Source organism: Canis lupus, chromosome 28 (genome assembly GCF_011100685.1).
Source record: "Canis lupus familiaris isolate Mischka breed German Shepherd chromosome 28, alternate assembly UU_Cfam_GSD_1.0, whole genome shotgun sequence".
Classification (NCBI taxonomy): domain Eukaryota; kingdom Metazoa; phylum Chordata; class Mammalia; order Carnivora; family Canidae; genus Canis; species Canis lupus.
Genome location: NC_049249.1, coordinates 16,748,731 through 17,016,042, shown reverse-complemented (window position 1 = coordinate 17,016,042; position 267,312 = coordinate 16,748,731). Strand labels below are relative to the sequence as shown.

The window sequence follows — 267,312 nt, the reverse complement described above, 5'->3', positions numbered from 1 at the left end:
ATGGCCCTGAGGCAGGAAGAAGCAAGGTGCCTTATATGACCAGAAGGAAGACTGCCATTGCTGAATCATAGAACGCCAGAGACAGGACTAGGGCAATGAGACTGAAGGGGACACAGGTACCATACAATGTGGGGTTTTGCTAGTCATGCAGAGGATCTGAGTCTTACCCTGCAAGTGGAGGGAAGGTGGACAGGGTCTTTCATCTCAAAGCCCAGCTTCCCAAGAACTTTCCCATTAGGGGCACCCATTCATAACACTGACCCAGTTGGGATGGGCCTGACCTTCCATTTCCCTTCTGTCTCCTGACCTATAAAGCCCCTTCCTTGAGCCAGAACCAAGCCTCAAGATCTGCCCCCACCTAATAAGCACACCTGGTCATTAGGGGTACACGGGTCCCCCTAGCTCCAACTCCACTTCTGGAAACTCCCTGAGTTGTGTCATTCAGCAAACACAGATGACATTTGTTGGAGGAATTCTTTTCTGGGAATTAAAGCAAATCCAGAGTGAGAGAGAGCATTGTTCCAAATAAAGATGGGAACGACTGAACCTGTCTTCTGGACAAAGCTCCCCAGATTCCTGAGCTGCTCTTCAACCTTCTACCATCCTGGCTCCACCACCCCTGGGAAGCCCAGAGTTTCGCCCCCACCACTCCATCAGGGACTCCCAGAATCAGCAATAATACTCCTGAAGCAGCCCAGCCAAAACCAAGGACAGGGGCATGTTTCCTCCATGTACTGATTCACCCCCCGTAGCACAGCCTCAGAGCAGCATGTTGGTAATTTGTGTTGAATCTGATCAGCTTAGCCTTCTGAATTTCTTGAAAGCTGGGCTTTCTCTGAGCCAGTGGTTCTCAAATTTTTGAGTGTTAGCCCCTCCAGAGGGTTCTACTTTCCTTTAGGAGAACCCAGAAGTAAATGTGTCAGATCATTTCACAAGGTTTATGGGCTCCCTCAACCCATCTGTGGATTCCCTCCTCCTGAGTAGCTTCGGATGACACCCTGCCCTAAGCCTCCACTTGCAATGCCAGAGCAGGCTTTGGACACCTGGAAACCCTCTAAGACAGCTTCTCCCACCCTATTCCTGAGACAGAAGGTTCTTTTCTTCTCTCTTCTCACTTCCTAGAACCCAGACCTATGTTTTCAAGTCTACAAACAGAGATTCCAATGGATGAATCTAAGGAAAATACCAACTGTGAAAATCCCAGAAGTATCCCCAAAGCAAATCTTTGCTACATCTCTGGCCTTTGCCCAAACCAACATGAAAATTTTTCTGTAGGATTTTAATATGGACTGTGCAAGAAAAAAAAGAAAAAGGAGGGAGAACTTTGGGAAATAGGTTTGGAAAACAGTGGATTTAACAAAGTTAATTCTGTTTTCTTTGTTCAGTACTTCTCAGAGCCTTTCATATGTTAATGTGTTACCTGGGCCTATTTGACCACAGAACCCTTTTCACAGAGCTTCTCAGTGGTACACAGAAGTAACTTCTGTATTGCCATCCCAAGCCCTTTCCAATACCAGCACAGAGTTAAGTAACTCCTCAAAAGGGCCCCTACTCTCCCTCTGGGGAGCTGGGAGCAGAGATTTGAAACAAATGCATTGGTTGAGGGAAAGCAGTGATTTTCATCCTTGGCTACATATCAGAATTGCCTGAGGAGCTTTAAAAAACATACTTCTGCCCCAACTCTACCTCCAGAAAGTCTAGGTCTTTTGTCTGGGGTGCGTTATTTTTTTTTTTTTCAAACTGTCCTCCAGGTGATTAAAATATGTAGCTAGGGGTAAGAATGTATTCAGTTTCTTAATTGGTTTTTACTAGGTTCAGCTATAAGCCAAGAAGTTAAGGTGAGATAAGATAACTTAAATAAGAGTTTATTTCTCCCTCACATAAAAGTTTAGAGATAAGTAATCTAGGGTTGGTATGGTGGTTCTGCTCCATAAAACCCTCACACACTAAAGCTCCTGCCATCTCACTGCTATACCATCTCTAGAGTGTGGTCACATCCTAATGGCTCAATGTGGCAGCTAGAGCTCCAGCCATCACCTCTATGTCTCCCAGGCAGCAAGAAAGAAAGAAAAAAGAAGGAGCAATGAGTGTGTGCCCACTTCCTTAATGATGGTGCTCCTACACTGACAAATGGCACTTCCACTTCTATCACTTTGACTAGAACTTTGTCACATGGTCACACCTATCCACAAAGAAGGCTGGGAAATATGATCTTTATTTGGTTGGCCACATGCCCAGAGGAAAATCAGATGTTCTATAGAAGACAGAAAAATACATCTTAGAGGACAACCTGTTACCTCTGCCATGAGATACAAGAAGTTTAATTAGTACTTTAGTTTAATTAAGCATCCTCTCTGGCTATGCATGGGTGGCCACAAAGTGGCTAGTCTAGTCCTAGAGTGGCAGAGGAAAGGATTCATTTGGCAAGAAGGATCATCCAGGGAAAAGTCTTTCCTGGGACCCTGGTTTCACAAATGGACAAAATGCACCCCGATAGAGGCTGTGTGACATCTCAGAAGCAGCAGAACTGGGATTCAAACTCCGGGCTGTCTGGATATGACATCTGATATCTTGGTTGCCTGACAGAGGGAAGGGAAGTATGACAACTTTTGCCTAGAGCAAAGAGCCACCCAGACACGTACAACCCATAGCCCCCAAAGGCCTTCCTTTAGTGTGAAGATGTAGCTGCTGTGTGGTTTTCTAGAGCAGGGGCTCTGGAAAGGACCTCTAGGGGCTGAGTGACCCCCCAGCATCTATCCTGCTCGGTTAAGGCTTTGCCTTCTGCAGGTCTCTGGGAATGACATCAAGTGGCCAACACCTGTACTACTCAGACCATGGCAGCTTCTTCACCTTCTTCCTTGATAGGGAAGGGAGTGGGGAGGGGAGGGCTGGAGAACCTAGCATGAAGTTATCCCATGGAGTGGAATGGAGAGAATTGGCATAGAAAAGATCCGCAGGGTAGGGCTCTCTCTGGGAGTGGGGCAAGGGAGAGCCCCTGCTTTCTTTCTTTTTCAGATTTGACCCATGCTCTGGGTTCTCTCTTCACTCAGAGGGTCCCCAGGTTTAGTGCTTAGCCAGGTTCAAAACAGGTCAGTGAGTGGCATCTGCTCTCATTCATTAGTCAAGTGGAGTACTGCAGGCTGATGACATCCAGAGCCCTGGGCTTGACCCTGGGTGGGAGACAGGGGGCATGACATAGAGAGGTATTCCTTTCCCTGAGAGCTAGTAACTCATTAGACAAACAGAAGTAATCCTAATGAACCTCCCAGACAACGATTCAATTACATCCAAGGGCATGTGCCAGCTGTCTTAAGGCAGTTTCCCAGAAACCAACATATGACACCTCTGCTTACATCTCATCTGCCAGATATGAATGCATCCACCGTGAACTGGGTCAGCTGGGCTGGAGCAGGTGGGTGGAGACGGGTAGTGCAAGAAGGCTTCATAAAACACCCAGACTGGGCAAATAAGCATGCACATGGGTGTGTGTGCATGCATGTGCCTGAGCATGTGCATGGGCACATGGGTGTACATGCGTGCGTATGCATGAGCATCTTCAGACTGGCCTTTGCCAAAAGTGTCAAGCTGCAGGCTCATCTCTGCTTCCATTTTAAGTGGCCTTCTCCATCTTTCCTCAACACCCCTGGCCTCCCTACCCTCACCTCTCTATTGCCTGCCCACAATACACTTAAGAACCAGAGACCCCTTTCCAGCCTCAGAGATAACTGGTTATTATGACTAAAGGCATTAGCTCTTACCTTACAGGAGCATCTTTCTCTACATTTGAGAAGGGGCAATACTTAACCCCATGGACTAGATTTCTAAAGGGAGTTAGCACCTGGAGGGGCAGATTTTCTAACCGTTTTTACGATTGGGTAAAAAAAAGTTAATCTCCTTTAGGTCATGCACGGTGCCAGGCAAATTATGTCCATCATCTTATTTAGCCCTCACACCAATTCTGCAAAAGACACATTCTCAGCCTCATTTCTCAGAAAGAGAAACTGAGGCATGTAGCCAGGAACAGGGCTTGCCCAAGGTGACCCAGTGGTGGAGCAGAGGTATTTTTCAGTACCCTATCCCTCGATGGGATAAAATATTAGAATGGGGATGGGAACAGATGGCCAGACATGCTCCTCAGAGCCCCTATAGGCACAGACACACAGAACTACTCCTCTGTCCAGGCTGGCCCCACACCTATCAGGTCCAAGGTCCTTCTAGAGCCCCACAGCCCTTCTGCCTCCCCCATTCCTCTGGATTCCCCCCTCCCTCTCTCCTCTCCCCTTTCATTTTGGGAAATAATTGACAAGGTGGGATTATTTGCCCTTGCATTCACAGGTCCCAAAATGAGGTGCTGATTTGGGGCTATCCCTAAGCAGTTTTTAAGAAAGCAATCTAAACGGAATCAAGTGTATTTCCCAGTCTCAAAATTTAGCTACAGAGTCATTTCTCTGGGTAATAATGATAATGAAAAATGGCCTCCAATTATTCAAAGCCTGTTTCTATGAATAATTCAGGAGCAAGGGAGCTGGTTCCTTACCTGCTTGCCACAACACCCTGCATCCACTCTCACCCTTTCCTTGCTCCTGGGGTGCTTCTTAATTTCCAAAAAAAAAAAAAAAGACTGTAACTCTCTACACACTGGAGTACCAAGACTCTCGTCACCTGGAAATGCCAGGTAACATAACCACCAGTAGAACCCACACCATGTGCCTGGCACCGGGCTAAATAAGCACACTTTGTGCATTGCCTCTTGCATTTCTCAGGAGCTGGTATTATCCACATGTACAGGTGAGAATGCAGAGGCTCAGAAAATGAAAGAAATTATTCCAACGTCATATGACAAAAAAGTGATAGAGTAAGGATCCAACCCCAGGAGATGCCAGGGCCTGAGCTCTGCACCACCACTGTCCATTCGTACTAAGGGGACATGGCCATTTCCTGGTTGCATTCCTGACCACCCCTCTTCTTGCCCCCACTCCCAAGTCCAAAGCAGGGAGCTTTCTTGGCTCATCCCAGTGCTTTAGGATTTACACAGAATCATCCCCCCTCCTGGAATGTTGCCGGACTCCCCAGTTTACAGCACTGGCTTCTTGTAAGATCTGTTTGGTGGACAGAAACCTGGGAAATCTTTTCAAATCCTCTGGCATCCAGACGCAGGCTTTACCTTATGCCAAGTCCAGCTCCTTGGAGGAAATTTTTACAAACTTTTACGTGTAAGTGAAAGCAGCCTCAGCATCCCGCATCCCCTCCCTCATCTTCCCATCACTATAGCAACCTATATCCCATCATAACTAAGAGGACAGGTAGGAAGAGTAAGTTTGAAATAGCACTTTTATTTTTTTAAGATTTTATTTATTTATTTGACAGAGAGAGCACAAGAGAGCACAAGCAAGGGGAGCTGCAGAGGGAGAAGGAGAAGCAGGCTCCCTGTTCAGCAAGGGCTTGATCCCAGGGCCCCAGAATCATGACCTGAGCTGAAGGCAGCCGCTTAACCAACTGAGCCACCCAGGCGCCCCGAAATAGCACTTTTAGCTTTCTGACCCAAGATGTCTGTGCTTGTCTCTGCTCTGGTTCTTTACCATCTCCCTGTGAGACTGGGCACACGGTCCCCTGCTCTACATTCAGCACAGGGAAGGGGCCAAGTCAGCCAAAGAAGACCAAAGCCTAGACACCTGATACCAGGAGAAAGAAGGCACAGTCGACTCTGTCCACCCCAGTCCTGAAGGGTCTTTAACATGGCAAAGCCAGTCAGCAGACAACTTGTACCCATTCCCTCTTCTTCCTTAGAAACAGAACCCTGAGATTTAGTCCCACACACCATCTCCAGGAGTAAAGACCCCTTACACAGCTAGGTTCTAACCACATGAAATGTAGCAGAAGAGTGGTGGGAAACTTCCAGTAAGTCTTCCTTTTCGTTCTCTTCTCATTTGCTATCTAGTATTCAAATATGCTGGCAGTACAAGACCAGAGCCACTGCCAAACAGGCAGGAAGAGGGTCCCTGACCTCATTCTTCTCTTGCCTGCCTACCACCTGCTCATCTCTCCCATTGGCCAGACCCATCTGGAAGATAGACTTGAGCTGAGTGATGCTTGGTAGTCAGCCTCTGGGACTCAGATAGGGAACCTCCCACCAAGGCAAGCATGACTCCAGAAGACCCCTCACCCACTTCCCCCTTTAGGCAGGATCCAAATAGCTCAAAACGTTTCTGCTAGAACCCTTACCCTTTGCCTTTGAAACCCACCTCAGCCCTCACAACCAAAGACAATTGAACCTGCAGTGCAAAACCTGCAATTTGTATACAGACTATTATTTGTGCTTGCTAATTCTTTTTGTTGTTATTGTTTCCTTTTTTTATTGTGGTGAAATATGTAGGACGTAAAATTTACTAATTAAACCATTTTTAAGTGTACAGTTCAGGGGCATTAGGTATATTTACATTATTGTGTAACCATCTCCAGTACTTTTTCATCATCTCAAACTAAAACTCTGCCCCCATTAAACACTAACACTGCCTCCAGCCCCTCCTCCACTTCTCCTACCTCCAGACCCTCCTCTAGCCCCTCCCCTACTTTTCCTCCCTCCAGACCCTCCCCCACTTCTCCTCCCTCCAGACCTTCCCCACTTCTCCCTCTAGACCCTGACAACCACCACCCTGCTCTTTCTCTTAGTTTGACAACTCCAGGTACCTTACATAAGCGAAATCATAGAATATTTATCCTTTTGTGACTGGCTTATTTCACAAAGCATAAAGTCTTCAAGATGCATATAGCTTATAATTTATATCAGAATTTCTTTTTTCTTTGCAGACTGACTATATTCTACTATATACATAAACCACATTCATCTTTGCATTCATCCATAGTTGGACACCTGGGTTGCTTCCATCTTTTAGCTATTTTGAATGATGGTGCTCTGAACATGGGTATAGAACATAGTTCAAGTCTCTGCCTTCAACTCTTCTGGATACATGCCCAGAAGTGGGATTGCTGGGCCATATGATAATTCTATGTCTCATTTTTTGAGGGATTGCCAGACCGTTTTCCATAATAGCTACACCGTTTTACATTCCCACCATTGCTGATTCAGTTTGCAGGGTTGTGTTCGTGACATTTTATGTTCCCGTGCTACTTCCTCATCCAGACAATCAGTACCTCCAAGGCAAGGACAACACTTTGTCTGGCCCATGGATTTGGCAGCAGTAACGATTTATGGAGAACCCACCATAGAGATACACTTCCAATCACCAATCACATTAATAAAGATGACCCAGAGTCTTTCCTAGATTTCAAGGAATCAAGGTTTCCAACCTAGAAAGAAAAACAGCCAGAAAAGAAACACAGTGACATCGGCTGTCACAGAGAAGCAACGTGCTAATTCCCATCGGGGTATTTAAGGAAGGCTTCCTGGTAAAGACAGTACTTGAATCAGGTTGTGAAAGAAAAGAGGGATGTCTCCAGCCAGCAGGGAGAACGACAACCCAGGTGAGAGACACAGGGAGGGTGACGGCATGCGGTCTGAAAGCTGCCGGTGTGTTCCGGGGAACCGCAGGAGCTCGGAGGCCCAGCACCCAGAATGCAGGGGCAGAGAAATGAGAGGCAAAGTCACTGAGGTGAGTCGGGGCCAGGAGTGAAGACCTCGTTAGCTGCTGTGGTGAAGAGTTTGGGCTTAATTAGGAGGCAGTGAAGAGCTGCTGAAAGTTTTTGAGCAGGAGAGGTTATAACCAGAGCTTTGTTTTATGATCAGGAAAGTGCAGGCCGTATGGAAGGCTGGGTTAGGAGGGAAGAGATGAGGAGCAGGAAGCCAGGTCTGGAGGCCAGTGCAAGTTGGACACGCACCTTGCTAGGACTTTAGAGCAATGCTGCGGACAGACGGGGTTTGTGTTGGGGACACTGGTAAGAGAGCGCTGTGCAGGGGACCCCGCAGAATGCAGGTTCATTCCCTCGGGGCGGAGGGAACCCCCCTGGGAGCTGCCCTCCCAAGCCTCTCAGTTTGCATGTGCCATAGCCTCCAAATTAAGAATTATTCTGCTTTCTGTGGGGCCCACTGAGGCAGCAGTGAAAAGCTGCAAAGGCTAGAAATAGACCAGCTGGGCTGGGGCAGATGGAGGACATGGCAGGGACACAGGATGCCCTGGTAGGAAGAGCTAAGGGGAGGCCAAGCCAGGATCTCTACGGACTCCAGAACCTGGGAACTCTGACCAGCCTCTGCCCTCCTTAAGGGCCAGCAGGATGAGCTATGATCAGGTGGGCTAGTGACATCACTGTGGAAACCATGAAGGTCTGCAAACTCCTGTACCCCGATCCTTTGAGAGAACTTCCCCCATACTTCCCAGCATCAATTTGCACAGGGCAGGAATAAGAGAAATAAGCAAGAGCCCAGATCAGACGACATAAAGTATGTTTTCCACTTATCAAAATGCCAATCTATTATAATCAGAATGGAAAAGCTTCAAGTTCTATACCAGAGAAGGGGATGCTCTTACAGTGTCACCTTTAATCTCCTGCTCTTGGAATAGAGCTCCACCACAGGTGCCTAACACCTGGCACTCAGTATGCCCTGGCCACACGAGGGAGGGAGGCAGGTCCGGCCTCGCATCTCAAAGCTCTGGGAGCATGGCTGTGGATTGAGGAGGATCGGAGGATGTGGGGCTGAGCAGCAGGACCACTGTGCACGCTCCGGCAGGTCGTTCACAATGCGAGGGCTTCTGGGAGCTTGGAAGTCTTTTCCTAATTTGCACAAAGGTTTCATATGGAGTAGCTAGGACCCTGATAAGACAAAGCTTTTTAAGCTGCTTAAAGAAATCATCTCCCATCTCTGATGTTCCAAAGTCAAATACTTCTGTTATTAGCTCTCGTAGCCCGAGTAGCTCCATGTGTAGCACCTGTCACGTTTACAAATTTACATCTATTTGTATGAATATTTATCAATGTCTGTCTTCCCTCTGGATCATAATCTCCAAGGAAGCAGGGAGCAAGGGGCGGCTTTGGTGCCTAGCAGTGCTTGGCTCATAGTAGATAGTCAAGCCTTAGTAAGTGAAAACCACTGTCCTTCCTGGGGGTCACCACAAAGCTCTGCGGTGACTTTTGTGCTCCAATCCCTTTCTCCAGCACTGGACTCCAGTTCCTCAGAGACCTGCTGTGGATTAGAAGTTTGGCCGAAGCTATGACCCGGCACCTCCAGATTTTGAAGATAGCTCATTGTGTGAAAACTCTCAAGCCACAGGCATGGGTGGAAACCAGATTAGGCTCCCTCACCTCTGGTGTCCCATCCCGCATGCTGCTGGTAGTGCAATGAGCCGGCCAGGGAACCCTGTGACAGAATGATGGAGAAGTCCAATTTTCTAAAAGGCATCGAAGTCGGACATTGTCTGAAATCCACACACCCTCATGCGCACTCGTGGACATTACTTCAGGCTGCAGAGTTACGCACAGAAGTCATCACTGGTAAACAACATGTTTTGTACCTTTGGGCAAAAGCTGCCACTTTTCAAAGAAACTCAATTTCTTTTTTCCACCCACAAAAGCTATCATCATTCAGGTTTTAACAGCCACAGGCTGGGCTTAGATGGGAGGATGTTTGGGGGAACTCTTATCCCTCCTCCACCTCCCTTCAGTATTCCACTGGAGGAATTATCAACTGATTCTTCTAGTTGCTCCTCGATGTTCCATTTCTTTTCTAAAAAGTCCACACCATCCCTTAAAAACAACACCTCAAGGCCATCTATGTTTCTCAGCCCATATTTTAGGTTAGCAATTGTATTAAAAAGCTGCTGCTGCATAACAAACATCCTCCAAATCCCAGTGGCAACAACAACATGTATTTTTCACTCACAGGTCTGCAGGTTGGCTGGGCAGCTCTGCTCCATGAGTTTCCCATTCTCAATGTGGGGCCTGGCACCAGACAGGTGATGCTCAAAGGACAAGAGGACAACTCAACTGCACCAGCACATCTCAAGCCTCTGTTTGCATCATGTCTGCTCACATCCCACTGGCAAAGTGCGTCCAATAGCCAAACCTAATGTCAAAAGGCAGGGACATGCAATCCACCTTTGTGAAAGGAACAACGAAGTGACACGGCATAGGGCATGGATCTAGAGAGAGCTAAGCCCATCCCTGGTAATACGGAACTATCTGCTTTTCTGCTATTCACCAAGTCTCCCATTTGCTGAGTTTCTGCTACATGAAAGCACTATGAGATATCAAGTTGAATCGGATCCAGTCTCCACCCTCCAGGAATTTACAATAAAGGAAACAAGTGAGTCCATAAAAAGGTGACATTTGAATGTGAAGCAAAGAGCTGGGGAACAGGGGAGGAAGTAACACATTCTGCCTGTGAAAGTCAAGGAATACTTCGCAGGGGAGGGAACGTTTTTTAGGTACAAGAATGCTTTTGATGGGTAAAAAAGGAAAGAACACTTAGCTCTCAAGCCAAGGGCAAGAAATGCAAGATCAGTGATGATGTCTAATGTATTCTTTTGTAAGCTGCTTTCATAATGCTGGGTACTAAAGACACAGAGGGTGCTAGATTGCCAGCATGATAGTGCTGTAGAGGATTCGAGAGGTCACCCAGTCCAATCCTTGGGTCCCCAGGACCCAAGCTGTGAAGCCCTGAGGACCCCAAGATGAAGAAGGCCCAGTTCTCGGGCTTCAGATTGGGCAGTTCTCACCTCAGCACAGAGTTAGGTGCGTAGCTTGTGAGAATGGTGAGAAATCAATGGGACCAACTGAATTTAAATTAAAAAAGAGAAAGAAAGAAGAAAGAAAAAGAAAGAAAGAAAGAAAGAAAGAAAGAAAGAAAGAAAGAGAAAGAAAGAAAGAAAGAAAGAAAGAAAGAAAGAAAGAAAGAAAGAGAAAGAAAGAAAGAAAGAAAGAAAGAGAAAGAAAGAAAGAAAGAAAGAAGAAAGAAAGAAAGAAAGAAAGAAAGAAAGAAAGAAAGAAAGAAAGAAAGAAAGAAAGAAAGAAAGAAAGAAAAAATTAGAGAAGAAAACAAACCATGAGAGACTCCTAACTCTGGGAAACAAACAAATGGTTGCAGTAGGGGAGGAGGGTGCGGGGAAGAGGTGACTGGTGACAGGCACTAAGGAGGGCACTTGATGGGATCAACACTGGGTGTTATACTCTCTGTTGGAAAATTGAATTTAAATTTTTTAAAAAAGGAAAAAACATAGAAATCAATGGGACCAGTTGGTGACACTCAACCATGCAAAGCAAGATGAGGATGAATGTTGCAGCCTCAAGGTTAAGAGAAATGCCAACAGACTTCTTGTCAAGGTCCACACTCTGAGACTTTTCCTGGAAAAGGAATTCTCTCCCTGTATGCGGGTGTCTAGAGTGGAATTTCCTTTGAGGCCCCTGGGCTCCACAGCATCTAGGTGAACCTTAGATCTTCCCAGAACTTAGAAATTAAGAGTACGGGTACCTGGGTGGCTCAGTCAGTTAAGCATCTGCCTTCAGCTCAGGTCATGATCTTGGGGTCCTGGGATCAAACCCTGCATTGGGCTCCCTGCTCAACAGCGTCTGCTTCTCTCTCTGCCCCTCCCCCTGCTCATGTGCACTCTCTCTCAAATAAATAAATAAAATATTTTTTAAAAAAAGACATTAAGGACTGCCTGGGTGGCTCAGTGGTTGAGTGTCTGCCTTTGGCTCAGGGCGTGATCGTGGGGTCCTGGGATCAAGTTCCCCGTCAGGCTCCCTGCATGGAGCCTGCTTCTCCTTCTGCCTGTGTATCTGCCTCTCTCTGTGTGTTTCTCATGAATAAATAATAAATAAAATATTTTTTTAAAAAGATATTAAGAGTAAAGTTGCCTCTTCAGATCCACCTGTTCTCACTTACATTGGGGAAATCAAGCCAACCTGGTAGATCCTTCGCTCACTGATGATCGAACCTAATAAATGCTCAAGGGCACCTGGAGGTTAGGTGACCAGAAATTCTCCAGGTGGAGTCTAGGGATGGCCATGAGTGAGTCTGCAAGTAATCTGAAAGGACATATGAGATGTATGTTTTCATAAATATAATTTTGGAGTAAGAATTCGTAGCTTTCATTATATTTACATCCTCAGTACAATGAGGACTACCCCCAAGAAGTAAAAACTTGATTGATTCATTCCTTCCTTCATTTCTTCAACAAACACTTACTAATGCTGACCACCCAGAGGCCATGTGCTGAGCACCAGGGATGCGGGGAAGATGACACATCACCCCAGCCTTCGGATAGGACAATCTATACATCATCATCTAGCTCTTTCAACAAGTCTGTTAGACAGGTTGGCAGCACTTTCTACCCTTTCATAATGTGAGACATATGCCCAACATCATTGCTCATTATTCCCCAAATCCTTGCCCCCCACTTCCCTTCTTCCCTTCATGCCCTTAACGAATATTTAAGGAGCACAAGTTTTGTGGCTGGTCCGGGCTGTGTCTTGTTTAATTACTGAAACCATGGTTTGGACTGAGCTAATTTTAAGTCAATTCATCTCTATGACAAGAAAAAAAATGTAAAGCCTCTCGTCATCTCCTCTCCACCCCTCGCCCTGCCACCCTGCCCTGCCCCAGTCAGGGAAAGCTTTGTTTTCTCCTTGAAGAAGCTGTAATGGAGACTCCCCCTATGTTTATGGTTTATGGAAAGAGAACATTAGAGAATTGCCATGGTTACAGGCCCCATTCTGCCTGCATTTGAGGACCAGAGGGAGCTGGAGGGAAGCATAGAGCAGCAGCCCCTGGTGCCGCTCAGCCCAGAATCATCATAAAAAAAAAAAAAAAAAAAAAAAATGTTTACATCAGAGGAGAAATTGCTTCTCAAACAGCAAAGGGAAACCGCCAGGCTTGATGAGATTGTTACATAGGCTCTTGGCTGGGCTGCTTCCTCCTCATGCCCCCCTTCCCCCTGCCCCATTATTATTTAAGGTGGTATTAAATCAGGTGAGGGGAGCAGATGACAAAATGCAACTGGGTGTCGGTGGCTCTGGCAGGACGCCCAGGCTGAGCCCACATTTCTGCCCCTCCGGCTCCACCAGCCACAGCAGCCTTGGCTGCCGGGGTTGGCACCTCCCTGCAGGCCCTACTGAGCACAGGCCAGTGAGGGCCCCTTCGACCCTGCTCCATCTCCCCAGGGACTCATGTGTGCTCCAGGGATTATTCTGATTCTGAAGCAGAACCAGGCCACGCTAGACACAGGCAACCAGGGTCCTGATGCAGTTCTGTGTCCTTGGGAAGGTGTCTTTGCCTCTCTGAACTATGATTTCCCTTCCTTAAAAATGAGGGACCAGTAAGCATCCTGAAAGCAAAGCAGTGGAATGCCCTTATAAAGGCTCAGGCTAAAAAAAAAAAAAAAAAAAAAAAAAAAAAAAAAGGCTCAGGCTGCCTGGGTTCAAATTCTGACTCTACGGCTGGCTCATGGTATGACCTTGGAAAGGTGATTAATTTGTCTCTCTGTGCTTCAGGTCCTGAAAAATAGGACTGACAACAGCGCTGACCACATGGAGCTGTGGGGACAGGCATGGAGTCACTCGGAAGCGGGATGCCCGTGCAATGCTCAGCGATTGGGCACTGTCATCCTATGACCGCAACCTGTTGAGTCTCCTTCCTTTCAGAAAGCCCAAAAGCTAATACATTTCTTCAACCAGTGGTGTTACTTGGGCTACCAGAGGGCCGACGAAGCTGGTGGCATTCTAACAGAACGATTTCGCACCTGTCTTCCTTCACCTCTTCCACACCCCAGCCCTTCCCTCTGAATGACCGGATGGGTCACGGATGGGAGGCTCATCTCGAGGAGATCTGTGGGGGTCAGAGGAGGGCTCAGTGGGAGGTAACCGAGGGGGTCCCAGCGTGGGGAGCCACCAGATTGCATTTGTTAACAACAAGGGATGCGTTCCTTACTGCCTGCCCAGGGAGTGCTTGCTAGGCCCAATCCTGTCACAGTCCCACGGCCATCCTTGGGGCACACGCTCTCACACGTGACACCCCGCCCCATCTCATTCAGCTCCGTGTGGCCAACCCCGGCTTTGACACTGGGATAGTTGGGGCCTGACCCCCAACCTCTCCACACAGTTTCCAAACACGAGCCCACTAGGAAAAGGTCTATGGCCGGGATAGAAAATACCGTGGATCTTGGACCCCAAACTTTTTGCAATTTCTTATCACCTACTCCGTTCCCTGTGGTCTTGATGACATGCCTGTGAACTTTGTAAAGTATAAAGTGAAAAATCCAAGCCCTTCCACTGTGCAGAAACCAGAAAGGAGAATTTGGAGGGCAAAAAGCCGCTGTGTGAGCGTGAGGCCCAGCAGCCCCAGCTCACACGGAGACCCTTCCCCCCCGAGACAGCCCTGGAGCAAGCACAGTTCAGTTCACGAGGTGGGATTCTCTTCCCTGGCTGGGGCGGGGGCGGGGGGTGCATTAGTCGGTGGTACTAATCAGTCCGAGCGGCACATGCCACCGGGGCAGGCAGCAGGAGCCCAGCGGCTCAGAGACCGGCTGCCTTTCGTCCTGAGCCTCGTACCAGGGCTGGGCGCAGTACCAAGTGCTCCTCACAACCACCTCATTCCATAATCACTAAAGTTATTCCCATTATGCAGAAGAAAAGGGAGTCCAAGAGAGGTTAAGTGCTCCCTCCAAGTTCCCAAAGGGGAAAGTGGCAGAATCAAGATTAAACTCAGGCGGATCCTGGGGTGGCTCAGTGGTTAAGCACCTGCTTTTGGCTCAGGGTGTGATCCTGGGGTCCCGGGATCAAGTCCCACATCAGGCTCCCTGCATGGAGCCTGCTTCTCCCTCTGCCTATGTCTCTGCCTCTCTCTCTGTGTCTCTCATGAATAAATAAATAAAATCTTAAAAAAAAAAAAAAAAGATTTAAACTCAGAGCTGTCCAATCCAGAATCCCTGTACTTGGTGCCCACAGCATCCCTCCTCCAGGCCGGAAGAACTCTCATCGAAGCACAAGGCAGGGGTGCTACCCCCAGAGCCCATGCCCTCAGCCCCCAGGATACCTTCCCTCTCCTCAAGGAAGTGCAAACCAGTGGAAGGGCAGGGCCGCTACGTAACCCGCTAAGCAGCAAGCACCCTGTGACTGTCCATCAGTGAGGGATGGAGCAGGAGGTGTAGACGGTCACAGAAAGAGACCCCCTAAGTGGTCCTGGCTGCACGCCTGGGCCGGGGCGAGCTGGCAGGACAGACTGGCCACAGCACAGGGGTCGGCCCAAGCAAAGGCAGAGGGAGGAGGGGAAGTCAGGCACCCTGAGATGCCAGTGAGAGGAGTCCCCCTCCAGGGAGCCGTAAGGAGTAGCGGGGTCTCCATGCTGAGTGTATACGGACTTCAGGGCTCCAAGAGTGGCTGCGGGCACGGAGCCTTGGCCCCCCACCTGTCCTGCCCCTCAGACCAGGAAGCCTGAGCCCTCATGCCTCACCCACCCCCCACCCTCCAGTCAGAAGGAAAAGCAATTTTCCATATTAATGTATCTGAGTCCCAAACCTGCTGACCTGTGAAAAACCCTTCCTAGTGATTTATTTGTTGCTTCTCACTAAGACAACTGCCATTATTTTAAGTCACATATGTAGCAGAGACACTCTCTCCCTTCTGGGGTCAGATTGGGCTTACCATAGAGGCCAGAGAAAGCTCAGAGGAGTTCCCTGGCCCAGGGAAGTGTTACTTGGCAGGGCCACTTACACCTCAGTGGGCAGGCAATTGGCCAGGAGGGCCCAGAAGCAGAAAAAATCTGGGTCCAGGCCAACAGCCAGTAAAACAATCTTTGGAAGACTCAGTTTACCTACCTATGAAACCAGGGCACCTGTGTCATGGCAGACATCCTAGAAGAGCTTTCAGGGACATCACAGTGGACTCAGCTGTGGTCAGGATGACAACCTTGTACTTAAATAACCTCGCTTTTTCTCAGATAACAATAGAAATAATGATATCCCCAATATTCCCACCCCACCCCGTTTCCTCTTTGCTGCTAAAGGGTGGGTATCATCGTTTCTCAGCCTTTTGGCTAAGATCAAGTGTAAAGGGTGAGTATCAGGAAATGGATATTAGAGATGGATTGGATCAAAAACAATTCGGAAATGGTAACTTAGCCCACGCCTGGTACATGGCTATAGGGCCCTTCAGTTTGCACGGAAAGCAGAGGAATCGCCAGGGGGAATGGCAAGGCTCTCCCACCACCCAGGGCCAGAGTGGACAAAACAGGAGCCCTGCCATCTGAGTATCTGGGCTTAGAACCAGCCCCCTGTGTCACAAGGCAAATTGTCTCACCTCTCAGGTGTGCCTCCATTTCATCATTTGTAAAATGGGGATATTAAATGGCCACAGCAGATACTCAATTAACATCTCTTCTTTCTTTTATCTCACTTTTTCCACCTGGTGAGTCTTTTTTTTTTTTTTTAATTTATGATAGTCACAGGGAGAGAAGGAGAGAGAGGCAGAGACACAGGCAGAGGGAGAAGCAGGCTCCATGCACTGGGAGCCCGATGTGGGATTCGATCCCGGGTCTCCAGGATCATGCCCTGGGCCAAAGGCAGGCGCCAAACCGCTGCGCCACCCAGGGATCCCCCCTGGTGAGTCTTTTAAAGCTCACTTCTGCATTGAAACCTGAGCTGTCTGCCCCTCTACCTCTATGATCTGCTAGTACTGCTTACTGTGTACAAACCTTTATTATGCCATCAAATATTTTCATATTGTTTTCAGAGCAGATGTGCTGTCTCCTTAATAATAAGGACAGTGTCTGGAGGGCAGAGCTGCCTTTATGCGTATTGTTGACCTCCTCTGGGATCTGGTACAGGACCAGCACAGGGTGGGAACTCAAACAATAGGTGTTTAGCCAGCTGACCATGGAGGTGGAAGGTGCTTGTGGGTCAGAAAAGTCAGTCTACTGCATTGACCAGGTGAGGATTGGCTCAATGTGCACTGAGGATGTGGCCTGCCATTGCCTACACATACAGGGGATGATGGATGGATGGATGGATGGATGGATGGATGGATGGATGGATGGAATGATATAGCTGGCTGGATGGATGGATAAGGAATGGCTGGAGGATGGGTGGATGGCTGGAATGATGGCTGGCTGGTTGGGTGACTGGAAGCATGCATGGACATATGGTTGCATGGACAGAATGACCTTATTCTGGGAAGATTTCCCTGGCCTCTTGGTCCCTTCAAGTTTACCCTTGAATCTTTACCTCCTTTCCTCCTCCACAGGCTCAATTATTCCTGCCAAGCTCCACTGTAAGTCTCAACAGAAAGGTTGGTTAGCTTTCTCACTTGCTTGTGTTGTATAAATAAATAATACAAAAATAAACCAGTGTCATGTCCCAAACATTTCTACCAGTGCTATCAGCCTAATTAATATGACTGCTTGGCAGGCACAGGACATCTTGTCCCCCTGAGCTCCCTCTGAGCCCCCCACAGGTCATGCCAGGCCTGGTGCAGCCTGCATCAAGCCCCAGCCAGCGACCTCCTCTCCTGCCCATCCTGGAAACACAAACACTTCTGCTAAGTTTAGTGTGAGGCAGCCCAATGCCATCACATGCCTAAAGAACGTGGTTATCAAGATCACGTAGGAAAACAGGCTCTGTCTTTGAGGAAATGCTGGCATGATCCCTTTAGAGCTTCCTTCCACTGCCTTAACTCAGCCCAACCCACAGTCCACCCCCCAGTAAGATTTCCTGGATTCCTCAGCCCACCCCCACCCCTCATCAGTTCCCTCCTCTGGCCTTGGCAACCTTCTGACTACTCTGTGGGGAAGGCAAACCTGTCTCTTTCTTCCACTCATATTTCAACCTCAGCCCATCAAAGAGGGCATCTTTCATTAGTTTCTCCCCAAAGGATATTCCGGAAAACACTTGAATGGTACTCCTTGAAACTGTCAAAAGTTCCCAAAACCAACAAAAGTCTGACAAACTGTCACAACCAAGAGGAGCTAAGGAGACACCATGACTAAATGTGATGAGGTATCCTGAATGGGATCCTGGATCAGAAAAAGGACATCAGGCAAAAACATAAGGAGATCTGAACAAAGTCTGGGCTTTAGTTATTAATAATGTATAAATACTGATTCATTGCTTAGGATAAACATGCCATACTAATGTAAGATGTACCAATAGAAAAACTGTGTGGGGTCTATGGGAGCTCTCTCTTACTATCTTTGCAATTTTTTTATAAATCTGAAACTGTTCTAAAATCAGATTATTTTTTTAAAAGTTAAAGTGGGGCCCTCAACCCCACCCCACCCTGATGTGCTAACACAAACACCTACCCCTCTCCCAGGGCAAAACACGTTCAGACACTGTTTCACTGCCATTTGGTGCCCCAGAAGTCCAAGCTCCTCTAAGGCAAGAACCAAGTCTTCTCTGTCTCTTACTTCATGGATAGATTCTCAACACAGAGCCATGCATGTAGGTGCTTAATAAATGCCTGATGATTGTTTAAAACACCTCAGGACCTCAGAAAGCTATGGAGGTGGGAAGAGCGGGTAAGTGGCCCAATTTTGCATTTTAACATAATAAATATTTTCCACAAGGAACCCAGCCTACAGTGAAACATTAAATGAGGCAAATTATTGCAACTTCACAATTAGCTGCCCAGGACAAATAATAAGTCACTCATAACTCTTAATGCATGATCATACTACTTAATACTTAATGCATTAAGCACTCTTAATGGGCAAATCTCATTTAATCCTCAGAATGACCCTAAGCAGCAGGTAATTAGGATTGTTATAATCCCCATTTTACAGATGAGGAAAGTAGAGCTCAGTGAGATTATGGGACTTACTCAAGGTCATAGGGCTAGTGACCAATGGAGTTAGATTTTACCCTAGGCAGAGCATCTACTTTAAGCCAGTACCACAGCATCCACTTTCGCACCAACTACCTACCAACCTGTGTTATTTATTTCAGCATGTTTCTCAACAAGGTCTATGGGTTCCATGTCCATATGATTGCAAATTTCAATAAATAGGTCAAAATAAACAAGGATATCTAAAAGTGTCTGCCCAAACCAACAGAGAGAGGTTGCCCAGAGCTTCCATAATAGCAGCTTGTCTTCCACAGCAGATGGCCTGTCTTCGTTCTGCTGCTCTGTGCTTGTTTTGGTCCTGGCTCTGCCGTCAGGTGGCTGAGTCCACCGAGGTCAGCTTCAGTTTCCTGCCTGTGCAATGATAAGGCTGGACAAGCAGACCTCTGACACCCTTTCCATCTCGGTCTTAGGCTCTTCAAACATGATGGGGCCCCCGAGGGGCAGGCCTGCCTGAGTCAGAGACCAGGCCATGGTCTGGCATGGACCAGAGAAACCAGTGTCTGGGGAGACAGCCTTGCCTTTGACTTTTCATTCCAAATGCTCCCAGCTAAGTTTCTCAAAGCCCCATCCCATCCTCTCTTCTCCAGCGCTGGGATCTTGGCAATGACCCAGGCCCCTAGCACAGGCCTTCCTGAATATCTGTCCTTCCATGTCAGAAGGGAAATAGACCAGACAGCAATCCTACCCAGATGCTCTTCTTTTTTTTAAATCATGAGAATAATCAACTACATAGATTTTTAAGGTTGAATCACATAATCTCCAGGATGGCAGTCACTTCAAAAATAATTCCATTCAGAGCCGTCTAGAACAGTCAGACTCATGGACACAGAGCAGCATGGTGGTGACCAGGAGCTGGGAACAGCGAGCATAGGTTTTGCAAGACGAAAAGAGTTCTGGAGATCGGTTGCACAACAATGCAAATGTACTTAATGCCCCCGAACTTTAAAATGGTTAAAATTCATGTTGTGCTTTTTAAACTGTGGCAAAGAAAAAAAAATTTGTTTTAATTAAAATTTTAAAAATTATAATTCATACGGAGAAAGGAATTTAGTTCAAACCATCACCACAATGAATAGTTCACTCCACTTCACAGCATCCTTTCTAAGAGGTCAACCCCGTCAACACCACTGACACTCGCTCCAGGTGTGCTCTGACCCAGGCACTGGAGTGGGTGGCAGTAGGGAAGAGAAGACTGGGCAGGGAGCAGGGGAAACACAGACATGTGTGGTTCTTACCCTCTGTAACTGTGCTCAGGAAACAGAGGCTCATATTTTAAACATACACACAGATAATCCAGGCCAGTCCTCACCCCTCCCCTGCTCTCTTCTCTATAACAGAGCCCTGGAGGAGCCACTCCCAGGTTCCTCTATCAGCTGGCTTCTGACTGGGTTGACCCAACGGGAACCTTCGCAGGAGCCTGGCAGGTGGGAAAAAGAAAGAAGTCAAAGTCTCTCCTCCCGTCCTTCTGTCTCTCACAAAGTGTCTATGGCAACAGATGCTTCTCCTAACTGGCTCCTTCTCCCATCAGAAACACTTGCCCCGTGGTTCCAGCTTCCACCAGATGACAGTCCTGTCCCCACTCCTCGGTTCCCACAGCACCTCTTCCCTTTGACTCTCTAGCCTAGAGGAGGACGTCTACTTCCCGCTGTTGCTAAGCTCTGAGTTGCCTCATTATCCTTTTGGGCTTGATGTTTCCCCATCACACTGTATTAAATGTCCAGCATTGTGAAAATTCACAGTGATGTCTACTTTCCTGGTTGGACTCCATCTCATGACACCAGCTCAAGACTGGTGAGACTATCAAGCCTGGGTAGCTCAGTTGGTTAAGCATCTGCCTTCAGCTCAGGTCATAAACCCAGGATCCTGAGATGGAGTCCTGTACTGGGCATCCTGCTCACTGAGGAGCCTGCTTTTCCCTCTGCCTTTGCCTACTGTTCCTCCTGCTTGTTTGCTCTAGCTCTCTCTCTCTCTCTCTCTCTCTCTCTCTGTCAAGTTAATAAATAAAATCTTTAAAAAAAAAGTTTTAAGACTGTCAAGCCTAGAAGGCAAAGGCAAGGCCCCTGTGGACTATTACTTTCCATGAAAATCATCATGGCCTGTGCTCCAGAGGAAGAACTCTGAGCGACTAAGGAACGTGCTCAAACATCCTGTGATCCCAGGGATTTCATCTGCCAGTTCTAGAACTTCCCATTTGAGCCTACCACTCACCTCCGAGGTGTTTGGGCAATCAATGGCCAGATGTGCTCAGAGACCACTGAGCAGAAAATAGTGGGTACCTTTAGTGGAAGAGGGGGTCTGAAGCAGTTCAGAGAGGCCCTGAGAAATGCCAATGACCTCCCATTCTCATCCCACCCCCAGTGAGGACACATAAACCTTTATCAGGTGTCCAGGAGTTTTGCAGAGCAGCATTTGGGGCTCATTCCCTTCCAATCAGGAGTGATGATCAAACAATGGCATTGTCCACAGTGGTGACCAGTAGCCATACATAGCTCCTGTTGATCTTAACTTAATTAAAATTAAATAAAGTTTAAAATTCAGCCGTTCGGTTGCACAAGCTATATTTCAAGTGCTCACCTGTGGCTAGCAGCGGCCGTCCTAGACAGCGCAGACACAGAGCATTTCTGCATTTGGGGCAGCACTGTTGGTAGATAAAACTGCCTTTGTCAACAGAGAAAGAAATGAGACTGCATAATACAAATTAACCAATTGCATTTTAACAACCAAACATTCTCCTAGCTATGTGTGTGACCAAAGGATGATTGTATTTTTATGCAGAAATGGCTTTTAGTTGTATCAGCTGAGGGTTCAGGCAGAGTGGAAGAGACAGAGATGATTTTCTAATGCCTCTTCTGAAGATATATGAATTGAGAGCTGATAGGATTAATGTCAGGATGTAAACCTACCAGAAGCGAGGAGCTTTTTAGAAATGAAAGACAGATATTTACTTAAATGGGAAAAAGAAGAAACAGCATGTTTACTCTTTACTTGGTTCTCTTAAGAAAAGAAACAAAAGCAAGCCAGCTAAAACGTATTTAACTACAGCACAAGTGTAGCAGGCCAGGAGACGCTGGCCGTGGGCGAATGAGACAGGATATTCAAACTGTCTGCCCTGACAAGAAAATTAAAGACAATTGAGCACGGCGCTAAGCCTGGTTTCTTTGCGTTGTACCTTCTCTTGCTGCAGCTCCTAGCTAGCAAGAAACAGCTCTATTTCCAGGTCATTCAGAACCTACAGCAGTCCCCCTCTTATCCACAGAGGATACCTCCCAAGATCCCCAGTGGCTGAGACCACAGATAGTACAGGACTCTGTATATACTACACGCGTGACTCATTTTATCGCATTTCACTTTTTTGAACTTTGCAAGTGATGCATTTTTTACAGGTTGAAGGTTCATGGCAACCATGCATCGAGCTTCTTTCAGCACCAGTTTTCCAAAACCATTTGCTCACTTCATGTCTCTGTGTCACATTTTGAAATATTTCAAACTTTTCATTATTATTATATTGTTTAGGGTGATCTGTGATCAGTGATCTTTGATGTTATGGTTGTAATTGTTTGAGGCACCATGAACCACGTCCATATAATATAAAGAATTTAATTGATGAAGCATGCACTCAGACTCCAGCCATTCCCATATCTCTCCCTCTCCTCAGACCTCCCTTTTTCCTGACACAGGCTGTCAGCGAGTGTTTTTGGACCAAACAGTTGGCAGAGTTGTGAACACAAAGGAAGAAGTCTTGAAGGAAATTAAAAGTGCTACTCCAGTGAACACACGAACGATAAGAAAGTGAAACAGTCTTATTACTGATATGGAGGAAGTTTGAGTGGTCTGGATAGATGATCAAAACAACCACAATATTCCCTTAAACCAAAGCCTTGGCCAGCATAAGGCCCTGACTCTCTTTAGTTCTATGAAGGCTGAGAGGTGAGAAAGCTGTAGTAGAAAAGCTTGGAGCTAGCAGAGGGTGATTCATGAGGGCTGAGGAAAGAAGCTGTGGCCACAACATAAACATGTGAAGTGAAGCAGAAAGTGCTGCTGTAGGAGCTGCAGCAAGTCATCCAGATCTAGCTAAGATCATTCCCGAAGGTGGCTACACTCATCAACAGATTTTCAATATAGACGAAACAGCCTTCTACTAGAGAAGATGCCGCCTAGGACTTTCATAGCTAGAGAGGAGAAGTCAGTGCCTGGTTTCAAAGCTCCAAAGGACAGGCTGACTCTCTTGTTAAGGACTGATGCAACTATTTTAAAGATGCAACTTTAAAATAATTTGAAGCCAATGGTCTTTGACCATTCTGAAAATCCTACGGTCCTTAAGGATTATACTATATATTATATATTATACTATATATTATATGCTATAAATGGAACAACAAAGCCTGGATTACAGAACATCTGCTTACAACATGGTTTACTAAATATTTTAAGTCTACTGTTGAGAACTACTGCTCAGAAAAGATTTATTTCAAAGTGTTACTGCTTACTGACAATGCACCTGATCACCCAAGAGCTCTGACTGAGATATACAACAAAATTAATGTTGTTTTCATGCCTGCTAACCCAGCATCCATTCTGCAGCCCGTGGATCAAGGAGTCATTTGGACTTTCAAGTTTTATTATTTAAGAAATATTTTGTAAGACTATAGCTGCCATTTATAGTCATTCCCCTGATAGATTTTGGCAAAATCAATTGAAAACCTTCTGGAAAGGATTTACCAGTCTAGATGCCATGATTTATAGGAGAAGGTCAAAATATCACCATTAACAGGAGTTTGGAAGAAGTTGATGAATCATAACCAACAACTCCTAGAACCAAAGAAAGGTAATCGTTAACATTAATTCAATATTTACCATTTCGAGGCACACTCTACCAATCATCGTGTCATTTGATCTTTGTATCAAATCTGGGGAAGGAAGCACTGCTAGCCTTTCCAGTTCACACATGAGAAACACCAGGTACAAAAAGGCATGTCTGTCTAAAGTCTCAAAGATAGTAAAGGGGAGATTCCGGATTCCAACTTGGAGAGTTTGCTTCCAGAGGCTGTACCCACCATCACCACAACACACATAAGAGGAGAAAAGTCCTAGATTCAGCAGACGCCTGACATCTGTATTAATTACACACGCCACACAAAGATGTTTCCAATTCAGCCAAAGCCTGATTGCACACCTACTGTGCACGGGCGCTGGATAAGATTTAGATTCTTTGGTTGCAGTTCTAGCCCTCCACGATTTTATGGATGTACCTCTTTCAGGCACACAGAGAGGCTGGTCCTTCATGGATAATGCCCAGATCATTTTTCTTTCAAAAAGCATAGAAAAAAAAATAATGACACATTTTTAGCAAGAAAGGAGATGCCAGAAGGTAATTGCTTTCCAAATTACTGTAAGTTATAAATGGATCAATGATTTTCTCTAGCGGTGGAATCAACAGTAATTAGCAATATGCAAATCCCACCCTGAGCCCTTTGCTGCCCATAAGGAAGTAGGGATGAAGTGAAAGCAGTGGTTTGCATTCATCTGTAGGAGGCCCAGATGGCCACACACTAAAGGAGTGTGCAGGCTGTGAACTGAAGGAACTTGGGGGGCTACAAAGTAAATCTGTGTCCTGGGGAAGTTTGGGGGGTGGGGCCCAAGGATGCTCTCAGAGCTCTTCTAGCAAAAGTTCTGCCCCTGCCCCAGGTTGGGCCTGAGTGGGAGTAGCAAAGAAGAGTCTGGATCATATGTACAGCAGGATTGGGAGAGAGGCGGGGAAGCTGTCAGGATTCATTTCTGAGTGGAACTGATATGCCTGTCACCTGAAGGAAGAAGTTGGCCTCAGGGAGCAGGTGGCAGTGGGGGAAGGGTGTGGTGAGAACTGGATGAGAATTCTGGAAGCTTAGGCACTAGTCCTACCTCTGCACTATCAGCCTCATGGCTTAGAGCCGGTTGCTTCACCCTGTAGGTACTTGGTAAAAGGAGAGGATTGAATCAGGTATTACTTAGGGTTCCCTCCTTTCATTTATTCATTCACCACAAACATTTACTCTACCTACAGTGTGCCAGGCACTGTGCCAAGTACTAAGGACAGAAACCCAAATAAAACTTGTTCCTATCATCAGGAGCTCTCAGTTTGCCTAGAGCAGAGGATGTGTAAGCAGATCATCTTTTTTTTTTTAAGATTTTATTTATTTATTTATTTATTTATTTATTTATTTATTTATTTATTTATATGACAGAGAGACAGAGACCGAGAGAGCACGAGCAGGGGGAGGGGCAGAGGGAGAGAGAGATGCAGATGCACCGCTGAGCAGGGAGCCCAATATGGGGCTCTATCCTAGGACCCCGGGATTATGACCTGAGCCGAAGGCAGACACCCAACCACCCAGGCACCCCACCCAGGTCACCTTAGTGATGTATTCTAAGTACTCCAGGTCACATGTGAATAGGTTCATTCCAAAGGAATCTGGAAGGCTTCTTGGAGAAGGTGACATTTGAGCTGGACCTCAGAGAATGATTCTACACTTCATTTCCAAGCAATTCAATTTTAACTCACAGAAAATTTAAGGCAGTGCTTCTTGAGCTTGTATAAATGTATGAATCATTGGGGAACAGCTATGAAATGTCCATTCCTGGGGCCTGTCTTTCATAGATTTCTATCAGCCCATCTGGGACTGGGACTGAGCATCTGCATTTTAGCAAGCTCACCAGTGAGTCTGGGGCAGTTGGTCCTTGCACCACATTCTGAGAAAGGACTGGTTCAATCCGTCTTGATTCTATCTGTATTGCTACAAAAAAAAAAAAAAAAAAAAAGTCCTAGGAGCTATTTCCAGATACTCAGCACAACACTTGACATTTGACAACTCCTGAAACTTCCATATAGGTCTCCCCTCCCAAAAAGCAAACTAATTGCTACTGACACAATAGTGGTGCCACCAAGAACATACAAAGAGCCTCTTTAGAGTTGAAGCCCCATGGTCCATTCGTTCTGTGCAAAGGGCCAGAGACTCAGCATCTGTCCTCCAGAGATGCCTCTGAGGCAATCTGGGAAAATGTCCCTAAGCCACTCACCTAGTCCCTCCCTGCTGACTGGCTCCCTGGAGCACCTAGTGTTCCTCCCTCCAGTTCCCTGTTTCTCTCACCCCTATCCAATAGAGGGTCTGCATCCAACTCCTGCCTGGGAAGCAGAGGGGAGGAGGACATTGGGTAGAGAAGGCCCAGACTGTCCCAAAGAGAATGTCCACCCCCAGTCTTCACCTGGTTGGTCCGCACTGTCGGGCAGGCCTCAGCTCAGATGTTACTTCTTTTGAGAGGCCTCCCCTGACTAGCCCACCTCACACCTCGTCAGTCTAGCCTCGTCCAGCATATTTGGGATGGTCCTTAAGTGGTGACCCCGATCTGTCACCTCTAGGTCTTCATGCTTCCCCAGAGTCTTACCCCCTTGGTTCTAGGCTGCTCCCGAGGCCTGTTTTAACCACAGAATATGCAGAGGGGATCCTGTGCCTTAGGAAGTCCTGGAAGTTTCCACTTCCAGGACCCTAGGCTTCCACAAGCCTAGGGCCTTGAGTTAGAAAGTGCAGCTCCCCTCCTGGAGAGAGTAAGTGCAGGAGCCACATGGAGAGTGAGAGGCCCCAAGACTATGAGGAAAGAGAGAGAGGGAGGCCCAGCTGACCTGGCTGATCCGGGACCCCGCAAACTCACCAGCCCAATGCAGCCACACAGGTGACCATCAGCAAAAGTTGCAAAAGAACCCATCCTGCTGAGTCCAGCCCCAATTGTAGAATTATAAGCGAATTGAATAAATGTAGTGTTTTATCTTTTTAAAGGTTTTATTTGCCTTTTTGAGAGAGAGAGAGAAAACACAAGCAGGGGAAGGAGCAGAAGGAAAAACAGGTTCCTGAGCAGGGAGCCTGATGTGGACCCCGGGATCATGACCTGAGCTGAAAGGCAGATGCTTAACCAACTGAGCCATGATAGTGCCAGGTGTGGTGTTTTAAACCACTGAATTTTAGGATGGTGCATCAATTATGCACCAATTGATACCTGACACCATATCACTTTGTTTCACCTTCTTCATACCATTATTACAAAGAAACAAAAAGTCTCTGACTGCTTCCCCTAGAAGGCAAGCTCCCTGAGGGAAAGTGCTGTTTGCTCAATGCTGTATCCCACCACCTGAACCTTGCCTGGCCCAGAGCAAGGGCTCCCCAATATGGGTTGAGTGAATTCACCACCGCTCATCTGACTCTCAGGCTGGACCAGGGGAGAAATGTAAGCTAATAATCCAATGCCCAGGAGCCTCTGACTGCACCAGACTGAGAATCAGAAAGACAAGTAGATTTTCCATTAACAAACTTCACACTAATCAGAACAAACTTTAAGGGCTAGAAAAAAACAGTGAGGAATTTTATGCTTGTTCAGAGTTGCCAGAAACAGCTGGCTTGTGAACAGCAAGCGCTGCAGCTCCTGGGGTCACAGGATGCAGCAGCCGAGACCAAATGTCCCCGGCGCCAATCTCTGCACAGTTCCAGAGCCAACAGCTGGCCTTCTGTGCTCCCTTTTAGCTCACCATGCTCAGAGCTCGCCCACCCTGAGTAATGACACTTCCCCAACAGACCCTCAACTGCCACCTCCCTCAGAGGACAGCCAGCTGCTGATTCCAGAGGAAGTCAGGGTTCCCCTCCAGGGTGGGCAAGCTGGCTGCACATGGGACAAAGGGAAACAGTGTGGAAAGACACCTCCTGGCTGCTTTTTTCATAAATGGCCTCCTGACACCAAGCCCCTTATTCCCATCTGCATGCACTTCTGGTCTCTTTGTCCTTCCCTCCCTGTCTACATTTGCGAGGGCCTGAGGAAATTTTCTCTACAGGCAACAACTAGCTGCTAGAAAAGCAAGGGAGTGAACAAGAGTGCCATCTGTCAGGATCTTCAGAGCCCCTAAATCAGATGACAATGGGATTTGGGGGGGCCACCCCCTTATCTTGAATTTTGAATATCTCTAAGTTCCCTTGTCTTCTCTTTATGGGGATCCTCTCAGCACTTTTGTGAAAGTTGAATTAGGCAATGTATTTAAAGTAGCGATTCTCACATCTTGCTGCACATCAGAATCATTTGGAAGACTTGCTAAGTCACAGGTTTCTGGGGCTCACCCCAGAGTTTCAGTAAGTCAGGAATGAGGCCCCCAAATTTCCATTTCTAACAAGTTTCCAGATGATACTGATGCTGCTGGCTTAGGGACCACACCTTGAGAAACATTCATTTAACATAGGAGAAACATAAACATGAACATCTATACACACACACACACACACACACACACAAAGAGCTCAGATTTCCCTGGAATTGTCCCAATTTTTAGTCAATAGAAATATATAAATCATTTTACACTATCCCTCTTACAGCCCTCAAGGGGCTGTCAGAAAAGCAGCCTTGCAGCAGAGTGATTGTAAAGGAAGCAGAGAGTAGAGGATAAATATTTCAAAAGCCCAGAAATTGGTGTTCCTCATATGTCCAGAAAGAAGCTAGGGAGTGTCTGGAGAAAAGGAAGAGGAATCACACATCTTCTGAATCTGTTAGCCAGGGAGGAGTTTAAGGCAGAGGTGGGCTTTGGGAGCCGGGGACAGTTAGTGCACCAGGTTTGAAAGAACCTCCAGTTCTATAATCTGTGGACTTCCTATATCACAACCACAGTAGCTCAGGCCCCCAGACCTCCCTCCAGACCATGGAATTGGGATCTGTGAAGGGGAGCTCTAGGACTCTGGTTACATACAACCCCAGGTCAGACTGCTACACACTTAAGGAATTCCTTCTTAGGGTGACCCAAGTGTCCTTAATTCGCAAGGGCCAGGGAAAGGGCAAATGGACAGTTGGTATTTAATGTAGACAGAATTTCTGTTTGGGAAGATGAAAAAGTTCTGGAGATGGATGGGAGTGATGAATGCAGAGCAGTACTAATGTACTTCATGCCACAGAACTATACCCTTGAAAATGGTTAAAATTGTAAATTTTCTATTATGTATACTTTACCACAATTAAAAAAAAATAAAGACCCATCAAGGAGACAAACATGCAATCAATGAGCTAAGTTGTATCTGATTAATTACAAATTACCTTGATAAAGTTGTTATAATGTGTTGGAGGGAGTGCAGCAAGACAAATGAGAGAATGTTTTGAGGTATCCCTGCCTTATTTATGGGTGGTTTGATTCTGAATAAGGCAAAAATATCTTCAGCATAAATAGGAAGCAATATTCCTGGTGAATACCTAACACCCTTTGCTTCTTTTCTGGGCTCCCAGACAATAATCTGATCTACAGTGGGGGCTTTCTCAAGCACCCTCATTCACCCCCAGCCCCCAGGATGCAATATTCCCACAGGTGCATGCGGCTGGGAGAGCTTCTGTTGTAAATTTCCACACCAGCACTCCACACTCCCCTACACACCCCATTCCCCTGGGAGCAAAGTCCTATTTGGCCACAGCAGACCTGTTCCCCAGAATTTCAATGCCAAGCCAACTGAAAAAGCTGAAGTTCTAAACCTACAAAGTGGAAGATGCAAATGATCCCCCAGAGGATCACAGATTCCAGGAGGCCCAGTCTGGCAAGTAAATTATCAAGTCCATCCACCTCCTTCCCCCAACACACACCTGTTTATAATGAACGTATAAGTCAAACACAGGAAAAGCTCTCATTTTGCCCAGGAATGGAGGAAGCATTGTCTGTTTATGCTTTCCAAGCTTGTTGAGGGAATCTGGTCCCACTTTAATTTAACCTCCTCAGAAGAATAATGGTTGCATTCTCCAAACACCACGCATCTCACCCTTTCCCTTCTAAACGCCTACTGGACCAACCAGATTAAGGAGTCAGCCCTCAATTATACATGGCCTTGTGTCTTTTCCTAGCATAAATTACTTGGTAGGGTACAAAATTTGAGGGTTTTGTAGCCAGAGAGCTTCAGGTTGGAGATAAGCCCTGCACCTGCAGGCCATATAGCTTTGATTCTGAGTCTTGGAATCAGCATCTATATGCTTAGAATTTAAGAAACCTAAGCAATTAAGGTAAAGAACTGAGAAGATGAGTTACTATGGACGCAAGAGTGCCCGGCCCTATTCAGGCACACGGCAGCTACCCGCTGAACACACTGCTGAGCTTCCAGACAGTGAGGACCACCTGTTCTCTTCTGCTCCCCTGGCATCCAGTTCTCAAGCTTGGCTGCACAGGAGAGTCTGGTGGAGAGCTTTGGATGCCCAGAGATCCCAGAGTGAGGCTCGAGGATCTATTCTTCAAAAGCTCCCCAGCCACTTCCCTGGAGCAAACAGCACAACACAGAGTTCAACAAATGTTCAAGAAGGACTTAATCAATCGATGGAGATACAGAGCTCTGTGATCAATATGATTGACAGGGAGGGACTATTCCTTGCAGGCATCATTATGATTAGGTTCTATTTTAATCGTGAGAAAACTCCATAGTATATTAAGATGCCTCCAGAGGGGCACTAACTGAGCTGCCAAACACTCAGTCTAAGGCCACGGGTCCCAACAAAGTTTTTGTTAATTATTCGACAGCAGTGTCTCTTCATTTTCTGAGACTCTTTATTAGAGAAATAACCATCTTCTCTGAGACATACCTTGTTTGCTGTGGTTGTGAAAAATGAAAGGGGTCATGGAAGAATTTGGGCAGGAAGAGCTGAGAAGCCCAGTGGTGTATAAATAGATAGCTGGATGGTTACTAAAGTTGATAGCCAGAGTCACGTAACTAGAGAATGGCAAGGGGCAGGGTGGAAGGGAGACCTCATTAACCGCAAAAATCATTGAAAGAAAGAAAAAGAAAAGAAAGAAAGAAAGAAAGAAAGAAAGAAAGAAAGAAAGAAAGAAAGAAAGAAAGAAAGAAAGAAAGGAAGGAAGGAAAGAAGGAAGGAAGGAAGGAAGGAAAGAAAAAAGAAAGAAAAAGAAGAAGAAAGAAAGAAAGAAGAAAGAAGAAAGAAGAAAGAAGAGAAGAAGGAAGGAGGAGGAAGAAGGAAGGAAAGAAGAAAGAAGAAAGAAAGAAGAAAGAACAGAAGCACAAACAGTCCCGCACCACGACCCTACCCTCCTCAGAAAGACCTAACCAAAAAACCGCCGCCCGACTCCCTCCCTCTCCCCTTCAGTCCTGCCGAAAGCCCCCCCTCCCTCCCCACTCCCTCAAAACCGCCCGCCCTAAAGAAGCCTCCTCCCAAAAGAATGCTGGCTGAAATCTAGAGTGTTGAGCTGCCAAGGGAAGGCTATTCTGGACGAGGCTGGGATCACAGCTGGAGCAGGTTCTGTGGGTCAGGTCACAAGGGAGGAGCAGAGAGCTGGTCATCTCCCACATGCATCTGTGGTTTTCCGCAAAAATAACACAAGAGGTGGGAATGTTCAAGGCATATAAATGGCCATGGTCTCTGTCTTCCATACGTATGCTCAGGGTTGTGTGGCAGCACTGCCTGCGGGCACAGAAGTCTGTAGAGGTGACCCTGACCCTCTCCACGCCATTCATGAACATGAGGGGTCCTCTGTGATCTGAGCAGTAGTCAAGGCGAGACTCAGAGTGGAGCCAAGGACCCAGATGAGCCCAGACCCCAGGCAGTAATCCCTAGCTGATGTCTGCTCCCCAAATCCCGGCTCCTTCTTTGGCTCTCCAAGTTTTCCTGTGTCCTACCTTTGACTTAAGTAGGGATAGCACTGACTCCTGCTATGTCCCACGACCTAAGGAGGAATTCATTCCTCTTGACTTGATTCATTCAGCTAACACATGCTGTGCTCCTACTCTGTGTCAGCTAACAGGGATGTACAGAGAAGGCAATGTCAGATGAATGAGTGAATAAATATTCATAATAAAACTAGTAATAACTAGCATATACTAAACCCATGTCATAAGCGAGGCTATGGGCTAAGTGCCATATATTATCATTTTGTCCTTATCCCATGAAGAAGACATGATTATTCCAGTTTTACAAATCAGGAAACTGAAGTTCAGAGAATTTAAACAGCTAGGCTATATAGCATATAGGAATCGGTGGAGCTGAAATCTAAGGCCACAGCTGCCCGCTCCAACATTTGAAGGTCTTAAAACCTAACTGAACCACGAGGTAAGGGTGCAGAGTGATAGGGCGAAAGAACCAGAAGATGTAGACAGCAGCAAGAATAGAGCAAAGGAGGGAGAGGGCACAGGCCGGGGAAGCCAGTGGTTCCCTGCTATGAGGCCGGTGGGGGGTAGGGGTGGGGGTGGGGAGTCCAGGAGCATGGCTCTTTCTGGCTCAGAAGAACTCCTGCACATTTGGCTGGCAGTTTTTTAAGGTTTGATTCTGACTGCCTTTCCATGTGGAATGTGTACCATCCCTAGTGTCTGATCACAGTCTGATTTATACAATAGTGATTTGCTCTACTCGTCATTTTGAGGTTGCTGAGAAAAGATATGGGCCCCCAGATAAAATTCAACCCCATGGTGAATTTACATTACAACATTCTGCTTTATTTTAAAACTTCAAAGGGACTCCTTTCCCTCAATCTATTTGAAGATGTGTGTGTATGCTCATGTGTGTGCTTGTGTAAAAATCTGCCTTAACATGAGGCCCTAAGCAGAGGATGTGGAGAAGTTCCCCATTTTCCCTCAAAGCAGATATGCATATAACTTAGAGAACAAAGTGGTCTTGGGATATCTTGCTTAAGAACAGAGGCCAAAAAAAAAAAAAAAAAAAAAAAAAAAGAACAGAGGCCATAGGGATCCCTGGGTGGCGCAGCGGTTTAGCGCCTGCCTTTGGCCCAGGGTGCGATCCTGGAGACCCAGGATCGAATCCCACATCAGGCTCCCGGTGCATGGAGCCTGCTTCTCCCTCTGCCTATGTCTCTGCCTCTCTCTCTCTCTCTCTGTGACTATCATAAATAAATTTTAAAAAAATTAAAAATTAAGAAAGAAAAAAAAAGAACAGTGGCCATAATATATTAGTATATTCTGTACCCTTTAGAAAGGAAAAAATCTGGGGCACCTGGGTGGCTCAGTGGTTGAGCACCTGCCTTTGGCTCAGATCATGATCCTGGGGTCCTAGGATCAAGTCCTTCATTGGGCTCCCTGCAGGGAGCCTGCTTCTCCCTCTGCCTATGTCTCTACCTCTCTCTGTGTGTCTCTCATAAATAAATAAATAAATAAATAAATAAATAAATAAATAAATAAATAAATAACATCTTAAAAAAAAAAAAAAGAAAAGAAAGGAAAAAATCCATCAGTCATTGCCAGGAATTTCTAGTCCTTACAGGATTTTCCCAAAGATTCTTCATAACACCTACCCATGAGTTCCTTGAGTAGGAAAGAAGAAATAGAAGTACATGTACTGTCAAAGGAATTGAGTATTCACCATAGCCCACCAAATCTAAAATGCCTACAGGGGAGTATCAAGCACCCATACATCACAAACCAGGTGTGGAAAGGGGGCTAGAAATGTGCTTCAGAAGACACGATTGCTTCTCTGGACCAGTCGTGACTCAGATCAGAGCTCACTGAGAACCGTCAGCTTCTGCAGGTAAAATAGCATCTGAACTTCAGGCAAGGACTGAGCATAAGGTATAGGAAGGGATTCAAGGGAGCATTTACTTCCCATACCAGAGTAGTGCTGAAGACTTTGAAACACAAGTAACCCCAGCAGATACCCAAATCCCATACCCCAAACCAAGTTCTATCCCATCTGGATTATTAACCTGAGCAGACTTCCTTCAATAGCATCACAGGGTACTAAGATGGTAGAAAGTCTTGTCATATGGCAGAGGAGGTGAGGGATGCAAGGAAATAGAATACGTACTCATTGCCAGGAAAGTTGGAGCCAAGTAGGTCTGCTGGAGATTCCTGATTTCAAAGAATATCAGTGTATCCACAGTGGCTCTCATAGATTGTTCTGGAAAACCTCTCTCTTCCAAGATGCAATATCATGCCTTTGTTACCAGACTAGGCCTTCCAGGAGGCAAATCCACGTTCTCTGATGCCCCATTCAGATAAGTCTTCTTGAGCATAAAGGACCAACTCCTTCACTGGCATCTTCTCACAGAGCCTACTACACAACTCTGCTCACCGGGGAGATTTTTTTTTAATTTATTTTTTATTGGTGTTCAATTTGCCAACATATAGAATAACACCCAGTGCTCATCCCATCAAGTGCTCCCCTCAGTGCCCGTCACCCAGTCACCTCCCCTTCCCCCACCCCTAGTTCGTTTCCCAGAGTTAGGAGTCTTTATGTTCTGTCTCCCTTTCTGATATTTCCCACTCATTTTTTTCTCCTTTCCCCTTTATTCCCTTTCACTATTTTTTATATTCCCCAAATGAATGAGACCATGTAATGTTTGTCCTTCTCCAATTGACTTACTTCATTCAGCATAATTCCCTTCAGTTCCATCCACGTCGAAGCAAATGGTGGGTATTTGTCATTTCTAATGGCTGAGGAATATTCCATTGTATACATAGACCACATCTTCTTTATCCATTCGTCTTTTGATGGACACTGAGGTGCCTTCCACAGTTTGGCTATTGTGGACATTGCTGCTAGAAACATCGGGGTGCAGGTGTCCCGGCGTTTCATTGCATCTGTATCTTTGGGGTAAATCCCCAGCAGTGCAATTGCTGGGTCGTAGGGCAGGTCTATTTTTAACTCTTTGAGGAACCTCCACACAGTTTTCCAGAGTGGCTGCACCAGTTCACATTCCCACCAACAGTGCAAGAGGGTTCCCCTTTCTCCACATCCTCTCCAACATTTGTGGTTTCCTGCCTTGTTAATTTTCACCAGGGAGATTTTTAAACCACAACATCAAAGAACTGAGTGACTAATTAAATGTGTGTGTGTGTGTGTGTGTGTGTGTGTGTGTGTGTGTGTGTGTAGCAAGTCCAAGATCCTCAGCTTGGACTTTTTTTGACTGATTTCTTTCAAACCCAAAGGCCAAGTTATATGGTAAGAAATTATTAATAAAATTTGCATTGAACTGAGAATAAGAATTTCAATTAGCAAGTAGCTACACACACACACATAAATACAGCAAATGGCAACATATATACCCATTTGCTTAGATGCATAGACAAAAGGATACAATCAGATGAATGGGGAGCATGATCCCATGTTGAGCTTAAGCTGTATCACCTGTGGGATTCGTTCATGTTTTGGAATATCTGACAAATTGGTGATGCCTCTAGGAGATCATCATGAGATCTAAGGAGCTTTTGGCAGTGAACTTCCTGAGGGAAAAGGGAGATAAGGAAAAGCTTGACCCAATGTCAAGTCCTCAAGGTAAGAGAGGAAGTGTGATTTTGCTGATAGTGCAGAATCTGTCACTTGGCCCTGTCCTTGCCCGGTCCCTGAGCTGTATCCCTTGGGCCCAATTAGCTAATTAACATCAGCTGACATCACAAAGCATTATGGTATGCACGTAGTTTTGTGTGCATTAGTTCATTTAGCCTCTAAACAATCCTGAATCAGGTACTACTACTTTAATCCTATTTCACAAATAAAGGTGTTAAAGCTCAAAGAAGTAAAGAACTTTCTCCAGCACAATTACTGCATGGGAGAATGAGGCTTCTAACCCTAATCAGTTTGAACCCATTCCCCAGATTCTAACCTCACACTATCCTGATCCCCAGGGAAGAGAGGACCCTCAATAAAAAATGAAAGAGCCAAAAAAAAAAAAAAAGAGCCCTATGCCTGACTGCTCTTTAAGGCAGCAGCTGCAGGCAGGGCTGCTTGGGAAGCACCAAGTAGAGACAGCTTTTCCCTCCAACTGTGCCACGGACTGCCATGCTTTAGCACCTTAAAAGTTCTGGAGCATTTACTGATGCTTCCGTGGGAAAGCAGGTGTTCACGGAGGGAGACTGTGGTGCTCTGTGGCATAAGGTGGTGGCGGTGGGGAGGCGGAGTGCCCTGCGGCCATGGCAGTGTCCGGCAGAGGTAGACATACACAGTTGGCCCAGGGGCAGCAGCGTCCCCTGGAAACCTACAACAGCTGACCAGACTCACCGATGAGCTTCGTGGGAAACTTCCTGGGTACACCCGAGAATACTTGAGGGGCTCTGGCAAGGATTGGGGTCCTGCATTAGGAAGAGGAGACATGAGCTAAGAAAACATAGGAGATTACTGGTGACATGACCCACTGTTAACCCCAGGCTGTGACGGCCTGAGGAAACAGAAAATCCAAGAGAGAGGAAGAGAGAGCTCTGATCCTCAGCTTGGACTTTTTTTGACTGACTGATTTCCTTCAAACTTACCAAGCTAGATGGTAAGAAATTATTGATAAAATTTGCACTGAACTGAGAATAAGAATTTCAATTACCAGATGCCACCCTCCCCCTAAATTATCTGCTCTATTGATGAGAATCTTTGGCTTAAGTCTTTACAAGCATTCTGACCATCTCTGACCATCCAGAGAAATATCTACAGTCTCTAGGAGCAGAACCCACATCCACCTCCATGCGAGCTCATTCCTACTCATACAATGTAGACAAGACAGGGTTAAAGGCTCAGCCCTGCTTTGTCTCAGCAGATGCCATGTGGAAAAGTGCTGGTCTGGCAGTGCCCTGTGGCTTCAGCAATCAGGCAGGGTAGGCTAATTAGTCAGTCTGAGATCCATGGGGGAAATGCTGACAAACTCAATAAGCAGCAAGTGCCTGGCCCCCAGGGGTGGGGGTGGAACCACATCAAAACAGAGGGGCAGCAGGTCTGGGGGCGGAGGAAGGGCAAACAGGTGTTCTCCAAGGATCCCTTTACCTACTGACCTCTTCAGCCTTTACTCCAGACATTATTTTCAAGCAACATTAAAGAGGTCTTACCTGGAAACAGACCCATAATTACAGAGAACACACTGGTGGTTGCCAGCAGGCAGGGAATGGAGGGATGGGCAAAAAGGAGTGAAGGGAGGTAGGAGTTGCAGGCCTTCAGTTACAGAATGAATAAGTCAGGGAGATGAAATGTACAGCATGAGGAATATAGTCAATGATATTGTAATAGTGCTGGATGGGGACAGATGGTAGCCACACTGTGGGGAGCATAGGATTCTATAACATACAGAATTGTCCAGTCATTATGTTGTACACCCGAAACTAATGCAACATTGTGGATCAACTATACTTCAATTTAAAAAAAAAAAACACGCAACTTAAAAACTTGAATTATATGATTTAAAAACAAATTGAAAAATAAAGAGGTCTTACCAAGCACCAGGCACTGTGGTCATGCTTTCTCAGGCACCTATGCCTTTGAAACGGAGGAGGAGTGGTGACTGGTGACAGGCAGATGATGCCAAAGGTTCTAGAGCATTGCAGGATGCACACAATACAATATCATCCTGGAATGTTGATTTCCTATCCAATGATGGAGGAGCAGAGAGAGCACTATTTTATATCAAAACAAGCATGGGCATATTATAAAATACAATGCAAGCTCTGCAGGAATGTTTTAATTTTTTTTTTAAAGTAGGCTTCATGCCCAGCATGGAGCCCAATGTGGGGCTTGAACTCATGACCCTGAGATCAAGACCTGAGCTGAGATCAAGAGTCAGATGCTTAACCAACAAAGCCATCCAGGTGCCCCAGGAATGTTTAAAATAGAGCAGAAGGCTATAGGATTAGAGCTACACTCCCAGACATCACCCCCAGCCCCGGGGCACATGCTCAATGTGGTCTGGAGTTGGGATCCAACAGTGGAAAAGCAGAATATATTTTTACTCCTTGTCTTTAGCAATTCTTAGGGTTATGTTTCAGGATCTTCTTCTCAAATTAATGACTTGCCCAAGCTCACCCAGCTCATGACTGAGCTGTGCAAACTCAATGTGTCTAATTTTACCACCTGATTCGAGAAGACAGTTGGGAGAATCTAAAACCCTATTCAGACCACAAGGAGAGCACTGAGGCTCTTGAATTCTTTCCCAGATTTACCAAGAGCACAGAGAATACCCTGGCAGGGAGAGAGAGATGATTATCTGGAGAAACAACTGGACAGGCCCAGAGGGAGCACATCCCCCCCAAATCCAAACAGCCCCACAAACAGAGCATCAGCAAACCCTGAAACAAGCAACCGTTGCCCCTTCCCTTACAGGTAGGGTGTGATGGACACTGGCTGATTCTGAGAACAAAATGTGTCCCTTTCATTTTGGGTAATACACACCTTTCTTTTAAGAGGGTTGGGACTGAAGACATCACAGAAGCCCCCCAGAGGTGAAACACTGATTTCCATTGGATATAGTCACACACTTTCTGGACCTCGGTAAAAACATTAAATTATAGTAGTTGCCAAGCATTTCTGAAGGTTAAAATTCATAAAGCTTGAGCCAGTTTTTATTTTATTGTCATATCTTTATTTTACTTATTCCCTTGCATGTCTTCTAAACTGAATGATATGCCATGGGCAGTGAAAGGCAGGTCTGCAGGCTGCCCCGTGAGGAGAACCTTGCGGGCGTGCTGGGGCGGGCATCCCTGGAGGGCCCAGAGCCTTCCTGCCCGAACAGCCCTGCCCACAGGTTAGTGCCATGAGGAGGAGCAGAACGTAGGCGGCTGTGGAATTCACGCTCTCAACAGATACTTATGGGGCCAAGCAACTGCTCTTGGCACTCAAACCTAGCAGTCACAGTGGTGCTTTCAATGAGTAACAGAAACTGAGGCAAATTCACACTCTCCAGTATCAATATTACCTTAGTAACAGCAACAGGAACCCAGTAACTGTATTCTTCACCTGCTACTGATGTAGTTCACCTTCTCGGGCCTTACCAAGTATCCCAGCCCGTAAAGATGGTAGTAACAGCCTTAAGTATAGGGCTAGGACAACTAAGGAGCTTAAAATCAGTAATACAATCAATCAATCAATACGATAAAAAACACAGAATAGCATGTGATAATAACATGGGCTTGGATCAGAGGCCTGGGTTCAGGATGTGACTCTGAAGTCAGTTATCCTGTGAATTGCAGAGAAAGGTACTTAGAACAACGTCTGGCACATATAACCTCTCCATCGATATTAGCTCTTATTATGAACAATAAGACACACGGGAAGATCTAGAATTGACTGTTCACTGAATGGTACTTCATAAACAGTCAATATATGAACTTCAGTTGCCTTTCCTCTTGCCTCCTCTTTCTGGAGGAGTGATCGAAGCGGGGTGGGGGGCACACTGAACATTGATAAAGCTGTGAGTCCCATCTCTGGCTTCACTACAGACCAAAGAAACAGATGATTTCCAGCAACCTTTGGTTTTTGGATCCGTTGTCCCTGAGAAGAGCTGAGTGGTGCTTGCATCTTGAATGAACTATGCTGGCCTCAGTTACCCAGGCACATGAGAGCTTTCGTTTAAATTTTGTATCACTTGTCACCCTTAATAATCCAGACTATGACCTTGAGTTCCCCATTGGATGGGGCAGTGGATGGAGCTCTCCTTACATGATACAAATAAATAAATGAAGCCAGGGGAGGAGGAGGGAGACAGTAAAATTGTGTCAACTGAGTTCAAAGAAAATCAGCTCTGCATGCTATCTTCAAATGGTAATGGACCAAATCCACCAGGTAGATGTTAAGTAAAAGTCCAGGCCTGGAAAGCACACATAGGGGGACGAGAAAATCTCTCATCACAGCTCCCCCTGACTGCCCTCCTGTCCTTCCCACTGGTCTTCAGCTGGGTGGAGGGGGCTCATTCTTACAAAGAAGCAACACGAAGGAGCCAGTTGATGATCAGAAGGGAACAGATGTCTCCACTTTCTCCCTGGCACCTTCAAGCTGCTTTCAGCTTAATTAGCCAACTGTGCTCCCCTCACACCTGGATGGGAATCTGGATGGGCTTCTGCATGGGAAACTGGAAGGCTGAGCAAACACCCACTGGGCCACCGGTGAAGGGCAGTCCACACCCTCTCCGTCCTCCAGACTCCCTCAGGGCCCCAAGAGCCAGCTGCCTTTCCTAGGTCTCTGGGCTATAAAGGGACCCTGGACTGATTGCAGGGGCAGGTCTGAAAGGGAAGCAGGCTCTTAAGAAAGGCCCTTACTTCTAGCTGACCCCTCAGCACCCAAACTGCACCGTCCTTGTTCCTTTGGAGGGGAAGAGCAGGATCTCACAATACTGGGTGCATCAGTATCTTACACGTATGAATTCATTACCTCCTGGCAAGAATGCTAAAATTGCTTTTTTTTAACTGATGAAGGAACAAAAGCACAAAGAGATTAATATGCCTCAGGTCATACAGCTACCAAGTAGCAGAACTGGGATTAAGACCCAGGCATTCTGGGATCCCTGGGTGGTGCAGCAGTTTGGCGCCTGCCTTTGGCCCAGGGCGCAATCCTGGAGATCGGGGGTCAAATCCCACATCCGGCTCCCGGTGCATGGAGCCTGCTTCTCCCTCTGCCTATGTCTCTGCCTCTCTCTCTCTCTCTCTCTCTCTCTCTGTATGACTATCATAAATAAATAAAAATTAAAAAAAAAAAAAGACCCAGGCACTCTGGGGGCCCCTGGGTGGCTCAGTCAGTTAAACTCAGGTCGTGATCCCAGGATCCTGGGATCAAGCCACACATTGGGCTCCCTGCTCAGCGGGGACTCCACTTCTCCCTCTCCCTCTGCTGCTTTCTCGTGCTTACTTGCTCTCTCTCTCTTTCTCTCTCGAATAAATAAATAAAATCTTTTAAAAAAAAAAAAGACCCAAGTATTCCAACTCTAGAATCTGGGTTCTTCACCATGACACTAGAAACTTGACGGGTGAGCTCACCAGCAAGCAGAGATAGATGAATGTATTAGAGGTCTGAAGACAAACATATGGATGTCATTCAGCCCATCAGGCCAGAGAGCCCATGTGGAGCCAAGCTGCCCTAGAGAGATCTGCTGAGGAAAGAGATGCGATTCTGCTCTGGCAAGGTTTACTGATTAATAATAATGACTCATGTTTGGTGCACACTTACCAGCACCCCAACCTGATATTACTATTTCCATTTTACAGATGAGGGAAACAGACTCAGAGGTGAACATGCACAAAGTCATACAGATAATTCAAGGTAGAGCTGAGGCTGGAGTCTAGCTCTGTCTCCAAAGGCAACAGTCATTCAGGTACAGGGGCCCATCAAGAATGGGAGAACCTCTCCCGGGACCCCTGTTCTGTGCTACAGAAACCTCTGAGCCAGAAGAGCTAGACTTGACCCTTGCCCCGTCAAGCCCACCTTTGGCTCCCCTTGGCTTCTCCTGGGAGTATAGCAGAACCCTGGCCTCAGCCCCTGACTCCTGCCGTGCAGCCCTTCTCCACCAGGGAGCTGGGGTTCCCAGCAGCATGTCTTCCTGCTGACATCTGTCTTCTCCAAGCTCCTAGGAGAGTGGGCAGGTGCCTGGAGGGACCTGATCCTCCTGGCCTGAAACACCCCTGAGTCTTCCATGGAAACTTGTCCAGCCTGCTCAGTCCCCAAACCCACCTATCCTATCCCCCCACGAGACAATAAAGTTGGCCCACCTGCCTCTCGGGGATGCTGTCTGTGATTTCAGATTTTTGTAAAATGGCTCCTTTGGACTTTTTGAGAAGGCTCTTCAGAAGCTCTGAATTTGGAGACACATTGAGGGTTTTCAAACACACAAACATCATTACCCACCATTGATAACCTTCCTTAGTTTGAGATCTGCTCTGAGATTAATGTAGCTACTCCCACTTTCCTTTGGTTAGTGTTGGCATGCTATGTTTTCCTCTATCCACTTTTAATCAATACACATTACACATCTTTTTTATTTTTTTTTTTTACAGTGGGTTGCTTGTAGATGACATAGAGTCAGGTATTGTTTTTTTATCCACTGTTACAATCTCTGTCTTTTCGTTGGTTCTTTTAGGCCATCGATGTCCAAAGTGATTATTGACACAGGTGGATTACTATCCATCACATTTGTTAGTGTTTCCTATTTGTTGCCCTATTCTTTGTTCCTGTTTTTGTTTTCCATTCTTTTTTTTTTTTTTTTACTCTTGTGATTTTAACTGAGCATTTAATATGATTCCGTTTTCTCTTCTTAGTATATCAGGTGCACTCACTAGTGTTTATGAAAAGCTACCATGGTCATTCCTGTCCAGCTTTCTTTCTGCTAATCCAGACTGTCTGTTCTTCACTGAGTCCATTCCAGCAAGCCACCTTCTGCTCTCCATGGGCCATGGTGGGTTATCAGTTATTCTGTTAACAACTTTATTTTGTACTTAGTCCTATGTAATTGCTGAGCTCTGCCTTCAGGAGTTGATGATCACAGTTACCATTTATTGAACATCTATTATTATGCACTAGTCACTGTCCTGGACATTCTTGACTACTTCAGTACAGAGGTGTTACTATTCCAGCTTCGGTGATTGGCTGCAAAAATATCCATCATTCTACACTGTTTTCATTATTTTTTTCCAGAAGAAATTAGGGCAGTCCAGAGTCTGACTTGATATCTACACCCTGATAATACCTATTCTTGACAGGTTAGAAACCTGACTTCCTGCCCTTTGATTCCCTCTTGTGTTCTTTTTTATTTTTCTTGCCCCATGGAGGAAGTATCATTTGGCTTTAGCACCAGGAAGTACATATTGTAATATTTTTAATTAAATGTTCTTTAATTTTAAAAATTTACAGCAGAGGCATTTGAGGATAAGTATTGAGCAGGATGACTTCACCCCTTCTGGGTATTATGATCTCATCTTAGCTGTAATAATAATATTGGAGTAAAATGATAGGGGGTACAAAACATTTTGGGGGCACCCTGTCCACAGCTGATTCAATCAGCGGTGGCCATCTCGCCCATGTGATGACCTTTGGTTTGTCACTTCTGGGAATTTGAAATGGAAACTTTGAGACTGAGCCATAGATGAGAGCAGGTCAGAAGTGGGCTTAGCTGAATCACACTAATGGTGAAGCACTAATGCAAGGTCAGGGCATTCTGCTGCCACCGTTGGCCTGGGAATAGCCTGGTTCCCACCCCTCCTGTGGCCCCAGATTTTACTTGGATTCCAGCAGGTGCATAGCCTTAGTGTATTCTTACCCTACTTAAGGGACTTAAGGAGTCCCTACTCCAGGGACTCTATTCTTAGCAAATATATGATGTCTAAGATAAATTGATTTTGCTTAAAAAAATAAAATGCTCAAATTCATGGAAATACAACAGATATTCTCTTCTGAGCTTCAAATAATACACTGACTATAATCAAACTCACAGGCAGGTGGATATGGAGTTCCCAGGATGTGGCCAAGCTCTGTGGCCACGGCTGAAGAAGGGACAGAGAGCTGGGGGGCAGCAGACTGGTCCTATTCCATCATGGAGGAGGGAACGGAAGTGAGAACTTAGCCCCAAAAGGAATGGGAAGAAAGGAAAAAGGGGATCCAACTTTTGTTCAGTGCTTGCTCCTCATCTGCTGCCAGCTTGCTGGCTGCCACAAAGACAAGCTGGTCGTTTTCTGGGCTGAGCACTTCTCTGGGAGCTGGGAAATAAACCACAACCAAACTCTCGCTGACACCTTTGCCAAGCCAATAAACCGCAGTTCGTGGGAAAGGTAAGCTCACCCAAAGACAGTTTTCACTAATGAAGAACTGTGCAAGATATGAAAGTCACTTTTTAAATAGGAGCCTTAGGATGGCTTTCGAAATTTTATGTATCTGTATCTAGAGTGCGGGGTGCTTATGTGCACATGTGCATGGGCTTTGGGTGGGGGTAACTCTTTGGAAAGAAAAGCATAGTGCTAGAGAAAGCCACTTACTGTGTGTCCTCGAGAATTTGCTTAAACTTTTGAGCTTCAATATCTTTATCCATTTGGGACGCCTGGGTGGCTCAGCAGTTAAGTGCCTGTCTTCAGCTCAGGTCGTGATCCTGGAGTCCTGGGATCGAGTCCCACATCGGTCTCCCTGCATGGAGCCTGCTTCTCCCTCTGCCTGTGTCTCTGCCTCTCTCTCTGTCTCTGTGTGTGTGTGTGTGTGTGTGTGTGTGTCCCATGAATAAATAAAATCTTTTAAAAAAAGGAATTTCCTCTTTAAAAAAAATCTTTATCCATTAAAAAAAGAGAGAGATAAATCACCCCATATGGTCATCATGAGGGTTAAATAATTGACCAAAGTATAATGCCTGGCACATAGTAAGCACTCACTGGCAGCTTTTTCTATTTTTTAATTCAACTGGACTTGGGAATTCTTCAATTCCAACCACAACCCCGCTACCCCCGCCAACTCCCTGCTGTCTGCATAGGATAGAAAGTTCCACCCACATTAACCTTAGCTCTCCACTCTTTAAACAGAAACTCCACAGCCTACTTCTGCTACAATTTCTTTCCCTGAATAAGGAAGTTGTTCATGGAAAGCATCAGGAAAGGAAGCACTAGGGAACGGGATGACGTTCATAGACATTCATCTCAACACTTTGCCTCCCTTGCCTCTTCCCTCCCCAGCCCCATCCACTGTCAGGTCCCCCAGGTCAGCTGATGTGTCTAGAATGAAGGCTGCACTCGGTCCACATAAGAGTAGCCTGAACTCTGGTCATACAAGAATTTTTGTCCAACCAGCTCCAGGTTTTCTATGTTAATACAGCCAAATAGATTGACTATTTTTTTTAAAAAAGTCCAGAATTCTGGTGCCTCTTGAGAAGTCAGACATCAGGCCACACTGGGTTCTCCTTCCTCCATCTCAACAATAGGCCAGCTGGCATTCCGAGGCAGCTGCCTATGCTAGTCGAGGCAAGTAGTCGCCAGTCGACCATAGTCGTCACCATTCCCTGTTGCTTTACGTTGCTTGCCTGGCCCCATGCCATCTGCAACATCTGGTCCAGAGCTCATAATTAACCCTCCTTCAGCCTTACATTCTGTAAGAAGACAAACAGCATGGGATTCCAAGAAGTCCCTAGCATGATGCCATAAGAAAAAGGACAGTGTTTTGCCCACCAGACTTTCCCAATAAGAAAATAGCACTGGGTGGGGATTATGGCACCTGGGGTGTGTGAATTCATCCTCCCCCTCACCTCTCTGGACTTCAGTTTCTCCTCCAGTGACTTAAGACACTTGGAGGAGTGGGACTCAGAGATTGGCTCTGGCACTGCCTCATCATAATGCAGAGTCACCAACCATCTGGTTCATCTGGGAGAGAGCTGCATGATGACCCTGGCACCTGGCTCAAAATTCAGAGTTAGTCCTATCAGAAAGAGGCTGAGCTGATGGCGGGAGGGCAAACTCGGGCAGCCACTCTGGAAAGCAGTATGGAGGTTCCTCAAAAAGTTAAAAATAGAACTACCCGATGATCTAGCAATTGCGCTACTAGGCGTCTACCCAAAGAATACAAAAATACTAACTCAAAGGGATACGTGCACCCCAATGTTTATAGCAGCATCATCTGCAATAGCTAAACTATGGAAGCAGCCCAAGTGTCCATCAACTGTAAAGAACTGGTACACACACACACACACACACACACACACACTGTGGAATATTACATAGCCATCAAAAAGCACGAAATCTTGCCACTTGCAATGACATTTTTGCTAACTGAAATGGGTCAGTCAGAGAAAGACAAATACCGTATGATTTCACTCATTTGTGGAATTTAGGAAACAACACAAACAAGCAAAAGAGGAAAAAGAGAGAGAGAGAGGCAAACCAAGAAACAGACTCTCAACTACAGAGAACAAAATGATGGTGACCAGAGGGAGAAGGGTGGGTGAAATGGGAGGGTGATTAAAGAGTGCTCTTATTGTGATAAGCACTGGGTGTTGTACGGAAGTGCTGAACTAAATTGTAGTTCCCCTGAGACCAATACTACACTGTAGCTTAACTAACCAGAATTTAAATAAAAACTTAAAAAAAGAAAGAAAGGAACAGGCTGAGCTGAAAACTCCCAGCTACAGAGCCTCCGCAGGAAGAAGGAGAAGAGCTAGAAATCTTTGTCTCCTGCTGGGGCGGCTCATTTACCACCAAAGACGCGTGGTGGGTGGGTGTCAGAGGAAGTGGAGGCCCTGGCTGGGGCTAGGCGAGCAGTAAAAATTTGAAGTAGAGAGAAAAAAAAAAAAACATTAAAAGCAAGTGGATGGGAAGATAAAAGGAGGGAGAGAGGCTCTGGGTAAAGGGCTGTATAATTCTGTACTAAAATAAAAATTAAATCCCAAGGGGATAAAAATACTAAAAAGAGTCATCAATTTGTGTCATGACTTATTCTGGTGCCACCCTAGCTCCTGGAGACTTTTGCATCCTTGGCTGTGCCCTCCCTGCCCTGCCCTGTGCTATCTGCTCCCTCTCCCCTCCCACCCCTCCAAGCCCTGGCTGCTTCCAAATGAGCCCTCAGTTCTGTAAGCTGTTTTCTTAGATTGCATCTAACGCAAAATGTTCCACTAGAATAATTTTGTTTTCATTTCACCAAGCAAGAGAAAAGACCTGAGATGCTTTGAAAAAGCAACCAAGCCCAAGCAGTTTTAATAGGCTAGCGTAGGGTAATAGGAGTACTTTAACATGGACTTAAAGTAGAAGCTCCAGATATATATAGAGAGAGATAGATAGATATAGATATAGATATAGATATAGATATACAGAGAGAGAGAATGACAGAGAGACAGAGAGACAGCAGCACAGAGAAGTGGGTTTTGGAGCATCCTTCTCAAACCCCCATATCTCACCTGAACTCTAGGACAGGCTCTAGAAAAAGGAATGCCCACAACCAGAACCTCCCCTGTCAACAAAACCCATCAAACAGCCCTGGCCTGGAACCCAGCTGGAGCCTTAGGCCAGTCTCATCAGACATAGCCTCAGTCTTGTATTCATTCAATGCACATTTGGAGGGCTCTAAAGACTGGAAGCCCCTCAAGGTCAGAACTATGTCTCTTTTGTCCACTAATGTCTGTCCAGTGCCCAAAATGGTCCTGGCACATAGTGGGTTGCTGGTAAGCATTTGTTAACCAATTAATTATTTTTGTGCCACACACTGATCTAGGCACAAGGGGACATGATGGCGAGTAAAAGAGGCTTAGCCTCTGTCCCATGGGGTTTACAATCTGGCTGGATAGATAAAGACCTTCAAAGACCATTACACTACAGCATGGTAAGTTTGGGGGAGTGGGGGAAGTTCCGAGTGCTATGAATGTGCATAGGAGGAGCATGTAACCCAGATTGAGGGAGGTAGGGAAGGGTTCCTGGATGTGGGGGCATTCCATTTTTCACCCTTAGACACGAAGGATAAGAGTCATCCAGGAGAAGTGCCGGGGGCGGGGGGCGGGGGGCAGTGGCAGCTGCATGGAGAGGAAAGAGTGTTCTGGAGGCTCGGTAACAAGACTGAATGAGATATCCAAGGAACAGAAAGAGACCTGGATCAACCAGATGGTCGGAGACAAGGAGGTGAATATTTGGAGGTGAGGAGGAACAGATCACTTTACACAGGGACTGAGAAGCCACACTATGGCATGTAGACTTCATCCTAAAGCAGTGGAGAGCTTTCAAGAGACATTTATTAAGCAACGTGTATGTTTCAAGTCTGGTGTTGGCATTGGGGATTCGGAGGGAAGCAAATCAGTGGTGATCCTTGCCCTCTTGGACTTCAGTGTAGTGCAGGGACAGATATGAATCCAAAAATAACTGAATAAACCAACGTGTAATCATGAAGGGAAATAAACAATCCAGAATAGCCTGCCAGATCTTCCTGCGACTATGAATATCTATAAATACAGCATGGCCACATATGCTAGTGTGCACTTACGATGCCACTAATGTGATTGAGCAACCAAATGTTTCATTTTATTTAATTTTTTTAAAGGATTTTATTTATTCATGAGAGACACAGAGAGAGAGAGGCAGAGACACAGGCAGAGGGAGAAGCAGGCTCCATGCAGGAAGCCCGATGACAGACTCGATCCCAGGGCCCCAGGATCCTGCTCTGAGCCAAAGGCAGATGTTCAACTACTGAGCCTCCCAGGTGCCCCCATTTTATTTAATTTTTATTATCTTAAATTCAAATTTAAACAACCATAGGTAGCTAGCAGCTACTGGATTGGACGGTACAGAGAAAAATGAACTCAGATCTGAGAGCTCATAACAAAAGAGCTAGTCTCAAGTAGGGAGGAGGGTGAGCATTCCTGGGGATGTGACATGACTTAGGACCTCAGTTACAAGGTGACAGATAGTGTTGATGGTCCTGTCTCAAAACCCCTAGTATGTGGTGGAAAGAACACTACAGCCAGTGGCTGTAAAAATTTGAGATCTAGCCATGGCTCAGGGGCGTACACACTGGGCAATGCATTATTCAAGCCCTCTGAGCCTCAGTTCCCTGATCTGTAAAACAGGAATGATAATTCTACCTAATTCACAGAACTGTTATGAGGGTCAAGTGAAAGTACGCATGTAGAAAACTTTGAAAACTATAAATATCATATGAATGTAAGATATTTTAGTATCTTTTTGGCTCATTCCAGGAGAAATGTACACCCATTACAGAAAAATCGGGAAATCTAGAAAGATTCAAAGGCAAAAAGAAAATTGTAAATAACACATCTTAGCTGTCTCTGCAGTCACTTTTCTTTGCATAGGTGTGCATATCTGTGACTTTAAAAACAAATACCTAGAGCACACCTGCATGCTGTTTTGTCGTCTACTTTTTTTCCCTAGCAATATGTCATGAACATTCCCCCGAGTCATTAGTTTGCTACAACATGGTTTTCCATGGCTGCAAAGTGTTCCATAGGAAGTTGTCGTTTTACCTTCAGAGCCCATTACTTCCTTCATCAGCAGGTTGAGAGTGAGTGGAGGGAAGTCCTCTACTGCTTCCCCTCCACCGCAGGATGTGCCAGCACATTCGAATTCACGGAGCCGGGCTCCTAGAACCCACTGCCTCAGTGCCCCCGAACAGACCGAAGGAGGAAGCCTCCCAGGGCACTCAGCTGATCCCACCTGTTTCTGTGCAATCGTATCTCCTGGCCCTGGAGCCAAGCCAAGCCCAGATGGCAACGTTGCCAGATTCACCAGTGATTACACATCGGCACTTGGCTCCCAGGGCTGAGTGGGTGGACTTCTCCAGGGAGTGACCGTCAAGCCCCCCCCCCCCCACCCGCCCTCAGCAACCCACCCCTATACCAGGCTACGTGGGGAAAAGTGTGCTTTCTTTGTTACTGGAAAACTTCACTGGACTTTCATATTTTCAAAGTTCAGGTGGCCTCGGACCCCCTGAGCGGCCCTCCTGCTGAATTGGTTTTCAGACTGTGCCACTTTAAACATGATTCAAGAAAAATTACCGGAGCCTCCACTCCATCTGTCTCTGGAAATGGTCTTTGTGCTTAGATCATTTGCCAGCGACACTCCATCTCCACAATTACCTCGGCTATTTTATCTTTATCTGTCCGGAACACTGAAGGGAAGCAGCAGATAACACCATCATTTAAGTGACTTGTTCAGCTTAAATACTTTTGCACCTCAGAGTGTGAAATACCCCACTGCTGCACTGGCCTTGCCCCAGGGATGAGCCCCTGCACTGTCAGTGGGTTTTAAGCATGATAAAGAGAGGCTGCTGACGGAAGAGTTTCATCATAATGGGGCTGCATCCTCAGGAGCGCAGTGATGGTACTGAACCCCTGTCACAGCTCAAATTGCTTCTCCGTGCTCCCTAATCCCCAGCTGGCCTTACAGCCAAGGCCAGTATCCTAATCCTCTAGCACCAGAGTGTCTTCTATGCAACTGGAAGTGTCTGCAGTGGATAAAGCTGAGGTGTGCCTGAGACATCAGGAGGAAAAAGCAAGGATCAGACAGGATGTTACCCTACCTGGTCCCTACACGTGTATCTTTTTACATATTTACTATATACACATACTATAGATGCCAAGAGGAAGAAAGATGCTACTGCGTGCCTCCTGCCTGCAGGGAGATAAAATATCAAAAGATAATGAACAAAACCAGGCAGTACATGCCAGGTTAATAAGAACAGCTAGCACTTACTGAGCTCTTACTGCGTGCCAGGCATTCTGCTAAACACTTCATCACATTTTCTTATTTACTCCTTGCAACTATCCTATGAGGTGTGCATGATGAGCCTCATTTTTCAGATGAAGACATTGAGCTGTGGTGAGATTAAACAACTTGCCCAACGTCACACAAGCAGTGGTTGCAGCTGAAGCTTGCTGCTTTGCGAACAAGAAAGATGCTGCTGCTTCCAAAGGTAGCGTTATGAGAAAGGAGAGAGGGCACAGCCCCATTTCTTTTTTTTTTTTTAAGATTTTATTTATTTATTCATGAGAGATAGAGAGAGGCAGAGACATAGGCAGAGGGAGAAGCAGGCTTGCTCCCCACGGGGAGCCCGATGGCAGGACTCTATCCCAGGACCCTTGGGATCACGACCTGAGCCAAAGGCAGACACTCAACCACTGAGCCACTCAGGCACCCCGCACAGCCCCATTTCTAACAAAGCCAAACTATCTGCCCATTTCAAGTGTTAGGACCAGAGACTGACATGACCAGTGGGTGGTGAACACAGTTCTCCATCCACCCAGTTCTTCTCTAGAGACACATCCCTATATTTCATATCCAAGGTGTGGTCCTTCAGGGTTTCTTTCTTTGTTTCTATTCCTTTCTCCCTTAAAAATGAGATTCCATTCTTTCCACTCAAGGACAGAGTCAAACCCAGCAGGAATACCAGCTACAGGGACCAGGGGAGCATCCTGGCAGTCAAGCCAGGTCATGGATCAGAGGAACCAAAGACAGATATGATCTGAGAAGTCACATGAGTTCAAGGTAAGGAGGGATAAGGAAGAGCCCCAAACAGTATGGGACAAGCCACCTCAGATCTTGGCCCCAAAGGGAGAGAGTCAGTGCAGACATGAAACAAGGTGTGAGGTCTGGCTTAGGGTGTGAGCCCCAGTGCCAGGCGCTGAGACAAGACTGAATTTAAACATAATTTGAGAAATGACTGAGAAGCAGTAGTAGGGGAATGAGAACTGAGACAAGGAGAGGAGGGAAGCAAATACAGGGCATTAATAAGAAGTTTATCATTTGGGGCAATTGGGGCTCAGTTGAACTGGAGAACTCCAGGAGAAGATGTGGAACATACCTCAGAACTATCCCACCAAAGAGGCGAGAGAGCTGGGGTATTAGTCCACCAACACATTCAGAGAAAGAGTTGAGGGCTGCTTCCATGTGACAGGAGTCCCAGCCTTTCAGCCTGTCCCTGGTTGTGTATGCCAGGAGCATATGACAAGATTAGAGCCAGAACAAATAGGAACTGGGAGGGGAAGAGAATAAGAACACAGTGAAAGTCCTCATGCTATAGGGAACAGAAGGCCTATGAGCTCCTGAGGGCAGCCTGGCTAATGACCAGATGACACAGGGACAGGCAAGGCTGCGGATACAAGGGTAAGGGCTGAGCTGATGGGTAAGGGCTGAGCAGGCCCTGTGGACCTGCCCCCCACCCCTCAACCAGCCCCTTCCCTTTACAAGGGATGAAATGGGCAACCAACATCCAGATCAGACCCTGAGAAATGAAAGTATCCCTTACAAGTCCTTGGTCCTCTTGCCACCTTCTAGCTCTCTCTGTACCCCGGCTCAGCTTTTCAGAGCCTCCATCCCCCATGTATTGATCCCTGGGCCAGGGCAAGGTGAGTTTGCTGAGGTGACACCTCCTCTCTGTCAGCCCAGACCTATGACCTGACTCTGTGACAGTGGCCCCAGAACTGTCACTCTGCAAATAACTGTGGCCAGGGCAAGAGAGGCAAAAGCCAACATAAGGATCTGAGACAGACATCTGTAATTGCACATTTGGAAAAACGCAAACCTTTAAGCAGAAGCTCTACTTCAATTTTCTCACTTTGTTCCTCCTTAACCTCAGACTGAGGGGGGAATAAACCCTTTTTGATTTGTAGACTGAATTCTTTAAATAGCCAGCTTATCCTCTTTTAAATTTATTTTTTCCTTTTGCTTGGGGCAGTCACCAGGGGCCCAAAATGGGAATTTGGTACCTTGGTCAGATGGCTCAAATGTCAAAAGTTACTATAGGGGATATCATGCTACCAATCCATCTTTCCTGCTAATCCAAAAGTCAAATAAGTCCATGGAGGACTTTTTTTTCCCTAGAATTTCAGGCTCCCTGAGGACTAATTTCTCTGAAAGCTGCATTAAACTAATAGCACCATAAAAGGCCCATTGTGAGATGTAATTGGTTTGTAGGACTTTCCTATAAAAATAATAAAAAGACTGACAAAGGCAGTTTCCAAAGGTCAATTATCTTTGTGTTGCTTGAGTTGAATGGAGGTCAGTCCCAGAATTCCATTTTATAGGCATATTAATCAAAACTGGGCCTGCCCTACCCATCTGACCCTATCAGCTGTCAGAGAAGTCACAGGTTCCACCTTATGCTCATTGCCAAAAGGATGCTTTGGGCTCCTCTTCTCCCCAGATGAGATTGGCCCATCACCACTTTGAGAGCAGAGCTGGAAGCTGAAGTTTTTAAGGGAGGAAAAATGATACCCTGAACACAAAAAAGAAGAGGTAACTCAGTGAGTCAGGCAGGTATGTGCCAGGCAGTGTGCTTAGAGATAAGGCCCTGTCCCCAAAGAGCTGAAGAAATACGTTAGTCATGATTCTAAGTTATATTTAACCAAAACCAACTAAAACTAGCTTCAGTAAAAGTGAAAATTTAGTTAGCTTACATAACGGAATTTTAAGGATGGCTACATCCAAGGGCTCAAAGAATGCCAACTCATTGATGACAGAAAGTTCTCATTATTCTATCTCTCTCATCTACTAATCAGTCATCTATCTATCTATCTATCTATCTATCTATCTATCTATCTATCATCTGCCTATCTATCTATCACCTATGATCTCTCCCTATCTCTGCACTACTAATTCCTACTCTCAGAAAAGCTCTCTGCCACATGGCAGGCAGGAAGGTATCCTTGTTGTCCATTTTCCCCAGTGAGCTACTTCACTATAAAGAGATTTTTTTCCTCCTAACGTTCACATATCAATTCCAGGAAAACAAAACAAAACAAAACTCTGGTTAGCCCTGTTTGGATCACATGCCCACCCCTGAACCAATCATTGAATCCATGAGGTTGCAATAATATGATTTCTCAGGTTGGGTCACATGCTCACCCCTGTGGCTAGGAGGTCTAGAGAGAGGGCATAACAACATATTTGACAACTAACCAGATCACATCAAGTAGAGAAAAAAGGGGGGTTCCCCTGATGGCAAGATGTTGGCAGACAAAATCCTGCCCACCCAAAGAAAACTATGCAACTTTGAAATGTACTCAACCAGTTAATTTAAGGTATCTTCATTCCAACTACTCTATTACTCTATTCATCTCTCCTTTCTCTCACCCATCCATCCATTTATCTGGCAAAAGAGTTAGTTTCATAGGAACAAGATCTTTTCCTTCTTGCCCCTGCTCAGAATAAAATTTTTTAAAAATTGCTATTTCCAGGGAGGGCCTAAGTCTCCAAAAGGATGAATTATCCTCAAGCTTTAGAGTGTCCAAAACTCAATAAGGATACACAAAAAAGTATGGAAGACTATACAACCAAATGTTAACATTGGTTATCTCTAAGTGGTGTGCGTGTGGCTCCTTTTTTAGTTTGTTTATCATGTTTTCCAAGCTTTCCGTAATGAAAATGTATTGCTTATATAATTTTTAAAAGGAAAAGGTAATGCTAAAAGCCTCTCAATCTCATTCCTCTGATTCTATGTGCACCAAGCAATCCTTTGAGGCTTAGACGAGTTTCCCAAGTCAACTTTGCTACAGAAGAGAAAATAGTCTAACCATCCAGAGCGCTCAATAGCTATGTCATTCCATAATAATAGGACTCCATCATGCTAATTTATCAAGTCTTTCTTGAGTCTCAGACTGTTCACAAGATGCTGGCCCAACATCCAGCCTCTTCTTGGCAAAATCTGAAGGCAGCATCCAAAACCCTGGAGGATAAAAGTGTTTATCTTCTCACAATAGCCCCGTGGTGGCCAGCCACATTTGCTGCTGGCCACAGAGCCATTACTCATTAGTAGCTAAGTAAAAGACAGTGCACTTCCTATCATCTTCATGAGGGGGTAATCTTTTGATGCAATCAGCAATTGTCCACACTGAGCATTAAAGGAATGTGCCCTTCCTGTGAACAGCAGCAGAAATGTTCTAACTGGGGTCGGGGGCTCCATTAAGAGTCATCTCTGTGTTGGGAATAAAAGTGGAAATTATCAGACCTTTGAAATAGCTTAAGCTTAGATCTTAATATTTTGAATAGGATCAAAGTGCCTTGGTACAGTGCAGTACTTTTCATGGAGTGCTTTGTCACACAGGTATGGAAATACACATATATGCCAGCCAAAAGTATTTTAAACTTTTATACCCAGATCCATCTTAGAAGAAGTAGGGTTGCTGATCAAATAAGAAATACAATTTTTAAAGTATGTTGGTGTTTCTCAGATGTGAAACCATTAAATGATTGAACACCAAGCTACATATGTAATATTCACATGGGCTCTGAATCTGACATAATTCCTAAGGAAAACAACTGTCAGAAATAAATATTTAGGGATGCCTGGGTGGCTCAGTGGTTGAGCATCTGCCTTTGGCTCAGGGCATGATCCCAGAGTCCTGGGATCGAGTCCCACATAGGGCTTCCTGCATGGAGCCTACTTCTCCCTCTACCTATGTCTCTGTCTCTCTCATGAATAAATAAATAAAATTTTTTAAAAAGAAATAAGTATTTACTATTCACCCTCGTGATTTATACATATTTTTCAAGAAGTACCTTACAACCACCCTACAAGGTTTTAAAGGTGGGAAATCAGTGAATAATACTAGTGATTGGAAGAACCATAGTTTATCCAAGCCTATCTCAAGTCTGTCCTGTGCTCTTCTTCTTTCCGTGACACCAATGTGACCTTTCCAGCACCCCCCCACCCCCAGCTATACCTGCACATAGCGTGCACATCTGTGGGCACTGTGTGCGTGATATGCTCGTGTAATTCCTGCATTGACTATATATTAATATGCAGGCAAGGATGCCAGCTGAGAATAACTCAAATGAAAAAGGGAAATAGATGGTAGAGTTAACTCTAAATGAGTAAAATCAATTTAACTTAAAGAGTCCTTCTTCCATTGCATAGAAAGTGGCAGCTGAGCAATGGGTTCTGGACAAGCTTGGCCATTTCTGGCTTAAATACGACCTCTTCAGAGGAAATTTCCTGAAGTGTCAGGTGGGCATAATTCTAAAATGTAATGCTAAACGTCAGCAGGGAAATAACCCTACTGGTCATAAATCCCATAAAGAAATAATAAAAATGTCTCTGACTAGATAACAGCATGACATGCCAATGTTCCAGAAAGACAAACATAAACATAAGTTGCTGCCTACTTTAAAAAAGAAGTGCTAGTGACAAATTCACTTTAGCTGCTTTGCGGGGTCCTTGCTATTAGTGCCTGCAAAGTTACAGGGCCCCAGGGTCTGATCTCAGATACTGTCTTCCAGAAGGGGTGCTAGCCAAACTGGGTTTATTTCTTCTAAAGCTAAGACTGGGGAAAGTACAAATCTTTCTTTAGAGGTTTATAGAAAACAAGACTGGCTTATTCCGAGGATGGCTTTTTTTTTGTTGTCGTTCTTTATAATAACAAGAGGATTTGGATACACACTTGGGTTCATGAAGTATAAATCCTGCTTAAATCTATAGAAGTTAAGAAGATGTGTGGTGGCTCCGTGGAGCAGGAAGCAGCATCTGTGTCAAATCGTACTGAGCAATGTTCTTTGTTGTCGTGAGGTATTGATAAATCCCTGGGTCTTCAACAAGGGGAGTCAGGAATAGGAAACTCATTTCAAATCATATCTCAGGTAGGCGTCTGAGTCAAAATAAGATGAAAGTCATTAATTTTTTTTCTATTAAGCCACCAAGCACAAGTGGAATAGTTCTCTCCTTTCCTTCTTTCAACTGAATTCTGTTAAGAACAAGGGCCAAGACTCCTGTTCTAAATCTTCAGAGAATGACACAGAATTGTTCTTTTCCTTTTTCCTTAGCAAAACAACAAGGTGTGAACAAAACTGTCACTTAACATGGTAATTAATACAGGGAGGTATAATTAGCTGCCACAAGCATTTCTTTCTCGTCTCAGATACCACCGATGCCAAGGAGATTAATGTCTATATCACCGTTAGGGTAATAAGCCCACCTGATGGATAGGTGTGCTCTGCTTCTCTTGATTTAGTAACACCACGTCCCAAATTAATTTCTGAGTGATTTCTTCATAGATGAAAAGAGTCACAGAGGCAAAACGCTTCCTCAGGCAAATCTTCACATCTGTAAACATAAACAGCCTTATAACAAACCACATAAACGTGGGTAACTGCAACTCAGGGCAAAGCCAAAACAATCTCTAATGATAACAAACTAGTGAGTACCCCCCTCTTTAACCACCTAAACCAAAGCCACTCTTGCCGTCACACTGCATAAGACGGTACAACAACAACAAAAAAGATTAAAACACTATCTTTGGCATGCTGTGTTTAGATGAGGTTGTGCAAATTATTTATACTACATCTGGCTTTCCTTTTATTTCAAGAAAGCCAACGCTGTTCAATCGGAAAATAAAATCCAGCATGCAGCTTGCCTAGTGATAAGCATGCTGCTCCTTTAACTGGATCATTTCATCACGTCCTCAACCCTCTTTGTCCATCTACAACAAAGCACAATCTGCTGCTGGTTCCTTTACCTTGTGCCACTACCCTATTTTCTCCCTAGGTCTCTGTCCTGCTCACCATCCCCTGTAGCTCATACATGTAGCTTTTGCTTCCCATATTTTTTAAGCAAGCTCTATATCCTGAGATCAAGTCACATGCTCTACTAACTGACCAAGCCAGGTGCCCATATTTTTTTTAATGATTAGGAGTTTTAACGTGGTCTTCCCTGTATTACCAGTTATAAGGTAGAATACTTATTTATGAGTAAAATTTCCATTCCATCAACTTTATTAATTCTTCAGGAAAACAGGGTTGCATAATATTTGAGTTGTGCTTCTTCCAGTGTCCCTGCTCCAAATGTTCTCCAGTGCACAAATCCTCTCTTTGATAGCCCTGAGTCATGATCTTCTCCCCCTTGCTAAAACACTTCAGGTGAAAAGAAAGTCAGTGCATTTGGGGCCACCTGCTACATTGCCACACTGCAAACACCTGCATCCTATGCTGCCTTACATTCACTGGAGTCTGTCTCCTACAGCTTGGGTGGTTGACTCTGGTTCCATTCTCAGGAGCTCCATAGATTATGTCAACTCCTCTTCTATCCTGGTAACCCCTCAATCAACTAGAGACAGCAACTTGGTCTCTCATAGCAGGGTGTTTGGCTCAGACAGCTGAAAAAGCCAAAAATCACACTAGGTAGCTATGTGGGACCTTGGGGAACCAGAAAGAAAATCATCCAAGGGGATCTGCAGTGACTTGGCACCACATGACCTTTGGCATAAGTAAATGAAATTTACTGGTACCAAATCTTTCAAATTTCCAAGAGAAGTATGAAATCTGTATTTTTATGTGAGATTTCCCAGTTTTCCCAATTTTTAAAAGTTGACAACCAAAAGAAGAAATTATTTCAAATACCATGCAGGCCAAATGAAACACATATGAGAGCCAGATCCAAACTACAGAACACAAGTTGCAATCACTTCTCTAAAATGTTCTCTTCTCCGAATTAAGCATATGGAGGTTTGAACGACAATGGCAAATGTCGTCTGGTATCCCTTTTTATTTTTGTTGTACACACTGGCCTCCAGAAATGATTAAGTGTCTTGCTGAGCACATTTATTTGCGGCTACCTGGAGGTTTGTTGTTTGTTTGCTTGTTTGTTTGTTTGTTTTTAACTATTTCAAACAAACTAATCCCTCAAGCAAGCCTGTCTGCATAAATACAAGTTCGATGGCTTTAAGTTATTTAGATAATTAGCCAACATCACTCATCATCCATTCATGTGTGGCCTTAGGATGTTCATTTAACCTCCCTGTGCCTCAATTTCCTCATCTGAAAACTGGGACAAATGTATTTTTCTTGGTAGAATTTAATTATTACCATCCCTTCACAGGTTGAGGTTGCATTAGAATTAGTGACTCTCTTCCAAAGAACAGTGTGGAAAGAGAAAAATGGTAATTTCATGGTAGAGAAACCTGGCAAACACTACCTTAACCAAATGATAAAGGTGAACATTGCCAGTGATGCCATGCGGCTATCATGTATCACATGATATGAGGAGATTAGAAGGGCACTGCACCTCTATGGTACTCTTCTTCAAAAACCATAATTCCCATCTAATCATAAGAAAAATATTAGATAACTTCATATTGGAGGACATCTATGGAATCGTGATTAAAGAGGAGGAAGTAGTCAGTTAGAGCAAATGTTGTTGAGAGACTATTTGAGATTAGGACAGGAAAAGTTTGCTGATTTGACTGTTTCCAGAGGTGTGGCTGGAGACTGAAATTTGATTGGATTTAAGCATTGAAGGGTTGAAGAGTAAGTGGAACCAAGGATAGATAATGGGTTCAGATAGATTTTCTGGAAAATAAAGAAGAGAAATTGTGATACAAGCTAAAGGAAGATGCAAAATCAAGTAGAACTGTTTGTTGGTTTTTGATGGGCCATGCTGGTAACTATAAGTTGTTGAGATGTCCTATAGAGTAGAACAGATCAATGATGTAGTAGAGACATAATAAAACTTCCTGAAACAGCAAGTCCTTGAGGAAGTAAGGAGGTGGATCCAGAGCACAAGAAGAGAGGCTGGCCTTGGTTGAAGTGGAGATATTTCTTATCTCTTAACAGGAGAGAACTAATGGCAGGTAAAATTCCAAGCAGATGTCTAGGTTTGTTGGTGGAAAGATTATGGCTTCTATAGTCTCAGTTAAGTAGGCAATCCATGAGTTTAAAGTAAGAAGGTAAGGAATAAGGGAAGGGAGTAAAAAGAAGGCAATGGGTGCACACATAGATAGGATCCTTGCCAGGCCATTGCAGCAGAGAGAGAGAGGATATGGGTTCCTCTCCCAAAGACACTGGGGTGTGGCCTGGGTTCTTAAAAGCCTTTGTGATGGCAGCTATTACAATTATTGTTACACTTAATAAGTTCCCATGCATCATCACAATGGGAAGGAGGAAAAGAAATTGTCTTTGTTTAAATAGAACAGTGTTATTATGGAACTAGAGGAAAGAGCTCCTGGCATTCTGTCTCAGATTAAGTGTAAGAAAGGCTAATCACTTATGTAAAAGAGACAGAATTGGCACAATACACTTTAATAGCCATTCAATCTTCTAATACCTATTTAAAGAGCATAATAGAAGACTTCACAATCCAGGGAGGATTCTTGACCATATCCATTCAGGCAGTAGTTAAGCAGTTTTCACAATGTTTATTATCCATTCACCTGACCACATAGAACAATATTTTAAAACTCTCCAAGTTGTTATTAGGGCAAGGACATGATTTTCAGATAATAAAAATTAAAGCTGGTATTTATTGAGCACTTACTATGTGCCAGGCACCTTGCAAATATCACATGTGGTCTCCTGTAATCCTCATAATAATTCTGAAATGGATTATTATCCCCATTTTGCAAATGAGAGTTCAAAGGCTGCAGAGGTTACTTAACCTGCCTAAGATCAAAAACCTATACTTGGAAGAATATGAATTCAAATTAAAAATCTGTCTGGTCCCAAAATCTGTGCCCTTTTAACCACTATGCCATCTTGTCTACTTACAAGATTCCATAAGACATAAAAGGGAACAAGGTTATGGGCCAAAAATGGAGGAATCAACCTTATAGAAAAGTAGACATGTTCTCTTGTTTGATAGAATAAAAGAGAGAACAGGTATCTGGGGGAAAGGATGTAAAGGAATTGAGAAGTAAAAAGAAAACACAAAAATTCTAAAGTTTACACGGACACTTTTATATTTCCTAAAGTACTTGGCACAATAAGTTATATACAATAGAAACTTAAAACATACTGTTGACTCAACATACTTTAAATTGTCATTTTTTCACTAAATGAGAAATTTTAATGGAAATAGTTGATTTGCCAAAGGGCCCACATTGTGAAAGCTTCTGTCCATCTCAAAAATTTTCATATTTATTGCAATCATATTGTTTGTACAAATAGCTTAGAAAACATGAGTACTAGAAGGAAAGAAGGAAGTCAGGGAATGAGGAAGGGAAGGATCATTCTTCTGACCAATAAAAAGCCAGCTAATAAGTGGAGAAGGAATAATAGAATAAGAATATCACTATTTGGCAATATTAATATTTTGCCAATATTAATAATTGCTGTTGATTAAGAAAGAATCATCAATGGTGCTAAAACTAGTAGGTACAGTTTAAAGAGGAATAGAATATTAACATAGTCTCAAATTATTTACTACTAGATATTTATTAGTTATAAGAGTTGAAGAGTAAATTTACAGTGGAGAAACATGGTGATGCCATCTTAAAGCAAACTCAAACTTAATATGGTCGGAAATGAGATCAATCATCTGCCTTCCGATCTGTCACATTGAGAAGAATTCAGCATAACTTCTGTGACATTCTGGACAAAAGTATATGACCTAAATGTAGCCATAAGAAAACATTAAACATGGGGCATCTGAGTGGCACAGTCAGTTGGGCATCTGACTCTTGAGAAGAGAGTCAGGTCATGACCTCAGGGTTATGAGATCAAGCCCCTCATCAGGTTCTGCACTCAGGTAGAGTACAGAGTGCTTGAGTTTCTCTCTCCCTCTTCCTCTGTTCCTCCCTTCTCCTCTCAACTAAATAAATAAATCTTAAAAAAAAAAGAAAACATTAAACAAAATCAAATTGAGTTTGAAAAATAATCGTTAGTGCCATGAAATACAAAGACTAAAGATCTCTTCTACATTAAAAGGAGTTTAAAGAGATATGATATTGAATTTTCATTTGCTATAAAGAATATAAATGAGGCAACTTACAAAAATCTCTCAATAAAGTCTATGGATTAAAAAATAGTGTTATATCAGTTTAATTTTTGAGTTTGATTTTTATTGGAGTTATGTAATAGAGTTCCTCATTTTTAGAAAATACACTGACATATTTGGGAATAAAGAGACATAATCTCTACAGTTTACTCTTCAATGGTTCAGAAAAAAACATAAATAGATAAATAAAGTGAGTATAATAAAAATTGGATAATCTGGGTGAATGATATCAATGAATTTTTTGCACTATTCTCGCAACTTTTCTCTAAGTATTAAAATAAAAAATTGAAAAAAAATAAAAATTAAAATAAAATAAAATAAAATAAAATAAAAAATTGTTTGAATAGCCCTCTAGTAATCCACATGCAATTTACCTACCAAAACAATCTTGCCCACTTTTAAAAGCAAGACACTAAACTCTAGACACTCAATAGGGGAACACATTATGTAGCAACTAATAAAAAATTACCAGATATGCAGGGGCACCTGGGTGGCTCAGTCAGTTAAGCGTCTGCCTTTGGCTCAGGTCATGATCCCAGGGTCCTGAGATAAAGCCCTGCATTGGGCTCCCCTCCACAGAGAGCCTGCTTCTCCCTCTCCCTCTGCTTCTCCCCATCCTGCTCATTCTCTCTCTCTCTCTCTCTCTCTCTTTCTCTCTCTCAAATAAACAAATAAATAATAAAATCTTCAAAATATTATCTGATATGCAAAGATGCAGGAAAATGTGACCCAAACCAGGAGAGAATTTAGTCAATAGAAAAAGTCACAAATTACAGCAATGATATATTATAGACAAGAATTTCAAAATGGTTATGATAAATATGCTCACGGATGTAAAGGAAGCATGAACATAAAAAGGAGAGAGAGGGAAGATATAAAAATAACCAAATGAAACTTTTAAAGCTGAAAAATACAATATCTAAAACAATAAATTTATTAAACATTGTTTAACCACAGAATAAGAACTGCACAAGGAAATATTAGTAAAACTTAAGACATTGCAAAGGAAACTATCCAAAGTGAATAACAAAATAAAAAGGAGGGAAAATAGAGAATTTAATGCCTACTCAATACTATCAAACTAATATAAAAATAATAATAATCCCAGATAGAGTGTTTCCAAAAATATCTGAGAAATAATGACCAATTTTTTTCAAATTTTATGAAAACTATAGCCTATAGATCCAAGAATCTCAATAGCCTCCAAGCAGGATAAACATAAAGAAAACCACAGCAAAACACATCATAATCAAATCCTAAAAATCAATTATAAAGACAAATTTTGTAAATCAAAAGACATAGTACATTCAGGGAAGCAAAGATAAAAATATTTGCAGTCTAATAAAAAATAATACAAACCAGAAAACAATTTAGCAACAAGCAAAGGGGGAAGTTGGCAAAAGGATACAAACTTTCACTTATAAAGTGAGTAAGTTCTAAGAATCTAATGTATAACATGGTGAGTGTAATTGATAACAAAGTATTATATAATTGAAATTTACTGAGAGTAGAACTTATATGTTCTTATTCCCTCCAAAAAATAAAAGGCAAATATATTAGGTGATAGATATGTCAATTAACTTAATGGGGGGAATCCCTTCACAATGTATACATGTCAAATCACCATGTTACATACTTTAAATATCTTACAATTTTATTTGTCAATTATACCTCAATAAAGCTGAAAAAAAACCTCAGTACAAAGCAAACAGGAAAAGAGAAACAATGAACAGATGAGACAAATACAGAGTGAATAGTAAGATGATAGACCTAAACAATATTGATAAATGCATTAAATTTAACAGGTCTAATTCCTCCAATTAAAAGGGCAAGATTGCCACACTGAACTTGAAAAAAACAATATCCCACTATATTTTATCTAAAATGACCATTTCCCAAAAGGATAGCAATACCTTAAAAGTAAAGGATATGGGGGTGCCCGAGTAGTGCAGTCACTTGAGCATCTGACTTGGTTTCAGCTCAGGTTGTGATCTCATTGTTGCGAGATCAAGTCCCACATCACACTCTGCACTCAGCACAGGATCTGCTTGAGATTCTCTCTCCCTTTCTCTCTCTCCCTCCTGCTTGTGCTCTCTCTCTCTCTCTCTCTAAAATAAATAAATCATTTTTAAATCCTTTTTTTCCTTTTTTAAAAAAGGAAAATGATAGAAAAGCTATAATATGAAAACACTATGAATAATAAAGCTGGAGTGACTATATTAATACTAGACAAGGTAGACTTCTAGACAAGCAATATTACCATAAATAGAGATATTTCATAATAAAAAGGTCAATTTTTCAAGAAGACATAATCTTAGGGGCACTTGGGTGGCTCAGTTGGTTAAGCATCTGCCTTTGGCTCAGGGCATGATCTCGGGGTCCTGGGATAGGGTCCCACGTCAGGCTCCCTGCTCAGTGGGGAGCTACTTCTCCCTCTCCCTCTTTCTTGTGCTCTCTCTTTCTCTCTCTCTCTCACACACACAAACAAATAAAACCTTTAAAAAAAAAAAGACATAATCCTAAATATTTATGCAGTGTTTAAAGCTTCAGAATCCAGTCAGCAAAAACTAACAGTGAGAGGATAGACAAAGCCACAATCACATTTGGAGATTTGACACTCCACTCTGAGTAATCAATAAAACAAATAAGAAAATCAATAAAAATTTAGGCTAGCAACAACTTGACCTAATTGACATTTATACAGCATTCCATCCAACAGAAGCAAAACACATTCTTTTCTAGTGCACATAGAACAAGAACCAAGGGATCCCTGGGTGGCGCAGCGGTTTGGCGCCTGCCTTTGGCCCAGGGCGCGATCCTGGAGACCTGAGATCGATTCCCACGTCGGGCTCCCGGTGCATGGAGCCTGCTTCTCCCTCTGCCTGTGTCTCTGCCTCTCTCTCTCTCTGTGACTATCATAAATAAATAAATAAATAAATAAATAAAAAATTATAAAAAAAAAAAAAAAAAGAACAAGAACCAAGATAATCCATATTCTGGACCATTAATATGAAATAATTCAAAGTATACAGGATGGTAGGGGATTGGTCAAAATAGGTCATAGGATTAAGGAGTGCACTTGTCATGATGAGCACTGGGTGATGTATGAAATTGTTGAATTACTGTATTGTACACCTGAAATTAATATAACACTGTATGTTAACTATATAGGAATTAAAATAAAATAATTCAATTAAATAAAGTATACAGGACATGTTCTTTGATGACAACAGAATTAAATTAAAAATCAGTAACAAAAAGCTATCTGGAAAAGCACCTAAATGTTTTCAAATATAAAAACATGATTCTAGGGGATCCCTGGGTGGCTCAGCGGTTTAGCACCTGCCTTTGGCCCAGGGCATGATCCTGGAGTCTGGTGTTCGAGTCCACATCAGGCTCCCTGCATGGAGCCTGCTTCTCCCTCTGCCTGTGTCTCTGCCTCTCTCTCTTTCTCTCTGTGTCTCTCATGAATAAATAAATAAATAAAATCTTTTTTTTTAAATTCCCATGCCCAGGATGGAATAGGAAACCTTTGTTTAGATCTTAGCCATGTAAAATAACATTTTGAACAATTTTAGGTCAATAAATTCAACAACTTATATGAAATACACAAATTCCTTGAAAGACAAATTATAAAAAGTGACACAAGATAAAACAGAAAAACTGAATAGCTTTATATCTATTTAAAACCTTCAAACAAGAAAAATTATAATTTCACAATGGCTTTACTGGCAAATTATATTACATATTTAAGGAAGAAATAATATCAATTCTACACAAAGTATTTCAGGAAATAGAAGGAGCATCTCCCAATTCAGCTTATGAAGCTAGCAAAATCTTAATAACAAAACCAGAGAAAGATACTATAAGAAAACTATAGACTAATAAACCTCATAAATATAGTTGTAAAAATCCTTAACAAAATATCAGTAAGTCTAATTCAACAACCTATAAATGCATTAAAATGACAATATGACAAAGTAGGGTTTACCCAAGAAAAGGCAAAATTGGTTTAACATTTGAAAATCAAAGTGATTCACCATGTTAACAAAATATGAAAAAAAACATATAATTATCTCAACACATGCAAAAGAAGCATTGAGGAAATTCAATATACATGTACAATTAAAATCTCTTAGCAAACAAGAAATAGAAGGGAATTTCTCCAAACAAACCCAATAAAAGGCATCTATGAAAATCCTTACAGCTAACATTGTACTTCATGATGAAGTGCTCTCCCCAACATCAAGAACAAGGAAGAGATGTTGGTCTCACACTTCAATTTAACATTGTACTAAAATTCCCAGCCAGTACAAGTATAGTAATTATGAACAAGAAAGAATACTGATTGAAAACAAAGAGAAACTGTCTTTATTTTTAGAAAACATGATTATGCTCACAGAATATTTTACATAATCCCAAAAAGCTATGAAACAAATTAATCAATGTCCTAGAATACAAACTAACATACAAAAATAAAACAGTTGCATTGTTACATACTAATAACAAATGGAAAGTAAAAAAAATAATAAGATTTATTTATTTATTTATTTATTTATTTATTTGTTTGTTTATCTATTTATTCAGAGGGAGAGAGAGAGGCAGAGACACAGGCAGAGGGAGAAGCAGGCTCCATGCAGGGAGCCTGACAAGGGACTCGATCTCAGGCCTCCAGGATCACACCCCGAGCTGCAGGCAGCGCTAAACTGCTGCACCACCAGGGCTGCCCTGAAAGTAAAAATTTAAATACCACTTATAGTAATATCAGAAAATGCAAAATACTTAGATATAAATTTAATAAAATATGTGCAATGTCTGTACACTGAAAACTACAAGAAGTTGCTGAAAGAAATTTAAAACTAAATAAATGAGAACATGTACCATTGATTGAAAGTGTCACTATTGTTAAAATGACAATTCTCCCCAACTTCATCTATAGATTCAGTGCAATCCCAACCAAATTCCCAGCAGACTTTGTTGTAGAAATCGACAAGCTGATTTTAAGCTGTACATACATATGTAAGGGATCTAGAATAAAAAAATAATTCTAAAGAAGAAAAAAGTTGGGGCACCTAAGTGGCTCAGTTGGCTAAGCATCTGGCTTCAGCTCAGGTCATGATCTTGGAGTCCTGGAATAGAGCCCCATATTACATTCTCTGCTCAGCAAGGGAGTCTGCTTCTCTCTCTCCCTCTGTCACTCCCCCTGCTTGTGCCCATGCTCTCTCTCTCTCTCTCTGTCTCAAATAAATAAATAATTTTTTTAAAAAAGAAAAAGTTGAAATCTTACACCATCTAATTTTAAGAGTTACCATAAAGCTATTGTTATCAAGAGAGATAGGTATATGGGACTACAGAACAGAACAGAGAGTTCATAAACAGAACTAGTCAAATAGTCAACTGATTTTCTACAAGTGTGCCAAGGCAATTCAATGAGAAAATGACAGTCTTGTCAGCAAATGGTGGTGAACAACTAGATATCTATATGGAACAAAAATGAACCTCTACTCTAACTTCATACCATACATAAAATTAACTAAATGGATCATAAATTAAAATATAAAAGCTAAAACTTCTAGAGAAAAACATAGATTAAAAAATTATTGCTGTCTTGGAATAGGCACAAATTACTCAGGACAAGAAAAGTATAAACCACATTAAAAAAAAAAACAAATTGGACCTTATTAAAATTTTAAATGTCTGCTCTTCAAAATACACTGGTAAGAAAATGGAAAAGTAATCCACAAGCTGAGTGAAAAATATTTGCAATCCATCTGTCTGACAAAGGCTTTGTAACCAGAGTATACAAAAAACTTCTACAAACTAATATAAAAAAAATAGGCAAAAGATTTGAAGACACTTCACATGCAAACGACCAAAAGCACATGAAAAGTGCTTGATATTATCAGGAAACACAAATTTAAATATCAGATACCACTATGTATCTAAAAGAATGGCTTAAAAATACTGACAATACTGAATATTCACAAGGACTGGAGTAGTCACAGTTGACGCACATTGTTGGTAAGAAGGTAAAATGGTCCAATCAGTTAAGAAAATAGTCCAGCAGTTTCTTACCATGATAAATGTCCACTTACCTTTTGATCCAGCCATTTCATTCCTCAGCATTCACCCAAGAGAAATGATAATATTTGCTCACATAAAGACTGGTACATAAATGTTCAGAGCAACTTGATTCACAATAACTAAACACTAGAAATCATCTGAATTCCCATCAACAGGTAAATCCATAGACAAATTGTATTATGTCAATGTAATGGGATATTACTCAACAATAAAAATGAGTAAACCCCTGATACACATAACAACATAGGTGAATCTTAAAAGCACACTACATGAAAAAAAAAAAAAACAGGCACAGAGTAAATACTGTATGATTCCACTTACATGAAATTCTAAGAAAGATATAGCTAATACATAATGATGAAAAACTGATCCATTGTTGCTTTGGTTGGATGGGGACTGTGAATATTAATGCCAAAGGACATAAGGACACTCCTGGAAGGTGGTGATTGTGGCAGTAATTATTGGGTATATGCATTTGGTAAAACCTAGTAGCCTTTATACTTAAATGTGCTTTTGTTATACGTAAATTATATCTCAATTATATCTTTTATTTAAAAAAAACAAAATATATTTACATATGCTTATTTTAAAAGTCCAGAAATATATACTCAAGATTATGAAACTGTAGAATTTCAAATGTAACATTCAAAACATTTAACAGTTGGGAATTTTAACCATCAATCAGTCAGAACAAATGATGGGCATGAACAATTGGAATTGCCAATCCATATGAATGAGAGGAGCATTGGCCCCAGAAAACACCAGTTATCAATAGATGGTGAGATTGATGATGCCCTTTTCTTCCTTTTGCTCATTTGTATCTTCTAACTTTCTACCCATATTTTCAATCAGGCACTTTAAAATAAAGGGGAAAAATCTTTAATTATAAAAAAGAAAAATGGCACCCTGTTGATACCACATTTCGTACTGTTATAAAATTCTAACGGGTTTCAAAATCTTAATGGAACTTTTAAATAATAGATATGAGAAATGGTGTACTAAAACAGCATTGAATTAGGAGTTAAAAATGGATAATGCCATAAAAATATTTCCCATCCACTACAAAGAAAATAGTGAGATATATTTTTAAACTATTTTACCATTTTAATATTTTAAAATGCCCCCCCTTTGCTCCTATTCCAACTAGATCTCCATATAATTGATTATGTTTACTAAGAGACCTAGTATCTTTCCTCAAGTAGTCCAGGCCCTGAAATGCCACATTGCTCAAAATTCATTATATAGTATTACCTGATGGGTATCTTGGCCTAAGTCAAACTTCAGAATCTGACTGAGCAAGCCAGGAGATCAAATGATAATTATCAACCCCGGATAAATTTTTATAGCAAAATTACAGCCCATGACCAGAGATTTGCTACTGCCTCCTCTCAGTATAACCACCTCCGTCTCTATGGCTTATCACAGCAACAAACCTTTGCTCTAGGCAATTTCTTTAGAGGTAAGCACGATAAAAACCTGTCTATAAGAGCAGTTGCTGAGAAGCTATGATCAGCAAATAATGACCAGCAAGTTCCCTTTATCATGTCTCTCTCCATCCACAGAGAAACCCTACCAGCTTCCCCATCAGCCCAGTGGAGAGTCAATGGCTAGTTTAGCAACATGACTTCTCTCTGAAACTGAAAATCCCAGGGTAAAATGATGCTACTATATGATCTCTTAATGTTGCTTTACAATGCAGTTCAAATTTGTGATTTTAAAAGCACCTCAGCGCAATGTGAGTTCACAGTTATCTTTAATGATTTGCAAATCTCAGTGTTTTTAACAACTCATTTTTGTACGGTGGCTATGGTGGTTAACACCTACACCTAAATAGTTATTGCTTATAATACCCTCGGCTATCAGGGTGTGCAGTAAATGAGAAGCAGTGGCATTACCTTCCACCTTTTCAAGCCTTAATTTACTCCTTCTACATGAACATAAGGAGACTGAGCCATATTGAGCTGCCCTGTCATCTCCTGGGGATTGTGCCATCTTGGCTCATGGGACCTCTGTCATCCACAGAGGCTGACCACCCTTCTCTATCCCATGGAGAAAAACAGAGATGGCAGCTAGAGGCCACCAGCTCTTTCCCTCTGGCTGGAAGCTCTGATTTCTGAAGTAAAGAGTCTGTCCCCAGATCACAGTTACAAAAAATATATACAGAATTTTTCATGAGGTACCCAATGTGGCATTTCTGCAAGATATTCAACTATAAATCACACTACCAGATCCAACTTCATCCCCACATTATATTGTCACAAACATTGTTCTCTAATTTCAAAACATAAGTTATCTCTATGTAATAGCAATAATAATGGCAGATATTCATTGAAGTTACTATGTGCCTGATATTGTTCTAATCTTACCTCTGCATTAATTCATTTAATCCTCAAAACAACTCATTGTTATGATATGCCAGAACTCAAACCCAGCATCTGCCTCCAAAGTTTTCACCATGCTAGGATAGATCAAGATTCATAGACCTCTTTTCCGTAAAGAAGTGAACTTCTTATAAAGCCACCCAAGGACTCAGAAGGAAGTTGGCTATAGATACACTGCAAAATGTCCTTGAATTGACTGGAAAACATCCAGTGGTGTACATGTGTAATAACTACCTTGCTTTACCTTACCTGCAAGTCTTTTGTCTAAACAAAAGATGGCCCTGTTGTAAGATATCACCAGTGATTTTCAAAACTGAAAATGGTCCCACTGTGATTCTTAGGTTTAAGCTTCCCTTGGCAAATTCTCCAGGGTCCACACCTGTCCTCCACACTCCTATATGACACACAAAATTTGACGACCACACCTCACCACAGGGTCATAAGCTACAGTGGAGGGTGATTCCCATCTGTCCTTCTTCTCCCGGAACCATGCAGGAAAAGCAACAGAGCATGGCACTGCCTAACCCCCTTCCCCCAGCCCTTAGCATTTTCACTGCTGACAGTAAAGCCATTTCTGTCTCACGCCCGCCCCCAGGCAGCCAGACCCTGCTTCGCCTGCAGACAGAAGGACTCCTTCAGAGCAGTCCTTGACCAATGATTGCCAGCATGGCATAGAGGTTATAAATATCCCAGCTGCCTTATAACTTTCTTCCCCCACCGGGACAACTCTGAGCTGAGATTCCATTGTCTCCAGAGCCCCCTTGAGAAATGTAGCTGAAGTCTTCCACCATGGAACTTGACTTGAGATTGCACCCTTGATGATTTCTTCCCCTTCTCTGATCTATTCCTCCATTGTTAGTCATGAGATCACTTCATAATAAATGACCTCACAGCCATCACTACCATGGATCTGTTTCTGGGGGTGAACTGAGAAAGACGGCAAAATATGCAGATGATCCCTCTAAAATCTCACCTCTCTATAATCTGAACAAGCATTCTGGGGTCATTAAGTCTCCTGCTCCTTGCAGTGGGAAACTTGGTCCCATAGCAAAATGGAATGATCCACTTATATTGTCCTTATCTCTGAGCTGCTTACTCCTCTATAATTTAAAAAATTGCAGAGGTCAAGTTCTTGTGAGAGAGATGACCAGATTTTCCTCGCATAATATTCCTGAATGGACCCTCTTAATGAGGGAACTTTGAACTGAGGTCCACATAATTGTGGCTTCAACAGAAAGACAATACAATGGATTCAATGACTCTAATGTTGGCCTGAAGCCTGAAAAATCTTTGTCCTACATAACTCCGTTCTCCAAGTGGGAGGTCTTAGAAACACCAGGCCTTCAGAGGATGTCAGCCCAAGCCCCTCATTTTAAAGTCTTGGTTCCTCGGAATCAGATCTTTATGTTAAACATTTCTCAAAGTAGTTTTAAACTTTAATTACATACTCTACCAAAGCAAAGATCAAAATCTCTACAAAGGTTCTTTTTTATTTTTTATGATGAAGTATTTATTAGTATGTCTCTTTGGAAAAGATTTTCATACCCCAGGCCTGAAAAGAAATTCCATATAGAAATCATTCTCAAAATACTTTGTAAATACTTGAGAGTTTGTCTTTTTTTCCCTTACCTCATGCAATGACTTGTTAATGAGGAATAATTAAAATAGATTCTTATTAATAAGAACACACTGCATTTCAAAAATATTTTTAAAATGTAAAACCTACACACCAATGTTTATAATAGAGAAATCCAGATCCAAAATTTCATCTATAACAGAGTGTCTAGATATGTGGTGCATTTCAAATCAATCAATGTGGTAGTAACAAAAGATCTGCTTTATGCAATGCATCAGCCTAATTGAATGATATAATTATAGTCTGTTAATATCCATGAGGACTGAGTAGAATGTCATCACTCTTAAATGTACATGATGATGATAGTTTTTACATTTCTTTTCATCCTGGAATTTGAACACTGATTTCTCTAAATATTTGGGATCCAAGGGATTTGAAAGAGATTCCTCCAAAATGTTTCGAAGCGAATTTCATGAGCTGTTCCAATGCACCAAGCCAGGAGCTTCATCAGGTTAGGACTTCACTTTGGATGGCTTGCTGAGGGGAAATCCACCCCCAGTAAAACGAGGGCCAGTTGGCTTGGCCATTGAGAAGGTGTTATCCATGGATATTCTGTCCTTATTTCTGAAAGACAGGAGGGGAAAGTTAACTTCCTTAACATCCTTTTCCGCTTATAAGTTTGTTGTTCTCTAAATTCCTAGGGTGAGTTAGCCACTAAAAACTGCTTTGATTAAAGCTTCCAGTTTTAGACAAGGTGGTTGTTTAAACCTAATTAGTTGTTCATTGATAACACATAGAATTAGGGAAAGACACAATTAAATGTGCCCTCCTAATGTTGATCTAAATGTGGACATAAGACCTCATTATAACTCAATCACTATGGACTTGAGACTTCCGACTTGTAATCATCTTCCTGTTTTATAAAACATTTGTTTAGTTCCAAAGATCAGTCAGAAGAATCTTTCTCTTGGCTCAGTTATAATGACTAATTCATCATTTACCAACTTTTATACTCCAAAGTTTCAGTGGAAACTTATAAATATTTACCACACACACACAAGGTATCTTCATCAAACTTGGATATTCATAAAATACAAATTTTCCTGTAACTTTAGACAAGCAGCAGTTATTATTAGTAATAGTTTAAGTTACAAGAAGGACAAATAAGGTAGTACATTTGGCAATAGATAAAGGAAGTTCTATCCTAAAATCTACAATGTATCTCCTACATAGATCTCCTTTAAATACACACACATATACACAGGTATTCACACGTACATATACACACATTCACACACTCACACGTTCAGGTCTCCTGCAGAGGTAGCTTAAATTTACACAAATTCCCTATTGTGTATTTAGGGGTCTTATGGAAAACATCTCTGGGCTCTCTTTAAAAATAAAAATTAAGCTAATGACTAAGACCAAAACCAATTAGACTTGACAACTAGAAATGATTTACCTTAGGAGAGAGAATTCCACCTTTGGGGAAAGAATCTATCTAGTTCTGCAAACTCTAGACCAGCCTGGGCAAAGGGAACCAGAGGCAGGTGGGTGAGGGTGCAGGTCAGGATGGAAACATGATGAAAGGGTGTTTGAGAAAAATGAAAGAAGGCTTAGAGGTAAAAATGGCATGAGTTACTCTTTTATAAAGAGCAAGTGTAGGGAGAACATCCACAGAGATTATTCTAAATTATTCCATTTGGAAAGAACCTGTAGATGATTAGTTAATCAATCCAGTAGTCTCTTAGCAGGATTGATTTCATTATTATAAAAAAAAATCATCCTCCATAAGTAGGACAAAAGCTTTAGCCTTAAGTGGATCCAGTAAAGAGGATTCTTTCAAGTACTTGGCAACTTGCATCCCTGATGGCTGGAGGATGCAGGCAGCCCCCTTGTCTGGCCCTCTCTTGCCTTCAATTCAGTAATTTTCCCTCTCTGAAGGAACTTCTGCTAACCGCTGCTGGCTTGCTCTAAGTTGACTGATGGGATGAGGCCCACTGCCTTTGTAATGTATCTTTAGACCATCACATTGGCCCCCTTCAGCCTCCTGCCTTCCAGTCCACACCCTCTGGGCACCCCTGTTCTTGCCTCAGCATACTTTCCTTCAGCCCCGGAATCCTTTTGCCCTTCTCCTGTGAACTCCTCTCTCTGTCTACCTCCAGTATATGGATCCCCACCAAAATGGAACCACCAATGATGCCCTAACCAGGTCAGAATGGCTATAAGTAATGAGCATTTTAGGTAAAAGCAAGGATTCTATAACTGTGCTATCCAATAGAACTTTCTGTAATGATGGCAAAGCTCTCTATCTAGAGCCCAATGCTGCATCCACTACCTCCATGTGACTATTAAGTAGTTGAAATGTGACTAGTGCACCTCAAGCACTGAATTTTTTATTTGATTTAACCGTAATTCATTTTAATTCAAATATCCAGGAGTGGCCTAGGCCAGGTGGCATTGCAGTTCTAGTGGATACATCACTGGGAGGGACTAAACCAACAGAAGGGCATTTCTGTTGGCTCAACAGTGTTTCTGTGTCCAGAAAACTGTGTGGCGAGTGTATGGGAGGAGTCAATACAGTCAACAGACCAAACTCTAGGGCCAAGGTGGGGAAGTTAGTCAGCTCTGGAAAGATAACTACTTAGCTAAACTTACTCTTTTTTTAAGATTTTATTTATTTATTCATGAGAGACACACACAGAGAGGCAGAGACACCAGCAGAGGGAGAAGCAGGCTCCATGCAGGGAGCCTGACGCGACACTCGATCCGGGGACTCCAGGATCACACCCTGGGCAAGGCAGACGCTAAACTGCTGAGCCACCCAGGGATCCCCTAAACTGACTTTTTATTACTATATGAACTAGATTGCTGGTCTCCAAAATGGATGCATGTACTCTAAAAGATGAGTAAGATGACCTGTCAGGAAGTGCAAAAAAGATATTTAAGATTCTATTCCTATTTTGTCTTTCAAAAATTTAAAAAAAATTGTTTACTAAAAATCACTGAAAAAATGGCAATAGTATTTTGCTTGCAATTTCTACAAATTAAAATATATTGGAGATATAAAACTCTCCTAAAATAAAATTTTCAATTTAAAATTGAAAACAAATATATATATTTAATGTACATGCCCATACATGGGAGACTACAAGTTCAAAAGTGTTGTACTGATAAGAGTGTATGATCAAAACTCTCAAAGACCACTGAGCTGTGCATGTGGCCTACGTAGGAACTAGCCTTCAGCATGATCCTGGTGTCCTAACAGAAACCACAGTGTCTCCACCCAACATGCACTGATTCACACCATTAATACACTAGTTCTCCAGCTGTAGCATGTGTGGGGATCACCTGAGGAGTGACTGAACTGTAAATTCATCCAGAGCCCATGGAATGCAAACATCTGGAAATGGGGCCTGGGAGCCTGAATGTTTAACAAATCCCACCAGCTATTCTGAATCAGATAGTTGCCAGACCCACATGTTAAGACAGACCCAGTGAAATTAGCAGGATTTTATTCTACCAAGAAGCTGGCATCTAAATGTGGAATAGGGGGATATTCTGATTTACAAGCAGGGCAACTTTTTCCCAGCAAATCACTTTGCATCTAGTTACTGTAAATAGTTGTTTGCCACGAACAAATCACAGGCAGAGGCATCCCTTTCACCATGTCCTCACAATACCCACATGGATGAAATACCCAACTTGACTTAAGCACACGATGTGAGCCACTACAGAATTAACTAGGTGAGTTGGGTAATGCCATACAGCAAGCCAAGGTTCAAACCCAATGATTCATTCAGGCCTACTCTCTCACCCTAGCATTAGGCAAATGATGACAACCAAATGAAGAGACATCTACCCTTCCACCTGTAGGCATCCTGAAATGCAAAATGATAACCTCAAGTCAAATTATCATCTCCTAGAAGAATCAGAGCTCACGTCATGCCTCAGCAGATACTGAAATCAGTTACTAGACATAAAGACAGTTCAGAGACAGATCATCTAAAACATAGGTAAAAATTATCTGTGAGCAACTCATCATTACAGTGACACAGCTGCACTGCATTCTTGGAAAGAACAGCTTTACCAAACCTATACCCCTTAGCAAAAGTACCTGTGATTTTAAACATAGATGTGCTTTCATTCATACAAGCCTGATTGAGAACCTCATTTACAAACATTGTTATGGCATGTTCATCTCCAAACCATGAGAACAATGTGGGGGGAAAAAAATCACACTATCTTCTGCTCCATGTGAGGTCCACTGATGAGTAGAGAATAACAGATACTGGTTAGAGTCCTAAGGAGAGGCCTTAGTATCAGATGAGACATGCATCTTGCTCTGACGCAAACCAGTGGGGACCTGTAGAATGTCATTTGTTCACCCTGTGACTTCGTTTACCCCAGCAGATTCTTTGACTCTGTGCCTGTCTGCCGGTTTTTTTCTTATCTGCAGGAAATAGGCACAACTAAATTAAAAGAACATTTAGTTAATTCTTACCTCTGGATGTATTCTTTACGTTTCTGAGCTAGGTATTTCTTCTTTAAGTTCATCAGTTCATTGGTAAGCTTCTCGATCTCGTATTTGTATTCTTGGCTCTGTGATTCATACATATTCAACTCTGAAGACAAAACCTAAAGTGACAAAGAAAGCAGCATTAGCAGAAGATACACAGGGGCACCTGGGTGGTTCAGCTGGTTAAGTGTCTGCCTTTGGCTCAGGTCATGATCCCAGGATCCTGGGTCGAGCCCCACATCGGGCTCCCTGCTCAGCAGAGAGCCTGCTTCTCCCTCTCCCTCTGCTGCTCCCCCTGTTTGTATGCTCTCTCGTTGTGTCAAATAAATATATAAAATCTTTAAAAACCAAAAAAAGCAGAAGATATGCAGTGAGACAAGATCCTGCTGCCATTTACCTCAGTGAAGCTAGAGATGCAAACCCGTGCCCAAGTGTAAGAGCTAATCCAATCCCTTCTGCCAGTTGTCAGTTCCCAAGATCTGCATGGAGGTAAAAATCTGACTGAGGTCTGAAGACTCATAATCCAGTGGCAAACGTGGTGAAAAGAACTCTGCTTAAAAGAACTATTAGGGCTACATTCAACAGGCTCACACACGAATGATATAATGTGTTTCAGGTATATTGTGAGCAGAGACAGAAAAACTCCCAAGCATGCAGTATAAAATTGCTTTTAAAGCCTTTTTAGGGATCCCTGGGTGGCTCAGTTTAGCGCCTGCCTTTGGCCCAGGGAGTGATCCTGGAGTCCCTGGATGGAGTCCCACTTCGGGCTCCCTGCATGGAGCCTGCTTCTCCCTCTGCCTGTGTCTCTGCCTCTCTCTCTCTCTCTCTCTCTCTCTCTCTCTCTCTCTTCTCTCTCTCTGTCTTTCATGAATAAATAAAATCTTAAGTAAATAAATAAACAAACAAACAAATAAAGCCTTTTTAAAGAGCATTCAGGGAAGTCCTCACCAGGGAGAGTGATTCATTTGAAGATTATAGTAAAAATTATTCCAGAATCATCCTGCTGCCACCACCGCTAAGTAGGCATTCAGCTTACATGCTTTCCTAGGTTGCTGTTCTGCTAAATGTCTATCACCTCTTTATTGTGCTCTTTGGGACTCTTCACAGGTTCCTTCTTTCTCCCAGCATGGCAACATTCACCTCAGAGAAGCAGGGAGCTAAAGCACGTGTAATAGGAACCCTGATTTTCTGCCTCTTCCACTGTACTGTCCAATAAATGCTACTGGTCTCAGTTGAGCAAGAAGACTGGGAATTTACTCATCTGAACAGGATGTGTAAAGCATGCCCAAGCTAGGGGTGCACCCCACAGAAACCAAAGAGAAAGAAGAAAAGTTACCATTCTAAGAGGCACACAATAGACGAATTTGTTTTTCCTCTTGCTCACTATTTTAAAAATCTGCACAAAAGGGGGGTCTTTGTCTTTTGAGTGTTCATCTGCTTCTGCACTCTCTCCCTTAATGGCTGTGAAAACGATTCTGACCATGCTATCATGAGCTGAAGAATAGGACTTTCATGTTGGGAGAAAACCTGCCTTGATCATTAAAAAATTAGGAACAAAGACTCTGTTTCCAAACAATGAATATAGTGTTTCCTAAAAAAGCCCAGAAAATGAGGACAAACTAGCAGACAGGCTCAGGTCCACCACCTCTGAACCTCTTCCACCAGGAGTCACATTTCATCAGAGTGAAATTCTGAATTTCTTGAGTTAAGGGGTTAAAATACCAGAGGGCTCCTGTGAGCCATATAATGCAATCTAGCGCTGAGTGTAGCTCTCTGACAGCACTGTGAAGACAGACGTGTGCTTTTCTAATCTATACCCACTCCTGAGAAAATAAACTTTTATTTTGTTTAGAATATACAATTGTTTAAAAGGATAAAAATAATCAAAAGATTATGCCTCGTGCAAAACTCAAATTACATCTCAGGATACTCATATGCAATAAACACTGTGAGTGATAAGTTGAAAATTAATGTTCTAATTACACATTTGTTTCATCTGCCTTTTTAAAGTAGGAGGAGGTGATTTTACAATGTCCTATTTGTGAAAGGATTAGTACTATAGGGGGCATCTACATTACCTCAGGCAGAAAGGCAACATTATTACCCTCCTTGCAGCAGATAAGTGCCAGAACTCAGCTGGTGTGTGCTACATTCTGTGCATGCATGTGTGTGTATGTGTGTGTGCGTGTGTGTGTGTGTATAAGACTTCCCTGACATGCCAAGAATATTTAACCACTTGCTTAGGAGGTACAGCTCCAGATATGATGGGAACACACAGTTTTTGAGAAAACTTTTAAAAGGCACATGTAATAATAAAACATTCCATCTCCCCAGCTGAGGTTCCGAAGTCACTTAGAAGGGAATTTATGCTAACATAATTCTAAAATGATTTTACCTTCCTTTCATAGCGACTTACTTGAGAGATGGTCATGAAGGAAGGCCCTGGGGGCTAGGGACTAGCCTGTGCTTTCTGAACATTTATTGCAGGTGGAATGGAAGAGCAAAAACCTCCTTCGGCACAGTGTCCGCCTCAGTGGATGATGGTGTTGAAACATTTCCTCTGTTCTTTCCCACTGTCCAAGATCTCTCACTCATCTTGAGATCATCCCTACACACCCCATCTCCCAAACTTCCATTCTGTTGCCATCATCCTCTCTCGAACTTTTTCTCTATTTGCTGACTTCCCTCTTTCAGAAACAGAGAACCGTGGGGTCTATTAGTCTAGACACAGGGGAATAAGGCTGAGATGTGGTTGTTTCTCCTGGGACTGGAATTCTTAAAAAAAAAAAAAAAAATTAAAGCCAACCTCTGTGGCATGCGGCATTTGGGAGACTGGCTCCTTGAACTGAGGCAGTGGACTCATCCAGCTCCCTGGTGTGAGGCTGTCCACCTGCCAGGAAAAGGCAGAGGTTTCCACTTACTTTCAGCTGCTTGGTCTTCTCCCGCAGCGTGTGGCGATAGATCTGCAGCTGCTCTGCAGCCTCGGGACCAGGCTGCCGGGCCAGGATGTGCTTTAGTTCCACATAGAGTTTCTCCTTTTCCTGGTGAAGAGCATAACCACAAGGGAGATAAACAGCCCCATCACAACATGGAAAGTGCCTGTACCAGCATATGGTCAAGAGAACTTGGGACCATCCTAAGGTACTCTGGAGTGCCACGCTGATTACAGTCACCATAGATTCTATAAAAGTGCCTCAAAACAACTCTGGCTAAAGGCTTAGGATGTGCCTGACATTTGAATACAAATAATAAGACAAATGAGAAAGGGAAAGTCTCTCTCTACCTCAACTTACAATCATGTGACTGAGAGACAGGGCAGCGATGGAAGGTTTGCACAAGTGTCGTGGCCAGTAAAGGTAGGGAGTAGGGGAATTTTCACAACGATGTCATTTGAATTGTTGCTTGAAGAATGAGTAGGAGTTTTCCCCAAGCAGAGAGAAGAAAGAAAAACTTTTTAGGCAAAGGTTCAGAGCCAGGACAGGGGAGAAGTGAGTCTAGTCCAGCACGTGCACTGGGCTGAAGGAGGGAGCAGTGGAGAGAAGAGGTTGGGCTCCTAGGTAGGTTTCAGGCTAGGGGTTTGGGAGGAAAGGATGAGGCATGCCTGGGAAATAGCTCCAGCAGTAAGGCAGACAACAGAGTAAGGGGACTGCTCAGGGCACCAGGATAAACAGAAGATGAAAACAGGTAGACCTAAGGCAACTAGGATTGAAAGGAGGTAGATATAATGACATTCCTGAGGTAGAATCAGTGGGATTTGGTGAAAGATCAGACAAGTGAGAAAAGAAGGAGCAGAGCCAAGAAGACTCCAAGGCTTCTAATATGGACACCTTGGGGGCTGGAAGGTGGTGGTAATGGATGCAGGATGTAGGAAAGAAGGAGTGTGGAGAGGGGGGAAGAAACTCTTCCCACATTCTCTTCTGATTATCAGTGGGGTCTGGATATGCTGAGCTTGAGGTGTTGTGGGCTATCGAGGAGTTGAACTGAAGTTAGAACTGGAGATTGGTCATGGCTAGAACCACAAGAGTGGCTCTATCAACCCCCAAAGAGGCTATCTCCCAGGACAACAAGATCTTTGGGAGAGTCAGCATATCAGGGGGAGGCAAAGAAGAATGACCCAAAGAAAAGGGGCAAGAGAGAGTAACTGAATGTCCCCCAGCCAGGAAATGGCAATGTTTAAAAAAAGAGGCATAGGGCGCCTGGGTGGCTCAGTTCATTAAGCATCTGCGCTCGGCTCAGGTCATGATCCCAGGATCCTGGGATTCAACCCTGCATTGGGTTCCCTGCTCAGCAAGGAATCTGCTTCTCCCTCTCCCTCTGCTCCTTCCCACCCTGCCTGTGCTCTCTCTCTTTCTGTCAAGTAAATAAAGAAAATCTTTAAAAATAAAAAAAGAACCAAAAAGGGAGGCATGATATGAGTGGTCAGTGATACCAGATGGGCAATGAGAAAAAACTGGAGAGGGGTTGAAAATGGCCTTGGGGAGGCCTATTAGGATGACACCATGACCTTAGAGAGTTTGCAATAACACTAAGGAAGCAAAAGTCACACAGCTGGAGAACAAATCAGGAGTAGGAAGTAAAGAAAGTTAGTCTTTTAAGAAATATGACACAGGAAGAACAGAGATCTAGAAGTAGTGTGAGAGAATAGGTAAAAAAAACTAAGATGTGCACATTTGTAGAACTACAAGAAAGGGCTTTCTAGGAACCCAGAGCAAATCATAATTTTGTAGTTGAATTTAACCAACAAACAATATAGAATTCCCATTTGTACCCTAAAGTTTAATTGCTTGTAAGGTGTTTTCAGATTCTTGAACTAAAAAAACTACATACAAAGGAAGATTTATTTCTTAGGCATCTCAGTTCTGCATTCCCATTTCTCTAAACTGCAATAATTTGAGCAAACATTGATAAAGACTAGTCTGTCTACTCATTTGTCTCTGTACATATTTATTTCCTTAAGGTAATTATGTTAGAGAAAAAAATATAAGTAAAAGCCCTCTCTCAATAAGTGACACATCCAAGCAAATGGAAACTAATTTTTACCTGGAGCTATGTATTCTTAGCACTGTCATCAAATAATCTGTTTTTGACAGAGGACATGAGAGTCAGTAAAAAAATAAAATAAAATAAAAAATCGGTAGAAGAAAATTCATTAACTACTCATTGTTACCATTTGTTTTAGATTTTCCTTCCCCCTGGCTGAATTATAGAAATTTTATCACAAATAGCATGACTCTACTTTCAGAAGAATGCATGCAACTTAAGAATTAGTTGGATAGAACAAGATTCTGGAGAAACATGTATCCAAAAATAATACTCACCATTTAAGAAATAATTCCAGAAATGACAAGGAAATCCAAAAGCCCGTGCAAAAGAAAACTTGAACAAATAGAATTACAAAGTGGTGATTTTCCTTTGTTGTACAACACCTCCCGTCACACCTTATAATATAATCTTCCCAGTAAATGGATGTAGCAAGCAATGGGAAAGATGTCAGGAGGTGAGTTTATTTTCTATAGCCACTTAATGCCTGCTCTGTTGGAGAAATAACATTTCTGACAAGGCTTCAAGATTCAATTTGGAGAAGGTAATAAATACGTGGAGAAGCCCATGAAACTGTTTTGTCCGTTTCTTTCAGCTCCCCTTCCTCTATACCAGAACACAGGTGGGCTTGAAAAGTAAAGAACCCCACGAAGACGAGGAGGAAGCAATCTGGTTTGGGATATAATAATGTCTTAAACTGAAAAGATCGTCTTACTCCAAGAACCTTCGAATGTTTCCCAGGCGTAACACTTTTCAACCACTCTTGGCAGGAAGGAAAGAGACACAGAGGAGAGAGGCTAGAAGAAGCAAATATTGCTACCTCGTCTCATAAGTGAGAATCCCAAGGTCAATAGGAATGAATGGTGTATCCAAAAGCCCAAAGTGTGACAAGTCAAAAACCCAGTCATGATATACTCGGGAATCACTTTTCCCATGCAATGCCTCCTCTGGGGCTTGAAATATTATAACCCTGAAAGAATCTGGAGGAAATCGTGCTACCTAATTCCTAAAGGCTACACGATACTATCAGAAGGATGGAGACAGAAGATGAAATTGTTTGGGCAGCCAGAGGAGAGCACATAGAGATAAGAGCATGACTCAGCTCCTGGCACCCAGGGCCTAGACCAGTTGAGTGGGCTCCACCACGCCCTCTAACAGGACGTGCAATCTTCATGTACAGGGTGAATGAGGCCACCATGTAGCGTGTCTTCCCCTATCTCTGCTTCCCAGTTTTTTCCCAAGGCCATAAAAGGAATTGAAATGGATTTATTCTAAAAAATAACTGAGCGACTGAACAGTGAGGACTCATAAGTGTGGAGAAAAGTGAAGAAGCTTAGTGAATTACCATTAAAACTGTTGCAGCACTCAAAGTCAAAAAGTTCTAAGTTACATCATCCAGGCCAAGTGATGCATGTGTGTTGGCGGTGGGTGGAGAGAATACCAAATGAATACCAAGACAGTGGAAACGAGGAGAGCAGAGGGGAAAGGAGTGGGGGACAGCGGCTGAAATGCATTACCAGGCTTCAGTGTGCACGAATTTTGGTCTGTGTTTACAACAGAAAACCTAACTGATAAAACCAAAGTGAAGACAGGTCAGCATTAACATTCTAGCTGTGTGTATCATACAGATTTGTATTTTGGGAGAGCGTTCTGGTAATTTAGATAAATATGGAGTGTTTGATGGATTGAAGGTCTTAAGTACGATTGTTTTCCAATTTATTTCTCTCCTAACCCTCTACAAGGGCCAACCAAGCTCTTCAAACATTGTGCAATGGTGTGTATAATAACCCCATTTAGAGACAAAGCGTGCAGTTCTATTATAAAGAGAATCTATCTTATGCAACAGAGAGACTCATTAGGCTGTCCGATGTATATTGTCTCCATAAGCCAGCAGTGGCAGAACCAGCTGCCTTGTAATACATATCCTGTCCTTCTTCGTTAAGCTGCACTCATTTCTTTTTAAACCAAGTCAATTAATTTGTCACTGGGTTAGAAGCACCATATGTCAATGAAACATCATAAGAAAATCATAAATAGTTTATTATTTCCCCACCAACAAAAAAAATGCATCTTCAGGTTGGCATTTCTTTATTTATTCAGAGTGTGTTCACAACGCACATCAATATTACTTCGTAGCATGCCTTACTCTCTAAATTATTTTGTGAACAGCTATACTGGAAAAAAGCTAGACTCTCAACATCAGGAGACTAGCTCTCACTTTGGCTGAGCACGACTTGCAAGCATAAAACATATTATGTCCATCCTCGAAATGATGCTCCCTTGCTAGGCATCCCATCCTCTCAGTTGGACAGACTGTCAGACATGATTATGGATTCTTTTGCTGCAAGAGTCTCTGCCAAGTTATGCTGGATAACAGCATGGATCATTATTAACATTGGCTGAGCATAGTGGTAAGAAATTAATTGCAGTATTAGCCTCAAATAATGCTGTCATTACATGGTGACAGTCTGTAACCCCAGATTGGAAACTCCAAACACGAAGTCACTCAGACTTCAGGTGTTTGTATTTTATCTGACAATAAATTAAAAGCCTACATTCTGAACAGTCTATGCAAATAGGAGTCAGTGCTATTCTGGGTACAATTCAGAGGAAGAAATGGAGTTTCTCACAGACCTTCTTTCCCCACTGAGCTACAATTTTATATCCACTGTCTGTTTATATTCCCTGTCTTTTGCTCGGCATCTTCATCTGAAAATAGAAGATAGTTCGCACTCAATGTGTACCTTAACGTCTCTTCTTCAGCTCACCTACTTGAGGCAATAACTGATTAAGAGGAACTAATTTATTCTGTTTTAATCTAAATCTGTGCTTGGCAAATGCCAGTGCATTGATTCTGTTCACCCTGGATTCATCAATTTGCTTGGGTGAGCGTTGCAAATAATTGTTTCACCCTGAGAACTAGCTAATTCATGTGAATCAGGCAACCTTGCTCCTGCTCTCAAGTCACATGCTTATCTATACCCACCAGGGTGAAAGCCACTCACTGAGATGCTTGGATACCATGTGCTCCAAAGAAAGAGACATCACCTTATCTTCACTCTAGCTCACCCATGGGTTCAAGATGAAGTTGGTTTAAAAAAAAAAAATCCCTCAATCACTACTTGTGGGAGAGCCAACTCCACAGAATATATAGAAAATCTTTTTTCCACACTGAGGGGGGCACTTGACGGGAGGAGCACTGGGTGTTATATGTTGGCAAATCGAACTCCAATAAAGAAATATATTAATTAATTAGTTAATTAATAAAACAAATAATTCATTGATATTAAAAAATAAGAAAAAGTCTTTTTTACAAAATGTCAAAATACCATTTATATCACTTCAGTATTTAATACTTATGAATCCATTCTTCCTCGTTGCATTATGAGCCTTAAAGGTCAGAACAATGGTGGCTTTTTCTGTGTGTCCCTCATACCTGCTATTGTGTTCTACTCATTCTAGGTGTTTGATAATTTTGTTGCTTGAAATTATATTGTCAGCAAACTATGCCTATCATATTTTAGTAATACACATCAACAGAGGTGAGATATATTTATGTTGAGAACTTTTACTTAAATTAGAACATTGGGTAACAACTCCCAGTCAGCAGAGCTTATATAATTCACCCTAACGAGCTAGTTGGTCCTATAAATCATATACCTTTGAGTGAAACCTTATCATCATGCATGCTGTGTATAACTCATGAAAACAATTGATATACAGCCTTGATCTCTTAGTAAAATGTTTATAGTGGTTTCTGATAGTGCAACTGGTTTCAAATGTTTCTTCTAATTCATAAGACTGGCAAAGGTATTTACATTAACTGGTTCTGAAGCTCTGCTTGTATATGTATGTACATAGAGACACATGAAAATGCAAGCAAACTAAATAATGCATGTAAACCAAATAATGTGTGGACTTTTTAAACAGCCTCCTTAATCACAAGAATCCTAACTGCACACATAACTTTCTTCTACAATTAAAAAAAAAATGTGTTACACTTTTTCCTGTTTGGTTTTAGTTTGTTTTCCACCTTCCTACCCCCCACCCATAATCCTTAAGAAAAGACTAAAGCCAAATTTAAAATTTTAAGCAAAATTGCTTCCCCCTTTATATGAAGGCAACTCCAGAACACCATCTAATTTATCTAGAAATGTCTCTTTTCGTTAGTAGGAAAATAAATTAGAAACTCTGTAAACATATTGCATTTCTATCTAGCTTTAGGAAAGGGAAAATAATGGCTGATACCTTGGGGCTTTCTTGTTTATTAGCTTTATAACGAAAATGTCAGCTAACCTGAACTCTGGACCTATCTTGTTTATGGTGTCATGAAGTGGTAAGGCCCCCTGGAGAGGCTGGGAGATGCTGGATTTGGGGATGAAACAGAATTACACAGCTGAGTTCCTCATGAGAAGGAAACTATTTAGTTACACAGTGGTTCTTGGCTCTGGATGTAGATGATTAAGTGTTTTATGAGGCATAGGAGAAATCTGCACATGCTAACCTTCACCGTTTTTGTAATAATAGGGAAAATGCTTCTGGTGCTTTCTAATGTAAACAACACAAACTTTCTTGAGAGATCTTTTTCAATGGGTTTTGTCCCAAATGCAAATATATGTTTGTGAAGTCCTGGATGGTATAGAATTGCCTAGACCAGCCTGAACTTCATTACCAAGACTGCTGGCTTGTTTTACCCTTGCACCTTACCTCACAACTTAACATATGTGAAGAATTTGCACATATTAAGTAATGATGGCGTTGACTTTTCTTAAAACCTATAATGAAACAGGTCTAGAAAAATTCAAGTCCACTAAGTTTTTATTTAGTGACAGCACTACACATATGATTGTGCTAGTTTCATACAAAGATAAATAAGGTCCAAACTTCAAGAAGCTCACTTTTCAGCAGGAGAAAAACAAATAACTAAGTTATAAAATAAGACAGAGTATTGCCAGGTCTCCAAAGAGGTGCTAGGAGTAGTGTGCAGTGTGTGGGTATGTCCAAAAATAGAGACAAAATTCATTTGATGGACTGTAGAAAGGGAAATATTTCAGATGGATCTTAGTGGGAGTAGTAGTCATAGCAATAATATTTGCATTCATGAATTAGAGAAAGGACTCATTACCAAAGGACAGACTTAATTGATAAAGCCACTTAAAGGTGATCCACCTAAAATGTGATCAATTTTCATTATAAATAGTACAGAAAAAGGTTTGAGACTTTTTCCCCCCAAAAAATTGATCTAAAAGTCATTTTAAGAATATCTTTAATTTTTTATTTGAGTATTTTGTCTTATAATTTTAAAATTTGCATTTTAATTGTAATAATGTACAAGTACTGGATCAATTAAAACTATTGGGTTTGGGGGCACCTGGCTGGCTCAGTCAGAAGAACACACAATTCTTGATCTCAGAGTCCTGAGTTTGAGCCCTACATGGAGTATAGAGATTACTTAAATAAACTTTTTTAAAATTATTGTTTTTTTTAAGATTTATTTATTTGAGGTGAGGAAAGGGGAGGGGCAGAAGGAGATAGGAAGAGGATCCCAAGCAGAATGCATGCTGAGCTGACACAGGGCTCAATCTCACAACCCTGAGATCTCCACCTGAGCCAAAACCAAAAGTTGAATGCTTAACCGACTATGCCATCCAGGTACCCCTGGGTATTTTTTTTTTTTACATAGCTAACAATATTATAGTACAATTTTACTTCCTTCATATGTCTTACTTCTGCAGTACAACTCTTTAATTTTTTTATTATGTAACAACCATACGAAAGAATATACAGTATATATGACTATAAAGCATAATAATAAAATGAAATCCTTGATGAATCCATCACACAACTTATGAAATAGAATATCATCAATACCCAACATTTGTGTAAACCCTTCTCCATCCCATCCCTGTGCCTACACAACTGCCACCATCAGCCAAGGTAAGCACCATCTGAATCTTGTTACTGTCATTCCCTGGTTTTTTCCATTTGGTTTTATCATACATCTATTTTTTTAATTTTGCTTTGCTTTGAGCTTCATAAAAATACATCCTGGCATGCCTAGTTCCTTTGACTTGCTTGTTTTACTCAAAATAATTGGTAAAATATTTATTGATGTTGTTGTGTGTCTTCCATACATGCATTTTGTCTGATATTCTGTTGGGTGAAAATTCCACAATTTACCCATTCTCCTGTAAGTGAGCATTTGGGTTGTCTCCAGAGTTTTGTTTATATCAATAATGGTGCCATGAACATTCTTGTGCATGTCCTCAATTACAAGGCTTCCCCATGTAGACCTATAAGTGGGATTACTGCATCTTAAAGATATATAAATGTTCAACTTTGTAAAAGAATGTAAAATGAAGAGGTAATGGATCTATACCCTAAAAGCTACAGAACACTTCTGAAAGAAATTGAGTAAGACACAAAGAGATGGAAAAATATTCCATGCTCATGGATTGGAAGAATTAATATTGTGAAAATGTCAATGCTACCCAGGGCAATTTACACATTCAATGCAATCCCTATCAAAATACCATGGACTTTCTTCAGAGAGTTGGAACAAATCATTTTAAGATTTGTGTGGAATCAGAAAAGACTCCGAATAGCCAGGAGAATATTGAAAAAGAAAACCAGAGCCAAGGGCATCACAATGGCAGATCTCAGGTTGTATTACAAAGCTGTGATCATCAAGACAGTGTGGTACTGGCAAAAAAAAAAAAAAGACACATAGATCAATGGAACAGAATAGATAATCCAGAAATGGGCCCCCAACTCTATGGTCAACTAATATTCAACAAAGCAGGAAAGACCATCTACTGGAAAGAAGACAGTCTCTTCAATAAATGGTGCTGGGAAAATTGGACATCCACATGCAGAAGAATGAAACTAGACCATTCTCTTACACTATACACAAAGATAAACTCCAAATGGATGAAAGATCTAAATGTGAGACAAGAATCCATCAAAATCCTAGAGGAGAACACAGGCAACACCCTTTTTGAACTCAGCCACAGTAACTTCCTGCAAGATACATCCATGAAGGCAAGAGAAACAAAAGCAAAAATGAACTATCGGGACTTCATCAAGATAAAAAGCTTCTACACAGCAAAAGAAACAGTCAAAAAAACTAAAAGACAACCTACAGAATGGGAGAAGATATTTGCAAATGATAAATCAGATAAAGGGCTAGTGTCCAAGATCTATAAAGAACTTCTTAAACTTAACAGCAAAGAAACAATCCAATCTTGAAATAGGCAAAAGACATGAACAGAAATTTCAGAGGAAGACATAGACATGGCCAACAAGCATATGAGAAAATGTTCCACATCATTGGCCATCAGGGAAATACAAATCAAAACCACAATGAGATACCACCTCACACCAGTGAGAATGGTGAAAATTAACAAGACAGGAAACAACAAATGTTGGAGAGGATGTGGAGAAAGAGGAACCCTCTTGCACTGTTGGTGGAATGTGAACTGGTACAGCCGCTCTGGAAAACTGTGTGGAGGTTCCTCAAAGAGTTAAAAATAGAACTACCCTATGACCCAGCAATTGCACTGCTGGGGATTTACCCCAAAGATATAGATGCAGTGAAACGCTGGGACACCTGCACCCTAATGCTTATAGGAGCCATGTCCACAATAGCCAAACTGTGGAAGGCACCTCAGTGTCCATCGAAAGATGACTTTTTAAAGAAGATGTGGTCTATGTATACAATGGAATATTACTCAGCCATTAGAAATGACAAATACCCACCATTTGCTTCGACATGGATGGAACTAGAGGGTATTATGCTGAGTGAAGTAAGTCAGTTGGAGAGGACAAACATTATATGGTCTCATTCATTTGGGGAATATAAAAAATAGTGAAAGGGAGTAAAGGGGAAAGGAGAGAAAATGAGTGAGAAATATCAGTGAGGGAGACAGAACATGAGAGACTCCTAACTCTGGGAAATGGACAAGGGGTGGTGGAAAGGGAGGTGGGCTGGGGGTTGAGGTCACTGGGTGATGGGCACTGAGGGGGGCACTTGATGGGATGAGCACTGGGTGTTATATGTTGGCAAGTTGAATTCCAATAAAAATATACAAAAAATAAAAGAATGTAAAATGATTTTCCAAAGTGCTATATAAAAACCCCCAACGATCTGCATCTTTGCCATTGCTGAGTGTCACCAGGCATCCCTAAACAAAAGACCTAACTAAATCTCTATACCTAGAGTCCTATCCCCTGAAATTATGAAATAATGTATATTAAGTGGCCAAATTGGTGGTAATTTATAACAAGGCAATAGATAACTAATACAGACATCTTAACTTTTGTTCCTCTAGAAGTAGTAAAAAAATATCTCAAAGTGGTCATATATTTCATTTCCTTGCTTATAAAAATAAGGTTGAGCATTTTTTTTAGTTTATTCATAATTTGTGTTTCCTCTTCTGAGAAATGTCTATTTCACACACATTGTTTTCCTGTTTTCTACCATTGTCTTTTTCTTACTGGTTTGTAATTCTCTATATATTCTGGATGAAGATATATAAAGTTTTTGCCTTGTTTTCTTTATGACTTCTTTTGAAGAGCAGACATTCTTACTGATAAGGTAGTAAGATTTATCCATAATTTCTTTTATGGTTAATGCTTTTTGTATTTTAGTTAAGTACTCAGACCAATTATTTTTAAAAGACTTCCCTTAGCAAAAATATTCAAAGCCTTCATTAATTTCTCCCAAATCCCCTCTTAATCCTTTGATATTTAAAACATTGTTTTGAGGTACCTACACTTAAAATTGCTTGATTTTCTCTTTTACCAGATGCTGACTTGCCATTGCCTTTGATATGATTCTAGAATTTATCTAGTATCACTTGCATTGACTTCAAGTGATCTGGAATCTTTTGCAAAGCTTACAATTGCTTTGCATTATATTTGCATTTCTTGTTGGCTGATAATAACACTGGACAATTCTACCAAAAAAGAGAGATCAATGATACCAAGATGTGCAGGAATCACTCACATGATGCTGGAAGGGATGTCTGAGTAGGTAACAGTCATATAAATGGCAAGCTCATTAGTGAATATATTGATATGAAAATATTAACTTTTCTGTGCAATCTCAGAATTTGGTAGAACTGGACAAAAATATTCTAGAAAAGAGTAATAGAAGCAGTCACAGCAGCTCTCATCTACAGAACAGGTACTATGGGTATGCCAAGCATGGTGCTCAGTTCAAATGTGGCATTTCTTTTCTTCTTTAAAATTTTATTTATTTATTTGAGAAAGAGAGCATGAGAGAGAGAGCATGAGCGGAAGGGAGGGGCAGAGGGAGAGAGATAAGCAGACTCCCTGCTGATCGAGGAGTCCTACTGAGCCTCCCAGGTGCCCCTCAAATGTGGCATTTCAATAACTCATCACAGGAAACCCAAGAAGTGATTGTTATTATCTCTATTTTCCACATGAGAAAGTTGAGGCTCAGAAGTGTCAGTGACTTATCTAAATAAAACAACTAGAAACTGGCAGAACCACTATTTGAACCTATAGAAAATAGAGCATGTCACAGATTGAGAAAACCATATTTTATAACTAGATGTGTGTATAGATACATAGATACAGATATAGATACAGATAGATGTGTACAGGGGCACCTGGGTGGCTCAGTAGGTTGAGCAAAGGCCTTCAGCTCAGGTCATGATCCCAGGGTACTGGCATCAAGCCCCACATCGAGCTCCCTGTTCAGTAGAGATCATGCTTCTCCCTCTCCCTCTGCTGTTCGCCCTGCTTGTGCTCTCTGTCAAATAAATAAAATCTTTTTAAAAATATAGATATATATAAATATGTGTGTATACGTATATATGTGTGCATGTATGTATATATCTCCATCCTTGTTATTTTTTTAAGATTGTATTTATTTATTCATGACAGACACACAGAGAGAAAGAGAGAGGCAGATACATAGGCAGAGGGAGAAGCAGGCTCCATGCAGGGAGCCCAACATGGGACTTGATCCTGGGTCTCCAGGATCACACCCCAGGCTGAAGGTAGCACTAAACCACTGGGCCACTGGGGCTGCCTTCCATTCTTGTTCTTAAGCATTACTCACACTGCTTCCTATAGTGGGGAGTAAAAGAAGTGGGAAGTAAAAGAAGGGAAAAATATAAACAAAAGTATAAAGGTTAGGAGGTGAGAACATAAAAGCATCCAGTAATCCTGCAGTGTATGCAAGAAAAGTTGCAAGCAACCATATATTACTCAACTAGCAAAGAAGACTATATGTGTCTTGAATGACAGATCGATGAGTATGTTTCCAACATAATAGGCAGTAGGAAACCACCGAGGGATTCTTGGTGAATAATATATTATGTTAATAACATTAATATATTATTTGTTATTATATACATGTATTACTGTAATAATTTATAAGACATATGTAAAATAGAATTAAAGACTGAGATTAAAAAGCACATATATTTAGATGTTGTGATATTTTCTTCCAACACTCAGTAGATTGTCTTAGGCCGTCTACATTGCAGAACACTGGTCTGAGATAACAGAAGTGAAGACTTACATCAGAAGAGTGGCTGAGGGAACAAACATATAAGGTTAGAAATAGATGCAAGAGCATGGGAAGATGGAATTAACTTGACTCAGCAACTGACCTGGTGGGAGGTGGATGGGGGAGTCAGAAATGGCTCTGTCATTTCAAGCCTCTAGATGCCTGAACAAGCTGCCACACCATGAATGTGCATATCCAAGCCAGGGAAGGAGCTGGCTTCAGGAAAAAGATGGTGAGCCCCATTTTAAGGAGTCAACAGGACATCCTTTTGACAAACATGTATTAAGGAAACTGAGGTTCAGCAAGGCTAAGTAATTTGTCCAAGATCACACACCTACAAATTAAAGAGCCAGGATTCTAACCCATGCCAGTATGACTGCAAGCCTGGACGAGCACACTCTTGGCTTCTTCCAACCCATCAACACCTTGCCTCCACTATTCTCAGTCACCAGTCAAAACAGAGGGATGGCCAAGGTAGAGAGGAATCAGGAGAGAATAGAGCAGCTGTATAACTATACATCGACAATGACAGGTGCATAAAGAAAGGACCTTACATAGTCAAGTTATTAAAACATGCAATGGGGCCAATGAAAGGCACCTAAGGGAAATCTTGCTAACTTGGAAAATTCCTGGGAGTAGTACATAGTTTTAAATAAGCCAAATTCAATTTTAAAACAAATACTCTGATGGAATTATATACTCAAGTTGAAATAACTCCAAGTAATTTGGATTTTGTGATTAAATCCTAAAAAGCTTCCAAATAATCAGAGGACCATGACATTGACAGATTGGGCTCAGAGCAGAGAGGGCTCTGTCCTTGCTCTGCTCCTTCATGTTCCCTGTGCCCCATCACACTAAGTCATTCTCCCTTCCTGATTCACCAGGTTCTCTCAAGCCTTCTGGCCTTTATACTGGCCACCCACTCCTCTCTACCGCCCTCCCCCCACTTCCAGCTCTAGCCCTTGTCCAACACATCTCAGCTTTCAAAATGCTGCTCAAAGTAATTTCCACTGGGGAGCTTTTCCAATTTCCTCAAATTAACAGCATCTTTGATGTTACCACCTGTTGTCAGGTATTTTAACCTTGGGTGGATTTAGTCATAGAGTAGTCCCCACTTTCATGTAGAGGATATGTTCCAAGACCCCCCAGTGGATGCCTGAAATTGCAAATACCAAACTCTATACAGCCTATTTTTTTTCCTATACATGGCTAGCCCTGATAAAGCTTGGTTTGTAAATCAGGTAGAGTAAGACATTAACAACAAAAAAGAACAATTACAGCAATATACTGTAATAAAAGGTAGGTGCATGTGGTCTCTCTCAAAACATCTTATTGTGCTGTCCTCACTCTTCTGGTGATGATGTGAGATGAGACGATGCCTATGTGATAAGATGAAGTGAGATGAATGATGTAGGCATTGTGACCTAACCTTAGGTAACTACACCAGCTTCTAGACAATGGTTGACCACAAGTAACTGAAATCATGCAAAGTATAATTGCAGATAAGGGGAAACTATTGTATTCTTCGGTTTATGGTGCCTTATCATCATTGGTTCCTCTTTAACTGTATATATAGCACAAATAATACTACAGTAAGCATTTCAGTGTGGCTGAGTTATGCACAACTGAGGGTTTTTTTTTTTTTATCAATTCCTAATGTTGAATTTCTGAGCCACATTAGAAGGCCTGTAATACATCGTACCAAATTCTGTTCTAGAAAGTTGGCATCAACACAGGGGCACCTGGATGGCTCAGTCAGTTGAGTGTCCAACTCTTGATTTTGGCTCAGGTCATGATCTCAGGGTTGTGAGATCAAGCCCCATGTTGGGCTACACACTCAGCATGGAGTCTGTTTATCCCTCTCCCTCTATACCCTCCTCCACACTCTCTCTCTCAACTAAATAAGTAAATAAAATATTTTTAAAAAGAAAAGTTGAGGGGAGCCTGCGTGGCTCAGTTGGTTAAGCATCTGCCATCTGCTTAGGTCATGATCCCAGGGTCCTGATATTAAGCCCCATGTAGGGCTCCCTGCTCAGCAGGGAGTGTGCTTCCCCGTCTCGCTCTGTCCCTCCTCCAACTTGTGCCTGCTCTCTGTCTCTCATAAATAAATAATTAATTAATTAATTAATTAATTAATTTAAAAATCTTTTTTAAAAAGCTAACATCAATGCAAACTCTACCCGTGGTATATAAAAATGCTTATTGCCTGCATGTTCTCACCAGTACTAGGTATCATCACTCTATTTTTCATCTTTGCCAATTTGATAGGCAAAAAACAAGAGATAATTATTCTTTTAATTTTCATTCTTTTGATTACTAGTAATGCCAATCATATTTTTATGTTTATTAGCCATTTGTGTTTCTTCTTTTGTGAATTATTTACTTATGACCTCCAGCAGTTTATTCACAGAAGTGATTATCTTTTACAAATCAGTTTGCAAGGGCAGCCCTGGTGGCTCAGTGGTTTAGTGCCACCTTCAGTCCAAGGCCTGATCCTGGAGACCTGGAATCGAGTCCCACGTTGGGCTCCCTGCATGGAGCCTGCTTTTCCCTCTGCCTGTGTCTCTCGCTCTCGCTCTCGCTCTGCGTCTCTCATGAATAAATAAATAAAATCTTTTCTTAAAAAAGCAAAAAGCAAATTGACTTGCAAAAATTCTTTATATATTAAGGATATTAATCCTTTCTCTGTCATATTCATTGCAAATTTTTTGCCTTTCCATTTTTAAAGTATTTTCTTCTGGACTGATGATGTTCTCAAATTTTTATGTAGGTAAAGCTATTCTTCTTTTCCTTTGTGATTTTTGCCTTTGGTATAATACTTAGAAAGTCTTTGCCCTTCCCCTAGGTACACACCCTAGAGACATGCTTATACACGTGTACAAAAAAAACTTGCACAGGAGTGCCCACTGGAATACTTTTATGGTAGTGAATGTTGAAGGAAAATATCTAAATGTCCATCACTTAAAATATAGGTAGATATAGTAGAAATATACAATAGAAGGGTGGCTGGGTGCCTCAGTCAGTTGAGTGTCTACCTTCAGCTCAGGTCATGATCCCGGAATCCAGGGATTAAGCCCTGAGTCGGGCTCCCTACTCAGTGAGGAGCCTGCTTCTCCCTCTCCTTTCTTTCTGCCCATTCATGCTCTCTCTCACTCACTCTCTCTCAAACAAATTAAAAAAAATTATCTTATTGTGGTTTTGATGTGTATTTCCCTGATGGCCAGTGATACAGAGCATTTTCTCATGTGCATGTTGGCCATGCCTATGTCTTCCTCTGTGAGATTTCTGTTCATGTCTTTTGCCCATTTCATGATTGGATTGTTTGTTTCTTTGGTGTTGAGTTTAAAAAGTTCTTTATAGATCTTGGAAACTAGCCCTTTATCTGATACGTCATTTGCAAATATCTTCTCCCATTCTGTAGGTTGTCTTTTAGTTTTGTTGACTGTATCCTTTGCTGTGCAAAAGCTTCTTATCTTGATGAAGTCCCAATAGTTCATTTTTGCTTTTGTTTCTTTTGCCTTCGTGGATGTATCTTGCTAGAAGTTACTGTGGCCGAGTTCAAAAAGGGTGTTGCCTGTGTTCTCCTCTAGGATTTTGATGGAATCTTGTCTCACATTTAGATCTTTCATCCATTTTGAGTTTATCTTTGTGTATGGTGCAAGAGAGTGGTCTAGTTTCATTCTTCTGCATGTGGATGTCCAATTTTCCCAGCACCATTTATTGAAGAGACTGTCTTTCTTCCAGTGGATAGTCTTTCCTCCTTTATCGAATATTAGTTGACCATAAAGTTCAGGGTCCACTTCTGGGTTCTCTATTCTGTTCCATTGATTTATGTGTCTGTTTTTGTGCCAGTACCACACTGTCTTGACGACCACAGCTTTGTAGTACAACCTGAAATCTGGCATTGTGATGCCCCCAGATAGGTTTTCTTTTTTTAAATTCCCCCTGGCTATTCGGGGTCTTTTCTGATTCCACACAAATCTTAAAATAATTTGTTCTAACTCTCTGAAGAAAGTCCATGGTATTTTGATAGAGATTGCATTAAGCGTGTAAATTGCCCTGGGTAACATTGACATTTTTACAATATTAATTCTGCCAATCCATGAGCATGGAATATTTTTCCATCTCTTTGTGTCTTCCTCAATTTCTTTCAGAAGTGTTCTATAGTTTTTAGGGTATAGATCCTTTACCTCTTTGGTGAGGTTTATTCCTAGGTATCTTATGCTTTTGGGTGCAATTGTAAATGGGATTGACTCCTTAATTTCTCTTTCTTCAGTCTCATTGTTAGTGTATAGAAATGCTACTGATTTCTCGGTATTGATTAAAAAAAGAAAGAAATATACAATAGAATCATCCATAGCACCTATGTATATCACCATAGATATTTCTCAAAAACATAATGTTGAGTGTGGAAAAAAAGAACAAAATGAATAATAATACATATACTGTAATGCCACGTGCATAAATATAAAGTACACCAAATAACTATTTTGCAGATGCATCAATTTGTAGTAAAATCATAGAAATACACTGAAGGAATATACATCAAATTCCTGATAGTTGTTGCCCCTAGAAAAGTCAGGAAAGAAATAGGACTTCAAGGGGGTCCACCCAAACTGAAAAAGCTACTCTATTTATTTTTTTAATCTAAAACAAATGTGGCAAAACATTAATATTCACCATTCTGGATGGGTGGCAGGTATATTTGTTCTTTCATACTTTACTTTTCTGCATTATAATCTTCCCCCAAATGAAAAAATAGGGGATTTCCTCTACCTTCCAAGAGTATATAGAAATTCACTTTTATTTTATTCTATAACTTTCTCAATATATGTAAAATTTAGTATGAGGTATGAAGTAGAATTCTAATGAGTAACTGAAAATGAGTGAGTGAATAAGCAAATGAATGATTCTTAACGACTAAATAATTCTCTGTCACTTCTATGAGCACCATCATTCAGATTATATAAACATACTCTGCAAATCAGAGAGAATTTAGTAGCCAAACTGAAACTCAATAATTATGGCCAAAAAGTAGATATATGCCAGTCAGTATGGTAGCCACTTGCCATATGTGGTTACCAAGCACTTGACATGCAGAGTCTGAATTGATACATGCTCTCATGTTAAATACATACCAGATATTACAGACTCAGTACAAAAAAAAAGAATCTAAAATATCACATTAATAACTTAAAATTCATTTCATGTGAAAATGATAATTATCTTGGATATATTTGGTTAAACAATCTATATCATCAAAGTTAATTTCACCTGATTCTCTTTACCTTGTTGTGACAACTAGGACATTTACAATTACAGATAAGGCTTTTTATTTATTTCTTGTTGGATAGCACTAAAATAGAGCAACAATATTGCTTTAGATCTAAAATTGTAGAAGAAAAAAACATGCCCAGGTTTCACATTTGCCTAATCTGAATGCAAACCAGCCCCCTCTTTATATAAATAATGGTATGAAACTAGATGAAAAAGTATGAGGTCATTACACTGCACAGCTGACAACTTGGAAAATTAGACCTTACACAAATTGTTCCATAAAGCACTTAATAAAATTTTAGGGAAGTGGAAAATTTTGTATTAAGTTCTGTAATACAAAATAGGCTCATTTCCAAAAGTAGACCATAAGGCGAGAAGGTGATGTGAAATACCAGAAAGAAATGACATTCTGTTGTCAGTCTCCTAATGTTTCTGCTGCCCCGTGGACAACTGCTGAATCAGCCCATGTTACTCAGTGATCCTGGGGTCCCTTTCTTTTTAACGTGGTCTCCTTTTGTCTGGACAGTGACATCAAATGTAGCCTTATTGACACTAAGATCCGGATGTGGACCAGCCACAGAGAAGAATCATGGTCAAGGAAAGCAACCAAAAAGTAATTTCAGACTAACTTCTGTAGATGCGCCAATGACTGTGAAGGGGGCGCCAATGACTGTGAAGGGGGCACCAATGACTGTGTTGGCACCAATGTCTATGAAGGGGGTATATTATCCACATCAAAACTTAAACCCCTCTTCTCCCATAAGCTGCAGCTGTTCTCACATCCTCAACTCCAAAATTCCTAGGAAAACTTCTTTCATGTGCTGCCCACATATTCCTTCCTTCATTGTTATCATGACTATATATCTCAAAAGCCAGGGGAACTGTTCTGACAAGGATAGATCTCTCCCCTGAGTGGGAAAGAAGGATTGCCAGGAAAAGAGCAGAAAGCCAGAGCTATGTCTAGTGAGAGAAGAGGGAAAAACTGTGAAAAAATTTTGACTTTTACATTTGGTGTCCTATCCACACCAGCCAAAGCTAGGAGTTCTATTTTTTTTTTAATCATCAAGACAGTGTGGTATTGGCACAGAAAACAGACACATAGATCAATGGAACAGAATAGAGAACCCAGAAGTGGGCCCTCAACTCTATGGTCAACTAATATTCAACAAAGCAGGAAAGACTATCCACTGGAAAAAGGACAGTCTCTTCAATAAATGGTGCTGGGAAAATTGGAGAGCCACATGCAAAAGAATGAAACTAGACCACTCTCTTTCACCATATACAAAGATAAACTCAAAATGGATGAAAGATCTAAATGTGAGACAAGATTCCATCAAAACCCTAGAGGACAACACAGGCAACACCCTTTTTGAACTTGGTCACGGCAACTTCTTGCAAGATACATCCATGAAGGCAAGGGAAACAAAAGCAAAAATGAATTATTGGGACTTAAGATAAAAAGCTTCTGCACAGCAAAAGAAAAAGTCAACAAAACTAAAAGACAACCTACAGAATGGGAGAAGATATTTGCAAATGACATATCAGAGAAAGGGTTAGTATCCAAGATCTATAAAGAAATTATTAAACTCAAAGAAACAAACAATCCAATCATGAAATGGGCAAAAGACATGAACAGGAATTTCACAGAGGAAGACACAGACATGGCCAACATGCACATGAGAAAATGCTCTGCATCACTTGCAAAGCCAGAAGTTCTAAATATATGCATTAATTGAAGGTTCATCATGGGGAGCTCAACTGATTAAAATATCAGATTTTAGAAAAGAAAAGTGAGGGCAGCCCTGGTGGGTCAGTGGTTTAGTGCCACCTTCAGCCATCGGAGTGATCCTGGAGATACGGGATCGAGTCCCACATCGGGCTCCCTGCATGGAGCCTGCTTCTCCCTCTGCCTGAGTCTCTGCCTCTCTCTCTCTCTCTCTCTCTGTGTGTGTGTGTGTGTGTGTGTGTGTGTGTGTGTGTGTGTGTGTCTTAGATAAATAAAATCTTTAAAAAAAGAAAAGAAAGAAAAGAAAAGAAAAGGGAGGGGGGAAAGGGAGGGGAAGTATAAAAATGTACCTTGAGTCATGTTTTACTGAGGAGTAATTCAAGTGGGATCAGGTCTCGCAGAATAGAAGGATTTCACAAGTCAGAGAGCATTACTAACAGCCTATATAAAAGAGGAATTAAGTCTCTTCTTCAAATAGGTGCCATTTGGAGACTTACTGATTTTCAGAAATGACTCTTACAAAGGGACTGTAAATAAGAAGGAAATTTTTTATAAATTTTGGAAATAGAGTCAGATATATTGCAACAAGCACTGGGAGTTTTTTTGTTTGGTTTTGGTTTGGGTTTGGCTTTTATCTGATTGAAATAGTCTACCTGAAATTCCATGACCAGTTTAATATGAATGCCACTAATTCCAGAGCTGGCTTGAAAACGCACCCTAAATCCATGCTCCCCATCTCTGAATGCAGACTCCTGCCCGCCATTGCTCTCCCTCCTTCACTGCCATCACTGGGACCTGCAAATCACTCAACCCTCCCACTTGGCTCAGCCCATTAGCCTCCTCCTGGCTTTATGGTTCTGCTTCCCCCCACCGCTGCCCTAGAGTTAAATACTCCTGAGTGCCTTCCACAACACTTTCAGCGCTCCTCCCTGACCTTCTATTACACCTGGCAGGTATGTTCCCAGAGAGTATGGTCCTCTCTCTTGCTGACCATTGCTCAGCTCCCAGGCCATCCAGTGCTGCTAAAGGGCAGTGCAGGGTACAGAGCAGGGCCATTACAGGTTCAAGTTAGGTACTTTGACTTCTTCCTTCCTTCCTCTCAGAAATTCTCATATTCATTTCTTGTGAACATCCAGATACCATCTGCTCAGCAGCTTCTTCAGACCTCTCTCCTCTGGCTCCCAATTTCACCATGGACACTCACTCTCAGCAGGTGACCTGATCTGAACAGACAGAAGGCATCTTAAGAGACCTCAATCTTGGGGCACCTGGGTGGCTCAGTGGTTGAGCGTCTGCCTTAGGCTCAGGGCTTGATCCTGGGATCCTGGGATGGAGTCCCACATCAGGCCCCCTGCGAAAAGCCTGCTTCTCCCTCTGCCTATGTCTCTGCCTCTCTGTGTGTCTCTCATGAATAAATAAATAAAACTTAAAAAAGAGAGAGACCTCATTCTTCATCACAAGGCACCAGTGCTATGTAAGTTCTCACTCCCTTCCTGTCCACATCAAATGAAGAGCTGGTGGCCTCCATCTTCTTTCCTGGTATGTGCATGTGAATAACATAGGTAGACTCTACCCATGCACATAAATCCACATATTCTATAACCCTGCACACGCACAAACACACATGCCTACCTTGAATCTCCTCCTCTCCTTCTGTGCTTCCTCTTCACACTCATGCCTGACATAAACATGAACTTCACCCTATCTCTAAAATGTTTACCAAGGATTAGAAGAGCACATGTCACTCCATTACACTCGGGGAGTGGGGCTGCCACAAAAAGGAACAGAAGCCTTGCCTGGTTTATTCTATATTTCTCTATATTTTGAATCTTTTATAACAAAAAAGTATTTATATAATGTGTGTGTTTAGTGTTTTACCTCTAGTCTTTCAGAGCCACATGTCTTACATCAATAACCTAAATCTACTCCCTCCACTCTCTCACCACCTCTTCCTTCTGAGCCCTTGGCAGTCAGGCTTCCATATCCAACAACCTCTCAGAACTGGACACTCAAAGGGCACCAGTGAGTGCCACATCCTTCCCTGAGTTCCACCTCTCTCAGGAGATGCCAACAGTGATAACCTACTCCCTTCTTGAAATTCTCTCCTTCCTTGGCTTCTGTGAGACTGCCCTCTGAGTTCTGCTGCAAAATTGGACACATTTCCCTGAAAGGCTCTGCAAACAGCCAAACAAGCTTCTTTTTCTTCTAAAGTTGAGGGAAATGACAGGCACTATGGAATGGGGAGGCTCTAAATGTGTGTGTGTTTGCTTAAGAAACATCATCCTCTAAATACTACATACCCTCACACAGCCACCTTCCCCACTGTCCTCACTTTGGGGAAAAGCCAAAGATGAGAAAGTCACTCTAAAGTTCTCATAACCCTCAGAATCAGCCAAGGGGACTTCCTTTCAGGCATCTTCTATATACATCCCCACTGCACAGGCTACGGAGCTGGGTCCCCCTTTCCCAGGCTGATTCACTCAGCTTTTCTCCACTCTTTGAGGAGAGGGCAAAGACCACGTCCTACCTGAACAATATTTTATTTTTTTAAGATTTATTTACTTATTTGAGAGAGAGAGAGAGAGAATGAGGGTCGGGGCAGAGGGAAAGGGAGAGAATCTCCAGCAGACTCCCTACTGAGCACAGAGCCAGACTCGGGTCTTGATCCCACAGCCCTGAAATCGAGAGTCTGATGTTTAACCAACGGAGACACCGGGGACCCCCTGAACAGGATTTTTAAAAAACAAAGAGGGGTTTGCTGCATGGACAAAGCAAGGACAGATATTCTCTGGGAATTTTATTTTCAGGAACAGAAAAGAATAACTGTGTGTAGAGACAATTAGAGAAACCTTTTGAGTATATGTTAGAAATCAATGAGTGTAAGCATGAGGTGGAATAGGTGAGAGTGCTTTGCAAAACGTAACTTGCTAGACAAACGTTAGATGCTTCCATCATCATCCATCTCGAAGTTGTTGAAGACCAAATAAGACAATGTATGTAAGATTGCTTTGTCAACTGGAAAAAGCAGTTTAAAATTTTTAAACTGTAATTATTATGTGATGCTTTGCCTCAGGCTAGATTAAGAGTCTGACCATGGCAATATTGAAGAAAATTAAAATACCTGCTAATTTCTTTTAAATCCACCTTCCTGAAGCTGTTTATAAACTGCGAATTCTAATTAATTTCCATTTTCTCACCTCTTTTCAGATGAACTGATTACAATAAACCTCAAACTCTATTAACAACAGAGTCAAAGTTCCTGGTGATTGTTAGCTAGACCACGGACTTTGGAGTCGAGGCCTGAAAGTCATCTTTTGTGCCCTGCCCACCGAAAGAAGGCCAACGCTCTTTCTCTTGTGACTATTTCCATTTTTTTTTTCATTTCAATCTCCTTGGGCATCATAACATTATGGTTATACTGCAGTAGTTTCTGGGCCTTTCTCTCTATATTAGCTCTCTGATTTCCAATCCATCCCTCCTTTGGGTATGCAACAACCCAAATTAGTCCAATTAATTTCTTAAAATAACTAATATTATAAACAAAGTGATGAGCCAAGAAATAAAAACAAATTGAATATTTATTGGAAAGGAGGAGGAAAACTATCACTTTTTAGAAAAGACATGATTATATAACTAGAAACCCCAGAAAATCAACTGAGAAACTACATAGCAGGATGAGCTAGATACAAATAAGTATGAAAAATCAATAGCTTTCTGATATGGCAGCAGTAATATGAACTGCCATGAACTGTGCAACTGAAACATGTAATGGGAGAAAGACTTTTTTTGCCTTAACTGCCAATCTGTACCAGAAGTAGAATCCAGATGAGTGACACAGGATTAAGGGATTACCTTAAGTCTGTATAGTTTTTCTGAGATGGTAACTGTTTGCAGCCTTCATGTAACATGGGTGTTCTTCCCTGTTTTGTTTTATTTTCATCTTCTGTTCAAGATTCAAAGAATCTCCTGGTCCAAGTTTCAGCCTGGGCAACCTTGGTGGGGTGGGTGGGTAAGGAACAGGCACAAGAGGACCAATGTGATGTAGCTACTGGGCCCCAAGGCAGTGAGTCACCGGAAGTATCCTGGGAGTTATCAGGATAAAAACTGACAACCATTTTTGACTCTTCTCTCTTGACCTTCACAGACATTCAATGGTCAAGTCCTTTAAGTTCATCTTTTTAAAGATCTCATTGATTTACTCCTTTCTCCTCATTTTCAGTGCCTGTCCCTTACCAATATCCTCAGTAACTTGGGCCCAAATTACAACTGTCCTTTGGTGCTCCTTCAGCTCAATCCTTGACCCCTTGCCCTTTCGGTCTTTCCTCCTGGTCACTCCTCTGACTAGTTAATATCCTGCAGAACATAGGCCTGGAAGGCTAACCAAGCTGGGATAGAATACGGATTCACCTCTCACCAGAGACTGCATGGGTTTGAAACCTAGTTCTACCACTGGGTCACTCTGTGACTTTCACCATATTACTTAATCTTTCTGAGCCTCAGTTTCCTTATTTGTAAAACTGGCCTACCACATAAACAGTAAAAATCATTGTGAGAATTAAAAATAATACATAATAACATAAAGGATCAGTCACAGGATTGGACACATAATTATACAATAGGCATCCAAAATCTATAATTTCTGCCATGGTAGCTGCAGGCATTATCACCCATCTCAGAACTTTGACTCTTTATTTTCCCTCAACCTAAAATGTCCCTTTCCCTTGTTTCCAAATATGCCTCCCTCAAGAATACTTTCCAGGGTGGCTTTTTCCTGGGTGGCTCAGTGGTTGAGCATTTGCCTTTGGCTCAGGGAATGAACCCGGGGTTCTGGGATCGAGTCCCATATCGGGCTCCCTGCAGGAAACCTGCTTCTTTCTCTGCCTATGTCTCTGCCTCTCTCTCTGTGTGTCTCTCATGAATAAATAAAAATAAAATCTTGAAGAAAAAAGAACACTTTACATTACAAGCCCTTTCTACATCAATGCCATCGATGTCATGTGTAGTTAGCTCTTACTACCCTACGTGACTAGCGCTGTCCTAGACAGTTCTTTTTTTTTTTTTAAGATTTTATTTATTTATTCATAATGGACATAGGGAGAGAGAGAGAGAGACAGAGACACAGGCAGAGAGAGAAGAAGGCTCCATGCCAGGAACCCGACGTGGGACTCGATCCCGGGACTCCAGGATCGTGCCCTGGGCCAAAGGCAGGCACTAAACCGCTGAGCCACCCAGGGATCCCCTGTCCTAGACAGTTCAAATGAGTTTTCTTGTTCAGTCCTCACAACAACACTGTGAACCAGATATTATTACTCTGACCATTCTACAGCTGGGCTCTGAGAGAGTAAGTTGCTTGCTGGATATCACAAAGTTGGGCATTGGTAAAACCAGGACTCAAGACTAGGTCTGAGCCCCCTTGCTACCCCATTCTTCTTCAACACGTATTTTCAGGCAATGGTTGGATAAGTAATTTTAATGCGACAAAATCTGGCCCAATCACATCTTCTTTGTCTGTGAAGAAGCCAGTTCTTATTCATCTCCCCTACTCTTACCCCTTTGGCACTTACAGCTGTTTTAAACAACAAACACCATATTATATTCTCTCCTAGACAGTGTCTCTTCTGCATAATTGGACACTCACTATTGTCAGTATCCAGTATAATGTAATGATGCATAATTGGGTATTGTTCACTAAGTGGAACCATAAAGTGATAGTCTGGATTTTTTAGACACTGCTCATAGAGACCAATCTCATTTTTTTCCTAGATATACCTCAGAAATCTTCTGAAACAGAATATAAATTTCTTGCACGTAAGGACCATGTCTTCTATTCCTTTGTGTCTCACAAATTCTTGCAGACATTAGAAACACCCCCAAAATACCTTTGGTTCATAACCTGTCTTCCAACCAGGCTCTCTTAATTGTGGGGATGATAGACCCCTGAATGTATGCAGGACAAAAAGGATTTAAGAGGGAATGATTTTCTATTATTATCTCAAAACAGATAGCACCCTCGGACTCTATACACACTGGGAAAAATATTTCTAATGGTCAGAAGCCAAAAGTAAACTCAGTTTGAAGGCATCAATATAATGCTTAATATGCTACATATTTGGCATCTATTCCAGAGAAGACTGTGTCTCAGGAACTCAGCAAAGGTCTCCTGGGCATATAGGCAGCTCTCACTCTGTCTCCTACAGATTAAATACATTCAGGCTAGGGAATATACATTTTTTAATGCATGAAACATGAGCCAGACTTGACACCCATCTATCAGAGCTGCTTTAAGGATAATAAAATCAGTGCTGCCATTATAAGGAGAGGAAACTTGATAACCCACTGGAGATTTCTTCCAATCTAAACGATTCTATAAATTCCCCTAAAATCATAAAAAAGCATATTAAGGATTCATGTAGGTGTTTGGACTATAAATACAAATTAATTTCTGCTCCAGCTGCAATTTTTCTCATCCTTGTAAGAAGCACCTCTATCTCTGAGGTATTTCTGGGTGAGAAACCAACAGAGTAGCTAAAGATAGACAGGACTCCCCAGGTGGGTGTTTGTTTTCCTCTAATTTCACAAATAAATCTGCATCTTGAAACAAACTGAATTGAATCTTGCTGCTGTCCAAAAACATTTATCACTGAAACTCTGTTTTGTTTGAGGAGTAAAATATAATTGTATACAGATTCAATAAGAATCTAAATGTTCCACTGAGAAATTCTTTATTGAAAATGTTTTGTTTGGACTCTAAGTAATCTATTTATTTCCATTTTAGGTTACTAGTCATATTATTGCATTTGTTTTTACTAAAAAAAAAATCCTGCTTAAACACCTCTCTAATGAAAAGAATTGAATAGTTTCTATCAGAAACTCCTATGATTCGCCCTCTCAGTTGGTTTTGTGAAACTTCCAACTGACCCTTATAAAAGAAAGAAAATTAATTCTTTTTTTTAACATCCCCTCATCTGAGAGCTCAATAACTAGAAATCAAAAGAAAATAGTAAATAACATTTTTTACATATTAATTTATCAACTAATACATTTTTGGCTCACATACTTGCTCCAATTCAATGTGAAGTCAGACACCAAAATAGAAATGAACAAATGGATTGTGGATCATTTTTCCAAATGCATGGGGATAAATGCATTTCCCTAAGGAAAAATGCTCAGTTATGACATCACAGCTGTTTCTCCTATAAAAAGAACTATGTCCTACAGCAAACTATAATTTCCCAAATAAAGGGAATAAAAGATTAAAGAAAAGAAAAGCATGTCAGCAATAAAATCCAAGGATAGCAACCAGATGCCAGGCACATTAAAATACCATATCTGACAAAGGATTGAAAAAAGAAATCTTATACCACTTGAATGCTTAAATGCAAAGTGTTTCCAGTCAAACTCACCAAAGATAAGAAATTGGGATATGTTGTTGCAGTAATGGCTGGATGTGTCCATGATATTTTTTTTTAATTTTTTATTTATTCATGAGAGACAGAGAGAGAGAAAGAGAGAGAGAGGCAGAGACACAAGCAGAGGGAGAAGCAGGCTCCATGCAGGGAGCCCGACGTGGGACTCAATCCCAGGTCTCCAGGATCATGTCCTGGGATGAAGGTGGCACAAAACCGCCAAACCACCTAGGCTGCCCTGTCCATGATCTTAAACAGTCATCTCCTCCATTTATCTTGGCCACGTGATTTGCTTTGGCCAACAGGGCAAGTGTGACACTGTACATGTGAATGATGCCATTTAGATCAACCAGCTCCCAAAAACCTGCTGCCGGCAGAAACATGAGTGGGTCCAGGCAAGCCCGAGAGAACTGGCTAGGTGCATCCAGTCCAAATTGTCAACTCATAGAATCACAGCCTAATAAACGATTGCTGTTTTAAGCTGCTAAGTTTTTTTTTTTTTTAAGAATTGCTTTCTTTCTTTTTTTTTTTTTTAAGATTTTATTTATTTATTCATGAGAGACACAGAGAGAGAGAGAGGCAGAGACACAGGCAGAGGGAGAAGCAGGCTCCTTGCAGGGAGCCCGACATGGGACTCCATCCAAGGTCTCCAGGATCACACCCCAGGCTGCAGGCATCACTAAACAACTGCACCACCAGGGCTGCCCTAAGCTGCTAAGTTTTAGACTGATTTGTCATATGGTAAAAGCTAACTGTTACCGAGGTCATCACAGAAACTATTTATGGCCTACTCTCTAGGTAAAGTGAAAGGCTGCCCTAAGGAGAGATGGGTCAAGCAGTTATTCCTGAAAGTGAGTTTGCATATGAAATGCTCAATTGTTCTACTAAGCCACTTATAAGCTATGGTTGTGGAGATCCTTCTAAAAGCTACATCCAGGGACGCCTGGGTGGCTCTGTGGTTGAGTGTCTGCCTTCAGCTCAGGGCATGGTCCCGGAGACCCAGGATAGAGTCCCACATCAAGTCCCACATCGAGTCCCACATCGGGCTCCCCTCAAGGAGCCTGCTTCTCCCTCTGCCTGTGTCTCTGCCTCTCTCTAAGAGAGGCATAAATGAATAAACAAATATTTGAAATAAATAAATAAAATCTACATCCAAAGTACAATACCATGACACTGGCAGCTCACATCTCTTAAGCGCAAGCACTGGGCTATGGGCTTGGTAAAGATAATCTCATTTAATCCATACAAAACCTCATGCAAAAGGGATTATTATCATCTGTATTTTACAAATCAGACTCTGCAGCTCAGGGAACTTAAGTAACTTGCTCAGGGCCACACAGTATTATGAGTGAGCTTGAACTCACAAACCTGATTTGCTCCAGAGTCCAAGCTCTTAATCACCAGGTTTTCTACCTAATTCCCCACCCCATCCCCCACAGAAGGCTTCTCCAGTCCACTGGGCTGAGAAATTGTCTACACCAAGAGACCTATTCTCTTCTTCCTGGATCCCAGACAGCCAGATAGAATAGACCCAATGAGGCTGACCCACCTAGTCAAAATCAGAGAGGAGTTGGAACAGACAGTGGACATGCTGGGTTTTGCCCTGGCCCGCTGCCCTCCAACACAGAGACTGGGGAGCTTCAGCACATGGGCACGGGCTATGCCACACAGAATGGTCTGGCCCACCAGCAGTATGTGGCCCAGGCCTCATGAATATGTACCAACCAAGTAGCAACGCCTCCCTTTCCAGTCTTGCGGGGATGTGGAAGGGGGTGGAGCAGAAAGGAGTCATGAAAGAGCTAGAAAAATCAGTGGACAGTTGGGAAGAAGGTCCTTGTTTCTTGCGGTTAGAGAAAGAGTTCCTTTGAGGAGAGGAATGAGGTTTGATGTCTGCTGTGCATTTAATATCTGTCTGTCCTTTGTTAATGAAACCTCTGGAAGCAGGCCTGCTGTTTCTTGGATTCCTGACAATTTAAACAGCCTCAATTCTCTTACTGCTGAGATGAAAACAAGACAGAGGAGAAGTGAGTCCTTCAAGATAACCCCGCTTGGAAACCACTTGTTTCAAAGGAAGGAACATGACCAAAACCCTTCCTAAAGCAAATCAGAAATCCAGTGCACCAGGTGGCTGAGCATCTCCTTGGGTTGGCTGGAATTACAAGTGCTTAAGGTACTCACGGCTGAAAGTATAAACTGGTTTTTAACCTCTGTCTGCCTAAGGGAGCCTACCAGAGACTATCTCTTTTTTTAAGAAACTCCTAATGTTTGTGGGACTCTAACACCCCAGGAAGTTAGTCCTGGCACACTGATAGAGAACCAGTGAGAGGGAATAGAAGGTGGGTGATAACTGAGCAAGTGTGAAGGGACACAGGTTGAGAAGCGTATTGATCTTAAATGAAGCTGAACATGATTTCTTAATGCCACCAAACATCTGCATATTAAAAGCCTGCTCCCGCCAAGGAGACAAGCGGGTCACCCTTTTTCTTAGGCTGCCATACATTTTCTGAGGGCCCACAAACCTCTCCAGCCTTTAGTTCCTTCATCTGTTAAATGGGGCTGTTGCAAAGATGAAGAGGTTAAGCCAGAGCTCCTTCATTTTAGATTTCTTAGATGTGAATAACTCCCACCCACCCACCCTGCCAAGCTCTTGAAAGCACCAGCATGGTCTTACTAATTTCTTCTGCTGCTAAGTTTTAACATGAAATAGAAAAAGACTAACAGATATACTGATGTAGGTTTGCTCTGGTCCAGGGACCGCTCTAAATGCTTTACATATATTAATATAATCTCTCCAGCAAACCCGTGAGACAACCATGATTATCCCTACTTGACAAGTGAAGAAATCAAGTCACCACAGACAGGTTAAGTAACCCACCCAGGGGTTCAGAGCTCGTGGCAGAGCCACGCATTCCAACTATAGTAATCTAGCAATAACATCCATACTATCAACAAATAGGAAATTGTCAGGAGTGTTTACCAATCCTTTCCTTTCATAAAGGAAAGGAATGCACGAAAAATAAAAGAGAAGGCCATTTCAAAAAACTACATAACATTTTACATCTCCAAAGGTAAGAAAGAAGAATGCGGGGGCGGATAAATGCAGTCTCCAAAATTAAAAAGTAAAATCGGCCTTATGCTACCCAGTCATTGTGCTCATGACATTTCAAATCAATGAAACACTCGTGTTTGGGAACATACACATTCTCCCAGCCCCCAGATTAGCACTCGGGAGCTACTGAGATATGATGCAGAAAAAGCACTTCACAACGTGCCCATCAGACATTAACGGTTGCCAAGGCGCTGTAAGATCACAAACAAGCTGCCCTGGAGCCCACCCTCTTAGAATTCACATCAAGGCCCTTGCACAAACCAGATATGGACCAGCATACAGCGCCCCACCGGCAGGCCACATGGATGTATGCACATCTCTGTTAATGGCCAGCATTAGCGCTCTGCTTTCTGAACGACCCGTCTCCAGTTGCTCCTCATCCTCCCTCACACATGAGGAGCAGGTGCAGGAAAGTAGACATCCCCCAGGAAGTCTGAGGACGAGGTAACAGCGGAGAAGCAGCCCACAAGGAGCATGCTGGGGAAGAGGCCTCCTCAAAGATTTCTGACACTTCCAATACTCTTTGGGACAGCAAGACTTTGCTGATGGTGTCTCCCCCTCTCATCTCATTCTCCTTCCCTTTGATTTTGAAACAGAACAAAAATCTGCAGATGGCCTTCTAGCCAGCAGCTTTTGCTCTGCCTTTCTGTCCCCCGGTCTGTCTGGTGAGGGAGCATCTCCTACAATTTCAGCTCAGCTTTGCGGAGGATGAACACGTTATCTGACAACAGAGCGGACAAGAATTATGTCTGGTACAGACTATACCACCAGCAATGGGACGCAGTATTAAAATGCTGCCTTCCATATCTCAAAGCAGTTCTTTAATAATTGACCCATTCATTTGGAATTGGAGAAGGGGGAAGTAGTCATAGAAATGAAATGTTCAGTGGCTTTACTAGGACTAACCATAGAATAGTGGTGAATGGTTCTGGTCTGGCTTCCAATAACTAAGGTTTAGAAGTGGGGTCAGTGAGTCTTTTCTGCAAAAGGCCAAAGGTAACTTTTGTGGACTTCGTGGGCCATATGGTCTCTGCCACAATTACTCAGCTCTGCTGCCCTAGCACAAAAGGAGCCATAGACAATACATAAATGGATGAGTGTGGCTATACACCAATACAACTTGATCTGCCGACACAGAAATTTGAGGTGTAGGGATGCCTGGGTGGCTCAGTGGTTGAGTGTCTGCCTTTAGCTCGGGGCATGATCCCTGTTCTGGGATCAAGTCCCACACTGGGCTTCCTGTGAGGAGCCTGCTTCTTTCTCTGCCTATGTCTCTGCCTCTGTGTGTGTGTGTGTGTGTGTGTGTGTATCTCATGAATAAATAAATTAAATCTTTTTAAAAAAAGAATTTTGAGGTGTATTTCATTTCATTTTTACATGTCATGAGATGTGATCATTTGATTTTTTTCTAACCATTTACATGCATAAATATTATTCTTTGTATGGGCCATGTTGGGTCATCGTTTACCAAACCCTGGTTTAAATGCAGCTCTGGCATTTCTTAGCTGTAAACTCTTAGGCAAGTTTTGTTGTGAAGCCCCAGTCCCCTCCCCTATAAAACAGAAACAATAACAGCACCGGCTCATCTGGGCTTCCTGTGGATACAGTGAAAGCAAAATGCTTTAGCGCAAGGCGGCTGGGCACGTACTCAGTGTGCTATAAATGTGAGCTGTGACTGCCATTCCCCTCCACTCTTCAAAACTCTCTGCAGCTTCTGCCAAATTCATCCAGGCTGCCATAAAACAAGATCAAGGTTTTTCATGTCTCTATCAACAAAGAAACATTCTAGACTTTTCATAATAACAACACTAGCCATTGAGAGTTTATGGAGCCCTAAAACATGCCTCAAACCCTGGATGCATTCATTTTTCAGTTTCCCTCCTAGGTCTTGGTCCCTGGAGTTCAGGAGCTGTGAACCAGAGGGTGAGGTTATCTTGCCCTAAACCAGAAATCATGATATTTTTTGAGCACTGGCCAATTCTTATGACCACAGGCATTCCTCTAAGAAGGGCTTCATGCAGTTCCTTCCTATCATCTTCACAGTAACTGAAGGATGCCGATAAAGTGATGAGCTCCAAGTTTCACAGAAGTGTTTCAGGTTTCAGAGGAGATCTGAAGTGTTGGAAGGTTATGCAGAAAGTAAGACCACATGCCTAGTAACCAGGTGTTGTGGGGCTCCTTCCTGAACCATAGCTCTTGCAAAGAAAGGGTGACTATCTGAACCAATATCCTATAGCCCTGGGAATCTTGTTGAAATGCAGATTCTGATTCATTAGGTCTGGCAAGGTCCTGAGATTCTGCATTCTAACAAGTTCTCAGATGACGCAGTGCTACTGGTTCTAGAACCAGGCTTAGAGTAGTCAGGCTCTAGATGCAGTGAGAAATGTGAATTTTGCCCGTTAATGACCAAAGTAGTCTATACAAGATGAATCAGTGGCCATGATTTTCCATGGTGAAGAGCCTTTGGAGCCAGACTTCTGAAGTCAGACTCATACCTCCACCAGGTGCCAGATGTGTAGCATTGGGGGCAAGTCTTTCAACCTTTCTGTGCCTAATGTTTCCCACCTGTAAGGGGGAAAGGTGACAGCTCTCATCTCTTGGGGTGTAAGGATGATTAAATGAAATAATCCATATATAAAGCATTTAGAGGAATGTCTAACACATTCTAAGTGTCCAATAAATGTAGGATAATCAGAAGATCCTTAGGATCCTAAGAAGCCTTATGAAAGAATTATCCAAAAATGTACTATGAGAGGTTTGTTCCCCTGTACAGCTAATGACTTGAGCTGATCCATTCAAACTCTCCTATCTTTCAGGCTTTTTTACAGTTAAATAAACTAGACTTGCAGCCAGTCAGTCATAAAATTAACTTACGGGAAAAGTTCACCTTGAAAGGGCAGGACCCAGATGCCAACAAAGAAGCAGTGGTTTCCAGTTCAGTTCATTATTTATTTATCTGAGGGGCATGCCCATTCTCTAGACTGGTAGCACAAAGAAATAATGGAGAATGTATATGATAATTTCCTAAGCCACACAAACCTGAACTTTATCAAAGTACTTTTCTTGCTTGGGTCATTTCAATGTGTCACTTTGGTAGGTAGTGGGCTCCCATGCATCATAACCCCCTAAAGTAATTAACTCTTCCAGTGATATGCCGCTATTCTACATATTAAGGGAAATGCCTCAGTGTTTTCATCTATATGATGAATGTTCTGAGTAAGATAATCTAGTATTCATGTTGTGGGGGTCAAGCTTATTTCCTTCCCCCAAATTGTACCTCCTCCTCAGGTGCATCACACTTTATTTCACCCTCCCATCTGGCCAGCTGTTGTTCACTGTGTGCTCACCAACATCCCTGAGGTCTGTGTGTGGGGAAAGCACAGAGCCTAACACAGAGGAACCATGCAATAATGGATGACTGTGATTAGAGCAAACTTGGGGTGCCATCTTTTAAACAAACCACAGTATTACCATGTCATCTGGTTATTGGATATCACCTGGAATGCCAGGTTGTTGATGGGATGGGGGAAGGCCAGATGGGAATGTGGCTGGGAAAATGCCACTGCCTTTTCTGAAGTTGGATTGCCAATTTACCATTCAGGTGAGAAGCTAAGTGAGTAAGGAACTGGGAGGAACAGGGTCTACTGGTTGCTAGTCTTCAGGACCTGTCAAGAAGACATATTTCCTACTGCAGCCCTGAGTCTCATCCTCTCAGCCCACCTCAAAATTTCAGCTATGGATGAAATGCCTGGCACACTGGCATGGCCATCATTTCCAGAACACTCTGGCAGCTTCTGCCTCAAGTGCAGGTGGAGTCGGCTTTTCTGCCTCAGGCCAGGGCTCCCTCAGATGTAGGCATGGATACAACTAAAATATCTCAGTCTGCTTTCACAAGCAGCCCAATGCCCCCAGGGGCAATTTTTAACCAGGGGGGAATGGGGATCAGTGAACAATATCCCAGTCTACCTTCCTTTGACAAGACAACTCTTCAGTCATTTCAGTGTGGCTCCTCAGAGAAATTCCAGTAGAACTGAAACTCAGATATCCACAGAGTGACCAGCTGTCTCCCTCCTTCTACTGGCTTTTCTCCTTCCCAGTCTCACTTTCCTACTCTCTCATTCCAACTTCCCAAGACCACCTCCCAAACTACTGGAACCCAAGCCAAGTCTCATTCTCTGATTTGGAGAATCCACACTGAGACCCCGACCACACCAAAGTTTTCTCAGAGTCCCATAGGATCCTGTACAGAATCAAAGCCTTTGTTACACTGCACTGTGGCTGTAGAGCTCCATGGTCTTCCAAGGCCAAGATCAAGTGGAATCCTGTAATCCCAGGTGCCCTGGCACATAGATGGCACTCAGTAACTATCAGTTGAGTGGATACCAGCAATACATCTGCTGCCTGTGCCCTGGAGGGCCAGGAGGCAAACCTTTGTCTTTGTAAGAATTCAGGGAATTAAAAAAAAAAAAAAAAAAAAAAAGAATTCAGGGAATTCTTTTCTGTTTTAGAAAAGCTTAAAAAATGAAACTAAGACAGAGACATTAGCAGCAGGGGGAAAGATATTTTAAGAAGATTCATCTTCTATTATGTCCACCAATGCCTGGTCCCACAAAACATACCCCAGGTTTGCCCACCTTTTTGCTTGCCTCCTCAGAAATAACCCACCTTCATTCACCTCTGACCGTCTATCCCCATAAGACACCTACAGCCTTTCCTTCTCCTCCCTCCTTATCTCCTCTTTCTCTTATGATTTTTATGCTCTGTACTTCCATCAAGGAATCACAACAAAGGACTAGATCAAAGAAATTATAACAAGTAAAAGCTGATTTGCTGCTGCTTTCTCTTAAATCTCTTTCTCCCATCAGGCCTTGAAGCCAGAGGTAGCAAATAAGCCTCCTGTGGGTCAAGGGTGGTTGGAAGATATGTTTCTGGGGAGTCTATACACTGTTCTAAAGTTGCCAATATTTAAAACTCATTATAGGGAACAGAAAAAAATTCACATTTCAAGCTATTCTTGAAAAGTTAAAGATCTGATGACATGAGAGCATAGTGGAGGGTAGGGTTAGCTGCTTCCTAGACAAGGGATCTGCAGCCCCTATGTACTGTAGTCCCCAGCATTGCCATTTGCCTCTGATTCTGAGGCCCCTGTCCATTTTAGTTTGCCATTTCTAATCATGATACACAAAGTTTAATGTGGTCTTTCTTGTTACCTGCCTGGTCCTAAGGGGGGGTATATTTGAGTTTGCTGTTCCATATTTAAACACTTAGAAAAAACACGTCCCAACTGCTATTTATGTTTCTTATATGTTTAAGTGCCTCTGGCAAAAGGTTAGAGCTTCCTACTCTCATGCTATTATGCCATTATTTGGAATCCCATCTTGATGATGATGATGATGATGATGATGATGATGATGATGATGATGATATAATGATACTTAGGTAATGGATAGCAGTCACTCATGGCACATATGCCTGCCTAATCCTACAGATGCTATTTTGTTTTTTAAAGAAGTCATTAACACAGAATGATTCAGAAGACATGAAGACTAAATGCATTAAAAACAGAAAGAAGAGGCTACCAGGAGGCATGTCTCAGATATGCTTGCATTGCCCTTGCTCTTTTGAAGGGAATAGCAGAGTGGACTGGTAGGCAAAAGAAAGAAATCTTTCCCATCCACACCTTAGATTCCAATTCTCACAAGAATGCAGACTTCTTCATCTTACCACTGACGCTATAAAGTCAAGCTCAAGAACCATTTTCATCTTAACTCTGAGCAAGGGGAGAACTTTGAGTGCACCACATGAATTAGCATGCTTAGGCACACTAAAAGGACACTGACAGTTTGCATCAAGTTTATAGATCCATAAAGTCACAGTAAATACCAGACTCCCACAAAGTTAGAAGTTAGTAACAAAAACGAAAAGGCAACAAGAAGAATAATTACCATAATGTCTCAGAGCTCAAAGACAGAACTTAAATGGCTATGAGACATACCACTTACTGAACGACCACCATTCTTCCAACATTTAATCAGTCACTAAACAAATAACTATCTGTGGGCAAGAAACTAGGAATGAAATGATCATCAGGACAGACACAGGTACCACTTTTGTGAAGCTTATGGTCTAGCAAGAGTCATTAAGCACAGAGTTACAATTATTTTGTTAAGTACAAGTGTAAGGATGGCATGAAAGAGAAGTCAAGACATAGGAACAGGTACCAGGATACCTAACCTAGGAATAAGGACCTCTCTGAAGAAAATAACACTCAAGCTAAGGCATAAAGGTTGAGTGTAGGAGTTGCCCAGGCAAAGAGTCTGTCCTTCATTATTGAGCGCTTCTCATGTGCCCTGCTACCATATCAGGCATTGGGGTTAGAGAAATGAATTATCAAGTGCCTTTCCTCAAATAACTCAAGTCTATTGGGGTAAATAGGCTTCTATCTAATCTGCTGCTAGAAAATGATGGGGTCTCTTCATTACCATGTAACAAATTAGTCATTTAAAAAATGTTCTGATACTCAGAGGAATTCAACCAAAATCTTCCTAATTGCAAAATGTTCTAAGTGCAGAGAATTTCTCAAATAATTTTAAAAAGCAGATGACACTGAGAAACTGTCCAATCCTGTGGAGCACCTGGGGCTTCCCCAGAATTACAAGGTGTGTTGTCTGGGGATATATGCAAGCCCCAGAAGGAAATATGCAGCAGGGACAGAGCAACCCAATCATCCAAAAGAAAGGTTACATGAGGGACTGAATAAAGGAGAGTGAGGCTGGGTGTTAAACCTTGAACTGTAAAAAAAATTGTTTTGTGGTTAATAATGTTAACAATAATAGTTATGTTAATGAGAACATTGTTAAAGATAACCAAGCATACTGGCAAATCTTATGTGTACTTAAGAAATTCAACTCTGGGGGGATCCCTGGGTGGCGCAGCGGTTTGGCGCCTGCCTTTGGCCCAGGGCGTGATCCTGGAGACCCAGGATCGAGTCCCACGTCAGGCTCCCGGTGCATGGAGCCTGCTTCTCCCTCTGCCTGTGTCTCTGCCTCTCCCTCTCTCTGTGACTATCATAAATAAATAAAAATTAAAAAAAAAAAAAAAAAAAAAAAAAGAAATTCAACTCTGTAGGTAAGTACTGCTACTGTCCCCATTTTATGAATGAGAAAACTAGAGATTAGAGAAGACCAGAAAAATGGCTATTAATGGTCATATGGCAGAACAAAAACCTGACAATGAAAGTCCACAAAGCATGAGAGCTGCTGAGTAAAACGACACATTCTTTTGATTAAAAAAAAAAAAAATAGAGTGACTGGACTCACTGAACAAGGGGCTTGGGCTCTAATGGCCATAAAATGATAAAAGATAAGTTGGTGCTAGGCCTGTGTGAAGTGGGTAACTGGTACTGAGACTCCTCCACATAAAGTTACAGACTTAACAGGGTTACACCTTTGGTGAAAGAGACAATAGATGGAAATCTACCCACTGGGATAGGAAGACCACAAAGAAGTCTAACAATGTCTCCTAGGCTTTGAGTGAGGAAAAAACTTTGGCTGTGTGGAGAATTTATATTCATGGCTCTTCCATCACAAGTCTTTGGGGTTCTAATATACATGAACCAAGTTGTCCAAGAAGCCCCAAGGTGAGAATTTAACATTAAAAATTATCCTAAGCAATTGATATCTTCTAGGGCACCTGGGAGAAACAAATGAAAGGATATAGCCTTAACCTGAACCATTCCCAAGTCCTGTAAACAAAGCTTTTCTGAAAATTAGTCCACAATCCAAAATTACAATACAAAAGTAAAAAGATCCACTACAAATCAAACTCAGTAGTCATGTATACAATAGGAAAGACCACCAACACCTTCAACTAATAGAACAAGCAGATGAAGACTATAGAATGTTTAAATTGATTGAAGACATAGAGAAAGAATAAAAACATAATAAAAAATCAAGACACTATCAACAAAGACCAGTCATATGGAGGAAAACAAAAAACCCTCTAGAAAATAAAAATAAAATCATTGAAAACAAAATCTGTCCAATTGGCTACTAGCAGATAAGCACACCTTAAGGGAGACTTAGTGAGTAAGAGGACAAAGCTGTGAAAATGTAAAATAAGAGATAAAGAGAAGAAAAATATCAAAGAGGCCAGTAGATAAAGAAGAATAAATGAGAAATTCCAACATATATCTGGTAAGAGTTCTAGGAGTGAATAAAGGAGATAAAGGAAACACTATTTTTTTTTTAAGATTTATTTATTTGAGAGAAAGAGAGAGAGAATTTGTACATGAAGCCAGGGAGGGGCAGAGAGAGAAGGAGAGAGAAACTCAAGCAGACTCCAAGCTATATGGGACTTGATCTCATGATCATGAGATCACGACCTGAGCCAAAAACAAGAGTCAGATGCTTAACTGGACTGTACCACTAAGGCACTCCAATAAAGCAGATACTATTCAAAGATTATTCAAATTCAGATTCAGGAAACAGCAAATCCTAAGCACAGTCAGCAAAACTAAGTTCTTATCAAATGCATTGTGCTTTTCCAGGACACCAAAGACAATGGGCAGCTCTAGCAACCAAACAGAAGCAAAGGCAGGATGCCTGAGGAGGAACACAAATCATGAGTCTCAATGGCATCACTAGAAGCTAACCCAAAGGCCTTTTAGCTTGAAAGTATAAACAGAAAATACAATTTCAGCTTATTTATGAGTATGGCCAAAATAAAAATATTTGTAGATACAAAAGAGAGTATTAGCCTCTGAAAATTTTATCACTGAAATAACTATGAAAGGATGCACTTTCAAAAGGAGATGGAACCTAGAAGTAAGGAATTGGGGATATGAAGAAAGAGAAAACAGAAGAACTGTGGGGCACCTGGCTGCCTCAGTCGGTGGAGCATGTGACTCTTGATCTCAGGCTTGTGAATTCAAGCCCCACGTTGAACAAAAGAAAACAAAAGAACTGGTCAACATCTTGATAAATCTGAATAAATATTCATTGACTCCATAAAATCATGATGCTGACTAATGCTGGCAGGACTACAGTGGGTATTTGGAGTTAAAGCATCTAGGTCCTCATGTTATTAAGAATAAGCATATGGATCAACATCAACTATGGATTGGTTTAGACTTGATGTCCACTATGTGTGTTCAATTTTTGAGGAAATCCATAAGGCAGAGAGTGAGAACTACATTGAGCAGTGGTAGCTATTCAGAAAATAAATGGATAAACCAGGAAAAGGAGAATAGGGAATAATGAGGAGAGAGAAGTAACCAGTGGAGTGCAAAAAGAGGGAATAAAGAAGACTTAATCCAATAGAATATAGGAACAGACCTTTTTCAAGTATTAAAAAAATCAGGGCAAATAATAGAAAATAAGTAGGTAGAAATAAACCTAAAATTATCAATAAATACAAGTAGGCTAGACATACCAATCAAAAGACAAATATGTCAGATTGGATTTTTTTTTTTAGATTGGATATTTTTTAATTACAAGATACCCACCTAAAATTTAAAGACTCTAAAAGTTTAAAATTATATAGTACTTATGCACAAAAGCCCCAGGTAGAGTTATATTAATATCAAACAATTTTGTAAGTAAAAGCATTAAGGATTAAGGAAGGTTCTCATATAATACTAAGGGCACAATTCATCAGGAACAAATAACAACTGCAACATTTTACTCACCTTACGAACATAATCCAAAATGTACTTAAAGCAAAGAAAGTGACATATCTACAAGGAGAAATAGATAAATCTCCAAACTTTTTTTCAGTGATTATGTAGACAAAATTAGGAAAGATACAGATCTAAACAACACAATTAACAAGGTTGATCTGATGAACGTCATAGAGACTCATGAAGCTTGAACATGTAGAGAACATAACACTTTCAAACACATAAGCATCTGTTAGAAAAACTGACCACTTCAGTTGGTCCCAAAGCAAGTTTCAACAAATTCCAAAGAATCAGTAGAATACAGACCACAATGCAAAAAAAAAGAAAAAAATGAGAGATCAGTAACTAAGTGATTCCCTAAATGCATATATATTTGGGAATTTAAACTTATACTTTTGATTACCATAAGAGGAATAGCAGGTATTACTTACTCTCAAAGGATAAATAATTCTGAAAACAGAAAATATTTAGAACTAAATGAAAATGAAAATACCATATTGCAAACCCTGTCGGGAGGAACTCCAGAAATCATTTAAAGTATGTTTTATAGGTACAAATGCTTCTAATAGAAAAGCAGATTTAACATTAATGAGTTGAGCACTAGTCTTGAGAAGGTAGAAAAAGAGCAGAATAAATCCAAAGCTTATGGAAGGAATGAAGTAATAAAATTAAAGCAGTCAATGAAATACCAAACAAACTTACCACAGAGAGGTTTGGCAAACACAAAATGTCCTTTGTAAAGCCAACAACGCAATAACAACTGGGGAGGCAAAGTAATGCGCTGGTACAGTGCGTGGGCTCTGGAGGGGACGGTCTGGTTTGAGCTGCCACTCTGCCACTTCCCAGTTGCATGGCTGTGGGACGTGACTTGTGGCTGGGTTGATGGAGTTATAGCCTGAAGCCTGAACTACCCACCACACCCCGGTGCCCACGCACTAATTGGTTATCCTTACCACAGGACTTCCAAGTTGTATACTCCAGTGGGAGTATCTTTCTCCCATAAAGAAACTGGGTATTAATGCCCCCATTTAACGGATGGAAAAACTGAGGTTTGGAGAATTTATGTAAGTCTCCCTCAAGTCATGTAACATAAGGCATTGGAGCCGATTCAAGACCAGATCTTTCTGACTCCAGTTTGCCCTCCTAACCACTATGTTCATCTATAAGAGAAGAGGAATACATCCATGGGCCATTCAGCATAGCCATGCTCTGGAAAGAAACTTACTATATATATATATATATATATATATATATATATATATATATATATATATCTCCAACCTCACGGACAATGTCTTTTTAAAGTAAAAAGTGAAAGAGAAGAGGCAAATGCCTTTTGCTCATGTATAGAAATTCCTGCTCTTATTAATGGTAACTCAGCAGTTAAGAGCATGGGCTTTGGAATTAGAAATAATAAGGATAGCTGCAATATTTATTAAACACTGTGTGCCAAGCATAATACTGAGCTCCTTCCATCTTCACAACATCCCTTTCCACAAGTTCTGTTATTAACCTATAGTACAGATTAAGAAACTCAGGGGCAGAGAAGTTAACTTCACGCAGCTCTAAATTGATTCCAACCCAGCCCACCTAACATGGGAGCTTACGTTTTTATCCATACTGCACACCTAGAGCCCAGCTTCCTCATCCACTGATTGGAGGTGACAATACCCCCACCCAGAACCGTGAAAAAGAACTGAGACACGTAGGGAAAGCCACCAGGACAGTATAGGCTGGTGATAACAGCCTATACTTGCAAAGACACAGGCCTAAAAGGATGTTAGCAGTCCTGATTACTCCAGAATAACTGAATGCATAAAACCCACAAAAAGAAGTCTTTCCTTCCAGTTCATCTCACAAATCTTCAAGAGGACAGATCATCTGTGCTCTATGTGAAAGCTTATTTTCAAAATCAAAATCATAGCATTTCCCATTTTATAAAGATTTAAAGAAAAGTATTTAAAAGAATCTGACAAATAAAACTGTAGAGAAGTGGGGGATAAAGGCTTACAGCACCCAACGCACTAAGTCTAGCCTTCAACTTAATTTTCCAGAATTCTTGAAATATCAGTGATGGCAGCATAAAAGACCAATTAATCATGTTGTTTGTTCTCTGTGTGTGAGTCACTGTTGCCATCTACAGTTAAAGATGGGGCGTGCAATGCTGCCAAATAGCTAATTCTAAAAGCAGTCCTAGAGAAGGTGATGCTCAGAAAACATGCTTCCTCACTGAGTCCAGAAAAGGAAAATGCTACCTGCAGAAGCAGCTCTTTCTCAACCACTTCTTCTGTCTTGCTGATGAGACGCTTCTGCAGGGTGTGAATCTTCTGTATCAGCTCAAAGGTACTGGGGTCACTGGCCTGTTCAGAGGCAACAAAGTAAAGCAGCTGAGATATCACCAGTTCAAAACACTGAAGTTTCTATGTAAAATAATTATTGTCTTATTAAAGTGTATTGCAAACCTGCAGACCCCATACAGAGAGAATTAGGACCAAAAAAAAAAGCATAATAGATTGCAATGGCCATCAAAAAAGAAATGAAGTTTGGCTAATAGCTTACCTACTGGCTCTAGTTAGCCAATAAGTGGAAAATGAATATGTTTGTTCCATCAGGGAAAACAATGATTATACTAATAATAACAATAATGAGAGCTACTATGCATTATACCTAATTCTTTGCCACCATCCAGACACAATGCTAAGTGCTTTTCGTACAACATCAAATTTTAGGCACACGAGTTCCTTTAAGACAGTATTAGTCTTCCCCTTTTACAGAGAAGACAACCGTGGGTCAGAGGATTAAGTTGTCCACCCACACTGGTAAGGGTCAGAGCTGGATTCAAGCCCAGATGTGCCTGGCTCGAAAGCCTGCAGTTCTTCATTACTATGCTCTGAGGCTTTTCCTCCTATGCCCTCTGTTTCCGAATGAATGAGACAGGCTTCCCTAATTTATTCAAACTCAGGATTCTCCTTTGGTAATTGCCAACAAGAAGATTCATTATAGCCTATGATGAAGAAGGTTTCTAGGATGTGGACTTCTGCTAATAATGGGCAACAAAACACGACCATGGCATTTAGCTCTCAAACGGGGTTATCAATCCGGAAAGCTTTGAGGCACTTTCAATAACTATCTATGTACAATTCAAACAAACGCTACAGTTATAAATTGATAATCTGTCCTCTCGACTTTGAGCCAAAGTTCTGCTTTCAACTGTACTGACATTTTGAATTAATCTAGCAGCTAAATATTTTCATCTGCTTCCCTGAAATTTTCTAATTTTTAAATAGAAATTGACATGGAATTGGAAACTGTAAAGATTTGCTTGAAAACACATGGAATAAATGAATGAGACAGTAAATGAATTTTAAGTCTTCAGCTCTACTTCCCCAGACACATCCATATTATTGTTAGTTGACACCACTCTTGGCATTTAAAGAGGAATAAATGAGGGTCAACATCAAGGGAAGAAAACATTCCACTGACTGTGACTTTGCTTAAAAATACTAAGCAGTGCCAACTGATATCCATATACTGGGAGTATATCTGGCGCACATTCATCTGGCAAGACTGGATGTTGTTAAAATTCAAGCCTCATGTTTACATAACAATTTATAATGCATTACCCTTAATGTTTTCTTCATTAAAAGGAAAAAATAGGAATGAAAACCAAAACTGACCTGGCTGGTTGTACTTTCTTATGTCATATACGTCTATCCTCCCAAACCCTAATTGTTAGTGTGGTCAAAGCCCCTCCTGGCACCCACATGGCTGGCTACAGCTCTGAGAGATGGCCATCTGTTTTTTTCTTGAATAAGCAGGGCTTGTCTTTACCTGTTATCTGCAGGGCTGATGGTAATATCTATCAGGAAGTCATAAAATAAAATATGAGGTTTGTTATCCATCACCTACCAGTGAGACTTTGGCAGTGTCCCCAGATCCTAAGAGAAAGGGTTTGGCTAACGCAATGCTAGTCCAAAAAAAAAAAAAAAAAAGAGCTAGTTGACAAGAGCCTTGTTTCCTGCTGCAACATAAAGAATGCAAAGACAAACTGAAAGAAGGTATAGATGCTGGTGGCCAATGTGGCTGAAGACGATCAGCAACAGAGACAGGCAGCCTGAGGATAATTGGTTGACCAAAAACTTCTCAACAGGAAAAATGTCTATTGGTGAAGTCAGTTCACAACTTCCCCTGGGTCTTCTTTAAACAGAACGGATCTTGTCCAAGACTTTTTAAACAAAACCCAAGTAAACCATCTGGTTTGGGAACAACCCAATTTACCTTTGATATAGACAATTTGCATAGTATTAAATAAAACCAAGCTCCTTCCTGTGCATTAGAGAGGGGACAGTGTAGGGTAGGAGAATGGATCTGAGGAGGAGAGGAAGGCTCCGCCAGGCATTACCTCAAGCTTCCTCCACCTGTGCACATTCATGGGGTTCTCCAGTTCCTCCTCCAGGGCTCGACATCGTGTCCTCTCCTTCAAGAATTCTCTTTGCATGTGGAAAAGCTCCTGCCTGAATATAAGACAAACTGTCTTTTGCTAAGAAATTCTCCACCCATTGTCTATAGCCATACCACCCTGAATGCACCCGATCTTGTCTGATCTTGGAAGCTAAGCAGGGTTGGGCCTGGTTAGTACTTGGATGGGAGAAATTCTCCACCCATTTGAAAAGCATGTCTTTATGTGGCTATAGACATACAGCATCTTATATAAAAAGTTGGCATCAGGGAGACTTCTGTGAACACAAACCAGCTTCCAACCTGGGCCAGACATAGATATTATCAATCCTTAAAGTGCACAAACTTCAGCATTAGCTTGAATGAAAGTACCAGAACTTCAGAACCATGATTCCAAAAGCCCGAGGAATTTACAAGTCAATGGAAAGAACAGGGAGGAAGTGAATTATAAGAATTTCAATATACTCTAAATATCTCTATATAAAGAACAATCTATCTTTTATGTTTTACCACAAAATATGGCACCTGACTGCAGGACATTGAAGCTCTTGTGGTAACTTGACAACAATTAGGGCAGTGCATTGCACCCTGACTTCACATTGGAATCACCTGGGGGGGAGCTGTGTGACCTACCTTTGCCTGGACCCAATCCCCACAGAGATTCCACTTTAATTGGTCAAGCATGTCACTTGGGCTTTATAGGTTGTAAAGTCCTCCTGGTAATTCTAATGTGCAGCCAGGATTGAGAAAAATCAAGTTAGAAGTGATATTTGCTGTTCCACCACTACACAGATGGCTGCAAAAGTCCTGAAGAACTAGCTCTGGCTCAAAACTACTTCTCCAATCTGCAGGAATTTCTAGCAAATAGGCACCGTGCTAGAGCCATTCGCAGTGCTCTGTGAGCTGGCTGCCACCCTATGGAACAAGCTGCTTTGTTGAGGGGTGGAGAAGAGGCAAACACTCACATTGACATGGGCAATAAGGATATTATTATCTGTCCTCGTCTGCTGTGGGTGTGCAGATTACTAATACCAAGCCATCTCTTTTACTTAATTGCTTCATTTAAACCAATAATACAACTTCCCCTCATTAGCAAGACAAACCATTAGAATTAACTGCATGATGTTCACTCAACAGGGAGCTCAGCACAAGCTGCTTAGAATTAAAAGCATATTTTTAACACTTCAATCTTCTAGAGTATCGTCAGAAGAGGAGGGTCAGAGTATTAGCTACTGCTACTGACAGCTTATTTTGTTCAAGACTCTGCTCGGCACATTGTGTTTGTTTTCATGTTTAATTTTAACTACAAGTTTAAGAGAAGTTAAGGGATTTGCCCAAGGTCACACAGCTTGTGGGTGGCAAGGCTGAGATTGGAATTCATACCTGCCTGCCTCCAATATCTTTAGTAAGTTATCTTTCCATTGAAAAGAAAAAATAAAATCTATTATCTACAAGCCAGCGATACTGACTAGGAATGGGTAGAACTTGGTCCTTTGTGTATATAATAAAAATAACTCATGGCTGGCAAGTTTAGTGATGATCTTCGAGATCATTAGAATGAATCTGTTTGTCTTCAAAATGTCAATGGTGGCATCTCTGGATAGTAAACTTATGCGTGATTTTTTAAGCTCCTCTTTACATTTTTTCTCCATTTGCCATGTTTTCTACAATGAGTTTGTACTACTTTCATCATCTGAAAAACGAGTGACTCTAAAAAAATAAAAAGTATTGATCCATCTTTGATAATGACAACTTCCCTTGCTATTCCTGAATATATTCACTGCACCTAAATATCAAAACTATCTTCTAATTCAATTTATTTAAAAAGCTGATGCAAACCGTGTCCTTGTCCCAAGGTGGTCAAGGATACTGTTCATCTACAAATCCATGGGGAATAAGGTTAGATACAGAGACAACACCAGGCCTCTTATTTGGTTTCCTGCAATTGCCTATATAAAACATGGTGATGTTTTCCCAAAGGGGAAGTAGATCTTGTATAATGCAAGATTTAAAGCAAGAGAAGGCGCACTAAGCTAAAGTGAAAGCTGCAGAAGATAAATCAAGAGTGAGATATAAAATTTGGCCACCTTCTAAGGAAACAGAGTTTTCAAATAGTGATTAAATTTTTCCCTTCTTTTCATTCTGTGTATAATTCCAAGAAAAAGATGTGCAAATGTTACCAGGATTAAATTTAAATATTGCTGCTCCATCGCTTACATGCTGCCTTCTTAAATTCTAAAGAGCTCATGGGGGAAATGATTTTCTGAATTGTAACTAGGTTGGGTCTGTGATTTGTCTTGAAATTTCTTTTTTAAAATCCAGAATACAAGGACGCCTGGGTGGCTCAGTGATTGAGCACTTGCCTTCCACTCAGAGCCTGATCCTGGAGTCCCAGGATTGAGTCCCACATTGGGCTCCCTGCATGGAGTTTGCTTCTCCCTCTGCCTATGTTTCTGCCTGTGTGTGTGTGTGTGTGTGTGTGTGTGTGTGTGTGTGTCATGAATAAATAGATAAAATATTTTTTAAAAAACCAAATAAAATAAAATCCAGAATACAGGGATCCTTGGGTGGCTCAGCAGTTTAGCACCTGACTTCGGCCCACATCGGGCTTCCTGCATGGATCCTGCTTCTGCCTCTGCCTATGTCTCTGCCTCTCTCTCTCTCTCTTTCTCTCTCTCTATGTGTGTGTGTCTCGTGAATGAATAAATAAATACAATCTTTTTTAAAAATAATAAGTAAAATAAAATCCATAAGACATTTATAAAAAATCTTTTTGCACTCACTTATATTCCCTTGAGAGGAAACTAGTCCATTTTGTGTGTGTGACATAGAATGGGTACAAGGTAGATTCTAAATTACGGAAAAGTTGTTCTCATTATTTGCTAATAATTCCATCATATAAAACGTTAATTTATACAACTTGATAAAGACTTTCCATGACCAACAAGTAATGAACATAAGGTCATTTCAGAAGCTCCCCATAGACCATAGTGCCCTCACCTCTGAAGGGCTTCCTATTACCTGAGTTCATCAACATTAGCCACACTCCTGGCAAGAATTCCCTTTTCTCGGCGAAGTTTCTTAATCTCGAGTTTGAGAATTCTCATGTCCTCCACCCTCTGGTTGTACTGGCTCTCGCCTTTATTCAACACAGATTGTTGGATCTTGATCTTCTCATAGAGCAAAGCCAATTCGTCATTGCGCCGAACAAGCTGAGACCCAAGGATATCTCTCTCGTTGATGACCTAGAAAAATAGGGAAAGGCATGGTCATCAGGGAACAAAAAGTCTCACTTTTCATTATGGCAGCCTCTTTCATTCTGTCAAAGATTTCTCAAAGGCCTATGTGTGCCAGGCATCCAGTGGGCAATATCCTGCTACACGGTCAACACTGAGCTCCTCCCATATATTTGCTGTCCCGTTGGAAAGAGAAAGAGTACGACAAATTATCCATCATCATCATCATCATCATCATCATCATCCACTATTTCTTGGCCCATGGGTGTTTGGGGTGTTTGATTTTTTCCCAATCCATTATTTTATTGTTTAAATTTGAATGACTCTATGGTGGGCTAGCTCTTGCCAGTTTCCACCACTCCTTACTGTCTTACACTGGCCAATTTGTCTTTTTTTCAACCTGCCAAATCTCTGAAAGCATTTAAGTTTCTAATCCCCTAATTATACCTTTGAGTTTCTAACTCCAGAATTATGTAATTATTAGTTGCAATTACATGTGAGCAGTTAGTCTTGTATTAGAATGTAAGCTCCCTGAGGACAGGGACCTTACTTTCCTGTTGGCCAGTGCATCCCCCGGTGCCTCGGGGATAGTAAGTGCTCAATATGACTTGAATAGTGAGTGAATGTTTCATAATTAATCAACAGAAGATGGCTTTCTATTACTGTTCTTCCAATAGATTGAATGCAAGAGCTTAGAGGAGAATGAGGATTCATGAAAAGTTGAATCAAACAGTTATGTCTGCTGATGAGGTTTGCAGGTCCAATGAGGAGATATTCCTACCTGGTCTAATTCCTTCTTCTGTCTCAGCCTCTCCCCATCAGCCTCAGCAATGATTCGCAGGAGTTTTCTCTCTTCCGCTTCCTGCTTTTCAATGAAGTGTTTGGTCTCCAGAGCTTGTTGTCTTAGTTTCTGCAGCTTGGCCTGACAAAGAGTGAAAGATACAGACAATTTTTGCTCTAGGGCAGTAGGACCTGGGTCTTCATGGCCCAGATTTAGAGGCACAGTTGTTCTTATATTCTCCTTTGATGTTTCATTTAACCTGGCTTGATCACTCTCACAAGCAAAACAAGCTCCACACACACACACACATACATGCACACACACAAGCCTGTAAAGAAACAGCAGTGCATGTTGGTGGGAATGTGAACTGGTGCAGCCACTCTGGAAAACTGTGTGGAGGTTCCTCAAAGAGTTAAAAATAGATCTGCCCTACGACCCAGCAGTTGCGCTGCTGGGGATTTACCCCAAAGATACAGATGCAGTGAAACGCCGGGACACCTGCACCCCGATGTTTATAGCAACAATGTCCACAATAGCCAAACTGTGGAGGGAGCCTCAGTGTCCATCAAAAGATGAATGGATAAAGAAGCTGTGGGTCTATGTATACAATGGAATATTCCTCAGCCATTAGAAACGACAAATACTCACCATTTGCTTCGACGTGGATGGAACTGGAGGGTATTATGCTGAGTGAAATAAGTCAGTCAGAGAAGGACAAACATTATATGGTCTCATTCATTTGGGGAATATAAAAAATGGTGAAAGGGAATAAAGGGGAAAGGATAAAAAATGAGTGGGAAATATCAGAAAGGGAGACAGAACATGAGAGACTCCTAACTCTGGGAAACGAACTAGGGGTGGGGGAAGGGGAGGTGGGCGGGGGGTGGCGGTGACTGGGTGACGGGCACTGAGGGGGGCACTTGATGGGATGAGCACTGGGTGTTATTCTATATGTTGGCAAATTGAACACCAATAAAAAATAAATTCATAAAAAGAAAAGAAAAAGCAGTGCACATTACCATGATCATGTTTATTCTATGAGTTGTGCCCTTGAGGGATTTCCATCACTTTTCTATATACGTGTAGCAGAGGTTTCATTGGTATTCAGCAGCTCTTCCCTTACCAGCTAAACAAGGTGAGGATTCACAAAGAATAGTGCCAAGGAGGATGTAGGGATGAAGATGGGGGAGGACCTTTGTACGCACCAGCTCCCGTAATGGTCCTAACACCACCAGCACATCAACTACAAAGATAAAGCCTGTTGCAAGCAAAAATTAAATTAACAAAGATGGAGCCAACTATCTACCTTATAAAAGGTCTTGATGGAACAGCAGAGATGTCACAGTATAAAGAGATATATAGATCCTATTCCTAAGATGTTTCCAATCTAGATGAGAAAATAAGATATACAAGTATTATGTGAATATTAACAAGTCCAGGCAGTGATTTTTCAGTATCACGCAGTGAATTGATGCTACAGGAGGTCAAAGTACTATGGTTGTTAGGGAAGCTTTCTGGAGAGCTCAGATCTTGACTCTCTTGAGGTTATATGGAAATAGTAAGAGTCATGGGGACAGGGTACCATGAACTGGTCAGTTTCAGAAGGAAAATGCATCTCATTAAAGGACACATTCGTTCCAATTCTCAAGTGCTTGTGACCTAAATACCTCAGGCATAATACCAGGCATTTTGCAAGCTACTCTTATCCCTACTCTTATCTTATTTTATAAATGCAATGTGTAATTGACAAAGAAAAACAAATTAGCTTGCCCAAGGTCACACAGCTAGTACACAGCAGAGTTTATTCCAACCCAGATCTTTTGATTCCAAATCCTGTGCTCCCGAAGCTATCACTACCCAATTATTCCAAGCGAAATACAAAAAAGTAAGACCCGAAGGACTCATCATCCATTAGAAATGACAAATATAACCAACTACATCACAGTGGAAATGCTATCTACTGGGTGAAAAAGGACATGGGAGTACCCAGGAATTAGCTTCTAATTACTGCCTGCCTAGGGATTAGAGGGAGGAACTAGTGAGAGCTTTGGCAACTGACAGATATTTCCTAAGTGGAGAGGCTTGTGTTGGGGGAAGGTGTTAAACATGCACCATGCATGCAACTGTAAAGTACCTGGTGTGTTCACCACACAGCCAAGCATCCAGTGTGGCTGGATTAGAGTGTTAGGTAGGGAATAGCAGGAGGTAAAACTGAGCCAGACTGGGAAGGGTTTTGTGTGCCACACACTGTACAGAGTATGCAGTGGGGAGCCACTGAGGTATTCACACTAAAGGAAAGAAGAGTATGTCTTGAGAGGTCCTAGGCCCACATAGGAAGGACAGACCAGGTCAGCACAATAAGAAACAAATGAGAAGAAAGCTCTGATTTCACCCATGCCTGGAAACATAAGGGAGATGACAAAATGATATTAAGTCCCCAACTCTTAATGGCTAACAGGTTGGCAAATGACAGTAAAAAGGTAATACATTTTTCCTTCAAGGAAGCATTGGGACCTCCCTCCCCCACCCACCCAGAAAGTTCACCAAGAGATAGAAAACCTCATATTTGCAAGTGCCTGTGACCCAACCCAACTCTAGTTGAGTTGGACTCATGAAGACCAAGAACCATTAATTCCATACCTCAAGCTTTTGTTCCAACAATAGAAGATACAGCACACCTAGGATCAGACATGTAATGTCACAAACGAAATGTATCTGGCTAATGGGAAACCAAAGGGTTCTTTTGTGACATTTGGTTTGTTCACTCACAAAATATGTTTTGGTCCAGGGATAAGCAAAAGGAAATAAGTATTGAGAAAAGATCTTCTTAGTATTTACCACTTTGGGGGATTGCCTGTTGGGAAAGAGAGCAAAGAACCAGCATTTCTCTTTCTATCATCAGTTACGGTGACAATGAAGACAGCCATAAATACCTGTTTGGCTCATGTTTTCTTTAATAAAATTTTTATTTTCCCAGATGTGCAACATTCCCTTCCCTGTTCCTAAGTGCCAAAAGCTGATCAGAATCCATCAGCAGAACAAAATGAAACCCCTGTTATATTAAAATGCAATCAACGGTGTGTAAAAGTATCTGTCTGAAATGTAAAACCATTCACGCGTTTGGCATTGCTGTGTTTTTTTTTTTCATAATATATCAAAATTCTGAGTGGTCTCCTTATGTCATAAATTTATGGGCTGTAAACAAGATGTGGCATTAGACTATGGCAGCAAATGTTAACATCAACAAAATACCTTGAATCTAATGCATTTAGCAGCTATAAATCTGAGCTGTCTTACCCAGGAAAGATGGTAACTGCTATGTGCCCAAAAGCACATCAAGCAATGTTCTGGGTGGACCATTGGGTATCCACAATTCTCAAGGTGTTACCAGTGGTATGAAGTTGTAATACACTCACAGGACACACTTGTTAGTCACTGACTCCACAATTAGTTTTGTGGCAGGTGTTTACAGAACATATATCATCCTTTTTGGCTGCAGGTATAAATCATATCTTAAGAATCAGACTCACAGGTGTTTCACCCATTTGCACATGATCCCAATATTCACTGCATTTCACAGAAACCATCCCTTTACATCTAAGACCTAAAGTTTTCCAGCCATGGGAATAATTAGGCTTTCCCTCTCTCTCCCATCCAGGTCATCCCAGTAAAAGGATAAGGTGTCCCGAAGCCAGTCACTAATGTGATGCTGGGCTCTGGACATAAAGAATCTGCTGCTGAATTATTCACCAGGAATCAAAGTGCTGTCAGAATGATGTGGGATGATTTGGAGGTGATGAGGCAGATCAGGGGCTTGTTAGGACACTCCAAATGAGATGGCTCCGTCAGCACTGATGAAACAAGGCTGGGACGGAATGGGCAGATGAACACACATGCAGCGATGTCTATGAGGACTATTGACATTCTGTCATAACCATAATGTGCTGACAATGTCTAGAATACTGAGGAGTCAGTAGGGCCGGGTAGCAACTGAGAAAGAAAAAGAAACATGAAAGGAGCAAGATGTTTCTTTTGAGGGGGATGAGTGAGGACAAAGATGATCTATTATGGACAACTGTTTGTCATCTTGGAGAAGTAAATTAGGTTGTCCTATCAAAAGGTGTCTCATGGTCTACCACACAGGGTGGGGGAATAGGGGTCTTGCCCTTCCATGAGGGATTGTGTGCCCACAAAGCTTTGTAGAACCCAATAATAATAAGCTAAATGTCTCTTGGAGCAAGGTTACTTGAAAATCTGCCCTTCCCTCCGGGGTTTTGGTTTGCAAACTTCAGATGCATGAAATCCAGAGACCTGTGTGAAACGTGATTCAAATATGAGGCTAAAAAAGTCAAGAGGCTGAAACTCAACATTTGAGCTGTCATATTTTTCTAAAGAATGTCAAACAGGCTTCATGATAGGCCAAAATTATCCAGTCGAAGCACCATTGCAAGTCACCCTTGGATAACCTCAAAGAATAAAGTAAGCGGACATCCTTTTTCTATTCCTCATTCTTACCTCAATGGGAAATGCTAGGGAGAAAAGTCATTGTGGCTTCACAATAAGTCCAAAGCAATCACCTTTCTATAATCGACGGCTCCAAGCTCTCCAGACCCTGGATTCCCCATTTAGAGCAGACTCTCCAGGGCAGAAATCTTTTATACTCATCTACCATGTTCACCCACTCCCAGCTCTGCTAGTCCTGGACCAAAAAACAGAGCCCTCTTGCCCTTTATTTTCTTTTATTATGTTGCTTATTTGGAGCTACACATGCATGATGATGGAGGACATCACTGAAACAAATATTAACCAAAGTCAAACTCTAGAGAATTAGGAATAATTGATCTGTTACCTAGGATATTGTTTTTTCTAAAGCAGAATTTGGTAGAAGGCAGTTAGTTCCACCTTGGACCCCATTATGGGGTAATAATCTTTTGAAAAGAACATTAGCTGGGGATGTAAGAGATGAGGATTGATGTCATCCTATAAAAAGAAAAATATGATGTACCAAATAGAGTTAAATGGAAGCCTTGCTAACAAAGGGTCCATGAGGCCCATGGGTGAAGCAATATTTATAAGATTCCTCTGATTCATTCAATGGTAAATAAATACATCCCACTACGGGCTTTGGGATGGAACAAGTTACCATCTGCAAAATTATTTTTACAAACAAAGAGAACAGGGGCAAAGATGCAGGCTATTTTCCAATTTAAAAAAATATATATTTATGTTTCTTCATATGGAAATTAATTTTAATGCAGAATTTTTTTATTCCTTTTTTATCATAAGCTAGAGTGGGGAGATGAAAGTCTCAGATAAATATCAATTATCACATCTTTTCTGTTGTATTTTGATCTTTCTTATACCAAATGTGCCTTGATTTCCTGTAGTAGTTTTATTTCCATGAAGACCTATCATTAAGTTGACAAAACCTATTAGGAAATTGAGAGTGCACATTTCAATCTATGGCATTTTGGAATCAAGGAAATTTGGTATTAAAGTGTCCAACACCAGCTGCACATTTTCAAGATAAGAACTATCTTTCAGGGATGCCTGGGTGGCTCAGCAGTTGAGCGTCGGCATTCAGCTCAGGGCGTGATCCTGGGGTTCCGGGATCAAGTCTCATATCGGGCTCCCTGAGAGAAGCCTGCTTCTCCCTCTGCCTATGTCTCTGCCTCCCTCTGTGTCTCTCATGGATAAATAAATAAAATCTTCACACAAAAAAAAGAATTATTTTTGAAAACTATTATGTGCAGAAACCAAGACACCAGGTCTCTCATTTGCTATAGATAGTTCCTCCAAGTGGCTCATAAACATGCATGAATATTCTGTATATACATTTTCAAGATGAAAGTAATACTTTCATACTCTAAGAAGTTCCTTTTTAATTCTTGGTCAAATGGATTAGAAGGGAAATCTATTGGATTAGATAGGAAAAGAAAAATACATTAGGTTTAGTGAATGTGTATAGTAAAACAACTTTGGTTCAAGGATTGAAATTATACCATTTGAAATAATGGTATAATTATTTGGTATGTATACTTGGAAAAAGTTTTTGTATTATCTTAGTAGACATACAACATGCTAAGTTCATAGATTTAAAAGGATTTGTCTTAGTAATAAATTTGAAGACAGAGGTGGTTCCCTGGAAGAGTGGCTAAGGATAGTGTGGGCAGAAAAGTCAGGTGCACATAAAGCAAACAACTATTAGGAGCAGAGGGACAAAAGGTCTTGCCAGCACCATCTTAGGAGGAGTTTGGAAGAGTGGGATGTGGGTGTTGGACTCAGGCTGTAAATGCAAAGGGACTATAGCAAGTCTGTAACCTCCAGGACTTCTTGGGCACTGCCCACCTGCTATGTTCTCTTCTGCTGATGTGATGGTAGCAGCACAGGTGAAGTAGGTACTTATGCATCTCCACTGGCCTCCTCCCCCTTCCACCTGGGAGCACTCCCCATAAGGAAGCCTGACCTAGAGGTAGTAGAGCTCATCCTCCTGGGTCCCTGGTTGCTGTCCCTGTCCCCTTTCCTTCAGTGAGCATGAAGCCTGCCGCGAGTGGGGCAAACAGACAGACTTCTTCTGGTCCATCACTTTTCTTCTAAGTTCTGTACCTTCAAAGTTTCCTTCTCCTTCTCTATCCGCTGCTGTTCCAGATGTAGCTTCACAAGTGCTGACTCTTTGGCTGAGATTTCTTCTTTCAGCTGATCTACCTGATGGGTCATAATCTTTAATTTTCTCTTCATCTCTGTTATTTCATCCTAACAAAATGAAAGAAGGAATCTTTGAAAGTGAATTAAATAGACATCACCATCTGTATAGAATTCAATACATATTCAATAGCTTTTAAAGGAGGTTCTCTCAAAACAATGGTCTGAACAATTACCACTGGGCTGTTCCTTTGTATCTTGTGCCCATCAACCAAGTACTTCATAGCATTAACTCTCAAAATATTCTCATGAGATATATACAAAGTATGCGTAATGACTATGCCATACACAACACACATACAACAAACACATACGTACAACACACAAAACACAACACACACACAACACACACTACATACTGCATGCAACACATACAACAAACACGCAACACATACAGCACACACAAAAACACAACACATGACAAACACACACACACAATATGCACATCTATTCCTCATTTTATAAGGAAGAAATTGGCCCCACAACAAACATTATAACTAAAAGATTACAAAGCAAAGATCTGCAATTAAATGACAAGAGCATGCTGCTCCCCTCTGAGTCATGATAGCTATTAGCAGCTCTAAAAATTAGAAACAGGAGAATGGCAATTCTACATAATAATTAAAAGCAGGACCATGATCTTCACATCCCATCGAGTTGTATCATTTCCACTTCAAACAACCTGATAATTCTGCACAAACTGATCTTCTCTTTCAGGTGAATTCCCTGAGATTTCTTGCTTGCCCTGTTCTAAATTCTGCCATCAGGAAAACAGAAACTGCTTTAAACCCAGAAGGGGGGGAGGAGTCAAATGTAAAGACATAAATATATTCTTTACCTGAGCCTCAATCAGATTTTTGCTATACAGATTCCTGTCTGATCTCACAGCTTCATAAAGGTTCTGTTGCTGTTTTAACTTAGTCTCTGATTCAGCGATTTTTTTCTTGTAGTCAAAAATCTGCATTTCACGGATTTTTATGTCTTCCATGTTCATGAGGAGCTGGAGAAGAAAGAAGTATATGAAAGGGTTAAAGACCCAATCTGTGGTTATCAATTTGGGACAAACAGATTTTGATCTAAGGGTAGCTGGTAGAAATGTTCACAGCTGGTAGAAAATCTGACTGAGGCTATAATCACTGCGGTACAACACAGAAATTCAGCCCAGCTGATTAGGGGCAAACATACATTTTATCACACTAGAGTTCTGCTCAAGCATGAAGGCTTAGCACAGTTATTTTGTGATCACAAGAAGAAAAAAAAATAAATAAAGGAATTCTTTGAATTCTGAAAACCTCTCGGGAACACCCACCCACCAAAAAACAAAAGAAAAAGAAAAGGCACGGGTTTAAACAGATCTTCCCATGGAGCACTAAGAAAGATAAGAGATAACTTAGCTGTTTGGCCACACTCACAGCTTTATAAATTTAACCACCAGAAAGAAAAGTGGCCTTTGGACATCGATAGTAATCAAAACGCTGTCTTGCCAATGTCAAACTCGCTCCATCAGGGAAACTCAAAGGACTTCATAAAAATGCATTCTGTTGTGCTCAAAACATTTCTAGGCAAGATGAGATGTGAGAATAACTGCCTGTTTTTTGCAAGTATGAAAAACACAGGCACCGAATTCCACCGTGAGCCAATAACTTCTCAACAAGCAATCCATACCGTTGAAATTACATAATCATGACTCTCAGCTGCAGTGTCCACAGAAATTGATTTTTTAAAGACAAACTTTTTCGAAAATTCCTTAAGAAGAAAAACTTTAGCAAGGAGGACTGATTGAATCAATGGAATTATGGTCTGGACAAAAGCTAGAACATACAAAGAGAAAATTCTCCAGAGTTTTACTGCCTCACAGTGGCATTCCCTTAATTAATGATTACAGCTAAAGGAGATAAACAGCAATGTGACAGATAATAGAGGGCAGGGCATGTCCTTGCAGTCACATGGCCAGGGAAGTTTCCTCTGAAGAGGAGGCATTTTATCTAGAACCTAATGATCAAAAAGTACTTAGATTTTTGCCATGTTCATAGTCAGTGGGACTCAAGTGTGGGCTACCTCCAAGCAACATGCTCCCGAATCACTGCTATACATAAGCCTTTCGTTCCATCTGTGGAATTAGTATGCCAGAAAATACGTTCCAAGAAACTCTAAAGTTTTCCCATCAGAGGTAATGATGCCTAGTGTTTAATATATTTATCCTTTATATCTTTAAATAAACACCTTTCAAAGTTTTCTTAGATATATTTAAGGAGGGATGGGATTAAATTTTAGTAAATGCATTTTGGCATATATTATTTTGTACCATTTTTTTCTTATTGGGTCTATTAATTTGATACACTTACTAATAAATGCTTCCCTTTACAAGTATTTTAATTTTATTTCTTTGTACAGAGCCCCATGTGCCATAATTTTAAATAAATTCAGCAGTGTGAAATATTTTTTTCCTTTTACTTATTTATCTGGACCTTCCTTCTCTCTTCTACCCATATCAACCCCTTACCAACATATAAAGCAATGATTAACAATTTAGTATGTATTCATCCACATTTTTCTTTGAACTCTACATATTCTTCTACTCAGGCCTTCTAGCACAGTAATAGCTAATAGTTCTCAGACACATTCTACGTACCAGGCATTCTATATGTATTAACTCATTTAATCTTCACAAAATCCTATGAGATGTGCATTATTATCACCCTCATTTTACAAAGGAAATTTAAGTCAAAAAAAAGTTAAAAAAAAGTATTATCATCCATAGCTACTCAACTAGTAAATATTCAGACACAGGGATTTGTTTATCTTCCTTTGTCTTGCTTTTCAGGTTTTGTTTTTATTTTTTAGCAAAATGTGATCTTCTAATATATATTTGTATGCTTTTTAATCCCTCAATAATACTTGGGAGAATCCTGTAGAGTAGGTCTAATTCATTCTCTTTAAAGGTGGTTTAACACTCCACAGTGTGGCTGAGCTATCATCTCCTTAGCTCTTCCTCTGTAATGGGCATTAGCTTGGCTTCCACTTTTTTGCCACTCTGAACCCTGCTGCAATAAACATCTTTGTACATGTGTCCTTATGCACTGTGTTTTCAATTCTGTTGGGATGGATTCCCAGGAGTGGAATATCTGGCTCAAAAGACATATATATTTTTAACTGTAATAGATATTGCTAGATTGCTTTCCAAAATGGCTGTAACACTTTACATTTCCATAGTGCCAGCAATAGTTTTCTTAATAGAAAACTATCCTTGCGGTTTCAGGATAAACCCTCTTTGGTCATACTGGATGATTCTTTTAATGTACTGTTGAATTTGGTTTGCTAGAGTTTCATTTAGAATTCTGCGTACATATTCACAAGTGATCTAAGTCTATAACTTTCTTTTCCATTTTATTTTAATATCAAGGTTTCTACTAGTTTGGTAAAGTGAACAGAGTATCTTTCTGTTCAGCCATTCATTCACTCACCCATTTATTCATTTACTCAATAAACATGTATTGAGAGGATTTATCTCTCAATGGCAGGCACTGTAAGAGCACTAGTGACGTAAAGAACAATAAGACACATTCCCTATCCTCAAGTTCACCTCTAGTGAATGACTCCACCACAGAATGTGTAGTCAAGGAATAAATAGAACCAGGAAACTAAGACATGCATTAGGTGTTATGAGAGAATCAAACACTGGAAGGTTGGGACACCTGGGTGGCTCAGTGGTTGAGCATCTGCCTTGGGCTCAGGGCATGATCTTGGAGTCCTAGGATCAAGTCCCCTATCAGGCTCCCTGCATGGAGCCTGCTTCTCCCTCTGCCTATGTCTCTACCTCTAACTCTCTATGTCTCTCATGAATAAATGAATAAAATCCAAATAAACAAATAAAATCTTTAAAAAAAAAAAACACTGGAAGGTTAATGGATAGTTTCTTCTGAGAATGGTTGTACACATATAATCTGAGCAGTTAATATTTCGGATTTACATAATTTGTGGGAACTACCTCTTCCTTTTTATTCTTCAGCCATCCCAACCAAGGACTCACATCAGACCCCAAGCTCTCTCCCAGACCTGGAGTCTTTACTCATTATCCCCACGGAAGGCATGGGTTCTCTATCAATGCAAGCAAGGTCAATCGGTATCACTCCCAAAAGAATGCAAAGTGCCTGAGCAGCACCTTTTCTAAAGTTATGTAGCCAGAGAATTATTTGATTCTTCAAAGTTTGAAAACCTCAGTTCTAAAGTTTTTGGGCCCTCTGCGAGTATTGGAGAAAATTCTTCAACTTTTTTAGTGGCTTCCATAGTTAATGATCTTCTCACATTTACTACTTCTCTTCAAGTCAAACCTTGATGTATGTACGTATTTTTGAGAGAAGTACCTATTTCAACCCATTTTTTAAATGTATGCCACTAGATTCGTACCAAGTATTTTTATATGCTTTCACTGTTTTATTGTTATTAAAGGTGATCGTCCACTTTGTATGTAAATAAAGTAGCAAAGAGTAAGAATGGTTGAGGGCCTAGAAGGAACAAAATTTAAAAATCCGACACAAGGAGATTTGGAGAAAAGGTATGTGGATTGATCTGAAATGAAAAGAAACCTCTTTACTTTTCCCATCATTTCTTTGATCCCTATCTGTAGATTCCTTCAAAATGAGTAGCAGGTGGTCTTTAAGGTACCACCACTGGTAACTAAAATGTGTAAGTTTTAGAAATAACTGTAAAACCTAAATAAGATATCCATTACTGGGGATCTGTCGTTTGATTAAAAAAAAAAAAGGGGGGGGAAAGGCACTATTTTGGACTAAAATTTAGCCTTTCTAGGATGCCTGGGTGGCTCAGTTGGTTAAGCATTTGCCTTCTGCTCAAGTCATGATCCCAGGGTCCTGGTATGGAGTTCCCAGAGTTCCCAGTGGTCAGGCTCCCTGCTCAGTGGGGAGTCTGCTTCTCCTTCTGCCTCTGCCCCTCCCCCTGCTTATGCACACACTCTCTGTCTCAAATAAATAAATAAAATCTTAAAAATAAAAATTAAAAATTAAATTTAGCCTTTCTATGGACATGATCATCCTCTTTGGGGCCAGTGAAATGATTGGATTGAAAATACTTTGAACGGTATCATCAGCATTCAGAATATCAAGCAGCACACATCAGAGAAAAGAAAAAAATTGCTCCTTCAATCACTGTAAGAGATGTTATAACAAGAATCATCCCTTTCAGAGACAGAATAATGCTCCAGAGAAAGGATATGGCCAAGGGCATTTCTTTTGGGGGCATCCAGTAGCAGGGTTCATCTTTTTGCACATAACAGTGCAGGAAATCACAGGGCACTTGCTTCTGGCTTCTTGAAGCTGGGAATAATAAGAACTCATCATGATACAAGGAAAATCAAAGGTATTTTAGTTAAATGACAATGGGAAAAAATATTGAAACTAAGGGAAAAGACAATTTACAAAGCAATTTAGTTCTAAGTGTTGAAACTCAATTTGTTTCGATGGAAATGATTCAAACCAATGTCAAATCCTGAAAATTCATAAAATGTGTGGATTGTTAAATAGGAGCAAAACCTTTAGTCAGCAGAATGTCCCCTGTTGCAAATGGCATATCAGAGAATATGGGATGCCAGCTATAGGACTGGAGCTTAATTAATTGATTACACTTCAGGTACCCCAAACAACTCATGAGAGAAATCACACCTAAAAATAAAAAGCTTTTGTTACAGGTGGAGACTTGGAGATCCCAGCCTTTGTAAGCCCACTTCAGACTAGCCCAGAAAATGCTTACAGTGCACTCTGACGGTACCGTCCCAGTTTATAACCTACTACCTTTTCTTTTTCTGTTAGAACAACCTGCCAATAGAAGGAAGAGTGAGATAAAAATCAATAATGCATGCTGGAAATCTGCAGCATAGTCAAAACATCACATAGTCTAAGGCAGGATAAGAAAGTAGGTCACTGAATTTGGAGCCCTTTAACTTACATTTGATGAAATATCAGTATAATAAACTCCTCCAATAAGTTTTTCTGACTCAATGTCAATGGTTTGAATGCTGACGATGCCTTTACCTTCATAATGAAACTGAAAAACCCACTCTCTGGGGGAAAAAAACCCCTATGTGGTCAGGCAAGGTGAGATTTTTTTAAGACTTCTCTATTTTTCTTGTTTTCTTATTTTATTTTATTCTCCACCTTAGAGAGGCACGTCTTTGTTTCTGGGGTTTTTTTTTAAGGTTTTAGTTTTTTAAGTAAGCTCTCCACCCAACGTGACGCTCAAAATCACAACCCCGGTATCAAGAGTCACACATCCTACTGACTGAGCCAACCAGGCACCTCTGTTTCTGTTCTTAATAACATATTACATCATATTATTAAATAAGAGACATAATCATATCTACCTCAGAGGGCTATTATGAGAATTTAAGTCAGAAGATCATATATTTGCTCCATCCTATAAGTACCTAGCAGATCACAATTTAATAAATAAAAATTATCATGATGTGTTCATATTCTGTCATGTTATGTAATATTAGTACTTAACAAATCAATTTGATTTTTCCATGGAACAAATTCAGGAAAATAGTAAGCCCTAGTATACTAATTTTAGAATGACACATAAAGCTAATATTTTGTCTATGAAAGATCCTCTGTATAAAATTTCAAATTAATACCAAACAGGAGCTTTCTTTCATCATGAAGTACCTATTTAATCAACAATATTTTTTTTTATCAACTTTCGCTTTTCTCACTTACTTCTAAGCCCCTGAAAGCACATTATGATTAGTTTCTTAGAACCTTTGCCTGGGAGAGTTTTGCATGACACTGTAACAGGCAAATAAGGAACCTAGAGGTAAGGATTCATTGTGAAAGGATGCTTTTTGGCGTATAAAATGTCTGGAAAGGAAATAGCCAGTTTAATATTTAGGATGAGAAAGGAGGGGTCCTAAAATGAGCCAAGTGCATAATGTGCAAAATGTGCTATGGATGTAATGATTAACCAGGAATGGTTTTACCCAGAATTTATAAAAGTTCAGTAAATGTGGTGGACCACAACTTATAATGCCATTCCTGGTGCCTCGTAATTTAACTAAATAGTAAAATTTAGAGTGCAGCAGAGGAGAAAGCATGAGGATAAAAAGTGTTGAATTACTGTACTAGATTATCTTAGGGTTCTGCAAATATTCACTCCCTCTCCCTGTTCCTGCCATCTCCACAGGAAGAGTCTTCCCTTTGCTGTTGGACCTGGACATGTGATTTGTCAAAGCCAATGGGATGTCAGAGGACATTAGGCAAGGAGAGAGCCCTGAAATGTGCCCGTGTGATTGGGTTTGTCCTTTGCTTTCCTTTCCCCATGAGAACACCATGCATCTTGGTAGACCAGAAACATGTAGAACAAAACCAGACCCAACTCACAGCTTCAAGCCAAGTGCAGGCAAGCCTAACCTAGACCACCCGACTCCTTCTCAACTGCAGAAGTGTGAGAAATAAGCATTGGGGTGCCTGGGTGGCTCAGCTGGTTAAGTGACTGCCTTTGGCTCAGGTTGTGATCTCAGAGTCCTCGGATTGAGTCCTGAGTCGGGCTTCTCTCCCTCTCTCTCTCTCTCTCTCTCTCATAAATAAATAAAATCATTTTAAAAAAATAAAGCAGTGCTTATTTTTGCATGCCAGTGAGATTTGGTGGTTGTGTATTATGCTGCATTATTATGGCAAGTGTTGACTGAGATAAGCACATAAGAAAAGGTTTGGGATTCTGAGCCATCCAATTCTGGCACAGAAAAGGATCTTCTTCCTCATTTGCAAATGCCAAGTTAAATTAATAAAATATAATGTTGGGCTTTCAGTATCTAAGATTTCACCTTTCTTTCTTTAAACAGAAAGAACCAGAAGGCAAATGTTGACACTGTGTTTGCAGCCCAGAAGGCAGAAGAGACCAGGCCGCAAGTCACTCACAGCTAAAATTCCTAAGGATAATTCAGATAAGATTGTCCATTCTGGCAACATGCATCCAGTGAATCTAAAGTGAAGGAAGTCCCATAATAATAAATATATTATTGAAGAAGAATTTAATATAAATACTTAAAAGTAAGTCTTTGAGTAGTTAAGTTAGATCTCTAATTACACTTTCCATTCACTCCTTCAAAAAATATTTGGTACCTATCTAGAAAATAAGTAATATGAAGAGCTCAAAATCAAATACCAATCCTTCTCCTATGCACACTGATAAAACTAGGTCAAACCATGTACATGATTTTGCATTCTGTTTTTATCAGATTCATATTGTGAACGTATTCCCCATTTAAAAAAAATATTTTTCAAACACGTTTTTAATGATACTTAATATTTTATCAGGTAAGTATGGCACAATTTATGTTAAAGAATATTCTTTTATAAAACTCTTTGCATTTCTTATTTTTCCATAAATTGAGTTCTTACAAAAGAAATTGCTGAGTCAAAACTTGGGACAACATATACTCACCCCAGAGATAGATGAAAACAACAATTTTGTGACATTATCCCCAACCCCTGGTATCAGTCGTCAACTCCCGATAAACAGAATACATGAAAAGGAATGTTCTCTTTATGGGAATAAGGGGTGTGTGTGTGTGTGTGTGTGAGAGAGAGAGAGAGAGAGAGAGAGAGAAAAAAGAAAAAATATGGGGAGGGGCATATGCAGGTCCTGAATAAGTAGCCCCAGGGAACCTGGGTGGCTCACTTGGTTAAGCATCAGACTCTTAATTTTGGCTCAGGTCATGATCTCAGGGTCTGAGATTTTATCCCATGACAGGCTCTGCAAAGCCTGCTTCAGATTCTCTCTCTCCCTTGCCTTCTGCCCTTCCACACCTCACTCACACTTTCTTTCTAAAATAAATAAATAAAATCCTTAAAAAAGAAAAAAAGTCCAAAGATGATGCAAGTTGCTGTAGCAGCTGATATATGCCATCAGGGGTTAAGAAAGAAATAGAAAAAATGTAGTTGATAAAGAATTTGTTAAGAACTTGTGCTTAAATAATTTAGTAATACATTATATGATCTTGTGCAGTTAAACATCAGAGATTATGAAAAACAGTTACCAGCAAAACTTGGTACCTCTACACTTTGACAAGGAAACAAAAAAATAGATAATCCTATGTTAAAAAATGACAGCATCCTTTTTATAACTCATCATCTATCCATTTGCTTAACTTTATTGGTGCCTACTATTGCCAGCGTACTGGAAATGAAGAAATGAATGAGATGAAGTCCTAGTTCCATGAGCTCACTGTAAAGTAGGAAAAACAAATATGCAAAGAAAATAATTGCAGGATGATAAGTGCCATTCCAGAGCTACCAACAAACCCATAAAGGAGAGAGTTGGAGCAGGCCTGACCCCAGAGATGAGGATTATTGAAGGATAAAGAGGAGTTTTCCAGGCAGAGAAGGGAAGGAAGGACTTCGCAGAGAGAACAACAAGGTTGGACTCTGTCCCATAAATCACAGTAGACCAATTGCTTTGTCTTGCATGGATTAGAGGTATGTACCAAAATACCAGGTGGTGGGACCAGGGCAACTGGCCTCCCTGGGGTAGTCCTCTCCAGCCCGGAACCACTTCTCCCTTCGTCCCACAAGATATAGACATATTATTTTCTACATTTACTAAGGATACAAAAAAAATGTTAGAAAGCACAGGCCCAGGTTGCTGAGATGTGACCAAGGTTTATAAGGCCGGGAGTGATACTAAGATCACATTGGAATTTTTAACCATGAACTTTGAAAGTGTGATGGCAGCCAGGGGTAGAGAAAGACTGAGTACCAGGAGGGTGAAGGAGGAGCTGCGACAGATGATATGTTCAGATATGTTTACCGTCTCACCATACAGTGCCACTCCCTTAGGAGGATTATACTCCTACCCAGGGATGTTGGGTTTGGCCATTAGACTTGCTTTGGCCAAGGGAATATGAGTGGACAAGCCTGCCTTGTGCCCTTCCCTTACCAGCAGAAGCTCTGAGAGCATCACAGAGTCCACTATTACAGTGTTTTCCCTCTGAAAGAGGCCAGCATATCCCAACAGAATCAGCTTAGAGTAAAAGGGGACATGAAGCAGGGTGGCAGCTGACCCTCAAAGGCCATTAATTTCAGCCAAAAATAAATCTTTGTTGTTATCAACCACTGAAATTTAAGGGTCAATTCTTACAGCTTAAGCTAATGGATGCAGAGCCTGATGGGCTAGGCTAACTCAGACTGTAGAATATGAGTTCCTGAACTGACAACTGATGGTTTTCTCAGCATCAGGAAATCAATCAATGGTGCTTGTAAGATGATTAAGTCAGAAGAGAAACACACTGTATTCCAATGGCCCTCAATTAGGGCTATGAGAATCACTGGGGGATCTTTGACAAGGAAGACACGTCCAGCCAGGGCTAGACTGAGCATATGTATTTGTGTTCTTCCAAACTTATGTTCAACAAACATCTGCTCAGCATTTATTTAGCCTAAGCGGGAAGAAGCTGATTTTCTAACAGGAAAGCTGGTCCCCCACTTTGTTAATGTTTATCACTCAAATGGTGGCTGTCAAAAAAAAAAAAAAAAAAAAATGGTGGCTGTCCTTGTCATCTTCACTGAGATTCCACTCATAAATAAATAAATAAATAAATAACATACAAGAGCATTGGTAAACACTGTAGATTTCACTGAGGAGATAAAGGAGAGGGCTTATGGTGTAAAGTAGATAACATTTTACCAGGGGGTAAAAAAAATCTCATTAAACTAGTCTTTTCTCCCAAAACCTCTTCTAAGCCTCATACTTAAAACTTTCCTCCAGGGGCACCTCGGTGACTCAGTCAGTTAAGCAGTTGCCTTTGCCTGGGTCGTGATCTCAGGGTCCTGGGATCGAGCCTAGCAGACGGCTCTCTGCACTCCCCACCCCATTAATTCTCACTCTCACTCTTGCAAATAGCTGGATAAAATCTTTTTTAAAAGCTTTCCTCCAATGCCCCCTCCTGACATCATAAACCCCCTCTCATAAAACCTCCTGCTCTATGCCATCTGTGAATGCACTGAAGACAGCAGAGTCTAACCACTCATGCTTAATGCTGGCAACGTACTAAGACAACTGGTTCAAGTAGAACCAAATCCCTGAAGTCATTCTTCAAGATGCTGCTGTTCACAGGAAGTAGAGATCTGGGACTTAGCTACTTGATGTGTGAATTTCTACCACTGGTGAGCTTTCAGGTTCACAATAGTTGCAAAATAGAAATGTTCTTTGAATGTGTGAACATTTACCTGATGCCAGGAGTCACTTACATCTTAATTTGAGACCATTTAATTAGATGCCTTTCTCCTAACAACTAGTTGGAAGTAGTTGGTCAGAGGGGACAAAGATTTCAGGGACAGATGTGGAGGGTGAGAACAAAGGGTATGGAGATGGTGATGCTGACAGCACCTCCTCCCAACCTATGCATCCAACCCAGGGAAAGTGCACAGGAAGAGCCTCAAAGGGGGAAACAGGGATCCCCTAAGCTTTGTCCACTTCACAATTTGGCCCAGATCAGCTCTGGGACAGCTTCCCTTCTGTCAACATCATTCCTCTTAAATTCTCATGCAAACCACAGGCTCAAATCTGAAGCAATTCTCTTTGCTACAGTGTGTGACAATCAGAAAGGACGTGCTTTGTGCTCCACCCACACCTTCAAGGAGTGACTTTACCTTTTGGGTAAGGTCACTGGCTTTATCGATGTACTGATCTCTCTCCTTTTCCAGCTGAAAGATGATCTTTCTCTGCTTCTGAGCCTCATCCTTGTAGTTCTGGATTTCTTCTTCCAGATTCCTCTTGGCTTGCTCATGGAGCTTTACCAGGTCTATCTGTTTCTGGGTCGCATTGATCGCCTTAAGCATGTTCTAAAAATGACAAAAGAGCAGCCACATTACTCAAAATGTGTGGGGATTTGGGGATACATTTATCCTGTTTCATCCCTAAAATAATTAGATAACATTGTTTTTTGGTTGAATAAAAATAATCATATTCTCTACAGCTATTATGTTAATTTTGCATAAGGCAAACCCATCCGTAAATATACTAAGTGACCACAATGTCACTAGGAAGTGAGTATTGTCTTGCTCCCATTTTAAGGGTAGGAAACTGACATTTAGAAGTTAAGCTGCTTGCCTACAAGTTCATACAATGGGGGAGTGGCAGAGCCAGGATTTGAGTCTGATGGGCTAATCTGAGTCAGGACCGGCTGACCCCCCAAAGGTAAACTCCACCCCAGCTCTAGCTTTGTTCCTGTGAGCTTAGAACAACTGAATCATGTACCAGGGCTTTGACTACAAAGTAGAATAAAACCAATGTGTTAAAAATGCAAATATCAGTGTCTGGGCAGCTCAGTCGGTTTAGCATCTTCCTTGGGCTCATGTCATGATCCCAGGGTGCTGGGGTAGAGCCGCATCAGGCAGCTGCTCAGCGGGGAGCCTGCTTCTCCCTCTCCCTCTGCTCCTCTCTACTGCTTGTTCTTTCTCTATCTCTCTCTCTAATAAATAAAATATTTTTTTAAAGACACAAATGTCTAGAGTAAATGTATGATCCAACAATTTCACTCCTGGGTATATGCACCCGGTAGAGCCAAAAAACAGGTGTTCGAACAATAATTTGTATATGAATGCACACAGCAGCACTAGTCACAAAAGCCAAGAGGGAAAAACAACCCAAATGTCCATCAGCTGATGAACAGGTCATCAAAGTGTGGTCTATCCACACAGTGGAATATCAATCAGCCATAAAAAAGGAACAAAGTCCTGATACAAGCTACAGCATGGTTGAAGCCTTGAAAACATTCCAAGTGAGAGATGCCGTATATAAAAGTTACATATGATTCCAGTTACATAAATATCTCAAATAGTCCAATCCACAGAAGAAGAAAGCAGAAGAAGTCAGAGTTGGTCAGGGTGGGAGAGGCGGAGGGTGGGGGAATAACTGTAGCTAGATAGTGGTGATGGTTGTGTGACACTGTGATGGGACTCACTGTCACTCATGGTCTATCCTGCCTTACGTGTATTTTACCACAATAACATAATGAACCCAGTTTCTAAAAAAATGCAGATGTCTCTGTCTCAACTCCCAGAGATTCCAACTCAGTGGATCTAGGGTAGGACCCAGGCACCAACACTGTTTTTTTTTAAAAAGCTGCACTAGTGATTTCTGATGCTGAAATGGAAATTCCTTTGGATTGCCTGCCCAAGAAGCCAGATTGTCCCCTGAAAATATGGATTCAATAGTAGGGCCACTCTGGCAGCCACGCTCATGCAAGAGGACTCACTTTTCTGACCATAGGTATGAATGGACCAGGGACTTTTGAAACAGGGCCTTTCGCTCTTTGCAACTCAATACAGGATGTAAACCTGGGAGCTGTTGGTGATGCCTATTGGACTGAGAAGCAGGGAGGCAATCTTCCCTGAAAGAAAGGAATGAAAGCAAATCTAGTGGTGGCAACAGAGGGCTTTCATGTGTCCCCAAGAATGTCAGGTCAGGCTTCCATTAGTTCATGAGGCCCAGCTGTGTCCTTGGGTTTGATGAGGTACCTGGTTGTCCCTTCCCAAATCTCTAAGCAATACATACCTGCAGGCAGGTCTGAAACCACTGGAACATAAACACATTACACCTCACTTGGGTGGTGATGCAGAAAATAGAAAAGGTCAACTTGATTTTCAAGTATTGAATTAAACATTCACTCTCTAGAAGACAAAGCCACTTTAACATGACACTGAAAGAACGAAAATATATTAACATTGCCGCTTGTCGAAACCATGCAGCTCATTCACTCAGTGAAGATGGCATTTCAAGTCAGTGGGGAAGGAATGTATTATCAGTGAAGGTTAATTGCATACCTGCAGAGGGTCAGGCACTGCGCTAGGCACTAAGGATGCACTGGCCAGAAAAGAAAAAAAGTATACCCTGCCCTAGAGGAGGAACTGACATTAGTCAAATCAAACAAATAAATGTAAAATTAATGTTGTACTACATGTCCTATTGTAGCAGAAAATCTATTGGTCGTCTACCGGTATACATAAAATATAAATGCATTCAATGTATGTGTTAAAAATACATTTAAAATTCTAAATCAAACGAATTGTTTGCATGTGCGAATTTATTGAATAAAGTTTCCAGGATTATGCAAAAAACAACAATTTTCTAAGAAGTGCTCAGCATGTAAAGATATGTAATCTCCTACTATTTCCTGAGATCCCTACTTTGTCTCTTTTTAGCTTCCAAAGTGGTCTATTTTGTCAATATTTGTTCAACACTGGGAAACCTAAAGAAATAATGGAAGTTGAAAAAATATATGCTGTTTCTACTTGATGAGATGAAGCTGTCTTGGCCAAAGGCCATAGACTGTTCTGGAAGCAGCCTCCTCACTCTATACCTGGCCCTTGGATTTTTTTCTCCCTGGAGGAAATCCCAGGGCAGGAAAGTTTACCCTAAATCCTTGAAAGTAGTTAGCCTGCTAAGAGTGATTGTCAATTGAAGGAATTCTCTGGACCCATTTGAAGAGGAAAGGGGTGAGGGTAGGGGTCATCCCTTGAGTGGAGGCTTTGCAGTCCTCAAGCTCCCACAAGCCCTCCCTCAACTTTGGACCAGACTGAGCTCAAAGACTAAGAGACGAAAGGGCTGGAAACAAAAACAAAACCTACAACAGTCTAGGAAAAGAAGACGGAGGGAAGGTTTATGGCATCAACCAGCCCTTCTTAAACCAAACTCAAAGGTAAAATGGTATTAGCACTCACTTGTATCTTCTGGATTAGTAAAAGTTGTAGATCATAGATATTAAATTCAGAAATTTTGATCAACTGTTTAGGATGCCAAATAACACACTAGCAATAAAATCAGAATCCACACAATGCTCTTAAATCCCCTGCTCTTTTATATGGTAATTCCCCCCAAGTCCCTTTGTGCTCAAGGGTGATAATGCAGTTTCAGTTCTCAGCCTGTGAATGGTGGCCTGTGTGTGGCAGCTTGGAAGAAAACGGAGCACAATTATTTATTTCTAATCCACTTTTGTTCGTTTCAGAGTCTTCCTTCCCCTGCACAACTGGTTATAGGCAGATATCATAGCATTAAAGAAAGATATTTATTTACCATGCTATGGGTACAAGCTCACCTTATTTAATATGTCCCTTTCTCTCAGAAGCTCATCCATTGCTTTCTTATCAAGTTCTGCTTGTTTCTTTGAAGCTTCCACCTCTAAATGACGAAGTAGAAAGAGAAGAAGAAATATGGAGCTGACCAAAGAAAGAATCTGCCAAAGCCAAAGCCGATGTGACACAGAAACTGCTTTACGTGTTTATCTGCAGCTATAAAACTACTATTTATTGAGTCTTAGATGATCTTCACTATAATTTAGTGAAGGAGGTCTCCCATCCCACTGAACAGATGGAAACTGAGACTAGTGGGATTAAGCCACATGCCAACCGTCTGCAACTAGGTGACAGGGCTAAGGCTGGGAGCATGGTTTCTCTGAAGCCAAAAGTCCTTGCTCTTTTAAATCTTTTTAATTATACAAGTAATTCGGGATACAGAAACAAATGACACATCCAAATAAACTAGAGGGAAAAAATTTCAAGTCAACCAGAATCTACTTAGGATTTTAATAGGTCTCTTTCCAGACTTTTTCCTTTGCAAATATATGTGTGCATAAAAATATAGATATACACACATTCATAATAAAAATATAGATATACACACATTCATATATATATATATACCCAAAGTGAATTATACTTCACATACTGTTTTGTAGCTTGCTTTTATAATTAACTAACATAAAATAAATGCTTCTATATATTATAAATATGCATCTACAACAGATTTTAATGCCTCTGTGATAATTCACTATATGAAAATGCATAATATATTTAGTCAATCCCCCACCTTAACATTTAAATTGCTTCCATTTTACTTATTTATTTGCAATTATAAGCCATAATTCTGTAAAAGTTCTTGTTCATTTGTTACTCTAGAAGAGGAAGTCCTGGATTGAAGGTGATTTAAAAAAAAAAAAAAAAAAAAGGCATTTCCTCCTACTACCAAATTTCTTTCCAGAAAACTAATAGTAGTTTATTTTTTTTTCTAATAGTAGTTTAAATCCACACCCAAAACACCTGTGGATATTATGCTCTCTGATCTTTGACAATCCAATAGATTATTAAAACCATATATCTGTATTTATTTATAGCTCTGTGATTAGTAATGAAGTTGACTACTTTTTCATGTTTAATGATAATTTATTTGTGTTTCTGTTTTTAAAATTGCCCACACTTGCTCTTTGCCCATTCTTCTCATGAATTGTTCGTCCTTTTCGTGGATTTTTAAGAACTCTTTATATAATAAAAACATTAGCTCTTTGGCAATGTTTTGGTCAATTTGCCTTTATAGAGAGAAATTTTGATACATTAAAAACCCTTAGCTTTTATTTCATTAAATCTCTCAATCTTGGCCTTCTGGTTTCCACATCTGATGTAAACTTTTAATCCCAAAAAGTAACTTATGTCATGCTACCATTTTCTTAACCATCCATACTGCACTGGTATGAAACAACACCATTATTTTAATGATAACCTTGAGTCTTATTGTGTTTTTTCCAATCTCTTCCATTGATCCGTTTATGAGGCATTTTCACTACACTCTTTGATTACCGAAGTTTCATAATATTGAACACCTAGTAAGGCAAATGCTCCTTCATCACTTCTCTTTTCCAGAATTTTATGGCTATTGTCACCTGTTTATTCTTCTGGAGGAACTCTAGACTCAGTTTTCAAGTCCCAACAACATAACTTACTGAAATTTTTATTGGAAATATTAAGTGTATAGATCAATTTAGGCAGATTTATATCTTTATCATATTGCTCTTTTTCATTCAGGAACTTCATATATCTCTCCATTTTTCAAGTCTTCCTTTATACCTCTCAATAGAATTCTGTAGCATGTTTTATATACATGTCTTGCAGTGTCCTAGTAACTTTATTTATAGATATTTTATTACTTTAGTTACTATTGTGAGAGGGGGTTTTTCCATCATATATTCTAACTAACTGATTCTTTGTATGAAAGGAAAGTATTGATATGTATATATTTATTTTATAATCTGCCACCTCAGTGAACTCTCATTAGTTCTGGCAGTTTATCAGTTAGTTCCTTGGGCTTTATGGTAGAAAATCATAACACATGGAGGACTCGTTCTCCTAACTATTATGTCCAATGTAACTCTTTGATTGGACACATCAAAAGGAAGAGGTACCTAAGAAGAAATAATGATGTTAATGAGATAAAATAAAATATGGTTATATGGTTATAAAATAACCATAGGAGAGAGCATGATAACTTCTGTAAACATTACTTAAGGATGAAGAATTGGGTTGAACACTGAATGAATAATTATTTTTCAAAACTTAGCAGGCAAAAGTATAGAAGTTTAAATATGCGAGTGTTTTAAAAGTCACTAAACCAATTACAAAATATGACCTAGTAATTCTATTTTTCTTCCTGTCACTGAAGACATTAGATTGTAAACTCATGCAAGATCATAAGCACCCTAAGGGCAGTGACCTCCATGCACTCAACCAACATTAGTGCACTACACATAGTAGGCACTCAAGTCATTGAATGAATGATGGAGAAATTATCAAGATAAGCTGCAACTATACCTCAATAAAAGATTATTTCCTGATGTCTTAGAAGGAAAAATATCTGCATTTTTCAAAGGCTTACATAACAAATACAGTTGACTGTTGAACAACATGGGAGTTAGGGATGCCAATCCCCCACGAAGTTGAAAATCCACATATAACTCTGACTCCCCCAAAATTTAACTACTAATAGCCTACTGTCTACCAGAAGCCTTACTGATAACATAAACAGTAGACCAACACATATTCTGTATATGTATTCTACACTATATTCTTACAATAAAGTAAGCTAGAGAAAAGAAAATGTTGTTAAGAAAATAATAGAGAAGAGGGATCCCTGGGTGGCGCAGCGGTTTGGCGCCTGCCTTTGGCCCAGGGTGTGGTCCTGGAGACCCTGGATCGAATCCCACGTCGGGCTCCCGGTGCATGGAGCCCTCTTCTCCCTCTGCCTATGTCTCTGCTTCTCTCTCTCTCTCTCTCTCTGTGACTATCATAAATAAATAAAAATTTAAAAATATATATATAAAAAGAAAATAATAGAGAAGAGAAAATACATTTATATGAATTGTATTTATAAAAAAAAAAAAATCCACATCCAGGTGGGCCCACACAGTCCAAACACATGTTGTTCAATGTTTTTCAATAGTCAACTGGATTTTCAATAGTCAACTGGATAACCTTACCTAGAGATTTAGCTTTTGCCTAACTTTTAGTGAGACAATGTATGTTTTTATGCTCTTAGGTATGTTACCTCCTTCAGTGACCTACAACTCATAGTAGCCCACTTAAGTTCAATGACATGTTTCTGCCTCACATACTCTGGCATAATTAAATTCAAACCTGGGTCCTCTGTCTCCAAGTTCAGAGCTATTTCTGCCAAACCAAATTTGACTAGCATATCCTATTTTCAATCATATTCTTTTTCAGAATAAGATGGTCTTCTATCTTACTTCTTATATAAACTGTAATATCCTGGATAATAATAGATGCCATTTGGTAAGCACTTACTATGTGTTAGGTACCATCCACAAGTGCTTTATGTGTATTAGCTCATCTCATCCTCCAACAATACATACATTAAAGGTGGGATCTGATCCCAGGTAGACAGTGACTCCATAGTTTGTATCTTTAATGACTTTTCTGTGCTATTGGCCTTCCATGGCTCTTAAACTTTTCCTCCACAGGGCAATGTGATAGCTGGTAAAACAAATGTTTACCACATGGAAAATACTAACAAAGAAGTTAGGAGCCTTTTATTTTTGTTCCACTGATTCTTTGTATAATATTGTCCCAAATACTGCTAGTGGGGGACATTCATTTTAATTTATTCCCCATCTTCCATGAGAAAGGGGGCTAAAGCAGAAGGTCATGTAGAACTAGGACCTGAGGGTATAGATGTTATTTATTCCAGTGACAAGTACTGAGCAATACTTTTGGCTGAATTTACATTGTGCCAATATAGTCTGTTGAAGAATTTTTTTAAGGTAAGAAAGTTAAGATATGCAAAATTATGTCCCCTGCATATTGGCTGCTTACCAGCTTGAAAGTTATTTTATTGATTACATTTGGCATGGTTTGTGTTTGTATGCATAGAGCCCTGGGTTACCAAATGACTTCAGTCATCTATGAAATGTTTGCAAAGGAATAAAACAAAGTGCAAAATGGTTCTTGCTGTACCTCTCTCTAATCCCAAGATCTGATTTTTTAGAGTTTCCTTGTTCTGTTCAACTTCTGACTTTTGATCTTCAATCTGGTGCAATTTCTTATGGATTTGTTCTCTGATTTTGTTGAGCTTCCCGATGTCAAGCCGCATCTGATGGACTTCTTCCTCTTTGGCCTGTAATTAATGAGACAGAATTAACCAGAGACACTCAGTAGATAAAGAACCAGTGACTAGATGATGATAAACTCAGAACCAATAAAAGGAAATTGTTCCTATATCAGTGTAAAGTTGTTCTATGGGTTAAATAAAAACACAGACTGTTTGATTTTGAGAGAAATTGAAAAACTATTCTCTGAATAAAATATGTGGCTATGTAAGCTAAAAAATAATGAAAAAGACTGATTAGACCTGATGTCCCAAGGTACCACTGAATTGTTGAATCAAATAGGATAAGAATGCTGAGTATCATAAATGTATGAGTTTTATGTACAAATGCTGTATTTGATTGGCAATTTTTATGTACTCACAGAGTAATCTGTCTCAGAAGATTATTAACATGCTATAAAATATTCAAAGTCTTTTGAACCCACGTGGCCACTGTAGTAGAATAGCATATACTAGAGAAAGGGCCCTCCCTCCTCAGAGGATGTTAGTCAGTGGGTGTACATACAGATAGGTAGACAAGGTGACATGAATAAGCAAGTCTACATAATGGCAAAAGGTACCAAAATAATAATTCTAGCAAAAGAAAGCACCAGATTTTTGTCAAAGGACTTCAAGTTTTATGACTTTTTTCAATTTAAATTAAATTCATTTTTTTTAATTTGCCATTCTTAGACATTGCTGGAAAAGCAATCAGTGATTCTTCCGCAAATAAACATTAGCAATTATCTCTAGCTTTTGACAAGGAAGAAACTGCACTTAGCTGGGCATGCTATTCTCGGATTATTGCTAGAAGTAGAATCCTATAGGTTCAGAATCTGATAACAAAAATATTCCATCTTTCAAGGTGCCCCATTCATGTTATCAAAGAAGAGAATTAATGGCATAAGTATTTTTATTTTAATTTCACCTAGGGGCTAATATATTATTTTGCCTTAAGTAGTCATTTCATTTCTGCTTCAATTTATAACTTTCTCATAAAGAATGGTTTCAAGTCAAACCATTCTGGACTGCTTTAAATGCTCCTCCACCTCAGATTTATATGGTCTAAATTAGCTGAACTAAGGCCCTTTCCAATTAGAACGATAGGATGTTCTAACTCAATAGTTACTAATCCAGACCCTGTGGTTAGACTACAGAAAAACCCTGTAAATCTTAAACTGTATTCCAAACAAGATGCAAGATGTGCAAATAAGTGTGTGTGGTGTGTGTGTGTGTGTACATGCTCTCATCAGATTGTCAAAAGGGCTTACAATGCAAAAACTGTTATGATTCACTGATCAAATCTATATATCATTCTTGATCAGTCACTCATTTTGTGCCTAGTATCCTAACATAACTGGAGAAGGGTTTATGGATTTTTTTTCAGAATCAGTGATAAACATAAAACCCTTCTGTTAAGTGTGTAGGTATACAATATGTACCCAAGTATAAAACTGTTATCCAAACATAAGATTCAAGCACTTTTCATTGAAGACAGGGAGAAAAATGGGAAGCTTGTCTTGAAATTTGCAGTAGATGAAAGTAAAAATCATGGTTGTACAATCCTGGAAGTAGATACCCAATAACACCAGTCCATCCCCAGCCCTGCCATTCCACCTTCTCCATACAAGTAGTAAAATATAATCTGACTTCTTTGCTACTCATTCATATAAATGATGTCTAGCTCAGGGCAACTAGTTATTTCCAAGGCTAAGTTACAGAGATGAGCATCTGGGCTTGCTTTCAAAAAAACATTTGCATAATCATATAATCGACATTCAGGTTTGTGGTTTTAGAAGAATGGAAGTCATCAAATTATCTACTTCCAGGCAGAAAACCATCACTTAAGACTGGCGCCTGCCTCTAATATATCAAGGCTAATACAGGTTACGCAACCAAGGGGTCCAACCGCAGTGGTAAACCTCTATTAATAGGGAATAAAGGAGGGAGTGCTAGGGAACAGATAGGTCACACGGTGTTTACTTTGAGCTCCGATGCCTTCTGCTGATTTTCCTGGGATAGCTGCTCACAAACCAGACTGTGTTGTTCATTCTCTTGCTGAAGTTTAGAATTTCTCATCTGAAACTGCTCCAGTTCCTTTGCAGCTCTTTCGTTCAATATCTGAAAGATGCATGACGAGCTGGTTAATGCTTTTTAATCTGATCACAATATCTGCATATCCACGCAGGAGGCCCTGCAAATCTCCTGGGATGATCATAGCAACCACACTTCTTTTTTGTCTTTGTAGAAATTGTTCTTTATCCCTGGTGAAAGCACTAATGCACTCAAATATGATAAATGTTAAATGGCTGAGGAAAACAATGTCTTCTAATGAATAACACAGAGAGCATCATTTTTTTTTTTCTGAGAGCCTTGGGAAGTCTTGTTCACAGGTGGCGGATAAATATTTTAATGCCTGTTTGCCATTTGGCAAGCTTCGCATATGCAACAATTGCTATAATCATTGCAAATGAGCCAGAGATTCAAACGGGTTTTATCAGTTGTGGGGCTGGGATGCTACATCTTCAGAAGCAGATCCCACATTAACATGCCTACAACATTTTTGTGAGCAGAACAATTCACTGACACCAACACAGAGACAATTCCTCTTAAATCCAACTGAACTCAAAACCGTGGAACAGCAGTGCAATGATTTCAATCTACCTGACTTTAGTGTCAGTGTCATTTCCTCTACCCTACCTTGACTATCCTGAGCAGACAAGGTTTTATTTAAAAAAAAGGAAAAAAAAAGAGGATTATATTTGGGGGAGCCGGGAGTCATTTCTATTGGCAGACTAGTGGGAGGATGGAGACATATCAAATGTGCTGAAAGGAGAAGAGAGACGATAGTTTAGACAATTATTCCAAAATATAATTTGATGTAAGCAAAAGTTAAACACAGAAAGAATCCATCCAATTTCCCGTCAATAGGGATTAAATAAAACATAGCCGGCTACGCTAAAAATGAAATTGTGTTTTACGTGAGTCCTGTATATTGCTAAACAAAGAACTGTAGTTTGATCATGATGTTCAAAAACCTCTCAAATTTCACGCTCAAAGACGTCTCATGTTTTTCTTGTGGATACTTGCACATTGTATATTACCTATATGATTTCTGGCTTTATACAAAACTAATGAGGCAATTGGCAAAGAAATGTTTTCTAATATCTATTTTGTAAGTGATAAAACACTGTATGGTTTGGCAATTCTTTGGAACCTTCCTAAGAGAAAATATTTTCAAGAAATGACTTTTTTCAATTACACGAATTGCTTCTTTAAGAAATGAGAAAAGAGGAACGCCTGTGTGGCTTAGTCGGTTGGGCATCCAATTTCGGCTCAGGTCATGATCTCAGGGTTGTAGGATGGATCCCCGCCTGCCTTGGGCTCAGCAGGGAGTCTGCTTCTCTCCTCCCTTTGCCACTCCCCCAGCTCCCACGCACATGTTCTCTCTGTGTCTCTCTCTAAAATAAATACAAAAATCTTTTAAAAAAGGAAAGGAAAGAGAAAAGACAGACCAGAATTATTACTGTAACTCAAATGTTACCTTAAACAGCTATTTTAGGGGAAATGTTAAAAGTAGTACCATTTTAAAATGCATAAAGACTGAGTATGGTTTCCTAAAATTGAAACTTAAAAATAAGCCTGTTAAAAATGAATCATGTAATGGTCACACAATGATTACTATGAGTGTGAATGGCCCATTGAGTTCTGTCCAATAGAAGTTTTAACAGTGATATGGATACAGCACACTCTATCTGTGCTGTCCAGTATGGTGAACCCTTGAAGTGGTACTCATGCAGCTGAGGAGTTAAAATTTTAATTTTACTTAATTTTAAATAAATTTAAATAGCCACACGTAGCCAGTGGCTACCATACTGGACAATGCCGCCCTATAACTACATGGCAACATAAATGAATCCCTCAAACAGAATACTGAGCAAAAGAAGTTAAACACAAAAGAGTACACATTGCATTTCTGTAAAGTATAAAAACAGCCAAAATTAAACTCTGCTTAGAATTCAGCATAGAGGTGAACTTTGGGGGAGCATGTGACTGGGAGGGGGCACAAGGGGACATCTAGGGTGGTGTATATTGGGCTGGATACAGGTGACCAACATGTGTTTAAGTGGAGAAAATTCATCAAGCTATACACTTGTGACTTACACACTTTCCTATATGTATATTATAGATCCATAGAAGATTCAAAAGAAATTAACCCATTGGAGCTGGGGGAGGGAGTGTAGATAGGTCATATCTACCTATACGAGCTGTCCAAAGAGCAATGCAGTGCTAAGTGCTGTATTGCTCACATCTCTAAGGAAGGGAGTTTGCTGCTTTCCAAAGAAAACTCCAAGTGCTCCAAAGGCACCCTTCTTGTTGCAAGGACCGCCGTACAGCCCACACCCAGTGCACCTTCTGTTCCTTCAGCTGCTGCTCCAGCTTCTGAAGCTCCTCTTTGCTCTTCTGCACGTACTGTTGTAGCGCCTTAATTTCTGTCTGCCTGGTGTCCATGTCTGTCTGAATCTGCCTAAGCTCCTTCTCTAGTTTCTCCTTCTTCCGGGACTCCCGTGAAGCTTCATTCTGACGTTGCTGGATTTCTTGTTGGAACTAGGGACACAGAAAGGACAGAGGAAAGAGATGAAGCCCACACCAGGACAGGTCTCACCCAGCCAAGCTTCTCCCTTTCTCAAATCTTACATTTTCAGGATAGTCCCCTTGTATTAGCCTTTCCCCTGCAGGACAGTTATCTTTGAACCTCAATGTTAAAACTTTCCAAGAATATTCTATATTGCTTTTCAGACACTTCACACCAAATACCACCTGGATGGTGGGAACAAATCCACAAAGAAAGGTATAAAATCCAATTAAATATGGAAGCCCAGAATTCTAGAGAAGTTAAACATGGAAAGAATTCATACAATTCTCTATTAATAGGATCTAAATGAAATGTTTCCTGCTACCCTTAACATGAAATTATGTTCACATGTCCTGGATGTTACTAAAAACAGCATTATAGTTTTATCATTATGGCCAAAATCTACAAAAAATATTTGTTATCTTATGCTCAAAAGAATCTCATGTTTTTCTTCTGGAGATTGCACATGTGAATCATCTACTTGACTTCTGAATTTATATAAAAGTGTTCAAAAGGAGTCCTTACAGGACCACCTGGGTGGCTCAGTGGTTGAGTGTCTGCCTTTGGCTTAAGTTGTGATCCCAGGGTCCTGGGATCGGGTCCCACATCAGGCTCCCTGTAGGGAGCCTGCTTCTCTCTCTGCCTATGTCTCTGCCTTTCTCTGTGTGTCTCTCATGAATAAATAAATTATTTTTTTTAATAAAGGAGTCCTTAAAAAGGAGAAGAGCCTATTTCCACCCTTCCCAAAAGCAAGGCATCCTGGCTGTTACCAAGCATATTCTCTTGGGCCAAAATTGTAAGCAGTGCCCTGTCTTAGTGACTTCTCAGACACACAATGTTGAGAGGAAATACACAAGTATAACTGTTCTTGCAGAAGTAAAACCAGAGAAACAACCAGAACCGTGGATGCTTCATTTGGGCACCAGGCAGTAAATTGAACAGAGGAACAACACAAGAAGGGCTTCCAGAAGGTTCTTTCATCTTGCCCTCCTTGGCAGAGCAGACCTGACTGATGACCTGCTCCACCTCTTCTCTGCCTCGCTCCGTTTCCTGCTGCTGTTCAGTGGTCTGAGCTAAAGACTCTCGTAATTTCACCACTTCTAACAAGAGCTGGTCTCGCTCCTTCGTCACTTCTTCTTTGAACTTCAGTAAATCTCGGATGCTGAAAAAGAACAACACAGGACTCAGACTAAAAGGCCATCTGCTCAGGAGTCCTTCATATTATCCTCTGAGCTCATGTTCATAGGCAAGACTCCGGGACCAGGACTAACACTATCCAGGTGTGAAAGAGAAAGATTTTTATGCCCTGTCATGGACACAGTAGCTGCTCATGAGTTATTAACTGAAAAAGAAGTTCCAATAATAATATATATAATATGATCTATTTTCTTATCTTTAAAGAATTACACTGTCTGTGTATATGCATGTATATGTGTTTTGTAGGCATTTTTGTAGCAGTCTAAAAAAAAATTTGAAACTGGTGACTGGTTATCTCTGAAAAGTGTAATATAGGGTTGGAAGAGTTGGAGAGATAATTTTTCCTCCTTAGTTTCCATGCCTTTGTATTACTTGAATTTGTTACAGTAAGATTATATGCTATTGTTTTGTCTTGTTTTCAAGATTTTATTTATTTATTCATGAGAGACGCAGAGAGAGAAAGAGGCAGAGACATAGGCAGAGAGAGAAGCAGGGAGCCCAATGTGGGACTTGATCCCAGGACTCCAGGATCACACCCTGGGCCAAAGGCAGACGCTGAACCACTGAACCACCCAGGCGTCCCAATTATATTGCTATTGTCAACTCTTGTAATTAACCCTAAGGAGATATTAATTTAAGAAATTATTTGTTTACTATGTTCGGTGGAGGACTGTGATCACAGCCATAAAGTCTAAAATGAAGCATAAACATAAGCAAATAATATGCATTGCCAATTTTCTCTCCATTCACCCATAGAGATTAGTTTCTCCCAAAGAGATGTAACCCAGATAAGACATTCCTAAGAACAAAATTTGGAAAATCATTCACAATGCCAGTTATTGGAGAGTATGTGATAATATTTGTTGATTTAATCATAAACAGTTACTTCTACATTTCAAAAACCACTACATATGATTTGACATGACTTTCCACAGAATCAACATTTTGAAAGTAGAAAGACTATGTCTGGTCTGATCTGTGCAGCAGAATTAAGGTCTAAAGCAAGGCAGCTATGTGAGAGTCAAGAAAGCAGAGAACTTGCACTAGAGGCACTTGCCACTGGCAGTCATCAAATGACTATTGGAAGCACAGTAATCTGACAATGTTTACTTACCAATAACTTTGATAGAATATAACTATTTAATAAGGACACTTCAAGACCACATTCAACTTCTCCAAAAACAAAAGTTCGAATTCTAAGACTACTATGAAGACAGCTTAAGCACATTATTAAAGATATAATTCTAGTCTGGATAGTTTCTTCAGTTCTTCTCCTCACCATGTTCTAATTCTCATTAATACTCGCCCTAACTGGGGCACCTAGGTGGCTCAGCTGGTTAAGCATCTGACGTCAGCTCAGGTCATGATCTTGGGGTCCTGGGATCAAGCCCCACATTTGACTCTACACTCTGCAAGGCATCTCTTCTCCCTCTGCCCCTCTCCCCACTTGTGCCTGTTGTCTGTCTCAAATAAATAAATAAAAATCTTTAAAAAAAAAAAACTTCTCCTAACTGATCAGTTCCCTTACATTGCTCTTCAGTAGTTTCTCTGATGATGCTTGACTTCTTTGATGAGAAAATAGAGTCCAATATTACAGACACTGCATCTTCTATTTTTCCTATTCCCTCCCCTAACACCTGCACTTAGAATTAACTCTCAATATTGGATAAATGCACCTAGAAAGCATGAGAAAACTAGACAGCAGTTAGATATAGCTAAAAATGGCTAAGGAAGTGTGTGCTCTTTCCTGACTAATTAATTAATGCAAGGCTTTGCATGCCCGGCACAGTGCTAGACTCCTAAAGGGAAGGTAAAGGTGTCTTCCTTCAAGGAATTCACAGCCTAATGGGTAGCAAAGCATATCGACAATTGTTTTCTTTTTTTAAAAGAAGATTTTTTATTTATTTATTCATGAGAGACACAGAGAGAGAGGCAGAGACACAGGCAGAGGGAGAAGCAGGCTCCACGCAGGAAGCCCAACGTGGGACTCGATCCTAGAACTCCAGGATCATGCCCTGAGCCAAAGGCAGATGCTCAATCGCTGAGCCACCCAGGCATCCCTCAACAAATATTTTCAATACAACGTGATCAGTGCCATACTGGAGATAAATGTTGGGTTCTATGGAAACAGAGAAAACAGTACTCTTGTGCTTAGTCATTGGTTCTAGGGGTGGGGAAGAGGTTGAAACAGAGATGCTGATAGTGATGAAATTAGATGGTATTTGAGATGGGTCTTGAAGGGTGCATAGTGGTTTACTCTGTGGAGAAAGAAAGAGAAAGCATTCCTGGCATAGAAAACAGCACGGTCTAAGGTGTGGGGGCATAAGCAAGCATGGTGTTTCTGGGCATGAATCTAGCAAGGCAGATCTATGTAAGGCCCTGAAAGACATGTTCAAGATTAGGATGCAGGGTTGCCTGGATGGCTCAGTAGTTGAGCGTCTGCCTTCGGCTCAGGTCGTGATCCCAGGACCTTGGGATCAAGTCCCACATCAGGCTCCCCACAGGGAGCCTGCTTCTCCCTCTACCTATGTCTCTGCCTCTCTTTGTGCATCTCTCATGAATAAATAAATAAAATATTTTTTTAAATAACAAGGCTGCATCCTTTGGGAATGGGAAGCTATTAAAGGTGTTTGGAACATGTGCTAGAGATGGAAGCACACAGGCACACATTTCAGAAGCCTAAATCTGATTTATGGAAGATAGTGAAGATAGTGAAGATCCTTGAAGGAAGGAGACTAATTAGCAGTCCATCACTAGATCCAGCAGAAAATGAGAGGCCCGAAGCAGGCATTAGCACTGCTGATAGGGAGCAGGGAAAAATAGAAGTGATACTTAGAAGACAGAATCAACAAGATGAAGCTTTAAGGGATAGCCTAGAACCTATTTCCTGGCCTAGAATTTGAGAAGTAGGAAGAATGGTGATGGGTATAATCATGGGGTTTGGGGGGAGGAGGAAGCAGCTGGAAATTGGAGCAGAAAGGCAGCCAGTTCCATTCCACACAGGTTTGAAAGAAATAAACCTAAAACATTTACTCATTTTGAAATTGTAGGGGATCCCTGGGTGGCTCAGCGGTTTAGCACCTGCCTTCAGCTCAGGGTGTGATCCTGGAGACCCAGGATCAGGTCCCACGTCGGGCTCCTTGCATGGAGCCTGCTTCTCCCTCTGCCTGTGTCTCTGCCTCTCTTTCTCTCTGTGTCTCTCATGAATAAAAAAATAAAATCTTAAAACAAAACACACACACACACACACACACACACACACAAATTAGGAGTTCTTGGGTATGGAGAAAGGGAGCATTAAAAACAAAAAATAGGGGCACCTGAGTGGCTCAGTCAGTTAAAGGTCTGCCTTTGGCTCAGATCATGGTCTCAGGGTCCCGGGATGGAGCCCTACATCAAGCTCCCTGCTCAGCGGGAAGTCAACTTCTCCCTCTCTTTCTGCCCCTCCCCCTGCTCATGCTTGCTTGCTCTCTCTCTCTCTCTCTCTCAAATAAATAAATAAATTCTTTTGTAAAAAATAGCAATAGATGGAAAACAATCTCCAGGAAACCACCACAGAAGGAAACTCTCTGTAAAACAAAAAACATTCAAGGTGACACTGCAAGCCCCAAGGCTATTCCCAAAAGCAAGTTCAACATCCATCAAGAGTCATGACCTACTTGCTATCCTGGTCCATGGACAATCCAGACCCCTGCTCCACTAGTTTGGTTAGGTTCACTATTTCCTCTTTCAGGGCAAGGATCGTTTCCTTTGCCTTCTGCTCTTTGTCATAGGCCGAGTCCACCATCTTCCAGGCCTTTTCAATTTCCTATATGGGCCATGGGACATCAGTGAGAAAGAACAAACTAGGATCCAGATGCAAGATAAACTGAGTAAACAGAATAATAAAACAACTCCAATATAGTAATCACTTGTGGGGAAAGAAGGTTACATATTATACATTATGCATTCCATTTATATTGACTTACTGAATTTCTCAACACGAGCTAGTCAATACTAAACAGCAGTTTTAGGAGGGGTTCTGGCTCACATCCTGCAAGGGCTGCTATAACTAGGGGGATATTTTTAATAAAGATATTAATATAGGTTTACAAAATTAAAAATGAAAGTTTGTGCTTTCCAAGTCCAGATATTTTTGGGAAAAAAAAATTAAGGACTGACCTTAGATCTAAGCTTCAAATTTAATTTGAAGCTCCTGACAGTTCCAAATAGAAAAATCTGTTTTGTCCTCAGGTCCCAAGTAAGTGGTCCTGGATGGCAATGTCAACTTTAGAACAATTCATAGCAAGGTAGTCTTCACTGTCATCTAATTGTATACAACAGCTTTGGTGGTTCCCATTCCAGAAGCCCATGCTCAGGCCTTCTCATCAAATGCTCACAGGGGAAAAAACAAAGCCCCTAGCTGGAAATGGAAACAACTCATGCAGTTTGGGTTTTCTTACTGTTCTGAAATGCAATGTGGAATACCAACATAAATACTTAAAAGGGAATTTCAGCCATTCAAATAAGTGAACAAAGCAAATGTTGCAACAGCCATGAGTTTTACCCTGCCACTCAATTTTCTTGCAAAATTTTGTCAAGTGGAATGTGAGTCCTTTATACGTGTAAGAACCTATAAGCTGAAGGTGACAATACCCACTTTCGTGTTGACAAGGCATAAAATTGGAAGAGAATATTTACATAAATTCATACTCACATTAGATAGAGAAATGAGTCTTGGGTAACTTTACATAATTTAGTGATTCAAAACAATTATAGGGTATTTTTTGTAGCAACCATATGTACTATTTTCAGCAGAACAAATGAAGGATATTTAAGTGAAAATGCAATTATATGACGTTATGTCTCAATCAATCACCAATTATATTTTAACCAGTTCATGATTTCCATTTCCAATTTTTTAATTTACAATAAAAAATGTTTTTTTTATCATCATAGAATGAGTTAAAGCCTTCTTTTATTGTTTTTTTGGACAAAAGGAGAAAATGGCAGTAGGGAGAAAATGGCACTTTTAAAAAGGTCCTTTCTAAGAAAACAGATGTCATAATATGCGTTGGTGTTGGAAATTCACTTAAACTGGGTGATGTTTCATTGTATGATATCAAGGAGTTTAAAAACTTCATGAGTTATTTCTCATCACTAGGGCTTTAATTATAAATTAAAATCTCTTAATCTCTCATCACCTTGAAATCACAAGGAACATTTACATTTTTTTTTAAGATTTTACTTATTTATTCTTGAGAGAGAGAGAGAGGCAGAGACACAGGCAGAGGGAGAAGAAGGCTCCATGCAGGGAACCCGACGTGAGACTCGATCCCGGCCCCAGGATCACACCCTGGGCCAAAGGCAGGTGCTAAACGGCTAAGCCACCCAGGCCGCCCAGAACATTTACATTTTACCCTCAAAATAATACAACACACTTGAAAATTAGAAAATAAATAAATAAAGGGTAAAACAGAACCATATTTACTAAATATCTCCCAGACTGAATCCCTGCTCTCCCATTATGAGGAACTGGGAGGATCAAGGAGGAAGCACGATCGTGAAAATCACTATCTAGGAATTCTCAAGTTAATTTCTCCTAAAACAAGGGGAATAGCAAAAATATGAAAATATAGTTTAAAAAATGTTTAGCAAGCTATCATCATGAGATATTTAATTACTCATCTTATATCAAACAAGACATACCAAGGTCCCTAGTATTATACTTAGTTACCTCTAATTCTTTTTTGCTAACCCAGAATTTCCTAGAAACTAAGCCAGTAAGGTTCTACGTTATTTCCTGCATAGTGAAATACATAAATCACGTAAATTTTCACCTAGTAACTCATTTACTACCAGCCAAGAGCTGCCAATGTAAAGAAAGAAGGATGTTTTAAATACAGGATGCATTTATGGCAGCTCTGCCTGGGTTCTGTTTCTACAAGATCACTGACCTTCTTCAGGGATGCGATGGTGGTCTGATCATCCTGGGAGACCTTCAGGGCAGTGGCAACCTTTGCAGAATTAACCACAATCTCTGCGTTGAGCTCTCTGCATTTGGCCATCAGACGCTTTTCATTGTCATAAGACTTTTTCATGACAGCATGAAGCTTCTCATATTCAATTCTAAATTTCTCCAGACTTTTGTCTCCTGAAAGTTCATTGAGAACCTCCTGAAAATCCCTTTCGATTTCTTCAAATGCAGTTTCTTCCAGTGCGAGTTTTTCACTTTTACCCTGTACAAAAGAGCAGGGGGGAAATGAGTATTGCAACATATACATCGCTACTATTTGGGAATTGCTGTTAATAGCTATGAACACAAAGCCTTCACAGAAGCAAAATAAAAGTCATTGACAAAACTACATGATGGAAAAACATTTTGTTCATACCCCGATGCATGCATATATGTACACATGTGTGTTAGGATAAGATTTTTAATAATAATATTATTATAATATTATTATAATTAATTATTATATACATTATATAATAATAATAATATATTTCCTACCACATGGTATCAACAAGCAGATTAAATAGGATCATTTATGTTAAATACTTGGCCAAGTGCCTGGCAAACAGGAGGCACTCATAAACTTTGATAGCTGTTAGGATTATTCCAAGCCCTGATTTTACTTCATTCCACTTCTTACTGGCCCCAGGACTGCAGAGGAAAGCCAAGGCATGTTATGGTCAGCTATCAGGAGATTTTGGTGTTGATTTGAGATCATGAAATCACACATACAATGAACCCCATCTGAAATATGGAATAGTATCCTAAAAGATATTCCATCATTTTTATTTCTTAAAATAATTAGGCACGGTTATCTCCACAGGTTTATGAGATGCCCCCTATGCCATGCTCACAGGGCTTCTCCAGATTTGCTTTTTGTGCTTACTGGACAACAAATTTAAAAAGAATTTTAAAAAGGGTGGGGAGGGCGGGAATCCCTGGGTGGCGCAGCTGTTTAGCTCCTGCCTTTAGGCCCAGGGCGCGATCCTGGAGACCCGGGATCGAATCCCACATCGGGCTCCCGGTGCATGGAGCCTGCTTCTCCCTCTGCCTATGTCTCTGCCTCTCTCTCTCTCTCTCTCTCTCTCTCTCTCTCTCTCTGTGACTATTATAAATAAATAAAAATTAAAAATAAATAAATAAATAAAATAAAAGAGAGAGAGAGTCCAGACGTACAGGTGTAATTCAAGCAGATCTGGCTATGAGATGAAACTTAGATGAGAACCTAGAAGTCAGTTATATAAGAATTCTTATTTCTCTAGTATTAAGAGTTGAATTTGTCCCCCAGAAATATATGTTGAAGTTCTAACCTCCAGTAACTGTAAATGTGACCTTATTTGGAAGTAGAGTCATTACATATATAATTAGTTAACTTGAGATCATACTGGAATACAGTGTGCCCTAATCCAATAGGACTGGCTTCCTTTAAAAAAAGAAAAAGATTTTGTTTATTTATTTATGAGAGAGACAGAGAAAGAAGCAGAGAGACACAGGCAGAGCGAGAAGCAGGCTCCCTGAAGAGAGCCCCATGCGGGACTCAATTCCAGGACCCCAGGATCATGACCTGAGCCAAAGGCAGACACTCAATCACTGAGCCACCCAGGTGCCCAGGACTGGTGTCCTTATAAAAAGGGGGAAAATTGTAACTATGTGTAGTGACTGATGTCTAAACTTGTTGTTGTAATAATAATATATATATATATATATATCAAATCATTATGTTGTACACTTAAAACTAATACAATGTCACATGTCAATTATATCTCAATAAAACAAAAGTATAGGGGTGGGATTTGGACAGAAATACAAATACAGAAAATACCACATGAAGACAGACACAGGAATTAGGCTGAGGCAGCTGGAAGCCAAGGAAAGCTAAAGATGGCTAGCTACTGTCAGAAGCCAGAAGAGGCAAGGAAGGTCCTGCCAACACCCTGATTGCAGACTTCTAGCCTCCAGAACTGTGAGACAATAAATCTCTACTGTTTAAAGTCGCCCTGTTTGCAGTATTCTGTTATGGCTGCCCTGGAAAACTAATACACCTTCTTCTTGTTAGACACAGCACAAAAATAAAATAAAAATAAAAAAGATAGGGATGGTTAATATATTTATTATAATATAAATGGTTAATATATTTGTTTAGTTATTTAGCAAATGTTTATTGAACATTTGCTCTGTGTAAGTTTATAAAGCCTGTAGGAGGCACAAAGGTAAGGAATAAACAGCTCTCCCACAGGGAATTTCTACATTAATAGTTGATGGGATATGTTTTCAGAGAATGGAAGTAAGGAATTTGATATCTGCCATAAAATGGTTTCAAAATTCTACAAGATGGAATTATTCCCAGTAGCAAGAATGAAAGCCAGTTTCCTAAAGGAGGTGGTATTTGAGCAGGCCCAGAAGGGAGAGTGAATTTTTCACAGGTAAATATGGAGAGAAAAAGATATGTCTGGCCCAGGGCAAAGCTTGAACAAATGCTCAGAGCCCAGCAAGTATTCAGGATTTGAGGTTGGTTAAGAAGCTCAGAGCGGCTGAAGTGTAAGGGGTATGATAGGGAGAAAGAAAGAGAAGACTAGACAAGGAAATAAGGGCAGATTGGAGGACTTGAATGGAATTCTAAGGGATATGGAATGGATTAATCGCAGGCCATGCAAGACTTTGGAACTGATAAGGTATGAAAGGCCTTATTTATGGATGCATCATTATGCTTTGATGTTCAATCCTAAAAAGAGCTTCAACATCAACACTCTATTGCTAATCAAAGAAATCAACTGAGATTATTTCTCTAATCCCCCAAAAAAAGTAAAATTTAAATTCGCCCTGCAGATTTAGGGTAAGCAATCTCATTTACCTTCTGCTTTGACAAGCCTGTCTTGCCCGATATAGAGAAAGTCTACATATTTTTGGTTTCCAAAAACACTTCTGTTGATTTCCAAAGATGACACCCAAGCAAAAGAACCCACATCTTAAAATAGATGTAGAGTAACAAGCATATCTATAACATTTTTGCATAACAACATTAGTACTAATGTTAAACTCAACAGAGGTTTTCTTCCTGACTAAAAGCAGCTTATTGCAAACATCACATTATAACCATTCCACAAAGGAGAGGAAAATCGTATTAAGAAAATATGGTGCTGCTGCTGCCCTGTGTTTTCTCCCCTTGTTGATGCTAAACATGAGCACACACAAAAAATTTATCATGGCAATGTTCTCAATTCCATCCCTGTAAATGGTATTAATGTCAGGCTTTGATCACTAGCCTAATGATTTGTTTGCAGACGAGGTTTTCCCTGTACATCTGGCACTTACCACAGGAATGGAAAAACATCAAACAAAGAAAAGTTTTTAAAAAGAACTTTTATGAACAGATTTGTTCATATTGACATTTTTTAAAAGGTACCATGCTAAAAGCACAGCAAAAATAGCCTCTGAGCTGTGACCAATAACCAGTTGATGTCTACACGGTCAGAGCATATAATGGTTTCTATTTTGGGAGCACAATTTCAACATGAACTAGTCAGAAAGGAACTGTGATGTTCCTTCATTCAACACCTATCTTTCGAGTGTTTACTATCTGCCAGGTACTGTCCTGGGTGCTGGGAATACCAATTAGTGGGAGAACGACAAGGAAAAAGGACAGGAGAGCTGCAATGATAAATGAGGCCAGAGTGTTAATGGAAACTTTGGAAGCAGAGGTGAGGAAAACCTGGCTGACATCGAGTGAGAGAAGAAAAAATAGAAGAAGGGAAGAAATGAGAGGAGATCATGAAGGGGAAGGGAGACTGGGAAATCATTTGTTCATGGTGAGGGTATCTGGGGCTTATGAAGAAGAATGAAATGAACCAAGATGACTTGTGAGGGGGAAAGGATGGGAGTGCTCAAAAGCAAATGAAGGAACAGGAGATGGAGAGGAAAGGAACATGACTAAGCGAGGGACGGGGTGAATATGGTGGCCACCACCATGAAGATGTGAGAGGGACAGAGATCAAGGAGCCCAGGAGTGAAGAAGAGGAGGGTGGGAGAGGGATTGGATGCTAAGAGAAGGAGGAAGCTCTGTCCACAGAAGGAAGGAGCTTATAAGGAGAGGCTTGATGTGGAGGAGACAGAATGATGAGGATGTGAATGGTGCAGAGGAGATAGAAGGAACTAGAATAGGGGTCAGGGCATGACGGTGATGACCGATGATGGAGGGACCATGCTGATTTCATGAGCACACAACCTGCCAGGGTGCACAGGAACCCTTTGCTCAATAAGCCCCACCCTTGGTTTAATGCTCTGCTATCTCTTTTTGAAATTCTTAATAATTTGTTAACAAGCAGCTCTGCATTTTCATTTTTCACTGAGCCCCACCACTTATGTAGCTGACCCTGGTTGAGACTGACCCTGTGACAGGGGAGATGAGGGAGGACTTTGATGGGACAGTGGAGGAATAGGGTAGGGTATGACGAATGGGGACTGTGACCAGCAAATGACAGGGACTTGATGTTGTACAAATCACAAACGAGGATGCTAATGGGCAAAGGGTCAATAAAGGGGCTGCAGAAACGACCCCTCATTAGTGAGGCTAAAGATGGAGTATACTACAAAGTGAGGGAGTGAAGGATGCTACAAGATTTTAACACAGTGGTCAATGACGACACAGGGCATCCGCGATGGGAGAAGAGCTTAATGGAGATGTGTTCACAGCAGGTGATCAGATGATAGGGAATCGTGGGGTGACAGGCAGACAGAGGTCAGTGAATAAGGGTGACAGTGGGTATCTATGAAGCCTTCTTCCAGGTCCCCCAGCCAGTGAGACATCAACATTTCTGCGTCTCTCTCCTGTGGTATCACCTTACGGGTCAAAGGGGCGGGTGCCTGTCAGGTGTGCGTCTAGGAATTCACGGATTTCAGACTACATTTCACACAGCGCCAGCTTTAAGAGTGGAGGTGGGAGGTGAGACAGGAGGTAGAGGGGCCAGAACCAACGAGACGGAGGGGTGGGGTGAGGCTGCGGGTGGGGATAGAATGCGGGACGGCGGGAATGCGGGAATCCGTGGATGTGACCGGGGATAAGCCGACAGGGGGAGAGGGACGACGGGGAGGAGTCGGGGAGGAGTCGAGCGAGAGACAACAGAGAGAGAGGCACGACTCCTAACCTCGGCCATCCTGACGCTCTCTGGGGGTGGCCTCAAAGCCTGCTGTGGTGACCGCGGAAACTGGGCCCGAGTCTGAGGAAGGGGCTGTGCACTCCCCCCAGCGTCTATAAGGGCGCCACGTTATTTGTATCCCGCGCAGGGGGACAGAAACCCGGCGCTCGGCGCGTCCTCCCGTCGCCTGGCAACCGCCACGCCCCCTAGGGAAACGTGGGGCCGGGGAAGGGGCGGGGCCTCCGGGGAAGGGGCGGGGCCTCCGGGGCGGGCGCCTGGGGCGTTCCTTAGGCGCATATGCAAATTGTCCGGAGTGGGCGGGACCAAGGATGCGACGGGGCGGGGCCTCCGAGAGGCTGCGCACACCCCAAGGTGAGGGCCAGAGGCGCCGGGGGAGCGGGCAGGGGCAGATCCCGGAGGCCGCTAGGGCCAGCCAATGGAAACGTGGATCAAAGGCTTCGGGAAGGACCGGCAGCCACCCTCTGCTCTCTGTGACATTCGGTCGCGAGAACAGGAAATCATCTCAGTTCAAGTCAATTCAACCCTAATGAAGCAGCTGATGTATGCAAGACACGGAGGGGAAAGTAAAATAGAGAAAACACAGACCCTGCTTTCCAAAGGTTTAGTCACCAGTGGTGACAAAAATAGGGTACAGCGCTCGATGCACCCTAGGAAAACGAATGTGGAGCCACATTATGAAAAGCTACCTTTCATCTGGGCCTCCGCTCCCAAGGCCGTTTCTTCTCCCTCTCCCCCTCCTCCACCACCCCCTATAGACTTCAGGTACTGAAAGGTGGATTAAAAAACTTGGTTCATGAAACGTGCAAGACCCGGCTCTTGTTTTATCTTTTCCCTCTATCCTCATTCTTACTCTCACCCTTCCTCAGGCCCATAGTCATTCATGCTGCTGTGCATGGATATGGATTTTTGAAAAGTGTAGACCTTTTTATTGGTGTATTTTTAAATGTTTCATAAAGCTATTGGACTTTAGGAATCATCTCATTCTCTTCTTTTTTTTCACTCAATATTCTTTTTCTGCATCTGTCCTTCTGTGGTTGTTGTTGCAATCCTAGTTCATCACTTCTGATTGCTGCATAGCCTTCCATATTGGACATCCACCCAAGTGACTTCCATTCCCCAAATGGATACCAAGGCTACCACCACCTCTCCAATACCACAAACAATGCAGTGATAATCATCCTTGAGGCATGGTCTTTTATGGACCAACGTGCAATTCTGAGGAAATATATGCCTAGGAATGAGATTGGTGAAGTTGCAGGGGATGCACAGGGCCATCACATTGGGTTATGCAATTTGTCCAGTACAAAGACATCCAGCCAAGGGACCTGTGGGGGCTGGAACTCAGCCCCTACTCTATCCTGTGCCATGTGCCCTGCTGAAGGAAGATGTGCCCTTTTCTTCCCACAAAAGCTCTGTTCTTTGGACAAGACATGAAACTAGAAGAAGGCTATAACCACCCAGAGGATATATATGCCTTTTTCAAATTCATCTGACCAGTGGTGGACACTATTTTCCAATGTACTCACCTTCACCAAGTACTGCTAGATTGCACACCAGAATTGCTGCACCATACTCTGCTCCACTGCATAATATAAGGGTTTCTGTCCTCCACTCCCATCCTTGCCAGCACATGGTAGTTTGTTTATTCATAAACACTCACATAGTGTTTACTAAGTACCAGATACTATTCTAAGTGCCTTGCAAATACTGACTTGTCTAATTAGCCAATTTTATAAATTCTGTCAATTATCATGGAAGTAGTGTCAACATATTTTTTTTTACTTTGCATCACTCTGCTAGTGAAATTGAATATTTCTTCATGGCTTTCTTCATAAGCCATTTGGGGGTCCCCTTCTGTGAATTTTCTATTTATAGCCTTTGCCTATTTTTCAATTGCTTTTTTTCTTTTTGATTTGATTTACAAGAGGTCTTTGTAAAGTCTGGACATTAATCTGCTTTCAAAGACTAGAAACTTTGCTTGTAACATCCTCTGTAAGACAATAATCCTTCGTTTTGTAGCCCGTCATTTTTTTTCTTTTTTTTTAATTTTTTATATGCCTTTTCAAATGACTTAACAAAACATTCTCAACTCCAAGTTCAGGAGGGTCATAGAGGGATTCTCTGTCATTTTCTTCCATTAGTTTCATAGTTTCATTTTTTAGCATTCAGTTCTTGAGTCCATTTGGAGTTCACTCTTACATATGGTATGAGATAAGGAGACATTTTTTTTTTTTCTCAACGGAGTGAGCACATTTTCAACATCTTTGTCCCCTAACATAGATGGGTCTGTTCTGAGCTCTCTGGTTTTCTCCTATGCCAGTAATACAAGGTTTTATTATGATGGTTTTATAGCCAGTCATCATGATTGAAGGGCAAGTCCCCCACCCCTATGTCTTCTGTCAAAACTGCACTGGCTTCTCGTGAACTTCCATCACCCCATATAATTTTCAGGATGTTTTTCAAGTTCCTCATGAGAAATCTTAATTGGAACATCACTGAATTTATTAACTTGGGGAAAATTCACATTTGTATAATTATATCTCCGTTGTGAACAGAAATTGTATATGTGGTAGACAAACATTACATAATATGGTTGAGGCATAATGTGCATGGAGGTGATGGGAGAGGTGGCAGATAATGTTGGATACTAATGTTGATAAGAGGGCGTGGGTGAATGGTAGAGGTTTGGAGGAATAACAGAGAAGCTGGAGAAGCAGTCTGCACCAAACTGCAAGCCAAGATAATAGAAATGAAGTAAACATAGGGCAGTGAACATGACTCAGACTGCTCTGTGTGTTTACAGGAGACCTGATCACATATGGAGACTATCAGGTTGTGGGACCACCGTGATCCAGAGAGACTCTATAACATTCTCTAAAGTACATAACAACAAAGAGAGACTTAGAGGGCCCTAACCACCCATATCTTGTGCTGGAGTCCATTGTGGCGCCACATATCTTCCCATTTCCCAAAAATCACCTGAAGGATTGTTTTACAAGTAGATGATCTGCCAGGGTGATAGAAATTCAATCCAGACAACACTTTTTTAAAGCACTGGCTACATTGTTCATACAAGGCTGGCCTCAGGAACCACAGAGTTAAGTAACGCAGAGTCACTGCCCTTTGCATTCACAATCTGGCTTTGGGAGAAAGAGAGAAAGGAAAATCTGCAATTAATTCTAATACTATATGATGGCATCATCTAGAACATGGCATATCAACAGCAAGCACTATGGGTGCTCTGGCCATCTAGACACTGATACCTGAGAGCATTACTCAAAATATGGGGACAAAAGGACCAGAACCAAGGAAATCAGGAATCCACAGGAGGTGGAAAGGAACATGATGCATTCAACTCACAGGAAAGGGATGCAGGTGGACATCATCTTGGATGGATGAATGGATGAGAGGATGAGTGGTTGGACAAATTAATTTATGCTGATGTAAGAAGGTGCTTCATTTCCATTTTCCCAGATTACTGAGGCCCCTGCTCCCCTTTGTGGTTGTAATAAAAAGGAGCACTAGGTGGCATCATACTACCAAAAGTCCTCACCTTTTAAAGTCTCAAGGAGAAAACTCCCCCACCAAGATTGAGTCAGCTCCTAATCTTAGACAAGACTGCTTCTAACAATTTCATTTCTCATAACATCCACTTAATTTATTTATTGAGCATCTACTATATGCTCATCCTATGCTGCATACTGTGGAGAATAAAAAAGGAGCTGAAGAAAGGATCTCCTCCTATGGGAACATAAGGAGAAGCAAAACATGTATGGCACCCCTCCCCTACACAAAAAAATTTTCAATACAGTCCAAGGCTGGATGGTGAGCACTGAAATGAGGATGTCGAAATATAATATCCAGTGTAATCTGGCCTCTTTGACTTTCTGGTGCCTTCTCCCACAGCTCACTTCTTACCTCAATGGCTTCATTCAATTCCTTGTGTATGTCACATTCTCTCCCACTACTTGGAGTTCACAGAGGCTGATCTTTCGTCTGGTATGCTCAACCCTCCCTCTTTACCTGGCTGACTCCCATCCACCCTTCCTTCAGATCTCATTTTCTCAAGATCATTTCTGACCAGCCCTCAACACCAGACTACTTTTACAAATACCATGTCTTCTACTTCTTGGACCCTCCAACAATGGGTAATTAATCATGTATTCATAGAAATGATTGCTTAAAATCTGTCTTCTCTAACAGACTATCGAACAATAAGAAGACAAGGATCATGTATACTTTGTTCAGCCCTATCTCTGCTGGTGTTATAGGCTGAACTATGTCCCCCTAAAATTCATATGTTGAAGCCCTAACCCTCACCTACCTCAGAATGTAACTATATTTGGAGATGGGGCCCTTAAATAGGTGATTGGGTTAAAATAGACCATAAGGGTGAGCCTAAAACAATCAATATTGTGTCCTTATAAAAAAAGGACATTTGGACGTACAAAGAGACACCAGAGATACACATACACAGAGGAAAATAGAGTGAGAAGGGTATCTGCAAGCCAAGTAGAGAAGCTAAACCCAGTGACACCTTGATCTTGGTCTCCTTGCCTCTAGAACTGTGAGCAAATAAATTTCTTGTTGTTTAAGGCACCCAGTCAGTGGTATTTTATTATAGCAGCCCCAGGAAACTGATATAAATGGCCATCACTCCTCTCAGTTTATAACTATTAAGTGAATGTCTATTGAATGAGTTCTAAAATAAGGAAGAACAGTGAAGGATGGCATATTAGGAAAAGCTACATCGTAGACATGGCCCTTGAACTTGACCTTAAATGAGAAAATAGAAGGAATCCCAAGTATAGGAGGGACCATTGGGAATAGATACCAAGGCAAGAATGCAAAAATCCTGCTACAGGGAGGGTGGGGTCCGTCTCAGGGGCCAGTGGACACTAATGTTGATAAGAGGGCGTGGGTGAATGGTAGAGGTTTGGAGGAATAACAGAGAAGTGGCTGCAAATGCAAAGACCAGGGACAGCCAAGGACACACCCGTTTGCACTGCCAGATAACTTGAATATATGATCATGAACTGTAATACCTCTGCAAAGCTCTTTGTTTAAACCTGGATATAGTGCCTTCTACGGACGGTATCCTCCTAGGATTTCTAAACTGTGTGTTGTGACTCGGTAATAAGAACAGCATTATATACATAGAGCTCAACTCCTCTCTAGCACCCAGTGAGGATATAAAATGAAACTCCAGAAAAGCAGAAAGAAACACTGTAGCCCTACATGGAAATTCCCAGCCTGCAATGCAAAGCAACTATGCCCTAAAGGAAACCTCCTTCTCTATGGGATCAGAAAGGTCCTGGAGGCAATTTGGAGGGAGTCTGAGCAGTCCACAATCCCCTTCTCTGAGACTAGTAACTCCCACCAGGAAATGTGTTCCTCCTGGAAGCCAAAATGTTGTAGATGACCCTCTCTGGCTCCCTGGGGCCATGGCTGAAGAGGTTGGAGTGGAGATCTGACCCATGTGAGGCCAATTCCATTACTTTTCCTGGGGATTTATAATTGGGGTCAAGTTGCAAGGCACTCATTGCTGGGGCCTGGAACTGAGCATGCGAAAACCAGGAGAGGCAGAGAAAAAGGTAGGCTGCATAGAAGGAAGAATGAAGCAAATGAATGTACAGGGGAAGCCACAGGCCCAAGAGAAGAGAGAGTGGGGGAAAGGGGCCTCCTTGGCTGTTGATGCCTCTTCAGGGCCTGGTAACAGTTCCTGGGGAGGCATGGCAACACCTGCACTCTGGAGCTTTGCCAGATACTACCTCCTAACAAATTCACCTCATTTGTTTAAGCTAGATGGAGTTAGTTTCCATTGCTTATACCCCTCCTGAAAACCCAAAAGCCTTGACCAACACAAATCCTGTTTATGCAGGCATTCTTGTGATGTTGCTTGAATTTAGTATCCATGAAATCTAAAAACTGTATTTGGGGCCCCAAACAACAGCGTAGAAACTGCTCCAGTCATCATATCTAACATTTCTCCTCCAGGCTGTTGAGAAGATTAAAGGCCCACGTGTTACAGAAAATTGTTAGCATTTATCAGCCGACCCCCTGCTCACCTTAGATGACAGAACAGAGTCCCAGCTGGCTGGTGCTCTCCAAAACTGTGCAGGGCTATATTTTATTCCTTTAATCTGCTCCTTTCCCAGCCTGCTGCGGACCTAACTTAACAGAACATTTGTTGAGCATTTGACATTAGTTCCCAAAGGGTCTCCATACAAACTCCCCCCTTGATACCAGCAGAGGCTACGAAGCTCGGGCAGATTTATCAGGAAGATTGAAAGACTGGCCATGAGGTGGAAGCAGTGGGCGATCTGCCACCGCAGGCAATAATTTTTACCAAAAAGGGATGACAGTGTCACAACCACTCTGTCATCCAGCCTGCCTTGCATTTTATTGGTTTAACAGCAACTGTGTTTCTCCCAGTCAGATTACTTTCGGGTATGACTGGCTCATTCAGTTGGTGCTTTTGCCAGAAAGGCCAGGTCAAGATTGCAGTTTGATGCCTTCCTAGAGTCAGTGAGGACGTACACAAACCAACTGGCTAACCAGATTAGGCGCTCTACACAACCTGTTCCCAGTACAAATGAATAAATAAATTGAATAAACAAATGAGTGCACAAATGATTTTTTTAAAAATCAAAGCACAAATCCCTTTGATGATGACCCAATACTCTTATGTCTGCTATTCCCAGAAAATGCCATATTTTCAAACACCTCTAGACTTAACATATGCTGGTCCCTTGTCAAGAATATCCTACATCTACCTTCTTTGCCCAGTTAGACTTTCAAAACTCAGTGCAGTGTCACCTCCTCCAGGAAGCCTTCCCTAGTTAGGTATTCCTCCTCTATGTTGCTAGAAAACCTCTATTCACTGTCAATACACAATATTGTAGCCATGTGTTTATTTCTGTCTTTCCCACCAGATTAGAAGGTCCAGTTTTTCTTTAAAATATATCTATGGTGCTGACCCATAAGAGACAGCCAAAATAGAAAGTTGTGTTTCTTTTTTAAATTTATTTATGTATTTGACAGAGAGAGAGCACACGCAGGTGGAGTGACAGGCAGAGAGAAAAGCAGACTCCCCACCGAGCAGAGAGCCCAATGTGGACTCAATCCCAGGACCCCGGGTCATGACCCAAGTGGAAGGCAGATGCTTAACTGACTGAGCCACCCAGGTGCCCCTCAAAATAGAAAGTTTGATGAAGGAAGGAAAAAATTCAATTAGCTCATACTTTCAGGCACACAGCAGTTACTTTGGGGAGTGATTAATGACTAAGGGAAGTTAAAAGCTATTGGAACACAAACATTTGAGATTCTAAGGTAGTTAACCAAAATCATCTCCAGGTATACACCAGGTCCCCCACCAGAAGTATTAAGGATTACAATAAAATCCGTTTATCTCCTTCCTTTCCCTGTTTTGATACAAGTGCCAAAGTTTGAACCAAATCTTTTTTCTTACCCACAGGGCCAGATGCACAGTAGGTACTCAATAAAAGTTGACGACTCGCTTTTCATAGCAGCAGATAGGCATCTATAAAATGAAAGTATTTGTTATGTTAAAGGAATAAACTCTCCTTTCTACCCTGTGGGTAGGTTTCTTTCTTTCCAATATCTGCTGCCAGATCTACTAAATAATTTCAGCAGCAGAAAATGACTGCTGAGCATCTACTGTGAACAGGTGTTCTCAGAGGCCACAATGGGAGGGAGGCAAAAACCTCGAGCCCCTCCTCCCACCCTCCAAGGAGCTTGAAACCCAATTGAAGCTGAGCAGGACTGTTCAAACCTCCAGGACAACAGAGACCAGTCTAAATTGACATTGTATTTTTAGAATCTAGCACCAGAGTCTGCCAACTTTTCCTGTGAAGAACCCGATTAAGAAATATCGTGGGCTTCATAGGCCACAGGGTCTCGGTATTCAACTCCGCTATTGTAGTGCAAAAGCAGCCACGGACAATACAGAAATGAATGGGCCTGGTTTTGATCCAGCAAAACTTTATTTACAGAAACAGGAGGCACTCCGGAGCTGGCCTGCCAGCCATAGTTTGCCAACTCCTGATTTAGCACAATGCCTGGCATGTAGCATGTAGTAGGTGCTCAAATATTTATTGAATTAGTGAATGAGTAAATGAATGAATATGTGAATGACTGAAGGCAGGTTTTCCTAAGGTTAGAGCATGGTGATTTAAAGTTCCAGGGTACCATCTTTAGACATTAACTACACGGAGAGCGATGAATACTGACTAACCAGAAACAAGTTTGATAGAAATTATTTGACAGTTTTCCCCACTCCAAGTGCTGTGTGCGGTTGGAAATTTGACATTTATAAACCACTAACAGCTTTCATAATACAGATGTGAACTAGAAAAGTGATTTTAAGAAGGATTTTGGGGGTACCTACCTGTGTACTGAGTTGGTTAAGTGTCTGCCTTTGGCTCACGTCATGATCCTGGGGTCCTAGAGTCAAGCCCCATGTCAGGCTCCCTGCTCAACGGGGAGTCTGCTTCTCCCTCTGTCCCTCCCCTTGCTCATGCTTGTGTGTGCTCTTTCTCTCTGAAATAAATAAAATCTATTTTTTTAAAGAAGCATTTTTGGGGGACTCCTAGCTGGCTAAGTCAGTGGGGCATACAACTCTTTATCTTGGTGTTGTGAGTTCGAGTCCCACACTGGGTGAAGAGATTACTTAAGATTAAAAATCTTTCTTTTTTTTAAAGTAGGCTCCATGCCTAGCAGCCCAATATGGGGCTTCAACTCAATCCTGAGACCGAGACCTAAGCTGAGATCAAGAGTCAGATGCTTTACCAAATGAGTCACCGAGGCACCCCAATATTAAAAATCTTCTAAAAAATAAAAACAAGAAAGCACTTTTTTCTCTTACTTTGGATCATGACTCATTAGTCAGTTGTAACCTGCATTTTTTATCTTCAGGAAAGGGTAAGAGACCGGTAGAGAAAGAAGGAATATACCAGAGTATCTCACATGCAATAAGCATAAGGGTTGTTTTTAAGGAATCTTTCAATTATAACAGACTTTTATGTGTGAGTATATTGGGTTCTGAGGTAAAATGTAGTTTCAAAAAAGTTTGAAAAACATTTTAACCATTGAAATCTCATTCTTGGGGAAATTCATTGTAGTTGTACATTTGGAGGGGGTTTACTTTAAACAGAAAGATACAGCATTGTAATTAAGGTCAAGATTCTTGAGCCAAAGTGCCTGTTTCAAATCCTGACTCTGCCACTTAATAGCTGGGTGACCTCAAGCAAACTACTTAGCCTCTCTGGGCCTCAGTTTCTCCATATATTAAATGGGACTGCTAATGATACCTCCTGTGTGCAGTTATTATGAGAATTAATGAATTGTTAAAGTGCTTAAAGCAAAAGTATAACCACATCATGTAAGTTTTCCCTATTATATTGTCACTAAACAACGTGACCTTGAATATGTGACCTGGTTTCTCTGGGCTCCACTTTTGTTGGTAAATAATCTCTAACTTGCTGGTTCCAAAATCCCTAGGAGAGGGAGGAATTTCCAGCACAGACTTTGAGGAAAGAAATAGCTAAATGTAAATCATCTATCCTGTTCAACTGACACATCTGAGGTCTCAGCAAAGTAGCCCGTTCCAGTGAAATGCTCTGTAAACCACCGTGTTATTATCTCTTAAAACTACACACAAAGGTGAATTCATGATGGCAAGAGATCGACTAAATCAAAGAAAATGCCCTATTTTTCTCATCCATCATTCTGTTCATGACTAGCATTGGCTTCCTGTTTCTCCCATCGTCGTGTATTCTATTCTACATATGGGGATAACCACAGCCGGGGGTGAACAGGAAATCTGTCCTCACATTTGGGTTGGTTTTTTTAAATGTTCTTGACTGTGAAGCACAGTGTGAGGCTGCCCTGCAATTGGTCTGGTGTTGGTCACAAGTCACCTTTCACTGTAAAATTTGAAGTCACAGCTAACACCTGAGATTATGAAAAGAGTTCCATTTACCTTCACACACACACACACACACACACACATGCACACACACATGCACGCACACACACGAGAACCAAGCCAACAGAAAAATGAGTAAAGTTATAATCAACTATCTCCAAATGAAGAAATAAAAATGGCCAACAATCATGTTCCATTTAACCTCACTTATAATTAAAGAAATACACATCAACACATTGAGATATCTTTTTTTACTTATAAAAGAAGCACACTAGGAGTACCTAGGTGGCTCCATTGGTTAACCATCTGACTCTGGATTTCAGCTCAGATTATGACCTCAGGTTGTAAGAGGGAGCCCTGCATAGAGCTCCAAGCTCAGCATGGAATCTGCTTGAGATTCTCTCCCTCTCTCTTTGCTCCCCCGCTCTTGTGTTCCCTTTCTCTAAAATAAATAAGTTAATAAAAGTTTATTTCCAAAAGAAGGAGCAGGAGAAGGAGAAGGAAGAAGAAGGAAGAAGAAGGAAGAAGAAGGAGAAGAAGGAGAAGAAGGAGGAGAAGGAGAAGGAGAAGAAGAAGAAGAAGAAGAAAGAAGAAGAACAAGAAGGAGGAGGAGGAGAAGGAGAAGGAGAAGGAGAAGAAGAAGAAGAAGGAGAAGAAGAAGAAGAAGAAATAAAAAAAGAAGCACATTAGTTGAAGTAAGGAAATAGCCTGTGCTGGAAAGGATGTGGGGAAACATTGTTCACATACCTTATCAATGGCAGTCTAAACTGAAAACAGCCTTGGAGGACGGGTTTTGCAATATGTACATCACATTTGACCAGACCCAAAACTATCAAAGGATTCAACCAAAGCAGCCACCTCTATACAGACTTCTCATTTAAGAAAAATAAATCCCCTATTTCTTTAATTCTCTAGTAGTCTCAAACACATATGAAATTATAGTCAGGTATTCTATTACTTGCAACCAATCACACTCCAAATTGACAAAAAAAAAAAAAAAAAGATGAAAGAAGACATCCTTATCCTGCACTAACTTGAACATGACGTTTCTAGTATTTCTTCATTAAGCAGGACACTGGTTTGGAGGCCAAATGTCACCTTTTATTTTTATCATGCTACAGAAGTTGTTTCTCTTTTTAAAGATTGTATTTATTTACAATAAATAAATACAATCAGAGGCAGAGACATAGGCAGAGGGAGTCTGATGTGGGCCTCAATCCCAAAACCCCAGGATCACGACCTGAGCCTATGACAGACACTCAACCACTGAGCCACCAAGGTGCCCAGAAGTGTTGAATTACATTTTGATATACTGCTGAAATTCTGTATCAATATTTTAGTTAGGATTTCTGAAGGAGTATTTGTAAATGAGATTAGTATGTCACTTTTCTTTATCCCCCCTTTAACAATTTTATTTACTGGGACACCTGAGTGGCTCAGTATTTGGCTCAGATTGTGATCCTGGGGTCAAGGATCAAGTCCTGCATCGGGTTCCCCACAGGGTGCCTGCTTCTCCGTGTGTGTGTCTCATGAATAAATAAATAAAATCTTTTTAAAAATAAATATTTTATTTATTTATTTGTTTATTTATTTATTTATTATTTATTTATTTATTTATTTATTTATTGGACCAGGGGTTAGGGGCAGAGCCCAACAATGTAGGGCTCCATCTCAGGCCCCTGAGATCATGACCTGAGCTGAAACCAAGAGTTGGGCATTTAGTAGACAGCCACCCAGACACCCGTTCCCCTTTTCAATGAGTTATTGTTCCTGGCTTTTTGACTGATACATTATTACTGCCTAAGAATTCCAACCATTAAGATTTTTTGAGTGTAAATGACTAAACTTTTTATTTCTACATATTGCATTTATGCTTTTCAAATTTGCCTATTCTTTTTTCATAGTGCTATGTTCTACTGTTTATCTTTCTTATAATTTTATCTTTGTAATTATTTTGAACAGAACTATTTTATAGTATTCTTCAAATTGTTCGCCTTTCTCTCTCATTAATAAATAAATAAAATCTTTAAAAAAATTGTTCTATTGTATCAAGTTCTTAAGAGTCTAATTCTCGTGTTTATTACACCTACCGATCCCATTCCTCATGCAGTTCATTTCCTAGTTTATAATTTCTCATTATAAGCTCATCTTCAATGAGGGTTGTTTGTGCTGTGAGAGATCAGAAGAAACAGCTAGGTTTTGCATTCACTTCTGACAGGACCAAGTCATCACTCTGGAACCAGCTTTGATATTTTGTGTTGACTTCAGGATTCCCTCCCCACACCCGTTGTGTAGATTAGGGCCTCACATCTGTGCATAGTGGTTTCCATTTCTACAGCAGACAACTTCAGTTCATCCAAAGCCCCAGACAAACGACAAACTTCCTTGCTGGGCCCCTGGATGAGTGGAGAATTTTTTCTCTCCATCTTCTAGTCCCTAAGATCCTCTGCAGGGTCCCAACTGTGGGCAGATCCCTACCTTTTTAGAACCCAAGGCCTGAATGAGTCCTGAACTCCGGTCAGCCATTTGGGTTTATTTAAAATAAGTCAACTCTCCCGAGGTGTTTCTGAGTTCTCTTTTCTTGCATCAACCCTAGGGCTCCCCCTTTCTTCCTTTCAATCATTACTATCTTTTTTTCAGCTGTTCTGTGTTTAAAGCCGAGGGTCATGAACTCTTTGATCACTACTGTTCCCAGAAGTTGAATCTTTGTACTTTCCTGTCTTTTAAAAACCCTTTCTAGAGTAAGCACAAGGTGCTATGGAATCTACATGATGGGGAGGAGGATTCTAACCACGGCGTGGTGGTTCAAGGAAGAGTTCCTGGAAGAGAAACTGCCAATTTTGAAGACCCAGTCCCCTTTAGCTAGGAAAAAAAAAAAGTGTGTGTGTGCAAGGAGTGACAGGTTGGAGAAAGAGGTGGGTGACGGTTGCAGAGAAGATAGAGCACTTGTGAATATCTAAGGGTAGGGGCGGGGAACAGATCCCATATCACATTCTGAGAAGCATGAATTCCAAGAACTACAAGGAGTTCAGTGTGGAACGTGTAGTGAGATATGAGGTTGGTGAAACTGATGTGGAAACAAAGGCAGAAGAAAACTTGTTAAATTCCCTTACTACCTACAGCCCATGGACAAGTCCTTGAAACAGGCAGAGTGACATTCCTCTAGGGACTCAACTGCCTTGATGTCGATGTTGGTACTTTGCTAAGGGCAAAAGGCAATCTTAGCCTGACCCCCAGAACCCTGTAAGTCTACTTTACCATATAAAAATTCCTTTGGAAACCTTTGTCTCTACCCTCCACCCCTCGCCCCCAAGATACTTGTTGGCAATCATCCCCAAGCATATGACCCGATAACATACATACATCTGAAGGGTCTCCTGAGTTTTTACTAAATAATAATAAATGACCTTTACCTAACAATAGCTATCCCCCTCAGGATCCTGGAAACTTTGTTTCCAAAATACTTGGGAGGCTAAGGCTCTCTCTAATCCCCTCCCAGCTTGAAGATATATAATGGGCCACTCCTCAGTGACCTCAGTGCAACTCTTTCTGCCCACAAGTCTTGTCCCCACATTTAACAAAACCACCTTTTCGCACCAGAGATGTCTCAAGAATTCTTTCTTGGCCCTTGGCTTCGAACCCTAACATCCTTTTTCTGCATCAAAATAAGTAGAGGCTAATTCATGAACAGCCTGTGTGCCAGGTTAGGATGGTGGATTCTGTGCTGAAAGCAGAGGGGAGCCAATGCAGGTGACCATTAGGTCACTCAGAGTGAAATCATCCGGTTTGAAAGAAAGACAAATCTAATAAATATTCCTTATATAAATAAATATACACAGCCGGTTAGAAATTGCTAGAAGGACTTTGCACACAGGATGACAATCCCAGAGGGCATTCGAGTACTAACCTTCATGTTCCAGCATACAGAACCCTGAACTCTTACCCCAAGGATTATAAGGCAGTGTAGAGGTGCTCAGGTCAGTGTCCCTACCCTCCAAGAATTCCTTTTGCCTGCTTTGGGGAGAAGGAGTACCTCACCCATCCAACTTGACAGACATTTTGGCAATACATAGCCCTTTCGCAAACGTTTCCCTAGATTCCTGGAGTCAACGAGGAAGAATTTCTTCTGCCCCTCAAGATCCTTCTAGTAAGACTAAGAATCAAACTGACATGAAGCAGATTTTTTTAACAGGAGAAAATCACATTTAGGTGCCTCTGTAAGGGGGGATCCCACCCAGACAGGGAAATTCCAAAGACAGTGATAGCTAAAGTGAGCCCAGGAGAGGGGGTGGGCTCTGAGGTTACAAAGGGAGAAAGACTATTGGGAGGATGGTGAAAGGAGGAGTTTGGAAAACAAAGCTTGCCTCATTAGGCTTCTTAGGTAAAGAGGAATTCCTAATAGCTCTCTTCCTAGCGCTGGCTGGCCCCCGGGAGGGGGAGGTAAAGAGCTTTTCCAGAATCTGCCCAGGCAGGGTTCCATTGCTTTTAACTCAAAATAATGTTCAGGCCAAAGGGGCCCATCTCAGAGCAGCCTGCCCCTTGACCCCTGCAAGCCCGTTCCCCCATCCTCCCCATCAGTGCCCCCCCAACTCCGCCTAACTGTCCCTGATGTAAGGAAAGCGCTAGGAGCAAAGCAGAAGCTTGAAAACAAGAGTAACCTGGGCCAAGGGCCAGGGGGGTCTATTTTTAGCGCTTTGTCTCACTGCCTGTTTATCTTCGAGCCTCAGCCTAATGTCTTGCAGGCGAGTGTTCACGTTACTGGGCTGGCTCCAAGAGGGAAGGGCATAGGTGACCTAAGAGGCCCCACCGCAGCGGCCCTGGTGACAACCCCTTGGACAGCGTGTTCTCCTCATTTCCCCCAGGCCGCCCTCCGTCGTGCTGGACTCCCCCAAAGCCACTTAATGCAGGATTTGTTCCAGCCGCGGCCGCCACTCCCCCTGGCCGGGACAGCCGGCGGGTCACAAGGAGGAGAGGCTACGGATTTCGCACCCGGGGGCGGGGGGGGCACCTGGGCACCCGATTCCCGGGACCCTAACTTCACACACGGGGTCTAACTGCACTACGGCGGCGGGCTCGGGGCCCGACAGCGCCCTCTGCAGGGAGGCGGGCGGTGCCCATCCTTTGTGCAGCCTCAGCCCGGAGCAAGGCACGGGGGCCCGTGGCTCCTTGTTCGTCCACTCGAGCCGCGGAAAAAGAAAGGGGCCGGCGTCGTGTCTGGACGTACAGTTCCCTCCCAGGACAAAAGCGGGGGGGGGGGGGGGGGCTGGGATCCCGCCGCTTGTAAAACGCGCCGCGGAGAGCTCGCAGCCCAGGGGCCGCGCCTTAACCCCCGCCCCCTGCCCGCCCGCGCTGCCTTTTAAGGGCGTCCTGCTCGCCCCGCGGCCCCCCGCGCCGGCCGACTCGGGAGGCCGGAGCCCGACTCGCAGGGTCGCCCTCCGGGTCTGCTGGCCTCTCGGGGGTTCCTGTGGGGGGCGGGGGCCGACCTCTTGGGGCCGCCTCACCGCGACTCGCGCGGTCCTCCTTAAGGAGCTGCGGCGGCCCGTGGCAGAGGCGGGTGTTTTGTTCTTATAAGGAGGAAAAAGTTTCTGTGACATCCAGGAAATGAGTAACTCCGCCGCCCTGGGGGCCGCGCGGATGGAGGCGCGAGGGCGGGAGCCGGCCGTGGAGCCGCCGCCCCCGTCCTTCTAAGCGCCCGGCGGGACGCGAACCGCGGCCTCCGGGCCCTGGGGCCCCGCGCGCGCTGCGGGGCTGGCGCGGTCCCCGCGGAGGCCGGGAGGGGACGAAGGCCGGCGTGAGTCCCGAGGGCGCCCGCCTCGCGCGGGGGGGAAGGGGCGCGCGGCGGAGGGAGCGGGGGCTGGGGGCGCGCGGTGGAGGGCTCCGGGGGCGCGCGGTGGAGGGAGCGGGGGCTGGGGGCGCGGCGGAGGGCGCCGGGGCTGGGGGCGCGGGGCGGCCGGCTGCGTGCCCTTCCGCGCCCCCGGCGTCTCCGCTGCAGCCCGGGCCGGGGCCCCCGGGCCTCCTGGCTGCACCCCCGCGCGGCGACGGTCGCTCCCGCCCCGCGGTCCGTTACTTCTGAGTGCAGCGTGCGTGCGCGGACAGACCGACGGGCCGGTCCCCGGCTCTTCCCCTCCTGCAAGGAGGCAGTAGGAGGGCTGCCTGTTTTCTCTCTCGGTTTAAGGTAGTGAAGTTATGGGGTTACGGGGGCCCGAGGGAGCCTCCGCAGCTTCCTCTTTCGGGACTGCGAGTGTTGGAGACCCCGCGCAGTGCAGGACTTTCCTCTTGCGGCTGCAAATCGCCTGACCCTTAACCCAATCCCCACCTCTCCCCCCTGTGTCTCCAGCTTTCTGGCTTCCAGGTGATGGGACTCAGAAGCCCCAGGGCCGGGCTTCCCATCCCAAATGCTCCTCTTTAGAAATCAAAATGCTACCAAGCAAGAAGGGGAACATATTTTACGGAGCCACTCAGGGATCACACATCCCCTGCCTGGTGTGAGAAGGAACCGCCTTCAAAACTAGAAGAGCTCCAGATGCCGGGCAGATCCTGGACCCCGGCCTGGGGGATCTGAATCAGTTTGAGAATCCTGTTCTGTTTTCTTGTTACTCTTTTGGATTTGACCCAGAGCCCTTCCTGCCTTTTACAAGCCAGTTGTACCCCGGAGAGGCTGCCAGGTAAAGCTGATCTGAGCCCGCTGCAGTCACAGGTCCAGGTTAGCTGTGAACATGGCACCGCACACGCAGGTGGAGTTGCTGCTGTTCACCTCTTTATTATTAACATAATGGGCTGTGCTATGGAGCCCTCCTTCCAGCCTACGTGCCTAAGTGGCTTTCATTGTTTGCTAATTCCCTGTGCCTGCTGCTGCTCCAGGCCATTCTGCCCTCATATTTTCCACTTGTGGGTAACCATAAAGTGGTTATACTGACTCTCTGCTCTCCCTGGGTGGATGGCTTTTGTTCAGATGCCATCCCCTAGCTCCGTAATTTGCAAAGATGCAGCAATTTCAAGCTCTGGATTTCAGGGGGCAAGGATCTGAACTTTTAACCCGATGCCATCATCCCAGAAGTTGTCACCTTACCAGGAGTGGTTCCCAGCTCCTGCAGGATTCAAAGTGAAACAAAGACCAGGGTGTGGGGGTGAACTTTTTATCTGAGGGCAAGAACAGGGAAGAACATCTAGCAGGGGCTTCTGGCAAAAGTGCCCACCCGAGAAAGTACTACCTGGGAGAAAGCTGGTTTTGTATTTGTCCCTTCTCAAACGCCCTGGAGTCAATAAAGAGAAAGAAGGTGGGGGATTCTGTCTGATGGAGGAGGTACACATCTCAGTTGGGAGGCAGTGACCAGCAGAGCCCCTACGGTGAGCTCAGTCCTCCAGGCCCCCTCCAGCAAAGGATGGCACTGCCAAAGGGAAGTGGTCCAGGGGAGAGGGGCTGGCATGGCAATGGGGGGTCAGCAAAGCGCATCTTGTGAGGGAGAAGGGAGTGAACCACCCGCATTTGTCTCCAGGATGAGAAGCCCAGGGGGATGAGGCCGTGGCCCTCAGGAATCTCCAGCACTGTCACTTGAGGAAAAGTTTGCTCACAGACACAAAGGTTTGCTCAGAGACGCACCAATTAGAAGCAGGGAGATAGCTTTCACTCAGAAGTAAGGAGTAACTTGGCAACAACTAGAAGTTAGTAGTGCACTGCCATCCCTGCCAGCAGAGGCAGGTGGCCACTAGCAGTCAGGAAGGAGAGAGCACAAAACTGTGGCTCCACGTTTGGGGCAGACAAGTCCCCTCAGTAGGGATGAGGTCGCAATGCAGCCTGTGGGGTTTTGACAGAGAAATGTCCTACCAAGAGTGCTAGGACCTTACTTATGGCTGAGACCAGTCCATCTCAGACCAATCCCCCTCTAATCCAGTCTTGCTGGGGAGAGGGATATATCTGAGAATGCCAAGGGTTGTTAATAATCGCCAAGGCTATTGCTAGCCAGTTCCGTCCCTTGTGTGAATTAGAGTAAGATGCATCTTTCTGCAAGAGGGTGGCACCTTGGTGACATTTAGGATGCCATGTTGGGGTCTCATCTTGATGGATATGGCCCAGGCGCATAGCTGGGCAAGTGCTTGTGAGCTGGATCCATCCTTAACCATACTCAGGCCAAGTGTTCTTGAGCAGTATATCACCTGTGCAACCATACGCAGCAGCCCAGATGACCAACAATTATTGAAGGCCTAACATTTATTTGCCAGGATTTTTTTTTTTCCCCAAAACCACTTTCCTTTCATTAAGTCATTTAATCTTCATAGTAGTCCAATGAGGTAGGTGTTGTTACCCCTGTATAGATGAGGAAGCTAAGACACAGAGCAGTGAAGTGTTTAGGAGCCTGGAAGCTGAGTCCCAATCACTGAACCTAGAGTAAGAAGTCGGTTAATTTTAAAAAGCTAGTTTGCCAGGTGCCTGGGTGGCTCAATTGGTTGAGCATGCGTCTCTTGGTTTCCACTCAGGTCATCATCTCGGGAGTCATAGGATCCATGCAGGGGCAGGCTCCATGCTCAGCAAGAAGTCTGCTTAGGAACTTGGGGTCCTCTCCCTCTCTCTCTCCCACCACTTGCATGCTCTGTCTCATTCTCTCTCATAAGTGAATAAATCTTAAAAAAATAAACTTGTTTGGTTGGGAGCCCTAGTGGGAAGAAGGGAAGAGCAAGCCTCTTGTATGATTTGGTCTTTTCTTTATCAGAGGAAGACAGAAAACTGCTCAGAGGGAGGAAAGATAGAAAACTCATCTGGCTGCAGAAAGATAAGGGGAAAAGAGCATGCTCAGTCAGCCTTGATGGCTCATGGAGGCCAGGCCCAAGTATCAATTGACTTTCGTCTTTAATTGCTGGACAGTGTGAGGTGGCAAATCCAGTTTGGGGCCTGACGTGAGAGTGATGAGTAAGTGCCACCTGGGCGTTGTACAGAAAGAGAAGGCCAGAGCTACGTGGGGCCCCTGACCAAGGCAGGAAATGCCCTCAGGGGTGGAACAAGTTGGCGAGTGTCCAAACATGCTGTCCCAGCTCTTCCCACCTCCTGGGCCCCATCTGTCCCCTCTTCCCTTCCCTGTCTAGGCCCTGTTCACCTGTAAATGCCCTTCCCAAACTCGTTCAGGGAATCTTTCCCAAAATTCCATCTTATAGCTACATCTAAATGATCATTTATTTTCCACACTATACATTTTAGCATTTAATTAGCTGGAATGAAGCATTTTACTACATACTATCTATAGACAGTATTTTAAATAAACTAGCTGCTGGGCCATGAGGATGCTTCGAAGTCTCCTGGGAAGGACCAGCTGATACCCAGCAGATTTCCCATAAAGGGTGCTGTTTATGTACATCTTGTCACCTGTCCCAAGCCTAGCTCTTAGTTAGCTATGCTTATTCAGAAACCTCATCTCCACAATTTTCAGAGTATTTTGGACTTGGAGTACTGAGTCACCTCGAGAAGCTCCCAGAAGTGGGAAATTAAAATGCTAGTTTATTAATTGCAAATTAGAATGCTAGTTTATTAATTGGGAAGACTTGTGACCGTCACCATCATGCAGACTGTATCCTGGCCGAGCCACATAGGAATACAAAGATCCAGGCAGCTCATGCTTGGCAAAGCGGGGCATGGAGTGGGGTGTCTAATATAATGGGGTTCTCTTGACTCTATGGCCCTCTCATCAGTGGAGAGATACTTGCCAGATAGACCAGTACTCCAGTCAGCCTGGCTGTCTAGATCTTTTTGGCCAGTGCCTTGGGGGCAGTGTCTACCTGATAGGATTTCTCCATTTCCTCTTGCATCATTTTGCTTATTTCTATTTTTTAAATTTTTTACTTATTCATGAGAGACACACACAGAGAGGCAGAGACACAGGCAAAGGGAAAAGCAGGCTCCATGTGGGGAACCCTGATGCAGGACTTGATCCCAGGACCCTGGGATCGTGACCCAAGCCAAAGGCAGACACTCAATCACTGAGCCACCCAGGTGCCCCTAGCTTATTTCTATTTTACTTAGCTCCCAGCTACGTAGTTTTATTTGTAAAAGTTAACCACTATACAGTTTCAGGGTTGAAGGCCAGGCCACAGGGATAAATGCTGTATGTAAATTAAGAGGATTTAGCGAAGAAACAAGATCGCTAATCACAGATGCTTGGGGAAGTGAAAGACCCCAGATTGCCCACTTATGGCAGCCCCTTTGTGAGCATAGGCATGAAGCTGTACTAAGGCACTGCTTGCCTTGGCTGTCTCGGATCAGTTGGCCTGCCCAAATGGCCTCTTTGGAATTAAAGGGCTCTCTGTGATCTCTGGTCAGGCTCCCTCACGGTTCATCTTTAGTAAGCTACAGTCTCTAGGTGACCCGGTGCCAAGGAGCTGTGACCCTCATGGGCTTTGGAGTAGCGTGGACTTGGGTTGAGTCCTGGCTCCACCACCCAGTAGATTGATGTTCTCTGTATTTGGGCAAGCACTTTGACTATTTCAAGCCTCAGTTTCATCATTGGTAAATTGGGGATAACCACTCACAGGACATGTGTAGAAAACACCAAGCCCTGTACCTGGCATCAACTTCTTATCTGGCTAGTATGAGCTCTTAAAGACAGGTTGAGTTCAGTCAAGGATCCACATTCTCTGCCGAATTGGGCCTCTGGCTTCCCCATTACTGCCACTGATGTCTGGCCAAAGGACAAGGCTGTAGGGACCCAGACTGTCTCAGAGGCTTAGAAGAAAGTTGCTCATCCGTGCCCTTGCTGTGGTTTGTTCAGAGGTGAGGACACAGCTGCTAGTCCTCACCTTTCCGCCAGCTCTGGGGGAGGGACAGCCAGGTTTGAGGCTTGGCCTGAACAGGCATCCAGAGGGGAAAGAAAGGTGAGGTCTTCTGGGAGAGGAAGAGGGTCATTTGGGGGTGCCTCAGAGGTCTATAGGGCCCTCCTCAGGAGTTTGAGACCTGTGATATTTTCTTGTAGAAAGCGTACTGCCCTTCTATCCAAGTGGCCCACCCCCTGACATCAGCAGAATGGAAGCACCTGGAAGGTGACATCACTGTTGCCCACGGCAACACCTCCACCTTAAGGCAACTGAGAGGAATAAGAACCACTCCAACTGTAGGACTGATGTTGAAGGGAGGGAGCATAGAAGGTGTGACATCCCAGGTGTGTTTCTCAGGGGCTGGGCAAGGGGGGCAGGTAGGGGCTGCATTTTCAGAGGTCTGGGCTGTGAGCCAGTTGGTGGTAGGCCTCTGGGCCTTGGGCTTGGCCCAAGTGAATAGAGCTCAGTGCTGAGACCAGCAGTTTTGTGTAGTTCTCTGAGTTGTGACTTGAAGCAAAGAGTATGACATCTTACAGTAGCTTCTGGCAGCTTCCATGGCCTTGGGTTTCACAGCCTGATCTGGTGGGGGAGAGTGGTAGGTAGGGGAGCAGTGATAGGGTGATCAGAAGAGTGGCTTTCCCATTTTCTCCACCCTCACCCCCAAAGGAAAGTGGGAAACAAGGATGCCCACGTCCTGGCTACAGGAACTGACTTAAGAGAGACTGTCCGTTCATTGCTCAAGTATTTCTTGTGCTCCTGCAATGTGCAAGGCAATGAGTGTGCTAGGGATTCATTGACCTCATGGAGCTTTATAATCAAATGCACGCAGAGAAGAGGAATATCTGGGATCTGCAGCTCCAAGAGCTGGTACAGCTGGGAACAGAAGCAAGGTCGCACAGCTCACCTCTCGCCAGCTCTAGCACGCCACAGTTTCAACTTGGCTTAAACTAAAGCTACAGAATCCCTTCCTCCCCAGTAGTTCATACAGGGGTTCGGAAGTGGTTGAGATACATCCCAGGATTTGGAGAGTGGCATTAGAGAGGATGGGCACAGGTATCAACTGCGTCCTGCCAAAGAGCAGAATCCCACAAAGTCTGAGTGTCAAGAGGTGAGAAGACACCAGGCCAACCACCTACCCAGGTCTTCTGCTGTGACTCACTCTGGTATTAGCAGTTAGGGCTCAGTTTCTCAACCTGTTAATAGGGATAATAGCAGCCAGTACCAGAGAATGAATATACAGAGCACTTTAAAATCCTCAGATAAGGATTTTAAACCTTTTAAACCTAAACCCAGGTGGCCCAGTGGTTTAGCACCACCTTCAGCCCAGGGTGTGATCCTGGGGACCTGGGAGCGAGCCTGCCTCGGGCTTCCTGCATGGAGCCTGCTTCTCCCTCTGTCTGTGTCTCTGCCTCTCTCTCTCTGTCTCTCATGAATAAATAAATAAAATTTAAAAATAAATTAAAAAATAAAATCCTCAGAAGTCCTGGGAAAAAATAGAAAGCCCATAATTTTCAAATGACTCTCTTCCAGGTGAATGGCAGAGTGGAGCACTCGCTGCCCGGGAGGAGGGCTCAGCTTTGGAGCTGTCCTGGGCTACTCCTACTTTCACCCCCAGGTCATTTGCCTTAAGTGGGTAACAGGAGAGTTTCCTTCTAACTAACCTGCACCAAACCATAGGGAGGGCGTTGTCATAATTCTAGCCCTGCTTGTTGGTACAAAACCATGTGCTCATAACAAACTGTTCTCCTGGGAGCCTGTTTCAATAGCCTTCTCAGTAGCAGTCAGAGGACCCGCCTCAAGTTCATGAAAAGGTCCTTTGTTTGCTGAGACTTTGTTCCCAGTCAAGTGAAGAGGCAGGAGGCGGAGGAGTGTGGGACCGCAGTGAGCCTGGGCTGGTGGGCACGAGACGGGATGCCGAGGTCTTACCCCTGAGTGCCCCCCCCCCCAAAATGCCACTTTCTTCCTGAGGCCTCCCCATAAAACACACTGTCCAGTGTCCAAAGGGTCCTCCCTCCCTTTTCCTGATACACTGCCCTTTTGGCTGAAAAGCGGTCTCAGACATCCCAGGTCGCACACCCAGAATCTCTGGGTGGGAAGTACCTTGAAAGCTCATTAAGACTGATTCCCTGCTTCATATCCAGATTTCACTTAAATTGTCACCTGCCTTGCCTTAAATGGTACAGGGAAGCCCAGAGGTGCGTGTAATATTTCACAGATAATCAGGTCACACAGCATCATGGGAAAACCAGAGACTTGAAAGTCAGTCCTGAGTTCAAATTCCAATGCTGATAATGAGCAAGTAGCCTCTCCAGTCTTTTTTCTTAAAGATTTTATTTATTCATGAGATACACACAGAGAGAGGCAGAGACACAGGCAGAAGGAGAAGCAGGCTCCATGCAGGGAGCCCGATGTGGGACTCCATCCCAGGACTCCAGGATCACGCCCTGGGCCAAAGGCAGGTGCTAAACCGCTGAGCCACCCAGGGATCCCTCCAGTCTTTGCCTCAGTTTCCTTATCTGTAAAATGAAGATATTGCCTCTCGTAGAGGCTTATTGTGCAGATGAGACTCAAAGCATTTTGCAGAATGCCTAAATCTTAGTAAATGTCACACTTGGGCTGCTACTGTTTAAACTCTCCCATGGGGCATAGGGCCATAGGGCCAGTCTGTTCTTTTCCAGAAAGGGAAAACTGCTTGCCATTCCATCAAGCGGTGCTTCTCTGCTTCTTTTCCTGAATTTGCTTCAAATCCCATATCCTCCATTTATCTTACATTTCTGTAAGACTCTCAAGCAAGGAAGTGAGCGTCAAAGGGAGAGGCAGCTGGCGGTCAGATAAACTTGTGTTGGGGTTCATTCCTGGGCTGTGTTCTTGGTAAACTCGAGTGGTGAGTCAGCCTATGGTTCAGCGAAGGCTGTCCAGACCTGAAGTGGCTGAGGTCTGTCTCTGGGGGCCTGCATCTGAAAGAGTTTTTGCTCACATTCCCCAAGGCACCCACCACTGTCAGCACTTTGCTTTTCTGACTGCAGAGCGTTCCCAGGAAGAAAAAACTTAGAAGTTACTTAGTCAGGGATCTCCCACTACACCCCCATTTCAAATTCGTGCTCCTGGGAGTAAAACCAGTGAGGTTTTCCCCCCAGTCCTGACATCATTCATTCACTCAGCAAGCATCACAGTAATACCGGACATCAGGCACCAACAGTGGTTTCTCCTTCTAGCTGCTCCGAAGATCCTGGAGGAGGGTCAGTGTTGATGCTGCCAGATTGGGGGGTGGGGGTGGTGGCAGGCTATGAGGTCCCCAGGTGCCAAGCTTCCTGTCTCCCTCTGTGGCAGCCCCTGGGGCCTTTGGAGAAACAGGGAGGTGGAGGAGACAACCAGGCCAAGTCCCCAGGCATCCTGAGTGCCACAGGGATGTGGGTCACCTAAGATGAGTCAGAGTCCCTAAGATGCAGGAGCAAAGGGGAGCCCTGGCCTTATGACCCATACCAACGCAGATAAGCATGTCCTTTAGGGAGCACGACCATGTATGTGACCACCATGCCCGTCGTTACCGCCCGTGAGAGACTTGGGGTTCAAACCCGGGCCCTCTGATTCCGGAGTCTGGCCCCTTCGCTGCTATACACTAAGCCTCGGCCAAGTGTTAAGCTCTCCTGAGCTGAAGCGCCTTGGGCTGTTTGTTTCTGGGTGGCCTTGGGGCGGAGTATGTCCCCGGGACGTTGGCAGTGGCAGCGGCTGCCCGCCCCGGCCTGACCCGCTGGTACCTGCCCATGGTTCGGGCCCACCCACCGCGTGCCCCGCGCAGCCTCGGGCAGAAGCCAGGGCAGAGCACAGGCATCACCCTGGTCCCTTGTGGCTGCCTCCTGTGGTTGTCGGTGTTTTGACTAATTCAGGGGAAGGGGACTCTGTGCAGCCATAGACGATTCCGCTGTTCCTGGCCTACAGTCTAGGCCCTCTGCTTTCCCGGACGGGGAGAACGGGTTTGCCCTGACGGAGGCGGCTCTGGGCCTGTGGTTCAGCCCAGGTGCCTGCAGCAGAGAGCGCAAGCAGAGAGGCCCGCCACAAGCTCTGAAGTGTTTAACTACTGGGTTGGCCCCCATCTTGCCTTTGTGTCTCTTTATAAAGATGAAAGGGGTTTTAGATCTTTGCAGGCTGTGTGTGTGTGTGTGTGTGTGTGTGTGTGTGTGTGTGTGTGTACATGCAGGAGGCCCAGAGCTCTTCCCTTCCCCAATGCCTCCCCCCCCAGCCCTGCCCAGCTGGGGCCCAGGCATTGTGTCCAGTACCGCCCCAGCCACAGGGGACCAGGGTGGGAGACAGCCTGGGATTTCAATGTGTGGGGGCCAGAAGCCCTCAAGCCAGGACGTGAGTGAGAGGGAGCCCAATGGGGACTGAGGAGGTAGGGAGCTGGCCTTTCTGTGGCCATAGAAAGCCCTAGGCGTCCTTGCCCTCCCCGGAGAAGCCAGGTCATCTTTATGAGCTAGTCTGTTCTCCAGGGGATCACCAGGAAGGTGGCGCCCAGCAGCCTGTTTCATTCCATCCATCCCCAGCTCATGTGTGAGAGGGGAAGCAGGGTGGTGGCGGAAGCACGGCTTTGTCTCCACTTTGTTTGCCTTCATATTTTCTTTCTGGTTCCTGCTCATCCCCTCAGATACCCTCCCCATCGAGGCAGCATGTTTGCTGCTGTTGGAGCCTGCCCATGCTGCCCATCCACTACTCTGCTGGGAGGCCGGGGGTGTAGAGGACACAGGGTGGAGGGAGAGAGGGGGTACAAGCCTGGGGAGCCTCGGCATCCCCCCCCCTGACGTGGGTGTTCATGTTCCTTCCCAGCTGGTGCTCCTGTGGGCGAGATGGGGCCCAGAGGTGGAGGGAGATTCAGGGAAATACTAGCTCGAGCCTAGCCAGCGTGTGGTGGTAGATGAGGGCTGCTTCACTGTGGGAAATGGTCACCTCTGTGTTTCCGCTGTTCACATGTGATTTCAGGTCCAGAAACGCCAGGTGGGAATCTGGGGACCAAGGGAGACGCTTTGGTGCACGCTCGCTGTAGGAAACGCATCCTTCCCTAGAACGGAGGACTTGTGCGATACCTTCTTTTGAAAAGGGTGTGTCTCCAGAGCACAGGATGTGAGCGCACTGGTGGGTCCCCAGGATGCATGGGTCCATGGAGCATGGAGCAGGCCACCTGTTTGGTCTCTGCCGGCCACTTCGGGGGATGTCAGGACAAGCCTTCCTGGCCCCGGGAGTCATGGGGTAACAGAGCTCAGGCAACTCACTGTGATAAAAGAGCAGGATGGGGTGAACCAGGTGGAGGGCAGGGTCTGGAGCTGTGGGCCTAGCATGGCCTCTGGCTCCCCTGTTCTTTTCCTGTGAGACCTTGAGTGATTTTTCCACCTCTCAGCTCCAGGGACCGCTGTACTGCTGAGCTGAGCTAACTACAGAGGGAGGCGGGCAGCGGGCAGCAGGGCGGGGAGGGGGGGGGAGTTCCTGCTATGGGACCTCTCTGGCGATGCCATCTGCACAAGGCACCAGGCTTAGCTGTACTCAGAAGGGCTTAATACAGATGCCATCTGCTCCAGCCCGCCCCCCACCCCAACTCCGGCTTGGTCTCCTCCCTTTCAAGAAAGAAGGATCTGTCTCAGGAGTTAGGGGTGGAGAGAGATGGGGAAGGCCCTTGGAGGCAGTTTCTGAGGTGTGCTTGCTGTGAGGACCATTGAGTAGGGTTTGGGTTGTGTGGTGTGGACACGGTGCAGGGAATTTGGGGCCGTGTAGGAGGTGTTTGGGGGCAGTCAGTAATCTGAAGTAGCCAGGGCAGGTGGGAAGGGAACGGAGGGGACCCCCAAGGCTTGGTGGGACCAGGCCCTGAACATCAGTCTTAAAGCTCTGACCTGTGTCACATGGAAATTAGAAACCAGTGAGATGGAGAAAGGAGAATTCCAGGGAGGAGGAGGCCACCTGGGGTGGCTGGGCGTTAGGGAGGGCTCAAAGGAGCCGATTCCAAAGGCTCATGCCAGCCAGGATGGGGAGCCCCCGGCTTCGGTGCAGAGGAAAGGCTGCCTCAGAGGTAGCTGGGGATCAGAGTGGGGCGAGGAGGCTGCGTTGGGCTTCGAGACTGTGTTGTTCTCTGAGGGCTGCTTTGACAAAACGCCATAAACTGGGTCGTGAAACAACAGAAAGGACCCTCTCAAAATTCTGGAGGCCCGATCTGAAATCAGATTACCCTCAGGGCCACACTGCCTCTGAATGTTCCAGGGGAGCTACTCCCTTGTCCTGTCCAGCGTGCCGTGGCTGTAGGCCTTCCAGGCTGTGGCAGCTTTGCTTCAGCCTCTGCCTCTGGCTTCCATCACCTTCTCCTCTGTGTCTGTTTGCTCCTTTTCCGTCTCTTTATAAGGACACTTGAAAAAAAAAAAAAAAAAAGGACACTTGTCACCGGATTTAGGGCCCACCCAGGTAATGCAGGCTGAGCTCATCTCAAGATCCTTAATTTAATTACATCTGTAGAGACCCTTCCTTCCAAGTAAAGTCACATTCACAGGGCCTGGGTGTCAGCATGTGGACCTACCTAACTTTTGGAGGGTCACCATCCAACCCACCACAGGAACTGTTGGATTCAAAGTTCCCTGGGGGAACAGGTGAAAGAAAGCTGGATGTGGGCCTGGACGAAAGGCTGCCAGGGGGAGCCCCTTGCTGTCTCTGGGGTCTGCCGGGCCTAAGCCTCTGAGACTCCCCGGAGTCCATCTGTCCCAGGACACGGTGATTTCCCATGACGTGCTGTGGGGATGTCAGACACCGTGTCCTTCCTGGGAGATTGATGGCTTCCCTGCCTTCTCCATCTGTTGCTTGCCAAGGGATATGTATGGGCTGCTGATGGAAGAGCGGGAACAGGAAGGATGTGGGCTCTCCCACCCACGGCAGCCGAATCCAGGCCCCTGTCCTTCCTGAGCTCGGGCTGGTCAGCTGCCTCACCCCAGACCAGAGGAGGGGGCTGGCTTCCTGGTGACTTTTTGAACCTCTCCCCTCTGAAAGTGGGCCTTGAGGAAACTTAGTGCTTTGGCCGATGTGACTTTGGCTGGTGTGACTGGGCACCCCCTGTGAGTCTGGCCAGTGCGGACACGGGGCGATGACAGCAGAGCTCACCTTGGTGAGAAGGCTGTTCCTTTCCCAGCCTAAACTTTGCCATGGGCTCTCTTCTACTGGGCATGGCAGGGAGGGGAGTTTTCTCTCCTCCCTGTTCTCTCCTGCACCCCTACTGGGGTACAGTCTTGATCCCTGCTTCTTCTGAGCCCAGGCCCCTGCTCACTCAGGTCCCCTGGGTTAGGGAGGGGCAGTGGGGGTCCAGTTCTCCAGTCCTGGGGACCGTAGACCTTAGACAGTAATACCAAGTGCTCCTTAGTGCACACCCATTAGGCCACAGTTTGCTTTCTTCTAGTCCCTGGAGAGGCTGTGGAGAAGGCCTGGCTGTGGAGAAGGCCTGGCACATAGCCAGCCCTCATAAATGCCGGTTATGATTATTCTGGGGGCGGCTGCTGGGATGACTGGGAGACGCTGGAATACAGTCAGGACTGGGTTTGGGGAGAAAGGTCGAGCCAGGGGGGCTATTCCAGGGAGTCCTATTCACGGAGGAAATAGTAGATGGTCGTATTGCCAAGGAGGAAGAGTGAGGAGAGTCCCAAGGTCAAGGGCAGCCTTGAGGATGCTGAGGAAGTGGGGAGTTCTGGTGAATAGGAGAAAGAAGGCACATAAAGGGGGCTTGTGGACCAGGGCCCATGGACTTTAGGTGGCCCACTGACATACTTTGTGTGGCTTCCATGGTTTTCAAAGAATTTTTGAAATAGCACCCAACATTGTAAAATTGAGGGATGTTGATAAAATCCAGATTTCTGGCTTCTCTTGGGGGGAAAAAATAGATCATGCCATTCTCCACACACAGCACATGCCATGTGGTGGCTCTCCCCTTTAGGGAAAGCACGTGGGCCCCATTTGACCCCATGCGCATCACTTGGATCTGTAGCATCTGCAGCCTTGACCATTTACTATGGTCACCTCTCCCCTTCCCCACCCCTCTCCCCCACATTTGGTCTTATAACCCCTGCCTTCAGGGAGGGTGACTGAAAGCAGGTAAGGGAAGGACCTCAGTGGCTGTGAGGGTGGCAGGTCTGAGGAAGGTGAACTTGGCTGGCGGCCAAGACAGAAGTTCTGCTGAGTGGGAGGAGTGAGGTGAAAGGTAATGGGGGTGGCTGTAAGGACATGGAGAAGAGACACTGGGGGCTCAGAACCTCACCCTTCAACCCATTTCTCAATTATGCTTTGTTGGTTCTCTTCCTTCCTCTTTCCTCACTTCCTTTCTTTGCCTGCCCTCCATCTCCTACTCAGTCAGGCTTGAGGCCCCAGGCCCCAGCCCCCTCCCCAGTGCTGCTCAGCCTTTCCCCTACCCCACCTCCTCCATTTGGGGTGCAGGCAAAGAGGAACCTCAGCAAGAGATGCCCTCACTGGGGTGTGGGCCAGGCTGCAAGGCCTTTCTCCTCTCCTGTAGGAGACTCCTGTCCTGAAAGGGCGGGAGCCATCTAGGATGAGTCCGTTTACACCCTACCCCCAGCCTTGAGGGGAAGAAAAAGGAGTTTGTGGAGACATGTCATCCCCGCAGTGGCCATCTCCTCCCCAGTGCATGATAAGTCAGCTCTGACTGGCATACTGGGCGCCTGCTGCATGCGCTGCCCGAAGCCTGGTGCCCTGGAGGAGGTGAGAGGACATTCAGCTTTGGGAACTTGCTAGAACTGTAGCCAGGAAGGCAGGGACTGGTGGGCAAAGTGACACAAGGGGGAGCGGGAAGGTGGCCTGAGCTGCAGGAGTTCTGAGATGGGCGAGGGAGGCCTGCCGGTGAGAGCCACAAACCCCTTCCTTACTCTGCATGTATTTTGTCCTCCCTGAGGAGGGGCCCCTGGGCTGGGCAGGGAAGCTTGTTTGACGCCGGGGCGCAGCATGGGCTGGGCTAGAAAGAGACATGGAATCAGGGATCAGACAAGCCAGACCCCAGGAGAGCCTCACCAGGGCTTCAGACAGACTGCTTGCTCTCTTGCTCTCCGGGGCCCAAACTCCACCCCCAAGACAGACGCAGGGTCAGACTCTACAGTAGTTTCCCCATGATCTGAGTGGTTGCCGCTGGCCTGGCCGTGATACCTGGGAGGTGGCAGGGCTCACTCATCCCTGGGAGGATGGAAGGAGCACTGAGGGAGGGGGACAGGCTCCCTGCAGACAGGGAATCTGAGAAGCCACACAGTGGGTCTTTCTGACCGTCAGTCTCTTCACAAGGTAGGATGTTGCGACTATGGAACTAATGTTCCGAGAATCGAATGACAAAATATACTCAAAGTGCTTAGCTTCATGCATACCGGCTGTTGCAGGGCACCTGCCGCCACTTCTCTGGCCTGTCTCTCCATGTGGGATTCACCCCACCAGCCTGAACCACACCCTCCCCGCCCCACTCCTGCTCAGAGGAGTCTCCTCTTTAGGTCTCTTTAGTTTCCTCATCTGTAAAATGGGGCTTAGACGAGCATACACTAAATTCTGACTTTCTTAAATTTGTGGCTTGATTTCCCCCAAACAGTCCTGTACTTTGCCAGCTGGCACTGAGAAAGTCCAGCTCAAGACCAGGCACACAGCCCAAAATTAACGACAGCTCTGTCTTCTTTGGCCTCTTCTTCCTCAGAGGGTGCAGAGTCTCAGCAGTGGGAGAGGGACCCAAGAAACCCCCCAGGATCTGGGCTACAGGTGGCTTCCCCTGCCATCAACCCACCTTCCTTTATTCTATTTATAAGGAAACCACTCAGCTGTTCCTTTTAGCTCTGACGATGACGCTAGGGCCGCTTGAGCTAATTGCATCTGACAAGCTGGGCGTGGGGCAGAGCTCTGGCGAGCTGCAGGATTCTGGGCTGCAGGGGCACCGCAGGAGCCGCACCCTCCTCCTCCTGGAGGCCTGCCTGGCTTGGGCAGGGCTGGTTCTCAGACTTGAGTGGGTGCTGGAACTACCCACAGGGCTCCTTGCGACATAGGTGCTGGGCCCCAGCCCTGGGATTTCTGATCAGCAGGACTGGGATTGCATCTGAGCATTTGCATGTCTAAGTTCCCAGATGATCACGGTGCTACATTTTGAGAACCACTGTCCCAGGGGACTGCTGGCTGCTGAGAAATGGGTCCTGGGTGCCTCTGCTGCTGAGGCCACAGCCACCCAGCCCCGAGTGGGGGTAGGTGGGTGACAGGTCAGAAGGGATGTTGATGAACACACGGGGCTGGACAACAGGCTCTCACTGCTCTCACCAATATGGAGCCAAAAGCTAGCACAGCCACGTCTCTGCAGCAGGGGGGACACAGGGAAGGTCCACAGACAAGGAGGGGTCCCCAAAGAACAGAAATGAAATTCCCTCTGCATTTTCATAGCCTACTGCTCATGTGCCATTAACGCTCCCCAGCCCATTCAAGTCCTGTGAGGCCTTGGTGGCTGTCTGCCTCCACATGTGGGTTGTGGTGCTCTCCGTGCCTGGGATCAGGCTGGGCTCATGGTCCTTGTGCATAGTAGGTGCTCTGAAAACACAGCAGGGTGGAAAGAACGTGGACTTTCGGGGTGGAAACAGAACAGACGGTATCTCAACCCAGCTGTGCCTTTTCTAGTCGTGTGCTAGAGAATTGCTTCGTCTCTTGGGTTTGGTTAACAGGTTTGTGAAACAGGGATACCACCTACCACTTGGAAGGGGGTCACAGTGCACCCAGCACAGCCTAGTGAGGGTTTGATAAACAGAAACAAATCTCTACTAGACAACTCCTAGTGGAATTCACTGGATTAAGCTCTGATTGGGGTGCTGGAGGGCTCTGGGGGATGCAGGAGTGATCGACCCCAGGGGATAGGGAGGGTCTGAGGCTTCTGGCCAGGCACAGAATAAGGGTCTGAGAAAACCAATGGTCCAGGCTGACCTGACCATCTGCAGCCCTCTGCCCCAGCCCCTGCTGCCTCGTGACCCTGGCTCTTTGCCAGGCTAAGTTTAGCTGTGACCTGCATGGGCCACCACACTCTGTGGGCAGGAGCGGGGGGGTGGAGAGGAACTCAGCAGGTTTCCTGCTGCCTTCCTGGCAAGCAGACAGACAAAAGCCCGAGGAGTAACCCAAGTTAATTTTCAAGCCAAACCCAACTGGATGCTCAGGCCACGTGTATGGGGCAGCCTCATGGGGTGAGAGAAGTGGACAATTTGAAATTGAGAGGAAAGGGGCTCTTTGGGAAGGGGTGTGTGTGTGTATACATGCATGTGTATCCACAGTTTGGGGAGAGGCTCCCAGATACCTGCCTGTCCCTGTGGTCTCCAATAAAAGTCACACCACTCTGGTTCCTTCTCCTTATTCTTCTGGCCCTGTGGCCCCCAGAGGAGTGTTCCCTGTGGCTTGGTTTGGGGAGGGGAAGCAGAGGTTCCAACTTTGCCCCATCTAGTGAGCACTGAGCAACCACAGCCTGTTCCCCACCCCTTAGGGTGCCGTAGGCAGAGCCTGCCTGCCCAGACGTTAAAAGGAGCAAAATGACAACTGGGATCTCATCTGATCCCTGGGAGGGAGTTGACGTGAGTCAGACTCTACCTCCAAGAGGATCCAAGGCTCCAAAGGCTTCTCCCCTTTGCTGGGGGGCAGGGTGGGCAGAGTGACATGCCAAGGGACAGCAATGCTAGAGGAGCATTTTGTGCTTTCAAAGCACTTTTGAGCGTGCTTTCCTCCGCACCCCTTAGCACTTGGCAGGGCTGGGGTGCTTAGCAGGTGAGAAAACAGAGGCCCGTGGAAGCCTAGGGGGAAGGAGCTAATGTAGGGCATCCACTCTGTGCTAGGCACTGTGCCAAGCACCTGAACTGGATTATCTCCCTTAACTCAGCCTTCCTGGGAAGGAGGAACTTCTCTTAGCTCCATCTCAAAGGTAAAGCAGTGGTGCCATGAAGCAAGACCACTCGGCAAGGATAGAGTCACGTTTCAAACCCAGGCCTGTCTGTTTCTATAGCCCGGGCTCCTTCCACTTTGCTACCTCATCTCCCTCATGCTCGGGTGAGTCTTGTAACCCTACTCCTGTCAGTGTTACTGTGGGCTGCTTGCCTCCTGCCAGGGTACCTGGTAGGGGCATCTGCATGGCCCATCAGGAAACTGTACAGGCAGGGCCCTTGCGTTTCCCCATCCCATCTCTGAGACCCTTTTATAAACTTGCTCAGGGGCAAGGATTTCGCTAAGGGCTTTATATGCATGATCTTGTTCAAGCTTTCCAACATCAGGTATTATTCTTTCCATTTCACAGATGAGTAGACTGAGAGTCTAAGAAGTTAGGTGGTTTGTCCAAGGTCACAGAGCTAGTACGTGCCCATGCTGGGTTCTGGAATCCAAAATCCATCCTCCTAACCCCTTCCATACAGAGTCGATGGCTCCATTTGGTCTGGAGCTCTGAACCTTGCCTGTCCCAGTACAAGGAGGCCATTACAGCCCTTGAACAAGGCACGAGGATGCACACAGGTAGCCCCGTGGAAGCTGTTGGGGAAAGAGGAGGCTTGACGATGGCGCTATTCCCCAGTTGCTGGCATCCTACCCTGAATTGGCGTGGAGACCAACCTCCTGGGTCAGGGGCCACCCAGGACTATTACTGTGACCTGTCAGGGTCTGCTATGCCCAAAGGGGACTGCCTATAGTACAGGGACCCTCAAGGGCCTCAAAACCTCCAAATTCTCTCCCAGCTGGCTGCTGCCTGGTGCTGTGCTTATTAGCACTGCACACCTTTATCTTAAAACCCTGATCCACGTTCGTAAGCCTGCCTCGTGGCTTTGCCTTGGACCACCCTGGCAAAACTTTCCATTGATGTTTCTCTTGTGTGGAAACCAGGGCTGACCTGTTTCTGCAATTATCCAGCAAGCCACTCCTTGTCTTAGGGAAGAAAAGCTGGCTAGCTTCCCCCTGGACTTTTTCCTCACCCCACACCCCTTCCGATCTGACTTCCTGCACTTTCTCCTGTCCTCCCTCTCCTCCCCAAGTCCACCTCTGGGGCCTGAATATGTGTGCACGCTGAATTCTGCTACCACTGGATCCCGCTTTTGGTTCCTGCTCGTTGTCCAGCTATGTGTGGGATAGAATCACATCTGAGAAGCAGGCTTTACCCACCTGTGGCAACCCGAGTCGTGTACATCCTGGCACTGCTGGCTAGAACCTGCAGAGCTGTCTTCACCTGATGACACACACCTGTTCTTGGCACCATTAGGGTAAGAACCAGCACAAGTGGTTGGAAGGGTGTAAATGCAAGGTTAGGGAATGGGGCTCAAGCAATGTGGAGAAGCGCGTGTTGGCATACGAGGCTGGGGGGTGGCCAGGGGAACCTTCTGTGTCTTTTGTAGTCCAACAACAACCTCATTTGGCCATTTGCTCTCCTAGCGGAGGTCCCAGGCAGAAAGGGGGCAGGGCAAAGCATGGGAAAGGCTCATTATTACTTGGCAAGGTTCCCCTCTGGGAGAGGAGAGGGTATAATGTGAGGCTTACCCCATAAGACTGTGCCTCTCAAACTTTAATGGGGATGATATTAAAATGCAGATTCCGGTTCAACAGACCCAGGATGGGGCCCCAGGTTCAGAGTATCTAAAAAACTCCCAGAATTATAAGGGGTGGCTTGAGATCTAAAAATCCATTTGTCCTGGAGGAATGGCATGTGGAGACACAATTTTAAGAAGTGAGATTTAAGTTTAGACGACTCATGAGAGGAAAGGAAATCCAATGACTCAGTCACTCTGGTTATATCCAAGATTGCCCTGGGGAGAGACCTGGGAAAAGTCGAGGAGGTCAGTGTCTGAATTTGGATGAGGCCTTACAGATCAGAAGGAGAGGTGTGCAGTGGGGGAAGACAAGGACCCAAAACTGGTTCAAAAACACTTGCCATTCAACAAATGTATGCTGTGCACCATCCACGGTGCTGTGTACACAGTTTGCATGGGTCACCACATCCCTCAATACTGCGCCCTGTGGTTACTACATATAGCTTTCCTCCTGTCCATTAAGGAAAATGGGTCTCAGAGAGGTGTGTTAACATGTCCAAGGGCACACAGCTAATCAGTGACAGAGCTGGCCTTGGAACTCAGCCTTCTTATTCTTAACCACTAGGTTTTATTGCCTCGAGCAAAGTCACATTCGCTACACGGCATTAACCGGGGGGAGGTGGGTTGAAGTGATAGGAAAACAGCTCAAACTGACTTAAAGCAAAGCAACTATGGACTTACATGACTTTATGAGTCCAGAGGCAACAGCTTCAGGCATAGCTGTATCCAAGGAGTCTGCGTGTATCTACGTTGGCATCCCTCTCAAGCAGACCCCCCTTTGCGGGAGCTGGAGAGCCATGGGCAGCGAAGATCCTGCTCCCTGGCAAACCTAGGCCCCAGGGCCGTCTTTCTCCCCATCGGCCCCAGCACATCCTATCTCTCTGTGTCTCTCACATTGGCCGGAGTGAGGTCCTATGCTCCTCTATGAATCCACACTGTGGAGACAGGGGTGTGGAATAGTTTGGGCCTGGGTTATATGTTCACCCCTGTAGCTGGAGTTGGAGTTATCCCCACCCGATCATGGACGGGGACCACTGAAAAGGGTTGGCTCCTGGCCAAAGTGGGTTGTGCTTCCAGAAACAGGACAGCTTCCATGGGTTGCTCAGCCGGGATTCCTGGTGTGTGACTTTGTAGTTCCCTCTTCCAAGGCTGCACTGAGACACAGCAGTGGGGGAGGAGGTAGGACTGCAGGCTGAGCGGGAGAAGACCTACAAGACAGTCACCGACGCAGTGGGACAGAGCTTGGTGTGACGGTCCGGGGAGGAAGTGGCACGGAGGGAAGCTCGGTGTGACCACTGATCTGTCTCTCTGTGTGGCAGGAAAGTTCCAGCCATGGCTCTGGGGCTCTTCCGGGTGTGTCTGGTGGTGGTGACAGCCATCATCAACCACCCACTGCTGTTCCCCCGGGAGAATGCCACAGTGCCCGAGAACGAGGAGGAGATCATCCGCAAGATGCAGGCGCACCAGGAGAAGCTGCAGCTGGAGCAGCTCCGCCTGGAGGAGGAGGTGGCCCGGCTGGCAGCTGAGAAGGAGGCCCTGGAGCACGTGGCAGAGGAAGGGCAGCAGCAGAATGAGAATCGCACAGCCTGGGACCTGTGGAGCACCCTCTGCATGATCCTCTTCCTGGTGATCGAGGTGTGGCGGCAGGACCACCAGGACGGGCCTTCCCCGGAGTGCCTGGGCGGGGACGAGGACGAGCTGCCCGGCCTGGACGGCGCCCCGCTCCGGGGCCTCACCCTGCCCAACAAGGCCACCCTCCACCACTTTTATGAGCATTGCATCCGGGGCGCCACGGCCGACGCGGCCCGCACCCGGGAGTTCGTGGAAGGCTTCGTGGATGACTTGCTGGAAGCCCTGAGGAGCCTCTGCAACCGGGACACGGACATGGAGCTGGAGGACTTCATCGGCGTGGACAGCATGTACGAGAACTGGCAGGTGGACAGGCCGCTGCTGTGCGAGCTCTTTGTGCCCTTCGTGCCCCCCGAGCCCTACCACTTCCGCCCGGAGCTCTGCTGCTCCCGCCGCTCGGTGCCCTTGGGCCGCCAGGGCTACGGCCAGATCAGGGTGGTCAGGGCCGATGAGGGTGCGCTGGGCTGCGTCTGCGGCAAGACCACGCTCGGGGACGACATGCTGTGTCTCCTCCACGGCAGGAGCAGCGTGGCGCGGCCCGGCGGCGAGCTGGAGAGCCTGCTGTGCGCCGGAGACTCCCCGTACCTGGACACCGCGCGGGTCATGAAGTGGTTCCAGATGGCCCTGACCCGGGCCTGGCACCGCATCGCCCACAAGTACGAGTTCGACCTGGCCTTCGGTCAGCTGGACCGGCCCGGCTCCCTCAAGATCAAGTTCCGCTCGGGGAAGTTTATGCCCTTCCACCTGATTCCGGTGATCCAGTGTGACGACTCGGACCTGTACTTTGTCTCCCACCTTCCCAGGGAGCCCTCGGGGGAGGCCCCGGCGTCCAGCAGCGACTGGCTCCTGTCCTTCGCTGTGTACGAGCGGCACTTCCTCAGGGTGACCTCGAAGGCCCTGCCGGAGGGCGCCTGCCACCTCAGCTGCCTGCAGATCGCCTCCTTCCTGCTCTCCAAGCAGAGCCGCCTGACCGGCCGCAGCGGGCTCGGCAACTACCACCTGAAGACGGCCCTGCTGCACCTCCTGCTCCGCCGCCGGCCGGCCGACTGGAGGGCCGGGCAGCTGGACGCTCGCCTGCGGGAGCTGCTCCGCTTCCTGGAGAAGAGCCTGCTGGAGAAGAAGCTCCATCACTTCTTCATCGGCAACCGCGAGGTGCCCGACGGCATGGGGCTCCCGGAGGCCGTTCGCCGGGCCGAGCCTCTCAACCTCTTCAGGCCCTTCGTCCTGCAGCGAAGTCTCTACCGCAAGACGGTGGACGCCTTCTACGAGATGCTGAAGAACGCGCCGGTGCTCATCAGCGAGTATTCCCTGCACGTCCCCTCAGACCCCGGCCTGCCCCACAAAGCTGCGGCCTTGTAGAGCGTCCAGCACCCAGAGGGCCAGGGCGCGGGGCACCCACGCGTCCACACCTCCGGGGGCATCTGCAGGCCCTGGCCCAGGACGAAGGCGGGCCCTGCCGGGCGCCATGGCCCAGCCCGCCAAGGAAGCCAGGCCCCGCGGCACGGAGGAAACGGAACCCCGAGCCGGGAGCTGGTTTGCCCTCGTGCCACCGGGGCCTACCGATGAGGCTATTGTCTGCGTCTGGTTGATCCTTTGCAGCTTACTTTTGGATCACCCCATATGGCCAAGGTGACAACAGGATACTCTCTGGTCACTGAGGTAAAGACAGCACAAACATCGCCGTGGGTGTGACTTTTACATTTACTTGAATATCAACAGAGGGTCTACAGGAGTGCTGATGGGGACACGTGTTGAGACCCTGCACCCTGACAGGATGGGACAGTTTTGGGAGTTTGCAACCTTCCATCTCCAGCCTGCACAGGAGGGGCCCACCTGTGGCTGCCATTTTTTAAACTATTTGGAGAAAAGACATAGGAGAAGTCCAAGGCCCAGAAGGGCCGATGTCTTTGTTGCACAGAAGTGGGTACTTGGTGGCAGAGAGAAGTTTCGATCGGCCGCTTTTTTAGCTACGTGTCTCGCTTAAGGTGCGCCCCCTTCTCCCCACCCCTTCCCCCAGGGTGCTGTGCCCTGAGTGGCATTGGTGCCACATACCATGCTAGGGACAAGCTCCAACAGCTGGTCTCTGATCATCTGTGTGGTGGGGGAGGGCAGATACTGAAGATGGAAGCTGCAAGAGACACAGGGTGACTGGGGCAAAGGGTGGAACCTTGTGCCCAGGGGTGCTGGGCTCTGCCTCTGATGCCCAGTTCAGAGAAAACAGCAGAGCTGAGAAATGAGGGATACCATAGACCTGAGTTTTCCTCAGCAAGATCCCAGTCCTAGAGCTGAGCACGCCTGGAGGCAAGAGGATACCCAGCTCCATCTCTGGGCCCCAAGATCTGTTTGTTCCAGTGGGGCGCTCCCACCGCACAAGAACCCCCCTTTCTGGATGAGCCTTGGCAGCCACACAGATGACCAAGACCCAGAGATACTTGGCTGCCTGGGAACGTGCAAGGACAGCGCTGCCAACCCAGCCCCTGAGCCCCACAGAGGTTACCTGGTCACTGAGCAGGCACCAGAGCCAGCAGTGGGAGCGAGCCTATCTCCGGGCCTGTGTAGGGGGCTTGGGAAGCCACTCCAACCCCACCTGTGGCTTCACTGGCCCTTTGGGACTTTCTCTCATGACACTGCCTCATTACCCTTGCAGCAAGCCAAGAACGCCTGAACCAGCACTTGGGATCTGCTCTGGGGTTCAAGCTGGCCATGCCTGCCAGACAGCATACCCAGTTCCACAGGGGTGTCAGGCTCTCCGTGAGGATCCTGTCCCTTCCCTAAGGGTGCTCTCACCTGGCCCCAGGGTTCCGGAAGATGGACGGTTTGCCTGACAGGGTTTACTGGCAGCAGGAGGCTCGGCTGTGATGGGGTGCTGAAGCCTGTAGGAACCATTCCGCGTGAGCTGCAGCCAGACTGTGCAGACTTGGGTCTGTGTGTCCCCAGCACCACAGTGGCCCGGTGCTGCCAGGAAGGATTAAGCTCACATGGCCCTCAACAGCAGCCCACACCCCCATTCAGTTGTGATGTGTTTCCAGAATCAGGGGGAATTTCCGTATTTATTATTGCCCGTGCCTTGCCTTTCCCCTTTCATCCTTATCTCGTTGTGCTTAGAGGAGACCCCCAGCCAGGAACCAGCCTCCAGAAGCTAAGACCGAACCTGAACCTCCCTCGGCTTCCCCTTGGCTTCCAGGGGAAAGTTCACTGAAAAACTACCTTCTGGCCCCTTGTTTATGCAGAGATAACAACTTAGCGGGACAGGGGTGGGGGGATCTTTTTTGTACCAAAGCTGCTTCTGAAGCAGAAAGCAGCAGGGCTCTCAGTGTTTCATGCTGCCTTATTTATATTAAAGGAAGAATTAAATTCTTGCAAGGAGTAGAAACTGGTCACAGTGTTTGTTTTAACTTCAGGAAGTCTGTGAGATTCCCAGGGCAGAGTTGGGGAGCAGGGAGGGTTTCCTGTTGACCAGCGGAAGCTTTCACTCCCTTCTGATTCTTGGGCTTTCAGGAAACTTTAAAAAAAAAAATAACAAAATAGAACATTTCTAGCCCATCTCTGAAGCAGCCTGCAGAGTTCCAGAAGGGGAACGTGGTGGCTGCCTGCACCAGACCCGATTTCACAGAGCTCAATGTGCAAACACATGGGGACCTACAAGGAACACGCAGCTTGTGGTTTTTGAGGAAAGAGATTATCTTTTAAGTGGAGGCTTTAGTACATGAGGGCATTTAATAGGCTTTCCCACAGAGGACACCCAGGCCTCTTTCTCTGAAGAAGTTCTCTCCTTTCCCAAGCATGCTTGACCTCTCTGGGCATCCGCTCACTGCTTGCTGCACCTCTTGACAACGCTGAAAGGGGTACAGCTACGAGGCCAAGACATCGAGTAGGTTGGGATGGGCCAAAGAAGGATGGAAACACATTGCTCACTGGTCCAAAGGAGAAGCCAGCTTAGAGCCTGCTTCTCCAGCTGTGGCCCCGCACTCCGTGCCTGGGTATCACACGGGTGAAGGCTTCTGGCCACGCTGCAGACTTGAGTGAGTCTCTAAGAGTCCAGCACAAGAATCTGCATTTTGCCAAGTCCCCCAGGTGATTCTGAAAGCCCAAGAACTGCTGCTACCTGGGCGGGGATGTTAAGGATTAGGCCCTGCCTGAGACAGCTTCTGAAATATGGATAGGACCTGAGCAGGAAAAGTGTTCCAGCCAGAACCATGGAGTGAGGGTGGGAGAGCATGATAGGTGCAGGCAACATTGAAGTAGCACCTACTTTGTGCCAGCCGCCCTTCTATGTGCACTTACGTATCATTTCATTCCCATGTCAACCCTATGATGTGGGTGCTGTTAAAATCCTCCCATTTTCCAGAGGAGGACGCTGAGGCACAGAAGGGTAAGCAGCAAAGCCAGGGCTGAACCCACACAGGGCTGGTGTATATGTGGACAGATAATGAGAAGTTTTAGCACATGAGTTTGAAGATGTTGGGGCTGATCACAGAAGAGCCTTCAAGGCAGAGCCAAGGTAAATTTGCACTTCATACAACAAGCCGTGGTGAACCATTGTTGATTTTTGAGTGAGACAGTAACTAGATTTACCCCAAACCTCAAAGCCCCTAACTATGTGATCAGTGCTGTGTCAGGTGCTGCAGGGATTTATGGCCCGCATCCAGGGTGGGGTCGGTGGCATCTGTGGCAGGGTCAGTGAATGTCCCGGAAGTTCTAACTGAAATCACCCCATAGGCTGTGATTCAGAACATTCTCATGCTCCACGTGGTCTCCATCTCATGGGATAGAGCTGGAAGGTTGTTTGTTTTGGCCAGCAGACCGGGAGCAGAGAGCGCCAATGACCACCTGCCTTGTCCCCACCCTACTTCACCCTCCTCTTGCCTTGCCCCAGGACCCCCACCCTGGGAAGGACATCTTTTTGAGTTAACTTTTCTCATTGCCATCCAAAAATAGCTTGCTTTTCTAATTAGTTACTTTCTCTCTATATAAAAACAGTAGACTCATAAACATTTCTTTTTTTTTAATTTTTTTAAATTTTTATTTATTTATGATAGTCACACAGAGAGAGAGAGAGGCAGAGACACAGGCAGAGGGAGGAGCAGGCTCCATGCACTGGGAGCCCGATGTGGGATTCGATCCCGGGTCTCCAGGATCGCGCCCTGGGCCAAAGACAGGCGCTAAACCACTGCGCCACCCAGGGATCCCAAAAACAGTAGACTCATAATAAAAAAATTCAACCAATGACAGAAAAATTAAGTAACAGACAAAAGCACCCACCTCTTACTTTTCCAGTCATTACCCAGCCGGAACCAAGATGAAGTCTCTTGTGTATCCTTCCAAAATTGTTCTGTGTATGTATCACATGTGTGCATGCATCCCTTTCCCTTTTATATAAATTACATCCTACCATCTAACTTTTCTTAGATACCATTTTTCAACATTTGGTTCTACCCTATTTTTCAAAATAGCTGCTTACTATCTCCCTGTATGCGCAGACATACCCTAATTGACCCAGCCTCTCCTACTGAGGGACAGTGACATGTCTCCAGTTTTTTTGCTATTACAAACAACACACCAGTGAACATCTCAGGGCATAAAGTCTGCTTTGAAGTGATCCTCCCTCCTGGTCATTGCTATAATATGTACTCACCAACTTGGTACATACGGATTCACCACCAAGTATCTTACCATATTTATTCCATCATTATGACTCCAAAGCGAGGAAAAGGCATTTTTAGCCAAGTATTGAACCACCCAGCTTGTGTTCCACCCTGGGTCAGGGGCTATGTGGGGAATAGAAGTGTAAGACGAGGGATCTGTCCCCAAGGACATGAGTCTTTTGGGAAAGGCAAAACTGATGGCCCAAAAATAAGCCAGAGAACAGTAGAGAGTGTTAAGTCATTGAAAGTGAAATGATGTGGCTCTTAAGGCCTGCATGGCAAGAGAGAATTCGAGGACCCCCAGGTCAGCTTTGAGTTTGGGCTGTAAACAGTCTCAGCTCTCAGGAAAAGGTGAGGAGCCTCCCAAAGAAAATCAGATCAACTTGATTGTTTTCCTGTCCCCAGATGCATGTGTTCTGTTCATTTGTGCTCAGGGCTACTTTGTTTCCTCCTGGACAATGTGGGGCCCCTGCTTTCCTAGTATAAGTGGCATTTCTATTCCTTTAATGTTCCTCTGCAGCCCCACAAAGAAACCAGAAAATAAAGCTGTCAACAACAAACTCTCTTCCAGCAAGATGGAAGTGCATAAACCTCAGAGATGTTCGAAGGCCTTTCTTCTTTTCTTGCTGGGAAAAGGTAGGTCTTAAAAGTGCCAAATGAAATTTGCAGGACAGGGGTGGGGTCGGAGATTGGGAAGAATGTGCTCCCATCTGTTACTTTAAAACCCACTGATGAGTGATCTTGTAGGTCTCTCTTAAGGTAACTTTATTTAAAATAGAAACAAAGCTAAGACCCACTTCCCACCACTTCTCACAAGCCTCCCTTGGGCCTGTCTTCCCACCTGGCCAGAGATGACTCACACAGCCCCCAAGGCCTCACTATTATTTCTGAAGAGTAGACTGGATTATGTTGGACCAGTCTCTCGGGATGATGGTTGGACCCCCAGTGGCTGATGGTTGTGTTGGGTCTCCTCCAAAAAATCATGGCTAGTGTTGAATCAGCCAAGGACAATGAGTCAGCCTATACATACCCCCTCACCCCAGGAATCTGGGCTAACCAAGATGACAGCAGAGACCTTAACTAGAGCCAGATGCAGGGCCAAGGAGGTTGGTGGCAATCTGCCCTCTTGATATCCCAAGCTTTGTCCAGGCCAATTCCTAGAAGCCCTCTCCGCACATTTTTGTCTTCCTTGCAACATTTTATAATCTGACTAGCCAAGGGAGCTACTGAAGCCCCACCCATCCAGTACCAGACTTCAAGCAGCACTATCGCTCAGCCTCAACATTCCATGATCCAGGAAGAGACAAGGAAGTGTGGACCTCTGCCCTATCTCCATGTACCCACTCAAAATGGATCCCCATGTGTGAGGCACTGCCCACTAGATACCCAATTTCTCCCATGACAAAGCGATACAAAGAGCAAAGAGTCAGATTCCAGACCGTATAAGTACCACAGGTGCTAAGAGCCTGGGCTCTATGTTCAGATCCCAGCTGTGCCATGTCCTAGCTCAGCAAGTCTCATAATTTCTATGAGCCTAGGTTTTGCTTCAGTTTCTTCTAGAAGACAGGAGTACTGTCCACTTCATAGAGCCATTGAGAAGATTGAGTAAAATGGTCACAAATGAAGCGCTTAGCTTGGGACTTGGACAATAAAACCAAAACAAGCAGAACAACAACAACAAAAAAACATAAACAGGAGGTTTTCTATTCTGACTCTACCTTGGTTCCTTCCTCTGCACTCCTGAAGCCTGGCTTTAGGCTAGGGCTTCACAGAGCCCCAGTGAGCTCTTGCTCTGGCTTCCAGGTTAAGCAGCTCTTGCTGCCACTACATCTGGGATGTCCACCCCCCACCCCACACCTGCTACCATCAGACTGTCTCAGATAAAGTCCCCAAAGGGGACTTTTCTCTTTATCAAGTGAATGACCAATTGCCACTTATTTTAGGATGGAATTTTAAAAATAATTCCTGCCCTTACCATCTATACAGCTTCTAATTATTTATCCTAGTACCTTCCTTCTATGACAGAAATGCACAGAAGCATGCAAATACACACACACACACACACACACACACAAAGACTTAACTAAATCCCTGAGCATAACCCAAAAATTCCACAACCATAATCCCAGATTCATCAAAAGCTGCTCCTGCTAACAGATCACCATCCTAGGTTCTGAAACCCATCTTTTGCTCCTAGGAGACAGTCGGCTCAGGCTACCTGGGGTGGGCTACCCGTCAGAGCCTGCCTCGATGGCTTTGTCTGGGCCTGACAGGCTTACAAATGCTCTTTCCATCCTGCCTCGATGCTAGGGAGCTAGCTGACTCTTGATTTTTCAGCCACACCCTCGAGTGAGGCCCTCTGCTACCGACAAGGAAGCAGGCCAGCCAGGGGCCCCTATCTACAAGGGGATTCTTGCAGTGCTGGGTCCTTGGGAAGAAGTGACAAGACACAGTATTGCTCCTGGGGCGCCTGTATGTTCCCCACAGCACTCAAGCTACCTAACAATTGTGCAGGCCTTCGGTCATTTCAAATCCCTCCTACTTAAACACACTTCAAGAGACAGAGTAGCTGGATTCTGAGTACTTCTCCACAACACGGGAAACGGTATTTATTTTACGTTCCTCAACAGTGTAGCAAGATCCAGGGACTCGGTGATCATCTAGGCTTGGAGGGCTAGGAAAGGGAGGAGGAGACAAAAGTCCCGGCTTCCAAGGGCTCACAGGTCATTTGAAATTAAACCCACCTGCACAGAACCAGAAAACACTCCGAACCATGAATCACTTTGTTCCACAAAGTGATGGGAGAATGGACACAGGTCAAGTTTGATCTTTTGCAGAAGTCTCACCATGATAACAGGGTTGCCTGCCACTCACTGGGCATTTACCCGGCAGGTGCTGAGCCCTTTCATGGATGGTCTCATTATTCTTCAACAACCCTATGAAATAGACACTTCATGGTCCCATTTTACAGATAAACTCATGCTCAGAGAGGCTAAGCAACAGAATTTTTTTTTTTTTTTAAGATTTTATTCACAAGAGACAGAGAGAGAGACAGACACAGGCAGAGGGAGAAGCAGGCTCCATGCAAGAAGCCCAATGTGGGACTCGATCCCAGGACTCCAGGATCATGCCCTGGGCCAAAGGCAGGCTCTAAACCGCTAAGCCACCCAGGGATCCCCTAAGCAACAGAATTTAATGAGTGGCCGAGCTAGGATGTGAGCGCAGTGTGCCTGACCAAATAGCTCTATTCTTACCCATGCTGGTACACTACCTCTTTGCACAAAGAATTTTCATCTGAACTTTGCAAGAGAAAAGGCTGGTTGAAAAATAAAAATGAAACAACCAGACGCTATTCTGAGGAAGACTGTAGAGTGGAGGAAATAGCATTTGCAAAAGGCTAAAGAGCTCTGAGTAGCCAGAGGTGAGCAAAATGTTTGAAAAAAACCAATGTCCAGCCTTCCAGGGATTCACAGAGGAAGGTAGTGGGAAATGAGCCTCTAAGGTGGGCACACTGTCCAGTTTGTGGCAGGGGGAGGGAGAAAGGGACTGAAGCTTAGTCAACAAGAAAGCCCCAGGCAGCCTGGGTGGCTCAGCGGTTTAGCGCCGCCTTCAGCCCAGAGCGTGATCCTGGAGTCCCAGGATCAAGTCCCACGTCTGGCTCCCTGCATGGAGCCTGCTTCTCCCTCTGCCTGTGTCTCCGCCTCTCTCTCTCCTCTCTGTGTATTCTCATGAATAAATAAATAAAATCTTAAAAAAAAGAAAAAGAAAACAAGAAAGCCCCCTACCCCCTCGAGCAGGATATTTGGTTGTTTGTGAAGATTTTAGATAAATGGAACCAGATCAACATAAACCATGAGAGTTAAGCTTGGTTCTGAAGGCAGAGCAGAACAGAACCCCTGCATCAAGATGGCCATTGACTTTGACAAAGGAAATGCGGACCAGGCAAGACATGAGAGTAAGGAATCAGGTGGAGAGACACCCCACGCACACTGCCACTGCCACGTGCCACCAAAGCTCCAGAGAGCAATGTGGAGGCACACGCAGAAGAAACATTCCAGCTTCTACCTTATAATTCAGATTTAATCCACCTGAACAGTTAGTGACTGTGTTGTCAAAGATGAGAGAAATTGAGAGCTAGAAGCAATTCCACGTAACACTGAGTCACCATCTGCCCCCCAACCCTTCCCGCCCCACCACCACTGCCAGCCCAGCTGTCCTAGTCACTCCACCGACCCCCAGACCGCATCAGGATGTCACTGGACTCACTCCAGTCCAGAACCTCTAAGGAAGGGAGCTTCACAGGACCTCCTCTGGTCGTGGACTTGGATGTTAACCTCGTGTGCGATGAGGCTCTTTCAAATGCGGTGGTTCAAACTATTTTTCTCTTTTTTTGCTCTGCAGGACATAGAGAAGAGCTTTCACCTTAAATCTGTAGGTTTAACATGCTTTTATAAGATAGATACCAACTGTTAAAAGTGGTTATCTCTGTGACACGAGATGGTGGAAGGATTCCCTTTTTTTTTTTTTTTTTTTTTTTTGCATTGTTGCATTTCTTTTAAAACCCTGATATATTATTTCTTGCCCTCTCCCGCAGTAAAAGACATGGTATTTCAAAAGCTCCTCACGGAGCATTATTTAATTGCCTCTTGTCTCCAGGCTAAATCCTCGTTAATTTTATCCAGAGGTTGACAACTGAGTCCTCTGTGGGGCAGACAGGTAACATAAAGGAACGAGAAGGGAGACGTGGAAGGCAGTGCAGGTGACCATGGCAAACTGCAGAGAGCACGCCTGGCCGAAAGGCATCCACATCCTCAACTGGGCTGCGAGCCACCAGCCTGCAACCTCTCCCCACGAGCACGTTTCTCATCCTGTGTTTCCTGGTTTTTCAAGCTTTCTAAATTAGTATGTAGAGCCCCAAACAGAACATCTTTGGTTTTGGTCATCCAAAGACATGCCATTATCTGTTGTGTCAACAGCAATTTTGGTCTCATGCCAAATACTCGCCAGCACACAGGATTTACTCCCAAAGAGACTGATCCGTCCCCAAGTCCTAGGAGAGGCTACAGGGGCCGAGCAAAGATCCCAGGAAAATGTGACTCGCAGACTGTACTCTGCATTGGCTCAGGTGCCATGACAACAAGGCCCATCCTGAGCAGATGCCACAGCAGACTGCCCCTGTCACGCGGCGCCTGTTCTGGCAGCCCAGGCTACCTCACCAAACAGGCTTGCTTCTGTCCAACTGGCTCAAAGTCACACTGGTAACTATTTACATGAGTCAAAATCCACCCAGAGGCAGCAGATGGCCAGGCCAGGTTGAGACGTGGGGAGAAACTGGGCTAGTTGGACTGAGTCAGAGGCAGGGGCTGTAGACAGCCCATCAGTGGGCACTGACAAGTCAAAACATCACTCCCACTACTGCCTGGCCTTTCACATGGCCGGGAGGCTGAGAAAAGATTGGGCATGAACACAGCTGAAATGATCACAGGCTGATCCCTAGACCATGAGATAAAATGGTATTGGACAATCCCGTCCCACTCCTATGGGGTGAGTGATGGAAGCTCCCAGCCTCGGATACCCACCAGCACCCCTGGCCACCCTCCGGGGATCTTAGTCACCTTCAGTGCTGAGCAATGCGGGGCAGAGTCAGCAGAGGTGCCACACGAGGCCAAGACAAGCATTCCGACTGCCAGACAAGCAGCTCCAAAGCACTAAGTTTAAAATCTCAACCAAGATGAGTGGAAGGACCAGGGGCTCCTGTGTTTTTGTCATCTTTAGCCCCCACATGGCCCAGGGCTTGGTACACAACAGGCAACCAGAGGCATCTGCTGGGATTTGAAAGTGTGTGTGACGCAAATCCAACAAAGTGACCTTTGCCTGTGACTGGGTTTGGGGCGTGTTTATTTTTTTTAAGGCAGGATGTCAGCTATAGAACATTTTGTGAGCCATTCTGAGCCCTGTCAGCACCGGTGAAATTCTGACGTAGTTAGTTCGGCGGAGACAACGGGTGTTTCATTTCCTGCTTTGGAATTCCTTTAGTCATGAGACCCTTGGTGTCTCCTAGGCCCATGCCAAAGTGGGAAGCCGAATGACACTCACATGCCCATGCGGACAGCAGCTTTTGCGTGCCAAATGGAAAGTATTTGGACCTGAAGTGTTTTTCTTCTTCCTCCTCTTCTCTAGCTCTCCTCTCACCAGGAAGGTTGTGGATGGTGCCAATCGGGAGTGATGATCATCACAGATGGGCAGGCCTTGAACCTCCACATCTGGAGGTCAAACTGGACCAAAGGTCGAGGAGCCAGGAGGCACACAGGCTCCCAAATGAGCTTGGACATGAGCACCAGGCCCTAGAAATTTCTAGACAATCACTAGAAGGTAGGGGCCAGAAGAGTCATACAAATGGATTATCAGAGGGATCCCTGGGTGGCGCAGCGGTTTGGCGCCTGCCTTTGGCCCAGGGCGCGATCCTGGAGACCCGGGATCAAATCCCACATCAGGGGATCCCTGGGTGGCGCAGCGGTTTGGCGCCTGCCTTTGGCCCAGGGCGCGATCCTGGAGACCCGGGATCGAATCCCACATGGGGCTCCCGGTGCATGGAGCCTGCTTCTCCCTCTGCCTGTGTCTCTGCGCCTCTCTCTCTCTCTGTGACTATCATAAATAAATAAAAATTAAAAAAAAAATTTACAAATCCCACATCAGGCTCCTGGTGCATGGAGCCTGCTTCTCCCTCTGCCTATGTCTCTGCCTCTCTCTCTCTCTGTGACTATCATAAATAAATAAATAAAAATTTAAAAAAATTAAAAAAAAACAAATGGATTATCAGAAAGAATACATTTTCTGTCTCCATGTTTATTGGGAATCTCAAAGAAAATGAACAGAGATTGACTGACCACCAAAACAATTCCTGATGCAGAGGCACGACATGCTTGGGAACTCTGGATGGTGAAGGAGTGGATTGAGGCTCAGCAAATTAGCCCATAGTCAAAGGCATCAGGGTTGTTCTGAAAATAAAGATTCAAGAAGCCCGAGAAAACGCTCTTATCTATGAGAAGAGCGCACACTGTGGGGTCCTGCTTCATGGCTGCTGTCCAGAGCCGAAGTGCTGGCGTGTGGTTCAAACAGCTGCAGGACAGGAAAGAACTGTTAGCTCGTCTGAAAGGGAGGCCATCGGGAGACATGGCGTGCACTGCGTTTTAGATTTACAAGATACAAAAGACTGGTTTACATGGGCAATAAAGTTATCTTAGTTATCTTATTATGAAACTGACCATGATCATATACTGCAGGAAAAAATCTTATTTTGGGCACAGCTGTGTATGTTTTGAATGACAGAAGCTGTTGTTGGTTTTAGCAAGAGTTATAATACTTGTGGACCGACTGCTCTGGGGAAAGAAAGTGTCTGTGCTTTGCTGCTAACCAACCGAAGTCTGAAAAGAATGAAGACAAGTAGTTCCCAAAAACACTTTTTAAAAGTCAGCAAAACCAACATCAAACCTTGAAATAATGGAGCTGACTGAGCCCTTTCAAAGATGGATCAGGAGACTGAGGTCTAGGATATACAAGTGGCTTGCTCAAGACAGTACAACTGGTCAGTGGGAAATCTAGAAGGTGAGGGTTTGAGCCATGGTTCAGTACTCTGTCCCTAGGGGACACAGGTTTTGGTAATGTTTATGTTGAGACATATCTAAAATATCTAATATGTTTAAAATATCTAAATATGGGGGCATCTGGATGGCTCAGTGGTTGAGGATCTGCCTTTGGCTCAGGTTGTGATCCCCCAGGGCCTAGGATCGAGTCCTGCATTGAGCCCTGGCAGGGAGTCTGCTTCTCCTCCTGTGTCTCTACCTCTCTATGTCTCTCATGAATAAATAAATAAATTAAATATTTAAAAATAAAATAAAATATCTAAATATGTTCTATCTGACCTTCCTTCGGAGGTGTAGGAGAGCACTGCTGGGTGGATTCACATCCACATATTGTGAGGGTACACATACAGTTCTGCCTCAGCAGGACCCGGTTCCCCAATGCCAGAATTGTCCAGCACCCACCCTGTGACTGGCTGGGAGTAGAGCAGGTGCCAACTCAAGTTCAACGTCTCAGCATCATGGGAACAAAGCACTTGTTCTACCTGGGGACCCGACACGGTCTCCTGAGTCCACTGGGTAATTTCTTCTACTTTAAACACCCCTACATCTCCATGGTGAATGGCTGGCCACTCTGTTTGTTACCCAGTGCAACCCCACAGTCAAAGGTCTTACTCGGCGATTCCATACACTTCCAGCCGCTCAAACCAGGGCCAAAAGAGGTAATCAATCATGGATATACAGTCTCCACCAAAGAAGACGGTGTTCTGATAGCCAAGAATCTATAAGTTTAAACAGAACAAAAGCAAGTTAATTTACCTACCTGCTTACGTATTTACAGATGCTAAATACAAGTATCAAATGGATTCCCAAAGGGGGAGAGCCAAGGCTCTGATTCTCCTTCCAATTTGTTAGACAACGTGTCTTCTCTTCTCCTAAGGTTTCTTCCACTTCCTTTAAGGTCAAACTCCCAGCCACACTCAGCCTTTCCCCCCTTTCAACACTGGAGCAACAGGGTGACCTAGGGAATTTGGAGGAAAACCTAGGCAGAAGGAGCCTAACCCCTCCCTCTTAGCCGAAACGAGGTTCCTCTGAATGCTAAGTTTTCTATGGAGGAGCTCAGTCCCTGGAGGCAGGGGCCTGCCCCACACTGCCCGTTACTGAGAAGGAGGGGACCACATTAGGAAACCTGTTCTCCAGGATCCACCTTATCCATAATTAAGGGGATACCCTAGTCTATATGTCTCCCCCTTTAGACTTATTTCTCAGTTGACTCAAAACTAAGGCAGGAAAGGGGTGCCTGGGTGGCTGAGTCAGTTAAGCATCTGACTTTTAGTTTTGGCTCAGGTCATGATCTCTGGATAATGAGATCGAGCTCTGCATCAGGCTCCATGCTAGGTGAGGAGTCTGCTTGAGATTCTCTCCCTCTCCCTCTGCCTTTCCTCCTTCTCACACACACATGCTCTGTCTCTCTCTAAATTAAATAAAACTTAAAAGAAAAAAACTACGGCAAGAAAGAGCAAATGCTATTTTAGTGGACTCCTTCAAATTCTAACATTGCCTTTATATAATATTTTCTTTCTTTTCTTTCTTTCTTTCTCTCTTTCTTTCTTTCTTTCTTTCTTCTTTCTTTCTTTTTCTTCTTTTTTTGAGCTCTTTGAACTTCAGACTTTTTGGCCACTCAACACTATCAACTTTTTACATTAAAATAGAATTTCTTGGGCAGCCTGGGTGGCTCAGCGGTTTAGTGCCACCTGCAGCCCAGGGCGTGATCCTGGGGACCTGGGATCGAGTCCCACATAGGGCTCCCTGTGTGGAGCCTGCTTCTCCCTCTGCCTGTGTCTCTGCCTATCTCTCTCTCTCTCTCTCTCTCTCTCCCTCTCTGTCTCTCATGAATAAATAAATAAAACCTTGAAAAAATAGAATTTCTCATTAGCCCAAATTTGCCCAGATAGATATACTGCAACAGATAAACTCTCAGCAGATAACTAAAAAATGGTTAAAAAAAATAGTTGAAAATTTTAAAAGCAAAAATGCTTACTAGAGGTTATTGTTGGACCAGGTCATTGTAAAGAGAAAAGATGGTGCCAATTATGTAATTAAATCAAATAAATAACTTTTCTGACCCATATAACTCATAGTCAACTACATACTTCTCTATAGCTATAGAGCCAGATTCCTCTATCCTTTATCTGGATTTTGTATTCCTATCTCTATCATTCAAGCTTGACTCTTCGTACTCCAGACCAGCTTTTAGACTCTCTGATATAGTCTAGGGTTGTTGTTAAGAAGGTCAGCCCAGGAGCAGGCTGACCTGGTCCTATCCTGGGCTCTACCTCCTATTCAATATGGAATCCTGGACAACGTACCTACCTCTCCTCCAAGACTCAGTGTAAAATAGTGGTAAGTTAGTGCCCACCTCAGAGGTTATGGTGAAGAGTGCCGTCACCATGCATGAATTAACATAAGCTTTTACGATGAGAAAGTACAAAGACAACCAAAGTGTACCTCTACAGAGAGCAGATGCATCTCTGACAGAAAAGATCAATGCGATCTCCCACCTGCCACCCTTCCCCACAGAAGAAAGCAAATCTTATTGCCCTGAAGTCCAAGTTTTCATAATCCCTCAATATGGCATGGAGGAGTTCCCATTACGTGTGCTGGAAGTCTGAAAAAATGTGAGGTAGCACCACTTTGTTCAAGAAAACTAACAGGATGGTACTAAACCAGCAGAGTCTGGCCAATGAAAACTGAAAACAGAGGCTATTTTAAGGCATAAGGAAAACATCGGACTTACAACAGAAAGGAAGAAATTGCTCAGTTTTCATGGATTCCAGAGAGCATCAAATCTCTTTTATGTTCAGGAATGGATAGTGATTACCCAAACTTTTATCACTGGCTTGGAAACATACTTTTCCAGCTTATTATTGGCCTTCATGGCGCAAATCAGAACAAAATCTAAATCGATCAACCTTGGAACATCTGTATAGCTCTTCTCTTTACAGAGCAGGGGTGCTCTTGGGAAAGTCCTTGTCAGAACAAATCACACATGGGCATTTATTGGAACCTGTGACAGGTCCTTTGGTAAAGTGATATTTTGAAAATGAGTAACTGCTTAGTCATTGATATTTATTTAGTATATATTTTTTAAGCTTTTTATTTACTTAAAATAGAAGTATGTCCTTAATACACATGATGTTATAAATACAATCAATTCTTATATAAACGCTCAATAATTCAAGTCCAAAGTACATGGTACAATAAAAAGATGAACATATGGATGGAAAAGATGTGGCATCACTTTGCCAGCCTCTCCCACCCCCAAAATACATATTCACATTCCCTCCAACTTTTTTTTTTTAAGATTTTATTTATTTACTTGAGAGAGAGAGAAAGCGAGAGACAGAGCATGAGCGGAGGGAGAGAGGCAGAGGCAGAGGGCGAAGCAGACTTGCTGCTGAGCAGGGAGCCTGACATGGGACTCGATCCGGACCCAGGGATTACGACCACAGCCGAAGACACATGCTAAACCAACTGAGCCACCCAGGTACCCTGCCTCAGACTTTCTTAAATCCAAGTGGTTTTTTTAAGATTTTATTTATTTATTCATAAAAGACAGAGAGAGGCAGAGACACAGGCAGAGGGAGAAGCAGGCTTCCCGCAGGGAGCTTGATACAGCACTCCACCCTAGGACCCTGGGATCATGACCTGAGCCAAAGGCAGGTGCTCTACCACTGAGCCACCCAGGTGCCCCAAATCCAAGTTTAATATCAAAATTCCTTAGAATTCTTGATACAGCTGCCGATTCTTGAGTCTTGCCTCAGACGGGCATTTCTCTACTGGGTTTCTCATAAGGCAAGTCTAAAAGTCCCAATAGGAAAAGCCATCTTCTGGGGTGCCTGGGAGGTTCAGTTGGTTAAGCATCGGCCTTCAGCTAAGCTCATGATCCCAGGGTCCAGGAATGGAGCTCCTGAGTCGGGTTCCCTGCTCAGGGGGAGTCTGCTTCTGCCTCTCCCTCTGCTGCTCCCCCTGCTTGTGCTCATGCACTTGGGTGCACGCGCTCTCTCTCTCTCCCTCTCTCTGTCAAATAAATAAAATCTTAAAAAAAAAAAAAAGCCATCTTGCTGTAAAGTAGCACAAAGTGCTGGCTTCTTTTCAGAGTGATGTAAAACATGCCAGTGATGTAAAACATCCTGGCCAGGCCTCCTTAGAGGTCTCTTGAAATCTTTAAGACCCTCAGTGGGAGAGCTCCCTTCCATGCGAACCTGATAACCTTCCAAACACGTGCAGTGGCCTTTCCCTTGAGAATCAAAGAACATCAGGACTGGAAGGGTCACTGGAATTCTGCTATGGGACTCCCCTCCCATTCTACCATTTATCTACACCATGCTCATTACACAAGGGATTGGAGATGCAATGTTAAAAAAAATATGTGTACCATAAAATATTATATATGAAAAATAAGAAAACACTAAGATCAGAGAAAACAAAAGTCTAAAGAGGAGGTCAAAACAAGGAAGGAAAGGACATCAAGATATCAAGCCCGGGGTCCCACAGAGTTCCTTAAAGAAAGCTTTGAATTTGACTTGAGTTTTCCGGCAGCCAAAGGGGAGAGGATTGATTCTTGCCTCTCACGGGGAAGCACAAAGGGCCTCTCGCTTTTCAGGGGATGAAACAGTCCCAGGGAGGTCAAGGAGCTCTTGGGCAGTGCAGAGCTAAGACAAAAACAGCTTTCTCCTTATTCCCAGATGAGAGCCAGCCCTTGTGTCACCGAACTTTAAATATGTAAGTATGAGGATCCTAAGCACAGCAGCTTTGCCAAGTCTCTTCTGAATTCTTTGTTCTTTCAATTTAAGCATCAGCAAAAAGCTTAGAATCAGCAAACTCTGAAAGCCTCTACAGCCAAGGCTTGCCCAGCGATGAGCTTCCCTGTGAGAAGTACTTCCCAGTCTTATTTTCTCTCCTCAAACAAGGGCCTGGCCAGAGTACCTACCCCGCTGAGAGGCGAGACACAATCACGGTAGAAAAACCTGATGGAAATTCTCTCCCAGGGCGCCTAGCTGGCTCAGTCTGTAGAGCACGTGACTCTCGATCTCCCGGTTGTGAGTTCAAGCCCCACGTTGTATGGTGATTCCTAAAACTAAAATCTTTACAAAATTCTCTCTTTCCTGTTCTATTCCATTGATAAGAAGGTGCTTAGGAAACTTTATTAAAATAGTTGTCCTGTGTTCTGTTTAACCTTAGTCCTCTGCTTACAGCCAGTTAGCAACTCTGACAGACTTTAGGATAAACAGTGAAATAGGATAGTGGGATAGTCAGTAAACTTCTCTTCAGTGGCTTATCCTCCCTAAGTGTTGTATCATCACTAATGGAAGAGGAAGCTGTGCTATAGCTCAACCCACTCAGCAGTGGTTATACTAATATCCAACATCATTTTCAAAACTCTACTTTGAGTTCTTTTTGTCACCCACCTACCACATGATTGATACTGGCCATTCTTAATGTTGAATAGCTTCTCCCACAATAGAATCCCTCACTTTCAGAACTACTGTCCTCGGTATGCCAAGCAAGATAAAATAACCTGCTTAGAAAAGATGCTTTTCTTTCAAGGTTCCAGACATCTACCCCAGGCCACACACAGCCAGCAGAGGGAGGTAAGGCTCCAGCTTCTAGCTCTCCACTTTCCTAAAAGTATTAACACATCTCCAATCCAGGCTTAAGAAGTAGGATATTTGGGGGGAAAGCCATTTTATATCCTGCAACATATTTTTTTTAATCTACTTTTAAAATCTTCTGTTCTCCAGCTCACTGAAAAATGATTAGATAGCCTTCTCTTGCTTTTGAATGTCCAAAGAGATAAGGAGTGAACATGCAGATTAAGCAGGAGGGACTGTTGGGCATGAGAAAGGTACAGTATTTCCACCCCTTGAACATGAAAAAGCTCGGATGGAAAGGCTCCTTCTCTTCTGCAAAGGCCTCTCGGGCTCCCCCAGGAGGACCCAAAAGAGGCTGGCGCCAGAGAGCAGGTGGAAGGAAGAAGTGTGTGGGGCTCCCCCTTGTGGCCATCGATGTGAGGCTCCCTGGCCGTGGCTTTCCCAGGAAGTTCACCAAGGAGGTGAAAGAAATTTTGTAAGGTTTTGGGGAGAGAAGCAAGATCACAAAGAGAAGCAAATCCCAGACTTCCTCATGCCAGGCATTCTAAAAAGCTTCCATCTACGGTCTCGGGTAGTGAAACTTGGGATCAGCTTCACTAACTGTGCTTAACCTTGAAGAGGTCGCTGCCCTGCACCACTGTCATTGCCTCTAAGGAGGACACAACGCTGTGGCTTGCAGAGGTGATGCCCTCCTTGCTGGAGAACAAAGAAAGCTTTTTTTTTTCTTGATGGAAATAGTTCCCCCCACCCACCCACCCAAAGGACACAAAACCACCTGCCAATACATGCAGGCCAAGACAAAGCAGGCCCTTCTCAAGAAGCAGCAGCAAAGTACTCAACTCCAGGGCAGAAATCACTGAGTCCATAAAAGATAAGATAAGGTTCTCAAGATTCAAAGTTTGGGTCCCTGTTGCACTGAAGTGCAGCTGAGGTTGAGCTAATGAGAATGAACCAATTCCCTGTAAAATGAACCAAAGGAATAGAAACAAACTTGGAATGCATATAAAACCATTTCTCCTCTGGAAAGAAGCCTTAGAGGCAGAGTCTGGGACAGAACATGCCCCTCCTGCTGCTCATCAATTATGACCTGGAATCCCCTATGAAGATTCAGAATGCAATTTGTCAATATTTGGGGATTAAAGAACCATCCTGAAAATTCTATGCTGGAGAGCTCCTGGGTGGCTCAATTGGTTAAGCACCTGTCTTTGGCTCAGGTCATGATCCCAGGGTCCTGGGATCAAGCCCCATATTGGGCCCCCTTCTCCATTGGGAGCCTGTCTCCTTCTCCCTCTGCTGCTCCCCCTGCTTGTGCTCTCTCTTTCTCTGCCAAATAAATAAATAAAACCTTTTTGAAAATTCTATACTGGAATCCATTTAATGGGCTTACTTCTTTTGTCAATATATATGTGTACAATAGTAGTGGGGGAAGCTAGTAGACCAACACCTGACAAGTCAAATACCTTTAAAGTAATGGATGGTGGATGAAAATATAAATGAATGTTTTTAATTTCCCCTAGAGGGGAAGATGACTTCTTACTCATAAAAGCTGTGGAAGAAATCACTGGGAAGACCTATAGCACAATATTGTTAAATGTTATATTTCTGTTACATACAAAAAAGATAAGCCAAACTAAAAGTTAAAACAAACACACACAAACACACATTTTTGAAAAACAGGCAAATATCGTTTAAATATAAAGAACTCTTTAAAAGGAACTTTTACAAATAAACAAGGAAAATCACGAAGATCTTAATAGACAGATGGGTAACAGACTATTTTCACAAACAAAATACAAAGAGATGGCATACTTTGGGGGAAAATCTTCTATTTCACTAGCAATCAAAGAAATACAAATTAAGTCAACAATGAAAAACTACTGCTTCTCTCCGAAGCAGGCAAATATCTTCTTTATTGAAATCTCCCAACAGTGAAAAGGGGAAGTGCAAAGAGAATTTTTATATACTGCTGCTGGTGGGGGCAAACACCACAAGTCTTTGGGGAAGCAATTCAGCAACACAGAGCTCAAGTCTCTAAATGTTCATCCCCTTTGATCTGGTAATTTTGTTCCTGGAAGTCTGGCCCAAGGACATATTCTCAAATAGAGAAAATGTTTTTTATGCAAAAAAAAAAGCTGCTGTTTCTTGCAGCACCATTCATTCACAATAGTAAATGACTAGAAACAATCTACATACTCCTAATGGGGGTGCTGGATAAATAATTCATTTATACACATGGCAAATTATGTAAAATGAAAGTGATTTTTTTTCTATTTTTAAAGATTACATATGTAATACAGAAATACATTCTTTTTTTAAAAAAAAGATTTTATTTATTTGAGAGAGACAGAATGAGCAGTGGAGAAGGGTAGACAGAGAGAGAGAGAATCACAGACTCCCTGCTGAGCAGGAAGCCCACTACCAGGCTCCATCCCAGGACCTGGAGATCATGACCTGAGCTGAAGGCAAACACCCAACTGACTGAGCCACCCACGTACCCCCAGAAATACATTCTCATTATTTAAAAAAATTCAAATGATAAAAAGCAGCATAAATGGCAAAGATCTGCCCTTGCTCATTCTTGCTTTTATCCACTTTTCTTTCCTAACCCAGTACTAGTCACTCTCCCAGTAGCAGCCTCTACTGGGAATGTGATGTGTATCCCTCTAGGCATTTTTCTAAACATCTATTTATATGTATATCTTCTATATCTTTACATGTATATCTTCTATATCTTCTAATGAGATCATTTTATCTCTATTACTGTGTAATTCATTTAAATATTTCCAGGCAGTCTTTTCACATCAGTACACATGGATCTACTTCATTCATTTTAAACTGCTGTATAGAATTCCCCAAGACGAACATAATTTATCTAACCATTCTCTGTCTAATGTACATTAAGGTTTATAATTTTTCACCCTCATAAACAATGCTTCTCTAATAAAAGCTCTTATACATATAAACAAGCATTTTACAGAGTTTATAAAAATATAGAAAGATCTTTACATCATAATGGTAATCCAGTTCTATATGCAGTACAATTTTAACTGCATAAAAATATACACAGCAAAAAAGGACAGAAAACAAAAAGTCCAAAATGATACCAGTAGTTATTTCTAAGTAGTGGGATTATGGATTCTTTGCCTTGGTTTCTATATTTTTCTATATTTCCCAAATTCTAATGAACAAGTACTTCTTTACAATTGGAGAAGAGTAAAAGTAATCTCTAAATAATTGGGATAAGCATTATTCTATTATTTACATGGTGGTAGATGGTATAGCAGAAGGCTACTAACAGAAATACAGCAAATATTAGTTTCCTGAGAAAGCAGCTATCAGAACTGGACAATGGATGAAGTTGCCAAAGTAGCAACAGCACTAACACCACTAAATTAGCCATTGTGAACAGAGGATAATCAGTTCTCTGGTGTGAAAGGATGGTGGTTGCAACTAAAAATGGCATATTAATTAGTAGACATGCTAAATCAGCTGACAAACTCAAGAGAACTGACAACATATATCCAACACAAAAACTTGTATACAAATGCTCACAATATGATTATTTGTAGTAGCCAAAGAGTGGAAACAACCTAAGTGTCCAACAAATTATAGATAAACAAAATATGGTATATCTATCCATACAAGGCAATACTATTCAGGAATAAAAAGGAATAAAAAAGTGAACCTTGAAAATGCTATGCTAAGTAAGGAAAGCTCGTGAAAGGTTAACATTGTATATTCCATTTATATGAAATTTCCAAAACAGGTAAAGACAAAAAGTAAATTAGTAGTTGCCTATGGCTAGAAAAGTTTTGAAGAAATGGGAAGCCAATGCTAATGACTAAGAGATTTCTTTTTATGATGACAAAGTGTGCTAGAATTAACAAGTGGTGATGGTTGCACAACTCTGTAAATATACTAAGAACCACTGAACTATACACTTGAAAAGGGTGAATTTATGGTATGTGAATTATGTCAATAAAGCTGTTATAAAAAATAGCTAGTAACAATGAATTTAGTTTGTAGACACAATAAGTTAGTTGATAATAAAATGAATTTAGCTTATAGTTTGCCATACTCAAAAGGCTACAGAGAGTTATTTTTGGTAAACAATTAACCAGATACAAACTCTCTTTCCTTCATGTTCTAGTGACATCAAAAGAGAACCAACTAAGCAACAGATAATTTCATTATCGAAATTAATAAAAATTAAGAAAGAAAAATAGCAAAACATAACCAAGACAATATTGTCTTATCTATTGGAGAATAGACAGATTAAAGATTAAGGTTATGGAAGAAATTTTGAAGCAAGAAAATATTTAACTAGAGATGCTTCTGAGTGATATAAATACAACTTATACAAGTTTGACCTCAGCTACACACACAAGGCATGTAATCAAATTTGGCAACATGGGAAACTGCATGGAGATACCACAAGGCAGGTTGAGAATGCCAAGAATTAAAAACATCAAGTGTCCTGTGGGCCTAGAAGTTGAAGGCCTCAAGTTATTAGCCAGGTTCTCACTCCCCCAGGGTTTTTCCAGAGTTATCTACATTATCACCCTTCCCGTTCCCTTTTATTGAGTTCTGCTGATGACTAGCTGCAGATCAAGCAACAGTCAGAATACAGAATTCATAAGCACAGAAACTGAATTAGAGCAAAATTCCGAAGCATCAGAGAAATCTGGCCAAATTTTGTCTTTCACTGCCCTTGTACGTAAGTTGACTGCTGAATGAAAACATTCAGAATGGCAAATACACACACACACACACACACACACACACACACACACACATACACACACACACGGAGAAGAAGCAGGAACAGCAGTGCTGAAAGGTCTGGCACATTCAAACCCACAAAGATAAAATGAAGGTGGGCTCAAGTGTTATTCTGATATGGCAAAGTCAACCACAAACATTAAAAAAAGAATAAAGCTAAAAAAAATGAGTGCCGCTGAGACTGATTCAGTAAAGGCTAGGAAGTTGGTTTCAAAACAGAAAATCTAGTTACAAAATGACATCCCCATTGTTTTAAAACTCACAATAATGTTCAGAACAGGAAAGCACGTGGGGAGGCTGCTGGTTTGATCATAAAACAGCAGTAAGGCATCTCATAGAATTGTGAACATATTACAGGAAAATATGGTTATAGAACAAGCACAATGAATCTTTAATTTTGATGGAACTGGTTTTCTGAAAAAATTAAAATTCAGGGTATTGACTTCAAAAGAAAAAACTGTCAAAGTTCAAAGCTGTAAAAGGTAAACTGAGCCTTTTGCTTGAGGAGAACATGGCAGAAACTTATGAATCAGGACCTTGACTTGCTTATTCCTCAGAAGGACCATGTATATTTAATACGCTTTTAGCCCACACAAGATCCTGATTATAAAAACCATGCAAAAGAGTTGCACAAGTCAGGGAACATTCTCTATCAAAATGACTCTGATAAGTTTCTGTTTCATTAGAATCTCCTAGAGTCAGTATATTGGTATTTAGAGGATTGAATCAAATAATTCAAGCTAACTGGGCATGTTTCAGATTCTGATATTGCCTACACTGTATTTATAATTCTTGCTAATGATGGAACAAAACCACATTCAAATCTGCTAGAACAGGGCAGCCCGAGTGGCTCAGCGATTTAGCGCCGCCTTCAGCCCAGGGCCTGATCCTGGAGACCTGGGATCAAGTCCCACATCAGGCTTCCTGCATGGAGCCTGCTTCTCCCTCTGCCTGTGTCTCTGCCTCTTTCTCTCTCTGTGTGTCTCTCATGAATGGATAAATAAAATCTTTTTTAAAAAAATCTGCTACAACAATGCTGAATACTTACTCAGAGGTCCTTAAATCCCATCATTGAAAGCTACCTACACATGGACTAGTTAACAGGTTATTTCTAGGACTCAGCTACTGAAGATAAAGTGGAAATGTGTTATTCAGTGATGTGCGGAGCTGACCAATCACCAATCACATCTCTTCTCAACCCTGAGATTAGAGACAAAACATTGGTAGGTCAAAATCAGCTTTTGGTGGGAATATTTTCTTCACTGAAATCAGAAAATGCTATAAATCAGAGCTGCTTTTTCCTCTTTCAGAGAGTCATTTCTTATAGATGATTATTCATCATTCATAAATACTGCAAATGTACAAATCTAAGATAGGCAGCTGGAAGTGTAAATAAATTTAATCTGCTTCCACTTGACAAAGGTCAAATGGAAGAGTATTAATAATGAGCCTTCCTTTAAGGGGAAAAAACAGCATTCCGATAGCTGTCAACAGAGTTACAACCCACCCATAAAGGGAATGTATCAGTTTCTAGAACAAAGATAAAGGACATTGTAGAACCACCTTCTAGATTATTCTAGAGGTAAGGGGTAAGCAGCTGTATTACTGCCAGGTTAGGGAAGGGTCTCCTGGCAGAGATTGCTCCTTGCCTACCCATAGCCACTTTCCCCTCTTTCTTAACCACAGAACCCTGATTTTATCCAGGGTGTCCCCAGAAAAAAGACTACGTTTCCCAGCTTCCCTTGCACATAGTTATGACCCTACAACTAAGTTCTGATTTAAGTAGATCAGAAGAGATTTAAGTGAGATTTAAGTAGTCATTGAGCAAGAATTCTGGGAAAGCCTTTGAATAAAGGGGCATGGCTTTTTGCCATTTTTTCCCTTCTGTTCTCCTTCCTGCAACCTGGAGCTTGGATGTGATGGCTGAAGTTCCAGCAGCTATATTGTCATTTTGAGGATGAAAGACTTGTATTAAAGATGACAGAAAAGATGAAGTCTCTAGGAACTATTAGGAACTATTAAAAAAAGGCCATCAAACTAGCCCTGAACTGCACTACCTCTGGCTTCTTTGTGTAAGAGAATAAACCCTTATAAAATAAATTTACTGTCAGTAGATTCCTTTTACTAGTAGCCAAGCAAAATCCCTAACGAATATAAATCTTAACCTCATTGGCAGAAGGTACAGAAGCCATGCAGAGCTACTTAAGGAATGTGGTAACTCAGGGGAAGGAAGAAACTCATCACAGGCCCTTCCCCCTTACTTGCCAGATTTTCAAGAATAATTCTATAGCAAGTGAGTGGAGGGCAAGTACCCACAAGTTAAAATTAGATGAGTAGTAGCTGAACTTAACCAAAGTCTGGCAAAAAGAATAAGTCTGTGAATGCAGGGGCTGTCAGAGTGACCAGGCTAGGGATCTTGCATTGCTTTTTTCCCTGTATCTAACCAGGAGAAGGGCCCCTTTTTGTACCTCTTCAAGGTTGCAGAATTCCTGACGCAGGGCTAGCTTCAGATCAGTGCATTCTCTCCCGCATCTCAATGCTACCAGACACTCCTTGGTCAAATGTGGGACCTAATCAGAGAACACAGGTTCTTAGTGGAGAAGTCAGGAAACACTGTGCTCCTGCTCTGCCTAAAAATGCAGCCAGAGCTTTATCACTCCAACTTAACAGGCTAACACCCACATCTGGGCTCTGCACCTCCTCAGAGGGTCCTCTCTGTGGTTCCAGGAATCCACTGTCCAGCACCCTGGTAAAACAGGGTGCTTTAAAGGGGGTTCTCCAGTGCTCCATCCTTGTTCACCTACTCCACACTCTACAAACTTAGGCAGGACACCTAACCTCTCTAAGCCTCAGTTTTGTCATTTGAAAAATGGATACAATAACAGTACCTACCCTAAAGTGTACTAGTGAGCATTAAATGAGTTAATCTTTATAAAGCAGGTAGGATAGTGCTTGGTACAGCATAAATGGTCAAGCCACGTCAACCCTTAATGTCCTTGACTTCCTTTTATCTCTTTTCAAAGAGAACCATCAAAAAATTTCCCCATCACTTTTTCTTGTATTATCAACAGGTACCGACCTCTTTTCTCTCTCCTTAGCATTTCCTGGACAGTTGGCACTGTTGTTCCACATAAAGGGCAATTCCCTTTCATCTATTACCTTCTTCACACCCCAATATTTTTATGCCTGAAACTTGAGAAATACTCCCTTTAAAGCCCTACCAGTTTTCAGCTCTTTCAACATTCCTCCCTTGGGTCACACGGTCATAACCATGCCATAACCATACCCCTTGAGACTGCTTGTCGAAATAGAAAATTGCTTTAGGCCTTTAATCTTTAATATTAGAGGTGACGGCCCTACTATTATTCCATACTAGTTATCCTCCTAAGATATGCGTAGTATTACAACACAACAATTTGACCAATGATATAGCCTAAAAAATGAACTGAAGTTTGAGAAAGACATACAAAGTAAAATATGCTGTAAGTGACTTTTTAAAAAACTGCATATACCTTATAGAATAACTCCAATAACATCTTTTGGCGAGCCCGCTCATAAGGATCATATGGATACAGCTTTCTTCCAGGATAAGCATCATCCAGGTATTCGCAAGCGATGACAGATTCGTAGATCAACTGACATTTGCTGTTCTCCAGGACAGGAATTTGGCCAAAAGGGTGCTTCGTATAGTACCATTCAGGCTTGTTTCTCAGGTTAATGTTGATAACTTCATGTCTTAAAAAGCAAAGGGAAAACAAGTTAACAAAAATGAGAGGCTTACGCAGACAGAACCTCATTGGGAAGGTAGAAGGAATCAATTTATAAAATTTAAGTTTGTAGTTAAGTTTCTCAAACTTTAGGTGTTTACAAAGAAAATTACATAGCAACATCATTGTCTTCATCCCAATAGTTAAGATGTGCTAAATGTTTTCTCTGCCTTGTCTCATGCACTCCTTGGGATTCCTGGCTCCAGGAGGTTGAACCTCCTGCCCATTATCATTGCTGCAAGGACATAGTAGAGCCAAGGAGAGCCCGGAAGTCTGACTCAGAGCTCATTCACTTAACCATAGCATTACAGAGTTTTATACACTATAGAGCTTGCAAATACAAATCTGATATTAACAGGTCACAACCGAATATGGTACAGGTTAGCAGTTATGAGCTCCCATTCTAGCTTCAGACTGACTGGGGTCTGGATGGTCTACCTTGTGATATTGGCCAAATTCCTCTATCTCTCTGTGCTTAGTCCTTAATTGTAAAACGGGAGTAATAATTGTACCCACCTCTTGGCATTGTTGTGAGGACTGAATAAGTGAGTATGTCTACAGTGCTCAGGATAGTGCCTAGGTACATAAGCATCAATAACCTTCTTATTCTTCTCATTATTAATTATTATTAGAGGCTCAAGCCTATAAAGTTACCAGAAGTACTCACCTATGTTTAAAAGATTAAAGGAAACAAATGAGTATATTCTTTGCTCAATCAAGGAGATTGTCTTGAATCCTAAAGCAGTGGTTTTCAACAGAGAGTGATCTTGCCCCATTTGGGGACACATGTTAATGTCTGGAGACATTTTTTGGTTGTTATATCTAATGGGTAGAAGGCAAGGGATGCTGCTAAATGTCCAACAATGCACACAACAGCACTCCACCCCAACCTGAACACACATACACACACAACAACTACCTGGCCCAAAATGTCAATAGTGCCAAGGCTGAGAAACCTGCCCTAAAGAAATATTTACCTTAGTTCCTAAGCTACCAATTTTTCACTAAGGGTAAAACATCAGGCTATTGTTTTTTTAAATAGGTAACTTTAGGGCTGACTAGACTTGAGCAATAAGGAAAAATCTGGAAATGCATGTCATATACATTCGACAAAGCAGAATTACATTATTTTGTTTAAAGATATCTCTATAGGGATGCCTGGGTGGCTCAGCAGTTAAGCATCTGCCTTCAGCTCAGGGCATGATCCCGGGGGTCTAGGAATCAGGTCCCACATTGAGTTCTCTGCAAGAAGTCTGCTTCTCCCTCTGCCTATGTCTCTGCCTCTCTCTCCATGTGTCTTATGAATAAATAAATAAATACAATCTTTTTGTAAAAATCTCTATATTAGTATAGGTTATAATATAGTCTCTATATTAGTATGTCTCTGGCATGAGTCTGAAACTCTGAAATTGTCCCTTAAAGGACGGGCTCTCCAAGAGTCAAAAGCCTGGAATAACACAATCTTAACATTTTGGCTTTGAGGCCAGCTGCATTTGGCAGTCCCTATTCCAGACCTCCTTTGCAGGTGCTAGTTTTACAAAATTCCTTCTGGAAGAAAATGTACCTATTTCTCAGTATGTCAGAACCTTCAAGACACCTCTCGACTGAAGTTCTTTCTGTTTTCATTGTTTGGAACTATTTGTTCAGTCATTCAGAAAGTATTTTTAAATACCTATCTGGCACCAGGCTTTCTTCTAGCTCAGGAATAAGAGAGGCAAAAGCCCTACCTAGAAGAACTTACATTTAGTCCCGGTGGGGGTGTGGGGGGTTGAGTGGGGAGGAGGTGAAGCTGGGGCAGCGGTGGAAGTGGGGCTGGGCAGCGTGGAGGAAAGAGGAATAAACGGGTAAAAGGCTGGGCGCAGGAAGCGCAGTGGAGGAGGAGAGCCGTAGGTGCTTGGGGGCTGGGGGGGGGGGGGGGCGCAGTTGCCTGGGGCAGGGGCGGGGCGCGGCTGGAGCGGTCGGAGAAGGCCCGGAGCCTCCGCAGCGCCCCGCCTGCAGCGGCCTTGCAGACCAGGGAGTTGTCCCAAGACTCTCACCAGGGACAGGGCTCCCAAGAAAGCTCTGCAGTTCAGGACCGCCCACTGCAGAACCCACCCTCGGCTAACCGTTTACTGATCTATATGTTTTAAGATTGATTGATTGATTGATGACACAGAGACACAGGCAGAGGGAGAAGCAGGCTCCATGCCCACTGCAGAACTCACCCTCGGCTAACCGTTTACTGATATAATTTTTTAAAGATTTATTTACTTACTTACTTACTTACTTATTTATGATACAGAGACTCGGGCAGAGGGAGAAGCAGGCTCCATGCAGGAAGCCTGATGTGAGACTCGATCCCTGGTCTCCAGGATCAGGCCCTGGGCTGAAGGCAGGTGCTAAACTGCTGAGCCATTGATTGATTGATTTATGACAGAGACACAGGCAGAGGGAGAAGCAGGCTGCATGCCACCCTCGGCTAACCGTTTACTGATATATATTTTTTAAGATATTTATTTATGACACAGAGACACAGGCAGAGGGAGAAGCAGGCTCCATGCAGGGAGCCCGACGTGGGACTCGATCCCGGGTCTCCAGGATCAGGCCCTGGGCTGCTAAGCCACCCGGGCTGCCCCATTTGCTGATTTGCCTCGTTAGAAAGAGCCACCAGGAGCCCTCTGAAGCGAGGGGCGCCCCGCAGGTGGAGCCCTCCGCGCGCGCATCGGGTCCCCGCCTCCCGCGTCTCACCTGATGCCTTTGGCCCGGAGGACAAGGCGCGTCCTGTGCGCGTAGGGGCAGAACCTCATGCTGTAGATGCGGATCAGGCCCTCTGGGACCGGCCCCGGGGGGAGGCTTCCTGTGCAGGGAGCGGGGATGCAGAGGCCCGTGAGCCCGCGCGGAGAGGGGGTCACTCGCCTCCCCGGGACCCCGAGGGGACCGTGCACGCCACGCCTCCCGACACACCTGTACGACTTTTGTGCAGAGGATCCCTTGAGGTTCCTCCCCGCCGCGCTGGTCTGGGGGCCAAGGCCGAGCAGCACCGCCCCCCCACCCCACCCGGACCCGGTCTCCAGAGCCAGCCTCCCCAGCCATGCGGCGCCCCCAGCCCCAGGCCGGGGAGCGCTGTCGAGGGGGCTCACCTTTCCCGAAGGTCCTGCTCGCATCCTCCATGGTCTCTGGGCTCTTGCGCAGCGTGCAGTGGTCGCCGCGGCCGCAGGCTCCCGGGACAGCTGCGCTCCAGCACGCCCCTCCTGCCCCAAATTCAATTTTTGAGCGACTGAGCTCGGGGCGGGAGTGGGGGCGGGGAGGGCCTGTGGGGTGGCAAAGGGGGACAGAGGAGAAGTGATCTGGGACGGGAGCTAGGATAACTTAACCAAGAGAGCCACACCCCCAGATTTGGAGGCCTGAGTGTCGGGCTGGGCAAGAAACCCCTGAAAAGTACCCCTTGCCTTGAACTCGTGAGTAGTGTATTCACTGGGGTCTCTCTTCCACATCAAAAAACCCCCTGAAGAATGGGTATTTAAGCTCCAGCAAGTCTTTCAAGGGAGTTTAATAAAACTTGACCAGAGTGATGATATATTTTCTTTCCCATCCTAAGCCCTCCCTCCGCATCTGGAAGACAACTGGACACAACCTCCCTATAACAAGTAAGATTTGTTTGCTTATTTTATATAAAGCCGCATTCCCTCAGTATAGAGCAAGTAAGGAAGAAAAACTTGGTAGTGTTGAGATCTTGCATAACCCTAAGAGTGAGCGCCTCCTTAAAATTTGTGCCCTGGACATAGCTCTTGGTTCACCCTAGTTCTGGCCCTATTTATGAGATTTTACCCTGCTGTGGAAAACAGGTGATGAATAGAAACATTCTTTACCTAGAGGCAGAAACAAATGTATGAGCTCTTTCCACCCCCAGCATGCATTTCAGAGGAAACCCTTTCTGACTGCTATGGAAAACATGCCAACAGCCCAGCCATGTGGGACCACTTGGATAGCTCTTCCATCTACCTTAAGTAGAAAAGATAGCTGGTCTTTGCTTTGACCCTGATAGGCTGAGATCCTGAAATTCAGCAGGTGCTAAAATAATTCCTTTAGTTTTGCAGGACTTAGTTGAAGTAGGAATTGCTTGTCAATGGATTGTATAAGATTGATAGGTAAAGAAGGAAAGAAAAATATATGTCCCAGTCACACTAAATGATTTCCAGCGACTACCTTATTTGATTCTCATGATTACTCATTTAGGTATCTAATATTGTTCCTATTTTACAAAATAAAAAAACAGCCTCAGAAAAATGAAATTATTTGCCCAACATGACCAGCTAGTGGGGTCAAAGTACTTTAAAAGTCCAAAGCCCGACTAATTGTCTTGACCTCTAAAAGTGGTCACAGTATGAAGAGGAAATATAAGCCCTGGAAAAAATATAGCACATAATAGCTGCTCAAATGTTAGCTGAATCTAAATATCTTTATTAAAATGACAGAACCTAATGATGTAACTTATGAATGGATAACTTCTGGCCTTCAGAATTCCAATCTATCCAGAAATTGTTGGTTAGTACGTTAACTATGTTTTTTCTAATGAATAAGAATCTTTTAAAATCTTCAGAGTGTGACTCAGTTACAGTTTTTGCTAAGTCAGAGTGACTTCATATGATTTTGAATAGTTGTCACTTTATAAGAATTGGAGAATGGCAAAAATGTTTGAATAAATGTTCTCTGAAAGGAAAATGCATATATGTCAGCAAGACATCTGGGATTGGAAAAGATAAATTGACTTGCTATGCTAATAATTTTGCATTTTGAAAGACAAATTAAGTAATAGAATAACTATTATTCTGGAGCTAATTTTGATCAAGAAGAAAAAATTGGGTGGTAAAATGAAAGCAACAAACATAACCATGTCATGGGAGAGCTTCTGGGTAGACAAGGAGATGACTCCTAGGCAAACAAATATAAATAAAGCAGCTTTCAAAGAGTTAAGAGAAAATGTATCCAAATTCTAAAGGGGGAGGATCACAAGAGGAATGTGAAATTGACAAAATAAAAATAAATTATTATTTACATGTATTTGGTGCTTTATGTGTATTCACTCATTTAATTTTTAAAACAGTCCTATAAGAATTCTATAATTTCGGGGCAGCCCCGGTGGCTGAGCGGTTTAGTGCTGCCTTCAGCCCAGGGTTTGATTTTGGAGACCCAGGATGGAGTCCCACGTCGGGCTCCCTACATGGAGCCTGCTCCTCCCTCTGCCTGTGTCTCTGCCTCTCTCTCTCTCTCTCTCTCTCATGAATAAATAAAATCTTTTAAAAAGAAAAAGAATTCTATAATTTCATTTTTTAAATTTTTTTATTTATTCGAGACAGAGAATTGCTTGTCAATGGATTAACATCCATCTTATCTCAACTACTTACCTCTATGTAAACAGCCATAGACAATATATAAATGAATGGGTATGGCTGTCTTCCAATAAGACATTATTTATGAACACTGAATTTAAATTATATATATAATATAATACAATAAGTTATATATATATATACATATATATACTTTATTTTTAGAGTAGTTGTAGGTTCACCACAAAACTGAGAATACATAGAAATTTCCCATATACTCACTACCCGTACACAAACACAACCTCCTCCACCATCAATAGTCCCCATCAGAGAGGTACATTTTTACAATTACTGAACCTGCATCTATACATTATTGCCCAAAGTCCATAGTTTTCATTAGGGCTCACTCTTGGCGAATTTCATATAATTTTTCTGTGGCACAAATTAGGTTCTTCTCTTTTTTTTTTTTTTTTTTTAACCATTTAAAAATGTAAAAACCACTCTTTGCTCTTGGGCTGTACAAAAACCAGCAGTGGACTGGATTTAGCCTGCTTGCCTTAGTTTCCCCATCCCTGCTCTATATTGACAATGATTTAATTAGCAATGGACAAACTGAGAATTCCATTTGTAAAGTTAAGTTACTGGATCACCTTTTTACTATGCCAAAAGAGAATGTATTTCCAGCTTTCTTCTCCTTATTCCCATCTTTTAAGGGAAACCAACTCTAAGAGTTGGAGGATATTATTTATTAAAAGTATACCTGTGTATGGGAAGCCACATTCTAAATTGGGAGTATATTTAGTGTAGTTAGAAAAGAATAGGGAGAACAATGGAAACACTTCTTCCTCTGAAGGGAAGCAATGTAATGTCAAGATTCTCACTTGGCACTGTATTTAAACCCTGGCTTTGGCACTTAGGCAAGCTCTCTAACTTCTTGGATCTTCATCGTCCTCATCTATAAAAAGAGAACACAGTACCTACTTGATAGGTTTTGAATATTGAATGTAATCGTGCACATTCTCAGTATAGTAAAAGCTCAGTGTGTGCACTTGAAAATTAATAACTAATAATAGTGAATAAAAACACATGTTTAATAGCATAGTGCACTCCAATTTTGTACCTAGAAAGATGAAATGCACTGCAATTCTGTTTTGTCAAGTGCATTAGGATGGAAATTCAACTCAGAATACTTCTTTCACCAGTTACCAATTTAATGCCAGTTGAATGGGTTGAATGATGCAGGCTACGTTTCAGTAGTGTGGTTTTTAATCTTACCACTGAATGCTATGGTTTCCCTGGAAAAATTTTAATTATGACCTTTAAACTTATCCCCACTTCCTTTTTTTTTTTTTTTAAGATTTTATTTATTTATTCATGAGAGACACAGACAGAGAGAGGCAGAGACACAGGCAGAGGGAGAAGCAGGCTCCATGCAGGGAGCCTGACGTGGGACTGGATCCTGGGTCTCCAGGATCAGGCCCTGGGCTGAAGGCAGCACCAAACCGCTGAGCCACCGGGCTGCCCTCCCCACTTCCTTTCTAAGAACTGATACGTACCTCTTTGAAATCCTCTACGCAAACTTTCTTTCTTATGTTATTGTATCATGTCTAGACCTCTATTATACTGATTAACTCAAGCAAAAAACAAATAGTAATATGGCCATATGAAACCTACTCTAAAATATTTCTAGCCACCTGAAATATAATCAGATCTGTTTTGAAAATGTGGGAAACTTCAGTCATGGGTAATAATGACTCAAGCCTTCTAGGAAAAGAATGCCACCACAGAAATAGTTTCTTTCTTTTTTTTTTTTTAAGATTTATTTATTTATTCATGATAGACCTAGAGAGAGAGAGAGAGAGAAAGAGAGGCAGAGACACAGGCAGAGGGAGAAGCAGGCTCCATGTTGGGAGCCCGAGGTGGGACTTGATCCTGGGACTCCAGGATCACACCCTGGGCCAAAGGCAGGCGCCAAACCGCCAAGCCACCCAGGGATCCCAGAAATAGTTTCTTTACTCATTACACAAGTCTCTGTTTTAAGGAAAGGAAAGTGGAGTTTGCGTTTTGTAGTTCTTAAAATCTTTTTTTTTTTTTTTCCACATCAGTCTCTGGCAGTGGCAGGAACTGGAGGACATTCTCTTAATATTTCAGAAGCCTAATTTACATGAAAAATTCTGTTACTGGGTGTTCAAAAATTGTTCACCAAGTTCAAAGAGTGAGATAAGTAAGGGAAAAAGCTCTATTTTCAAATAGGTCTAAACTCAGGACTATTTCCAGAAAGTTAGGATCATAAGGAATCCTATGTTCTAATGCCCTTGGAACGTTTTTGTTTCATTTTTATTGAGATATAATTGACATACAGCTCTGTATGAGTTTAAGATACACAACACAATGACTTGATTTACCTAACTGGTATAATTACCACAATAAGTTTAGTTAACATCCATCTCCTCATACAGGTATATAAAAAAATTCTCCCCATGAGATCTTTTAAGATCTACTTTCTTAGCAAATTTCAAATATATCAAACAGTAATGTTAAGTACACTCATCTCATTGTACAGTACATCCCCAGGACTTACTTATCTTATAACTGAAACTGTGTTCCTTTTGACCACCTTTATCAGATCCTACATCCCTCCTCCACGAAACACACACACACACACACACACACACACACACACACACACACATCTGGGACATATCAAATAAAATTACTAAAGTTATCAGAAGCGGAACTTCACCTCCCCATTAGGTAAACCTGAGTCAAAGGAGACTTTTTAAGTACTAGATTCTGCTTTCCGATTCCTATTTCTCTTTACAGCTTGGGGGATCACAGAAAAAAATAAATAAAACATTTTAACATGATAACATTTGAAGGAGCAAAGGCAGATTTTCAAGATCCCGAAAACAGCCAAAGTTAAACACCGTAAAATCAAACAAAACACTAAGTTTGGAAAAGGAACCTCAACACTTCCTGTTAAGTCCCAGACATATGATGTGTCATAAAGTGGATACTATCCTCTCCTGGCTTAACCTCTAAATGCTAGTGACTAAAGACAGACCCAGGTGGAAGCATATGTGAGTTCTTCTCTCTCAAGGACTCTAAGAGCTCAGGCTGGATTTGAATCACCTTTTTCAGCATTACCTAGGTTGGTGACCTTGAGAAACACACATTTTTCTTTCTATGCCCTTTTGATCCCATCCATAATTTGGAGGCAATAGTACCAATATATTCTAGGGCTTGGGGAGGATTAATTCAGATACTGGTTGAGAGGCATTTCATATCTAGTAAGCATCTAACATCAGCTATTATTTTTATTAGTATTGGAACACAGCAGGGAAGTCCCGTAAGTATTCATAAAGTGAAGACATTCCCGGGGACCAAATGCCGCACCTCCCAGTGTCCTGTAATGTAGCTAACCCAGGGGTGCCCAGTGCAGGACTGGGAATCCTGATCTGAGGTCCCCTTTACCTGTCTCCAGCCAAATCAGAACAATAAGAACAATTCAGTGAGGTTTTTTTTTTTTTCTTCCTTTTTACGCTAAAGGGATTCGCTTTAACGACCTATTCTTTAAGTCATAGACCTTGTGCCTTTCTTGATGTTAAAATCTTTGATGAAACTTTGATGAGGTTAAGTCGTCGGATTTTTCTTTTAGAAGGGTTAGGCAAACCCGAAATTCCTGAAAAACCCCCAAATCCAGAATTGACCTCAAGCCCCTTCTCCCTTCCAATGCCTCGCAGACCGGACAGACCACCCCCCCTCCCGCCAGGGACCTCCGCGCCGGGCTGGGGGACCGGACACCGGACCGGGAGCGGCGGCGGCAGCGCGGGGCGGGGGCGGGGGCGGAGGGAGGCGGGGCCCCAGGCGAACCCGCCCCCTAGACCGCGATCCTACCCGCCAACTGGCCGCGGCGCCCGGAGCTCCAGCCAATCCTTAAGGCCTTTGGAAGCTCCGCGGCCGAGCAGTACGCAGCCGAGCCAATGGGCGGCCGCGTTACAGGCTGCTGGACGCCGGAGTCGCGAGGCCTCGCCGTGTCCGTGGCTGGCCGCCGTGGAGGCCCGCTAGTGGCTGGCGGTGGCGCCTCGGCGCGGGGGTCTGCATCCGACCCGGGCCTGGAGGGCGGGGCAGGCGGCCGGCGGCAGAGGTGGGTCCGCCCGGGGCCTGGGCGCTGGGGGCGGCCGAGGGTGGGCTGCGGGAAGCCTTTTGTGAAGTCAACCGGTTCTCACTGCCTCTCGGGGCGCGGCCCCCGGATCGCCTGCATCACGGGGCGCGGGGGGCTCATCTCCAATGTGGACTTGGCGGCGCTCCCTGGACCCACCGAGTGGGGAACCCGGCGGCGAGCCTCGGCTGATTGTTATGCGCTCTTACGTTTCAGAATAAGCAGGGGCGGGCAGCCGGGCCCAGCGGTGCAGCACCCGCCTGCAGCCCCGGGCGTGATCCTGGGACCCGGGATCGAGTCCCGCCTCGGGCTCCTGCATGGAGCCTGCTTCTCCTCTGCCTGTGTCTCTCATGAATAAATAAATCTTTAAAAAACAAAAATAAGTAGGGGAAACCGATGGGGGCGGGTGGACAGCTCCCTGATTTTGATGGGAAGAGTCGTGTGCTGGCTGTGCTCTCCGGATCTCTCTGCCAGCATCTTGCGGACTCAACCTCGGGATCTGGGTGAAATCATCTGTACAATGAAATGATGCTCTCCGACCTGCCTTCTCATGGAGGTGATGGGATGTTAGAAATGAAATAGAAGCCTAGTGGGCTGTGGAAGTATATGCAAGGTGGCGTGAATGTTTTTGAATTACTCATTTAGATTTATACCGAATTGATGGAGGCTGTCCTCACAGTATATAATTACATTTATGGGACCCCTGCTGGGGTATCCTACCCAACACGGGAGTTGGCAGGAAAAATCTGAAGGGGATTGAGATTGGGGACTGGGAGACCAAATAGGACTCCTAGTTACCTGACTTTGAGGTGCTATGAGTCTAGTCTTCAGTGGTGACAATGGGAATAAGAAAGGTAGTGGAGTTGATGGAAAGGAAAGAATGAGGATTGAAGACTTGAGAGAGAGGGCAGCTCTTGAAACGACAGGGTATCCAAGTGGAAATGTCCTGTGGGCAGTAAGAAATCTAGATTGAAGTCCAGTTCTTACCAGAGACGATGACTTAGAGGTTTGCAGCACACACTGATAAAACCCTTAGAATCTTGTGAGCATCGTGAGACAGGAAATGTGCTTACTTTTCTACAGGAGAGCCTCAAGGAAACCCCACAGTTAAGCCATGATGTCAAATCAGAGACGGTGATCCAATGAGACGTGAGAGTGTAAAAATGTGAGATGAGAGAGAGGTAAAATGAAAGCGCATTTTTACTCATATTAGTGAAAGAAAATATCAGACATTTAGTGAAAGAAAATATCAGACATTTCATTGCTGACTCTTGCCCCCATCAGAGCCCATAGTCACAGGCCTCGGGGCTGTTCTGCAAGTAGAGATTGAGGAATCCTCGAAGGGTGTTGGCCTCATTGAGGAGGGCTGATACGGCAGGATCTTCTCTCATGGCTGCCATCCAGAGCTTAAGTTTTGGAGTGTGGTCTACACAACTGTGGGGAGGGAAAAGGATGAAGATGTGAGCTAGATTAATTAGGAAAGCCTTGCAAAGCCTCCTGTATCGGTATCACTCTGCAGTTTCCTTTTGTTTTCCTCTAATCTTTTAAAATATTTCTTTAAAATGCACATAATCAGGGGATGTCTGGGTGGCTCAGGTAGTGATCCCAGAGTCCTGGGATGGAGTTCCACATTGGGCTCCCGAAGGGGAGCCTGCACCCTCTACCTATGTCTCTGCCTCTCTCTGTGCCTCTCATGAATAAAGAAAATCTTTGAAAGAAAAATAAATAAAATCTTTTTTAAAAATGCATATAATCAGAATAGTAGATTTGATAGATATTGTAGAGGTCCTTGTTTCATGGAAAAGGAATCTTAGAGTGAAGTGACCTGCTCAGTCAGCATGAGAATTTGTCCAGGTAGACTAATAACTTTTTTTTTTTTTAAGATTTTATTTATTTATTCATGAGAGACACGGGGGTGGGGGAAGAGAGAGAGAGAGAGAGAGAGAGAGAGAGAGAGAGGCAGAGACACAGGCAGAGGGAGAAGCAGGCTCCATGCTGGGAGCCTGATGTGGGACTTGATCCCGGGACCCCGGGATCACGCCCTGGGCCAAAGGCAGGCACTAAACCACTAAGCCACCCAGGGATCCCCTAGACTAATAACTTTTTAGAAGGAGAACATGAAAGACACAATGAATGTCATATATTTATTATTCTACAGCCAGACTGTGACTAAAAGTAAACTTGAATACCTCTAAGCTCTAAGAATTGGGAGTAAGCCAAGGTGGCTGCCAAACTTCAAAACATGGAATTTGGAAAATAGTGTGGGAATCCTTCTGGTAAATGGGAGGTAGTATTGGTCATATAATCCTGCATCACATGCTTATAAAAATGTCCATCCTTACGGATTTTTAATTGGAGAGAAGGGAGTAGGTTACTTTTAAAACATTTTACTACATGTCATAGAACTCTCTGCCCACCCCTCCCCTACACACTCCAGGAATGGAGAAGGATGGTGAGTATATGCCCTGGATGGTCTGAGACGCTCCTCCTGTTGCTTGTTCCCATTCATACCAATTATATAAAATATTTTAATTTTTGTTCGGAAAAAAAAGGTCAATATATACTCTTCCAGTTATCATTATCTTAAATTATGCATAAAATATTCAAATGTCTTACTCATTTAACTCCAGAGCTTCCAGCCGTTCAAACCAGGGCCAGATGAGGTAATCAATCATAGAAAGAGAATTACCACCAAAGAAAGTTGTCTTCTTATTGGTCAGAACCTGGACATAAACAGCATAAGAGTACTTGTTATTTGTGCACTTAGTAAGATTCATCATTAGAAATGAGTAAGGCAAGTTAAGTACAGCAAGTGAGAGCAGCAGCTTTTACTGACGTATTCAAGCTGGCTTTTTGTTTGAACTTTAGAATCTCCTGGTTTGGGATGAAACCAGCAACTGATAAAATGAACTGGAAAATAGAGGAAAAAAAAAAAAGAAAAGCAACAGAGTACAGGATCTTTGTAATACATATACCCAACAAAGGACTGGTATTCAGAATATAGAGAGAACTACTGGCAATAATAAAAACGACAACTCATTAGAAAATTGGGTCAGACTTGAACTTCACAAAAGAGGATATTTCAAATGGCCAAAAACCATTTGAAAAGGTATTAAATTACATTAGACATCAGGGAAATGCAAATTAGAGCCAAAATGTAATACCACTACATATCCATCATAATGGCTAAAATTAACAAGGCAAAGTCAACAAGGGTGTGGAACCACTGCTGGTAGGAGTATAAACTGGTGCAACTGTGTTTTGACAGTATGAACTAAAGCTGAGTGCGTGCATACTCTAACCCAGTAATTCTACTGTTTGGAAATATGAACATATGTTCACCAAAAGAAAGGTTGAAAAATGTTATTGCAGCACAATTTGTAATAGCCCCAAAGTGGAAATGTTACTGTCCATCAGGAGTAAAATGGAGAAACAAACTCCTATCATATGTTGAAACAGTACATAAAAGATAGGAATGAACTACATACAACACAGATGAATCTCACAAATCTAATACTGTATGAAAGAAGCCAGACCCAAAAGAGTGCATATCATATGATTCCATGTGTAGAAAGTATTAAAACACCCAAAACTAACGTTTCTTGATATGGGTGCTGGTTCCATGACTGTTCATTTTGATAAACTTTAGCTTATTAAGGTGTTAAGCTTTATTTTATAATGGTGTTTTGGCTTGTATGTTTAACACAACAGCTCATAGCAATCTGTCATAACCTCAAATTCCTTTTGATGTTATTACTAATTGCCACAAAGTGATTTGGGGAAAGGGAGTATAAAGGACAGTATAGAAGGAAGAAGACAGGGCAGCTTGGGTGGCTCAGTGGTTTAGCACTGCCTTTAGCCCAGCGCATGATCCTGGAGACCCGGGATCGAGTCCCACGTCAGGCTCCCTGCATGGAGCCTGCTTCTCTCTCTGCCTGTGTCTCTACCACTCTCTCTGTGTCTCTCATGAATAATAAATAAAATCTTTGAAAAAAAAAAAAAAAGAAGAAGGAAGAAAGAAGACAGAGGATACAATGTTTCATTTACTCTGACAAAACCCAGGAGAAGAGATTACCTCCTCTAGCTTGCTGAATTCCTTCCGTAATTCTTCTTTTAGGCCAGAGCCATCTTCCTTATTTTGTCTTCTCAGAAAGCCTGTTACCAAAGATGGAACCTAGACAGAGAATAATTTTGTAGTTATCGGTGTGATGTAAACTATACCAACTTCCTCACAGAAAAGCATGATGGAACCCTCGAGTCCCAGGTCAGGGTGTTGGAGACACCTTAAAGCTGCACTAATTTCTGTGTTCCCAGAGGTTGGATACTGATCTTAGAAACAGTTTTGGGGAGTGAGGTGCTGTTTGGTCAGGATTTTACTTTAAGATTTTATTTATTTATTTACATGAGAGGGAGAGACAGAGATAGTGACCAATAGCACAAGTGTGAAGGGAAGAGAAAATCAAGTTCTCTGCTGAGCAAGAAGCCCGATGCAGGGCTCGATCCCAGGACCTCAGGATCATGACTTGAGCCGAAGTCAGATGCCCAACTACTGAGCTACCCAGTCAGAAATTCCCCAGTCAGGATTTTATACGTTGCAAATAATAGAACCCACTTTGGTGAGTTTGAGCCAAAAAATGTCTTAATTAGACACTGAGTAACTCATAGAATTATTGAGAGTCTGAAAAGATAGGCTGGGAACTAAGCTGGAACATTCTGAAAGTCATGCTCAGAACTGACCTGATGGGAAGCACCCCATGCTGCCAGGGAGTTGAGCAGTAGGTGCACTAGTTCGTGCCCTGCCAGAGGATGGGTTCTGGGGTAACTAATGCCTTAGCCCTGCCGCTGCTTCTGCTCCAGAATTTCATCTTGCAACCACGACTACGGCTCCCCAAAGCCTGCAGCTCTGCCCCACAGCACTCTCGCCAGCAGAACCGGTGCCCCGCACCAAGCCTGTCTCCTCACATTGCTCATTTCTGAATCCAGCTCTACCTCGTCCGTTTCTGACAGAAGAGCCTTGGTCCCAGGCCTTCACCCCAGTTGCAAAGGGCACTGGGGAAGAGAATCTTTCTGCTTTCTACCTCGGGGAGGACGTGAGAAGGATGTTCACCAGGTGTAGCGTCAGACGCGTGGTGGTCGTGCTGGAGGTGTTTATATCTTTTAATACTTCAGTCTTTGATATCATTTCCCAGTTTAAGTCAACAGGTGCTTGTAAAAAATATAGGAGAATGTCTGAAATCCCATCCAGGTCAGTACAGCTTGCCCTCATTGAACTGAAGGTTTGTAGGCAGCACTTCTGTCCACAGTTCCAACTGGGCCTACCTGGTTTTTTATCCCTGCTTTTCCTTAAATGTCTGCTTCATATATTATCAAGTCCCTCAACGATACTCTTAATTTCTGCTTCCTTAAAAATTTTATTTTTTTGGTGGGGGGAGGGGTGCCAACGTAGCTCAGTTGGTTAAGCAACTGCCTTTAGCTCAGGTCATGGTCTCAGGGTCCTGGGATCAAGCCCCGAGTCAGAGCTGAGAAACAGGCTCCCTGTTTTATAGAAACTGATTTTTATCCAGAAGAACAGAGCAATTACTATACTCCTTTTACAAGTGAGAAGCTGAGGCACAGAAGTAAATAAGTAACTTGCTCAGAGTCACACAGCTAGGGAGTGGCAGAGCTGGTGGGAGACTGAGGCAGGGAGCCAACAGTGATGGGAACGCGGCCTCTGCCGAAAGGAGCTCACAGCCCCGGTGCAACACAGGCAAGAAGGCAGTCACTGACAGGAGTTAGCACATGTCAGACCCTAGGGCTGGGCACCAACCCAGCCCGGACACGCTTCTGGAAGGCAGCAGAACCTGAGCAGACATATGAAAGAGAACTTGGAGATAATCAGGCAAAGTGAGAAGGGGGAAGAACCACCCAGCAAAAGTTTAGGAAGAGGTAGGGAGTCTGGGAAAACAAAACCTTCGGTGTGGCTAGAACACAGGGTCTGAAGAGTGAAGAGGGCTAACTCTGGAGAGGCAAGCAGGTTTGCAGGACATGTCAGAGCAGACGGGAGCACTGCTTTGTTTTCCTTTCCTACATCACTGAATCACAAATGACAACACTGACTTAGCTTGAAAAGCAAAGTTTCTTCAGAGAGGAGCTGAAGTTTCTTATATACACACCTTGGAAAATAACTCAAACACCATCTTTTGGCAAGCTTTCTCATAGGGATCATCCGGCAACAGCTTCTTCCCTGGATATGCTTCATCCAGATACTCACAAGTGATAGGAGATTCATAGATCAATTGACCCTGACTGTTTTCCAGAACTGGCACTAGGCCAAAGGGATTCTTCTTAAAGAACCACTCAGGCTTATTTTTCAGGTTGATGTTGATGATTTCATGCCTGAAAGAGACATGGAAAGCAATGAAGAGAGTGGCACTTTTTTTTGTACTTCTGAGTAAATCCTCACTGGTCCTACCATCCACTCAGCTCATCAGACCCCAAATTTAGGATTCAACTCAGTCTGGATCCCTTTTCCCTTGCTCCCTCTTCCTCAAGTCAAATGGATCATCAAGACTTGTCATTTAGACCTCCAAATCATATCAACATCTCAGTTTGACCACTGCCTGCCTCCTTGTCCAAAACATTATTTGCCAGCTGGACCTCTACTGTATTCTCCTCCCAGCCTATCTGCTTCCACTGTGTCCTCCCCACAGTCCATTTTCCACACACAAAAGTAAATTGGATCAGGTCACCCTCCTGTTTGCAACCCATTGATTGATTCTCATTGCAATGAGGATAAAAAAACTAAACCCCTCTGTGGCATGTGCTCTGGCCCCTTCTTTCCTGTCATCCCTGTTTCCTAGGAATTGGCCGCCGGTCATTACAATCTGGCCACACTGGCCTTTTTTATGTCCCTTGAATTTGCCAAACATGTTCTCACCTTAGAGCATTTACATTGTGTTCCTCTGCTATCTCTGCCTGTCTTCAGGCCCTCCCTGACTACTGTCTCTGAAGCTGCTGAGAGCCTCTACTACATGATCATTTTGTTTCACTTTCTTCGTTGAACCAATGACATATACCTGAAATTACTTTGCCCATTTATTTACATGCTTATGTCACCTCTCGATAATGCAAGCTCCATGAAAGCAGGGATTTTATGTACCTTGTGTGGGACCCAGGAAATTTTTATTTTTTTTGGACCCAGGAAATTTAACAAAAATCCCCTACCCCTTGACAAGCAGAGCAGGATTAACTCCCATTTTGTGCTGCACCTGCCACCTCCTGTATCACCCCCACATGACCTGCTTATTACTTAAGGCGCTGCCCCACCCTAGTCCAGCCGCTGGGCACACCCTTATCGGAAATCGGCTCATAACCATGTAACTCTGCCTTGTGCCCACCAAAACTGAGCGCCAATTCTGACCAAAGTAATAGGCCAGCTCAAATGGATACTATAGGGTAAAATGTAATTCAATCGGCCACCTGTATGTGGACTGCAACTTTCTGCGTGCGTTACAATCTCATTGGCCACTGGCCCCTGTAAAGCTGCTACGCCTCTTAGTCTCGGGGTCCAAGTCCCTGCTCCACTGTGTCAGGTACACTTGGACCCAAGCTCGAGCTTGTAAATAAACCCTCGTGTGTTTGCATCGGTGTCGGCTCCTTGGTGGTTTCGCGGATTCGCAATCTTGGACACAACACCTTGTTCATATTAATAAACATGTACAGGAATAAAATTTCAAATACATTTAAATCCTATGAAAACAAAAATGGTTTCAGATAGGGTTGAGTAAATATTTGTTGAATGAATGAATAAGTGGAAATGCTTCAAGATTGTCGGATAGGGTTGAGCAAATATTTGTTGAATGAATGAATGAATAAGTGGAAATGCTTCAAGATTGTCAATAACATACCCCATTTTGGACTAAGCAGTATTCTAATCGTAAATTATATAAGGTAACTAGCCAAATTGTATTCACTAATTACTATATGAGAATCAATATGATAAAATTCAATTCCTTTTGCTAAATTGAAAAGAAGGTTATTAAGGAATCCAAAAAATCCACCCACAATATAAAGTTTCAGATTAAATGTCCATGCACTGATATTTTTTAAAATGTTACATGGGTAGGGATGCCTGGGTGGCTCAGTGGTTGAGCATCTGCCTTTGGCTCAGGTCATGGTCCGGGAGTCCTGGGATCGAGTCCCACATCAGGCTCCCCTCAAGGAGCCTGCTTCTCCCTCTGCCTATATCTCTGCCTCTGTGTGTCTCTCATGAATAAATAAATAAAATCTTTAAATGTTACATGGGTAAATCACACTAAGCAAACCAAAAGGGAAGAAACCAGATGAAATCCAAGCTGTATTCAGACTGTAACTAGATCTAACTTGTTTCCTGCCTGAGAGATTATAGAGGAAATGAGAGAAAGGAAAGTTTCATATAATTGTTAAAGCCAGGTCCGTGTAATTGTCCAAGCTGGGTAACTGTTCAATAGAACAAGTTAGTTACTAAAAAATAATATACTCCAACACCTTTTGTTTCCTATTTCCCCATCCACCTCAGTCGTTAGAACAGTGTTTAGTTTGAGAATTTAAATATGTAATCCCCCATGGAAACAAGAAGGGCTGGATTGAACACTAGTATACATTTGTGTATATAGAGGTTCATGTGCTGACAGATTATGAGTCATCAAAAGAAATCCAAGGCCAATCCCTGCCAAGGAATTAACATTTCTGAAATCTTATACCATGAAAACAAAAGGTAGAGCCTGGCTTTTGTGATAAAGAAAGTTCTTAGAACACACATGCATTTGGTAACCTGACATTATGAGCCCACAAGTCAACACACCTGCCGTAACAAGTTGGAATATGCACTTTAGAGAAAACCACGCTTTGTTAGGTGATACCATGTAGCAAAAATCTAGCACCTCTCTAACAAAAGTCTTCTGGGCATCAAACTAAAAACTGGTCCATGAATGTAGAAGACCTCTGTTGTTTGCACTACCTGCCAACTGTTTTCTCCACCCCCATACACACACTATAAATCAGTTCAATTTTTCCTTTAGAAAACTATCCCAGTAAATAAGGTAGGGTTGTTTTCAACCTAGAGTTCCAGAGGGGCACATGAATCAGGACTTTATGTTTCCCAATCCAGCTGTTCTTTGTTCCTGTACTTTTCAATTACATGAGCACAAGATATATCTTTTTTCAATCCTATTTGAATAAGATTACTCTTAATTTCTTATTATAAGAAATTCTAATATGGAAAATATTGTAGTATTTGGATAAAACATAACATTCTGGATAAATGTTACTAAATGTTGAATATTTTGCTATGTGTTCAGGATCAATTTCATCCGAATAAGATGCAAATCTTGGTGAAGTGATGGCTAATCTGAAAATATATTTTTTTCTTTGGAACGTATCTTACATTCTTTTGGGGAAAATTATTGTCTGCCTAATTCTTTCCCTAGAAGACTAAAATTAGTTTATAAACCCTAAGCACATGGATAGAAAATTTCTTAAGAATGAGGACTATGTTTTAAACTTCTTTACCACAGGTACCTAATGTCTGCTCAACAGATTCCAAAGATCATTGGAAGGAAAGCAACTCCAATGGATATTGGTGTCAGGAGCCATGTGACTGTTGTATATTCCCCATGGATAACCAATACTCAAAAACCATTTGGTTTTGGGAAGCCCGGGTGGTTCAGCGGTTTAGCGCTGCCTTCAGCCCAGGGCTGATCCTGGAGTCCCGGGATCAAGTCCCATGTTGGGCTCCCTGCATGGAGCCTGCTTCTCCCTCTGCCTGTGCCTGTGTCTCTCTCTCTCTCTCTTTGCCTCTCATGAATAAATATTTTTTTTAAAAAATCTTAAAAAAAAAAAAAAAACAAAGGATGTGATCCGATCCAGTCCCATGTCAGGCTCCCTGTGAGCAGCCTGCTTCTCCTTCTGTGTCTCTGCCTCTCTCTGTCTCTCATGAATAAATAAATCAATCTTTTTAAAAACTTTAATTGCAAAGAGGCTTCACAAAAGATTGAATTTTTAAGCATATACACTTTGACTCAACAACCCAAGCTACAGAAATATGTACAGTATAGTGACTCAGCACCAGGTCAAGGCTTGGACTCTGCACTGGGGTAAACTGCCAGCTATTAGGGAAGGGACTATATAATCAGAATAACAGCAAACAGTATCATGTAAGATGGGCATGCATGTATAAGTGTGGTGAAAGCAAAAGGTCAGTGAACCAGGAATCAGTGATCTACCAGAGCTAAAAGAGCGGCCGCTGGTCATTACCTGTCAAGGGATCTCGGCCTACCACCAACTTCATGAGAACCTCAGCTTTTCAGATCCATAAAATGGTTAGGTTGTTGGAAATGGGGTATCCCAGACTGGTGTAATCTGTGGCAGTCCTCCCACCCCTCACCTGGGAAGTGGGTTCATAATTTGCTTTGTCCTCCAAAAGTCCGAGAATAGTTTATTTTGCAGGAAGGGAAGACCCTGGGGCCCTGAGATTGCCCACCCGGCCGCCCCCTACCCCAGCAGCTGCTGCCAGGCCGCTGGGGGAACGGCTCCCACCCGAGCCCTTACCTGATCCCCTTGGCCTTCAGGACCAAGAGTGTCCTCTGGGCGAACGGGCAAAACCTCATGCTGTAGACGCGGATGAGGCCCTCGGGGACCGGCCCCGGGGGCGCGCTTCCTGCGGGGCAGACGCGGAGGCCGTGAGCTCCCGAGAGCGAGAGCGGCGGGCACCGCACCCCCCGCCGCCCAGGGCCGCCCAGAGGTCCCGCGCGCTGCGGCCCGGCCCGGCCCCCCCCCCCCCGCCCCGTGGGGGACCCCAGGCGGCTCCGGAGCAGCCACTCCAGGCCACGCGCCTCACCCTTCGCCAGGCTCCTGGCTGACCCTGCGGACATCGCGGCGCGGCGCGGACGGAGCTCGGAGCTCGGGCCTCCGCTTGGCAGGCGAGTCAGGAAGTGGCCGCCCCTCCCTCGGAGCTTCCTCCTCCCCCTCCTCTCCGGAGCGCAGGCCTAGGCCCGCCGCTAGCTGGGGGCCCTGTAGTCCCGCCCCGCGGGCGCCCCGGCTCCCTTTCCCACTCTCCGCGGGGAGGGATGCGCCGCCCCCGTGGCCTAGGTGGGCCGCAGGAAACCGCAGCCGGGAGCCCACCTGACGCGCCCTCCTTGTGCCCAGGAGCACTGTGCTGGCCGCCAGGCGCCCCCGGCCAGAGGCGCAGAAGCGGCTCGACACCCTCAGAGCCACCCCCCGCAGAAGCAGAGTGGTCCCCAGTCCTGCCTCCACGCAGGTGCATGCCTCCCCCTGACCCTGACCGCCCCCACCCCGCCCCCGGCTGCTCGCAGGAGGCACGGGTCTGGTTGAAGTTCCCCCTCAGCCCCAGAACTCTCCTGATTTTCCTGATTTCAGGGCTCGTGGCCCCGGGCCCAGAGTTCGCTCACAGTTCAGAATTTACTCTGCAAAGATACCTGTCCATGGCCCGGTGCCAGGTCGCCCAGCCATGTGTACAGCCTTTTCCTTTCCTTGTCACTATTAGCTTAATATGACTACTAGGACGGCCATTGTTGCGACTGTCACCTGTAGGACACATCTTTTTTATTATTTTTTTAAGATTTTGTTTATTTATTCATGAGTGACACAGAGAGACATATGCAGAGACACAGGCAGAGGGAGCCCAATGCAGGACTCGACCCCAGGACCCCAGGATCACGAACTGAGCCAAAGGCAGAGGCTCGACCGCTGAGCCACCCAGGCACCCCTTAAAATCTTTTTAATTTTAATCCAAAGGAAATAGCACATATGTGGATATTACTAACAAAATGATGGTGCTGCTTTCAGAAATCTATTAAAACTTTGGATTTTGAAGCCAAGTAGGGGGACACGGGCTCAAAGTCCCACAGGTGGGCTGAGTAGATTTAGACTTGTAGATCTGGGAAAAATATCTGGCTGGAGCCACTGCTAAAACAACCCCTTAACTTAAAGGGTAGAGAAGAAGAGGTCCAGAGTACATGGTAGGGACACAGGAAAAGAGTAGTCAGTGTTTTGCTCCTCTGCCTAGATTTGAAAGCTGGTAACTCCTGTGCCATTTATTTGCTCCGTGTTGGTGTCTGTTTTTATTTTGATTTGTTCTGTTCTGAGAGAGGCAGAGAGTGAGGTGATAAGCACACCAATCTTGCAGCCTTCCTGCTTGGGTTTGATCCTGACTCCACCCCTGTATTACTTTGCAAGGCTTAGGTTAACAAAGTACCACAAACTCAGTGGCTTAAGCAACAGACATTTATTTTTGCAGTTCTGGAGGCCAGAAGTCTGAGATCAAAGTGTCAGCAGTGTTGTTGCTTCCTTTTGAAGACTGTGAGGGAGAAACTGTTTCATGCCTCTCCCTTCGCTTCTGGTGGCTTCCCTGGCAATCTTTGGCATCCTTGGCTTGTGGAAGCATCACCCCATTTCTGCTTCACCTTCACATGGCATCCTCCCTGTGTGCGTGTCTATGCCCAAATTGCCCCTCTTTAGAAGGATACTAGTCATATTGGATCAGAGGCCCACCCTGCTCTAGTATGACCTCATCTTACTTTAACTAATTACAGCTGTAATGAACCTATTTCCAAATAAAGTCACATTCTGAGGTACTGGTGGTTGGGGTTTCAGCATATGGATTTATGAATTAATAATTCAACATATGAATTTATTATGAAACCATATGAATTAGAATAACCCCTTATTAACTGTGTGAATGTGGGCAAATTCCCTTTGTGTGTGTGTTTTTTTTTAATTGTATTTATTTGAGACAGAGAGAGAGAGAGAGAGAGAGAGAACATGAGTAGGGGGAAAGGAAGAACAAGAAGCAGACTCCTTGCTGAGCAGGGAGCCCGGCAGGAGGCTTGATCCCAGGACACTGGGATCATGACCTGAGCCAAAGGCAGATGCTTAACTGACTGAGCCACCCAGGTGCCCCTTCCTTTGTGATTTAATTCCCTCATCTGTAAATGCAGTGCTAAAAACTTTTTGCCTCCTTTATAGAATTTGAAGAAGCATTAAATTAATAAATATATAGAAAGCACTTAGAACAGTTCTTGGCACAAAAGAAATGTTAAATAGATGCTTATTGTTACAGATAATAAATGAAAAAAATTAAAGCCCATTTTTTTGCTAAAACATATGTCCTATTTAACTCTTTTTTAGAACACTAACTTTTGATGTCTTTTAGCACATTTATGATGTCATGCAAATTAACTCTATAAATTTAAATCTCTGATTGGCCAAAAAAAAATAAATAAATAAATAAATAAATAAATCTCTGATTGGCCAACCTAATAATTGCAGGTCAGGACATTATTTGAACACTTTTTTCTTTAATGGCTTGTCCCCTAATTAGCCTGAACAGAGTAACATTTTGCTGTAATGATTTGAAAAATCCAATTAAAATGTTAATTGCTCAAAGGAAGAAATTGAAAAGAAACTATATTGTCCCAGGAAACTACTGTCCTGAAGTACTGCTGTGATTTATAGTGGATCATCTCCAAGCCTTTTGTGTTTGTGTACATAATGTAACCATCTAGATTCACACAGCTGTTAGTCACAGGTGAAAGGGCACAGTATTTCACTTTTTACAGCTGTAATTGTCAATAATTAACTTGAGGGGGCTAACTTGAATTACTTCTACTGGTTGAAAATCAAGACTTGGAGGTCCTGGTGATAAGAAACAATTTTCTTTTTTTTTAAGATTTTATTTATTCATAGAGATGCAGAGAAAGAGGCAGAGGGAGAAGCAGGCTCCATACAGAGAGCCTGACGTGGGACTCGATCCAGGGTACCCAGGATCACGCCCTGGGCTGCAGGCGGCGCTAAACGGCTGCGCCACCATGGCTGCCCAAGAAACAGTTTTCAACCTTACAAGTACCACCTGTCTTTTCTGACCATATACAACCACCTGATACAAAATTCTTTTAGGACTTTTCAGGAATGTAACTTGGTGTTTTTTGCTTGAGTTTTCTTTTTGTTTTGTTTCAAGTTTTTATTTAAATTATAGGTAGTTAACATATAATGTAATATTGGTTTCCGGAGTGGAATTAAGTGATTCATCACTTACATATAATACCCAGTGTTCATCACAGCAAGTGCACTCTGTAATACCCATCCCTCATTTAGTCCATCCCCCATCCACCTCCCTCTGTCAACCCTCAGTTTGTTCACTATAGTTAAGAATCTCTTATGGTTTGCTTCCCTCTTTTGTCTTTTCCCCTCTCCCCTATGTTCAACTGTTTTGTTTATTAAATTCCACATATGAGTGAAATCATATGGTATTTGTCATTCTCTGACTTATTTCACTTAGCATCATACACTCTAGCTCCATTCACATTGCAAATGGCAAGATTTTATTCTTTTTGATGGCTGAGTAATATTCCATTGTATATACATATACCACATCTTCTTTATTCATTCATCAGTTGATGGACATTTGGGCTCTTTCTATAATTTGTCAATTGTTCATAATGCTGATATAAACATCAGAAATGTAATTTGAATAATTTTATACTTTTTAGTATGTGATCAATTAAAATTAATAAGCTATTTTTACAGAGTGAGTTAGGAATATTAAAAGTTACATGAAATGCTTCACTTGTTATTGTTTTAACTAACCATATTTAAAATTTCTTTGAAAATTAGGAGCCCTTGCCTTCTTAAAGAATTAACATTCTATGACAGTCCATAGCTGCCTTCATCAAAAAGATTCCATAGACGAATACAGGCTGAATAACTGAAAAATTTAGTAGGGCCCAGAATGAGGTCAAGTAGGAAAAAAAAATCATTATAATCCTCATAAATAAGATGCCATACAGGAATAAACAGTCCATAAAGAAAGGAGCTTGAAAAGCAAACAAAACAAAACAAAACAAAAAAGAAAAAGGAAAACAGGGTGGTAAAAGTTCACGGAGAGTACAATGGGTAAATAATCTGTGGTATATTTATATAATGACAAACTATCCAGCAATGAAAACTAATACACTATAGCTGCAGCTATTAACATAAATGTATCTCAAAAACACACAATTGAATCATAAAAGTGAGTCACAAAATGGTATATATATGACTATGTATATTAACTTTGAAAACATGCAAAATGAGAGGTGCCTGGATGGCTCAGTCAGTTAAGTGTCCAACTCTTGATCTCAGCTCAAGTGTTGATCTCAAGGTTGTGAGTTCAAGCCCTGCATTGGAAAAAAAACAAACAAACTAGAAAAACAGAAAAAAAAAAACATGCAAAATGAAACCATGTCAGTTATGGCCCATGTATATGGGGTAGAATTGAAAAACAAGGAGCAATAAACAGAATTTAGGAGAGTGAATACCTCCAGGGCAAGGAAGAAATGGCATGGTGGGACCCTTCCAGAGTATTGGTTATGTTCCATTTCTTATGCTGGAAGGTGGCTTCTGGACAATGGAATTGAGGTAGGGAAGGATAAGATGAGAAGAAATGAAATAGACTGTCTTCATTTGAAAACTTTTCTATATAGTCTGAGTTATTACAATATGCTATATCTCAAAAAATTTTAGTTTAAAAAAAATTTTAGTTTAAGAAATTGATTTTGAAAAAAACATAAAAAACAAAAACACAATGTAACTAGTATTAAAAGGGATTGTAGAGAAGAAAAATTCGCCACTCCAAAATGTGTTTCTTTGGCATGTGGATTTTAGGCTGATTATTTTAAAGAAACAGAAGCCTCAAGAAGAACCTTTGACTTTCCCCCTAACTACCTAAAAGAATTTAGATCAAGGACCTGTCCGAGGAAGGAGCTATCACCATAAATGACAATAGAATATAAACTAGGTGTAGTAGACAGGAGGAAACTTGGAAAAATCTGTTTGTTAAGATTCCCCCCTATGTCACACTCTTTCTATATGGCCCGGCAAACATTTGTTTACCAAGCACTTGCTCTTTTTCACCTTTCTGTAAATTGTCCTCCTCTTTGAAGCCCCAGATTCCTATACCCTTCTCCTCAAGTTTAGGATGACATATATGTGGAGGCCGAGAAAAATTAAGGCCATTCCACCTCAAGTTTAGCATTAGCACAAGTACAGTTATCTTAAGCCCCTGGGAATAAGAGCTGAACTTTACAGGAAAAACTGCAGAATGTCCTAGGTAGGGACTCTCATATAGGAAAGACAATAAAGCTAAGAATGTCCTAGGTAGGGAATCCCATATCGGAAAGACAATAAAGCTCAGAATGCCCTCGGCAGAGAATCCCATATCAGATCTTAAGAAACTCCCCCACCCTTTCCCCCATATTGGAATGGAAAAAATTCCTCCACACCTTCTGAAAATCCCCTAGGCCAGCCCATAAAAAACCCAGCTGTAACCCACTTCAGGGTCCAAATCCCTGCTCCGCTGTGTGGAGTACACTTGGATCTAAGCTCGAGCTTGTAAATAAACCCTAGTGTGCTTGCATCGGTGTCGGCTCCTTGGTGGTTTCTCGGAATCGCGATCTTGGGCACAACAATATATACTTCATTTTGCCTATCTTTGGAATCTCTCATGTTTATGTGGATTCCCAAACATATGCAATGAAATTTGATTTTCTCCTATTAATCCTTCCCATGTCAACTTAATTCTTAGACCAGTCAAAAGAATCTGGAAGGGTAGAGAAAAATTTTCCTCCCCAACAGCATGATGTAGGTCTATATATACTGATGCAGGAATGTGTTCAAGATATACTATTAAATGAAAATATTGTTAAACAGGATGTAGAGATCATTTCAATCTGGTGAATGCACACTGCCTGCTAGGTGTCTGCTAAGTGTTCTACATGAAAAAATTCTAATTCTCACAATCCGAAGAATTACATAAAATTAAATTAAATTAATATTTAATATTACCATCTCATGGATGAGGAAACTCAGAGACAGAAATTAAATGACTTTCCAAAAGCAACATATTTCTGAATGGTGGAGCTGGTTTTTCAATTATGAACTGAGATCAGAGTCTGATCTCTTAACTACTACCGTATTTCATCAATATATATTTTATCCGGGATCCCTGGGTGGCGCAGCGGTTTGGCGCCTGCCTTTGGCCCAGGGCGCGATCCTGGAGACCCGGGATCGAATCCCACATCGGGCTCCTGGTGCGTGGAGCCTGCTTCTCCCTCTGCCTGTGTCTCTGCCTCTCTCTCTTTCTCTCTGTGTGACTATCATAAATAAATAAAAAAATTAAAAAAAAATATATATATATATTTTATCCTATATTACTCTTGTAGAAGTATAAAAAACAAAAACAAAAAGTAAGTGATTGAATTAAGTTTTTTTTTTACAACCTGTTCACTTTTACAATCCAGCTCTTTTGAATAATTTCTCAAGTCAGAGTCATAGGTGTTCATTTACACCTACCTCACTTGCCAACCCTCTCCCCCTGCATTGTCCTCTGTGCCAACAGGAGCATTTCATTTGATAATGGAACAAGGATGCTCTCTTATTGTCTCTGGGATTTTCTTTCAAGCCATTGACAATCCATCTTGCAAGTTCAAGCACAAACAATAACATTCATGTCAGGACTAGACCCACCCTATAGTGATTTTAAGATATAGCCCAATTTTCAAAAGTGTATTTCAGAAAGTTTCAGCTCTTCCAGCTATCACATATCCAGTAATAAGTAAGAATAAGAACATGAACTTTTAACCTGGAGGCTCTTTTCTCTAAATCACATAGCCTCTACAGTATAATCTGAACTCAAATGTGTATTTTCACCACTTCATCCTCACTTTCTTATTGTAGACTCAAGATTTGTCATAGAATACAATGAAGCATCTGATCCTAAATTTGTCACGCCAGGTTTCTACCTGTAAAAACATATGGCTGCAGAACATGTATTTTTTGCAAAGCACTGTTGCCTTGCTTCCAGTTTAAGGGAACACAAGTATGAAAGACCCTATGGGCAAAGGAAATGGAAGGGAAGTCAGATAAAAGTATATAAAACAGCATGTATTATTGGATTTTAGTGCTTTTAGCTTTTACTTTTGTAAGAAGTTTCAGTGAAGAATTTAATGCAGATGAACCTTGAAGCTTCTTTTTTTTTAGTTTTTATTTATTTATGATAGTCACGGGGGGCGGGAGAGGCAGAGAGAGAAGCAAGCTCCATGCACTGGGAGCCCGACATGGGACTTGATCCCGGGTCTCCAGGATTGCACCCTGGGCCAAAGGCAGGCGCCAAACCGCTGCACCAACCAGGGATCCCCAATCTTGAAGCTTCTTAAGAGGACATTCAAACTCAAATTTTGAATATGTAATGATAGTAAACCACAGTCTTCAAAAACTTGATACTTAATGCTCTCCTAAAGCGCTATTTTAAGTGATATTTATGGTACAATGCAAATTGAGTTGTTTTGGTCTATTAATGGTCCTTGGGTTTCTTTAAATAAAGTCCATATTAGAATTCATAGATACCAGTATTCTGTGAAATTGCAGGGGATCCAAGACCCCGGGCAACTTCAGAAGCCTCGCCCGGCCCATCTCAATGCACTCTACTACCAGGTACCTTCAGCAGGAGTTAACTTCTGACTTTTTGTTACACTGTAATTTTTTTAAATCATATTTCTTATAAATTTCACTGTTTTCCTCTTTCATTATCTCCTACAAAGTTTTTCTCCCACGTTATTTTATCTTTCACTAAATAGTTTGTCAAACATATGTGACAGTACCATCCACAGTTGCCACATGGAGTGCCCATACCAGGGACCCCATGCTTTAAAGGGCCCACACTTCTGTGGTGTAGGATATAGTGCTCAACATTCCCCAAGGACCTGGTGACCCTAATGATCTACCGCAGTAACTAACCCTCTTCTTGCCCCGGATTCCCCCGCTGTGGCTGGTTTCCTCAAAACCAGACTACTTACTGTGTTTGACCACTTCAAGGTTTGTATAATGAACTTCTTCTACTGACATCAGAGGTGGAAACTACTTAGGGAGTGTAGGGAAATACTGATTAGCAGAAATGCTTGGATAAGAGAAAAGACAAATTAATATATTTGTCTAGAGAAAAATTTTCCTCCCCAACAGCATGGTGTATTAATGTATTAATTTGTCTAGCCCTTTGTTTCTGAGAGTATGAATGCATCACTGCTCTCATAGTACACTTCCCCAGTAGAATCAAGAATCAAGTAACTATTTTCTTACTTCTCTTTGGGCTCCAATTTGTGGTTCCAGGAGTTCTCGTGAATTAGTGTGGCATTGGCAATTTTAACACGAGACTGACGAGTGTTTTACAATATGATACAAATCTTATTATGTCTACATTTATTTATGTATGTAGGTCAAGATGAAACATGTTGGAGCCTGACACCAATCTTTCCTTTGACTAGGTGGATATTGAAGATTAGAATTACAATTTTTGATATAAAATATTATTATTATTATTATTATTATTATTATTTTAAGACTTTATTTATTTATTCATGAGAGGCACAGAGAGAGAGAGAGAGAGAGAGAGGCAGAAAGAGAAGCAGGCTTCATGCAGGGAACCCTATGTGGGACTCGATCCTGGGTCTCCAGGATCACACCCTGGGCTGGGAGGTGGTGCTAAACTGCTAAGCCACCCGGGTTGCCCCTAATTTTTGATATAAAATATTATGAAAGATTTAATTAAAATAAAAAAGGAAACAATTTTGGCTTTATTTAAAAATTATTATTTGAATTTTTAATTTTCATTTTTGTAATTTATATTTTGACTTTTAAATTTAAATAAATCATTTAAAATACTTGGATAAATGGCTTAAAGGTATATATTTATATTCTTGCCTTGGAATTCAGGGTGGGCCTGATGTGATAATCTCCCCTCTCCCCTTAATATAACTAAATTTCTCAGTCATCTCCTTTAAAGCATTCCCTAACACTGTAGATCCAGTGTATTATTTACTTGGATATTGTTTGCAAATCCTTTCCATGTTTCAACCAAGTGTAGTTATTTCAGTATCATGATCAAGGAAGCAACTGGGACAAGAAATGTGATCATAAAAGTCTGTTCTACATACACTATAAAATATTTGAAATGTGAAAGTTAAGCCTGAAAATGTTAGATTAAATGCAGGAAATAACATTCAGCCATTTTTACTAATTAGCCCAGAATTTCCATAAAAATGTAACCTGGTCCCATATTTTGTATTCTAAAACTTGTGGGAATTATGAAGGATTCCCCATTTTTCCTCTTCCAGAAAAAAAGTGGTCGATTCAAATTAAATGCTCAGTTTGTTCTAAAATTTCAAGTCTGCACATCTCTGGAAAGAAGGGCCCTTTAAGACAATTAAAACTATCTGGGTTCAAATCCATTTGAGGTTGTGATATCCAGTACAAAATTCTTAACTTTTCTGAGATTCCATTTCCCTGTCTATTCAGTAGGGATAAAATCATACACATTTAATAAATGTGTAGCAGACAGAGTAGCAGCATGAGTCAGCTGCTATTATAACTGAGCAGAGAGGAAATCTGTGCAGAATTAATGTGCAAACTTAAGTTACATACTTCAACTCTCTAAGCACCAGTTTCTTCTGTACTGTGGTTGTTGGGAGGATTCAGATCATATTAAATTCTCAATACATAGTAGGAGCTCAATAAATTGTGGTTTATTATCAACACTACTGTAAAATGGTCCAGTTTCCAAAGAATAAGGAGGTAATGCCTATTGCAAATCGTTTTCCTTTACTTTAAAACTATTCATTAGGGGATCCCTGGGTGGCTCAGTGGTTTAGCTCCTGCCTTTGGCCCCGGGCTTGATGAAAAATTTAGTGAAAATTCATCTTTCAGATATCATGGAGTTAGGCTGGGACTCAAGAGAAGCCAGGAGTGAAATAATCTCTTAGTGGGAAATAAGCAATTTTTTATTCTGTGGCTGGTTGTGGACAGATTTTGGTCTTAGGGTTCAGTAGACTTAAATTGACCATTACTTTTTTTGGGGGGGGAGCATTAAGCTGAATTCTCCTACAAAGCTATAAAACCTAATGCTTAGGTTTATGCTTATTCTGTCCAGGACTGGTCTAAGGTGGTAGGGTGGAGATTTGCAAGGAGAAAGGGAGTTGAGAGGGATAGGTTGTGTTTAGGGGGTTTGGGTGCTTCTCAAAAATGGTGGAACATACTGGTTATCATCACAGAATGCTTAGGGCTGCTCCTTCAGGTCACTGATTAGAGAAAACTAGTTTCTAGAGGAAGCTTTTGTTTCTACCATCTGTAAATCTTTCGGAGTGAGCACTAGAACAGATTTTCCTGATTTGCCCCTACCAGTCCATTTTCTGGGATGATCTATATTTCCACCTCTAGACTAAGATAGGCTGTTCATTTTCCTGTAACTGGCATCTCCAGAGAACAGGGCATCTCCTCCTGAATATCAACAACAGATATCCCAGAAACCCAGCTGGAGATCTTTTCATCTAAACCTCAGTCAGGGTTTCATGAAGTAAGATGGCTTTTTTTCAATTTGATTCCATTCAGTTCCTCTTTTGCTCTAGCACTGGGCAAGTTCAGGTTTTTTGGATCATGGCTGATGCAGCCTGGCCAGTATCTCTTTTCCAGAGTATACACTTCCTGTCTACCTTATACCTTCTATCTATCATTTACCCTGGGAGCAGTGGCAGGATTTGCCTCATCACATTCTTCTCTGGTGTTAGTTTTAAAATGCTCAGGTTGTGGTTAAATGTATGTTTAGAGGGAGGGCTTGTTCAAAACACAAATGAGCCAATTAGTGACGGAGTGGCAATAGAAATTGCCCAGGGTTTAGGAAGTACCAGAGAGGAGAGCTTGACTTTTCTTCATGCCACTTCTCCCCGTGACTCAGAAGTATGGGATTTTGTCAGACAATTCTGTGCAGTTTTTTTTAGCACTAAGCACTGTGTGTGTTGGGCATTTACATTTCAGGAAAAAAAATCATTAGAGCAGAAACACGTTTCCATTCTTTCTTCACTCATGTCAGTGAAGGGCACCACTATCTCTAACTATAGTAAGAAATTCAGGAACATCCTTGATTCTTCCTTCTCTTTTACCTCTCTTTATTAACCCACCACCAAATCCTTTTGATTTTTACCTTCTAAAATAATTTATTTTTTAAAAAAAACATCACAAATATGTTTTTATTTGTCACCATTAAATGTCTGAATTTTAAACAGATTCTTGGAGCGGTGGTTCATATCCATCAGCTCATTCAACTTTAGCACCGGTCTCATCCCCAGTAGCTTTTCCAGAACTACTACCTTCGCCATGAAGCTCCATGAGTCTTCCCAATTCAAGCTTGGGCTTCTTCAGCATTTTTACTTTTCTAATGAAGACATCATGGAGTGGATAAATAGACTGCCAAGCTTTCTCTATATCCTTTCTGATGCTGTCTGGAATCAATTTATTGACCACTTCTTTCAAGTCATTTGTCTGCACCTCTCGGGTCATGATTTCCATCATCTTTTTCCGGATTTGGTAGACCTGTTGGTGCTGAGCATAAGAGGTCTTCCAAATCTGATTATTGCATTTTTTAGTAAAACCAACACAAAATAGATGAAGCAAATAACCATCGGTAGTCTTTACATCAACATGAGCTTTAATCATGGTCTGCCATTTTTTGACCATGGAGCACATTTTGTCATGGGTCATGGAAATTTGTCAGGCAGTTTTTGCCCTGCACATCCTCAGTAATTAGCTTGAATTTTCTAAATGCAACTTCATCATTGTGCAGATCAGCAAGGCTAACTTCAAAAACGTGATCCTTGAGACCATCAGATGCAATTTTGGTTCCTTGAGTTCTTGTGACTAGTGTTTTTCCAATTTTTCTTATATCGAAAATAGCTGGTGCTTTCACATCATACCAATCTTTCTTAGAAAATAGATCAAACACTTTCTTCTTGGCTCCCTTTTTGCCGCCTTTCGTAAGGTGCTTGTTCTTGCTGACCGCCATGGTGCTGCTCTGGGAGCCAAAAGGTAAAAAAAAAAAAAAAAAAAAAAGTAAAATAATTTCTAATACATTGACTGATCAGTGGTTTTCCACTAGGGGTGATTTTGCCCCCTATGGACATTTGACGATGTCCACAGACATTTTTTATTGTCCCAACTGTGAAGGTGCTACTGGCAGGGATGCTGCTAAAATATCCTGAATGGGACTCCCCACCAACCCTCCAATCCAGATCCAAATGCCAGTAGTGGTGAGTTTGAAAACCCTGTTTTGCTTCCCTTGTTAGGACCATGAAATTGGGCTCCTAACAGATCTTCCTACTTGTATTTTCCCTACTCTCCTAGCCAGTTTATAATTATTCTGCAGCCAAAATCTTTTGTAGACATAACTTTGATCATGTCACTTTCCTGCTTAGTTATTTAATGTGTTTGCATTGGCCCTTAGGAGAAAAACCAGAATTCTCAGATTGGCCTTTACCTCACCCTTGGCTCCATCTCTAGCTTCATCTTCAGTATTTTTGTCTTAATCTCTTTCTGTTCCAATCACACTCCTTCCCAATTCATCCAATCTGTTGTACTGTCTTAACACCTTTACAAAAGCTCTCCTCTGCCCAATTCTACTGCCCATCCTCCCAGTCCTTCATCCCCCCTGCCAGCCCAAGCAACTGCTCTTCATCCTTCTGCTCTCAGCAAAAATGGCACATGCACACAGAAATCATCAACTAGGTGAGGACTGATAGAAAGATGTTGGGAGTTCAGAGCTGATAGCCAAGAAAGAATTCTTAAGACATCTTTGGTACAAAAGGTGGTTTTATTAAAACACATGGACTGAACCTGTGGGCAGAAAGAGCGGCACTGGGGTCATAAGGAGTGACTGATTATATACTTTCAAATTGGGAAAGGGTTAGGGATAGTGAAAGTCTCTAAGGAATTTTGGAAGGAAGTTTTCTAGGACCTTGAGGGAGCTAGCTATTGTTAGGAAATGGTAATTTATTCCTGTCCAATAAAACCTTAGTCATGAGACCCTGCAGATGTATATTGGTGGGTCATATGCTTGGGGGATGATTGCCAACTTGTATCTGAGGGGGTAGAGATAAAGGAAGTTTCCAAAGGAATTTTTATATGTTAAAGTAGACTTACAGGATCCTGGAGGTTGTGCTAAGATTTTGCCTTAGTTTCCCACATCAAGGCCCTCAACATAAGCACTCACAGTATCATGTTCCTCTTCTTAATTCAATCTATAATTCTGTATCTATATAATGAAGTGGATGTCAATTGTCCCCTTCCTGGACCCTGCCACTCTCTAGGTTCCAAGAAGGGAGACATATTTGATTTGATAATAGTGACTATTTGTTTGTTTCAAGTGACTTTCAAGTGACTAGCTCAATGCCCAGGAGATAGTAAACATTTGTGAAGGAAGGGAAAGAGAGAAAGTGGTAAGACAGAGGAGAGAGACCTACGGTGGAGAAGGGTAGGGCAGGGAAGAGGGGAGGAATTGAAAGGAGGAAAGAAGGAAAGGGAGAGAGGGTATGAGGGAAGGGAAGAAACAGTACAAGATATTGGCCTTGTCTCAGGTTACTTCCTGAAGCTGTCCACCTCCTTGAAGTAGCTATATTTGAGAGTAATATTGTAATTAAAGATTTGGAGCTCTAGATTTAGATGACACTTGACTTTTTTTTTTTTTAGATTTTATTTATTTATTTGACAGATCAAGCACTAGCAGAGGAACAGCAGAAGCAGAGGGAGAGGCAGTCTCCCCATGAGCAGTGAGCCGGATGCGGCCCATCCCAGGACCCTGGGGTCGTCACCTGAGCGGAAGGCAAATGCTTAACGACTGAGCCACCCAGGAGCCCCTGACACCTGGCTTTAAGAACCACTCAACTTTGCAGCCTGAGGCAAGTTACTTCTCTCCACTTCACTTTGCCTATCTGCAAAATGGGGCTGATGGGTTATTCGAAGCTTAAATGAAATAATGG

The 267,312-nt window shown here is 43.1% G+C and overlaps 4 protein-coding genes, 3 long non-coding RNA genes and 1 pseudogene across 22 annotated transcripts; 3 read left to right on the top strand and 5 right to left on the bottom strand.

Moving 5' to 3' along the window:
• Window positions 1–33,106: 33,106 nt before the first annotated feature.
• Window positions 33,107–43,626, bottom strand: LOC111092989. Of its 2 annotated transcripts, none has more exons than XR_005380550.1 (5): window positions 43,470–43,626; window positions 36,957–37,106; window positions 35,767–35,837; window positions 34,847–34,991; window positions 33,107–33,327 (listed from the first exon to the last, which is right to left on the bottom strand). It is a non-coding gene; the product is annotated as an uncharacterized LOC111092989 (long non-coding RNA). The 2 variants fall into 2 exon arrangements; XR_005380551.1 differs by lacking the exon at window positions 43,470–43,626 and adding an exon at window positions 37,909–38,027.
• LOC111092990 lies at window positions 42,472–76,765 on the top strand. 2 transcript variants are annotated; one of them, XR_005380553.1, is made up of 5 exons: window positions 42,472–42,593; window positions 42,932–43,265; window positions 49,763–49,875; window positions 50,324–50,447; window positions 76,328–76,765. It is a non-coding gene; the product is annotated as an uncharacterized LOC111092990 (long non-coding RNA). The 2 variants fall into 2 exon arrangements; XR_005380552.1 differs by lacking the exon at window positions 49,763–49,875.
• On the bottom strand, window positions 70,594–169,768 carry CFAP58 (cilia and flagella associated protein 58). Its single transcript, XM_038578739.1, has 18 exons — window positions 169,584–169,768; window positions 164,384–164,665; window positions 162,107–162,255; window positions 158,256–158,412; window positions 157,028–157,222; window positions 154,598–154,735; window positions 152,485–152,644; window positions 148,284–148,366; window positions 144,838–145,029; window positions 134,016–134,177; window positions 133,082–133,228; window positions 126,476–126,616; window positions 125,480–125,703; window positions 122,403–122,514; window positions 120,256–120,360; window positions 78,142–78,261; window positions 75,206–75,339; window positions 70,594–71,325 (listed from the first exon to the last, which is right to left on the bottom strand). The coding sequence occupies exons 1-18, from the start codon at window positions 169,590–169,592 to the stop codon at window positions 71,214–71,216; spliced, it is 2,622 nt and encodes an 873-aa protein (XP_038434667.1). The 5' UTR covers window positions 169,593–169,768; the 3' UTR covers window positions 70,594–71,213.
• A 15,415-nt stretch (window positions 169,769–185,183) lies between these two features.
• On the top strand, window positions 185,184–217,721 carry ITPRIP (inositol 1,4,5-trisphosphate receptor interacting protein). 12 transcript variants are annotated; one of them, XR_005380544.1, is made up of 5 exons: window positions 185,321–185,335; window positions 190,500–190,685; window positions 203,367–203,591; window positions 211,710–211,825; window positions 217,370–217,721. XR_005380544.1 is itself a non-coding variant. In XM_038578730.1 (3 exons), the coding sequence occupies exon 3, from the start codon at window positions 205,248–205,250 to the stop codon at window positions 206,901–206,903; it is 1,656 nt and encodes a 551-aa protein (XP_038434658.1). In that variant the 5' UTR covers window positions 185,189–185,335; window positions 203,367–203,591; window positions 205,235–205,247; the 3' UTR covers window positions 206,904–208,917. The 12 variants fall into 12 exon arrangements, 10 of the variants coding, with proteins under 10 accessions (XP_038434665.1, XP_038434658.1, XP_038434664.1 ...); XR_005380543.1 differs by lacking the exon at window positions 185,321–185,335 and adding an exon at window positions 205,235–207,529 and having other exon boundaries at window positions 190,519–190,685; XM_038578730.1 differs by lacking the exons at window positions 190,500–190,685; window positions 211,710–211,825; window positions 217,370–217,721 and adding an exon at window positions 205,235–208,917 and having other exon boundaries at window positions 185,189–185,335.
• A 294-nt stretch (window positions 217,722–218,015) lies between these two features.
• On the bottom strand, window positions 218,016–242,310 carry GSTO2 (glutathione S-transferase omega 2). 3 transcript variants are annotated; one of them, XM_038578725.1, is made up of 7 exons: window positions 242,179–242,308; window positions 236,092–236,262; window positions 235,700–235,808; window positions 232,718–232,940; window positions 231,674–231,775; window positions 219,445–219,551; window positions 218,016–218,308 (listed from the first exon to the last, which is right to left on the bottom strand). In XM_038578725.1, the coding sequence occupies exons 2-7, from the start codon at window positions 236,120–236,122 to the stop codon at window positions 218,149–218,151; spliced, it is 732 nt and encodes a 243-aa protein (XP_038434653.1). In that variant the 5' UTR covers window positions 236,123–236,262; window positions 242,179–242,308; the 3' UTR covers window positions 218,016–218,148. The 3 variants fall into 3 exon arrangements, with proteins under 3 accessions (XP_038434653.1, XP_038434654.1, XP_038434655.1); XM_038578726.1 differs by having other exon boundaries at window positions 236,092–236,202; window positions 242,179–242,306; XM_038578727.1 differs by lacking the exon at window positions 231,674–231,775 and having other exon boundaries at window positions 242,179–242,310.
• LOC119877696 lies at window positions 242,184–243,395 on the top strand. Its single transcript, XR_005380542.1, has 2 exons — window positions 242,184–242,428; window positions 242,660–243,395. It is a non-coding gene; the product is annotated as an uncharacterized LOC119877696 (long non-coding RNA).
• A 230-nt stretch (window positions 243,396–243,625) lies between these two features.
• On the bottom strand, window positions 243,626–253,461 carry GSTO1 (glutathione S-transferase omega 1). Its single transcript, XM_038578728.1, has 6 exons — window positions 253,302–253,461; window positions 253,013–253,121; window positions 248,599–248,821; window positions 246,519–246,617; window positions 245,060–245,166; window positions 243,626–243,877 (listed from the first exon to the last, which is right to left on the bottom strand). Exons 1-6 carry the CDS (start codon window positions 253,333–253,335, stop codon window positions 243,724–243,726), a joined length of 726 nt encoding a protein of 241 aa, XP_038434656.1. The 5' UTR covers window positions 253,336–253,461; the 3' UTR covers window positions 243,626–243,723.
• Window positions 253,462–264,559: 11,098 nt separating this feature from the next.
• LOC486878 lies at window positions 264,560–265,343 on the bottom strand (annotated as a pseudogene).
• Window positions 265,344–267,312: the final 1,969 nt, after the last annotated feature.

Coding starts and splice junctions, on each gene's coding strand:
- ITPRIP (XM_038578737.1), top strand. CDS start 205,248: ATGGCTCTGGGGCTCTTCCGGGTGTGTCTGGTGGTGGTGACAGCCATC.
- GSTO1 (XM_038578728.1), bottom strand. CDS start 253,335: ATGTCCGCAGGGTCAGCCAGGAGCCTGGCGAAGG. Junction 248,822..253,012: donor CTGAAGGCCAAGGGGATCAG/GTAAGGGCTCGG, acceptor TGTCTCTTTCAG/GCATGAAATCATCAACATCA. Junction 246,618..248,598: donor TGTTTGAGTTATTTTCCAAG/GTGTGTATATAA, acceptor TTCTCTGTCTAG/GTTCCATCTTTGGTAACAGG.
- CFAP58 (XM_038578739.1), bottom strand. Junction 152,645..154,597: donor AGAAGGCATCGGAGCTCAAA/GTAAACACCGTG, acceptor CATTAATTACAG/GCCAAAGAGGAAGAAGTCCA. Junction 78,262..120,255: donor AGAAAGAGCTGCTTCTGCAG/GTAGCATTTTCC, acceptor GCTCTTCACCAG/GAAAAGGAGAAACTCTATGT.
- GSTO2 (XM_038578725.1), bottom strand. CDS start 236,122: ATGGAGGATGCGAGCAGGACCTTCGGGAAAG. Junction 232,941..235,699: donor CTCCGGGCCAAAGGCATCAG/GTGAGACGCGGG, acceptor TTGCTTTTTAAG/ACATGAAGTTATCAACATTA. Junction 218,309..219,444: donor GAAGTGTATGGAATCGCCGA/GTAAGACCTTTG, acceptor CCTGTCCTGCAG/CTGTTTGAACCACACGCCAG.